Source organism: Eutrigla gurnardus (genome assembly GCF_963514095.1).
Source record: "Eutrigla gurnardus genome assembly, chromosome: 2".
NCBI lineage: Eukaryota > Metazoa > Chordata > Actinopteri > Perciformes > Triglidae > Eutrigla > Eutrigla gurnardus.
The window spans coordinates 8948979-9176421 of NC_139916.1; the positions used below are offsets into that span (position 1 = coordinate 8948979).

The 227443-nt window shown below is 42.1% G+C and overlaps 12 protein-coding genes and 1 pseudogene across 21 annotated transcripts in view; 4 read left to right on the top strand and 9 right to left on the bottom strand.

Annotated features, from left to right (window-relative positions):
- Positions 1-18757, bottom strand: part of nckap1l (NCK associated protein 1 like) — a 19542-nt gene extending 785 nt beyond the window's left edge. Inside the window, exons 1-30 of the mRNA XM_084039180.1 lie at positions 18577-18757; positions 17217-17327; positions 17009-17101; positions 16395-16451; positions 15171-15313; positions 14471-14561; positions 13768-13905; positions 13115-13163; positions 12747-12903; positions 11962-12018; positions 11736-11832; positions 11374-11483; positions 10637-10769; positions 10431-10512; positions 10293-10351; positions 10070-10215; positions 9856-9988; positions 8971-9090; positions 8545-8684; positions 7711-7842; positions 6608-6826; positions 6260-6390; positions 5100-5197; positions 3950-4043; positions 3604-3686; positions 2991-3071; positions 2042-2135; positions 1815-1931; positions 1087-1196; positions 417-506 (exon numbers count right to left, since the gene is read on the bottom strand). Coding sequence (XP_083895306.1) covers positions 417-506; positions 1087-1196; positions 1815-1931; positions 2042-2135; positions 2991-3071; positions 3604-3686; positions 3950-4043; positions 5100-5197; positions 6260-6390; positions 6608-6826; positions 7711-7842; positions 8545-8684; positions 8971-9090; positions 9856-9988; positions 10070-10215; positions 10293-10351; positions 10431-10512; positions 10637-10769; positions 11374-11483; positions 11736-11832; positions 11962-12018; positions 12747-12903; positions 13115-13163; positions 13768-13905; positions 14471-14561; positions 15171-15313; positions 16395-16451; positions 17009-17101; positions 17217-17327; positions 18577-18666 — 3255 coding nt within the window. The 5' untranslated portion in view covers positions 18667-18757. The remainder of the gene's footprint in view (positions 1-416; positions 507-1086; positions 1197-1814; positions 1932-2041; positions 2136-2990; positions 3072-3603; positions 3687-3949; positions 4044-5099; positions 5198-6259; positions 6391-6607; positions 6827-7710; positions 7843-8544; positions 8685-8970; positions 9091-9855; positions 9989-10069; positions 10216-10292; positions 10352-10430; positions 10513-10636; positions 10770-11373; positions 11484-11735; positions 11833-11961; positions 12019-12746; positions 12904-13114; positions 13164-13767; positions 13906-14470; positions 14562-15170; positions 15314-16394; positions 16452-17008; positions 17102-17216; positions 17328-18576) is intronic.
- A 34062-nt stretch (positions 18758-52819) lies between these two features.
- col2a1b (collagen, type II, alpha 1b) lies at positions 52820-93555 on the top strand. Of its 2 annotated transcripts, XM_084039164.1 has the most exons (54): positions 52820-53154; positions 56393-56602; positions 57939-57955; positions 58430-58462; positions 59540-59572; positions 59741-59794; positions 61112-61213; positions 61966-62043; positions 64076-64120; positions 65270-65323; positions 66786-66839; positions 67701-67754; positions 68908-68961; positions 69052-69105; positions 69295-69339; positions 69466-69519; positions 69716-69760; positions 69947-70000; positions 72901-72999; positions 73249-73293; positions 74446-74544; positions 74679-74732; positions 75087-75194; positions 75463-75516; positions 76634-76732; positions 77628-77681; positions 78475-78573; positions 78760-78813; positions 79251-79304; positions 79718-79771; positions 79869-79922; positions 80042-80086; positions 80177-80275; positions 82140-82247; positions 82440-82493; positions 82650-82703; positions 82873-82926; positions 83048-83101; positions 84629-84736; positions 85038-85091; positions 85209-85262; positions 85783-85944; positions 87187-87294; positions 88565-88672; positions 88906-88959; positions 89420-89527; positions 89804-89857; positions 90048-90155; positions 90246-90299; positions 90422-90529; positions 90633-90921; positions 91137-91324; positions 91583-91825; positions 92012-93555. In XM_084039164.1, the coding sequence occupies exons 1-54, from the start codon at positions 53064-53066 to the stop codon at positions 92156-92158; spliced, it is 4473 nt and encodes a 1490-aa protein (XP_083895290.1). In that variant the 5' UTR covers positions 52820-53063; the 3' UTR covers positions 92159-93555. The 2 variants fall into 2 exon arrangements, with proteins under 2 accessions (XP_083895290.1, XP_083895291.1); XM_084039165.1 differs by lacking the exon at positions 56393-56602.
- Positions 93556-94276: 721 nt separating this feature from the next.
- Positions 94277-99101, bottom strand: LOC311032431 (leucine-rich repeat-containing protein 3 pseudogene; annotated as a pseudogene). The gene is made up of 2 exons (XR_014599412.1): positions 98928-99101; positions 94277-97320 (listed from the first exon to the last, which is right to left on the bottom strand). The product of XR_014599412.1 is annotated as a leucine-rich repeat-containing protein 3 pseudogene (transcript).
- A 4078-nt stretch (positions 99102-103179) lies between these two features.
- Positions 103180-120718, bottom strand: myg1 (myg1 exonuclease). The gene is made up of 7 exons (XM_084029456.1): positions 120398-120718; positions 119163-119275; positions 114428-114587; positions 112706-112855; positions 111351-111473; positions 110168-110349; positions 103180-103722 (listed from the first exon to the last, which is right to left on the bottom strand). The coding sequence occupies exons 1-7, from the start codon at positions 120671-120673 to the stop codon at positions 103533-103535; spliced, it is 1194 nt and encodes a 397-aa protein (XP_083885582.1). The 5' UTR covers positions 120674-120718; the 3' UTR covers positions 103180-103532.
- Positions 120719-128339: 7621 nt separating this feature from the next.
- Positions 128340-144850, top strand: LOC311026019 (mitogen-activated protein kinase kinase kinase 12-like). Its single transcript, XM_084029301.1, has 14 exons — positions 128340-128876; positions 130862-131394; positions 133851-134034; positions 134128-134319; positions 134786-134944; positions 136579-136737; positions 136948-137056; positions 138730-138839; positions 138997-139113; positions 139759-139896; positions 140071-140782; positions 142602-142669; positions 142877-143177; positions 143346-144850. The coding sequence occupies exons 2-14, from the start codon at positions 130902-130904 to the stop codon at positions 143430-143432; spliced, it is 2829 nt and encodes a 942-aa protein (XP_083885427.1). The 5' UTR covers positions 128340-128876; positions 130862-130901; the 3' UTR covers positions 143433-144850.
- A 2039-nt stretch (positions 144851-146889) lies between these two features.
- Positions 146890-156846, bottom strand: LOC311028274 (poly(rC)-binding protein 2). 3 transcript variants are annotated; one of them, XM_084032718.1, is made up of 13 exons: positions 156691-156846; positions 155143-155265; positions 154216-154239; positions 154082-154114; positions 153832-153948; positions 153593-153724; positions 153314-153442; positions 152457-152531; positions 151708-151749; positions 149839-149911; positions 149605-149657; positions 149337-149506; positions 146890-146978 (listed from the first exon to the last, which is right to left on the bottom strand). In XM_084032718.1, the coding sequence occupies exons 2-13, from the start codon at positions 155209-155211 to the stop codon at positions 146942-146944; spliced, it is 954 nt and encodes a 317-aa protein (XP_083888844.1). In that variant the 5' UTR covers positions 155212-155265; positions 156691-156846; the 3' UTR covers positions 146890-146941. The 3 variants fall into 3 exon arrangements, with proteins under 3 accessions (XP_083888844.1, XP_083888843.1, XP_083888845.1); XM_084032717.1 differs by having other exon boundaries at positions 149839-149938; XM_084032719.1 differs by lacking the exon at positions 146890-146978 and adding an exon at positions 146999-148732.
- A 407-nt stretch (positions 156847-157253) lies between these two features.
- On the bottom strand, positions 157254-160065 carry prr13 (proline rich 13). 2 transcript variants are annotated; one of them, XM_084032747.1, is made up of 5 exons: positions 159969-160065; positions 159044-159112; positions 158785-158944; positions 158379-158754; positions 157254-157747 (listed from the first exon to the last, which is right to left on the bottom strand). In XM_084032747.1, the coding sequence occupies exons 2-5, from the start codon at positions 159057-159059 to the stop codon at positions 157697-157699; spliced, it is 603 nt and encodes a 200-aa protein (XP_083888873.1). In that variant the 5' UTR covers positions 159060-159112; positions 159969-160065; the 3' UTR covers positions 157254-157696. The 2 variants fall into 2 exon arrangements, with proteins under 2 accessions (XP_083888873.1, XP_083888872.1); XM_084032746.1 differs by having other exon boundaries at positions 158379-158944; positions 159969-160064.
- Positions 160066-160930: 865 nt separating this feature from the next.
- Positions 160931-165123, bottom strand: LOC311027424 (anti-Muellerian hormone type-2 receptor-like). The gene is made up of 11 exons (XM_084031451.1): positions 165047-165123; positions 164171-164362; positions 163869-164030; positions 163597-163707; positions 162831-162934; positions 162493-162714; positions 162189-162303; positions 161905-162062; positions 161667-161823; positions 161265-161401; positions 160931-161140 (listed from the first exon to the last, which is right to left on the bottom strand). The coding sequence occupies exons 1-11, from the start codon at positions 165081-165083 to the stop codon at positions 161024-161026; spliced, it is 1512 nt and encodes a 503-aa protein (XP_083887577.1). The 5' UTR covers positions 165084-165123; the 3' UTR covers positions 160931-161023.
- A 1270-nt stretch (positions 165124-166393) lies between these two features.
- LOC311026412 (cell division cycle-associated protein 7-like) lies at positions 166394-169966 on the top strand. Its single transcript, XM_084029968.1, has 8 exons — positions 166394-166679; positions 166893-167255; positions 167643-167738; positions 167910-168059; positions 168350-168496; positions 168772-168921; positions 169552-169688; positions 169880-169966. Exons 1-8 carry the CDS (start codon positions 166566-166568, stop codon positions 169911-169913), a joined length of 1191 nt encoding a protein of 396 aa, XP_083886094.1. The 5' UTR covers positions 166394-166565; the 3' UTR covers positions 169914-169966.
- Positions 169967-170318: 352 nt separating this feature from the next.
- Positions 170319-177529, bottom strand: sp1 (sp1 transcription factor). 3 transcript variants are annotated; one of them, XM_084035006.1, is made up of 6 exons: positions 177440-177529; positions 176687-176760; positions 174479-175868; positions 172908-173049; positions 172545-172735; positions 170319-171976 (listed from the first exon to the last, which is right to left on the bottom strand). In XM_084035006.1, exons 1-6 carry the CDS (start codon positions 177444-177446, stop codon positions 171681-171683), a joined length of 2100 nt encoding a protein of 699 aa, XP_083891132.1. In that variant the 5' UTR covers positions 177447-177529; the 3' UTR covers positions 170319-171680. The 3 variants fall into 3 exon arrangements, with proteins under 3 accessions (XP_083891132.1, XP_083891133.1, XP_083891134.1); XM_084035007.1 differs by lacking the exon at positions 177440-177529 and adding an exon at positions 177385-177433; XM_084035008.1 differs by lacking the exon at positions 177440-177529 and adding an exon at positions 177339-177382.
- Positions 177530-180997: 3468 nt separating this feature from the next.
- On the top strand, positions 180998-188350 carry tespa1 (thymocyte expressed, positive selection associated 1). 2 transcript variants are annotated; one of them, XM_084034942.1, is made up of 12 exons: positions 180998-181135; positions 181803-181968; positions 182337-182379; positions 183251-183291; positions 183621-183674; positions 184359-184392; positions 184790-184828; positions 184982-185077; positions 185351-185559; positions 185664-186787; positions 187455-187542; positions 188148-188350. In XM_084034942.1, the coding sequence occupies exons 2-12, from the start codon at positions 181824-181826 to the stop codon at positions 188255-188257; spliced, it is 1983 nt and encodes a 660-aa protein (XP_083891068.1). In that variant the 5' UTR covers positions 180998-181135; positions 181803-181823; the 3' UTR covers positions 188258-188350. The 2 variants fall into 2 exon arrangements, with proteins under 2 accessions (XP_083891068.1, XP_083891069.1); XM_084034943.1 differs by having other exon boundaries at positions 181022-181137; positions 181823-181968.
- Positions 188351-188431: 81 nt separating this feature from the next.
- On the bottom strand, positions 188432-194429 carry tarbp2 (TAR (HIV) RNA binding protein 2). Of its 2 annotated transcripts, none has more exons than XM_084034963.1 (7): positions 194279-194429; positions 192124-192438; positions 191921-191990; positions 191671-191788; positions 191179-191306; positions 190766-190961; positions 188432-190172 (listed from the first exon to the last, which is right to left on the bottom strand). In XM_084034963.1, the coding sequence occupies exons 2-7, from the start codon at positions 192426-192428 to the stop codon at positions 190015-190017; spliced, it is 975 nt and encodes a 324-aa protein (XP_083891089.1). In that variant the 5' UTR covers positions 192429-192438; positions 194279-194429; the 3' UTR covers positions 188432-190014. The 2 variants fall into 2 exon arrangements, with proteins under 2 accessions (XP_083891089.1, XP_083891088.1); XM_084034962.1 differs by lacking the exon at positions 194279-194429 and adding an exon at positions 193484-193683.
- A 5620-nt stretch (positions 194430-200049) lies between these two features.
- Positions 200050-204366, bottom strand: sp7 (Sp7 transcription factor). Its single transcript, XM_084021585.1, has 2 exons — positions 204270-204366; positions 200050-202840 (listed from the first exon to the last, which is right to left on the bottom strand). The coding sequence occupies exons 1-2, from the start codon at positions 204303-204305 to the stop codon at positions 201494-201496; spliced, it is 1383 nt and encodes a 460-aa protein (XP_083877711.1). The 5' UTR covers positions 204306-204366; the 3' UTR covers positions 200050-201493.
- Positions 204367-227443: the final 23077 nt, after the last annotated feature.

A 227443-nucleotide genomic window follows, 5' to 3' on the forward strand; every position in this document is an offset into this window, starting at 1 on the left:
GGTGGCTCATTATTTTAACACCAGTTTTCTATTATAAATACATTTGCAATGATGTATGCTGGAGATTTGATAAAGCTGTTGATTAATCTACTCTGCACTCAAGTGTACTTCAGAAATGTCTGTATTCTTAATATGAAAAACCCTCTCTATTCATTTGATATTTAACTTCCACTTTAAAAAACGCATACTGACTATATAGGGTTTATACAATGTGCGTCATGGCTTTAGTGTTAATCATTCATTTGTTAATACTTGAAAGATAAGGAATAATTCCATTATAGAAGACACTTGGTGATGGATTATTTTGAAAAGAAAAATCTCAGCTAATAAAGGATCATAGGCTTCACCATTGTTCAATTTATGAACCCATTTAAGTCTCATTGTAAATGTGAAAATACATGAGAAGCATTGCCTACCATGTGTAGGAGCAGGTAGATGGACTCCCGGTTTTTGCTCTCCATTTTTTCCACACTTTGTCCCAACTGAAGCAAAGTTGATGAGGCCAGCTGTGGAAAGGCACCAAGTAAAAAAAAAAAAAAAGAGGCAGATCAAACAACTGGAACATTTGTACACGGTTGGACTCAACCTCAACTGGGGCAAAGGTTGGCAGTGTCTTGAGAAAACTCTTAAACGGAGCTTTTGCCAAAGACGTGTGCAAAAGAAACCATTAATCCGTCACCCTGTCACATTTATGGCACCTGCGTTTTCTGCAAAACTATTTTTTTGTCTTCGACCTTAAAAGTTGAGTAGGGGGATTCGATTCAGACACACTTTCTGTTATATTTCTTGAAATCCTCGTGCCGATAGCAGTGAATACATTAAATGGACTGACCCTGACGTATAAAAAACAACAACAAAAAAAACATGCAAAAATCATCAAAAATTTGAGAAAAGTCTAAACATAAAACACAATTTTGTGCAGGAACATTTTTATTTTCTTACCAAGGTTCACCATGGAGGGGCTACCTGTGACCACTAGGGAACATTGTATCAACTTGTTGGGTTTTGAAGCCCTTTGATAAAAAAAAAGAAAAAAAAAAGAAATAATGTAATAGTAATAAATGTATTGAAATGTTTGCCACTCACCAGGAGAAAGTCTTTGAGGTGCTGCTCTATGTTCTTGTTCTGAACGGTGAGCATGGCGGCAGCCAGCTGGTTGATGGCCGTAGCTAAACAGTGGATATTGTTGTTGTGGCCTGAGAAGATACACACACAAAATTCAACGGTGACAAACGGAGAGAACAGAGTAGCATGTGCGGTAAGCTTGGCCACAGGGGGAATGTTTTCATGGCCCGACAATTAGAGAAGTTTGCCCGATGATCCGTAACACTTAGGAGGAAGTATACTGAGCGTACTTCCTCCGGCTCACAGGCTAAATCTATTTCAAACATGCCAATGGAAAATAGAGACAAAAGAAAATAATCTGAGACAAATGCTACTCCGCTCTTTGATAGAAATCTCAGCTATTTGCTGCTCTTAATGTTGCAGTCCAGGCTGGGAGCCAAGTGCTTAGGGGTCAGCAGGGCCAAGAGTAACTGTATCGATGCACGTCAGCTGGACTTATCTGTAAGCAAAAGTCCCCCTGAACAGAAACGTGTTTCTCATTAACCAGCACACTTTGCCTCGGACCACGTCAGACCGACTGGAAAGTATGATGCACAGAGATGCTATTAAGCCCTAATGTCTGAGGGTGGAGCACCTTTCTTATATCAGCAGCCGGGAAGTAGGCCTAATGGATCTGAGAAATTGCGATATTTTGGTTAAGGTCTGGCATGCGGTTTGTAGAAGCTGAAAACGAATGAATTGATACACACCTCCATGCACTTTGCTGTAGAACGAGTTGGGGTCCAGGGCCAGGCTCTGCAGGGACACGGCGATGTAGACCAGCAGCAAACACGTCCGCTTGTACTCCTCGTCAACCGACGTGTTATCTGAAGGTTTTTCATAGAAAACCCGATTGAAAGAACACTTTATTCTCCTGATGACTTACCAATTAGATCAAGCTGCCTACAGAAGTGGCACTACATAGTTTTATGCTTACCTGTCTGCATGTTCCTGATAGCTGCGACGAGGGCGGGATCGATATCGCATTTGAACCCTGCCGCCGAAGTCAGCTCATAAAAGCTAAGAGTCACCTGCAAGCGCATAAAGCATTGAAAAGTGAAAAGAAGTTTATGGAGCAAATTCAATTTAATGCACCATTTACATTTGAATCGTTTTGTTGCATGTTATTGCTGATAAACGCCACAAAAGCACAGCCAGTGTGCTAATGGTGTGCATCGCATTTTGTATGTAGCAGCCACAAAAGTGACACACTGTGTATGCAGTGACACAAAATCAGCGGCGGGTGCCTTTGTGATGACACGCAGGTTTTGATCTGGCCCTATTTCTGGTTGCATGCATGGTTTGGCCTGTCTGGGCAGAATGTTTCCACTGATGTGGTTTAGACTGCAGAGCTGCAGCGGCGATCAGAGTCTGTCTCACGGAGGCATGAGGGGGCTGCTGACGTCTTTGGGGTTATCCTGGCCCCGGCTGTGGCAGGGCTGTCATGCCTCAATCAGAGGCCAGACGTAAGTAAAGTGGGAGGCGGGAGTTCATGAGTCACAGTCACACAGATAGTTCCAGAGGGAGATTAGGAATTTTATTTGGTTGGTACTAGAGAAGAGAAGAAACACTCCTCTGCAACTCTGAGATCCACTGCTGTCAACGGTGCTACAGCATATATATATATTCTGCATTGTTAACCTCTGATGGAAATCAGTCAATTCCCCAAAGCCTCAAATGTAAATATGTTTGGCTGAATGTAAATACAATGATATGCCATCTATGTATATTTTCCCACAATACATTGGCCCTGTTAACATAGTGTTGATAAACTGTGACGGGATGATTCATGCACAGTGAAACCCTGAATACTGCTCTTCAAATCCTCCGTGGGATCTCGTAAATATGGATGCTGTTATTAAGTGGTATACAAGCTTGCGTTTTACCTTGATGTCAGTTTCAGGAGTGATGACGTCTCTCAGGCACTCCAGGGGTCTGATCAGGTACGGACAATGCTTATCCAGGACCTGCATTACAGGGTTTATATGACACAATGTTACAGAGATCATATATGATGAAGGAGAAACCTATATAGCAAGCAGTTGATAGCAGTTATATTCCAGCTTAATGTAATTTTTTTCTTATTTATATTGATAAACCATTTATTTTTAAATATTGATAAGATAAAAAAGGGCCACTACAGAACATTAATATGTCCCATTAGCAATAAAGTAGATTGGGCAATAACCTGTTATTTCCTTTAACACATTTTTTCCCCGGAGATTCAAACATCACCAAGTTTGCTCATTTCTCGGTACACGACCTAGGTATGAAACTTGTTTATATATATCATATAACTTGAATAACTGAGAAAACACCGACTAGTGATGAAGACTGTGAGATCCAGCAGAAAGCTGTGAACCTTGAGACTTTAAAACAAAGACATTGTCAAACCACTATTCCCAAGGTCAAGAATGATTTTCTAAGAGACTTCCATCTAAGAATTGATTATATTGACTATTATATTGAATGTATTCATAAACTTGTAAAGGACATTACATCTTTCAGACCCTCCTGTGTCATCTGTCTGAAGGTCAGGATCACCCCAATGATAGTCATCCTCTTCAGCACGTTCTCTCCACCTAGAAGTGCAGATGAAACGAATCTTTTGATCACATGATTACCTTTGCACCGAGATGTTTCAGGCTCTGCCTTCATCCGCATTCTCACACACTATAATTATTGCTTGTTGGTGCAAAGGAGCCAACGGTATGTATATGTATGTCAGTTAATATAAAAATGATGGGCTTCTGCTTCGTGTGACACTATTTTTTCCTCCCTTTCCTTTTCAACTCCCCCACCTCCTCTTCTTATCTCCCCTCACCTTCCTCTCTCCACTTCTCACCTGTCAGCCTCTTCTTAAGATTGGCCATCTCCTCGGGGTTATCGAAGTTGTTCCTCATCTGCACCAGGATGTCCATGTTCTCAATCACCAGTTTCTAACAGGCGAGAAGGAGGTGAGATAGCCGATAAACGTTGCGTTGGAAAGAGGTCATAGCCGTCAGTTCAAAGCTCCTCACTTCAATCATGTGGGTCAAAGCGTCAAGACTGACACAGCGAAGTAGCAGGCGTTGACAAGATAAAGATAGCTTTGGAGGAGATAGAAAAACTCCCAGATGCACAGTTTTACTGCAAAATGGGGAATTGTGTATGTTGTTATTTATTAGGTTATAATTCACTGGAATGTAAGGTTTATGTTTATCTACTGTGCTTTGACTGATCATAACTGAGTTCATCTGACAGATTATTTACTATTATTATATGAATACATGAACAAAATAATAGTTTTTAAATATGCATGTGTAACATGACAGATTAAGAAAAAAAAATATTTATAAGCGATTTTCTCTCGCTGTTGTTTATGAAACCCATTCCGATGATTTTACATTTTTATAATTCCGTTTTTTTATTCCACATTACTAAATAAGTAGCTAAATCGAACTGTGAGAAACAGTTAAACTGTAAACCTAACTAGGTTAATGGCTCTAGTGGATCTTCTCTTTTGAATCTACGGTAATTCATCTGATTTGGTGTTGTTAACATACTTTTAAATGACATATTCAAAGTTACTGAATTGCAAATGAATGTATTATTTCATTGTAAATATCAAGCAGATGGACAGACAGAAACATAGTAAGACAAAAAAATCCACTGAATCCCTAATAAGTATGGATACATTAAATGTATTTAGTTAAATGGACATAAAAGCTGAAAGGAACAGGTTTTTGTTAGACGTCATTTTCTCTTGTAGAAGTTCAATATTATACAAAAGCAGAATGCAGTAGGCTTTTTTCGCATATTTGAGGTATTATGCAGGGTCAATGGCATTTCTTCTGGAGGGTAAACTAATCATAAATCGTCTTCTTTTCACTGCTCTCTGCCTTTGTATTGTGACAGCAGCCTCCCCTCTACAGACAAGCAATACTCGTCAAAGTCACGCGGGTAATTCAGTCGGCCACTCAACCTTGAGACAAGCCCGTTGCATCGTACTTTACCTTCAGCTCAGTGACTTGAGAGGTGATGTGCCACATCAGGTTCTCACTCAGAAACTTCAGGCCGTAAGGACCAATTAGCTCCGCCAGGGCCTGTAGCTCTGTTCAAAGGGGGGACATTAATAATTCATCATCGGAGGGAGACGAGGCATCAACAGACTTCCAAAACTGTTGCGTTTACAAGACAGATACAGACTCAGGTGGAGACCTATTGTTTGCTTCCAGTGTGGTGAGTCTAATACCGGTGACGAAAATAAAAAAAGATTAAATTCGATTTGTGAGCGTAGTAGAATCAGTGAGGGGGAGAGAGACAACTGCAGCTGTTAGACCTTTCCCCCAGCTCAACATCTCTGCCTGAATATGGATGGAAAAGGATGAGTGTGGTTAAAATTGGAGGTGGTTAATGGATCGGCGAGTGAGTCAGTGAGAGGCACGCAGATACCTCGCTACGGAGTAAATATAGACAATGATGATGACATTGTGTGTGGGGGGTGTCTATTGAAGTGCGGTGGTCTCCAAGGTACCCTATGAGTGCAATAGTGCATGCCTTATGTACGCATCTCTATTATGTTTGCATGAGCCAAAGGTTGTGGCGGAGTGAATGTAGCCTTCGTACAACCGGAAGTCCACCGCTACGATGACATGATACATGCAATACTGAACATTAGACATGCAGCATGAAGAATAACACAGCACGTCACCACATTAACAAGTTCCACATCCTCTGGAGCAATGAGGCTCCCTCTGCACGCGGTGTCAGTAGTAAACAACAGCTCCATATTTTTTTTTTTTTAAATAGTGAGTCATGTCTTGGATCTGTCGGAATACAGGGGGACTTTTTGATTCTGTCAAGTGTAAAAGCATGTGTCTTTATAAAGTGAAAAGGAATGTGAAAAAAATCTGTCTTTTTGCTTTTTCGTTCTTGTCGTGCAAAAACATTTTCATTGAAGAAAATATGTTTTTAAAAAAACAGCAAGGTGTTCTTGTTGGAAACTTTTGTCATTGTCAACTTCATAAGCCACATGAATGTATTGTACAACATGGATATATATATATATATATATATATATATATATATATATATATATATATATATATATACACACCATAAGGCTCATCTTATTGATTCATGCTACAGATGAAATGAAGCTCTGGGGCCCGACCTGATATATCTGAAAACTCCTCTGCACTGAAACTTGGTTCGTTGTCAGTAACCTGGTTGATGAAGCAGTGCATTGTGGGACAGTGAACGATGAGGGAGTTGCTGGCCTGACGCAAGAGACTCTCCAGGAACCTGAGGTGCAGAAAAAACAAACAAAAAAATTCCTCACTAACTCAACAGATGTGTGAGTTAAAGAAAGTGAGCGGCAGAGAGACAAAGAAAAGGGATGAGAGGGCAGAGAGAGAGAATACAAGAGGATGTCCTTGTACTGTATGTGCTACTTATGCATTTTAAATAGACACCTGCATGCAGCATAGAGGAGATATGTATATGAATGTATTTCACACACCAGTTTGTGTAGAGGGTTGTGATGGTCTGTGCTCCGCGGGAGTCCAGCGGCTGCGTTTGCTGCAGCAGGACGTTCTTCACCAGACGGGTGACGTCCACGTTGATGTAGCTGGAGACGCTGTGCAGGCTGGCCGTGTAGGCTCTTAACCCCGCCAGGAGGTCCGAGGGACGGGCGATCTCCTCGGTGGTCTGGTTGTAATTGACCATTCTCACGATGATCCTGGAGAAACATGTTGAACCAACGTCACTGAAGAGCAGGCCGGGGGGGGACCGAGGGCGGACAGATGGGATCTTAAAATGGGTTAAACGAGCCATGCTGGCATGGTACTATACTCTCATTAGGCCAGCACAGTCACCGCTGCAGGGCTTTCCTGCAATTGTATTTATTTTTTAGACAGGGCCATTCATTCTCTCCCTGACTAGACTGTATTTACTATTTTGGCCATCGGAGGACCAATCGTGGTGAGGGTGCTGCTACTCAAGGGGCGCTAATTTTAGGGTGACAGGGGAGATAATCATCGGCTAAGACAGGGAGACTAAGCAGAGCATATACACAGAAACACCAGGTTGCCCTGGTACCAATCCCTAATCTAAATAACATTTAGTGATGAAATGACACAGAGCTAGCGAGTGACAAGGTGGATCTTTTCTCCGATTTTTCAATGGTCCAAATGATTCTCGAATTGTCAGAAGGACAAAAAAATGTAATCTTTGAGTAACAATTTGGAGAAAATACAGCTTTTGATTTTTTCTAGTGTTCGATCACATCAGAACTTTACATTTGTACAGCCCGTGTTCAGCATGGAGTTCAGTCTACTGGACTATATAATACTAGCAATGAGTTTGGGTAGAGTCAGCAGGATAAACAGTGACGTGAGGGCATGATGCCAGTACACTGAGGTGCACATTAACGCACCGGCAGTGGAAACAATTACAACCTGTTTCTGTCACAATGAAAGCAGGCGCTCATGTCAGCTCTTAACATATTTTTGACAGTAATTATTTATGGAGCTGCTGAAAAATGCAAATGCTTCTGCTGCACGTGAGATAGGGGAAGAATTTTCAGACAGAGATAATAATGCCCTCCTCCCCGACCCAGCATACTCAGAGAGACGTGTCTCCAGGTGGGAAAGGAGGAACTCTGTGGGGACGACGATGTGGTTGAAGACAATAAAGTCAGTGCAGAAGCTGTAGCAGGAGCAGAGCTCTGTCAGCATCAGATGCATCTTGTCCATACTGGGAGAAGTGGGACAGAGAGAGAGAGAGAAGGGAGGATGGAGGTCTTTAGGACAAATATTTTGACAATGACCGTTGTATGGATGTGCTTTTCTCAGACAAATAAGGTCATAAACACATTAGAGAATTGTAAAACATTTCCAAACTAAGGCAGCAGGGGAGGAAAACTGATAAGAGGGAGAGAGACAGAATTACATCACTTCAGACTTAATTAGTGAGCTTTCAAACTGTGGCTGCACACAGAATGGGATCAAAACAAGTAAAACGCCAACATAAAATGTGCTGCCAGTAGAAGCGTTTTTTTTTTTTTTTAATAGCTTGATTCGGTACCCGTCAACCCTGACTGATCCAACTTTAAGGGTAATAAAGTTTCCTTGTATGCGAGAGCATTTTAATCCCGTCTTCCTGATAACTTGGGGAACGAAATGCGTCACGCGGTGAAGGAAATCATTTGGAAATGTCTGCAGATATTAAAATATTTCAGGCTAACGTGAACTGCATTAACCTACTTCCAAGCTTGGCAGAGTCGTACACCGTCAAATGTTTATTTAACTGCACTTTATCCGGAACAAGTGCTGCTCATAATCCTCCAGAAATCACGTATTGATTACACTCACTTTTCTTAAATGTCTGCCAATTTATTATACTGTGGGATCAGATTGATGAGAGAGTGAAGTGGGGGAAACGTAAAGAAAAGCTGACTTGGTAACAATGCTCCGGTCTTTCCTCAGGCTCTCAGCGCCTGGTTTCTCTTTCTGGACCTCTCCCTTCTTTGGCAGCGGCTTCTTTTGCTTTCTGTGGCGAGCTGCGCTGATGGCCTCGGCACAGTGCTTGGGCTGCAGCTGAGGGGTTATCGAGTGGAAAGAGATGGATGCAGAGGAGGAGAGAAAAAGGAGGAGGAGGGGAGGGAGAGAGAGACAGTGGGAGGAAGAATTCAGCCGAGCAAATATTGGGTAACACACTCAATAGACAAACAAGGGAGGTTTGCGTTCATGTTGGAAGCAAAGTAACACTTTCAACACATTTTCCTTCAGGGATCACAGAAACAATGTCCCATTAATCAACTCCAGATATTTTAACCCGTCTTATCATTACATTTTTTTATTTAAACCTGAAAATGGACTTCACCTGCTCATTGAGGTTGCACTGCTCGGCACATATGTCTAACACAACATTGCTGGTCTGCTTGGCTATCTGCTCCAGGAAGGTCACACACAGGCGCAGGCTCCTCTTCTCCATCACCTCCGTCTAGACACACAAACAAAGCTGTTGTCTTGAGATATAAATTTACTCTTTGCATCACCGGAGCGAAACTGAAATAAAGAAGACCGAACAAAGAACTGTCTTTGAGTTTTTATACGACTGTATACAGAGAAGATCGATGGTCTCACAGAGTGCACGCAGTCTGACGGAGGAAGAACCATTGGGGAAACAAGTGACTTCTTCATACCAAAGCAGGACAAAACGGGGTAACTTGCTGTTCACCATCCACCTGGGGCGACTGTTGTGACTAAGGGCCGTGAGGTTCCCAGCAAAGTTCCCAGCGCCACATTATCTGTGCTTTCTGATAGTGCTCCTGGGAGCCAGGAACCACACGGAAAAAGGCTGGCGGGAAACAGAGCCAGAGTGCAAAGTCTAAATATTGGTTGGTTATAGCAGTTAGAGGAATACTAAGTATGGTGTTATAGGGATACAATTAATGCAGTTATAGAGATACAATTAATACAATTGGTTATATAACGTTTTTCATTGCAGTGTGCACACTGTATGTAAGGGACAGGAAATCCTGAACACACACAAGTAGAGGGTCTATTTTACTACATTTGATTCCACTAGTTCCTAAGAGGAACTATTCTAGGTCTGACTCCCTATTATATCGCTATAAAGGAAATTGCCTCCATGATGCAGCTGATGAAAGTGTTGGAAATAAACTTTGAGTGTAACCAGTGTCTTCAATGCGTCTCAGCTGATGATTACGTAATAGCTTGGTTAAGACAGTGACTGAACACTGACCTCTTCTGGACAGAGAGGGTCCCCACACTGGGCGAAGTGAGAGCAGACGCCCGGGAAGGCCATGAGGTAACGCTTCATGGTCATCTCCTCGCCGCTCTGGCAGAACATCTTCTCGAAGACACGAGGGTAGTAGCTGGGAAACAAACAAAGAGAACAAACATGTAGAACGTCGACGTGTTTGGCCTTGTAGAGAAACAGCAGAGACGAGACTGACCCGAGTATGGACACCTCGGACGTCTCCTGCAGAAGCTCTTCCAAGCTGTCCACCATCCTGGTGTGAAACTGAATCAGGTTCATCACCTTCGCCAAGTCGGGGTATTCCTTTATTGGAAGAGGGGCCTTGTTCACACTTGTGTAGGCCTGAAAAAAAGAAGACAAATACAAGTTTTATAATGATATGTGAATGTTGGGCGATATTTGAGGACAAACCTACCGACCTGCAATCTCAACCAGTCCAGCCTAAGGGCCCTGAAATCAAACTCCTCTTTGTTTTCCACTGCAAGGAAATTGAATCCATCATTAATCAAATGAAATGTCTTATGGAGGGTTTGGAATTGTCTTCTGTGATTGATTACCTTGTTTGATTGATAAAGCCGAGAGGGTTGAGACGAACGACGTCATCAGGACTGACTCCTCTTCTGGACACACAAACATGTTCTGCAGAGGAGAAAATGTTGATGAGTCATGCTTTAGAAGGAGAAAAGGGGACGCATCCATTGATAAAAGCAGAGGTTTTTATGTTGCACCTCACACTGTGTACAGCATCTGTATCTGCAGGTACCTGTATGGTGTCATTGAGAACCAAGGCATCAAACTGGGACAGGTACTGGACGTGGTAGCGCTGAACTACACGGGTGTGCTTTGTCATCAGTCCTCTTAACTTCTCCATGTGGAAAAGCAGCTCTGCCATCTGACTGGAAAAACACAGAGAGCAAATCAGCCTTCTGAGACCCACGGTATCTCTGGAGTGATGTTATTAGAGGAAACTAGAAAACATAAGGAATCCATTTATACCAATCATAGATAACAGTCCAAAGATAGGATCAATTTCGAGTGAAAACTGGTATGGTGAAAATCCCTATTCCAGTTTTCAAGGGGGTCCCTCAAGCAATGTGAATCAAAAAGGGTTCTTTGGGTACCAATTATTTTAGTTACTGTATAAAACGACCTGTTGTGGCAACTTAAGACTACATAAGTGAACATGGGGATAGCCATCATATATTTCCATCATAATGTCCTAAGACATTAACATTTTTAATTATTATTTATATTTATAGACACACTGCAGAGCCGATTTCAACTTAATCTTCAGGTTCCCAGCTTTCAGATGATGTAGACACTTCTATCTACTATTGCAAACAAGCCATTTCACGTGCACTTCTAAAAGTCTCCATAGCTGCTGCACTGTGGTGAGACATCTTAAGGTGCAGCAGGGCAGACTTTCCTAGCTGCCATATCTGTACTAACATGACAGTGTGACCTCCACAGGGGCTCACTTCCTCCGCACCTAAGACCTACTTGTCAATGTAGTCCTCGGGCGTCTTTGTCTTTGGCGTGTTCTCAGAGTGCCTGACGAGCCACAGGACCTCGTCACGGGAGAACGACAGAGCCATGAAGACAAACAGGGCCTTGAGGATTTGGTTGGCACACAGAAAAGAGAAGAAAAAGAAATGTTAGGAAAGAGTCTCAGCTAAGATCAGTAAAAGTCGTCCCACAGGGTCATCCAAAAGAATCCCATCCTTTCCAAATATTCTCCAGAGAAGCTAAGTGCTGTTTTTTTATATGTCATGTGACCAGAATTCCCTTTTGGATATATAACTAGTAGTAGCAAAACTAGGAGTAGCATAAGCAAGCAAAGCTGTGATGCTCATTGCTTCTACCTTTGGTCCCAGAAGTCCAGGTTCATCCTCCAGAACGTTAAATAATTCCTTCATCACTCCTCTCAGATAGTGCCTCCTCTCTCTGTGCATAGCTCCACTGGTAATTACACAGGAAATAGACTTGGACATTTGGTTCCCAAAGCTCATTTTGAATCAAATGCACATCAATTAACATTAATGACAGAAAAATTGGTGAAACTTAGCTACATTTTCCTACCAGTCTCACCTGTTGAGTATAACATGCTCACGGCATTCCTTGATGTCTGAAACTCGCTTGTTATATCTGATAAAAGAGAAAAATGTGATACAATTTTAACAAGAAACACCAATTTAGAGCAGTTCTATATTAATTCCAGTGATACGGGAATATTTATTATCTTTGTCTTGGCACGTGTTAACTTGTGTTTCTTCTGCATACAAATAAGGCTTACAATGTAATCAGTAAGTATTGTACTATGAAGTAATGTTTAGTTTATAGTACAATATATCAACTCAACCTCCTAGCTGTCTAACATTTTGTCTATAATCCGTTCTCTTTTTCTTTAAATATGGGACACTCACCTCACCCTTATTAAGAATCATTGAAGGAAATGTTTATTTTAAGTTGGTCTAGTATCAGCTGCTTATTAAGCTTATCTTGTTAGAATTTTGCATGGAGTAATTCATTAATTTAACCTTTATTTATACCTCATTTACAATATCGAGTCATTTTACATTATCTACTTCACTTGCTTAGCAATATACTGAAGCTAAATTGTTATTTATCTGGAAAGTATTTGGAAAATAAGCCTGCTGATGAAGGCCCGGTCCACCTCTTTATATCCAGAATGAATAAGCAGTCAGGACTTTTTCATACACAGAGTGATATGAGAATTGTATTTATGAAGCATTTTAAATTCTGTTCTCCTATGTTGACTGTCTCAAATATGAGGGTGTCTCGTCTTCCACCCACTGCCTTTGTATTCATCGACTTGACCCACATCTCATACTGTAGCAGTGCAGCGCGTTTACCCTTTGATGCTGTCGAAAAGGTCCTCGGAGACCTTGTGTATGTTGAGCACTTCGTCTCTGGTGAGGACGAGGTAGAGGCCGCTCCGCAGAGCCATCTTCCACAGCTCCTGGGAGGCCTGGTTCATGTTCAGGCTGCTGTGGCACAACAGGAAGCCGACTGCAAGCAGCACAGTCAGCAACATTTGTGTGTGCTGCACAGCTAATTATGCTATCATAACTATTATTACCGCTGAAGGTAATACTAGCCCATAAATACTGTTCTTTTGAATATACACGAGATGTAAGTGTGTCTGGAATGTGCTCAAGCCACAACAGGGCAAACATCTTAATGATATGGGAAGTTATTATTCGGGATGAGTAATACTTACTAATGATCCAGCGCTCCATCACCTCCATAGACAGGTATTCACATGCCATCTGTGATAAACAGCAGGTTTATTAACCACCAATACAGACATATTCACTACAGCCTTACATATAGTAAGGCTGCATGATGAAGTAAAATAACTATTCTGGTTCTACCCTGAAAAGAAAAAAATATACAAATGTTCTTCCTTGAAATATTGACCACTCTCCCTAAATATGGTTACAATTTAGATCATAGCTATCAGTATTCTCTATTGCCTTTAAATGAAGGCCGTTTGTGCTTTCCAATGTATGATATCTTGTTGCCCCGGAGCTCCCTTTCTTGGCCGGACTAGTGGTTCTTATATGGCCACAGGCAACAGGGATCATAAGATTACATCAGGAGTCATAGAGGCCATTTGCCAAGACAGCAGTGAAGATGACAGAGGACTGACCTCCATATATATGTAGAAATAAAAGTTCAGGGAGGAGCAGAGAGGTCAAATGACAATAAAATAAATGACAGCTTGGAGGACACAGAGCTTCTAATGTTAGCTTAACCGTATCTGACCTTCCAGACAACACATGATGTAACTGCATCATTTCTGTGCCTGATCACTCCATCCCTCCATCAGAGATAAACACAGGAGAAGTGGTGCAGGGAGGGCAGACTCACAGTATCACAGCAGGCCGGGTCCAGCATGGCACCTGGAGAACTAAGCAGGCTGAGGAGCTGGGCGCCCCGCCACTGCTCCGCTGGCAGGTTCCTGCGTGGGTAGACCGTCCTCAGAGACAGCAACGCTGCCGTCACAGACTGGGAGAGGGACGGGGAAGGGAAAGGAATCAGTGAGTGAGGAAGCTGGACAGAGACCGAGATAGAGGACAAACAAAACAGCTGGAGGCTCACACATCAGTGTTACGGCCAGGAGTCAATAAAAGTGATAACACATCCCTTATATTGTGCGTCAGTCATTGTTAAAGCACAACTGTAGTCTTTAGGCAGTTGTATATCCACATACTACCAATAATACAACTACTAGGATTGTGACTCAACCTCATGAAAATATCTTTGGGATGAACTGGAGCTCTGAAAGGCAGTCGGACCTTATCACCCAATATCAGTCCCCCGACCTCCATTATGCTCTTGTGACTGAACGGGAACAAATCACTGCAGAAGCTAATAACGCCACAAATCAATAGTAATGGTTTTGGAATGGGCTCTTCAACAATCATATTCAGGGTGCAATGTTTGGGTGGGTGCATTAAATCCAATGTTTACTTTACTTTACTGCGCCACTATCGTTGTTTCAATTAAAGCAAATCATAAACCTATGTATGTAGCTTTGCACTGTTTTGTATGCGAACCATGACGCACTTACCTTTGTGTGAGGGCCAAACTCCTCAGTGAGCTTCTTCCAAGGATGCTCATACTCCAGAAACATCTGGCCAAGCCGCGGGTAGGATGGGTCTCTGCAGGATTCATTCCAGTATGCAATCAATCAAGACGGAGGAGAAGATTATATAACATTATTAGGATGCGGCATTGCCTGTACTGTTTCAGTCCAGCATTCCCCACAGAGATTTTACTGATAATAAAAGTGCTGAATTTCATCAATGAAATTGTTTTCCACAGCTTAGGCTGAGATGATGAAGAGCTGAGGCTGTTCCCTCTCTGGCTCTGTGTGTTATGAAAGTCAAATGTGACATTCAAATCTGCAGGATGTGTGACGGTTCCCTGCTCACGCCTCAAAATCCAGATAAGCCTTTTGTAATGTATACATAAATATGCAAAGTGGGTTGACTGAAAATGTCAGGAAAAAAACACTTGGCACTCAGGAAAAGGTTAGTCGTGGGCTGTTGATGTCTGCGGCAATTAAGAATCTAATGACTCACGGGATCAGAGAGTCATATGGATGGATGTGGAAACTTGGAATGGCTTTAATTGAAGCTTAAATTAAGTGTTTGTCGTTGACAGGAATCTGCAGTTGACAAATGCAACATTACAGAAGACTTTCATCCATCCATCAAATGACTTTGTGCTCCACGTCGCTTCCACTGAGCAGCATCATGTGTTCTTACCCGCTGCCATTGGTCATCTCATGGGCACAGTTGAACATGCCCACCAGTGCCTTCTTGTCATCGATGCGACAGAGAGCGATGATCACAGATGTGTAGGTGATGATCAGATCCAGGTAGCTCTTGGTGAAGTCGAAGTTAATTGCCTGAAATTAAAATGGAGTGTAGACAGTGACTGAAACTAGTCCCACTGGAACGTATTAGATGCAGTAGAGCTACATGAGTATTATCTCAAGCACTGTCAACATATACAGTTGTACAATTCAGTTGCATATAAAACACACACATGTTGCACAAGGCTGAAAAAAGGATGTTTTTTTCTTTACGGACAGAGAACAATGGTTGAAGACACTATATTTACCTATAAGTTAGCATTAATTTGAGAGTTTGGAACAAACCAGGCATACAGACAGAAGAGGTTTAAGTCCAGAGAGTAGTCTGAACCATTTAGATCTTTTACTACTTACTCTGCACTGTATTTTCTATTCCTTGATATTCTTGTTTTTATTTTTATTTTATTTTATTTTTTAATATATTTTTTAAAAATTCAAAATGTTAAACTTTATTTTATTATTGACTTGTTTTAATGTTTAATCCCAACCTAAAAAGCTCTCCATTATAATCCATTGTAAGAGACTGAATTCAAATGAATGACCACGGCTGCTACTCTCATTAACGGACCACAGTGACCCTTCAAGCAGAGAGGGTTGGATCGATTATGATAGAGTTGTTTATATTATTATTTGTCAGTTTGAAAGGTAATTACATCACATATCCTTTTGAGTCAAAGGTGAATGCAAAACGTGTTTCGACTGCAAGAATCTGATGCAACAGAGACTTCTATTTAATGTAACACATGGTTAAAAAAACATAAAAAATAAGGTCCTGCGATCCCCAAATAAATCAAAGCATTGTGAGGTGCTTAAAACGCACATTGTGTAGATCAGATCACAGGAGACACAGATCGCTGAAATACACGGTGGGATATACATAATGCACAAGGCAAGAGGTGTCACTTTAATTAGGATTTTATAAAGGAACTGCTAAACTGAACAGGAGGAGGCTGTGGGAGGGAAGGAAAGAGGTGTAACCTGCATTATGGAGCAAGACGGAGTAAACAGCATTGTAGCAGAATGAATGGAAAGAGGATAATGAGTGACAGGCTTGATGGGAATCAGCAGATTTTGTGCTTCTGTGTCTTAGAAATTAATATAAATATATACTTACAATATCAAAGAAGCACTGACAGGCATCTATGGTGTTCAGCAACTCATAAACGTGGTCCTGAATGAAGAATGGAGGATGATTATATTAGAGAACAGACAGCAAAAAGTGATTCCCTAAATACATATATCATTTCATACCCATATATCATTTTTCACAGATTCCTGTCGCCTAATAATAATTACACATTTGCATATTTCTATAACATCATGATTGAGATATTCTCAATCTTACGAATGCAGATGATGCCTTGGCCCGGCTGCGACCTCAAATATGTAAATATGACAGGAGGTGTAGCTAACTGCATCAAATAACAGTGAGCCAGCTGTCCTTGATATTTGGGGGGGGGGGGGGGGGGGTAAATGTTTTCCCATATAACAATAAACCACTCTATATGTAAATGTATTCTGGAAACCAAAAAGCAGAAGAAAACAGAGAGAAAACACAGCAAACCATCATTGTCCTCTATTATTAGATTTGTGTTTTCATAAGAAAGAAAGACTAATATATATGTTTAATTTTCATTATTTTTCTTTAATTGTTAATATAGACAGTTGTTTCTTCTTGTCTTTGTCATGTTATGTAAAAAAAAAAGAAAAAGAAAGCGAGATTCTCACCCTGAACTCTATGACATCCAGGAAAGAGTTGTAGTAACTTGTTGTAGCTGCCAACACTTCTGATTTCTGACGCTGTATGCCGGTCAGATTTTGCTGCAAAAAAAAAGAAAAAGCTTTTGTGTCAAAAATGTCATCATCATAACAAAACAAAACATGGAAAATGAGTACAAGCATGTCCTTGTGTAGAAAGTGTTGCAGTCATATTTACAATGCTTCCTCTGAAGTCAATGTTGGGGAACTTCTTGTTGATGTATTTGACGGCGGGCTCCATGGCTTTATCTGTCAGGAGGGCCGGCCGCAGCTTCGGGTCCGTACAGGTCTGTCACGGAGGAAACGATGGAGATGTGAGGATGTCATCAGTTTCTACATTATACTGCAATGCTCGGCGAGATATTTGTCATATTTCAGTCTGGAGGTTTTGGCAGTTAAAATCCAATTTCCATGCCCTGCCACCATCCTCTGTGGGTTCTCTTGATAGGAGGAAATCAATTTTATTATTTATTTATTTTTTCATTTTGATTGGCATCCAGCCACCGGTTGGAAAAGCAAGATTGTCGTGAAAAAAAAAAGAATCCACAGAGCATCTTGTGAAGATTGTGGGCAGAGTGAGTAATAATGTTCTCCCCACCTCCCTCGACAGCCACCCTGAAGGTGACCTTGAGCAGAACAGTGAACACTGAACCGCTCCCGTGGGGCCGTTTAACAGGCTGACAGCAGAAGAGTGTGCAGCAGCTTCCCGAGTGTGAACTCTGCAAAACTGCATGGAAATGAAGAATGCAACGATCAGCACATCTTCACTGGGCTCGAAATAAGACCGTTCTGCCACTTCTCCTCCTGATGAATGCAATCTTAAAGCACATGATTAAATAAGGGTAACGAAAGGAACACGTGTGCAAACAAAACCTATTTGTGTCACTTCCCGCATGTCACGTCCAGAAAGGATTGTCATAATAATGAACCAATCATTCTCGGGAGTCACCTTTAAATCAGTGAATTACATTCTCTGACTTGTTGATTGTATTTCACGGCTACGCTTTGCGTCTAACGTTCTGCGTTAGTTTCACAGTATTCAGTGCAACATGAGCTGAAGGTCTGGGTGACTGACAGCTCAGACTGACTTCCTGTTTGCACTTCCTCTTTGGAGAAAGAAGTTCAGCTGGCATTTGGCCTGTACAACAAAGCACACAGTTGTGTACAACTGTTTCATGTTATTTAATTACTGCAGTTTTGAGTTCACAGCTCCGGGAAAGTTTCTTGATTTTGAGAAAGGTTTCTTACTTGTGGTTCGCATCCTTACAAGACTGTCATACTTGTGTGCATTACAGATAACGGTCTTTATCCATACAGTCATTATTATTAATATGATTCATTTTCAGTTCATACCAGAGCAGTGAATAGCTGTGTACTGATGTTTACTCTTAGCTACATCTTTGTATTGTGTAATAATCGCAGGTAAAACATAATGGAAAGAAACACCAAGGCGTACAGTAAGCGTATGAGAGGAACGTCGGGTTCCTTATTTCTGTTTCACACAGCTTGCCTTTATACGTCTTCCTGTTCTCCCTCACCTTTTTGATGTAGTTCATGCGTATTAACACCCCAGTCCCCCTCTCAATGAGGATGGTGAGCTTTTCAGCCAGTTTCTGTTGGTAGTCCATCGCCCCCAGCAACACTGCACCTCGCCCTCCGTTCAAGCCTCGGCCTCCTGGTCCCGTGTAGCAGTCGAACCCTCGGAAACAAGTGCACCCGGAGCCTCACCCTGACACTAGGTCACATGGGGTTTTGGGGAGGAGCCATGAGTGTTAAAATCGCCCACATGCTGTGAGGGAACAGTTTGAGTTACTTCCTCTTGCTCTGTTAAAGAGCACAGAAGTGATGGCAGAAAGCTAAAAATCATGTGTGGAACTCAAGCAGAGTGGGATGAATGTTACTTTGAGTAAAAATAATTAGCCAATTAACAACAACAACAACAACAACAACAACAACAACAACAACAACAACAACAACAACAACAACAACAAACAGGAATATGGAGGATTTTCAGACCTGTTAAAAAAAGGTCTCTCTTTCACCACAAGATGTCACTGTTTACTAACTAAAGCTGTGTTTCTCAAATAAATGGGGGAACAATTATGCAACAAAGTGCTGCATGTGACAGACAGACAGACAGACAGACAGACAGACAGACAGACAGACAGACAGACAGACAGACAGACAGACAGACAGACAGACAGTTATATTACACATACATTATGCATGTATGTGGTCTGTCTTATAAGAGTATAAAGGTACCATAGTGGTCACATGTTCATCTATCCAGGGGAATTTGGCTCATAAATGTGCAATAACTCATCCTTAGGACTCCAATTCCAATGCAGACCTTGTTGTTTACAGGAATGAGATGCAGTGAACCATAGACTATAATGTGACCACACATCACAGTAGATACAAGGTTCACATTCACAAAGGATTGACCAGCCTTTGTTTTAACTTCAGGCAATCATAGGACTTCAAATCTTTTCAGGATCTTGACGCGTAGCCTGTGTTGTAGTCTTGCTTGCTTTCTCGGCACACACATGGGTTTAAAAGGCTTGTAAATCTCGCTGACTTCAGACTTGATCTCTGTAGTTTGGCTCCTATGAAATGACATAATCAGAACGTGTCTCTTATCAGTGTTTTTTGTGCATAAGCGGTTACTGAAGTCTCATTCAGCATAATGACTGAGACTAAAGACTTTGTCGTGTAAACTAGAAAGGCCCCAAGTTATTCAGCAGCCAAGTGTTGTTTTCTGTTTTCCCTGCAAGACCCCAATAACTGCTCTTGGAATTTAGTAACAGGTTCAGTAAAGTGTAAACTGAAGAGTGCCACCTGGAGTACTGCAGATCTTAGAGAGAGTAATTTTCTTAATGAGAGTCACTAAATTCAACCACGATCATTGCTGTTGAAGAATTAATCTGTTTATTATTTCCCTGCTGGCAGAAGCTCAGAGAGCGGTCGACATGTTAACAAGGCTGTCTGGGAAAGCAGACAGGAGGATGAGGATGTGGGAGGAGACAGGGGTGCAGGGCATGGGGCCTGGTGGATGGGGGGTAAAAAAGATTATGAAACTCTTAGACTCTGGGAACCAAGGGGAAAATGTGGATTCTTACCTGGTGCATCATGAAAGAGAGAGGTGCAAAATCGTTGTATGAAACGGGTTTATGATCACAAATACAGATTTGAGCATAAGAATGGAGCTGAGATTCAGTGTACACATCCTAAATACAACATTTTTTAAAAAGGATCTATGGAAGAGTCATGACCAAAGTGACCGATGATGTTTATAATGGGTGAGTCTGGCTGGTTGTTCCACTCAGAGATTTAAGAGAAAATGAAAAGGGAAAGGGCTCAACGAGAGCAGATTTGTTGCAGTCTCTGAGTCGTGCTGCAGGAGGAGGTAATGCTAGAGGAAGGCTTCGAGGAAGTGCTCGCAGCTCCGGCTGCAGCCCAGATGTGGGAAGAGAGTTGGCAAAGCATATAGATCTCTCTAATATAATATAGACACGTATAACAAAGGCTGCTGTCATATGAGTGTCACCCTTCTGTAAACATATCCGTAGAACTATTTTAATATATGTTTAGATTAGCTTAACACTTTAGACTGAATTCATTTACATGCTTGATCAATATTTTTATATTTGTACCCCGCAGTTCCCTTCAGCTTGACTGTTAAATATCATTCAACTCATTTTTTATGATTTTGGTTCAGTTGTTTTCAGCTAAAAAAGCTGAAAAAGGCCATCATCAAACGACCGGAAGCCGGAGCTCTGATGAATATAGAAGAGAGTTTAGCAGAAATATGATTCCAATATAATTTTCTCAAGCAGCAGCATGAAAGCAGTACTTCCAGGGGCAAAGCAATCGGCACACCTCCGCACAGGCATCTGATTGATCCCTGCACTAGTAGTTATGAAAGAGAACATGTTACTTACAAGACAATCAATACTTTGTGAGTATACAAATTCATCAATTTCATAATTTAGCATGGCAAAAGTGAGCTACTAGCCTACTACTAGCAAAACATTTCCCCAGCCTTTAGCCTTTTAACTCATCAAAGGATGTGGCATTTACCCTTTAAAGAATATCATTGTGAATTTGACCCCCAGCTTTGAAATCCTGCACAGCAAATAATTACACATCTAAAATTGTTAAACATATACTCGAGTTAAAAGAGACGGCATTCTTCCCCGACACGTCGGGACACGGTGCAGAGACAGAGAGGAAAACAAGGCCGTGGGGATGATATACGACCCTGATGAAAAGACTTAAGCATCATTGGCAAGCAGCTGCAACGTAGATGTTAAATCTTAATGTTTTTACTGCTTACAGGCAGCAGGGAATGTATGTGATGAGCGGAGACACATGCAGTCCAAATAAACATGACTGATGATGATCTCTTCAGAATCAGACTCACTTTATTTGCTCGGCTCTATAAATTACAAGGAAAACAGACGTTTTCAAAGTCACATTTTTCTGTGTTCTGGCTGCATTTCTGTTGCACTCATGGTCACCAAGGGGACTACAGCTGGAAGGAGTTAAACGGTTTAAAAGTATTTATTTTGTATGAGAGTAGCTTTCTAATAAAAATTGCAATGGCAAACTTTGTAATGCGTCATTTAATATGCATCAATATCGTTTGCGAAATTTATTAAAGATAATACTCTTTATCTTGAGAAATGCATCATATTTTATAAACTGGCCATTTATGTCAAATGTCAAATCTGAATCTGCAGAGTAACTAGTGACTATAGGTGTCAGGTAAATTAAATTATTACCTAAAAAAGTATAATAAATATTAAAATAAAGTCAAATTCAACTACCTCAAAAATGTACTTACTGTATGTATAGCGCTTCAATAAATGTACTTGTTTCCACAATGATCAGCAATTAAAAGTGACCTTGTGACAGTAGTTCATGTCATAATTAATACCAACACGGGTATTTATGATTGGAGCATCGTGGTCCTGTTAGCTGGTATCAATGCTACAGGATGTATAATCTGCACAGAATTTAAATTCTCTTAAAATGCAAAAGAAATGAATTATTTGTTACTATTGTTTACTTGAGATGTATGCTGCTGTTGTCACTGTCTGCCAGGAGTTAGTTCATGTTGAGTCAGTAGTTTTGTCTCCTCAGGTTTTCATGTCAAACTGACAGTGGAATGCAGTAGCTTACCAACGCCAGAGGAGGTGGGACTCAAACTGAGAAACATACATGGAGAGACGGTCAGAGCCACCCACCCTACAGCTGGAAGAGGGAGAGAGACAGTGAGAGAGAGAGAGAGAGAGAGAGAGAGAGAGAGAGAGAGAAATGACCTAAATGACCTGAGGCTGGTTTCCTCAAACTAAGGAGGAGTGAACCTGCAGGACACCTGCATCGACCTCCTACTTTGTCCCATTACAAGTACAATTACAAAGTGAACTGAGGTCGGGTGGATACAGTCGGTGAATTATGACGAGAAACGTGGCATGTGTGCATGCATGCACTCACTCTCTCTCTCTCTCTCTCTCTCTCTCTCTCACACACACACACACATACACGCACACGCACACACACACACACACACACACACACACACACACACACACACACACACACACACACACACACACACACACGCTACAGGGTATGCCAGTGGGTAGCTCCAGTAAATGGATGCAAGAGTGACATTAACAGACTTGTAAATTCAATAAACTGGCAAGACTTCACACACAGACAGCTGAGAGACAGACGGACTCAGGCACACAGACAGAGAGACATTAGAGGTCAGAATACAGGTCAGGGGACTGAAATGAAGGCAGGAGGAGGGAGGGGGGTGAGGGAGGTGGCAGTGCCTTCTGAAGGATGGAGTTAGACAGTAATCTCCTCACCTGGTCGGGGGTTCAGCTACCGACTGTTTGTCTCAGAGTCTGTCTGGGGAAGTGACCTGTAAAGTCTGGTCAAAACGCCCACAGAGAGGAAGTTATTAGAGATGATGGTGGAAAAGATGTTCATTTATACAGCACAGGACTGATAAATCAACAAAAGGAGCGTTTTCATATAGCAGAAGCTGTGAAATGTGTGGAATTGCTCAGTGGTCCCCGCTGTGCAGATGGTCATTCTATCAACTCTCCAAAATACAGCAGGAGTGTCATGTGATCGCTGTGTTGGCTGGTCATGTGGGCCCTAAGCACATCTAATGAAGACCACATTTTATGCCCTTTTCTCTTGATAAAAATATTTAATTTATAGACCCAAACAATATTTCCATGAATAATTCACTTGTAAAAGAAAAGCAAAGACAGCACACACACACATGTGTTGAAATCTTGATATGGCCCTGCACTACTCTGGGTGAAATCTCTCTCTCTCTCTCAAGGTTTGTTTTCCATTTCATTAAAGTCATCCCCCCCCCCCTCTGTACCCTGCTTTGCTCTGGCGTCTCTAAGAGCCTGTCAGGGCTCATTTAGTCTGGGTGTGTCCCTTTCACTGCACATTGCACTTTTCAAAGACAAATTAGAGTTATATTAATGGACCACTTTCTCCCACTCAGAATAGTCCCCGCCTCTTCTTATTTTCTACCTATTTTGTCTCAGTTTAGTGACCATAAAGATAATGTTGTGACTGCCCAAATGCATAAGTATACAATAAACCCTAATAAATGCAGTAGCTCAAATTCTGGGAAAAAGCAACAGTGCTTGGAAAGCACTAAAAAAGTCCACTTTTATAACCCGTAGTCAAAGTGCAAAGCCTTTGGCTGCACTGTTATCGTCCAGTGTCTTTGAGGCTGATGTATTTTATTTTATTCTATTAACAAGGTGGTCAAACCCTCAGTGAAAAGAATGCAAATTGCTCACAGATGGTCTGGCATTGCGTCGGAAACAGGTCAGCTGTCTGCCAGCCGCTCAGCTGGTAGCGCAAATTAAATAACAGGTGGTTTCATTTGCACATATTTAGTTTTTTCTCTCTCTTTTTACTTTTCCCACTGAATTGACCGACACTCTGAGTCAGTGGCGGTTCAAGCAGAAAGGCTTTGTGGCAGATATTTGGAGCAGAAAGTGCATGGGTCTTAATTCCTGAAAGACTCCGACAGAGTTGCATAACGTTTGTGGCTTTTCAGGAGTATTATCAGTAAATATTTTGTATCCACCGACCACAAACTTAGGACTTATAACAGTTGCTAAAGTACCTTCGATATAGGTTTATGATTTACGCCATGCAACTCAACATCAGCTGATATCTGGTATGACACAAAAGGCTCACAGGAGGAGTGAACGAGATAGAAATAAAGAGTGAAAGATGATTGGGCCACAGGAAGGCGAGAAAGGAGAAAAGTGGAACGAGAAGAGAGAGAGGGTGGGAAGAGGGAAAACTAGGTGACCTGGAGGAGGGAAAAGTGAAAACGAGGAGGTAATGAGAAATTCCTCTACTGATGTGAAGTTTCCTTCTTGACAAAAATCCTCTGAACATGGAATATAGAAAGGGAGCATTCTCAGTGCATATGTGTGTGCTTTCCTATAGGTTTTTGACACCTGGCATTTAGGGATTTTGAGAGACGCCAAACGTTCCATTCTGCCCCCGCCTCTCTTCTCATCTTCCCCTCCTGCCTGCCAGAATGTCTCGTCATGAGAGGAGAGGGAAGGTGTGCCAAAGGGAAATAGCTGGAGCAGTCATGCATCCAAATGCACTGTGAGCTGCAGCAGCGAGGCTCACTTCTACCAAAAAATACTAAAAGCTGAAGGGTACGGTGTTCTGAAAAACGGCAGCAAGATGGTCTTTAAACAGAAGGAAGTGTTTCTGGGTCAGTTTTCATTGAGGTTTTTATAGAAACCTAATGACTTTTTTCTTTACCTACACATTTTGTCACCTTTCCAATCAGTCATGATTTCTGGGTTCCAACATGTCTGACTTGTGACCCCTGAATGGATAAGTCTGCTGCACATAGATTGTATAAGAAGTGGACATCACCACCAGTTGGTCTGTGACTACAGTTCTGAATCCTTGAGTTTGGTATTTTGGCCATCGCCATCTTGAAAAGCCAGAAAGAAATACGTTTTCAGAAATATAGAGAATAAAATGTTCTGTAGAAAAAATATAATGATGACACCAGCCTTATATTTTTAAACAAGGTGTCTACTTGTCTCCTCGTGTACTGTAAGAGCAACTTTCCTTCTTTTTTTGGGGAATAGTTTTAAGAAGTAAGACTATTCATGAGTTGACAAAACAAATATTAGCAGCCTTAAGTAAGGAACCACTGTATTCACACCACCAGCTGCTCAAAGGCACTGCTCAGTGTACCCCCAAAAACTCCTCACTATCACTCTCTGTCACCACCAATAGGTGGCGCACTCTTCCTGGCAGTAGCTGTGGCTCCGCAGCGAGGCTCATGGAGACCTGTGGCCCTGGCCCACTGTCTGCTGTCTATGAGGCCATTGTATCAATGGGGTAAAGATAGCATCTCTCAGTGGACATCACCTCCACAGACACAGAGCACCCAGTGTTCACATCCAACCGCCCATGAATGGCTGCAAACTCTGCTCTGCTCCCCCAGAAAAGTCTCTCCTCGATTTTTTCCCCTGCTCCCTCTGGTTGCCGCCCCCCCTCTCTCTCTCCCTCTCCTAATTGAGAGCTGCTTCATCATCTCTCAGCTCCCCCTGTAATTTACTGCCACTTACTTGCCTGTAATGTGCCACTGTAAATACGGTGAAATAATCTCACAAAGAGGCGATCCAAGTCATTACTTCAACCCACACGATCGAGGTGATCACAGCTGAGTGGGGGGAACTGCCCATCCCCTTCTCTGTCCAGGTGGAAATACCTCCTCTAATCTCATACAATAATTAAATCAAGTATTTGGTCTTCTGTTCGGTGGATTATGAAATACTGACAAGGGTATCCATCCGTTTCCATGGCGACTCACTCCCCCGACAGTCGGAAGGTCAGCCACCGAGCTGGATTTCAGGCCAGGTGTGTATTGAGCTGTCATCACACAAGGATGGCAGCTGAAGAGGCTGCTGCAAGGTAATTGTTTTCTGTCAGACTGGGAGATCTCCGCCTTCCATGGTCTCCACGGTAACGCCCATGAGGCACATTAAAGTTACTATAAGGAGCTTTTACCTGGATATGAAACAGCAATTTAAAACTGATACTGAATTGGCCCTCTTGTTCCACAACGTGTATAATGTCTGCAGCATTGTATTTATGAAATGGCCTACTGGCACTGAAGTGAACATATAAGTAATGATGTTTATTAGATAAAGCTATATGTAGTATGTTAGTGTAATTTTAGGGAAAGACAGTGGACATTTTCACTCATGACATTTGGCTAACCTGTACTATAAACATCAGGTGGTGTTTTCCCTAAAACACTTAATGACTGCTCCGACATTAGTTCGTACAATAACCTCTATCATCGCAGTGGCGTACAACTCCGTTCTGTCATTCCTCAGGTAATGCCTGAAACCCAGCCCAGCTGCACTTCCCCCCCTCCATCCCCACCACTATTAACTCCAATTACCACATTCCTTTCTCGCTAACCTGCTCTTTAGAGTCTAAAAGTGAATGGAGGCGGATGCCTGAGGAGACATCTTTCAGGGAAGGACCCAGAAAATACCTGCGCAGAGGAGAGAGAGAGCTCTGAGTGTTTGAAAGGAGATGCAACAGACTACAAAGCATTGATGCCAGACAATGCTGTAGACAAATACTGTATTATCTCAACCCCAGCGCTTCATTATGAGATTAGAAGAGTCAATGCTGCAGGTGTGATGACGTATAGAGAAACACAGGATGGCCAAACAAGCACAGACATTTCAACCAGCAGACCGGTGTTTGTTTCTCTCATGAAACAACATGTTGGTTGTGTTCATGAGTTCCATACCTGTTTGAAGTTTAATGTTCACGTTAGAAGCACGTTAGAACACCGAGGGACGCGATTAAGCAGCAGTATTTGAAGTGTCACCGACTTAATTATGCAGAAATGTTCTGTCTGATCTATTTTCCGTTTACACGTGATAGCAAACAGGTTTATTTACACAGGTACACAAAATAACATTGAATTGGATTCACATTTGTGCGATTAGAAGTCAAATATTCGCTCTCCTTGTAGCTCTGTTTTGGTCTCCACCAACTCCTGATTCATTAGCAGCTAAATGCTCCACTATGTCCACCAGCTAGTGGACAACATTGTCTGTTATTATGTGGCCAGCTAGCATGGGTTTAACAGAGCTGCCTGCTGGAAACGTATTCATGAAAGAAAAGTAACACAAACTATGCTATGGAAACGTTAATATGTGGTGCTAACGCAATGGTACACACACAAGTTTGATAATTTGGTAAAATTGTTGGGTTCTGATCTTATAAGTGAAGTAATAAAGTCTGTATAATATTTTGAAGAAATTAAATTCATCAAAGTGGAGGTTGGATTTTGAAAGAAAAATTTAAATCAACAGTTGTGTTGGCCTTCAAGCACCCCAGGACAGACAGGGAGAGAGAGAGAAAGATCTTCCCCTCAGGAAACAGGATGTCCCCACTCACACTAGCGCCCTCCGCAGACTCAGACCCTAAAACAAAATAAAGCATTTCCAAAAAACAATATGGAGCAATCGGAAGCTTGGGGGGGCCACCCAAAGCTGTTTCAACCTTTTGATCATCCCTTCATCTAAGTCTTCTTATCTTCTGAGAAGCACAGCCGGATCCAAGTTAAACAGACTTTCAGCAAACTCATTCATAAGAGGGATTGTGTTTTGATTGAAAAAAAAAAAAGAACTCTGTTAATTTGAAACATCCTGCAATCATTCCTGCGATCAGACTTGGTGTCATTGAAGTGATTTATCAGCAATTGTTTATGGTGATATTTTATATATGAATTTTTGTAGACATTAGTCAGTAACTTCTTGGTAGCCTTTCATTAATTAACAAGCGTTCATTGGTTGCTACCCTTATTTTTCATTGTTACCGCAAATAAAGGATTTGACATCATCCATTCACTAAACATAAAGGATATATATTGACTTATACCCATCAGCATCACAAGGAGCAGTCTATAGCAGACCTAGGATCCAGACCAGGTCCCCCTGGCCTCCAAGGCCATATGATCCTTCTGCCCACGGAGGAATACGTTCGTTTCATTTCCTCTCTGCTCTGCACTCTGTGGTGCAGATGCCTGGTTCAGTTTCGCTGGTGTGGAGATCTGAACGTGGCTCACAGCGAGCAGATCCTAATCCACGGTGGCGGGGACCTCTCCCTGTCTGTTGTCTTTGCAGATTTGACCCTTGCTCTGTTTTCAGCGTCAGGGTGGAAACGTTTACCATTCCTAGAAGAACATGAATGGTAGCCTTGTTCATTTGGTTGGTCTTCATGTTGGTTCGGTCAGGTCTTTGAAGGCCCCCCCTCCTCCCCATGACCACCACCACTGCATACCCCAAGATTCACTAGCACTTTCGGCTTTATTTGCTCTCCTGATACAATAGATGTGTATATATATATTTACTCTTTCTTAGCATCCATCTCACTCTGTCGATCTCTGTTTTTGAGATCGCACACAGGAAGTAAGAAGTACTGGGCCGGACTGGTGGAGCTTTGATCCAGATGGGGCTGTCTGAGAGCATGAGTAAGACCGAAGAGCCGGGGCTCAACAAAGGATTCTCAGTGCTGCAGGCCTGACCAACTTTACTGGAGGAAGAAAAGGGAAGAGTCTATGTATTCATCTCACATATGTAAACATCAGCACTTTTTTTTTTTTTTTTTTTTTTACAAATAAACTCCCCTTACACTTAAATGCTTAGTATAGACAAAATGTAAAAACTGAAATATCTCAACAACTATTTGATGGATTAACATGAATTTTTGTACACATATGCGTGTTCCCCAGATGATGAATCCTAATGATCCACTGGCTTTAACTATATCACCACCATGAGGTTGACATGTGGGTTTGAGTGGACTGACTGTTGGATGGATTGTCATGAAATCTGTGACACGCATCCAATCAGGATGATTGTAAGAACTTCAGCCACCCTCTATCGCCATCATCAGGCGGAATTACAATCTGTCCACCAATTTGGTTTATGGTCAAATTAATAAAATATAAAAACTAATGGCAGTCCTCGAATTAGCTTATTAGTACTAATTAGAGCAAATTAATGGATGTAAGCACGATGGAACCTCATACTGAGCCAGGCTAGCGCTTTCCCACCTGTTGCCAGTTATTATGTGAAGCTAAGCTAAGCTAACCTAACTCATCTAACTACTGGCAAGAAAGATAATTAACTTATATCCCAAAATATCAAAGTATTTCTTCAATACAAACCATAATATAAAAAGTATATATATATTTTTTTTAAAGAAAGAAAAGATCACTTTTATTGATGCAATGGGACAAAAAAAGAAGCAGATGATCACAAATCGTTCAACACCAGCTACACCTAGTGGCTTTGTAACAATATCATTGGTCAGAGAGGTCACTTTGGCTGACCCCTGTTTGTGCCAAGGCCTGCGGTATCCAGGGATTTTGCTGGGAGGAGCATGACGGATGCAGAGAGAGGTTAGTGGGAGACAAACAGAGCCGAGGGTCAGTTTGTTTGGGATTCTTGAGGGGAGATAGCAGTTCACAAAGCCTTTCTAATGGGAACCAGCTGACCACTAATAAAGCTATAGCCAGACTTGGGCTATTTGCTTTTGTTGTGGACCTGTAGAGGAGGGGGCTTCTGTTTATTGTGCTTTATTCCCCCAAGCTCCTCAAAAGGAGGGAAGAGACATTTAGACAGGGCCGAGTTTACTTTGAGTCCACCGGACTTTATCGAGCCTCTCTTTGAGTTTTCCCAGAGTGAGAACATTTTGATGATACACCATAAAATGAAAGCAGACAAATCCTCTTGATTAGCTGACCTTGTTCTACACTTTGAGTTTTGATTTTCTTCGGACAATGTCTTCCAAGAAGTGGGCTAATTCTACAGCATGTTGAATGTTTTAGGGCAGCACGTTTTGCATATTTGTAAAGTTGATTATGAAGCCTCGAAAAGGTGAAAAGGTGAATAGCTTGGTGCCTTCAAACATCTGCTCCATACGGTTGATAACACTGCTGGACATGCAGGTGAGTCAGAAAATTGTTTGCAGCCTGTGTGTGAAGCATGACAGCTAAGCTAACATTAGCACTTAGCAGCCAGTACCCCAATCAGAGTCGAGGGGGGCATACTGGGCAAGCACGGAGAAGCTGAGACGGATCAGCCGTGCTGCTACCATGGCTAATAATAATTCATTCTGTCAAATTACAATCCATAAATTCTGCTTTTTGCATCACAAAAAAAGAAATATAAAGTGGGCATTTGTGGACTGACTGATATTTTAATATTGGGGGGGGGAGGAGAGAATATGAATACACTCACTCCCCCCTCTGGGAATTATGGGATATGTCTGGTTTCCTGGGTAAGAACTTTCTGCTGCTCATCCAAAATCAACACAGAGATTTCGCTCCGCTTATGCAGAGAGGCAACAGATAAAAGGATAATTTGTGTCCCCTCTCAAGTCCCACATTTTAGTTTTTGAGAGAGAGAGAGAGAGAGAGAGAGAAAGAGAGAGAGAGAGAGACAGAGAGAGAAAGGGTGTTTTGTTTTGTCTGAGCTTCTGCTGTGCTGCAGAGCATCCCCACGTTCCTTTCAGAAAACGGCTGATTAGTTTTCTGGAAACGAGCCAAGATGCTGTAGGTGTTGAACTGGAACGAGTGAAAGTTTCCCCCCCAAATAAAACATAACGTAAGACTTTGCAAAAAGCTTCTAATCACTGCTCCGGCTGCATCACAACAACTCAAACAGACACAGAAGTTTGTCTCAACATTGGTGACAAATGGGTGTTTCGTGATCCCGAAACACCAATATTGAGATTAAAGCCTTGATGCACACCTTGCTGTTAATAAATCTCTTGCATGTGAGAAGGGAAGCTGCTTTTTCCTCCCCGTTCAAGTGTTTGCACACAAGCACATTTCCCTCTGCAGATTAGCACTGCCGTCATTCATTTAAAGGTTTAATGACTCGCTCGCCCAAAAGAAAATGGCTCTATACCATCAGCTTTTTACTTTGCACAAGGCTTTTTTCATCATTCACAATTTTCTGTGGTACACTGTGAAGTTCAGCATAACTTTTCTATTATGTAGAGTAAGAACATACTGTGTGAAAGACCCAGAGAGCATAGTGCAAATTATTGTACTTCTTCTTATCTATAGCAATCTATATGTCCATTATTTTCAGTATCAAATTCCTACCTGCAACATATTGATTTTCACTTTGGAGATAAAGTTAGGCACTTACTACTAAAAGACTTGCAGACAGGGACTAGTGAACGAAACTGAATCTCTTTGTTCAAAGAGATGAAGCACACAAAGATGAAGGAGCAATAAAAACGAGGCACCGATTACCATGAAAAGTCAGACCTTGTTGTATTTAGAACTATACTTGTTGTACAAAGGGCCACTGTGGGCTACTGTGCTGGATGTGGACTTTGCACACAGGATGAGGACTTGCTCGTATACCACTCTCAAACAATCTAAACATTTGGCCTCTAATCAGACAACAGTTTGGAGGGAAACACTGAAGGATACACTGAATGATTCCTGACACTCTAATAAATCTTTCTGCGATTCAAAGTACAGCTAATCTTGGGTCATTCTTTGGCAGGCTGATAATTAAAACTGACGAGCCAAGAACTGGAATTAAAAAAAAAAAAAAAAAAACCTGGAAACAAAAGTTTGGAATTAGACAAGCAACCTCATTTTAATCGCTTCAGCAAATGTGTGGAGAGATTTGTGGATGAATGTTGTATTGTTATACACAAAGAGTCACTCACTCAACTAAAAAAAAACACAGTCATTGCTTCACACATTTTGGGCCGATTTATTTTGCAGTTATTATAAAGGGAGCCCCGTGAGAAAAACAGACGCTTACTATTTATTAAACCTGAGCTCTGAGCAACACTCCCTTCTCTGTCATTCCTGTTCACATATATAACACCCAGGACATTTCTGTGCAGCGGCTGGCTTCTCTTTCGTTTCACTGTAAGTCATTCTTGGAAGAGTAGGCATTTCAGATATATGCCTGGAAACTGGTAATTCAGCTAATTCTACTGCGTCAGACGCTTGGATAAATCAGGACCTTGTCTTGCCCAGTATTGACACAGGCCTGTTCTCTGCTGCTTTCAAGGCTTTCACTGTCTGTACGAGGTGAAACTTCACAATCCAGACTTTTACCCACCTGAGCACTGCAGAGTTCCACCTTGATGACCAAAGGATCCCACATGCAGGACGTATAGAAGGCTCTCTGTCGAGAAAAATGTGCACAAGGTCGAAAAGGTGTTTTCTGGAATCTTTGGACACAAGACATAGGAAGGTCTATATCTGAGAGCAAGGATTACACTTTAAAAAATCAGAATTTCTCTGTGAAATTAACCTCCCAATTAAAAAATAACAATGGGTGCGATACCTGATTCCCTAACCTTTTTTAGGCTGTGCACCCTTTAATTATGCCATTATGAAACCAGACAATCTGGCCAATAATTGTCCAGAAGTGGAGACTTCAGTGAGACACAGAGAGCCTAATTGGTAGAACAACCTTCTGCCAGACTGAGACTTAATGAGAGAAAAAAAAAATGCTGTTTTCATTCTGACCACAAAACTAATTGATGTATTTTTTTTTACTGCGGGCCGTCACATAACTGGTACAGTTCGGAGGCGCTGCTACTAGAGCGGCCCATCATACACTTTGTGTGTTTAGGTGGAAGTGCTGCACAGAGGTTAGGCAAAAACTGTATCTGTAATCTGTGTAAATTTCCTGTGCAGACTGTTTCACCACACCTCAAATAAGTAAAGTGGTCAAATAAATATTGAGAGAGAGAGAGAGAGAGAATCAGAGTCGCTCTCTGTGAAGTCGGGGATAAGAACATAACTAAACGTGTGAGAGGGTGCGGGGGGGCCCGCCAAATGTTCCAGAGGGCATTTACAAAGCATCACAATAGACTAACAGAGCTTGTTTCTATTAAAAAGTGCCAGTGGAGGATCTCCAAGACCTCCTGACAGTCTAATGTCAGTTCTGTACTAATTAACTGGCCCCTGGCCTCCTGATCATTCTACAAAAGTGGCCCCAGGTATAGCACGTTAATCTGGTCTATGAGATAGAAATAGGGCAGAAACTGTGACAAAACAAGAGTATTAATTAAGAGTCGTATCTAACACAGGCTAGGAACATTAGCATGTTTACACGTATACGATATTAGTAACATAACCAAGTGTTACATTCATGTCATCACACTGGTTCCCCGAAGAGAAACACAATGGGATTTTTCCACTGGATAATGCAGAAAGCTGGTGTCCATTTGTAAATTAATTCTTTAACATTTATCAAAAGACCCGTTGATTTCAAGGGAGCCAGAAGTGCTAACATGCGGACTCATTTCTGGGTTTTAGGATTCATTCCTGCATCACTCCATTATCATTGTAAACTATGTGATGTGTGAGAAAGGAAAGCTTGGCAGGCATAAAAACAGTAATTAAGAGGGCGGGGCTTGGCAGACCATCACTTGATTCATTTCCATACAAAAGATTCTTGGTATAATTTATTTTTTGCAAAATACAAAAATAAACGGGGTATAATCATAGTCTTGCTCATGGAAAATAATCACATATAAATGTACATTCATTCAAGAGATGGCAGCATCACGACTGCAGCCAAGGAGGGTTTATTTTCCTAGCTGGAACCGAGACACTCATCAAACATTTGCACTCATCTGTTTGGTGGAGCAAACAGAGCGTCGAAAGCCTCGGAGTTTGTGCAGTGTCAGGAAATACCTCTGCCCCAGAGCTGAGTTTACCTGAGGAAACATCATAAACAGAGAGACTTTTTAAATCCAAGAATGCCGGTCCACTCAGGGAAAATAGAGGTGCCATAGAGGGGAATTTAGACTTCCTACTCTCACAATAAACCTGCAATTGGATTAAGTTTCCAGGGTGGGGGGTAGAATCATCACAACTGGCACCCTAAAACAGTTTTCTTTACTTTCCCTCCCTGTTTGGAACCAAAACACTGGGAGGATGTGGATGGGACGTCATCCCTCCACTCAAACACTGACTGACATGCCCTCTGCTGAGATGTGACTTTAGAAAAGCATCTGAAAAATGTCTGGAAAAAGCTCAAATGTCAACATCTTAACTTCACATAACTTAATTTGTCCATCAACACCAGATATCAAGATGAATCACTCGGACAAAAATGTTCATGAGGGTGCTAATCAGCCACTCGCAGTAAAAAGTGGGTAAAGTGTTATTTGTTCCACGCGACTTCAGGGAAAGTAAGCACATAGACCAACACATCCGGTGAGCAGTGGCCAGTGGTGAGGGATTTATGTATCCATATTCCTACATTATATCTTAGAAGACCAGAATTGTGGAAATACAGCTGCATGTTTTTTACATTTTTTATTCAAATTCAACAATTGTTCCATCCCATCCAAACCACAAGCGAACAAAAGGCAAATGAGTAGTTTTGCCAATAGTCAGCCAACACATTGTCGGTCATTTTTGTGTGTTTAATCTAATTCATATTGAATGGTGGCAAATCCTTTTAACCACGGCTGCTGGAAAAAAGCAACAACGGGCATTCAGCATTGCTACATTTTCTTTCATGTTTCATATTTTCAAGCAACACGGGTTTGTGTGAATAAAACAACACTGGTTGGGTAGCATCACTGCCTTCTCGATGGATGAAATCATTTATTTCTGGCTTTCGATTCTTAATGCCGGCTTCAAAAAAAAAAATGCCGGTTCCTCTAATCACTAGATGCTCTTCTCTCTTGAGACCCGTGTTTTCATGCGAGTTACTGGAAAAGGCTTCATCTGACTCACCACAGGTGAACAGAGCGGCTATTCAACTCATCTCTGAAGATATTTACTGGACCTCTGCCACTGGCCGATTAGGGCATGCTGGTCCACCTACCTAATCCACCGAGTGGGGGTCCACGCTGGAGCTTTGAACCGGACTGTACCTGCACGCTAAGGTGCTATGCAGAAGTGATTGGATTGCTACATTTTAAGGTGCAATGATGGGGAATGGCATAGACTTAATAGGGTTTTGCTGTATAAAAGACACAAAACTTTAAATAAAGTGAACAAGTGGTGCAGCGGGAGTGCTGGCCCAAATAATCCATTACACTAGTATTTCCTTTTCTTGATGCCTACTGATATTAAAACCACAGCTGTACTTTCAACACTGAAAAACAGGGAACTAAAAACAGCAAATCTCTCCATCAAGACTGAAACCCTCCTTTGTGTGACTAACCCCATTACTCTGGAATAAACCCATTAAACATAACAGATGACAATGCCAGCCCTACCATTCTAGCTGCCTCGGAGTTGTTTGGCAAGGACGTTTTAATTCCCGATTCATTTTGTTTAATGGTGCACTGTAATCAGCTTAGAGGATTGCTGCTCTTTTGCTGAAGCGGTCGACGTACATTCCTTCCACAAGGGGGCCCTGTTTAATCTGAGGCTTTGCAATGTTACACCATTCCGTACAGTACACTGAATATCGGTCCTGTTTAGGAGTGTTCCGTGGTTGAACACACACACACACACACACACACACACGCACACGCACACACACACACACACACACACACACACACACACAGTGTTCACCACGATGCACAGTCTCTCTTTAGGTCGCTATGAATTGCTCTCTCACATACAGTTTACCAAAATATAACTCCGTGTTTCACTATTTTCAGACCCTCACACACACACACACCTCTCTGTGTAAAAGGTTCATATTCACACACACACACACACACACACAACTCAAACCACAGGACAAATATGCCATGGTTGGTTTGGTTTTCTTTTTATCTATTCAGAGTTATCGCCACCATATGTCCAGCATATTAAGTCCAGCCCTGTCCAGAACACTGCTCTTTTGTCCGTCCGTGCAGGTAGCCCTCTGCGTTGGCCCAGTGACCCGCTTCCTGCCTCCCAGGCAGCCCCGATCACAGCCCAAAGTGCTTCTCCCCTCAGCTGTAGGTGGACTGGATTACAGATACCCGCAGAGCTTCATTAAGGTGGCTCTCAACCCTTTCTGGTAGCAGGACTTTGTTAGCCGTGGACTAAATCAGTATAGAAAGACACTGAGACACACGCGTTACGTGATGTATCAACCCCTCGGCATCAGATACCTTTCCACAACCTCCAATGTGAACCCACCTGCGTCATTATTAGACAATCAGAGCATCCGTTGTAGTCAAGATAGTCCACACAGGGCAGGTGGGACTGTTTTTTTTGTTGTTGTTGTTTTTTGGCAATCTTTCCACATTTTATTTAAGTAATGTAGCCTGTAGCCTCCTGTATCATACAAATAGGAATTAGTTTGAAAGATTTCAAGGAACAATTCTCATTATATTCAATAGAGATGCATCATGATGCATCGAGAATCATTGAATAATGTAGATTATAGAAGTAACAGATGCACAGAGCCACAGTATTGCTTGATGGAGCTGGAAGCGAATTTTTTTTTTTTATCTATTCATCTGGTATAAGCTCAAGTTAATTAAAGATAGATTCATACAGTAGATACAGAGCTTTTTGCTTTAAAAATGCATGCAATAATGCCATGAGAATAACTGGTTTGAATCAATTTATTGAAATGTTTTCCGAGGAGGAACAGAAATGAGGTGCAGAAATGAAGCAGCCAACATTTACTCATGTCACATCAACTGATGGATCTATTAAATGAATGCAAGACTTTTTAACGTATGATCAGAAACATATTATGTATTCTACCTGGGATGGACACCACAACCTGAAATCAAATCCACCGATATTTTGGTTTCAGCGCTGAGTGTGCTCTCCCCGAATTACTTCACATCTGATCAATAAATGCAACCATCAGTCCTATTACAGATGTGTCAGAAAAGAAGTGCAGTCTGGTGAACATGTGGTATAACTGAAGGCTCTAATCTCAACTGTTGTCAAATGACATCTGGACTAGAAATCCAACCCCGAAGTTAAGACAAGGCAGTGAATTTATGAAAATGATAATGAGTTATTGTGTTATATTGTGTTATTACCAATCAGGTTACTTGTATGCTTTATTCTATTTAGACACAGGATTCATTTACAGTCAAGGACTCCATCGTCTTTTATTACTTCTGCAAAATCTGGGGAAAAAAATATATCCTTCACCTCATGCAGTCCACTTCACTTCATTGTAAACTTATTTTATACAAAATAATGTATGACACGTACTGATAACAGTGATGAGATTTTCCCAAAATGTACTCATGTGAACTGTGAAAATGATCAATGAAATATCTGAATTCTACTTAAAGTATGTATTTTTTTCCTGACATGCCGTGGTTTGAGATTTTGGAGATAGGTCAAATACATGGCTGTTGGTTATTTTGATAAATTCACCCCAAAGTCAAGAGCTCTATTAAAATGCTCCCCTATCTGAGCCATCGAGAAAACACCTCTAAACTTCCCCTCAGCATGTCAGCCAACTGCAGAGTCCCAGTCTCCTTTTAGACCCCTGGAGCCTGCTCGGTGTGGGGGAGTCTGTAAACAAATCTGCCATCACCTCTTTCTCTCTCCCACGTCACTTACCTGACTCTCTCTCTCTCTCCCTCCTCCTTCCCCCTCATCCTTCCTACACCCATTACTTACCCTGATTCCATATTTCTCCAATCCAGCTCCTCCTTCCTTAAGGAGACCCCCGACATCACATGCTACAGTTAAATCTTACTTCTCTCGCTGTCCCCAATCCGCCTTCGGTCCTTGTACCTTCAACCCTTATCCTCCGTCTTCTTCCTTATCCCTCTTATTCGTCACACCATCCTGCCTACATACTCCTTCTTACATGGCTTGCAGTTGGAGCCCTCCCTTCCTACCTTGCAGTCTATTTTGACAGTAAGTAAAAGTATCACCAAGTAAGAATACTCCATTACAAGTCAAATCCCTGTATTCAAAATGTTACCTGCCTGGCCAGACTGGCCATGTCAGTGTTATGATATGTTATTGTTACTGTATCATTATTACTGAGTAAGCAGCTTTTGGATAGCTGAAATGGATCTGATACTAACCCCTCTATATACCGTTGGGTAGTTTAATCCATTGCAATGCATTTTTATTTTATATGCTGAGTATACGGTTCATAAAATGTACATGTGAAGTAGTAAATAGCTCCCAAATAAATGCACTTGAGAAAAAAAGAGTTATAACGTAGCAGAGAATAATAATACTGATGTACAAATACCTAAAAAGTGACTAATGTACAGCAAGTAAATGTAGTTAGCTAAGATCCTTGTTCTCTCTTCCTCCCCATACCTCCCATCTCTAACCCTTTCACTCGCCACCTCCTGCTCGACTACCTCCATACCTCATTCTACCTCTCTTCACTTCTCTTCTCAACCCCCCTCCTCTTCTAATCCCCGAAGATCTCATACCAGCCTCTCTCTATCCCATTTCTCTTTACTTTAGACCTCCGGCTTCTTGTATGTCTGAATGTGCTTCCTGCCTTAACCTAAACCAACCTCCATCATATGTATTGAAATGTATGACACAGCCACACAACTCTATTTTTAAGCAGTTCAGACAATCAAATTACAATTACTCTTTCATAAAAGGTTACCAAAAATACACTTCAGTTAAAATGTTAATTTCACATTTGTGTTACTTGTCCAAGTGGTGCTCCAAATCATCAGGGGCTCATTGCTACCTCCTGAGGATGGAGAGTGGAAACAACTCACTGGGTACTTCACTTTAAGAACCACTTTTTCACCATCATCTGAAAGTCAATTCATAATACTTTATCCTAAGTGGGAATTTGAGATATGTCAGTTTGCACACACAAAAAAATCCATTCACACACATAAAAACTGCCTAAAAATAAAAGAAATATGATTGTGTAGTAGATTAAAAGAAAGATTAAAAGTATGAACAACCAACACCACAAAGGCACGTTATGTTCATTGTCATGTCTCTATATTCCCTATCCATTACCCCTACCCAACCCCTTCCTCCTCCCTCCCTCCCCAAAGCCCCCTCTACCCTTCCCTACTCAAAAGCCCTGCCATTTCTCAGCATTCCTCAAGTCCGCCACACAGAGTCCCATTGTGCCAGTGGGTTGGGGAGGGAACACACAGTCCAACCTCTCACCATGTGCTGCCGCTGGACTCACCTTAGGAGACCACAAACTACTGTACAGCCTTCTCAAACACACACACACACACCTCTCGACTCTTTCCGTCTCTATTTCCTGCCTCGTTCCATCACTCCCCTCCATCTCCAGTTCCACCATTCGTTCCCTTCCCTTCCGCTCACACTTCCACACCGCTTCTGGAAATCAGCCACTATCAACGGACTTCACCCTCCTGGTTTTCAAACCAGTGTTTATAACCAAACAGCATTGCTCAAAAGGCTATTGATGAGACTCTGAAGTTTCAAAGCAAGAGAGTGAGGAGGGGTGGAAAGAAAGAGGGAGGGAAGGAAGGAGGGAAGGAAGGAGCATTGAAGGGGAGGTGCATTTGTTCTCCTGTATAAAATACCTGAGGTGCCAGAGTTTGTCATGGCACTCAAACTGGGTCCAAAATAGCCAAGTGAAGGGGGTTGATCCAGTTCAAGGCTGTATTGTAGAGACTCACGTTTACCTGGCTTGCGGCTAATCAACAAGGTTTCCATTCACTAACTTTGATGCGTCTTTGATAACTCGTCCAATCCCTACTTCTGACATAGTTTAACTTTGACTAAAATACATTTGTGGGCAGTTACTGCAGCAGAAAGAAGCTGTGAACACAACCCTGAGACATCATCACCATATAAAGTTGATAAGATGAACCTATTTGCCTATTTACACATCTATCAGACAGTGAATGGTAACGTGCTGAGCAATATCTTCTTCCCCAAGCAGTAAATGTAAAGGTCTTCGAACTGACCTCCGAACAGTAGCCTCCAGATGAGAGGCATCTCTGTATTTCATGGCGTCCAATATAATGTACTACAGTCATCATTTTGAGAAATACTCCCAATCCCGTAGCAGCTGTAATATTGTAAAAAAGAATTGTGGTGGTGAGAAGGTGATGTCATTTATAAAGTTGGCATGACTAGAACTTGACTGAGGATAGAAATGAGGCCAAAACAAAGGCTCAAATGCACAAGAACAATAGAATCAAAAAGTTCAATTGCAATTAAATGTGCGATATAAAGCAGAATTTTGCATTCTCTAATTTCTATTTTTTGCATTTTATGTAAAGAGTGGAAGATTCATATCCCTGTAGGGCGACAAGAAGGGAAAGTCTTTGCACCCTTTTTGTGGTGCAATAATTGACCCATTTCACCAGCCTGAAGGTTAATGAGTTCAACTGGACCCATTTGAGAGATTAGCACGTGTGACTCAGAAACATAATTCTGTAAGACTCTGAGGGTCCAGAAGGGCCAGTAGTCTGAACAACAATGTTGTTGTCTTGCTAATAAAAAGCTGTTTACTGTGTGTAGCCATTTGTTTCTGAAAGAAAGAACAGAATCAGAAAGCTAAATCACTGCTTTTTCAGGCTCCAATTCAATTTGAAAAAGGCTCTAATCTACAATATACTGTTTGTAATGGTAATGAATGGCTCATGGACATCATATACACACACACACACACACACACACACACACACACACACACACACAAGCAAATGCCACTGGCACACACACACAAAAGCTGAGGCACCCAATGTCTAACTCCGCACACTTTGCACACTCAGTCCGAGTCTGAGAGTTCAGCATTCCTCAGAGGCTTAGATGCCGGCTGAAAAGAATGAGCAGCCACACAGAGGGATCTCCTCACGAGATAGAGAGCCATGTGGCCTGCTTTCAGCCAGATTATCGAGTCGGCCAGAGCACTCGCCGTGACCTGAGGACTAGCAGGGCAGAGCAGACAGAGGGAGAAATACACGGGTATCACTTTTCAAAACAGGCAGATTAGTGTGTGCTGTTACGGTATGTTGTTGTGATTATTTACCTCTGCTGTGTCACACTAACTGTTACACAGCATAGCCAAATATCCAACCGAAACTAATACAATGGTAGTATAATAAATATTTGAAATCTAACACCTGTGTTTTCATAAGGCACTAGCTTGGTAGCTTTATTGTTTTAATTTGCTAAAAACAACAACAAATATTAACACTTCTCGTAACAGATAGGGAGCTTCAGTCTGAGTTTCTCTCCGTTTGTGCCTGAAGTTCAAACCTGCTCACTTTTGGAAAAACTGTCATTTTTCATGTATCATTGATTTCTACGGAAATAGAAACAGTTGAACTTGGCCACAAGTTAAAAAAAAAAGGGCCACAAAACAAGATAAAAAATACAAAAACAATGACACAGAATAGGTTTCTAGATGGACGATATTAAGCTTGGATTTTGATTTAGGGCTCAGGAACATCTTTGCCAGCATAGTTTGAATCAGAAATACTTATTTTGGATAAAAGAGGAAGAAAACCTGGGTGGAACTGGGGTCAGATATACCAGAGGTGACCATGACAACTGACTCTATTGGCCGACAAACCCTTTAATCAAGGAATCACGCTGCAAAATATGTATATGCAGAAGTAAAACGAGCTGCTGAGATCCTATAAAGAGAAGTTGTCCAATAACGTCATCAGCCTTTTCTTAGAGCGGATTCTCAGATTACTGTAATGTGCTTCTGCAGTGGCTTCACCACTCAGCCACAGTGCATCCTGGGAAGCTGAATGTGCATTACGTAATACATACACAGTCGAATCGGAGGATATGAAACTAGTAGTGAAAATATAAATGCTGTTCTCATTACAATAATTGTATCGAATGCTTTCAATTTGAAATGTTGAATTTACCTGTACAACACACGACTGATCAAAATGTGATCGGTAGTATCTGTTATTTAGATGAGGAAAAAATGCATAAAGTATCTTTATGGCACTTTTATGTGGAAAGCAGGAAGAAAGATATACCATTTCCATAAATTAGTCATTATTCCATTGTAAATTATTGAACTACAGAAAGAAAACGTAACAAAAACTGTTGATGAACCAGGAGATTAAGGTCTTTCAGTCAAGTAACTTTGCTGTTACTGATGCTGTATGAATGCTTTAGCATAACTGTACGTTTTTCCATGCTTGAATTTTTGCATTCATACTTTTTGTCTCATAGATCCATTTAAGACATAACATCGGAGGAATAATTCAAAATCAATGTTAGAAATCCACTTTGTGGTCCCGTCTACAACTCGGAAGGTGCTGGAGCCAAAGAATCCATTGACAACATGATGTCAGCCCTTTTCTGCAGAAACATAAAGCCTATAAGAGAACCGCACAGCTGGACTCGCGTAACGAGACTGCTCGTCCGACAGGGCACCGAGCCGAGGAAAGAGCCGAGCATCTCATTCCAGTGTGAGGAATGTACGTATTTGGGAACGGTCTGGTGTCTAGTACGTGTGAGTGTGTGTGTGTTTGTCTGTGTGCACTGCTGTCCTGTATGACTCAGCTTGTTTTCGTGTGCGTGAACGCGCATGTGGATGCAGCATTGTGACCGAGGTTGTCTTTTATTGATTCAGCTGGGACAAGAGAGCACGAACTCCATCTGTGCCCATCGGTATGAAGACCAATGCCATTTCAGTTTCCTAGAGATTCCCTGCTATTGAGTATCCGTATGGTATGGCAAGCTGCTTCATTGGAGCTGCTTATGGATATTGGTAATAACTACATAGTGAATCTACACAGGTATGCTGCTGTACTGTACATACAGATATGTAGGGAACAGGTAAGAGGGGTTGACAGGAAGATATTAGATAACAATATTTTTATTCTGCTATGACCTTTGAACTTAGAGAGCAGTTTTCTTGGGGGATTGTTCGAGGTCAAGCCTGAACTGCTTTAGCTTCTCGCCATTGATCTCTATTTGTTTCTTTGTCATTTCCCATCAGACCTGCAGGGCTACAGCAGCTGTCCCGACCACAGCCGACTGTTCAGCACTCGGGTGTATTAAGAAAGCGATTCCAGATGGGAACCAGGATGAGGTGGGGAGATCCTTCACAGCTTTTCAAGGGGCATGACAACTCAGACCTGGAGAAGTTTTGAAGCTACTGCTGCCCCTGTCAGTTCTGGTGAACATGTGGAAAGTGTGAAGTGAAGAAGGGGAGAAACAAATGGAAAAATTAGCCTAAAGAAGGACCGAAAAGAGTGTCTGGTGGGAATAAACTGCAGTTTGTTTACTGATCCCAAAACCCTTTCATCCATCCCAGTGAAGTGGTGCTGAGGATGTCCCAAAAAAAGGACAGAGAGAACCCACAACTCTTCTGTTTTTCATTAACACTCAAGGTTACCTTTCTCTAACACAATCCAGCTTGAGGCACTGGGAATCAGTTCATCTTTCCAGCACACAGGCTCAGCCCTCAATGTGTCTTTGTTTTCCAGGGGAGAAACGTCCTCCCTTTTTCTTGAAATGGGGATCCGTTTCTTTTGGACAAACTCCTGCTAATTCTAAGCAGTCGCAGACGTAATTGTGCCAAAGAGTTCATCATCAATACATCCATACATGCATCCATTTTCCACAACACCTCCACAACAGGGAGATTAAAAATATCTACTATTCATCCACCTTCTTCCCTTTCCTTCTCTCCTGGATGTTGATCCCGATTGTACTCCACAACACAGCTGGGGTTTCAAATAATCAATATAGATGTTTCATATTCTGTATTTAAAGGCATAGTTTGTAGTAATTTGGAAATACATTGTTGGATGGGGAGATAGCTTTTAGTATCACTGGGGAAGGAAGTGGAACCAGTGAAACCACTAATTTGGTTTCATGGCTGGTGTAATCGCATCACAAGATGCTCTCTAGTTCACACATTTGGGTTTCTATGAGGTTGCCAGGCAACCAATGGAGACCCCTTATCACAAAACTCCTTTAAAACCTACAAGGAGTAAACAAGCCAGATAGGTTTAATGTGAAAGTTCTATAGACGCTGGTAAGCAGATCGTTCTTCTTACCTTTAGGCAGAGAACTGTTTCAAGTATTTGTGTTATGTTAAGCAAACCAGCTGCTGGCGGTGGCTTTATATTAATCATGTGAACATGCCAGTCCTCTCAGTCCTCTGCGAGAAAGCAAATACGGGTTAAATTATTCCATTAATGCTCACATTCTACCGTCTCTATTTGAGCTTTACTTCAGTCATATGATTTTAAAATTCCCTTTTTTTTCCCTCAAGTAGAGTTGGCATGTACATGATTGCACCACAAGCCAAGTTGTCTCCACAACCGTCCCATTTAACAGGGCGCTGAATGACTAGCATAGACCGAATGCACACCCCCGGAATTGTGACTTCAAGGATCGAAAACAGGCACTCTTTGACTTAATGGTATGTTTTTGGTCAAATGTCTGTCGTCTGAAGCGCTGGCGTGCCTTAAACCCACTATTACCCCACTTGAAAGGAAACTGTGTGATTGGTGGATTACCCGACCTACTGTAGGCTCTGTTGCATTACCCTATTATCAAAATATACAAGAATACTTGCCTCATGCAAAGGCTGGTGTACCAGTGGCTGTGGAGCTTTTTATAGGTCCCCCCTGTTCAAATAGTTGTTCAAGAGTTGGGTGAACTCTGCAAAGAAAGTGGCCATTTATACACTATATGTGTGTGTGTGTGTGTGTGTGTGTGTGTGTGTGTGTGTGTGTGTGTGTGTGTGTGTGTGTGTGTGTGTGTGTGTGTGTGTGTGTGTGTGAGATTGCAACTGGTTGAGTGTGTGAGACAGATGAAGAGAGAGAGAGGGTGGGACTACCGTCTGAATCTGTGTATGCTAGTATACTGTATGATCCCTGCAACTCGACACCAATTAATGTGATGACGGCCTTGTAATTATTACCAAATGTAGGTGTGGTAAGTTAAAGCTGGGGTCTCTGGGACTTCCTAGCAGTTGATGGGTCATTATCTGGATAAAGTGGTGGTGGTCTCACTTTGATATTTTTTGTCTTTTTCATTACCATAATTGGCAGCTTTAGAAAGACATCCAGCACCAATCTGATCCACACAAAAGAGAAAGGAGGTATGGAGACTCCGCGGTGTTGCCTACGTGTTTCCCTGATCCTGACCTTCTTTGAGTGACCCTGTCAAAAGGTTATCACTGCAACCTGACAAAAGGTGTGGAGGTGCATCATCGGTCAGGGGAGCCCAGCGTGCACATGTCTGATAATGCAGCTGTTGCCCAAAACAAATGAGGGTCTGGTTTCTCCAGGGGCTTCCTGGGGGCAAGAATGCTGTCTGCAGGTGAAAGGTAGCGTCAACAAACTGCTAAGTTCAGCTGCCACTGTTTCTACCTGGACACTGAACTTCAGACAATAGGACTACAGGCCCCATCATGCTTAGGATGAGGTACTTAAAAGTGTCTGAAACCTTTTTTTAATGACAGAATTGGGAGGTGCTGTCTGCAACAACGTTTGTATTTCTGCAGGTGCACAGAGCTGTGAGAGTAGGCCAGGTTTTAACTTCTCTCTTCATTTTCAGTCTTCACACAACTACTTGCATCTCTTGGAGCAACACCACAAATGAGAGACTATAAAAATGTTCAGATCCTACAAAAAGAGGTTTTAAATTAGTTATATTTCACTAAATATTTTGACATAATTGAGTGTTTCTTGGGCTGAACAACGAACAAATAGCTCCTACTCATGTCAAACCTCTCTTCTCACCAACTTGAAGATCTCACCAGCTGGTTTCATCCACAGGACCACTCAGCTTAAACAAATAGGGCTATTCATGTGCCCAACGTACACTGATCTACTGCAGGAAATGAGCTCCATACGTACGGGGCACAGAGACCCCCGCAATACAGGAGGGTCACACATATGGCCTCCAGTGTCATAACCATCGATTATGAGATGCATATCAACCAGGACATGCTGTTGATGTGTTGGACTGCCACGTTGAAATGTCATCTGGAGGAAAGTGGTAGTCGGACAACACTTGAAGAGCTAAATGGTAAGAAGCTATTTGTTCCCCCAAGAAAAGAAAACATACACAAGGACAATATATATTTGCTGCCAGAATCTTTTTGAATCAGAGCGAGTGAATCACTCCCACATGGATCTAGAAGGTTTGTAGTTTGCCGCGCCCTTCTCCACGCTGTCTATGCACTGATTGTTTGTTTGGCCTTTTATAAAGGGAATAATGCATCTTGGCACAGCTGTCCTTGATTAGCCTGAAATCCTATATGCTCAATGGCACAATCAGTGAGCATTCCCTGAAAGAGGTGATGTGTCCAGGAACATTGGACAAGGATTTGTTTAGTTGTGCTTTTGAGGTTTAATTTGAAAAGAACAGGGAGGGTGAATTAAATAAATACTTGCTGATACTAATAGATAGATATGCGATTGATACACCGACTTTTCTACCTCAGGCAAGAATGTCTGGTGTCTCCACAGGTGTTTGAGAAAATGTGCATAAAAACAGGTGGATGGAAAATCACTTTTTGACTTTAATAGTGTCAAACACGTGATCATCTGTATTTATATGAATAGAACATTTGGCAGCCAGGATGAAGGACAAGCAGAACGAGAAAGGAAGCAGGTTTACAGTTCAGCTGAAGCTCCTCGGATGGATGCTGTTGGAAAGAGGCCGTGGAGAGAAGAGGTGAGGGGTTGACGCACGGGTGACTTGTCTTAATGGGCACTAAACTGTCTCGTCTTGCACCATGTCTTCAAATACCATCCACCATATTGGTCCCTAAACACATCATCCACAAAAGCTGTTTTTAAATGTGATAACCAGTAAGTATTTACTGTAGACTTTCCAATGAAATGCCTTAAAAGAAATTTGAAAAAAGCATTCATTAAATGCCTTGAGCATGTCGGTTATCTTTGGCCGATGGTATCAACAATGTGTGTGAAGTATCACAAACAGCTAGCCGGAAACCTGAACGTCCTGCAGAGAAAGAAAAACCTTTTCCATATCCCGAAGCTGGGCCCGATCGAGAGGTGGGAACACTGGTCACACTGATAGACAAACCAGACACGTTCAGAGAAACCAAGAAAGGGAGCGAGGAGAAAGAAAAACAAGTGGCGCTGAAGAAGAAAAAAGAAGAGAAAAACATGAATCAAAGTTTCTCTTTCAGTTGAAACTATATTTTTCTCTCATACCTGAGGTGTTTCTAACGTCTGTCAGCGTTCGCTTGCTTCCAGACACACAGAAGCCCCACGGTGACTACTTCTCTTTATGAGAATGCGCATTATTTCATCATCAGTTCTTGGAGGTATTATTCGGCACTTTACTTCAAAAATACTTCATACTACTTTTGAAAATATGTGAAGCAGTTCAGTAATGTGTACGTCAGCATTCACAGACACTCATGAAGTTTCCACTGCCCCCTCCCCATCCGCACCGTTCTCCCTCATCATCATCGCTCCTCTCTCTCTCACAAAACACATGCCCGGACCACTGAAGCCAAGCTCTTCCAGAGATTTGGACTATTTCAGAGCGCTCCCCACCCCCGACTTCTTGAAGAGTTTTCCACATTAGCTGCCACATTCTGCTGCTGTCCTCGATTTTCCTCCCATATTCTGACTTTGTCTTTGGAACTCATCTGCACCGATCATGTGGTCAACCTGTCCGCTTTCTTTTGAAATATATTTCTTCCCTCCAGTAAATCAGGTAGAAGGAGTTTTTACTGTAACGTCACACTTTGGTGTCAAGTGCTGTTAATTCAAATAGTGGGCTTTGTGCGAGACCGTCACTGACTTATGCAAACAGGATTCAGGCTCTGTTGTTGACTGATGTGCTCTGGGCCAGACAGATGGGTGTCTCTCACTCTGAGTGATCAGGTACACTCAAACACACATGCATAGATGTCTGTATTCACATGATTTGGGGGAGATACATGGTAATATCTGTATCACAGAGAAAGAAGGATTTCAACATCCTGTGCAAAACAGGAAAACACAAAGAACACACAGCGAAACCATCGCTGCTTACAAATATAATTAACCCGTTGGGCTTTAAGTCACTGCTTGATGCTTGGCATCAATAGACCAGTTTATTTTCTGGATTCAGTTTATTTAGCCAAGCTGGAAAACTACAAGACTGCTGGTTCCCAGTCTCTTTTTCATGCTCCATCAATAAACAACTAAGCTCATATGAACAGATTTTATTGCCGCTAATTCAGGGGGTGCTGGCTCATTTAGACATGATGTAATTTGCGTCGTAAAAAAAAATAAACGTCCAACAGAAGGGGATGATTTAAAGTGTTGAGGATATGTGTTATGCGGTGATATTCCAATCATACTCCACAGGGTTTTCTGGAAGCCTGCTTTTATTCATTTGTGCCATTACATGAGTCACACTGTTGGGTGACATTTTCTTTCATTATGATGAACACTGTAGTTTCATTTGAGTCAATCCCAAAAAACCACCATCCTACTGCTGTAAATACACTGAATCCACAGCTGAAAATAGTCCCAACAACTGCGCTGTTTCAGTAATGTTTGCTAAAGCTTACAGAGCCCAGCTGTTTAAAAAAGAAGCTACTGCTACACCTGAAAGTACAATTAATATTCCTTGTTTAATCCTATAAAGGCACAGAAAATAGTGGAAAATAACTCTCCCAGGTGTCCAAGAGTCCAAGGTGACATCTTCAAATTGTTCTCCAAAAAAACTGAAGATATGCAGGTATGTATAAAAGCAGATTATGAGAGGCTCCAAGGTGTAAATGGTTTGGCATTTTTGCTTTAAATAGTTTCAGAAAAAATTCTGAGTGAATCCTTTCAGCTCTGAATGAAACCATATATTTGTGTGACCTGCTTTTAAAGTTTTATTCAGGACTGAGTAAGACAGGTTTGGAGCTTTTCATGTGATTTTTCTACGATGCAGAATATTCCCTGCCTTGATGTTTAACAGGAGTAATATTCGGGGAATGCTGGACGACAGAATGTGGGAAATAAATTCTGGCGATTCCCATTTGGCCCCGCAGTAGAAACCAGGCAATTGGAAGTAATGCTATTATGGCTATAGGTGGTTCTGACAGGGCCTTCTTTCACAGCCAGCCCAGCTGGTGACGTCATAGCTTTTGTTATTTCAGTAGCACTCTCACATGGCCTCAGTTAAAGCTCTCCTGCTGCGTGCACCTCTCTCTCCCTCCCTCCCTCCCTCTCTCTCCTCCCTCCCTCCCTCTCTCTCCATCTTCAATCTCCGTCCCACTCTGGGCGTCCCACCCTCTCCTCCCCTTTCAGCTGTCCCCTCCCTCACTCATGCATTCCATCATTCCCACCCACCTTACCTCGCACTCTCTCCCTTTATTTTCTATTTTTTTGCAACACCTCTCTCTCTCTCTCTCTCTCCTCTCTCTCTCTCTGATTATCTTTCCAGCCGGCCTAATTCCTAAACAACTTCAGACGTATATTCACTGACTCTTCCCATCACTTCCTGCCTCTTTTAACGGTCCACAGCGTGAATTGTAAGAGACACAGCAGACCGAACTTCCTGCAGCTGTAACTTGTCACCAATAACATAAATTCACAGACAAAATATTTCACTTACTAGCCTCTCGCTAGTTATGATGATGAGTGTTCATTAAAGAAATATATGTATGCAATGTGTCCTTGTAAAATATCCTAAATTATATGCTGAAGTTGTTATAAAGTCCTCATGTTGGCAGAAGTAATTATGAATCTCCGGAGCTCGGGTGCTTGCATGACAAACATAACTTGATACCTCAAGTGCCAGGGTATATTTTCTCATACTTTCTGATGCATCTGGGACCCCTAACCCCTCACCCTGTTGGAGGGGGACATGTCTGTCAATTCAGCACAGGGGAGCTTTGAAGAAGTAATCAAAATCTGGCCACAGGATGCTGCAGTCCGTCTCCTTTCCAGACATAATTGAGGTTTGCAGGTCTGAAACAAAGCACGGTCTTGTCTTGAGTCATTGACAGAGATTCTTAATACTTAAACCATACGTGCACTCTCACAGACACGGAGCTGAGCAGCACAAAGTATCTTCTCGTGGACGCGGGGCGTCATTTCTGAAAGTCTTCAAAGGGTTTGTCTTCACAAGGCTTACTGAAAGAGATCATACACACATACAGCACAAAACCTCACATCATCTCCCACATTCATGCACTGAGAGCATTTTCAGTCCACAAAGCAGCAGCTGATTTAGCCACACTGCCTGTTTCTACCAGCAATAAGGAAGCTGATTTTAGGTCTTCTGCCTATAAATAGATAATTGGTAGTTCAGTGATCCAAGGTCTTTGATCCGAGGGTTGCACAGGGTTTATGGGCACGTCACAAGATCACACAAGGAAAACAATTATAACTTGCATGGAACTTCATTAAACATAGTCAGACATGTTGGAAATGTCTGAAACTATGCAAAATGACAAGGTGAACACGTCTCATGTAGTAGGGCTTACATGGGAAACAAAACTCTGAGGGACAATGATGTAAGACATGGTTTTTATAATCGGATGAAACGTGACTCAGTTTCACTTTGGACCACATTTGAACGCATACAAGTCAAATTGTTTTTTCTATTCCGCCACTTTTGCTCTTATGCAGAAACTTGCGACGCCTACCTGCAAGTGTCAGTGATTAGCGATTAGTGTGCAGGCGTTTATAACAGGTCATTCCACTGAATAGCAATTAGCCGTTACTCATCTTGAACCTGGACTCAATAAATGGCTCTCACAAAACAAACTAACATGCATTTGGGATTCTCTGACCCGCCACACAACCACAGTTCTCCTTAGACAGCCGAGCGGTAGAGAATAGCGCTAATGCTGCACACTCAGGATGCACCAGCTGCTCCCGTTTCCAATAAAGCGTGAGGGGGGGGGGGTCGAAGGTCAAAGCTCACAGGTCACAACCTGCCGAAAAGGACCCTGCATCGGTGATGCAACCAAACTGTCCCTGAACATGTATATATAGAGTTGTAGCTGCAGGGTGGACAGAAGTGGTCCTGGAGATTATCATACAGAGAATATAGAATAGTGTGTTGCTGCTCTATGGCATTTAGAGGAAGTGTTCAACCAGGAGAATGATGATCAATGGTGGAGACTAACTACTCAGTGTACTTAAAGCTGCAATAGAGCCTGACAAGTTGTGTTATGATAGCACAGCCGGGATTATGGTCGCAGTATTAATACCAGACAGTCCATAAAGTACCTTTAACAAGCTGCATGGGCATATTCTTTGATGCTACTACACCTGAGCATGAGTAGCGAGGCTGCCTTTCTAAAAACACTTGTTTTAGAGGTACCGGCTATCAAAATAAAAGTCCCTCTCCTAAATAATCCCCCAAATCACTGTTGCTCACTGTTTTTTAATCCCAAAAATGTATCAAACTGGATTATTAAACACACCCATCAGTGATAACCTGCTGTTAAACAAACAATATCCATCTTCCTCGAGTTTTTTCCACAATCTATTGTTTCATTTCCATTAAAACAAGATGAGCACGGGTCAAACATAGCACGTTAGAAGTTAAAGTTTCTCACACTGACGCCACACACTGATTTTTCGATCACAGAGGCAAATCCAATCTGACACCTGAGCCATAACACAACCTAGTTGCCACGGTGACGGGTGAAAAACAGACAATAAGAGACACAGTCAGCCTCTTGAAGATGACACTGAGAGAAAATGTGACAAAGCCGAGTCTCGGAAGGTCACAGAGAAGAAGAAGAAGTTCTCACATGTAGAGCTTTGACTGACGATTCCATGATCCCCTCAACATTATCAGCTTTCATCAGCGTCCATCTCACCACGTTAGGAAAAGGTGATAATATGGTCTGCGTCGTGTGACAGTCTGCATGCTGCAGTCCATTGACCTCCACCAGAATCATCCCTTCTTTTCCCCACAGTCCTCTCAGCAGTGCCACTGTACCCGGCATTAGATCACATTTCAACTTTCCATCGAAATGGTGAACTCAAGGCTTCATAACTATGAACCAATCGTCCGTAAAGTGACGTCATGACAACTACGTCCACTTCTTATATACCATCTATGGATGGAAGCAGCTAAAATGTGTTAGCTTTTCTGAACAAATGACCAAAACACTTATCAACTGTCAAAAAAGTTGCAGATTAATTTGCATTTGATTAATAAAATGACTCCAAACTCCATCGTGCAGAATGTCATAAACTCTTGTGGCTTACGGCTCAATATTACACCACATATAATAACAGTAACCGCCATAACTTCATGGACCATTAGGTGTGTAGTCATATTAAAAGAATGCCCTCAACATTTATTAATATCGACTTGGACCTTCCTTGGATCTCCCCCTTATAATCATTTCAACATTTTATAGACTGTTTGCTCATCATAATGTCTCTTTTATGGTAATCAGTGTCATGTTTGCATTGTATTGAATCTCCACATCCTAAGAACAGTCAGATGGAGTTGCCTTGGAGTTGCCTGGCCAACCCACAGCTAACTTAAATATAATTCAACAGGCAACATTTTCTTCTTCTTTTTTTTTTTTTTTATGAAATGAAATGAAGAAGCGCCTTCAATTAGCTTAACGAAGTGATTCTGACATGCTGTGAATGAACCAGGCGGGGGAGAGAAGGGGGATGGCACCGGAGTCAGGGGGGAGTTTCAGGGGTTTTTGGGATCAGTAGCAGCACGTGGAGAAAGGAGTGGTCTGGGACTGGGATAATGGAACCTGGGAGACAGAATGGGAGGGAAACGGGGCTCAGATTTCAGACCGACGGGGGGTAAGGGGCCGGACTGATATTTGGGAATATACGAAGATTCATTGAAGGCAACGGGGACATAAAACTACAGCGTCTGGCCCGAAGCGGTCGGTGCTGATTTTCTGCTGCAGGTCCGGGTCCTGCCGCTGGATTCCCCCCACTATTTGTTTTTTTTTTGGGAACTTGTGAATGTCGAACGGTTCAGCTTTTGTAACAGGGGACACACACTAAATACTGAGAGACGACCTGCGATATCTTCGCACCTTTTTCCTTTTCCCCCTCACGGGCCCTGCATGTCTAATATTTAGACATGTTCAGCTTTATGGATTCCAGGACTGTACTGCTACTCGTAGCAACGCAAGCCTGTCTATTAGCCGTTGTAAGATGTCAAGAGGATGACCGTAAGTGATCGTTTTATTTCAATGACAGATGTATGACGAAGAAAAAAAGCTAAGGCTGTCACAAGGTGCATATTCTTCTGCAACAGGTTTATTTCTAAGCAAAGCACCTGAGCTTGTGTTAGAGCTTGGAGACATTTCTTCTCGCATCTTTTTACGCACAGAAAGTTCACGATTGTCTGGATATACTCTGTTGCATGCAACGTTATGTGATTGATGGTAGTTGTGGACCGTCTGTGAACCAAGAGCGCTGATCTCACTGTACCTGCCAGGTGTGATAAAGCGCAACTTCACAGAGTTGTAGACGTGCGTAAAAGTAATATGGATGGAGAGATGTGCCGAGTTGCGCAAAAATAACGCAGGAGATGTTTGTTTTTTGCTCTTATGGGGTTATTTATCTGTTGTTACAGTAGTGGTTTATTCTCACTGGAATGTACATTATGGAGAGGGGGAGATCATAAAGATTCTGATGTTGATCCCCTACAGCAGAGTGAGTTACCCCAACTACCCCTTCTTTCTTAAGTTTAGCAGCCAGACACCTGCGGGTGCTTCCGCGGCCTTGACAGGCTCTCCATTTAGCTGCAGATTCACTTAATGTGGTGGGGGGGAGGGGGAGGGGATGGGCAAAAAGTGAAAGGTGGTCAGGCTCAAGGGCCTTTGGTAAAGTGTTCACATTCCATTGCTGTCAGAGGGCATCCAGGCGAATCCTGGCTTGTTGGGGCCGAAAGGTGGACTAATGAACCGAAAGTTCAATATAAAGTGTTTATTTGAATATTATCTCCATTAAGAATCTAATAGTCATTAAATCATTCTTCTTACCTGCAGACGTTCTACTGTCTCAGTTTTTTTTAAGAAAACTGGAGCGGGGTTATTCCTCATCATTATTGATTTTAGTATCCACAAGGGACACTTGAAAGTGAAGGTTTGCCAGCAGATTGGAGCCAGAAATAATGTTCCATATGATTTCAGGATTTCCATCTGCAAAATAGATTACCCATAAGCTGTGACAGTCAGCCCAGAGAGAAACGGAGCCAAGGGCCAGGAGATAGGTGATCGGAAAAGAAATATGAGGAACGTTATTCCCAGAATGAAAAAAATGTCACATTTTTAAAGCAAAGAAAATGTGTATTTTTTCCAAGAAGAGAGCAGGAGAAAAAAAGGGAAAATACCCAAAGCCATTGCAGGTCTCAGGTTACCCTTTCAGAGTCCCTCTGGATATAATGCCCTTCTTTCCTCAGCGTTAACTGGAGGCAGAAATGTATCTGGGAGACGCTGAAGTGGTAAAGAGGTCCGATTGTGACCTCAGCACAGCAGGGGCTCAATGGCCCAAAGTCACTGAGATGGGACAAGGGTCAGACTCTTAGGTCTCAATTTTGTGGCCACTGACCGAGCGTTCATGCGGAGGACCCCATAAAGTTAATCAGATGGGGCAGTAGAAGGGATTTCAGGAAGTTACAGTGAAAAATATGGTGAAAACCCGAGTTGACTTTGCCGTCCTCGAAGTACACCTGGGTTCACTTTAAAATTTTTCATCGTTCGTTTTACCCTGGAAAACAGCATGGCTGCCAACATATGGGAGAGGAGACTTAGAAATGATCCTCAGTGACGAAAAGCCAGCTTTTCTCTCTCAACTGTGCAGTATACAGAGGAGCCCTTGTCCCAGGATATCAGGATAATCTTTCATATTTGGGCCAATGAGAGGACAGGTGCAGTCTTTTGACAGCGTACCCAGGCCCGTAAAAACGTGCAAGGTATGTGCATGAAAACAGACCTTTTTTTTTTTTTTCTCTGGCGTGTTTGAATTGGCATCTGACACAGCTATGGCTTCCAGATGGGGTTTAAAATGTGCCCCATGTTTATACAAGGCAATCGTTTGTGAATTGCCCACTCTGTCCGGTTCCAGAAAGACCTCATTCATTGGTGGCTGAGGTCCGTCAGGTTACCTAGATTTAAGCAGTGCTCAAAGGTAAATATAGCTACTGTACTTGCTCCTTCTCCTCTCACACTCTCAGCAGGTCGAACCCTGAAGCTTTTATTTTGGTGGGTTGACCACATTCACCCCTCAGGGAAGGTTCAGTGGCTCTAATCAGAGCATTTCTTTGAGCAACCGTTTGGCCTTCTGTTGACTTTTTAGGAAGCCTTCAGACTGGAAAATGAACAGGGATATGGCTAATTACTGAGTCCATTGTCAGACTACCTGAGTGGTGTCATTTAGATCAAGTACAGTACCTGTATTGTAACATGCCCCACCTCCACCACGTTCAGCTATGTTGTCTCAAGCTGTGGTCTGAAAAAAAAAAGCAAACATGTTTCATTTACTGAATGCAAAGTCTGTTGAGGGTGTCTCCTGCAATGTAAACTAGCCCTATATTTAACTTGGGGAGGAATTTAGGCACATGGTCTCCAGCTCCTGTGAAGTTCTTGGAGGTTTCCTGCAGGTCTTACTGCTGTGATTCTGTGATGTTACACTGCCACCCAGTGGCCGTTTCAGAGGTTGTTGGTGTGATTATTCAATAACTCGACTCAGAGTTGGTTATTGATAAATGGCACAGATGGCACAAGATATTTTTAGCCTTTATTCAATAGTGTGTAGTTGATTGGGAGACAGAAACTGTACAGAAAATAGGGGTGGCTTGCAAACAAGGGCTACAACATTTAGTTGATTAGTCAATTATGGAAACATTAATCAGCAACTATTTTGATAATCAATTCATTCTTACAGTTATTGTTAAGCAAAAGCGTCAAACGTTTGCTGGTTCTAGCTTCTCAAATGTGATATTTTCCCTGTAAACTGAATATACCTGGGATTTTACAACACCTTGTGCTGCAAGATATAATAAGGGGTATTTGGCACTATATTTGCTGACACTTCAAAAACAGAACTATTAATCAAGAAGATATATGGCAGATATAATGAATGTAATTGTTATTTTAAGCCCTAATGTAGACTGTGACACCCCAAAGGATGTTTTTATAGTAAAATATTTGTCCATGATGAAGGTGATGATCAGACTTCAAGTCTCTTTGTTGCCACTGAAGGAAACATTTATCATAACCAGCTCAATTGAATGTCAACGTTTTACACATTTCTTTGTTTTATATCTGAAAGACATGCTATAACTTACAGTAAATACAAGCAATGTTGTTTATAATAAGACTGCTTTTCATATCTGATGCATAATCTCCTTTTTCCCTCCCACTATCTACCTGTGTTTGTCCTCCACCATGACCTCACACACAGAGGAGGATGTTTCTAGCTGTATACAAGACGGACAGCGCTATAGCGACAAGGACGTCTGGAAACCAGAGCCTTGTCGCATCTGTGTGTGTGACACCGGAAGCGTCCTGTGCGATGAAATTGTCTGCGAGGAGCTAAAAGACTGCCCCAAACCCGAAATCCCATTCGGAGAGTGTTGCCCCATCTGTGCCGCTGAGCAGTCTCCACCCATTGGTCGTAATTTATTTATCTCACACCTCTCATAAATAAATTACTCTACGAGATCATGTTGTTTATTCTGGGGAGAAAACTAACCGACAGTTGGTATTAATCAAAGGTTGGCCGTTAACGGAATAATGGAATCAATTAGGCCTACGCTATACCTTTGATTTGAATACAGTTTTCTATCCCCAAAGCAAACAAATGATAAGAAATGAAGGGCAACAGTGACACATCTGAGCAGATTTCAGTGAAATGCTACCTCAACGTCATTTTTCCATAGCTGGCTCACCTTGGCCCCCATCTTGTTTGAATACTCTCCCCTTCTCGAGTATGATGTGAACATGTGGGAGTCATTAAGGAAATACCTCAGTCAAGCAGACACGGCTTCACATTTCTACTCTGTATCCTCTCGGAGGATTTCTGCAGATCTGATGGCAAGAAAAACGGTGACACTCTACTGAAAGAGCTATTCACCACGTTTCAAGCTGCCATCTTCTCCTGATAAACAGGGTCAGCTATGGAAACGCAAACAGTTGAGGAGCATACAGGAAATCAGAAGTGTCGCTGTTTGCAATGCATGCTTGTGGATTCAAATGCTTTATGAAATGCTTATCTTCCATTAAAGGCAACAATTTAGTGCTTATTAAGAAGTATGTAACACGTACAACATAATTTTTTCACATAGCATTGAACATCTGCTAAATTCATGATCTTGTTAACTTATTTTGTGACTTTATAGTTATTGAAATCTACATTTTTTTTTATTTTTGCCCATTTTATGGAGGCAAAAGGCTTGGACAGCTTCTTGAATTCTTCTTGAATATTTAACTTCAGAAATTTGGCTTCTTTTGTTACGTTAAAATAGTGTTTTGTATACATTTTTTCCCCTAAAAGTAAGGTATCAATAGTTTAAAGTAGGTAATAATAATCTAAAATTATTCTCAGTGATACCCAGCCCCACCTAAAGAAAAAATGCAAACTCATAATTTATCATTATTGCTACTTAACAATGCTCATTAGAATGGCCTACATCAGATTTAATGTTCTGAAAATGGCCTATTATTTTTGCTTCCTACCATTCCCTTTAACCCGCAGCTGCTTTGCTTCTGCTTCAAGTGCTTAAGATGGCGATTCAACCAACACTGTTTCAATCCTGATGGGCTCTTTGGGGGCCACAAATATGATTTGGTTGTGGTCGTTTAGAGTCGTTTAATCTAGGAAAGTACAATCGGCTAAGAGCAGGCAGACTTTCTGGGGTTGGTGTTGCCCTCATGTGTTGTTTCTGTGTGTGATCTGTTCACTAACTGTGATCTGTTTGTCCCCTCTAATCCACTTGACCACATAACAGGAGCCCCTGGAGCTAAGGTGAGACCCTGTCGGATATTAAGATGCTCTCTGTGTGTGTGGATATGTCTGTGTGAACAAGATGCTGTGTGTGTGTTTGTGTGTGTGTTTGTGTTTGAGAGAGAGAGAGAGATAGAAAGGAAGTTCTCCAGCACTTGCAATTAAATCTGAAACTATCCCAGACTCATACCGCTGCAGGACTTCCCTGACATTTATTGATTTAGAGGAGACTTTGATGTGAAAGAGCTTTGCCAATAGTAATAGATATCCTCCTCGACACTGTGTGCCATATTTATGTGTGTAATGATACTGTAGGGGAAACTCATTTTCAACTATATGCTGTTGATAAGTTCCGGATGCACTTTCCATATAATCTCTTAGGGGCAGGGTAACAACATGTGTGAGGAATGTCAGGTAGCTGAAAAAGATTTGAAAATATAATTGTAGTTTCTGATCCAAATTGCTGTTTTTATGCTTTATTTTTTCCAACATCAGGGCCAGAAAGGTGAACCAGGAGACATTACCGATGTAAGTTGACGCCACACGGTATAAGAGCACAGCTCGACATTCTTTTCATTTGAAAACGTTCTTTGTCAATTGTTTTGAAGTTTTCAATCTGTTGTAGAAGTTTTTCAACCTCACATGAACTCAACAACATACAACTCCTTAATGGCAGCCAGTGGTGGAGAAAGTATTCAGATAATTTATTGAAGTAAAAAGCAGCAATATACTAATACACCACAACAGGAAAAAAGTCCCTCATCGAAAAGTCACATGAGTAAAAGTATGTATGTATAAGCTAAATATACTTTGAGTATCATAGATAAAAGTATTTCAGGTAATTTGACCAAATATTAACTTATTATTCCTAATGTAAGTGTTAATTTGAAGTATTTAAAATACTGTTGGGCAGTATAATCTATACCAGTGCGTCAAATTATGCATTAATCATATTTATTTGTGTGTGAAAATTTTAATCTGCAAAGTCAGTCGTTGTGTAAAATGTATTGATAGTACAAAGTACGATATTCCCTTCTGAAGTGTAGTGGCGTAGAAGTATTAAGCAGCATGAAGTTAAGTACCTCAGATGTGCTTGGTTACATTCCACCACTGCTGGTAGCGTATTATCTCTGGCTGTGAATAGTTGTCAGTATTTAGAGAAATATTCATCTAATTTTGCGTTTATACCTCCAGCCTAAGAAAGAAAGAACGTTGAGTCAGAGAAAGAGGAGGAAGGTCCGTTAGCCCACTCGTCAGGAAGACAGCCAATCACAATAAGACCTCCATACAATCCTCCATAAAGAGTCCCCTAGGCCAGCATAGAGTAAGAGTAAACTCCCTGCTGTAGCGCTGCACCTGGAAATGCTTTGCCCCTTCCAGGGAATTGGAGTTCATGGCAGGAAATAAGAAGGCATTGTTTATTGTATGTTTCTTATAACGCTTTGCCCGAAGAGATTAGCCGTTAACAGGCTCTGCTCTGATGGAAGAAAGATAATGTTTCCCTTCCGTGTGCAAAGAGTTCGAAACCTCACGTGTCCAAATACATCTGGTGAATGTCAGCTTCAGTAGTGAAGTTTAAAGATTCTCTTTCCTTTCCTTCTCCAGGTTGTAGGACCAAGAGGACCAGGTGGCCCAATGGTATGCACCGATTTCTGCCTTTCTACATTTCCTTTGAAAGCTTTTGCAAATATGCTTTATGTGTAGAGAATTAGGTGCTAGTACAGTAGCAGAGTTCACAGCTGCTTCTTCAGCTCACTGAGGTAACACCTGAAGTCACCGACTGCTTCACTGTCTCCCGTTCACCAGGGCCCACCAGGAGAGCAAGGACACCGTGGATCAAGAGGAGATAAGGGAGAAAAGGTCAGTCGAAAAAAGAAATCACTTCCTCTCTTGTCATTTTCAGACCAAAAGGCCGGCACTCGGCTCCTTTAAGAAGTACAGTATGTCCTATTGAATGGGATCGCTGCAGGTCTTCCGGGGGGTGAGGTGGGTGGATGGAGTATCTGCTACAGCTTGCAGCTTTGCAGAATGGTGGCCTTTCATTGAGCAGCTCAGTCTAACTAGTCATGTGTCGTTTCCATTAGGCGGTGTGGTCCGCCGACGTCTGGGTTGTTTAACAGATGTGGGACTGTAGGAGACTCATAATGTAAACCTCTGCTGCTCTCCGAGGCCCCGAGTCAGTCAGTGTGGGAACTCGCCGCGTCGCCGGCACTCGCCGGGGCTTTGATCAACGCATTTATGTAACAAAACTGTGATCACGGCTGCAGGCGAGGAGTTTACATCTCGTAGTTATCTTGTTTATGCAGATTTGAGCACAAAGCGAGTTGTGTTTTGGCTAGCACAGGCTGAGCAGCCTTTTAGGTGTTCAGCACATTCTTTTCTCAGGATCCCCTTGCAGGGTAATTTGTCACTACATGCTGAGGTATGCCAGCTAGTCTGATTCACTCTGATAAATCAACACAGTCTACCTACAATCCTTGTATCTTGGCGCTGTGAGTATTAAAGCTCTTTTTTTTTTTGGTTTTTTTATCCTTTAAATGTCTGGTTTGGATCAGTTTGAGTAGACAAACTTCAGTCATGAAGGATCATCAGTGCTGTTTGGAGAAGGTTCAACTGAGCATTAAGATTCTGTCGGTTTCTGACAAACGTAGTCCGGTGGTGTGTCGTCTGCCAGCAACCGTGTAATGATTTATCTAAAATACTACTCAGTTCAATTATTGGCACAAGAGCCTCAAAAGCACCAATCAATCAATGATGACTTGAAATGACTATTTAACATTTCCCTGTACTATCATATACTAAAAAGTCAGTGGTATTTGACTTTGTGTGTTTCAAGTAAATAAAGTAATACGATTATAACAATACAGGATGATTATTTCTCAATGATACATGTTCATTTCATATAAAGTTGATGGTTTGAAAATCAAATAAAAAACTAAATATAAGCTGCATATTTGAGTGAAGTGATGATTATTAAAAGATTTATCGATGAGTTGATCAACAGAAAAACTATGAAAACTATTAAAGCGTTTAAAAAAGCTTAAAAACTTAGGTTAATATATTGTTATTTATTGTTTTTTTTTTTGTTTTTTTACTTCCTCGCATTTTATATATGGATTTTACTTTTTAACAGCTTGCAGAGTCATAGCTTTATTTTCTTATTATTATCTATTTCAGGGAAACACTGGTCCCCGCGGCAGAGATGGTGAGCCTGGAACCCCCGGAAACCCTGGCCCCCCTGGACCTCCAGGACCTAACGGACCCCCTGGCCTTGGCGGAGTAAGTATCCCATGACAAGTCGGGGGCCGGTTAGCATTCAGTGCAGACGTAGGAGCTGACAGGTTGGACACTGATGCGGGGCCAACAATGGGCTCACTCTGACCGGGTGGAATAAGCATCGAGAATGGAGAAATGGGGCGAGGAGAGAATCCAAGAACACAAAAGATGTGGGACATTGCCGGCGTTGGGAGGAGGCAGAAAGACAACAGCAAGTAGATGCAGAGAGAGAGAGAATAGATCGAATGCCTCTCATTCTTTGTAAGAGAAAAAGGAGGGAGGAGGTGGATTGAGGGTTGTGGGGGTGGAAGGATGGTAGACTTGAGGAGGGGAAGAGGGTAGGGGGGCAAGGAGACTCTTTGTGAAGGAGAGATGAAAACTGTTCACATGCCCCATGTCTCTCCTCTGTCTGGATCTGGATTCACATAATAAGCTCTGCTGCTCCCGGTCTATTAAAAGCTGATCCTCTCGTCTGCCTGACACAGCATCCTCCACGCATTTGGCTCCCGACGTGAATGTTTGAATTTTGCATCATAGCGACTAAAACCAATATTTTAAAGTTGATGCAGTCTGAAGTATTCCTCCTTGTTCAGATTTTATTTATTTGGCCTTTCATATATTCCAACCAGATGCTTTACCCTGCAGTCACATCTGGACTGAGATGTCATAAATGTATAAAGAAGGCACACAAAAAACCTTCATATAGCTTGACAAAAAAATATGAATGCATCTCTTTTTTCTTTTGCCTTTTCCAGAACTTTGCTGCTCAGATGGCTGGCGGTTTCGACGAGAAGGCCGGCGGCGCGCAGATGGGCGTGATGCAAGGACCAATGGTGAGCGAGCGCTGATGTGACCTGCTGCCGCTCCTATGTTGTTGTTCTTTTCACAGTCGACTGCGATGTATCTGCCTGGATGCTGCGGTCTCGGAGGGGTCGGGAGAGAGGAAAAATTATTAGGCAGAATGTCTCTCCGCCTGAAGGCCTCGGGTTAAAGATCGACGCTGGCAAGCATCTGCCCTTCTGAATGGTCTTTGACACAATCCTCCTGCACTTTTACCTTTCTGGAGGAGCAGAAACAACTTCCTTACACGATCCTGAGAAGCGTCACGCGGTTGTCAAATATGAAAACGACAAGATGGACATCATTCACACCACCTGGAGAGGAGATACCCATGTAGGATTGAAAACCATCAAGGACGAGAGGAATACGATTCAAGAAACATCTCAGCGATTGGTAGCTTCCCCTCCTTTATGGTTTTGGGAGAAAAAGAGATTTTAAAAAGACAAGAAACTACAAAGTTCTGGGTCCTGATGGAAAACAAACACCTTGCACGGAGTACAGTGGGGTCACTTTATAAATCGAGGAGATGGCCATTGATCATCTTTATATATCAAGCCCATGAAAAACCTCTGCTGCCGGGGTTTGGCATGGCACCTTTCCTGATATGGCGCAAGGAGCACACTGGGAGCTATTTTGGCTTAGATAGCCGCAGAGCAGCTTGGCAGTCTCAGCCCAGAGGAGGAAGCCAGGAAGTGGGGGGGGATCAGATGCCCACAGCTAGCAGCAGTCTGTGTGGCTTCACTCCTACTGACTGTCCTTCCACATGTCTGTCTGAGAGCTCACCACAATACTGGGCCCTTTTGAGGCCAGCCCAGGTTTACTTTGGCGTTTGCCAGCCTGCTGGGGGACAGAGGGGGGGGAGCAGTGAATGAATAGACTGTGATGTTAAATCACAGTTAGGCTTATAACCCCTTATAGACCTACTTATATCCGTACACCTACATACCAAACCCTCAAACAACGCTCCCACTGAGATGTATGCACGCATAAGCACGCCTGTCCCTCAAATACACATTCAGAAAGTCCAGAAGATATAGAGCCCCATTGATTAGTTTCTACCGGCTGAGGTTAAAGACGTCCCACACCCAGTGAAAGGTGACTTTCATTCGTTTTCTGAGGACCACTGTGCCGCGCTGTGGCATTTCCGTTGGCTGCTGTCCCTTATTTTATAAAGTACAACCACAACGCTAAAATGCGGGTCTGTAAAAGCAATCCTACTGAAAGGAATATGTTTTTATCCGACAGGAAAAGCTGCCACAAGTGATCAGGATCAAGCCTTTTTTTTTCCACCAAATAACTTTTTTGTGAAGCCTCATTGACACCAACGTTTACAGTCCATTTGTTCCTCGAACAGCTGATTTCCTTTGCGTATGTTCGTATGAGATCTGGCTCATCACCTCCACAGAATGTGATTTTTTCCCTTGTTTGAGCAGCGATGCGTGACGCTGAAGTAGAAATCACTTTGGCGTGTGACCCCAGCCAGAAGCCCCCACGGAGCAGATTAAGGATTCAGTCAGAGAGAAGTTAGTCGAGGAGACCTCGCCTCCTGTTTTGATGCCTGAAATCTCAACAGCTCAGTTTTGTGTTATTTTTCATTCAGTGTCAAAGTGGAAAAGAAGTCACGTAGAGTTCAAAGCAGCACTGTACAGAGCTACCACCGGTAATCTTTCAACTGTAGAGACACGCAACAGGTGGGAAAGAGAGCCGAGGGTGAGAAGGAGGGGGCACTGACAGTAAAAAAAAGAACGTCGGAGAGCGAAAGAAAGTCCAAATGCAGCCGAGGAATTTCAAACGATTTATGGATTTGACAAGTGGAGCCGTTGAGCTTTGTGTAGCTTCAGGGCAAAGCAGGTGATATTGTTTTTTTAAGCTTCTGACAGAATTCAAATAGACAAAAATGAGTCCTTTCCCCACAACACACACACACACTTTTATGTGTTTGTGTAGTTAAACAGTGTGTATTGCTGCAGGATGTGATTATATGTCGTTAGCCTGATGTTGTGCTGTCTCTCTTCTCTCCCTCAGGGCCCTATGGGTCCCAGAGGACCACCTGGCCCCACCGGATCACCTGTAAGTACATCCTGTATGCCCCCCCACATACACACACACAAGCCACATGCACCTGTAGACTAGATCCTGCGTTCAGCCACCGACAGACTAAATCTCATAATAGTAATGTGCTCCATGCTGTGTACATGCCTCACTGTCTACTTCCCCTGACTGTGAGTAATAACAGTAATGACCCCAAAACGACCAGTGACTTTGCAAAAACACCACAGGCTGTCAGAGATCAATGTTTACACACGGAGAATACTCTCACATAGTCTCAGAGCTGCAGGCGGCGGGGCTTTTTCCTACACAGGCAAACTGTAGAACATCTGACGAGTCACCTTTCACAGAGTCTACTGGGTTTACACCCCGCCTCACTCTGCTCTCGCCCGCAAACCCAGATCTACCTGTAGCCCTTTGAGCCCTCCCAGCCTCCCGACTTAAAGCTATTAAGTTGTAGGCGATGCCAGATGACGTGCCTCAACTTGAAGGTTTAATCACCCTGAACCCACATTTGGAGAGGCAGATTTTCTCCTTGGACGCCTTTGACTGCTTTTATATAGGATTCAAACAAGACTTACACACAAGAGATGACTCGACATTTTGTAGGGAAGAAGTGTAACATTGAGAAGCTCCAGTACGACAACGTAGACATACAGAGATACACTGCTACAGATACTATAAAGAAAGCAGTTTTTAATCATTATTGGTGTAGTTTTACTAGTTACATCTGCAGGTATGTAAACTATTTTGCTAAGATAATGAAATTAATTTACTGTATAACTAATCTGTAAAATAGCCATCATATAACTAATGATGATTTCTGTTATGTTAAAGGTTTTTAGAACAAGTTGTTGTTGTCAGGGCTTTTTTTAATTAATTGATCATTAGTTTATTGTTTGGTATATAAGATCTTTGGTTATGGTTTGATTATGCCCAACCAACAGTAAAAAAAAAAAAAAAAAGATTCTGTTTACTATTAGAGATGAGGAATAAAACCAGCAGAAAATATCATTTGAGAAGGTAGAACAGTGAATTCTTTGGTATTCAAAATGAATCAAGATATAAATAGATTAATAGATCTACTACATTCACAGTAATTCTCAGGTAATGCATATAAAAAAAGTTTCCCTCTCAACAAACAGCCTCTCTCTTCTTTCTATATCCCAGGGCCCACAAGGTTTCCAAGGTAACCCAGGAGAGGCTGGAGAGCCCGGACAGTCTGTAAGTATCCCACACAGTACCAGTCCATCTAGTCCTCCCTTCATGGTTTATTATAAATACTTGCTCTCAGCCTATAAATCTCTCCTTTTTTAATCTTCGCCTTTCCCTTTCTTCTCCATGTGAAAATTGCCGTTACCGTACCGTACGCCAAATGACATTTCCATAAAGTCTCCAGACACTTTCTAATCTTTCATTGCTCACCACTAACTTCTATATGCTTCTCTATTCGACCAGCCGGCTCCTTCAATTTCAACATTTACAACCCGCTCATGTCAAATGCATACAATCCTCACGTCTCTAAAACCAAATCTGCTTGAAGCATAAGCCGGCCTTCTGCGGTTGTGCTCCCTACTTTGTGGGGAGCAGAGCTGCAGTTGTCTTAGGACTTTCTTTTGCTTTCTTCACCCATCTTTTCACTGACAGCATCCGGTGTTTGTTGTACCTCTCCTGCTCTGTCGGATCATTCACGACCCCTGAAATACGTTTTTTTCTTACTTTTAATTTCCTCCCTCCTTGCTGTCCCAGCTCTTCCCCCTGTCTGAGCTCCCAGAAGTCATTCTGCTCACCTTCCCCCTGTCCTTCCCGTTCCCTCAGCAAGCACACAATGCAGGCCGGGTCTCCCCACTGCTGCGTTAATCTGCTCCTGTGGAGTTCAGATATGCAGCCGCTGCATTATGACCATTATATGTGATTAAAATCAAGCTCCCTTCCAGAAAATAACTTGGCAGCTGTAGACGGGTCACAGGAGTGTTTGTGAAGCAGAAAATCACCACCAAGGTGTTTTTAATTGCCTGAGTTGGATTTGTATTATTACATCTCTCGATGTTTATTCTTCACCGTTTTTCTTTGCTTCTTGCTAAGTCAAAGAATCATGCAAAGAAAAACAGAGAAAAAAGTGTTTAGATGGATAGTAATCACTGGACCAACAAGAAAAAGATGTAAACATTTGTATTAATACATTTCTTATTTTTTCTTATCTAATTTCACCTAGAAATCCTGCTGATTTCTGATCTGTGAAACATACTGTCATTAAGAACCATAATATTGTGCTTTTATACAGACGCAAACAATTAAAAACAGAAAACAAGGTGTCAGATCAGCAAGATATTATAACATGTATTAATGGGAATCTCAACTGCCATGGCTGTTTTTGCTTAATAATAGTGAAAAGTGAGGCTAAAGGAGAAGTGCCTTAAACTTGCATTCTCTCTACTGGCCATCAGGGGGCGACTCCTCTGGATACAAATAAGTCAGATTGCATGAAAGTCTATGACCCTATTTCTCACTTGATTTATTATCCCGACCCGAACTCGAGGATTCAAACCTGTATCCACAAACCAATGGGTGGAGACTTTTCCACTTCTTATATACACTCTACAGTCTAAACTATGTGATGTTTTCCTCTGTTGGTTATGAATGGGAACTTGTGTCTCACCTTTTCCTGTTTTCTCTTTACTTATAGGGCCCCATGGGTCCCCGTGGCCCCTCTGGACCTTCTGGAAAACCTGGAGATGATGTAAGTGTGTCTGTCACAACTTCATAAAAATGTAAAAATATAATCTACAAACCAGGCTGACACATCGGGAAGCTTAGTTAGTCACTGTCCTCATATCATCTGTACTGGGTCAATGACTCTGCTTAATGTCCGAAATTTGACCTAAAAGATAGAAAGAAAGAAATGCTCTTGTGGCCTTTTCTGACTCCATCTACAGAAATACTGTGTCATTCATGATTACCATACTGTAGTGAATTATGCAAAGTACAAAAAACAGTGTCCTCATTATGAAATTATGATATTAGCCGTCATGTAGTATTTGTACAAACCCGTCTATTATTCTATTTAACTGCTCTACCATTTTGTATCTGAATAACTGCGATACTATCAAAGAAAATACTTTTCCATAGTATTATACTGAAAAATGAACAGCCCATGGATTTGGCAATTCTGGGTTAAACACAAGTACTGTAAGACATAACATGTATACCATTAATCCATACATATAGGCCTTTACCATATTAATTGAATTATACAGTGAAGCTATATTGATTAGCAGACTTTATCAGTCAGACATAGAAACTATGGCCGGATGCTTCAATATCTTTTATCGGAACTTATATTAATTGCTTCTTTTAATCTGGGAAGGGATCCTCAGTCAACCAGCGTTATGCTTCACCTGAAAAGTAAAACGTAGTTCCTACTTTTAGCCACATGATGGCAGCAAGCATGACATGTCACAACGTGTCCACTAGGAGTGCTCACTCTCACCAACACATTGACTTAATTAAATATACAGCAGCAGATTTCTATTTTTACCATTTGCATGAATTAAATTCAATATTTTTTTTCAATAAGGTTTCCTCTGTGATTCTGTTTTAGGGTGAGGCTGGAAAACCTGGAAAATCAGGAGATCGTGGACCTGCTGGACCTCAGGTGAGATTTATTCTGACTGTTGAGCATTTTGGTAGAGAGGATTATCTAGGTATACACACATAGTGTAAGGTTTTATTGTGTTTGTCTCTCTGGTGGTCTGTTACCAGACTGTTAATGGGCCCGATTTGTGGGCATTTATACTCTAATGGACATCACATACAGTTAGAGTGATGCTGTCATGTATTAATCACATCAGAATAACATATTAAACTCAAACTGACTGCACTTTTACTTAACATTTATTAAAATAGAGCAGCTCTCCTCTTACCATTACTGACATTAATGATGACTCAATGCATATTATGAGCTAGATTATGATCAGAGTTCATATCTGTAAATTACTATATGAGTTACAGATGGGGTACTTCATCATCAAGCCAAGAATGAGAGCATTTTTTTTGTTTTTGGTCTGAAGGTCCCATGTGGCCAATACTAGTTGGAGCCAAAACTGGACTTTAAAAGTTCATTTTAATAGATAAACTAATGGAAATAATTGCTTTGAAATGTGTGGTGGGAAACCTACCCTGGTGTAATCTGTCCCTGTGGGGCCGACCTAGTCGAGGAAATCAACATTATTTTGTACGCTTAGCTTCATCTTTTTATTTTACTGCAGGTTGGTAGGCAACCTCAGGCACGCTTGCCACCAATATCACACTAGCAATAAGTGTGCAAGATGTGTTTTTTGGAACTGTTGAAGTGCCCTCTCATCCACATGCCAAATAACCCCTTTCACAGCCAGTTTCACAGCCTGTTATTTATGGTAGTTGGATTGATTTCCCCAGCAGCATTATGTGAAACTCAACCCACTCTGCCTCCGATTGGATAAATTTGTTAAGTTTATTGATGCTGAACAAGATTGGTTGAAGGTTGATAGCGTATACTCTCATGTATGATTATAATATACCCATTATTAACAAAAAGATTATCTTTGTTTTAATGTTGCTATGCACATTGCCTATGTAGATGGAATACAATTACATATCTGTCAGCGATTTACATTTTGATGTGTTTTTATAATTAAACTTAATGTTAACCTTGAACTTTAACTGATTCGCAAGACGGAAAAAAATTATATTTCTCAACTGAAAAAGGCGTCCGACCCTTGCTCTACTGTATATTAATCTCCTGCATCCTCTCTCGTCTTGCATCATAGGGAGCTCGTGGATTCCCAGGAACTCCTGGCCTGCCTGGCATCAAGGGACACAGAGTGAGTGTGTTGGTCATCTATTAATGGTTTCCAGGAAATTTAGGTGGTTGTTTATCATTTTTGCTTATTGTCTCTCTGTTCTTTTTTAAGGGTTATTCAGGAATGGATGGTACAAAGGGAGAGACTGGATCTGTTGGTTCTAAGGTGAGATTTTTATTTTTTGTTGATGGTGGCGACCAGAGAAAAACATATACAGCATATAACATCAGTGTATGAGATGAGATATATATTTTATCAATATCACGATTACAGGAAGAGTAGTTGTTGCTTAATAGACTGTTTATTCAAGGTTGCCTTGCTGAACTAACAGCACATATTCCTGTTTCTCTCTAGGGAGAGTCTGGTGCTTCCGGAGAGAATGGCGCTCCCGGACCAATGGTGTGTAATTCTGGACATCACAAAAGCAACATGTGAAGAAAAAAATAATAATTGTGCAAATCCAGTCTCAGTCATAATGGTGAACAGCTTGTAAGGGTTATCTTCTCCTCTCCCTCACCTACACAGGGACCTCGCGGTTTGCCTGGTGAGAGAGGCCGTCCTGGACCCAGCGGAGTTGCTGTGAGTGTCTTTTTTTTTAATAAACCTAATCATCTGATTCACAACAGATGGGTTAGGTGCTTCACTTTGCTGCATTACTGTCTACTACAGAGTTAAGGCACCGCTGCACCAGTTGCCCAATTTGAGTAGTTTGTGTAACAAAATTAATAAAACATTATTTTGAAGACATGAACTGATAACATATTGTCTATTTCAGGGAGCACGTGGAAATGATGGCTTGTCCGGTCCTGCTGGTCCCCCTGTAAGTATCATTTTTTATTCTCATTTCATTCATTTTCATCATTCCGTTTGAGATTTAGTAAGAAATACCGCATGTGAAATCCATCCCCACTGCTCCACAGATAACTCCACTAAGATATTAGCCCATAAAGCTGGATGTGTCAGTTATTAAAAGCTGAACTGACAGACTGTCTTTCCCTCTCTGTAGGGCCCTGTCGGTCCCTCTGGAGCTCCAGGCTTCCCTGGCTCTCCTGGTTCAAAGGTAAGCCTCACGTTACCTAAGTAGTTCCCCCTCCTCCTGTTTCGGCTTCACCTTTGTGTTGTTTATTCTGTCAATGAGTGTCTGTAACTAAGTCCCTTCCTTTCTATGAAAATAACTAACCAACATTACTTCTAACCTCTTACTTTGGATGTTTTTTTTTCAATACAAACAAAGTTGTGTGTAAAGCAGATGCAAAAAGATTAGGTTTGTGAACCCTCTGTTAGGACATGAGACTTTTCCTCAACAAAATAATATAAAAGTTAATATCTCCAAAAATGGCTGCACACAGCTCAGGGAGGATTTTGTGAGGGCAAGTTGAAATGCTTAAGTGAAATGTGAGAAGGCTGCTCTGCGTTTAAACGTGCTTTAAGCCTCCATCTGTGTGGAAAATAAGGGAGGAGGGGGGGGTTAAAAGTGTTATTCTCCCTCTCTCACCCCCTCTTCCACCTTTTCTTCTTTTTGCTCTCTGCTTTGCAACTGATTTATTCCTCTTGCATAGCAGACAGGCTCAGCTCTGTGCTCCAGGCCCCGGTGCCGGTGGTTTGCTTTCTTCAAGCCCCTTGATAGTTTTGGAAATCTTTTAGGAATTACAAACGGAGTATCTCTTTACAAAATACTGGAGTTTCCCTCAAAGTAATCAAGGCAAGCTAGGCTCAAGATGTCAAAATGTGTGTGTGTGTGTGTGTGTGTGTGTGTGTGTGTCTGTCTTTGTGTGTGTTTGTTTGTTTACATATCGTATCAATACACATCCATAAACACTGTTTGTCTACGGGCGAGTCTGTGAATCTGTGTGTGAATGTGTGTCTTTGTGTGACTTTTTAATATTCTAGGAAGTGTCCCATGGTGAGGAATGCTCAAAAAAATCTCATATTACGATACCTTCAGGAGCCTGAGAGCTCATGAAACGCAGCCTCATTTTAGTCTTTTCCTCTGTGAGTATTATGAGCCAGGGATGGCAGTTAAAATGGTCCCAAGACTTTCACAATTAAAAGCTAGCTAGACAAACAAAACAAAAAAAATACAAACAAACTCATGACCCTCAACTGAACAAACTCCTGAACTGAAAGACAACTTTTTAACCAGCTGGGGTTTATTTTCACCATTGTTTTATTCATAAGAGCCAAACTATTGCCTCTAAAATGCTGAGACCTTTTCCATAACTTTTCATAAATCTGGCAGATGTACAGTAGAGCTTCCTTCCTTCGCCCCCGTTTTCACCTTAGTTTCAGGGCCAGTAAAATATTAGCCTTGACGTTGGGCTTTGGGAAAAGAAAAATGCAATACGCTACATCACCATTTTTCGCAAACACTCTCTTATGTCATACTAATGAGTCGTAAGTCTACAAAGCTGCAGCAATAGCATAGGAATTCATTCTGCATTCTGTAAAAGCTGCAAACCACCTGTGTGGTAAAACCTCTGGCTCGTGCACATGGGTTATGTCAGTCTTATTTTTATATTGAACCAGAAGGTCTGCAAGACATTATGCACCTGGCTTTGGATAGTACACTTTTAATAGCATTGAAAAGACAGACAAAAGATTATTTTGTTCATTTAAATGTTACTAATGCATAACCAGTAAACTCTCGGAACAATGTTTTGTTTCCATTTTTTCTCAAATTAACATAGTATGCAATTTATTAATTTATTTATACAGCCCTTTCATAGAATTATTATGTGAATAGGGCATGAATAGAGTTTCTATATTTGGTGTCTATGCTCTGACTTCATCAATACAATACTTAGTGACCTTAATCCATTATTATCTATTATCTACTATATAGATGGTTATGTGATGTTAAAGTCCCCAAAACAACAGCAACAAGGAGGGAACATGCCCAAAACAAATGCAGCCTTCAACATTCAAACAACACAACAGCAGCAAAAAGAAAAATGAGCTCATCAACCATGTGGAATACATCCACTATTAATACTTCATATAGTTAGATGACAGGCAAATAAGATCAGAATTTAGCAGCCAGTAGCAGAAGCAGTCCCATAAAAGTATAATCGGCAGCCAGAAACGCAAAGCCAACAAACATCCACTCATCATGTCATGAACATTTACGAGAAACAGAAAATAACATTACTTAGCCTGCTGAAGTGAAGCAGAGATCTCCATGGAGAGTAAAGCATCTGGTCAAAGTTGAAGCTTCTCCAAACTGTCAACAAAGAGAAAGAAACTCAGTTTCCGGTGTGGTGTGGATTTGTGTAACGTGTTTGTGTTTGGTACCCCGTCGATATGCGTGCCCCCTTTCATTTAGAGTTCATAGCAAATGTGAGAACGGAGTCGTGGCCACAGCAGGAAACATTATTATTTTCCCCTCAAATTATGGCTGGACTGGGCTGGCTTGCTTGTGAAATGCTATATGAACAGTTGCAGCAGGAGTTAGCATAAATGCTTATGTTTATATCCGAGTTAGGACCGGCATTATTGAATGCAAAGCCATGAATCAGAAGAATAACACAATATTTTCTGATTGTTTAACAGCGTTACATTCTAAAGCACAAATGAACACATTAACACATCCTAACAAACCTGCAGAAAGGTGCTGGATTTTGAATTAATGCAGCCCAAGGCATGCTTTATCTTGCTATGGCCTGTCTGCTCTCTCTGTGCCTGTCAGGACCAAGGGGCGGGACAAAGCAGCAATGTTTTGTAACTTCAATTTTAAACACTTTAAAAGTTTGAGCAACATTCATCACTTGAAATACACATTTGCTATACCTTTAGATATTCAAATAATGTAAATTCAACTCAAATTCTAAGGTTTCCAGCTTGTTTTCTGCAGATGTGTTTGTTTCGATCCGACTGCAATGATTATTATACTTAAACTTCCCACGATCTCTGCTTACATATTAATTCAATGTCATCTATTCTTTCCTCTCTTTTGCCAACCAGGGAGAAGCTGGTCCTACTGGTGCTCGTGGACCTGAGGGTGCTCAGGGACCCCGTGGAGAGTCTGGGACTCCCGGATCATCCGGACCTTCTGGCGCTTCTGTAAGTGATGCTATAAACGCATTGGTATATTAACTTCAGCAAAGCATTACTTAAATGCCTGTTGTCATCTAGATTTCATGCTCTACAGTATATGTTGAGGCTTTAGAATACTATAAAAAATGTAATGTGCAGGTGATGGATCATTTTAATGCACTGACACAACATATTCAAACATCGATCAGAATAATCACTCCCAGAATAATGACTGAATCTGAGCCTGTTATGATTATTGTCTCTTTTTATCCACAGGGAAACCCTGGTACAGATGGTATCCCTGGATCCAAGGGATCAGCTGTAAGTTTAAACATCCTTAACTTGTCTGCAAGCATTTTTGAAACTGACAACCACTGTCTTTACCTATTTAACTATTGTTCAGTAGAAGCATCCTTTTGCACCTAAAGGGTAAAGTTTTTCACTGAAAACACCTGAGGCTTTGCCAACACCTGGAACAACAACACCACGCCATAAGGGTCTAATAACATGGAAACGTTGTTCCAGCAAATAGATCGGACTGATACATTTCTAGTCCAATCATGAGCCAGAAAGCTAATGTGATGCTAGCAAGACTCAAAGTCAACAACAAAGCGTGCGGTTGACAAACATTACATATTATTCGACAGTATAAATTAACAACAAGACCTGTGGGTAAACGCTAGCCAGCAATGCCATTGTTCACGAATTTATATCGCATTTTTTACGAAACGTAACGCTAGCATTAAGCTAACGTCACGCTAGCAAGATTCTGCGTCGGCTACGGTTGAAAACGGTAACGTTAAATATGACTTTGCGGCGGTTCATAGTAAGAGTGGCTAGATATTCCGCCATGTTATTATGTCAAAATCGATATCTAGAGTTTCACGAAGAAATAAGAGGTATTTGTCGCCGACTGTCGGCCGAAGTTGGCGAGTTGGATGTGAGACTTGTGTGAGTTCAGAGGGGAAGTGGAACTTACTTTTTACTGCAGGTTTTGTGTTACAGTCGCCACACTGTGGTGCTCAGCGGATGAGGAACTGAAAGACCAACCTTTTAGGGTTGTGATTAAAACATTCACATTCTGCCAGCGCATTGATTTAGAGCTGTAAATAGACCGTTTCACTGGAACTACTTAAAAGTGCCCATTAACAGGAATGAATGGACACCCTACGCTGCAGGGTCTTCAGCCAATCAGATTCGAGTATTCACAAGTATAAATTGCAATATTTTCAGAGCAGAATCCAAATACTAATGGAGGTTCAATATCTTGCCCAAGGACACAATTAGACCTCTGAGCCACAGTCTTAATGGTGCAGATATATATATATATATATATATATATATTGCATCGATCAAAGGATAATTCAAGATGACAGTTACATATAGCCGACATGTATCAGTGAAATCAGTATGTTTTGCATATTAACCATTCAGATAGATGGTTGAGTAGACTCAATGTCTCTTCCTCTGCAGGGTGCTCCTGGTATTGCTGGCGCTCCTGGTTTCCCCGGACCCCGTGGGCCTCCCGGGCCTCAGGGAGCAACTGGACCTCTCGGGCCCAAAGGAACATCTGTATGTACTCAGTGAATCATCATCACAAACCTGCAAACGTTCATCTCATACACCGAATAATAACATGGCACAACAACCTGCTGCTTTCTCAGTCTCTGTCTGTTTGTGTTGTCTTTCTGTCCATTATGGTGTAGGGAGACCCAGGTATCCCAGGGTTCAAGGGAGAGGCTGGACCTAAAGGAGAATTCGTGAGTTTTCTCTTCTTTTACTTGCCCCTGTATTATATTTGATTTTTCACATATTCAACAAACTCCAGACATTGATATCTGCTGTAGACACAGGATCTAGCCAAATAATAAGTGTGGATAATAAACTTCTCGATCATCAAGTACATTTGAAATTTGCAGATTATAGGTCCTTCAAATGAAATAATCTCAATGAACCTAGTATTGTATTCTGAGGGTTTTTAAGTTTGAACACAAAATATAAAAAAAAAACATAATAAACCCAAAGTAATGTGCTTATCCTTTAGTTTTGTTCAAATACTTATCCTCTTGTTTTCTTCCTGAAATAACGTGGTCTGTTGTGGATGTGTTTTCCAGGGACCAGTTGGTATGCAGGGACTTCATGGCCCACAAGGAGAAGAAGGCAAGAGAGGACCCAGGGGTGAGGCAGGTGGTGCTGGACCACTTGGACCACCTGGAGAGAGAGTGAGTACCATCTAGCTGGTTGAAAACTTGTGTTATCTAACTAAATGCATGCTACTTGTAAACACTCAATCAATAAGTTAAGTTAAGTTAGATATATTGTTGTCTTGAATCACTGATAAATTGCTTCGCTGTGTTTCTGCATTTTTAATGAGGACCATTTCAATCAAATGAAAATTTTAATAAAATAAAACCTTATTTCGTTGCTCACCGCCTGGGAAGCTGTTTTTATAACCATTACCCTGACTTGGGTGTCATGTCTCCTGTGTAGGGATCCCCCGGTAACCGTGGTTTCCCTGGTCAAGACGGTCTGGCTGGCCCCAAGGTTAGTATCACCACAGCTGCACTTGTTCCTGAGATGTCTCATTATTATTGCTGTTGGAACAGAGAATCTGCTCTGAAAGAGAAGGTGTACACAAGCATGTTTAGAGGAAACACACCTGGTAGAGGAAGGAAGAAATAAGGACATTTACGCAGCTTACCAATAGTCACAGGTGTAACTCTGTGAAACTGATCATTAATATATTCAAACTGCTGCATATTGCATTTCAAATTTGCACTTGACAATGCCTCGTTCCAATATTCTCATTGGTTTTCTATTTGGTTTCAACCATTGCGGTGAGAAAATAACATCCCTGAACATACAGTAGGACCTACACTGCTTAAAAATCACATCATCATGGAGTGTAATTCAATTTCCCCCAGTAAGCTTCAAATCGAGCCGAGGTGAGGATTCACTATTGTAGCCCTGTAGAGTGAAGCATCATAATGTACATTTTAAATCCTCAGAATATGAGAATTCACATGATTCATGTGCAGCAGGTTTAAGACAGCAGAGAGTCGTCACTCTTTTGGGGTTCAACCTGGCCTGTAAACAGGTTCTCCCTCTTTTAAAAAAATAAACACATTCAAATTAATACAATTCCACACAATTTTAAGGCTTAATGGGTGGTAAACCTCTCCAGAACAGGTTGAGTTGATGCCGTGCAACTGACCAAACCACCAATTTAAGACAAACTCTGCAAAATGTCTCCAAAACTGAATATTATATTATAATAAATCACCAATTTAACTCGAAATCACACAAAGGTTTGATATGATGTGTGTGATGAGGCGCATAAGTGAAGCGATCAGCGATGAGTGAAATATATCAGCTCTCCTGTTTCTTCAAGCTCATTTACAGGCTGCAGCGACACTTGTAACTCCACCACTTGGCCACAAGATGGCAGCAGAGTTCAGGACCCCGTCATGCATAGTCCCATATTACCAAAGACAGCCTCACGTTTGACATTATCTTCCCCAGACAAATCTGTCAGATTTTAATCTTCCCATTTCCAACAGGTCAATGAAAGTCCTTCACACTGTTACTATGGAAACCTGGTTTGAGAAGTGAAGTGATCCACTGAGTGACAACCCGTTTTCTTCTCTCTCTCCTCACACAGGGAGCCCCTGGCGAGCGTGGGCCCTCTGGTGCCAGTGGTGCCAAGGGTGCCAACGGTGACCCTGGCCGTCCTGGAGAGTCTGGTCTTCCCGGTGCTAGAGTAAGCTCTCCTTACTTGTAGTACCACACAGATATGGATGCTGATGACCTGCAGAAATAATGCTTTAGAACATACGGAAACCAGGAAATAATCAATGATTTCAGTGTCGTAATAATTGACTTATTCATTATTATCTGGCTGACGATCTGGGCTAGTCCTAACTTGTTGCTGTATCTTAATTTTCAGCAGACAGTTTTCATGAGTTCAAGGCTGCAGCGGGAAAAGTTGCCCCATTTTCTGCTTTCTTCGATATTTAATCCATAGGCTTTTAAAACGGTGTCGTTAATTTATCTTAAGGAGCATATCAGAAATGAACATTTAAAGGTGCTATCTACATTATTGGGACTACGACTTTATTAATGCTCTGAATCCTGTATGTTGCACCTTTTTTAAAGAGGCCTACCGGTGATTTAGTATTGCACTTCCTTAGAGTTGGTAAGGTCAGAAGAGATTATGAGAAAGTGTCAGAATTGAATCAGCAGAGGCCCAGGCGTCCTGCGTTTTTTAGTCCCTTGAAATCTCTAAACGGAAGCTGAGATAACCCTGAGAAAACAGTCATGAAAGGTTTCCACTGGACAGCGTTTGCACTACTCCCTGGAGTCATTCCATTTCCCAACAGCAGCACAAGGTTGTTAATATTCGTGTGCAATCACCACAGAGTGAGCTTGAAAAGAAACAGCACCTCTGGGGAACCCAGCCCATTAACCTCAGCTACCTTAAATATGCTCTCATTCATATTTTACATTTCCATCAGTAGGTGTTGAACTGTTGCCGGTTGCATACGGGGGCCAATCAGAGGTGTAAATACAGTTTCCCACGGTGCCATATGTTCCCACCTCCAGCCTGCGTAGAGGGGTCTGATGACTCACGTTCTTCTATTCTCTTTCTCCCACAGGGACTGACTGGGCGCCCTGGTGATGCTGGCCCTCAAGGCAAAGTTGGACCGTCTGTAAGTGCACCTTTTTTTTTTTTTGTCTTTTCAAATCAATAAAAAAATAATCCCACTCAGCCGTCACTCAGCATTATGGGTTGTATGTTTTTTTTTTTTTAAATATCACATTCTGAACAATCAGGGGGAAGACATGTAATTAGACGAAATGTGCTCTGCTAACGTAATGACTCATAAGTGGTTTCATCCAATTGAATTGCAGGAGATTTATCCGCCCGTTATCCACCAGCTTCATCCCCGCTGTAGTTTGTGTTACAATAAACTCAGCTGTAGATTGATTGTAGATTTCTCCATGAACTGAATTATTTTAAATCAACTGGCTCCTCGTGTAGACAGTCAGCCATGTTACCCATCATGCAGTGCAACCTCACATATTTTAGTACATGTTGCACCTTTACTGTGATTAGCTTCCATTCAGACATTATGACTGACTGAGGGGCTGGTATATGATCAGACTGATTATGATTGAGGGATCAAATTTATCCGTTATTACTTTCCCATTTTACGCTTGCAGGGTTAATTTTTTAATATCTATTTATTAAGGAGTAATGAACATTTCCACAGATTGAGTATCTGTTTCCTGTCCCCGGGCTCCGTTCCACATCACAAGCATGAATCCAATTGTGATTGGATTTTCCATGACTGGCTCACTATCAGACTCATCTTTTATAGCTGCTTATTACTTTTCATAAATGCTCACGTGATTGCTGATACTTAATTCTATTTAGATGATGTTATTGGATTTTTGGTCATCACTTGTTGTTCTGTAAATACATTCACTTACCTTTACCAGGGAGCTCCTGGTGAGGACGGTCGCCCAGGACCCCCCGGCCCACAGGGAGCCCGTGGACAGCCTGGTGTCATGGGATTCCCCGGACCCAAGGGAGCAACCGTGAGTCTTGGTCTTAATACTTGTTGTTTTATTTTATCTGCCCTCTCTTAAAGTCCCCTAAATCAAGAATAGAAACTCCACACCTGGAGCTTAATGTCATTTCATGTTCACGATCACACACTCCTCCATAAATACATGCAGCACCGAGCAGATCTCTGTGACTGACCGCTGCTTTCTGTTTCTTAGGGTGAGCCTGGCAAGTCTGGAGAGAAAGGACTGGGTGGAGCTCCTGGTCTGAGGGTAAGTTGGTCAACTTTTCTGCTTCTTCTTACATCAGTGTTTAGGATTATTGTGACGTCCAAATGATTAAACAGATACATTTATATTTGTGTTTCGGGAGGTCGTTTTGAATTCTCTGGCTAATTAACTCACTGTCATTCAGCGTGTGGAGAATATTTCACTTTAGCAGCGGTCTTATGGGCTAAAATGCTTTGTGAATGTATATTTATTTTTTTAACTGTCAGGGGAAAGTCTTAGCAAACGTCATAACTCTAAGGTTTCTTAGGATTTCATCACTATAGGAGCCAATCTTTGTGGGAGGAAGCTTTATGAATATGATCCCTGATGTCTATCTAGTTAAAAGCATCCCTTTTGGCTTAACTTGATATTTATCTATGTCTCTGCCCCCTTCCTGCGCCTCCTCCCTCCCTCCTCCCTCCCTCCCTCCCTTTCCTCAGGGTCTGCCCGGCAAAGATGGAGAAACTGGCCCTGCTGGACCCCCCGGCCCATCCGTATGTATCTCTATCTCCACCATCCCACTCCATATAGCTTCAACACTGATATTATCTTTCCCCCTTTTCTCCGTCTGCACTGAGAAGCAACCTTCGGTATCTCCATTTCCCAGACTGCCTTGAAGACGATAGCTCTGTCTGGAAGTTAAAAAAAAATAAAGTCCTCGACACAAATGCAGGGACATTGTAAGATGGCATCAATGAGACACAGGCTTTCAGCTTGTTTGTGTTTCAGTGTGCTCAATAAAACAAAGCCTGTTTAACATAATCTGTAAATAGATCAATCAATGTTCTGCACGGACATCAGAGATACATAAACGGCAAATTTAGCAAAATGTCCCCAGAGTCTTGAACACTGAAGTCAAATGAAGTTTATGATAGAAGTTGATTGTGATTATGAATGATATGTTTAGGGCCCTGCTGGAGAGAGAGGAGAACAAGGACAGCCTGGTCCTTCAGGTTTCCAGGTGAGTCTCTCTGACAAGTCATGGACATGAATGTGTTAATATTTCTGACTCAGTGTTCGTTTTTGGCTCACATCTTTAATCTTTCTCCCGTGCTCAGGGTCTACCTGGACCTCCTGGCCCCCCTGGTGAGGGAGGCAAGCCTGGAGACCAGGTGAGTGCACCTTTTTTTCCCAGTCCAGACTCAGTAGTTCTTGCTTTCAAGCGTATGTGTCCTGATTTGTCAAACACCGATCCTGTCCGTTCTCTGAACCCGTCCTTCCCTCCTTTCAGGGTGTTCCTGGAGAGGGTGGGGCTGCTGGTGCTACCGGACCCAGAGTAAGTTGACAGTGTGTATTTGACGTTGCTGCCGTTTGATCTTACTGATTGTCAGACGTTCCTCTGATTATCGCCGTTGTCATCATTCAGGGAGAACGTGGTTTCCCCGGAGAGAGAGGAGCTGCCGGCCCTCAGGGTCTGCAGGGACCTCGAGGTCTGCCTGGAACTCCCGGAACCGACGGGCCCAAGGTGAGTCCAGCGTTACCAACTGAGGTGCACAAACACCGTACTGTGGTTCTACCGCCGTTACATTCTGATTACCTAATGCAGCAACAACATGAGTTCATAATAATAAGGTATTCTTTTCAGTCTTACTTACTTACCCTACTTTACTCGACTAGATACACTATTATGTTGAACTGGTCATAACTAATAGACAACGTGTGAAAGGTGCTCTGTTTGAGGTCACCGATCGTGAACTTAAACGTCCCCGTTTTGATTCTGGGGACCTTGCTGCATTTCTTTCTCCGACAAATGATGCCAAAGTCATATTTCTTTCCCCACATTTCCTATCTCTGTCACTATCCAATAAAGGCATAAAATGCCCAAAAATAAACCTTGAAAAATGACGTTGAGAGTGTAATTAAAACATAATAAATGCGGACACAAAAACTTGCCATGGAAAACACCAGACGTGCTGCCAAACCAGACCAAGGGTGTAAAGTGCATCAATGGACAAAACCTCTGTGGTACTTCCTGCTGCAGCAGGTGTCTCCAGGACCACATCAGGCCACGATGACTCACACACACACTCACCTGGTGAAAGCAAAAACAACATCATTGTCACAGCTGGTAATAATTAACGAGAAAACAACAGGAGACGGATAAAAACAGTTACATCCGAGAGCGGAGAAATTTGTAATCATGATTTCAAATGAACCTGTAGGTATAAATGTGTTATGATGAGTATAATAATACATTTTAGAGAAACTGAATGTAGGGTTTGAAGAGTGCAGGTAAAGTTAAATCACCACAATCCAAGACAGACAAGAGGACGGCCTCAATGATCTGCTTCCTACTGAGCATGGGAAAATTATTTTTAGGATCTGCATAATTAAAGGGGCTCCTTGCATTCAAATACTACAACAATAAGCAACCGGAAGCTCAGCATATTTCCAAGCAAGCGAGACAGTCACCAGCTTATTAGCCACCAACAAATTCCAGTCACTGCAGAAAGTCGTCACAACTGCACTTTGAGGAGAGGAAGAGCTCACAGCGGCTGCAATTTCGCTTCATGGTCCGTTATCTGGTCAGATTTTAATCCCAGTTCATAGGTTTCCTCCCCTAAAAGTCAGACAGGAGAGGATGGGGATTATCGAGCTGACGTCATGGTGATGGCGAGGGGGGGGCAGACAGTTTGCGAAGCTCAATTCTGAGCAAGAGCCGAGAAGGAAAAACAAATTGTACATTTGCCCCCCTTCAGTTAAAATCCAGTTTAATAAGGATTTATAAATAATTCATTGTCTAATAATACAGCTTCGATGTTGACTGTGAATACATGATCGCAGCCACCGTGGAGGCCGTCTGAGCCCTGTGGTTGCAGCTTAATGACTGTAGAAAAGCAGCTGAGAGGGAGTTTCAGAGTCTGAGGCGACTGCTCATAATCTGACTACAAGTCTGAGCATGCCTGGGCCTGGTGGAGCCACTTAAAAATAAATCAAAGCCTGCATTTCACTCCATTATCTTGGCTTTGATACGTGGAATACAGATTTGGTTTTGATAAAAGTCTCATTGTGCTAAACACACAGAACCCCATGTCAGATCAAAAGTTGTAGCTGAGATTGGATGTATTTTATTTTATGTCCAACGTTAAATGTTTTTTATCATTTCAACCCTCCTTGAAAGGAGTGTGTCTGAACGACGGTGGTGTATCTTTTGTTGAATAAGTAGAAGCCTTCTCACTCTTGTATAAATAGCAACATTTGAAAACAGTATGGAACCATCGCACATCTGCAGCAGCTGCTTACACAGTTATTCCGAAGACAAAAGACCTTTTTTTTCTGTCTGCTGTCGCTGCATGACATCCTCCTCCTTTCTTTTTGCTCCATAATAGGGAGCCATCGGACCTGGTGGTGCTGCTGGAGCTCAGGGACCCCCCGGCCTGCAGGGTATGCCTGGAGAGAGAGGAGGTGCTGGCGTTCCCGGACCCAAAGGAGACAGAGTACGCCATGACTTTTATATTGATTTTAAATGCATTAAAAATACATTTATATTAATATTTTAACGAATATTATTTTAATTAATAATAATATTTAATATTTATACATTTAATATTTAGAATTTGAAGTTTGCCTACGCCCCTGTCACATGACTGACTTATTAGAATTAATCATATCTTTACTTATTCCCATAGGGTGACCTTGGAGAGAAAGGACCCGAAGGTGCTCCCGGCAAAGATGGTGGTCGAGTGAGTGATTGTCATTGTTGATCAACGATCATTTGTCTCCGTGGCAACACTGCATCATAAATATTCTGTCATTTTAAATCTTAAAAATAATGTAAATGCTTTGTTCTTCCAAATGGAAGTGTCATTTTTACAAGTCTTGGCTGTTTCCCATCACAGGGTCTGACTGGTCCCATCGGTCCTCCTGGTCCTGGTGGCCCCAATGGCGAGAAGGTGAGAATTATATATCGTTTTAATAACTCTATAATTATTCATCATCACATGGTGATTCATTTAAATGTCTGGCTGTACATCATTTTAAATTATTGAGGCTGCACGTCTATTTGAGCCCACTGATCACAGGTCAGGGTGTGTTGCTGATGTTCCTGTGTTTCCTTACTAGGGTGAATCTGGTCCTGCTGGTCCTTCTGGGGCTCCTGGTACCCGCGGTGCTCCTGTAAGTGTCACAGTAAACCAGTATCCTTTCATTTAAAAATCTGAATAAAGTAGCTGTCTATGTCAGCATTGCAGACTGAACTGACCTCTGAGTGTGTTGCCTTTCTTCCTTCCTCTTTCAGGGTGACAGGGGTGAGACTGGACCTCCTGGGCCTGCTGGATTTGCCGGACCTCCTGTAAGTAACAATAAAAACACAGACCAGTATGTTCAGTAGCTCTGCAGAGGTCTAAAGAGCATGACTCCAGGGCCATAACGTTGGGACATGTAGTCTACGGCCTTGTAGTCTTATGCTAGGTCTGGACATGCTAGCAACGTTAGCATGCATGCTAGATATGCTAAAGTTGAGAAAGTAGGGCACAAATTGTCAACCACCTCATCTTTTGTTATCTTTAAGTGAAACTATGTGAAGGACAAATAATTATAATAATAATATACTGTTAAATAGCATGTAGTATATGTAGTGTAAATTCAGTTACATCACATTTACATAAACAGAATCTAAAAGTACAAAAAGTAGAACACAAGCTAGAAACACAAAGTTAGTCCGTATGATATTAATCACGGCCATTATTAACTTCTCCAGTATTGAAAATACAAAATAAAGGATTTGATTAATGCACAGTAGATGACAGACAACAGATAACCACCTTGAAAATAATCAAATCAAGTTGCAATTTGGGTTAATATTTCATATTATAAAAACAAAAGACCCTCAGCACAGCTTTTCTGATTTGAATCCTCTTGTCTTTTACTTTTATCTGGAAACACTTGAATCACAGGTTATTGTCTTCACCTCCGTTTTAGGCTCCTTGAGACGTATCACTCGTATACCTCAGTGTATCATTCTGTGGAGACAAATTAGTCCGTACAGACAGTTGGAAGTATTTGTGTCACTCATCCATTTTGTTCCTCACAAATACTCCAGGCAGATATCAAATAAATGTTTTTAATAAGCCGCATCCTCCCAGATGGATTTTCATTAATGTACCTTTGCAACAACACAATGTATCATACCTTTTTTTTTTTCTGGGTTGCGCTATGATTAATTATTGAATTTATGTCAGGATGAATAACACAACGAAGGTGTCTAGATCTTTTTTTTTGGTTCACAGCTCACAGACATCACAGCTTATCACCATACGGACTGGAAATAGAAACATGCTACATAAAACATCAGCAGCTCACATGACGTGTTTTGTCACACTTCTAGACGTTGATGCTGTAAACTATTTTTTTTGACAAAGGCAGAACATAAACGATCCACTCCTTGCATTGTTCAATTTCAAAATAAAAGCCCTACACATATACAGTATACAGTACACATAACTGTTTACCAGAGGGAGCTCAAATCCACTCAAAGGTTACTCAATAAAATGGCTTCAGGCTAAACAACAATTTAAAGATAACATTAAAACAATTAAATAAGCAGCAGAGAAAAGGATAAACTGTCTTTTAGTTTTTCTTAGTAAAGGTCAAGCTCCAAAAACACTGGATCCTACATTTCCTACAATGCAACTCCATAACATCTTTCCAGTGAACACAGAAGATGTTATATTGTTTTTCACAGGTTGAGGACTAACTATGATTATTAGACTGGGCCTATTTGTAAAATTGGTGGTTCCCCCTTTAACCAAATGTTTTTTAGGGAGTCAAAAATGTTGACATATTTTATTAATTCAACTGTTTCTATCTTTTATCTCAGGGTTCTGATGGTCAGCCTGGAATCAAGGGAGAGCAGGGAGAATCTGGACAGAAGGGTGATGCTGGTGCCCCTGGACCCCAAGGACCCTCTGGTGCCCCTGGACCTGCAGTGGGTGTTTTTATCTGGACTTTGCCTAAGCACTAAATAATTATATGTTACATCATGAAGCGTTTTTATGAGAAATGTGTTATCTGTATGTATCTATGCTCATTTTTTCCCCGTTGTTGAACGTTTGACGTGGCGTTAACATCAAGTCAGAATGTCTTACAGTGATTACGCCACACCAGGCAGAATAAAACGTAGCAGGCAGACGTTTGACATTTCAAAGCATTCCAAAAAGTGTTTTGGATTAGTTATTTGTAAAACATAAACTACATGACATTAAGATCCAGTATGTTTGCTTTTCCAGGGTCCAACCGGTGTTTTTGGACCTAAAGGTGCTCGTGGTGCTCAGGGACCTCCTGTAAGTGATGTTTTAAAAATGATTTTATCTTTATTTTATCAGTGTTTTCACTATTGTCACATGCACATTACGTTAGAATATTTTTGGCTTTTGTCTCACCTTATCTTTCTCTTTCAGGGTGCTACTGGTTTCCCTGGAGCTGCTGGCCGAGTCGGACCCCCTGGTCCCAATGTAAGGTCACAACTACACCCAACCACCTCTAGTCCATAACCAATACAAATATAGAGGACACTGATATTGTTACATATTTTCAAATTTTGCAGTCTACCATATTTCAGAATAGAATAAATACATTATATTCAACATTATAGTCAAGAAGAAGACAAATGGGCTTCATTCATGTTTTCCATGCAAGGTGCAGCAGTACAGATTTTTAATTTGCATCTTTTTAAAGCTTTTATTCTTGCCGTTTCAGCACCTTCACAATGCCAAAACAGTCTGTCTGACACAGTGGGAGTTGTTGTTGTTAGTTTAGAATATTGTTTTTTAAAACCTGCCAAAAGGAGGTGCAACACATTGGGAAGAACAAGCATGAGTGTGTGTGTGTGTGTGTGTGTGTGTGTGTGTGTGTGTGTGTGTGTATGTGTCCATATTTATGGATGTGTAGATTATCATTGATGTATTAAAATGCAGTATCATGCGTGCCGTTTCCTTTTTGTGTGTGTTAAGTCATGTTCCTCACCTGTTTTAGGGTAACCCTGGACCTGCCGGTCCTGCTGGCGCCTCCGGTAAAGACGGACCCAAGGGTGTGAGGGGAGACGGCGGACCCCCAGGCAGACAAGGCGATGCCGGGCTCCGTGGTCCTGCTGGGGCTTCTGGAGAGAAAGGAGATGCTGGAGAGGATGGTCCTTCTGTGAGTATTTGTCATACTTTAATCATATTCCGTCCATGAGACACCTTTGGGCGTAGATTTTAACTTCTTGACCTCGTAGCGCTTGAAACACCACTCCGGTCCCTCCAGCACACATTTAGCCTCTCTCTCCTTTTCCTCTGCATCACCTTGAACACCATCAAGGTGAACAACACAGGTGTCCATTATATAAGAAACATTTTTTTTAAATGTGTTTGTTTTTTCCGGCAACTTCCACGCAGCTCGGCCCGAAGAGCCAATTTCATCAGTAATGGACAGCAGCAGAGCACACTCTCCAATAATAGAGAGAGCTGTCAGTGTCCATCACCCACTGTAATAGCAGACCAAGACATATGACAGCACAGGGCAGCACAAGCTCGGTGACGGACTAATGACAGGACCCCGGGCTTTTACCCTACCTATACTCAGCGTCTCTCACACACACACACACACACACACACACACACACACACACACACACGGCGAGCCCTGTCAAGATAATGACACATCACTGCTGACTGCATAGCTGCCTAGTTGACACTCTTCCTCATCTATAAATGACATATAAGACATTGGGAACCATACATCAACACGTCAGAATCCGTGTCGGCTGAACGACCGGGTCTCAGGTGTCGCTTAGAGTTTATTGTCTGGCTGGTTAGGGGAGCTTCTTCAGCGTGGCGCTGCAGGACATGTGGAGGGTGGACTGTGGAGGTGCGGATGAAGGGATCGATGTCGATACCGTGCTGCTGCACCTGGGAGTTATGGAATCCCAGTCAGAGCCTCGAGTAAAGAAGCAGAAGGGAAAGGAGCAGAATTGCGTGAAGGAAAAACTGCTGAAGCAACGAGGAAGATGGCAGTGCTGTGTTGTGCACGTCAACGATAATACTTGGTGATACTTTAACGAGCAACAAATTCCAGGAAGTCACTGCTCCCGTCCTAGAAATATTCTGGCACTTTAAACCTCAGAACCACAAGTTATTATTAGTGCATTTTAGCTTTTGTGCGGTGGATTTTGTTACGTCTGAATTGTTGTTTCAGTCTTTATGCTAAGCTAAGCTACAATAAAAGTAGTAAATCATTTACTAATGGCATCAGAATGGAATTGTTCAGTCTTTTATCAGCTATGATATATTTTATAAACTAATTATTAGATATTATGGCTATTATTTTATAAATGGAACAATACCAAATTATTTTCCCGTTGATACACATTGATTCTCTTTTCTCCTCCTTGTCCTTCAGGGTCCCCTCGGTCCTTCAGGGCCTCAGGGTTTGGGTGGTCAGCGTGGTATCGTCGGTCTGCCCGGACAGCGTGGTGAGAGAGGTTTCCCCGGTCTGCCCGGACCTTCTGTAAGTATCATAGTTTAGTAGAATCATATAACATATTCAATTCACTCCCAATAATAGAGCTGAAAATGAATTAATACCATATTGATGCAAGCAACTGAAGGGACAGAATATTGATTATATTTGATGATGGATTGATTGACGTCTTTATAGAGTTTCAGCTACTTAATTGTGTAAATATGCCGCGTTTCTCTATGTCATGTGATTGTTCCTTGAAATTCTGCAACTGAAGAGAACAAAGGTGTCCACTTACTTGTTTTTCAATGGCAGATTAACTGATGCTGGAAAAAAATAAATCATGAGTTGCAGCCCAAAACAATAATATAAAAAAGTAAAAATGGAGGAAATATGGCATGAAGACTAACTGATCCAGCACAGGAGATAAGTACTATGACTCTTACTGCAATGTCTCCTGATTGAAGGGAGGATTATTAAACATCGGATTGCCGCTGCAGAGTTGCATACGACAATTCCTCACCTTAAATAACAAAAGAGGCTGTTAGCTTAAATACAAACTGGTGAATCCGCCCTAAGAGCACAAAACCTGCTGCCCTGTCACTCAGCCAAGAGAGAGAAGACACTCTGGTTGGTCTGCTGTGGCCTAATTGGATCACAGTCGCGTCACGTCAGCCGGGACTTTTCCTCCCGGAGAACTGATCCTATTTGATGTACAGTATGACGTTTGACAAGGAGGCTCCTCTGCTTACATCTCACACCATTTGATATGTGACATGAGCCGCGTTCCCCGACTTGCAGCATCCCAGTGGGCATGTCCTCGCCGTTCATTATTCATCAGTGCACATGAGAGGGATGCTGGGACCCAGGATGCTTCTGGCAGAGAATGATGCTTTTAATTGAACTGCAGATCCACTTAATGTGACGTTCGGCAGTTTGAGCTTACACCAGCTTACACCAGTATTTCTTGAGTGAGGCCATATTTTTTTTATCCTCGAATTTTCTCATTTTCTCAAGAGGGAAGAAACTGAGATGGATTTAGAACATCAGATTTTCAAGCTGTCATATTTCAATTTTATTATAGATCTTTACGGTGGGGAGTCCCTGCTGATTCCAACAAATGAAAAGTTTTAAATAAAAATGTGTCCACGTCTCCATCTGAGGACTCAGGATATCTGATTTAGTCTTCAAGGCTATTATCAGTCTCAGTCAGTGGGTTATCAGTGATCTAGCCTCTGCTGTCCGTTGATAAAGTATTTTAACTAATTTAGTTCATCTATGTGCAGTAATGAGTCCTGTTTTTTTTCTCTCCTCTCAGGGTGAGCCCGGAAAGCAGGGAGCTCCTGGTGGCAGCGGAGACCGCGGACCCCCTGGACCTGTTGGACCACCTGGACTCACCGGACCTTCCGGAGAGCCTGGCAGAGAGGTCAGAGAGTGCATGTGTGTGTGTGTGTGTGTGTGTGTTTCAGATCTTCAGATCCTATGACTTCAGGCCCAGTTGATTAAAATTCACCGCTATTTGCATCATGTTTACATTTGCATTGTATCATCGATGGGTTTTGTTGGAGAAGGGTTCATTATGCAGCTGATCAGTATTCAAGAGGACATCTGGCTTGGTGGAGGTGGAAGCTATCAAAACTTAATATTGTCGTCCGACAGGGTAACGCTGGATCTGATGGACCTCCAGGTAGAGATGGTGCTACTGGAATCAAGGTGAGAAAAACACATGATCTACAACCTCTGTGTTGTGGGACCTGTACAGTATTCAAACATGATTTTTCAATATATAATAAGGATAGGGATTAAGCTTTAATTCTAAATGTGTTGAGTTAGTAACAGGATTATATTTGAACCCCACTTGGCTGACATCATCATTTAATTCAAATCGAGGAAACCTGCTGTACGGAGGGTCCCCTTCAGTGTATTGCTCCTAATTTCCCCACATGGGTTGAATATTCGTGTTTATTTTGTGCACAAAGCCAATCAGGATCTTTCTGAAACTGCCTGTAGAATCTCTGACTTGGTATTGCAGAAACCTTTTTATTCAAACACCCACTAGAAATTGTAGTTTCATATTCATTAGACATCTGAACTCACATACTGAGTATGTGCATGATGGAGAAGAACTTTCCTCCTGTGACTGACCTTTCTGCTGTTGTGCTCTCTGCTGCAGGGTGATCGTGGTAACACTGGTCCTGCTGGTGCTCCTGGTGCTCCGGGCGCTCCTGGTGTTAACGGCCCAGTTGGTCCCACCGGCAAACAGGGAGACAGAGGAGAGTCTGTGAGTGGTGACATCTTTATTGTAGAAGTACTTGGTCCTTAAATGCACCTTATTATAAAAGTAGCTCAATTGTATCACAAAAGACACATTTGACCTCAAGGGTTACCTGAATGCTTTTGGAAAGTTGCCCTCTTCTTCTTCCTTTATAAGATACAGTTGTACTTATGAAGTGATAGAGGTAGATGATGGCACTATTTATACAGTTAAAAAAAGTAGAAATGATGGTAACAATTCACATCTGTTCATAGCAGTGCTTCTTTTGTGTTTCTTTCACAGGGTGCACAAGGACCTGCTGGATCTTCAGGACCTGCTGGAGCCAGAGGAATGCCTGTAAGTATCTTTCCAAACATGGACACACAGATTTGAGTTACTTACATCACAACAATCAAACAAAACTACTCTTTCCACTGAAAACACAAAATTAGGACTCAAAATTATTTTCTCAGACAAAATTGTTTGATGAATGTCTGTATATATTTTCAGATTTTTCCTAAGTAGGTTGTTGTCCACTTGTTCTCAGGGACCCCAAGGACCCCGCGGTGACAAGGGTGAGGCTGGAGAGTCTGGTGAACGAGGACAGAAGGGACACAGAGGCTTCACCGGTCTGCAGGGTCTGCCCGGACCTCCGGTGAGCATTCAGACTGAGTGTAAATGTATCACATGCACCCAGACCTTCGAGTTCAGGACAGAAATGATGATTCTCTGTTTATCTGTTTAGGGTCAATCTGGAGACCAGGGTGCTACTGGACCTGCTGGACCTTCTGGACAAAGAGTGAGTACTAATCCTGCCAAAATACTAGGTTTTGATTAAAACTAATCTTGTGGAATATCATTCAGACTAATGAAGTAGGCGTCTTTAGTGCTTAACCTCAACATCTCCATATGTGTATATAGGGACCACCTGGACCTGTTGGCCCTGGTGGAAAGGATGGTGGAAACGGTCTGCCAGGACCCATTGGACCCCCTGGACCTCGTGGTCGCAGTGGAGAGACCGGTCCTTCTGTGAGTAACCATGAAAACCGCTGTATTGATCTTCCTCTGAAAATTAAACAAGCTAAAAAAAAAAAGCCAGCAAATGTAACCCTCTATCTTCTTTTCCTCTCAGGGTCCCCCCGGAAACTCTGGACCCCCTGGTCTTCCTGGCCCTCCTGGCCCTGGCATTGACATGTCCGCCTTCGCTGGTCTGGGTCAAACCGAAAAGTCCCCTGATCCTCTCAGGTACATGAGGGCCGACCAGGCTTCCGGAAACCTCCGTCAGCACGACGCCGAGGTCGACGCCACTCTCAAATCTCTCAACAACCAGATTGAGAACATCCGCAGCCCGGAGGGTTCCAGGAAGAACCCAGCTCGCACCTGCAGAGACCTGAAGCTCTGCCATCCTGACTGGAAGAGCGGTGAGTGACACCGAGAGGAATTGGGTCAAATTGGGGTCGATGATGAAGGAAGGTGACATGTGTGTAGTCTGGGATTATTTGGATGTGGCTGATTAAGGATTTCACAATATTCCATAATATAATACAAAAACATTTCAACGATTATGAGCCGCAGCCAAATACTGTGTACAAATAATGTGGAACTGATGTATTTTTTGTTTTTTTTTATCCTGCAGGAGATTACTGGATTGATCCCAATCAGGGATGCACCATCGACGCAATCAAGGTCTTCTGCAACATGGAGACCGGAGAGTCCTGCGTGAAATCTAAGCCCGCCAGCATCCCTCGCAAGAACTGGTGGTCCAGCAAGAGCAAGGATCGCAAACACGTCTGGTTCGGAGAGACCATGAACGGAGGATTCCACGTGAGTGGCACCAACTACTATGAGTGATGTAATGCAATCACAGACGTAAAAGTTATAATATTAGGATTTTATTGGAAATATGGTTAAAAAACCAATCAGGGAATGTTTGATGTCAGTTTTGATTATTGGCTCTCACCGGTGTGTGTTGGGATAAGTAGGTGTCGATAAATGTTTCTCTTAAAACAATGTAAAAACTTGCAAAAGTCATAATAACAGAAATGAATTATTTAACACTTCCTTACATGCGACCCAATGCAGTTCAGCTACGGCGATGACACCCTGGCGGCCAACACTGCTGCCATTCAGATGACCTTCCTGAGGCTGCTGTCCACCGAGGCTTCTCAGAACCTCACCTACCACTGCAAGAACAGCGTGGCCTACATGGACGCCTCAACGGGCAACCTGAAGAAGGCCGTGCTGCTGCAGGGCTCCAACGACGTGGAGATCAGAGCCGAGGGCAACAGCCGCTTCACCTACAGCGTGATGGAGGACGGCTGCACGGTAAGACAGATTAATGGACTGTATACACGTCCTGAATCAGAATACAATGGAGCTCTAAAAGAGGGATATTAAAATCGCTTTCCCATCATGACATTCTCTTAACCTCCATTCACTGAGCCAATCTCATTCTCTGCCATTTTGGAGAAAGTCACAGGTGGTTTAATAGCCTTTTTTCTCTCCGCACAGAAACACACGGGCCAGTGGGGCAAGACGGTGATGGAATACAGATCGCAGAAGACCTCTCGTCTGCCCATTGTAGACATTGCCCCTATGGATATTGGAGGAGCGGACCAGGAGTTTGGAGTCGAGGTCGGGGCAGTCTGCTTCTTGTAAAAGGAGGAGCGATCGAACAAGAAGAGAGAAAGGAAAAGAAAAAAAGTGGAAATCTGAAAGAAATTACGTGAAAGAGGAGCACACTTCAGATTAAAAAAAAGGAGGAGAGAAAAAGAAAAATCAAGACACTTTTTTTAAAATGGGACTTTTTTTCTAAGTAAAAAGTGCTTTTTTCAAGTCGAACTTCGTAGGATATCTGCACTGAATGGCACCAGCAACTGTCATCTGTGATTCATCCAGCATTTCCTCCCCCCCTTCTTCTCCCCTATGGACACCCAGCCCCCCCCCCCTCCCCCTCCCAAAAAGCCCCACATCACCGTGGGTGAACAGCAGCCCCACCGCCACACCACCTATCCCCCACATTGTGAACAGGATGGAGGAAGTACGAGGAGTACGGGAACATACCAGGGAACTAGAGAGAGAAAAACGTGAAGGTGTTATTTATTTATTGTTTAGGTTTGGGTCCCGGGTGTGGTCGGACTGAGTTTGTTGTTAAGTAATAAAGAAAACCCACTTACGCATAAAACAACCACATCCACCAACTTCCTGTCCTACTTCCTCCTCTTTTCTAATCCCCCCCCCCCCCTCCCCCTCCATCACTCCTGGATCATATCCACTAAAGCACACAAATCTCTTTGAAACCAAATAAAAAAATCTTGCTATATAGAAAAGGGTGCTCCTATTTCGACCACCGCAGTGTGTATCAAAATGCTACTTTGTATTATAATAAAAGTCAATGGTGCTATTGTTGTAAAACAGTCTGTATTTTTTTGTTTACAACAACCAGATACGCATATGTAGTGACTTGTATATATGTATATATACAGTATGTATGTGTGTATACATATATACAGTTTCTCAGAGAGAGCACCCCCCCCCCCCCCCCCCCCCCCCTCCCGACCCACCCTCTTGCTTTAACCCCCCATATGTAAACAAACACACCCATCATAAAACAAGGCACGTTTTAGGCAAGCTACCTCACCCACAAAAAAAATCTCTCAAATCAGATTTTTATATTAACTTGACCGATAGACGTTTGGTCATGAAACCCCGCTCTTCTGCCCCCCCCCCCCCTCCCCCTTTGCCCACCATCCCGCTCTACTTCTTCCCATCAGTGCCCTCACACAGACGTTCCTTCTGCCTCGGCGTACACATTTACACACACACACACACACACACACGTAGTCCGAGGGATTCAGGGTGTGTTTGACTTTGTGACTCCAGGTCTACGGCCAGCGCAGAGGGCTCGCTTGTGTGAGGTTGTGTATATTTTTTTATTATTAATAATAGTATTATTATTAATAATAATAGCATTATTATATTATTATTATGATCATGACTTGTTTTTGTTACGTTTTAATTAATGTAAATTGGAAATAAAAGACAAAACCAAGTGAGAGGCTGAACTTGCTTTTTTTTTTAATTCATATCCTGGTTTGTTTTTCTCCCCCGTCAGGAAGTCACTAACAACAGTTACATCTAAACATTTCACTCTGCCCGGCTGCCTGTTTTATTTATATATATATATATATAAAATAATATCAGAAACTCAGATTTCAAGAAAAGGCAGAGGAGCGATGAATGAATGTGGGGTCATTTTGACAAAGAAAAGCTTGAAAGGTGGAGTTGGCAAATGTTCATATCATGTCCTATTATATATGTAAAATATTTTTTCCAGTAATTTCCTTCACTTTTAAAGCTTGGTAGAGTAGAAATGTAACACCACGGACCTCCTGTTCTTCTTCCTACTTCTTACCTTTTTAAACTACAGTCGCAATAAAAGCAGAAGCATTTCTATTAACAAAGTAGAGCAGTGTTTGTTTTATTTTTTATGATTTTATTGCTGGGTTTTTTCCCCCTAAAATCACTTGATATATCAGTTATTGATCATTCATGTACTGGTTTCCGATCTATGATTGTTCCAATCATTATTGGCATACAAACTAACAGAACATCACTAGGGCAGCGATACATCACCAATAAATAAATAAAAAAAGGACCTACAGGGAAAAACACGAGGGCATGCGTGAGTTTTAGCATTCAGCATCATTGCACCGTATCGACCCAAAGTCGGTTGTAAATCGTTTTCCTGAACAGAGATGCATTTTGGGAAACATGAAATGCATGATTTGTGACAGATGGGTAACATTCAGGAAATATTCTAAAGATACACAACGGTGCTTCACAAGGTTACCAAACGGGCAGGACCAATACCAATCTTCTTATTCCAATCCTTCAGCCCGTGGTCTACCAACCGAGACCCGGGGGTTTAACATGGACCGGTTACCGTAACAACATCGACATTGTTCTACCCAAAAGTTTGACTGTTTCTAACTCTAATTCACAGAATGTCTTCATCCTTGAACGACGACACAAACTTCAAACCAGTCAGCACATCACATTTAGCACGTCACGGCACGCGAAGAGATGTTTTATTCGAGGGTCTCGCCTCGGCTCTTCGCCCATTTTTCCAATCCAGTTGTCAGATTAAATGGGGCACGGCAACGTTGCATTACATCCATGAACACTTAGGAGGTTGTGACTGTACACTTTAATCCGTCACAGATTAAAGACATAATAACTTAGGCACGGTGGTGCTTTCAGCTAAATGCTAACGCCAGCTTTGCTCACAGTGACAGGAGGCTAATGTTCAGCAGGTTTCTGCCATTAACCTTAGTTCAACGTGTTAGCATGCTAACATCTAAACACCCAGTTTGAGGCGGATGGGAATGTTATAAGCGTTGCATGAACCAAAGCTTTGGACAAATACACATTTTGACCTGATGATGGTGCTAAAGGAAAAACATAAGGGGTCACCAAAGTCTGTACCACATTTCATCATAATCCATCCAATAGACATGGCCTAAAACGTGCTGTTACACTAGTGATTCCCAACCTTACTGTTACCTAATATAAAGTATAGAAAGTTACCAATCATTTGCAAGAACAGAGCCAAGAAAGGCTGAAAGTGTGAACCTATCGTCTGCTTTAATATCCTGTCAAACTCAGGAACCCTTAGATGAAATTTGCAACCTCATGTTGGGAACCACTGTGTTGCTGACTGTCACGTTGAAAGGCCTTTAAGTTTCCATATGTAACCGGGTAGAATGACAAATATACATTAAAGATGACTCATACATTCACCACACAATGCTCCACATATTGCCATATTGTAAACTTGAGTGAAATTGAAAAAAATGAAATGGAATGCCATTAATCTTAATATTCCAGCTATGAAATGTGCAGAAACGAATATTTCATTTTGTTTTTGCTTATTTTTTTACAGCGGCTTGATATAGAAAATCAATTACGATGAAGCCAATGCGGTAAATGGGAGACAGGAGGATTTGTATGTGGCAATCAGTGCAGAGAGGACTGAAAAAGCAGGACTCAAGAGATTAATTAAAGCTAAACTAACAGCTTCTCTCAGGACAAATGGCTACCCTAATCTAATTTATGACATTGATCCATTTCTATCTGGCTGGAATTTCTTTGTGCCAATCAGTGACACTCGGTGCTCTGTGTACACTCGGCCGTCCAGATATCTCAGAGCTGATTGCTGCTGCTCGGAGACAAAACAGTTCACCCTCCTGCTCTAATGGCTCCGTGGCAGTAAATTTAGATCAGAGGATCTCCAGCGGCGCAGAAACCGCCGGCTTTGTGTGCCGCGGATTTGGAAAAGGCTTCAATAAGAAAAAAAATGAAAAAAGACAATTTAAAACACACAAAAACTCCACATGAGCATACACGCGAATGAAACACGCAATTAGATGAGGACACACATTGGAGATTGCGCTCTCCTTTTTAACATGACACACACACAAACACACACACACACACTCCAGCTGATTAGTGGCTTTCATGTCTTCATTAAGGGTCAGCTGGTCAAAGACTCATTAGAGCTTAATGAAAGATAAAAGACCACAGCGTGGAGAGAAGGAAGGAGGAGGAAAGAGGGACTACAGACGGAGATGGAAGGTTATAAAGTTAAAATCGTTTCAGTGTTTCCGCTCCTTTCTCTCAGTGCACATGGTCCAATGTACACAAATATGTGTTTCATTAAATTGAGAAAAATACGGGACTCAGTTGTACAAATATAAAGAAATATTACAATCACAAAAAAAACAGCTGCAAAAGGTTTCATTTCCTCTGGATCGACATCTTCCAGTAACTCCACGGAGCGTTTTTTTGAAGTTCGTCGGTTGTCCTCCATAAAAATATGCCATTTGCTGGTTATTCCGTTTGAATTGCAAGCCGAGGAAGGAGTTCAGAAACCAGTGCTCAGAGTGTCTGTCTCCGTGGGGGTCTTGCGTGGGCTCGGCAAACTCTTCAGGTACTCGAGATGCCTGCGGGCCTCGGCTTGGTTCTGCCTCACGTAGTACACCACGTACACGATGACCATGAAGAACCACACGAACATCGTCACCAGCATCGCCACGTCGGTGGTTTTCCTCTGCATGCTGCAGAAGTTCACCCCGGAGTCCAGCAGTTTGACGAGCGGCTGACCCGCGTGCTCGCCCTGCGACCCCGGGTCCTCCCACCTGCTCCCCTCGCCCATCCCCCGCACCGAGCTCTCACACACGATCCCGTTCACCGTTTCGGGCTCCAGGTTCAGAGTCTCCATCAGCTCCTGCAGGGCGCAGTCGCAGTGCCACGGGTTGTGGTAGAGGCGCGTCTTGGCCCGGGTGGAGCCGAACTCCTCCCTGCTGGCCTGCCTCAGCTGGTTGTGCGAGAGGTCCAGCAGGCGCAGCTCGGGCCCCAGGTGCCGCAGGGCCCCCGAGGCGAGCGAGTCGATGCGGTTGTGGGACAGGTACAGGTCCCGCAGGTGGACCAGGTCGCTGAAGGCCCTCTCGGGGATGTTCCGGATGTAGTTGCGCTCCAGGTGGAGGGAGACCGTTTCCGGCGGGATGCCCTCCGGGATCTCTCGGAGCCCGGCATCGGAGCACAGCACCGTGGCCGTGTCCCAGGCGCAGTGGCAGCCGTCGGGGCACTGGGGGGCCACTTGGCCCCACACGGCCGAGAACAAGAGCGAGATGTGAAGCCACGGTTGAAGATCCAGCCCTTTACCTCTCCGTCTGCCTCCACTGGCGCACATCGCCTCACCATAGCCTCCCGACACACACCAGGTCCCAATCTCACACACACTCTCCCACCAGCAGGATCTGACAGATTGAGAGAAAAGGGGTCAAAGATGAGTCCTTCTCTCTGTCGCTCTCTTTACAAACATGGAACCAGAATGAACAGGAGAGATTATCATGTTGAGGAGGGGGAGAAAAGGGTAAAAAGAGATCAGACAATGAAATAGGATTAAACTGTTTATCGGAAAATACGCTGCTGCATGGGGAGACGCTGTCATACAAAAAGTACCAAAACACGTGAGATGACGACCATTTCTGTGTCAGAAAAGCATCCCATGTTATTCAAAGCGGTGACGAGAGTTTAATTCATCTAATATGACAGAAACGCATCGTATTTCTGCAGTAAAATGACATAAATAATTGTATTATCATCGTGATCCTTTCTCCTCCCTTCATACATCTCCAATTCAAAACCAGAAGGAAAGCATCACATTAGACTCATCGATACGTGTTCATCTCATCCATCACGTCTATTTATTTTCCCATGATGCCACAGCCCCTTAATCATATTCCAACGGGTGGAGATGGAGCGCACTGTAGGGGTGGAGGACAAAAAAGGGGGTGGGGATCGATAGCCCGAGTATACGTGCTACACTATTAACGGGAACAGCATCAATCCTGCCCGTGTCCCAGGGTGACAATAAGTGACAGAAATGAGCCAGCAGTGGTTCGGGGTGTTAGCATCAGGTCGGTCGTCCTGCAGGGCGGAGGCTAGACTCCACATCCACCACAACAACAAAAAACACAGGAGAATACAGTACATGTGTGATGCATCATCTGCATGGCTTTTATTTATCCATGTCATTCTCTAAATGGTGTCAATCCCAATCCAATCAGGTGTTTTTAGGACATTTTTGTTGCTGAGACGAGTATGATTGTTCTCCATCCAAGACCGAACTCATAAATCCACTCGCTTGGATTTGATTAAAAGATCATCCTCTTAAATGTCAAGCACTTTCTGCTCCCTGAGCGTCTCCATCTCCAGGACAGGCAGCAGATACTAAGAGTGGCCTAGATTTGGTTGATTAAAGTGATTGGCTGTCAGCCATGTCATCTACTAGCCCAGAGTGTGTGTGTGTGTGTGTGTGGATTTAGTCCTCCACCCATTTACCGCTCCATTATTAACATAACGAATGCAGATGCATGCAAATCTCCAATTAGGAAAAAAATAATAATAATCATCGGCTCCATAATTGTGAATGAGAATGAGGAAAGGTTGAAAGACAGGGGACGGAGTGGACTCCCAAGGCAAACACAGATGGCGGCGAGGTTACAGCTAATTGTCCCCCGTGTTGAATTCTTTTAATATCCCTCTTTTATTTGTTGAAGTACGGGCCGTCGTTTAAATGAGCAGATAATAGGCCTACAGAGAGTCGCTCGGTTCTTCTGCAGTATATTATAAGATCAACCTCATGACATTTTTTTTACGAGGACATTTCATAACAAACATCCATCTTTTTGACAACTTTTGAATCATTAAAGTTAAAGTAAAAAATAAATGTCTTTATGTTCTATTAAAAAGTTGATGCAAATTTTAAAAAAAATTAACAAATACACCGACAGGAGCAAAACACTTATTATTCTAACATTATTTATATTTTGGGCATAAGGAGGTGTGTATGAAAACTTACCTGTGAAATTGTTTCTTGTGAAGTTGGAGATCCAGAAAGCGGACAGTTGATTTTTCTTTAGACTCCGTAGACACTTCGTCCTCGGATGCGTCTCCACGGCGGACTGGACTTCATCGTCTCCTCTAACTACGTGACGCGCGTCGGTGCTGGAGGATCCGTGGGTTGTCGCCGGCAGACGGCTTCATCTGTCTGTCGTAACGGAGGCTAGTTATAGCAACAAAGATGTGAGGCAAACTCCCCCCTCTCTCTCCATCCCTCTCTCTCTCTCTCTCTCTCTCTCTCTCTCTCTCTCTCTCTCTCTCTCTCTCTCTCTCTCTCTCTCTCTCTCTCTCTCTCTCTCTCTCTCTCTGAGTGCGCGTGCGTGCGTGTGACACACGTGAGGTGTGGCTCCATATGAGTCCTTCAAGACATGTTTCAGCTGCAGATATGAACTCAACGAGGCTTCCTAACCGAATTTAAGGGAAGATGCTCAACATTTAGGTGATTCCTCTAAACCAGAGATCTTCAACAGGGGCGTCCGGGACCCCTAGGGGGTCCGCAGAGTTACTGCAGGGGGGGCCCGAAATGATTTCATCCCAAACTTTTTTTTCTTCCAAAAATGTAAATGTACCGAAAATTACGGAAGAGGATTAGGGCCACATGTGAATTTTGTTTTTGAGTTCTGACTTTAAAGTCAGAATTCTGAGATTAAAGTCAGATTTCTGAGAATAAAGTCAGAATTCTGAGATTGAAGTCAGAATTCTGAGAATAAAGGCAGAATTCTGACTTTTAATTTAGATTTTTAAAGTCACAATTCTGAGATTAAAGTCAGAATTCTGAGAATAAAGTCAGAATTCTGAGATTAAAGTCAGAATTCTGAGAATAAAGGCAGAATTCTGACTTTTAATTCTGATTTTTAAAGTCAGAATTCTGAGGTTAACGTCAGAATTCTGAGGTTAAAGTCAGAATTCTGAGATTAAAGTCAGAATTCTGAGAATAAAGGCAGAATTCTGACTTTTAATTCTGATTTTTAAAGTCAGAATTCTGAGATTAAAGTCAGAATTCTGAATTTATTCTCAGAATTCTGAGAATAAAGTCAGAACTAAGGAAACATTCACATGTGGCCCTAACCCTTTTCCGTAGAAAATACACCTTAACACGGATACAACCTATTTTAAGCAAATATAAATCTTCCTGTTTTTATTATGCTGTGAAATGTAGAAATGCCAAAATAGAATTGATGTATGAATCTGTCAACAATTGTAATGCTTTAGCATTATATACATACATCATTACAAAGTACTGTTATACATGGCACTATAAGCTGCACTACATATTATTACTGGCCCGGTTTAATAAGGAACATGTTATACGATATGTAATAGGGGGTCTCTCCATCGGGCCACTATCAGTCTTGGAGGTCCTTGGCTTGAAATGTTGAAGACCACCTCTGGTATAAGGTTGGATTTGTGGTTTGTGGTAACCTTGTGACTCACTCACACTTACACCAAGGTCACACATTTCCATATAAATAACACAGTGACACACATTGTAGCCTGTATTTAAAAAAATATGATTCCTTCTGCCAATCGAGAGAAGAGCCCTCGGGGGGGAGAAAGGACATGTCTGACAGCCACGATGGCACCTTGTATCCCTCCTCTTCCTCCACAGCTTGTCCTGTTTAATGGCTCAACACTATGACATTTCCACTGCTGACAAAGACGACACAGAATCATTTGTCAGCTGCAAATTCTAGGTTGTTTTTGTTTCCGGAAAATGTGACTCTCTTTGCAAACACACCCAAGCGGAATGAACACTGACAGGGGAGATTATGATGCTGAGGAGGAGGAGGAAGAGGAGGAGGAGGAGGAAGAAGAGGAGGAGGAGGACTTGGAGAAGAAGAAAGGTCAGCAGGGGAAAAGAGGAAGAACGCTGATAATTTACAGCTGCATTTCTGTGAATGTGTTGCCCTTGATGGGTTGATTGTCTCCCTGTTGATTTTTGTGCTTTCCTCAGATATAAAACAAAAAAGAAAAATGACAAAAGGGAGCGAATAATGAGAAAGAACATGATGAGATAGAAATTCTCCCTCGCCTCAAAAATTAGCATTACACACAGTTTCAAGGTCCCTGAGCTGAGAGTGAATGGCATGAGTGAGAAGTTCAATTTACGGAAAGAACAGAAATGGGAATAAAATGAGTTGAGGGAGTTTATGTATCGTGTTTTTGGGGAGGAAGCAGACCGAAAAAGACGTGCACCGTTGATGGCGATGTTAAATCTAGTGGGGGGGAAGAGACCCGACTTGGGAGAATTGAAGCAGTTTGTCTTAATCATCTGTGTGGTTCGACTGCCGTCCTCCAAGACTGAACCTTACACAAATCTGTACACAGATAAGAGGAGGTGGAAACGAGCTGGCAACCTGTGGCGGAAGTCTGCTCCTCCAAGAGCCACAGTGCAGACACGGTTATGATTTTGTCCGTCATCTGCGTCTGTGTGAAGAAGGAAAGACAAACACTGCCGTCCTGGCTGCATGTCAAGTGCGCCTGATGGAGTGGGAGAGAGAGAAAGCGGCGGAGCGTTTCTTGTAACCAGCCTGTCGTCCTCTCGGGATTGAATCCACTAACAACAGGTCAGGCTGGGGGCAGGTTTTTCTGCTGAGGCTCTCGGTAGCCATTTTTCCACAGCAAGGCCAACCGGGACTCGCAGTCGTCTAAAACTGCTTACGACCGAGGACGGATACAAAAGGTCTGTCGCCTTGTTAGAAAGCACAACGCAGACGGAAAAAAAAAATCCTCCTTGCTGACAACATGGGAGTATTAAAAAAATATTATGCTTTGTAGGTCTTTTGGGTGACAGGAAAGGACATAGTGTTGGCAAGTTTTGCAAAACGAAACGAAAATGCATGAAAAGTCTAAATAAAACAGGAAAATACAGTCAGAGTACCTTTCGATTTCCAGTCAACAATCAGCCACGACATCACGAATACACTTGGAATGATGCTCGCAAGGGTGAAGCAGTGGCTGGAAACTCAAATCAATACATATTATGATAGGAGTCGGCTTTTGTCCTCCTTTCTCCGCGTTTCTCTCAAAGTGGATGCAATTACGCGGCTGTGGTGAATTTACCTTCACTGTCTTTTATAGTGGAGGTGTAATCTGTGGGGAAAAAGGCTTCTCTTCTGTCCCAAAACGACGCAGAGATGGCAGAGATTACAATACAGACCACGCAACTGAAAAAAGGCTGTCACAAATGTGTATGGATTGGATTGAGACCTTGGCTCAGGTCCAGCACAATAGAGAGCAGAGTAATAACACTAAAGTGTGTGTGTGTGTGTGTGTGTGTGTGTGTGTGTGTGTGTGTGTGTGTCAAAGATAGTGTGGAAAATCAGATCAAGAGCAGCAGTGCATTTCCAAAGCTATTAAAATAGTCAACGCACCATGTGTTATCTGTGTAAATGTCGAATGTTTGTATTTCTGAGCAGCATCCTCCCCGATATTCCGTTTCAATTATCAGCGGCAAAGAAAGACAATAAAACGGGTGTCGTCAGTGGAAGATTAACCGTCTGCACCACTGAACACAATGAATATATCAAAAATAAATAACAAAAAAAAGAAAAAAGAAGCAGAGCAACATGCAGCTGTACACAACAACAGCAACAACAGGTGAATTCATTTTGTTTGCCAACTGCATTTTGCAGCGAAGACACTGATGGAAATACAATGCACGGCAATGAAATTACAGAACAATATGTTGCGCAGGGCAAGAGCAGCAGAAGGGCAGCCTTCTGGAGAATGCAATAAGGGATGAGTAACAGGTAGAGATAAGGGGGAGGGGGGGGGGGGGGGGGAGGGGGGGGAGAAAACCTGGAGTTTTAATGAGAAAATTCAAGGTGTATCCCAGGACTTTATTACGAGGGAATCGACTGTACGACTCGTCCTGCTGCCGGTAACCTTGTCACGACGCCGGCTGCCATAAGGAGCACCTATTTGTGGCGTTTGCTAATTTAATTTCTCAGAATTAATCAGGCCTCATTATTAACGCTTTGATCTGGCAGCCAGCGGAAGTGGCCCCTGTGTCTCTTTGTAGTGCTCCAGTTAATGTCACCATGCTGGAAATGAAAGGGTGAAACCTTTCTATAGCGTCTATAGAAATCGACCCTTGAAAAAGGTAAAGCCGTGGCATCAACAGGCTTTGAAGACATCGCTGGTCGGCCAGACTGCCTGATTCTTATTTCCTTGATGGTTAAATTAAAAAAAAAAAACGAAGATGAAAGTAGAATTGGAAAAACAATCACTTTAAATGTTAAATTTAATTAAATACTGAAATGCTTACAAAACAACCAGGATGTAATCCAAACAGTCTTTTATTGCAAATGAACAACAAAACATTCCCACAACATAAGTCAGTATTATGAGCCTGTGTTGGAATACAGGCATTCAGGGAAGTGAGCCAAGATTATTTGGCTACCATTCCCACAATCCCCGTGGCAAGAGAGAAAAAAAACCCCGTTAGCCCTGGATAGCTGGGACGAACAAGGTGCAGAATAGCAAACTAACATTTTAATCCCTGCCATCGTCTTTGGGGACCGACCTCGACAACAGAATGTTGGCCATCTCCTCCGAACCTTCAGCTGCTTCCGTTTGCCGGGGCCTTGGCGGCGGCCTGCAGGGTCCTCCGGGCCATCTCCAGGGCTCCTTCCTGGTTCTTGTTGCCGCCAATAAAGCCTCCGGCGTGGACGAAGACGCAGCCCTCGATCCCGCTGAGCTTCGACAGGGCGTCGTCGCGAACGCCGCGCCACTCTTCTAGCAGGGACAGCCTGGGACAGGAAGACAGAAGGGCAAGTTGGCTTACAGACGGACTCTTCTGTGGTCAGATGCCCGCTTCGTGTCGGCAACACACTGTGCTGCACAGCCAGAGAAACGATGATTAAAAGACTGATGAACAACTACAGAATATCAGTAGGAGAATGGAATTAAACCAAATAAAACTAGCAAGACTTAGACAACCAACATTTACTGCTTCTGAAATATGAGGATTTGTTTCTTTTCTTTGCTTTATATGAAAGAAAACTGAACATATTTGGTTTTAGTTGACAAGACAAGAAATTAACGTCACTTTTTCCTGACATTCCATTAAATCACCTACTTGGGCAAAATTGTCTTTATGCCTTTCAGTGTGGCTTTGCACAAAGACTCCAATTACTCAGACAGTAATTTCAGACTTTCCGGACCTGAGGTGAACCGCCACCGTCAAATAGCACCATTTCAAGCAGCCTCCAGCAGACAAAGAAATCAGCTTCATGCTTCTCCAGTAATGTTTAAAATCACAGATGGGCACATATGAGCCATACGACGGCAGCGGAGTCATGAGGCAATCTCACGCAGAAAAAAAAAAGATTGGCTCTGTGAGGGTTTACGGGCTGACCTCCACAAAGCGTCTCTGGATGTGACATCCGGAGGATGGGAATTCATAAAAATGTAGAGCAGCTCATTTACCACCCACTGCATGTGGCATACACCTCTGTCTGCAGCCTGGCACGTCATTTAAAACACATTATCAGCTGTGTGTGTGTGTGTGTGTGATTCTTGCTCTGATGGGGTTATTATCTCCATTACCACTGTTCTTCTCAAAGTATTGACATATTCAGCAATGATTGTGGTTTGATTCCGGCTCATCGCGTCTTGTCCCTCCAATCTAAAACCTGCTTAAAACTACCAATAGCATTATTACTTCTTTTTTTTTTCAACCTCAGGTCCCTCTTCCACTCTTGTCACACGCTTGATGAATTATGGAACTGTGCAGTCCGACTTGGTTGTCTAACATGCTGCATTTGAAAAAGCCTTTTGTTCTCGATTTCAAAGCGCCATTTCCCAGAACCCTCCTCTTCCCGTTGAATATTTATTGCCATTCTATAGAACATCCTCTAAAAACTGTAATAATCGAGAGAGCGAGGAGCTCCATTCGAGCACCGTAAGGTCAAACCATTTGCATATGCATGTGCACTTAAACGCCACGTCTACATGATATGATGCCTATTAAGGTCGTCGTGCTGCGACCCGGGGAGAAAAGGCAAGGCAGTCTCCTAATCCCTGTAAAATGAAGCAACCAATCGATAGCGCCACAGTACGGCTGGAAAACAAGCTGAAGAGGAAAAGGTCAACAGGGCTGGTAATGAGAGAAGGAGTAGGAGGGGGATGGCTTGTTGTTATGACAGGCCAGGAAGCTCTGATTCTCAAGATGACCGGTCTAAAATTAAAGACCACAATTAGCAAATTAACCTCTCAAGCCCTTGTCAAGACCTTTACTAAACCACAACAAGTCACTGGGAAATAGTGCTTTAAAAGGACATAAAACACCTTACTTGTTCACACCACCATCCTACTGTTCCTTTAAACATGGGCCATACAGGCCAAAGTGGGCGGATAAACACCCATTATTTTGAAGGAAAATCTTATCACTTCCTCACTACAATTCTCAACTTCTTCAAGCCAGAAACACAACGACCATCTTTAATTTACGACGTCATACAGATTCGTTTTAAGACATTTAATAGATTAGTTTTAAGACATTTAATAGATTAGTTTTAAGACATTTAATAGATTAGTTTTAAGACATTTAATAGATTAGTTTTAAGACATTTAATAGATTAGTTGACTGACAAAAAAAAAAATAATGTGCTATTATTTTGAAAATCAATCATTTTCAAGCATTTTCTCGTTCCAGCTCGTCATTCGTGAAGATTTCCAGCTTTTCTTTCACTGCGATAGTTAATTGATTATCTCTAGCTCTGAGACTATTCGTCAGACATTTGTCGATGTCGCCCCGGGGCTGTCGAACAATAGTGACGGTTAATGATGATTTTATTGCCAACGATTGAGATGAAAAGACAATAAAATAATCCAGAAAAAAAACATTAGTTGCAGCCTTATTCACAGGTGCACAGCAGATACGTGTGACAGCAGCCGGTGGGGTTTTTCCCACAGAAATATGTTCTGGTTCAGCCTGTATCGCTGTCACCCTACAGTATTATCCCATACGGTAACATCTCAGAGGAAGGACTGCTTCCACTCCGTGCTCACATTTCCTTAGCAATGTGATGCTGATAAAAATAGACGTTTTTCCCCCCCAGGTGCAGAAGCAGGGACACAGGTGATAACGACACCCCTTTTCGCAGAGTCGGCACATGCCCGCTGGGAGGAAGCAGGCCACCCAGAGAAAGAGCCATCTGGAGCTATGTTGTTTTATCCGTATCGCGAGCCATTGTTCTCATGTAGCGCCACACCAACCACCCATGTTTGTTTCTAAATCCAATCTTTGAAGTGCTTCGCCACCATTACCATAGGCCTGTCTTTTCAGTTGAAAGAGCTGCCGCCTGATGAGATTCTGCAGTAGAGTGGAAAAGGAAAAGGTATAACAGTAGTAAGGAAGGGATGTGGAGGAGGGGGGGTGTGAAAGGTGAGACAGAGAGATAGGGCTGGAGAAATAGGATTAATGGGAAGAGAGCAGGTAAGGGAAAATGGTAGAGTGTGATTATATGACGGGGACAGAAATAGTGTACATGAGAGACAGAAAAGAAACACTAATGGGAGAGCCAAGAGCACGGGGTTCTCATCGAAAGAGATGAAAAAGAAGCATGTAAGAGACATCGGGGTTGAATATCAACACTATCCCTCCCTCTTCCTTTGTCTTTGGGCAACCCACGGTGTAGCAATAATGAGACGAGCCCAACCAGGATAAAAGCATCCGGGAACATTCGCCGTCAGAGGTTAGGAGACATTAAAAGAAAGTGATGGAATAGTGGCTTAGAGATCATCCGCTGTGATAGCGAGGTCTCAAGCGTGGACTAATCTGAGATATCACATCTGTAAAGTCCGTTTGATTTATATAGAGCAAAAAAAATCACACTTTTATCTCAGAGAGCTTGGCAATCTCGACAACATACGACCAAATAGGGAGAATTCACAACGTTTAAACAAAATAAAAACCTCAGGAAGAGCAAGATTATAGATTATAGATGCCACAAAGCAGTTAAAATGACTGTGTGGAGAAACAGGATGACTGTATTAGAGTTATGACCCTTACATTTTACATGCGAACAAAACACGTTTTTACTATTAGCCATGCAATATATTTAACTATCCATATATCAGTTTTCATTGTTAGTGGTCCACGAGGGATTTACAGGAAAAAATACATTAATTTAATTCTGCGTCACCGTTTTTAATTAAATTCGATGACATCAGCCAAATACCCGTTTCTTTCTTATTTCTTCTCCTTGGCACTTAATCACATCACATCTTCTATGTAATTTTCCCTCTGGGTGAATTTGAATTTCATGTGAAGGAAAGGTGCTCCATAAAATCACCCAGATGTGGGACAGATACATAATATCGAAGTAGCAATAACGATTACAAAATAATGTGTGCGATTTGCGCTCCGTGGGAAAATAAGTAATAAAAACGATGATGTCACACAATCAGGTAGGATTTTTTTTTTTTTTTTTTTTTTATGTAGTGTAAAGGTCAATTCAAAATTAAATTGCTACAGAACTGAATGACCCTGAAAGATTGAAGACATATTGAACACAAAAAATGCTAAGATTATTTAATAATCCTTTACGTGGGTAAGTGGATAGAGAGGTCAGTGTGAGGCCAGTGTGGCACAACACATACATAACTAAAATAACCAAAAACAGCAACAGAAAAGAAATTTAATCGACCAAAGAACGGTCAGTGCCAGGATGAATACATTTAGTTCTCAAATGATCCTTCATCCGTTTTTTTTTAAATCCTTTATGCTATATAAATAATAAAGTTTAAGATGTCTCTGTAGCTCAGCCTAATTCATGGTCACAACCTGTTATTTACTATTTGAAAACATGATGAAATGCTGATTCAATTTATAAGAGAGAAGTGAAGCTGTGGACGAAACTAAGAAGCATGCATAGGTTTTGCATTAATCTTTGATAGTAAAAAATAGTGCTGATAAAAGTTTTGATAAGAGGGTATTTTTCTGTGCAGGAAACCAGATCCGAAATAAAAGCAGCCATCAGAACGCCTCCGTAGGCAACGTTGTTCATCTCTGCTCACTACAATACTCTTCCACCTCGGCCACATGGCGACAACTCACTGCTGTCAAACGCAGGGACAATAAAACAGCTCAATGGCTTCTGTTTTTTCCCCCATGAGGGTTTAGTTCTCGACCAAAACCAGCATGAACATAACATCAAGCAACACAGCTGCTGACGTGATTTCCTGCAGCTAAATGTAAAAGGATGCGTTCTATAACAGCTCAGCAGTAAGTGAAAATGTGTTACTGTGGGTTACAAAGGTGTTGAATGCTGTAAAGACATGCGAGTCCACAAAAGATGCAGGACTGTTTCCGTGGCCACATCCATAATGTGTACTGCTAGGATGCAATCACACACAGACGACAGGACTCCCCTGGGGATCGCGATGACGTCATCAGAGCAGCGTTGTGGGTTGGAGGTTCCTCAGGTAACACTTCCCCACAACTAACAAACAGACCTCATAGGTGCGAACCATCCGACAAACTCACACAGTCGTCTGGTTATCACTGTCATTATGTACAGAGTGGCAAGGCAAGAATACTAATACGATTTAATGAGCATAGAGGTGTCACCTTTCCCTTAAGTGTCGGGGCTTGAGGGTTTTGAGGGACCTCATTATTGCTAAAAGATGCAGAAACGCTCCATAACAACAGAAGCAGTGACTGGAGCACGAGGCACAGAAAGGCAACACTTCAAAGTTATTTACAGGGTAAAAGGCAGGAAATGCATTAAAAAGGTTAAAAGCAAAAAGGATACCATGAAAGGAAGGGAAATATAGTGATAGACAAGAGAATAAAAGGAGTGCAGTTTTAGAAATAAATGATAAAAGAAATGGTAAACACATTCATTTAAAAGCCTTTGGAGTTGAACTCCGATATTCAGGATGTTTATATATATATATATTTATATAATACTGCTGCACCATAAAGCCTGTTTCATAAAGCAGAACAGTCTCAGATGAGAAATAATAATCCATTTAGTCCAAATCAATTGAAGACTTTATAAACAAAGTAAAAGTATCTTAAAGTCAATACTTGGACACACAGGTGAGAACTTTAGTAAGAACCTGACCAGCAGTGTTCTGAGTGGTTGAACAAGCCACAGCGGTAATAGTCCAGAGCACCAAATATAGACAGATGTGGACAATCTTTTGTCATAAAATTCCATGTAACCGTAACGTTTCATCAGATGTCATTATCAGGTCTGTCAGATCCTTTCGTTTAGGACCAAATACCCTGCAAAGAGTAATGACATCGTCATCGGCCTCAGCTGTACTGTGTATTTAGTGCAAACGAATGTTAGCATGCTAGGATGCTACACTACATCATGCTGTGATGTAGCTTTTAGGCCAAAGTTCCCACAGAGCCACGATGCTGCATTTTTTGATTAACCACCCGCTATTTGGTAAGTGCTGTTATGTAAAGATTCAATGGGAAGTTTAACACCCTATGATAACCTTTTGTAACCTCTGAGTGGCCTTTTTCATGTTCATATCATGCGAGGGTCTATAAAGACTGTTGTTTATGGAGTATGCACATATTAAGTAATTAGCTGTATATATATAAAAGCGCCTGTTAAATCCAGCCTGTGTCTGCCAGCTTGCTGTATCTGAGGGTGTGCTACACACGAGGGAAATAAAAACACCTGCGTGGAGAGAAAGGGCTCAGGTGTTGAGGCGCTGAATGTGTTTACATCCTTTCAACTCCCGAGAGAGAGATGTGAGAACAAAACCACCGCCTTAACCGGGAGTCAATGTCATCCTACAAACAAGTGATGGCGTCCAGGCAGGAGTTAGTCTCCTACTGGATGGCATGTCGATCCTCGGCGAGCAGTTGTCAAATTGTCCGAAAAAAAGCATGAAAGTTAAATCACACATCACGATTTGTCTCCGTCACCAGAGCTCCACTTATTTCAACACGTCTGGAGAAACTCTGGAGCCGTTCCTGTCACTGTGGGCTTTTTTTTCCACCATTGTTTTTAAAAGTCTGGGAGAACTTCTCGGGTGTGAATGAGTGTCACAACATCCCTGCGAGTTCTGAATGTCTAGTAACTCAAGAAGTTCCTTCCACATAAGAGATTAAAATCTGCACCTCGTGAAGCAGAAATGGCATTTAAATAATCTTTAATAAAATCTAACCAAGGATAGCGCACTGAAGTCGTACTTGTTTTGTTTTGTTTTTTAGAAAATCACCTGTTCTGGAAGGTGTTGAGCCCAGCAGGGACACACTGGACCCTCCATTGCCCATTCTGGTCGGAGTAAAGGACAAACTTGATGGTCGTCTCCACCTTCAGCTCCTTCTCCAGGGAAAACAGATGCTCCTTCCAAGGACACCCGCCTTGGGAGAACAACACCACCTCCCCGCTGGGATCTACCTGGAAACGAGAACCAGAAAATTGTGTTACTAATGTGCAGGATAAAAGGTCGGCAGAGAGACAACAGCACATCAAACAATGCCTGCTTTTTGCAGCTTTATAATTAGAGCCCGACCGATATATCGGCGGGCCGATATTATCGGCCGATATTAGGCATTTTCCAAACTATCGGTATCGGCATTTATAATGGCCGATAAAGTAATATTTTTAAAATAAAATAAAAACGGACGAAACACCCTTATAGAACTTAACAGTTTGTCTCCAGTCTCGTTCGAAGTTATATTTATGAAGTTTACCAAGTCTTTTAATACTGGTAACTTTGTGTTTGGTTGTTGTTGTGTTTTTGTTGAAAGGACTTTAAGTTTTATATCTTAAGTTTGTATTTTTATACATTTTATTTATCAGAACTACCGTGAACTACCGTTGACGATAAAATAAACAAGTTTATTTTTAAACTGCATTATAATACTATTTTAAATTACTACAAATAACTAATGTTAGGGAAATCTGTTAATGTTTTGTTACGCGTTTCTGAAATAAAAAAATATCGGCCGATATATCGGATTTTTAAATCAAACATTTGTATCGGTATCGGCCTTCAAAATCCTTTATCGGTCGGGCTCTATTTATAATCAAGTTTCTCAACCTCATTACATATAATAGAAGCAATTATGGAGCCAGAACAGCATCAGTTTTTGGGGATAGAAAATACAATCTGCCATTGAACTGAAAACTTGAACTGAAGGAGGAAACATTGGCATTAAATAAAACTTGAAATGTGACAGAAAAAAGTTTGTGTAAAGGAATTTAAAAAAAAAAAAACAACACAGGGATCAAATATGGGAATCACACAGCCGGTGTCCCTCCACGACATCCCAGAACAGTGTTGATGCGTTTGGCTTCAGAAATGTCTTCTCTCAGGACCCAAGTGCCACGTTGCAACGTTCAAAGGACAAGAGAAGATAAAAACCACAAATGCACACATTAGATCAGACTTGTACCTGATGCCTCCCTTTAACGGCTTCCTCCACCACCACGCGAGCCGGCAGCCAGGAGGACTGGAAGAACTCCAGACGGTCCAGGAACTCCTCCCCAACCATCTTCATAGCCGTTCTGAAACCCTCCTGGTAAAAACATGTGCACACACACACACACACACACACACACATCAAATACACTGCAAGAATGTGAGAGTAATACATGAGAAAAATAAAAGAACTGTTCATGGATCAAAATCCTTCCGTCTCTACTAGACGTACAACCCGCGTCTGAATTCCAATATAGTTCGATGTCAAATACTTTAAGCGAGACTGTGGGCCGGATAAGCCCACCATCTCCACTCTAATCCTCGCCGCCCTGCTTCATCAGCTTCCAATCATGTACCGCACAAAACCCCGTCTGAGATCACTCCCCTCGTAGGCTCCCGAGCAGAAGCTCAAGAGCCAAATGAGAAGGAAAGACGAGGCACAAAGAAACACTTGTACATCGTTTGTCAGGCAGAAGTCTTATCTGCATGTGGGAGCTGTGGTGTCTCCTGGAATTTTTAACGGACGTGGATGGAGAAGATACAACACTTCCATTAGATTTTGAATAATCAGCATCATGTTGAGAGTCACCAAGTCGTCTCACAATCATTTTTCAACCCAAATATTTCCCACTTTCTGGACCTCTTGTTTCGGCGCGGCTCTAAAAACGACCTCTGAACACAGACTGCACTTCATTGAACTTCATCTGTTTACCACAACAATCTTATGGTTTCACTGCAGGTTTTCCATTGTGTGTGATTGAAGAATATACAACGCCCATCCTGTTTATGCCCTGGGAGTAATGTGGTACCATGAAAGAATATTATCATAACAGTGTTTGTCTGTACGGCTCTGTGATGCCATATTTATTGTGTGTAATTTACACATGATAATGCCTGAAGTGTCTAGAAACCCAGGAAAAACACCATCCACAGAGCACAGGCATAAATACAAACATGTTGCTGTTGAGTAGTTGCTTGACATTTGACATTAACCTTTCTGTTCTGTGTGTAGGTACAATAATGTCCTCACATTAACCCTCACGACAAAACCCATCCTTAACCCCGTAATCCAAAAAGAAATAGGAGATATTTGCAATTTTAGGCAATTTTTCCTATTATTACATTCCTTGTTAAGTCAAGGAAATTAAAGGCCTTTAAATAAAAACTATGAGATTTTACATCTTCCTATATAATCGTATATCACATATAAAGACCCAGACACATTCAATGTAATCTGTGACCTTTGTTTAGAAGGAGATGTAGAATAAAAGTGCTGCATCAGCGCGGCCTGTGTGCTAAGCATACATTTGCACTCGTGCCGCCCCTCACCTCGGTGTCCTGACTCTTGCTGTTCCAGCGGGGATTCAGGTGGCCGACACGTGCACTCAGCGTGGTGGAGATGGAGTAGCGGGCCTCCCCATCACACTGTGAAATGCCGTTGTCAACAGCATCCACCTCCTCCACAAAGTTCTCGTACAACTGCAGGGAATTGAAGGAGAAACATGACAGGAGAGAGTCGGACCCCGTAATGACAACGGGAATTGGCCGTTTTGTGCTTATGCTAATTTTGAAGAATTTGGCATCACGTCCCTTCTTCAAGCCAGGGGAGTTAAGAAAAAGCAGGACTTTCAGCAGAAAGCAATGCACTGGGAGTACGTTATTCTGATGGAAATGAATTTGGTCACAGTGTGTGGGCAGTTATTGAGGGCTAAAGTGCACGGCTGGATCGTTAAAGCAAAAGGGAAGAGACACACTGCTGCTTTTTTACAGCTCAATGGACTAAAATGCAGGAAGAAGTGGAAGAGGAGCGGAGAAGGAGAGACGTATTAAAGGGCTGGAGAGTCAACTCCTCCTCATTACATCGGAAGGTCAATTGCCAGTCAATGACAACAGTTGACATTTTACAAGTGGAACTAAGTTTTAGGGCAAAAATAGAGATGTGGTTTGTCTGATCTGGCCGAGGATGAGACACATAGCATCCTAAAATAAATAAAGCCCCAGCCGCTAGTAAAAGGGATTATTTGGGGCTTGAAACAAACTGACACATCAAAAGGCCAATGATGATATGGGTTAAGTGCTAATATTCATGGTTGACCTAAGAGTTGGCCGGCTTAAAGTCACTGGCCATCAAAATGTGTGCTGAGGCCTCCTGCTGGCTCCCTAAAATACACTCAGTATAACTTTAGTGTGTTTGGCAAAGGAACGCTTGTGTGTTTTTATCTATAATTACCTCAACTGACAACTCTCTGATGCCATAAACTAAGTACGGGATTATGTACAGCAGAGCCCGACCGATAAAGGATTTTGAAGGCCGATACCGATACAAATGTTTGTTGATTTAAAAATCCGATATTCCGATATATCAGCCGATATATATATATATTTTTTTTTTCCAGAAATGCGTAACAAAACAACAGATTTCCCTAACATTATTTATTTGTAGTTATTCATGAGTCTTCACTAAAATAATGTGATAATGCAGTTTAAAAATAAACTTGTTTATTTTATTGTCGCAACGAAACAGAGGAAAATTAAAGTTCTGATAAATAAAATACAAACTTAAGATATAAAACTTAAAGTCCTTTGAACAAAAACACGATAACAAAAACAACCAAACACAAAGTTACTAGTATTAAAAGACTCGGTAAGCTTCATAAATATAACTTCGAACAAGACTGGAGACAAATTCTGTTAAGTTCTATAAGGGTGTTTCGTCCGTTTTTATTTTATTTATAAAATATTCATTTATCGGCCATTATAAATACCGATACGATAGTTTGGAAAAAGCCTAATATCGGCCGATAATATCGGCCCGCCGATATATTGGTCGGGCTCTAATGTACAGTGATGTACTTTACAAAGTAATGACCTGTACATTATCCCACTTATTGCACCAAAATCCTAATTCGGGGTTGAATTTTTTTCGTTTTTGATACGATGGAGGCGGGAGGAAAAACATGTGTTTCCAACAGAGAGTGTTTGTACGGTGAACGAAACACAATGGTCGCTAATCCACTGGCCGCCATAAATCTGTCGTCGTCCTCCTCTCACCTTGTCGTAGAGCACCTCCAGCTGCCGGTCGCCCTCCTTCAGCTCCGTCAGCTGGGCCAGCAGCTGACGACCAAAGTGGAGGTAGACCAGACCCGCTGAGCTGAGCTTGGTCACCCATGGCTTCTCGGGACACAGGCTGTGGAAGGTCTCCGTGAAGGTCCTGGAGAGAGAGGGCAGACATTACGTTGGCTGACTGCAACGGAAATAGAAGTGGCCATTTAACGCTGACAATATATAAAATAAAAAATAAAAACAGTAGCTTGTTGTTCCATATGGACAATGTTTTGGCAAAGATGCTAGCTCTATGTATCAGCCTACGCTGTATGTGATTGGTCAATACAGACGTGGTTTATCAGATTAATAACGTGATTATTCTTTAACTGATGAATTAATCACCTGATTTAAAAAAAAAAACATGTAAACTGAATATTCTTGGATTATTGAGTGTCAAGTTTAATTAAACGATTAATCAATGCTAATAATCAGAAACCTATTTCCTCCTTAACAAATTGAGTAGAGTAGATCCATTTCTGATCGTTGCTTTGCTTTTGAATATTGAATGAAATCAAATTATTGAACTCGTTTGAGGACATGCATCACAGCAGTATTCTTGTATTGCATCTCTTCAACAATACTAAAACCAAGGCTCAGGAGATGAAACATCATATTCACATTATTTTCCAATAACTGGCCTCTTCAGTACAACGTCTGCTGAATCCGGATGCTGTACGCTATTGAAAGGCATATTCTGCTCCGCTTCAGAGAGCGAGTTTGCATTTTTAAAGAGAAGGCGTGTTTGTAAGCGTGAGCACACATGAATAGAAGCCACCGGAGGTCCATCCTCAGCCACGTGCTGAGGATGGGTGGGCTCCAGCACCCAGCCACCGCTGGTCATTTAATTCAGGCTTAATTAGGATGCTTGGGCTGCGGCACAGCGGAAAACAGACCGTCAAATGAATGAGTGACATGCTAAGGAAGCAGGGGGTAATCACAGCCATTAGACGGACTAATTGGCCAAGCTGAGGCATTTCTATCCCGATTACTAGGAGATGAGTGTAAATGAGCGAGAGGAAAATGAGAGGGTGAAATAGAAAATGTCTGGAAAGAAAACCCAGCTTACCCAAGAGAAGTCATCATCTTTTATTTACTTTACTGTGTGCAAAATTATGATTCATGACTATCTGAAAAAGCATCACAACAGAAACTCAAGCACTTTACGAGATAAATATTAGTTGCCAGTAATTTCCGATTATGCAGAAGTCCATTAAATGATGGGAAATTTGGCTTGCAGAGAGACGGATGCTGTATTAGCTTAAAAATCTGACATTTCAATATCACAAAAAGGCTCTTCAACTTCAATTCATCGCTCCGGTCACAGTGACCTTGGATGTTATTGATGTCATTCAGTGAGAACATCTTATTTTTCCCCATCATCTCTGGTTCTGACTGCTGAGGTTTTTCTCTCGTTGTAAACAAGCAACGCAAACCACCTTTACTGGATCCTGCCAGTTACTGACTCGTCTTCAACTATCGTTCAGACTGAAAAACACACAACGTCGCAACAAAAAAGGGAGACATTTCAAATCTGATTACTCGCATCATTCATTGAGAGGTAAATGTCGGGGATTCATTCATTTAGAGCTCAGCGTGACCTTCAGCACTGTAGAATAAATCACTTTATAAGAGCACTCCAGAACATTTAATGATCTCCAGCTCATTGCTGGTTTAATCCGCTGCTTTCTGGGACAATGATTTTTTTGCGAGATTAGAAATTAAACATTTTGCATCCAATTTCCCAGAGAAGAATTCATCTCTGCCTGTATTAGTTGTCAGTGTGCGCACGCGTTGAGGTCGAGGATGCGTAGAGTATGTGTTGATCACCAACAGAACACTTTAACTGAATTGCGTCCATGTTTATGCATTATATATTTTTGGTGAATACAGGGGACGCTTGCATGTCTACGTGAATCTTTATTTAAATGGAAGCAACAGAAGCCACTGAAACTAAACATACATCACAACACAAAGCAGCACAAAAGCAGTTTATCTATTAGGTGCTGCGCAATTAGTTAAAGATAAAGGCAAAAATATCTCTGCTTTTATTTCTTTGTCAAGTGGAAGCAGTGAAGCATGTCTAGTGTGAGCAGCCACTGACGTAATCCCTGCCAGATCTTATCTGGTGTGCTTTATTAACCTTCAGTCAGCATTTGGAGAGCATTTCTCATGCCTCCAACTCTTGCAGACGTTTTTTCCCTGCTTAAGACACATCAAAGACAAAGATTTTCTACATATATATATATATATATTAACAGATGATCTGTTTGTCTTTAGGCTTCCATTGAAGTTCAAAGTATTTATAATCCTAGTCTATATTGTCTGTTCCAACGTTCGGATGAAAGACGAGCAAAGATCCCCTATAAACCAAGACCCTGCATTTAAAGGAATAGTTCTCCATTTATTTTGGGAAACACCCTCGCTTTCTTGCTGAAAGTTAGATGAGAAGATTAATATGACGCTCTGATTTGTCGGTTTAATATCAAACTGGAGCCAGCAGCCAGTTTATCTTAGTCTATGAAGACTGAAAAAGGGCTAACCTGGTTCACAATTTCCTGTTTTACATCACTTAATATATACAGGACCTTTTCCCGGCAAGACGTAGTTACTTCCTGGAGTCTCAGCTGGTTGCTTGACAACCACCTCAGTGTGACCACAAGAATCTGGGACAGGGGTGTCACACATATGCCCCCCCTCTAAAAAAAAAGGGTAGAATCGGGCAAACTGGATGTCTTTGAGAAGTGTGAAAATACGTGAGAAGTCATTCATTCCCATTTTCCAGGCTACGTGACACGCTACTGTCAAGCTGCACTAGAGATGCACCGTTAACGATTTCAGTCTGATGCAGGATCACGTATCGGGCACAACAGGCTGACCTGGTGCTGGATTTGTTTACATTATGGATTCATTTAAAAACATCTTTAGGAGATGTCATTCCGTTTGCCACTATTAGACTCATGCAAGGACAACTGAAAACAGAGAAAATAAATTAAGTGTTGATTGTTCATCAATTTTGAATGTTTTTGAGTTTAATTAATTATGTCTTTACGCTCAAATAAAGGGGGATATTTTGAGGTATTTATAGGCTATTATGAAATAGTTTTACTAGCTTTACTAGTCCCGTTTCCTCCTGTTTCCATTGCTGATGCTAAGCTAAGGTAACAAGTATGAGAGTGGCATCAATCTCCTCATTTAACTCAACAAGAAAGCAAATAAGCGTATTCCCCGAAACGTTCAATCTCAGACTCTTACAAGCATCGCCGTGATGTATCGATATTGCTGTGAACTAATTACTGTCACTGTTTTCAAATTGAAATGGAGCCTCTAATTGTCCTCGACTTCCTCCAGCACCCGAGCTCACGTGCATCCATCCCACCCATCACAACCATCATCGCCCCCCCATCGGCGCACGTGAGCGACAGCCACATTCTCCCGCGGCCCCTGACGGCGTCGTGGCAGCCCTCGGTGCCTCGTGATCCGACAGCGGGGGGGCGTTCAATTGAAAGAGCGCTAATTATCACTAACCACCTGCCAGGAAGAGAGCCCTAGCATATCTTTATCACCGTGGTCATAAAAGCCATCTCTGATTATCATCAGGACATTAAGCCGACAAGACAACTGGAATGGGCTGATTACTCAACGTGATGAGACGTCGAGGGAATGCAATCATTCGGGGGGAGATTTGCCAGGTAATTTAGCGGAGAACATCAAGTGTGCTCCTTCAAGGAAGTCAGGACAGAAGACACAGAGTAATACACCTCTTGGAACCCAGATAATGAGGATGTGATTCTTCACACTTCTGTTTTCTGGACAACAAAAAGAAATGAGCTAAAAGGGTTCAGAAATCCAGTCTGATTTCTGATCTGGAGTTCAGAGCTCCATGACGGGGGTAATTAGAGGATTAGAACATATGGCTCGCTCTATAGGAGTTGATGTGTGCATCAATACCTTTTGAACACACATTTACATTTGCAGCTTAATTGATTTTGCCAACTCGCCTGTGAAAACAAAACTAAATACAGTTTGATACTGGATTATAAGCTTAATTAACCGTCTACATACAAACTGATTATGTGGCTGCAACAAAAGATCATATGCATTAATGATGAATCTGCAATTAATAATATAAATTGATAGATCGAAACATAAATGAGTGGACTGTTTTTGTTTTTATTACAGAATAATCTGTTGATTATTTTCTTGATTTTGTCTATAAATAGTGAATAAAGTCCCATGATTATGAAAAGGGCATATTTTAAAGTGTTTGGGTAGTTTTTGCATCACTATAGTGTGCATTTCTTTTACCTTAGATGTTGGCTGATTTAAAAATATGATATGCACATCTTACACAAAATTACAACAGAATCGGTTTCTAAAAGAATGCGTTCTTCCTCATAACATCCACCACATTGGACTACATGGTGATTTAAAGTCAAGCTTGAACCGTCACTTTCAGCAGGAATTAAAATAATTACTCTGTGAGAAACTTAGATAATTACATTTTTAAATGTAGGCTACAACACTATATCATGATTCATCATATTAACATAAACCCACAATGTGATTAACAGAACAAAGTGATGAACTGAAAATATTCACATGTTCCCCCTTTTGTAGTCCAAACACCTACTGAAAGAATAGATGTTATTCTCTTTGCAGCAGCTCACTGCCAAAGCTGTACCTCTGATGATGGTCATAGCGATGCCTCTTTGGGTCAAACTCTCCTCCCACATCTACAACGATGTCACACTCTGCCAGCTGAGCCGGGTCCCTGGTCCGGATGATCTCAGCATCCTGTGCAATGAACAGAACATTTTTTTTATTTTTTTTTTAGGTCTGTGACCTTCTATCATCAAGTATCTGGTAGAGTTTCAGGAAATAAAATGTCATCATGTACAGGCCTCATTAAGGTATTCTTAACTTTATCAATCCATGAGCCAAATGCATGTAAATTCATTCTACCAACCCAGTTAATTACAATATGAGTGTAACCCCACATGCCTGTAACAGGTTTTGAGCTCTAATGGGTTCAGCACAATCCATAGTTTTCCCATACTGTAAACTTCAGTACAGTACAGTCAGTTGGCTGAAAGAACTACTACTACTATTTAAAATGGTCTTTCATACTTTTAGGTTGTAGAATGGGCTCTAAAGGGCAGTATGTTACTTTGTAAATCAAGGCTTTGCAAAATGTATGTTTTATACATGAAGAAAAAGGATCGTCTTAACAGACAGACAAATGAAAAAAGGCAGAAAGAGACAAAGATACCTCTGTATCAGTAGTAAAAGAAACTGGAAACTTAGCAACGTGCTGTATATATGAATATAAGTACATGAAATTACACATCCTGTGACAGAGGATTTTATCACCAACTCAGGGTCACACAGTACTTAAGCTTGGTTTGCATTTGGGAGCCATCAATAAAAAATGGAAACACCTGATTCATGCTAAAAGGTTTGATTGCGGTTCATTTATTAACTGATGCTGTATTTCTCTCATTTTTACACCATTAATGCACGTTAAGATAATAAATAAAGTTAGTGTAAATAAGTCAAAATATCTCTAAAGGCGACATGTTTATTTGACTGACCTTTTGCTGTGGCATTTTCTCCTAAAATGTAAACAATGATCACACTAGAATTATTATTATTTTTAGAGATCTATGTCATAGCTGTGAGCTCCATTTATCTGTACATCAGCGCCCCTGTGTGGAGTGTTAGAGAACTACACCGGTTGTGTGACAGAAGCATAAAGTAAAAACGTGTCCCAGAATAAGCCAGAATGCAAACTGAAGAGACGCGTTTAAAGGCCAGTTTCATGAACATGGTTTAAACGGAAGTAATATAAGTGTTTTTAACAGCAGCAGTTAAAGGAACAATACAGGCTCCCGCCATGTCGCGGCAGGCTGAGCCTACCTTGTACGCGGGAAGCTGCCGGAGGATGAAACAGGCGAGAACTTCGTCACAGTGGAAGCTGCCGTTGTGAGTTCCGATCTTCACGGTCATGTTTTCAGCGCGGAGTCTCTTCGTCGCGGTTGACATGTATCGGTGAGAAACGCGAGAAACGTCCACGGAGACAAAACGGCGGCGGTTAGCTTCGGGAGTCCGCTGTCGTAAAACACTCGCCTGTTTGCCTAAGTGTACTTGGGACGTGTTTGTTAAATGACGTACTCCCGCGCACACACGCCACATTCAAAACACGACTCTACACGAGACTTTACCGGGTGGTGAGTGACGGACAGATTTGACTGGCGGACCGGATATGGACGGTGCGCCTCGTTTGGGAACCGGGAAGAAACCCGGGGGTTCGTTTGTTTGCTTTTGTGGATGTTGTATTCCTACCTGGGGCGGTAATATCACAATTGAACTGTCATCTAAGACAAAGATAATATAATAATAATAATAATAATAGAATGATAATAATATATTCGTTTATTAGAATGTCCTATCCCTATGCTAACAGTAGAGGGCGCTGAAGGCAGTGAAACAAGCCTCTCAAAACTTCATACATGTTTGCTGTTATTGTTACATGTTATATTTGAACATTTTTAGCACAATATTTTAATAAAAGGCCCTATCCATTACTAAAACCAAAATTACTAATCGAGAGGCCATGTGTAAAATTCTATTAAAATTTGTATTATTATTATTTTTGGAATTGGATCGGGATTATTAAGTAGGGTGAGGAGCGTTTTCACCCCCAACTCTCGTTCTCGCGGTATTACCTTCAAGGTTTATTGACAAGGCAATTTAGAATTAACCAGATGGGACCCCTATAGAAGTCCGGCTGAAGAGTGGCACCGTGGTTTTCTCGCTTGGACAACCAAACGGTCCAGTGCGTCGCTTCATTCAACTACAACGAGCCCGCTCAAGGTAGGGGGGTTAATTAACTAATCTGATTCAATAGTGCAAAGAGGATATGGGAAAAGAGGATATGATATGACTTTCTTTCGGGACAGTACGGGGTCTTCCAGGCCGCTCGATCTGAATCAGTAAATCTAGTTGTAAACATTTGATGCGATGTAGGTTACATTTACAACAACCAGGTGGCGCTGTGAGTCAATCATTCTGCTGAACGTCATGGCCTTGTTCGTCGACAACTCTTTATTCCAACTTAATTAAATCGATAAACATTGATCTGAGTGGGCTTCAATGTTCCTTAGACTGTGACAGTGTTTCTCTTGGAAAAATCAGCTATATGGTGAATATTTTAAAAGATTGAATTGGTGTACTGCAGGAGATGAACAATCTTTAGTCTTGTATTGAGGCTTAAAAGCCCAAATTTGCCGCCAATAGATAGAGAAAAGGTGTTTCAGGTTTTCATGCTGGAAAACCTGTTTAGAGTCGATGTTTAAATCATGAAATATCACTTTACTATCACGTCTTCTAAAATGGGTAATTTAGGTCAAAAACAAAATACAGAATAATTAGATTGTAAAACTAACTAAAACTGAAACAATTCCAGCTTCCCACCATCTTCACCCCCCCTGGTTTAATAAGTGAATACATCAGTTTTAGCCTTATAGCCCTGATCAGCACCATGGACAGCGCACTGCTGGAAACAACAGGCTAAACCTGCCACCATGGTCTCTATGATGCCAGCTTCTTGTTTTTGAGGGAACAATAGTTTTTATTTTCACTTGCCATTTATATCATATTCTAAATGCTCTATCACTTCCATCACAGTTTTGTAACAGATGATAATTGCCCTCTTTACTACAGATGAATTAATGACTCTTGATACGGGTAATATGTGATCCAGTCAAGTGGGTAATTAGCATAACTGTATAATTGGTGAGTGGTATACCTCCAGAATACAAATGTAGGAAACAAATGGAGTATCTCTTGTTATTCTGAATAAATTAGGCAAATAAGAAAAAGGTCATCTCATTTTTAGCAACATAAATTAATCAAACGGTAGATCATTCTTCAATAAGCCACTTCATTTACAATCTTCATCCCTCATCAATAACTTGTTACTTATATAAATGATTAAGTTAATTTAAACATACTTGGACTGTTTTCATTTTTGTTGGGTTTTATTGTGAATAATGTGTATCTCTGTTATGCCTTCGGGCATGTAATAATCCTTCAAATCAAATAATACGAGAAGGAAAAATCACTTTTTGGCTGAACTGCTCGTAAGAATCAGGATATATCCAGTTTCTTTTTGTTTTGCCTTGGGTGGTACCGCCCCCTTCCCCCCCCCCAAAAAAATTGAATGAGTCATGATCGCAGGCAAAGTGAAATAAACTAGTCTGAAGATAATGTTCATCGCTGACCAGCCCGCACTGTATCAGACAGCCACGCAGCCCGACCCCCCTCATTGGTTCGCCCCAAACCATCAGATACAGTGTGGGTGGTGACCGAGAAAACGTCACACCGCCTGTGATTTTCCCTGCTGCTGCCGGTTTTACAGGCAGCATTGATGGGAAATGAACCTGCCCTGGCTTTCCTTAAAAGGAAAGGCAGAGCGCCGTTCAATCAAAAAGTCAATTATTTGCTATAGGGCATGTGTACGTCACATTCCCCTGAGTTCTAACATCGCGGCGGCTGCTTTGAACTGCAGAAGGTATATGTTGAGGGTCAAATAGTAAACAGAATATGAAGATTATGTTTTTGTGAGAAAGCACATAAATAAAAAGCAAATTATTAATTCAAATAGTGTTCAAAGCTTTTCATTACTTGTGCTCAAGCTGTACATTAATTTCTCATCACTGGATATTGATTACGTTAATGATTACACAAATTAGAGAAATCTTTATTGTTAGAAAATCTCGAACCCCAGTAATTAAAATAGTAAAAAAAATCTCTATATATAAAATGATGTAAATCTATATCCTTCCAAATTATGTTTACAGCACAAAATTAATAATTCATGACCATAAAATGAACAAAATGATGCCAGCCTCTGTTACTTCATCCCTTTAGATTCACTTTCATTGCCTATACATGTTATATATTAGATCATTACAAGATGTTGGTGTCACATGAGTACATTTCACACATTTTGGTCAACTCATCCTCACCACCAAGTGTGTCGGCCGTTATAATGAATCGCCTCTGTCAACCCTGGAGCATCACTTTTCTTTCTATTTTTTTTTTTTTTTTTTTAATGGATTCACATTTGTGTGTCGGAGAAAATGCTTTGTTGTCCCGTCCTGAAAGAAAGACTTCATTAACACGGACTACTGTGAGATTAAAACAAAATATATACATCACCCTGCAGTCAAAAGGAAAGACCCTCCAAACAATACCCTAAAAAAAAAAAAATCTGCATAATTATGAACACTACCCCAGAAACAGCTGGTGATCCTCCACACTCAAGGGCATTTAGGAAGTGTAGTTAATCCAATGATAATCTTGAGCATGGTTTACACATATTATCGCTTTAATTGCTACGTGTGCCGTGCAATTATGCCGTCACCAATTACATGGCTATAGTTTACCAGCCTGCCTGAGCATTTGGTTCCCTCTAATAGATGCCCTTTATCAACGCATGCAAGTGAAGTCATCAGGACAAACACTAATGGATCTTCCACTGGCGTAATGAATTAATTATATGTTGTGAAGCAGAGTGGTGCAGGATAATGCCGGGCCGTGCTGCACAGTAGTAGATATGTAGTGGAGAGAAACGGGAGACTAACATAAGGAAGGGACGGTGGGTGATGTGGCCGATGAAGGTGTGTGTGTGTGTGTGTGTGTGTGTGTGTGTGTGTGTGTGCACATGTGGGTCCATCCATTAGAATGCAGAGTGCGTCCTCCAGTGTGAGTCACCACCTTCCCTTTCCCCTTCCCCACTCATCCACCCACCTCACACCACCAGCAGCATCTAACTGCAGTCACCGCCTAATATTACGCCTCTGACTTCACATCAGCCAACTGAGGATTCTGTTTCTACGGCAACACGCTCCTGACTCCTCCTCCGGCTCCCCCTCCCTCTCCCCCCCTCGACTCCTTCACCCCCTCCCCGCTTCCCGGCACGAACCATGTGACTTTCAGGAAGGCTTCTCCAACCTCCCCTTTATTGGTATTAACCCTCTCCTGACCGGAGCGCTGCCCCGGAGCGCTGCTCTCCACAGCAGGCGGCCTGGCCGGCTGCTCGCCTCTCAGAGGTTTCAAAGGGAAATCAGACGCATGGCTAATCTCCCTGGAAGATCAAAGCAGCGCTTGATCTAAATGTTGGATTTGCATATTTTAGAGCACGGTGGAACGAATCAATACGCTTCTTCAGTTGTCTTAGACACGTCGTGTGGCTGTCAAAAAGAGATTGAGAAGTGGCGACAGTCAATATTTTCATATTGACGGATCACGTGTATGAAACGTTTTTTTCTGGTAGTGACAAGTGACACCCACAAGTCGGAGGTTCCCCTCAGCTCTAGTTGTATATTGGCTTTCAGCTTTTGGTTTTAATGCTCCACAAATTCACCAGTCTGGTCGCGTTCTGCCAACGCAGCTATTTCCAGAAGAAAAGCTCTAAATAAAACACTATTCTACAGCATCAAACAGCAGGACAGAGACAGTTAGTGACTAACTGGTGAACATGGCGTAACATTTAGCAGCTAAAGAGCCGGATATTTCCCCCAGGAGCTGCTAGAGACAGCTAAAGCGGGAGTGAATATTTAACTAAGACTAATAGCATAGCCGGCATTGCCACTCCAAATGAATCCTCATTTTGTTCCGTGTTTACCTGATGTTCACCACATCATCTTAAAAGCTCATGTTTACAGCTTCATTTCATTGTTAATGTGCACATACCGGTATATATGCACTCATTTGTTTACCTCTATCATGACGTCTTCGTTCCACGAATACGGTAGGTCAAACGATTAAAGGCACCAAATGTACTTTATAGAGTTTTGAAACGGGAAGAGGAACCTTGGTATTCGGCAATGATCTCACCTGATTGGCTCATCTGTCTCCTCAGCATCCCGTTGGGAGATATGTTGATGTGTGTGTGTGTGTGTGTGTGTGTGTGTGTGTGTGTGTGTGTGTGTGTGTGTGTGTGTGTGTGTGTGTGTGTGTGTGTGTGAGTGAATGGATGAACTTTATGAATGAAAACTGTTCTTCCTGAGCTGCAGACAGGAGGTGAGATCATCTTGTTGAAATGGAGAATCCCCCTCCCCGCCACCCCCCCCATCAACCTCCTTTACCAGCCCGCCAATACTGGTCGGCGCCAATCTTAATGAATCCCATCAGTGGGCAAAAAGCAAAGTAGTAGCAACCTGATTGATGACAATACTGTCCAATATCAGCTTCCCCCAGACAGACAGGAAGGGGTCGCCCCGGCGTCTACATTCACACAGACACACATAAGTGCACACAGATATAGACGCACGAATACAGAATGGCTGCCGTTTGGTTTTCAGTCAATATTATGTTGGGAGCAGAGAGCCAATTACCTCCGCTCCTTTTGTTCACGCACGTCGTAGAAACAGAGTTGAGTGGATTTGATGATTGGCCACCTATTCAGCGGGGTGTGTGAGTGAAAGTGACAATGAGTAACACGAAGGGCTCTCGATGAGGATCCATAAATAGGCTCTCCACAGAGCCAGAAAGTAGTCCCCCCCCCCCCTCGCTCCGCATCCAACCACACACACATACCTCTACCTTCCCCCCTGAGCCGGACGGGGACAATCTGTGACCATTTGGCACCGGGCCTCTCGCAGCATAGTGTACAGTCATAGGCAAAGACATGTGTGTGTGCACACACACACACACGGCATTCCTCTTGACATCCTTCACTGCAGGCTTCTGTTAATTCCCTCCTACAGATTATGATGCATGTTGCCAAACAATGCAGCATTTTACATCAGCCATTCACTCGGATACCACAGAGTGCGGTGTTTAAAATCAATTGGAGTCCCACAATTTATATATACATATATATGTCACTCTTTGGGTGAGGTGTGATACACTGCAGCGTTCAGTCTGTGCTTATTTATGCTGGAGGAACCACAACAGCAGCAGGAGCTGTGTTAGCGGACATCAGAGGCAGCAGCACCCTCAGAGGACTGAACATCCATGACCAATAAATAAATCATGAACAAAGTTTTCAGAAACAGATAGAAATAGAACAGAGGATGTGCTGCTCCATTCAGACCGCCTTAAGACAGAATTCTAGATGTGGAATAAAAAAGAAATAGCAGGAATGATTAAAGCTGCTGATCTTTTTTTATTTTTTTTTGCCCACTATTTCTTTTCCATGCGATATTAAAACCAACGTTAAACATTCACCACATTTTTGGCAAAGGGGTTCCTTGACTATTAAGATAATGTTCTATTAGATTACGGAATTAAATTACAAGCGTCAAGTCCGCTGTCAAAATTAATTTTAGAAATGCTACAATTATCTGACAGCTTCCCGCTAAGAGGGTTGTTAGAATAAGCTGTAAAAGAATGTCGAACATTTCATTACTTGAATAAAAACAGAGCCTCTATTGTGTTGCTGGTGCAACCTGTTTCCCCTTGTTGGGTCTGAAATTATTATTTAAAAAAACAAAAAAAAACTCATGTTATTGTGATTCTGTGTCACAACAGAGAAACACAATACAAAGTACTCAGAAATGTAATTTTCATTTGGCAAGGCTTCATGTGAAGGCAGAACGCGACTAGAGATGAACAAATGAAGACAGAAGCAATCAATTTCTCCTGACGGTAATTTCAGTGGATGTTTCAAACTCAATCAGGTTTTCATAAAGCTCTGCAGAGAACATGGGGCTTTGAATATTTGTTTATTGCATGGGTTTGTCAGTCTCACATGGTTGGCCGGGTCCGTGCACTAGTCAGGGTTTCCCCCCCCTCTGTCTGAGAGTGGCGCGATGAGGTCATCGTTAGGGTTTAAGCCCAACACGAGCTTAATCTGGGCGATAAGGCCGGATTTGGATTTAGCACACAAAAAGGGTCATGTTGCTACAATCATTTGGGCCGTCCCAGTAAGTACACAGCTCAGACATGGGATCCCCAGCTGTTCCCCAAACTCACATCTTCCTCTGTGTCAGCCAAATAGTTTGACTCTTGGAAGATTCTCCCGTGTTTACAGTGATTTCATGATCTCCCATCTGGCCCGTATACAGCCAACCTGGCATCCGTTCATCCAGGATTCCTCTGGGTTAATGTGTGAGCTGTGGGGTTTGGGACAGGCGAGGTCCTTTTTCTTTTGTATTTAACAAATGCTTATTCAATGTTTTGTCTTTAAAGCTGGGAAAACAAATTATTTAATTACCTGAAGTTCTAAAAATCTGATTGGTTGATTCTGGTATTTTGGGATGTTTCATAGCAGCATTCCAGATCTGGTTTATATGGCGTTGGTGTGTCTTGTAAACCCATGCGTGCATTGTTATTTGCGTGGCACAAGAATAAAGACTTATAATGACTATATCTACATAGGCAGTTGTATGCAATGAGGACCAGGTGGCACTTTCAAACACAAAATCTGATTTGCGCTGAAAAATGACAGTTGTTGAAATGAGTGTAATATTTTATTTCATTCAGGTTAATTAAAGTCGCTGAGGGAAACAAATCACGCCTGGGGAAAGTCCCATTTAGGTCTTGTGATGTCCCACTCAACCTATCTCAGAGAAAAATGGGTCAGATTGGAGAAGATGATAAAAAAAAAAATGTAAAAAAAAAAACGACCTGCCGTCCTTCCTTCGTGTCCCCTCTGTGGCAGACTAGTGCTCACAGATTATGCACCAATTACACCCCATACAGACGGCGTTAATAGGGTTTGAAGGGATTATTACATCGCTGTCCAGTCAAATACAGCGTGCTTTGGGGATGACATCATTTCGGTCACCTCACACACCGGGCTGACCCCCCCTACCTCCCCTACCTCCCTGCCTAAGAGTAGCCTCACTCGCTCATAAACCTCGTTTACCTGCGGTTGCTGTCCCGTGTCCCACCGGACCGAGCTCGTCATAGCGCACCGGTCCTCTGATAGGAGGACGCGGACGCTGCATGCCTCCCACCCTCCTCTCCTCCTCCTCCTCCTCCTCCTCCGCCGTCGTCGTGTTTACTAGCAGAGGTGAGACGGGCCGTATAAATTCCTGCGTGTGCGCAGAACGCATCCTCAGAGGAGAATGGAGGAGGTGTAAGGAGGAGCGAGGAAAAAGGGGAAAAACAAGCGAGAGCAGTCGTGTTATTGAAGCCGTGTTACTGCTCACTGGGAGAAGACGCAGACTTCCAGTCATCCAGGGCGGAGAGGAAGCTCGGTGGATGCGGAGAGGAAGAGGAGGAGGAGGAAGAGGAGGAGGAGTGAGCGTGGATGCTGATTATTCCGACAAACCCAGCAAGGGAGACTTATAAGGTGGTTGTATAGGATCGACTATCAAGCTACAAAGTGGAATAAGCTTCTTTTTTTCACCAGCGATGGAGTTCAGCTGTCGGCACTGAGGTAGGAAACGTTGTTTTTACGCTGGATGAGCAGGTGGGAGAAGGGAGGTGATCTGCATATGATTTTTTTTTTTTTTTTACTCCCCGATAAGGCAGCCTGTCGTGTATTATTCAAATATAAGGTGGGATGTTTGCGTGTATAAGTGCGGTGCTGTCAGTGATGCTCCGCTGGTGCGCCGGGGATCGTAGCCGCAGCGCGGGGAGGTGCGGGGCGAAGCGGCGATGCGCACAAGAAACCCCTCCGACACATCCACAATGCGCTGGCCTGTAACAGACCCGCGAGCCTGCTTATACCGCAGCTCCCAGCAGCTGATACCTCGAAATAAATCAAGCGAGAGCCGAGCAGCACTATTAGCAGGCAGGGTCAGTCGGATGTGAATGATTATTCCACATTTCAGACACCAGATGTGTCTCGGTGGTTTGGTTTCCCCCCTTATGTGCAGGAGATTATAATGACTTTGAGCTTTATGGTTCTGTTTTTTTTTCACGCGTCCTCCAGGCTCTTGTTTTTCCAACCATCTACATGATTTCTATTTCCATATTTGATGAATTATGGATGGTGAAATACAGCTATAGGTCTTGGAAACAAACAAGCACAATTCTGGTGAATAATTGTTACAGCAGGGTTGTGTAAGCATGTTAATGGGCTTCATTTAGGCTTTGTAATTGGACTCAAATTGGATAGCCTTGAAGTTCCCCTCAATGACTAACCTGGAAACTGAGCTCCATGTTTGGGATTTTCTGTTTTTTGGGGTCATATGCCATACAACAGCATAATGAAGCCACGTACCGGTTTGTATCATTATTTTTTACAACGCAGGTGTAGCCTGTCACCTCACAGCCTCGCTTGTCAGAGCAGGCGGAGGAGGAGTGGTTCACTGGAGAAGGCCACGACAGGAAATCATGCATTTCCATTCTCCGTCGAGCATGAATGCGCTGTTCTCCTTGGAGAAATGACAAGCTTTGAAGAGGCTTGCAGAATTCCTCTCGTTATTATACATTAGACAAGCATTTGATCTCTTGCTTTTTAAACACACCGGTGGTGGTGATGCTCCAGTAGGATGTAAATAACTAGCTGTGGCAACGTTGGATTCCTTATTCATGAACATGCTAAAGCAAAAGCGATGGAATGCTATGTTTGGAATATTCTGTAAGATGGAAGGACATTTGTTAATGGAGGTTCTGCGACGCTGTGGCACCTATGGGAGGTTGCCAAGTTGGACTTGGAGAAGTGGTCTGATAGTATTTGATGTGCACTTCATCAAGGGTATGCTGAACTGAGGCCTTCTCTGATTTATGGGCTAGACAGGCTGCCTTTTTGTCCTTCATCCAAACGTCCTGTTTCACATTCTCTTATTGAGTTCATATCTTCAGATATCAGACATCGTGAGTCATATTGATTACATTTCTTTGATCACTAGGTGTATGCAGTGACAACCCCTGTACTCTCATCTTCACCTCTTCAAATTGCAAGCAATACATTGTTATTTCTGAGGTTTGGGAAATGCCTGACGTTCTGAATTTAGTGTGATGTTTGTTTCTATGCTGACGATGGACAATTCTTACTGAAACTGCATGTTTTTCCACTGTTGTTGTGTAGTCTCACCACAGTCAACAAAGCCCCTTTTTTATAAAGCTGCATACTTTCTGGGTCATACAAAACAAGACATTTACTCAAACCAGAGGAGCATAAACTATGAGTGTGCGTTTTCTTGATATTGGTGACAGCTTTAGGGAGCTGTGCTGACTTGTCATCCTCCATTTGCAGATAGAGATGGAAAAGTCATTCCACTGAGTTCCTCGGCCACTTCGGATAACTTATAGCTCAAGGTCTTCCTCTTAGTAGGCCTAAATAATCACCTTCCAGAGGTGACACTCTCCTACAAATATGCAGCTCAATCAGCCGTCATGGCCCCCAGAGGGTAATGATTTTAACTTTGATTTGATTTCTAATCATTTCCCTCCTCTGTGTTTGGTCTCATCAAGGTTCCCACTTCTCGAGTTGTTCTGATGACCAAAGGCCCTCATGGCGCTCCTCCATGAATCTCGTGCCCCGTCACCTTCTCTCTCTGGTTTCAACTCCCCCCTCTCTGATCCTCCATCCTTTCGCCGCCTCGATGCCGAAACGCCGTGCACCCCAGAAATGGACCTTACCCCGACCCAGTGCGTCCTTCGTAACGTCCTCTCCATAGACACGGGAGGTGCCGTGGAGCACGGGGGTGGAGGAGGAGAGGGGCAGACTGCTGGCCACAACCAGACCCCTGGTGAGGAACAGCAAGAGCACTTTGCCAACAGTGTCCTGAAGCTCCACGAGCACGATGGGAGTCCAGGAAGGACGGAGGGAGAAGGGCAGGAGATGGACAGCAGTGCGGTCAGGAGCCAGGCAGGTGACGCCCGGCTACAGTGCCAGTCAAACGGAGGGGGAGGAGGGTTTCTGGAGGGCTTGTTTGGGTGCCTGCGGCCTGTCTGGACTATGATTGGCAAAGCTTACTCCACGGAGCACAAACACGGACTGGACGGTAAGTCTAGCATTAAAATCCATTTCACTGCTCGCAAACACATCTACACACACTCGGTTGCCTGTAGCTTTCCAATAAGACAAGCACCAGTTCCCAATTCATTCCAGTCTGAAGCTTTGATATGCTAATTCATTATCTTATCCCCCCTTTTTAATTACATTAAGCAGTTGGTAGGAAAATGTTGTAAACAAACACATTCTTTGACTTGAAAGAGCTGCAGCCAGGAGAGAGAGAGAGAGAGAGAGAGAGAGAGAGAGAGAGAGAGAGAGAGACTCTATCAAAGCTGCAAAGAGCTTATTTTCCCCCGATCCCTTCGCCTGCTCGTGCCCACCCCACCTTCTCCCCAGTTCCACCCCCCCAATGAAACTAGCTCCCTGTGACGCTGTGTTGTTTATGTCTGCAGCCACTACAATAGCGCAGAACTCCCCTGGGACTCCTCTGCTCAATCTGCTCCATGAATTATGCATGACCACGCTCCGACCCTGCGCCTCTGCTCTCATCTCTATTAACGCAAAACTGACACATGGTGTCATGTGCGCGCGCACACACACACACACACGCACACACACACGCGAATGAGAGCCCAAGGATGAGTGCACGCGCACATAAACACAACCACAAATAAAAACACTTAATATCACATACCAAACTTGATAGGATGACTAAATCAGGCTTGAAGGTGGCAGATTTATATGCCTCCATGTCTTTAGAGCCTTCTGATATTTTATCCCCCGTTTGACTTCCACATCTTGCCTCCACTCCCCTCCTCCTTCCCTCGCTCATTGTCTCCTTCCCTCTTCTTTTCATCCTGTGCTGTTATCACTCCCAGCCCATCTGCACCTCGCTGCTCCCCTCCTCCGTGCAGCATCACAGGGAGTCACACACACACACACACACGCACGTTCACAAGAGCAAAACGGATATTACAAAAGTGACATAAATAGGGGTTCTGCAACTCAATGCCTGTCTTCCATATCACAATGCTCTATTCTTACACTTTGATTGGATGGCACAATGAAGCACAATAGAAAGCATTAGAAATGATCTGCCCTTTATTGATTGTGAAGGACTGTGGGGTGCTCCAAATGCTCCTCGATTTGCCAGCTCAAACAAAGCAGACCTGGCAATGTTCCTGTGTATCAGATGTGGCCTTATGTCTTTACTGTGGCACATTTGAGGCGCTCATTAGAGACCAAATCTTTAATCTATCAGGACGGCATTAATCATTCATATCATCCTTATTAATATGATAAATGTGTCTAAATCTTCTTTTCTCTAGTTAAGAAGAGCAGCAGAGCAGGCTGTATATTTTCTCTGTATTAATAATCTGTCACGGCCACACGGACCCCTTCCGACCCGTGGGGAATCCCCCCACCACTACCCTCAATACCCGTCCACCTCCCTCTCCACCGTACATCCGCATTAGGTTCTCAACCCCCCCTCCCATCGGACCCCATCGGGCCCCCCTTTTGCGTCAGCCCCACAATGGCACTAAAGAGGATTTAGGAGGCTGAGGGAGAATTACCCACATGCGATTAGAGCTCCCTGTCTGTCTGCCTGCACACCCTGTATCTTAGGTTAAGGTGAGGTTCAACAACCACAAAGACATCTACTTGGGCTCTGCATTAACTTGAAGAGTCAGGGCTTACAACAGGTTTTACCGTTACAGGTCCAACCTATATTTGTAAAACAGCACAGCCTGTCTGTTGTGCCGAATGCTCCCTGCTACTCACTTTCGTTTCACATGCAGGCTTCTTGAAGTGTTGTTTTCTGTCTTGATTTAATAGTTTTGATACAGATTTTGAATGTATGCAACAACTAAACATGAATTTATTTATTTTTTATGTGCATAACATTTAAACATGTTGACATTCATGGAATAGTATGATGTTTACAGGAATAAGCATATTTGCTTTCTTGCAGTACGGGAAATAATAAGAAGCTACCACTACCACCATTTCTTCAAGTTGCCAGGCAACCAGTGGATAATTCAGAAAGTTACGGCACCCATAATGCGTCAGTTTTACACTTTTTATGGATAAACCCATCAAATTAGAATATGTTATTAAACGAGGTTTAGAGGTTCTGCTAGGCAGATTTTGTTACCTTTGCTAGCACAAAGCTAGTGGTTTCCTCCTGTTTATAATCGTTATGCTAAGCTAAGAAAGCAAACAAGCCTATTTCAGTAAAAGTCGAGCTGTAATAAAGCATTATGAGTTATCACAACATCAAATAAATAATATAAATTACATTTATTTACTCATCAAAGGTGCAGTGCTTAATAACCGTCTGCTGTTTGGTTGTTATGAAACATCAGTATTACCTAAGAATATGAGTTTGCAGGTGAAAATAACCTGTAATCAGTACAGGTTACTATGACGATCATCACTCTGCTCTTGCTACAATGATCAACTCACCAACTACTTTGCCTCCATCTTTTCCCCCGCCAACCTCAGAGGCGTGGGAGATCCCATTCGAGGAGATATCCGACCTGCAGTGGGTGGGCAGCGGAGCCCAGGGCGCCGTCTTCCTGGGAAAACTGCACGGACAGGAAGTGGCCGTTAAAAAAGTGCGGAACATCAAAGAGACAGACATCAAGCACCTGCGCAAGCTCAAGCACCCCAACATCATCACTTTCAAGTTAGTTGCAACATTTGCATTTCACAATATTAAAAGTTTTCCATTCATTCCAGGCATTGCATAATATGTACATATACTTCTCCACACTTTCAGAGGTATTTGTACCCAGGCTCCATGTTACTGCATCATCATGGAGTACTGTGCCCAGGGACAGCTGTATGAGGTGCTGAGAGCAGGCAGGAAGATCCATCCATCCCTGCTCATGGACTGGGCCATGGGCATCGCCGGTGGCATGAACTATCTTCACCTCCACAAGATCATCCACAGAGACCTCAAGTCACCAAAGTGAGTTTCTGTTGAATGGTGAAAATGAATTATGGGGTTAACGCCCTGTAATTCATGCATAAATGATCATGTTAAGCAAACAAGTCCCTAAAGCGGTTAGAGTTAAAGAAAAAGCAAAGATTATCGTAAAAAATCAAATTTTGTGCAGCTGTGAACTCTGTTGCTTCCTAGCAAATCCTGATACATTTCTTGTGACCTGCAGTGGGGGGCCCCGACTTCAACATTGCACTGATTAGCCAAATTTAGATGCTATGATTAATGGGCACATTTCTAACTGTGCAATTCCTTAACGGCCCCACCACCAAATGAAATGTAATGCATGTAACGTTTGGCACTGAATCAGTAATTGGTTTGAATTTTTATACATTTAGTAAAAAAAAATGAATAACAGCTGATTTAGCTTAGCCGTTTTTCTTACATTTTTGTAAACAGATGAACTCACATATATACTCACATTTCATTCCAGCATGCTGATCACTTACGACGACGCAGTGAAGATTTCTGATTTCGGCACGTCCAAGGAGCTCAGCGACAAGAGCACCAAGATGTCCTTTGCCGGGACGGTGGCCTGGATGGCTCCTGAGGTCATACGCAACGAACCCGTCTCAGAAAAAGTGGATATTTGGTGGGTGTCGTAACCCTTTTTATGTTGTCCTTTTACACTGGTGAATCTCCGTAGTTCCCCCTTATGGTCTGTCTTATCTGTCACTGAATCGACATAAAATCTCATTAGTTACAGCCTACTACAGTATGGAGCGCAGGATCCTATTTCCAAAAAAATCTATTGGGTATTATGTACAATATCTCATTACATGAAATTCTATAGGGCCTCGGCCATGTCTGATGGGTTGGCCTGTGTTAAGCCCTGATCTCCCCCCAATACGTCCTCCCCCTTTTACTCTCCCATCCTGCATCCCTCCATCACTCTTCCTCTTCGTCCTGAAAGGAACGCGGGCTAATTTAATAATTGATTTGCCAGATGCTGCAGTGCTCAGGAGAGGCTGGAATAACCTTCCAAGCCTGTGGATGGTTTGGCCCAGGGCCAGCAGTGCATTAGCAGAGAAGTGAAAATAGGATTAGAAAGCTTTTCATGCAGCAAGGCATGGGTGTATGCTGTAGTAATGGTTTAAAATGTATGTAAAGTATGTAGTAGTTAATACCACCAAAAGAGCGAAAGGTATGGAGAAGTTCTGTGTTGCATGAATTCAGTTTTCCCTTTTGTGCGGACATACTTTAAAAGCTGGAACAACATGTTCCTTTACATAAGGACTATATAAAGATAGCTAGAGGTAGACTTTGACATAATCACATTTTAAGGTGATACAAATGAACATACAAAATATAGCTTTTCTCAACGGAGATTCAACCCAACAATATTTGCTTCAAGGTCGATTGCATGCAGCAGCTCGTCTCAAGGTCAACAAATTAACACACAATAAACAGGAGAGAGAATAAATGCTGTTAATCACAAAGCTAACAACAGGCTAGAAGACTAGAAGCTAAAACATATATGAGGAACTGGGAAATAAATATAGATTTCTACAAACTATATATTGACTGGCTTCATGCTGTATTGTATTGTGTAAAATAATTTTAAAGCACGATGGTGATTTTCCATTTCTCTCATTTTAAATACAAATTGCTGTAACAGGCAGTTTTATTTTCAGTCCAATTCATTCCCTTTCAATTTTAACGGCATATTGTTCCATGTTTCTATTGCTACTTAAGATAAGCCACACTGATTGGCCATTCACTAAATTACTGAATGATATTACACTCTTTAGAAATAAACAACACATCTGATTCACAGCTTATAGTTAACCTGGTGGTTAAAAGATACATGCATAGGCTTGAAAGCAAGTACATCTTCTTCAACGAGGAGATGAAGAGACTCTAAAAATACACATGTAAACACATCACATACCTCCTCCACGCTGTGTGTGATGCTATTGGCACCTTGGATACGTTACATGGTCACCGTGGCAACAGAGGGAGTCACCAACCAACAACAGACTTTCCTTAGTTACCCTTCCCCACGGGCGCGCTCTCTTGCTCTCTCTTACCAAAACAGAGGGAGAGATGGAGCTCATCAATGGACTGTAGTGAAATAATAAAATTGACACCATGAAGATTAGTAATACATATACATAGAAAGGAATCCTAACTTTACTGTGCTATATTTTCAGTATAGTCTACCTGGTAAGCATCCGTTAACATGATTCCAATGATACATGATAAATATTCCACGTCTCTCTGCAGGTCATTCGGTGTCGTGCTGTGGGAGATGCTAACGGGAGAGGTGCCCTATAAGGACGTGGACTCCTCCGCTATCATCTGGGGAGTGGGAAACAACAGTCTACATCTGCCCGTACCTGACAGCTGCCCAGACAGCTTCAAACTGCTCCTGAGGCAATGCTGGTGAGTGGATGAGAGGGGGACGATGTAGGCAGAGATGGAAAGGAAGAACAAGAGGAATAGGCATTCAGCACTAAGAAGAATAATATGAAGTTGGAAGCTTTTAGAAGGCTGAGAGACGCAAACACATTTTACACAGATTGGTCTAAATAATAAGAGTATGACCCATGTTTCTTGCATTTCTGACAAAACATTTGTTCAAATTGTGCACAGGAACTGCAAGCCAAGAAACAGGCCTTCCTTCCGACAGATTCTCCTGCATCTGGACATCGCCTCGGCCGATATCCTGTCGACTCCACAAGAAACCTACTTTCAGTCTCAGGTAAGCTTCCTTTATCTCTAAGGGAAAATAGAATTGAGAAGCATCATCTCTTAAATCACACTCTCCCTTGTCAGATAAATATAAATAAATAGACATTAGAGGAGCTCTGTATGTCTCTTAATGGAAAACCTCCTGTCAACAACAGCCAATATCTCTAATAGTAATTTTGCTGTCAACTCATGTAATTTGTTTCCAGTCTGCTGCAGAACAAATGCTTGTAACCACAAGCAGTGCAGCTTCACTGGAGGCCCCTCTTGAGCATTAGCTATTAAGACCGGTCCTTTCAATCACAACATATTATTGTTGGTCGCTTGCTCTTTTGTTCCTTGTCACACGTTTCATCCACCCATCATATCAAAGTGTGATGGTGAAGGAGGTCTGTGATAGGGTGGGGGATGGGTGGCCATGCAGTGACACGTGTTAGACCCAAACAGAGGACAGGAGACAGAATAGTATAATTGTGTGGAAGATATTTCTTTACTCAGCCATGCAGAACCACAGATCCATTTATAAGTCGAGCATGCATTATTGTAAGACGCACTCATGCGCACAAACGCACACAATGAAAACGATTGAATTTCCTCTTCGCAGCAACCATCTGCCTCCTCCTTTCACATCTCACGATGCAAAAATACAAACCTCCTTCAATCTCTCCGCGTAGCCTTGATCCTTTATTTCTCCCCGTTGCCCTTCCCCCTGCTGCTACCCTCCGCGGTTTCTACTCCTCTCTGCCCCATAATGGATTTTTCTTGTGACGTTAGAAAGAAGTATTTGCTGCTGGAGTGTATTGATCGCTTTAATGGTAGGGCGCAGAGAGCAGAGTGAGAGGAGAAAGAGGGGACTGGAGATATAGAAGAGTGCGCACAAGAGTCCATTAGCTTAATAAGAAGAGCATCACTCATGCCAACCAGAAATACACACACACACGTGGTGCACGTGCACATGCACATGCATATACGTGCACACAATCATATATCAGACTGCCTTTGTCCGTTGATATGACAGGTATCAGATAACAGCTGTCGCGCTCCACTGTGTGCAAAAAAAAATACACACTGCGCATCTCTTTTTTGTGCTCATGTCATGTTCAGTTCATGTTCAGTTTTGATCCCCGTCTATTGATTATCATCCGACAGCTTAATGGGTTTTGTTTGATGATACACGTGAACCCTCAGCCGCTCTGCAAAATTAAGAGCTTTTCTTTCTAGATAAAGGTGCACTGAAGTGTATTCTTCATATTGATATATGTTGTCAATATTATTATCTAAATAGAGTCGTATTTAATTATCCCAATGGAAAAAAACAGGAAAAGTGTAAAAAATTATAATAAAAAATAAAAAATTCAAAACAAGTGCTTAGAAAATGTTGCAGCTTGAAGGAATAAGCTGCCAAAATATAAATTGCTGGATATATGATGAAGCAGTTACCTGCTGGGTCTCTGCTGTATCTCCACTGGCAGCTACAGAAAGAGTAATCACACTATTGGGAGTAGAAGCATTGATCATAGTATTAGTGGTGGTAGTAACAATAGAAAAAGATGTACGCCAGTTGTAATTTAAACTTATATGAACCCTTTTAACCACAGAAACGTGTTTTAATAATGATTTTTGTACCTGTATAACTCATTAATACCTGCCCTGATGGATGGTGTTGTTTTTTTTGCGTTTCACCAGGCGGAGTGGAGGGATGAGGTGAGGCACCACTTTGAAAAGATCAAGTCTGAGGGGACGTGTCTTCACAGGCTGGATGAGGAGCTGATCAAACGGCGCAGAGAAGAACTCAGGTTAGCAAAGCAACTGTAATGTGTGTGTGTCTATATATATATATATAGACACACACACACACCAATAACAAAGACATAAGGATAAGCAAACTACTGAGAAACCCAATTATGTTAGTAGCAGATAATAGTATTAAAGTCCCCATTTATCTTTCTACAGACATGCACTGGACATCCGGGAGCACTACGAGAGGAAACTGGAGAGAGCCAACAATCTGTACATGGAGCTCAACGCCATCATGCTGCAGCTGGAGATCAAAGAGAAAGAACTGCACAAGTATGAAAAATGCCATTGATTTACATTTTCATTTTAAAAAAAAAAGAGTATTCACCCTTTTTTAAGTAATAATGTTTTATTGTTGCACAATATTGAATCAACGGGATTCTAATGTGGCTTTTGGTGCTGATTAGTGAAAAAGACCCTTCAAAGTCAAAGTAAAAGCAGGTCTCTGCAAAGTGTTCTAAATTAATTAAAGACATAAAATACTTGTTTCCATAAGTCAATGTTTAGTAGACGCACCCTTGGCAGGGAAACCAGCCTTGCGCCAGCGTGGATAGCTTGATCAGCTCTGCACATTTTATGTCCGGAGTTCTGTCACATTGCAGTGGGATTGTGATTGAAAAGCCTTTTCTAAAATTAAGCCAAAGACCGTGGGCAGTATATCATTTTCAAAACTAGGATAGTTATTCATATACTTATATTATATTATACTTGTATTATAGCTTCATCCATCGACAGTGGTTAAGCAGTGTTTTTGTGATGAAACAGCATGGAAAAGGTCATCTGTATCGTAAAGTGAAGGGCCATTACGTCGAGTCACACAGGGACATTGCGTGTAACAAAGTGCTCTCTTATGCCTTGCTGAGTATCCATTGACATGCATTAAACGAGTATCGGCTTTGTGTTTAAAAAAATAATCAGGAGGGAGCATTCACTGGACAAGAAGTACCCAGGCTGCTTCAAACACCACAGCTCCAGACAGTCGGCCTCCTCCAACTCCATGGAGAAACTGATGAAGAAACGCAACGTACCTCAGAAGCTGCCTTCATACAGTAAAAGGTGAGATGTTCATTTATTGAAAATAACAAAAATATAGACTATCACCAGCCTTATCCTTCAACTAATACAGTGAATAATGTACAAGATAAACACATTTCTTTCTCGCAATTAATGCATTTAAAAAAAAATTCTTATCCCGGTTTTTAAAATATATTCCATCCCTGTCCTTTTCAGGCCAGACTTGCTAAAGTCAGAGGTCATCCTCCCCAAACTGGACTCTTCCATGACCCAGGTCACTATCCCCAACAAGGGCTCTACCTCCCCCGGCCGCTCACGCCGAGGAAAACCCCGCTACAGGAAGGCTGGTAAAGGCAGCAGTGGGGACCTGGCTCAGCTGAAAGCCACCCTCTCCTCTTCATTAGCCATGGTCAACGCCACCTCATCTGTTCCCAGCAGCAAGCAGCATTTAGACCCAAGTGCAGCCCTCAGGGGTCTGCAGCACGATCTGCTGCTCAAGAAGATGTACTCCTCAAGTCCGGATCTCATTTCAACCACCTTGGAGGCTGAAAACCGGAGGAAGGGGCAGGTCGGGCCGGGGCTGGACAGAGCGGGCAGCCAGAGCGCCTCAGCCGGGCTGGGGGAGAGCAGGAGTAGTGGCGCTCCTGAGGAGGGGCCGGATGTGGGTGTAGGGACCGATGACCTGGGAGGAACACCTCCACGCAGTGACACGCCCAGCGAGGATGCAGCTTCCATTCCGTTCTCCAGTAGCCCCGACTCACCTTGCGGCAGGGGGGCAGCTGCACGGAGGCCGTCTGTGCTCGGGAACCCCCGTGTTTCACACGAGGGTGAAGAGAAGGAGGACGGGGCAGTGATCACACGCTCACCCAGAAGTCAACGCCTCACTCCTGCAGCACTGCTCTATAGGGCGGCAGTCACACGCAGTCAGGTGAGACTTTAACGGCATTGTCTAAGAACCCTATTGGACAAAGCATTGAGTAATTGTTTGACAAAATCCTTTTGACTTCTGCCTTTATAAAAGGGAGCCAAGATTTGCTCTGGGCAAATGTAATGCATTTTTCATTTTATTTGTTGCCAGCAAAGCAACAGATTACTGCCTTTATTCACTGCTTCTTTGTCGACTCAACCACAGGTGCATTTACTTACACGAACAACGGTCTTCACATATCAGCATCTTTTGAGATGTCAAACAAAAAGATCATAATTGACATTGAAACATCCTGATAATGAAAACCTTTTTGCCAAATATAATTGCCATCACTTGACAGTACAATCCTCATTCACTTTTTTTTTTAATAGATGCCATGCTACAAATAATGATGACTGAGGAATCACATAGTGTGGTGGAAAGACTATATTCTAGTGGTTAATTACTGCCACGTGCATTTGTCAGAAATAGTTGAGACTTGTAGGAAGTGTAGGAAGTGTAGGAATGAGTACTGGAATTTCCCCCTCCAGTAGAAGAAGTACCGTCAGTTACTTAATTTAAATTGTCCTTAGGTAAGACAAGAAAAACTTCAGTAAAAATGACCCAAGTACAAGTAAAAAGTAGCTAAATTGAAGAATACTCAAAGTTATTACTAAATCTTGCCACTGTTCTTACATACAGCATACATCTCATGTTATGAACAGAACAAGTAAGAGAGCTATAGAGGATAGTAAATACACAGATATTTTAATTAGAAGCATTTAGTAGCAGATTTTAATTACCGGTACTTATCTTCTGACACATATAAATACTGACATTTTCCCTCGCAGTAGAAGACGTGTAAAACTGGTGTGTTCAAACTGTTAAATAATAGCTGAAATAACGTGTAACGAAGCAGCAGTTGACCAACAGCTAAAATGACTGTTTTTCTAATGGAGTCTGGTGGCCTTGAAGGAAAGCACTTTAACTGTTTCCGGTAAAACTAATAAAAAAGCACAACTCATCCCTTCGTAATTTGTTTACCAACAAAAAAAGCCTCAGATAACACATAACGTAACTAATAAACTTTTTTTTTTTAAACATTACGTGCCCACATCGTAGTGTTTCCCGTTGCACAGGCCTAGTCATTTTTAGCTAACGTTAGCGGCTAACGATGCTAAAAGGCGGCTTACCTTTACGTGTTTCTGCAAGTTTGACGCAGAATTCAGAGACGGGGCGACGTCCATGAGTCGCATTATTACGACACTGTTGCCTTTCTGTGTTTATATGGAACTAGATGTGAAAGATGTGGCTTTTGCGACCTCATTATAAGTCAGACTCTCTCTCTCTCAGGTGGTATTTCAGCTTTTAATGGGATGCGTTTAATCGTTGTCTGGCAAAGTTTTTTTGGAGCTCACAATATTCGTTGATCATTTTAAACAAAAATACATAATTTACTCAGTAATGGATGGGTGTACGTATGTAACTGATTACGTTACTTCTGTTAAAACTTACTTAAGTATGGGTTTGAACAAAAAAAAGCTACTCAATTACAGTAACGTGAGGAGCGTAATTGTAGGCCTGATTTGTTACTTTCACCTCTGGGTTATTTGTGTGTTTCACAGGTTAGATGTGTGTAATGAATATGCATTATCAACAAAAACACATTGGATGATTCAATCATCCAAAACATCAATCACTTTGGCTCTCTGAAAGGGTGTCGTCGAGGTCATGTGTTACCAGACGTCTCCGGGAGTCCAGACAGGAATCAGTGGTGATTAATGTCCATTGAGACATGGAATCACTGTGGTTTCATACATCCTGTTAATTTCCTCTGCAGAGACGCGGAGTGTCGTCAGAGGAGGAGGAAGGAGAAGTGGACAGTGAAGTGGAGTTGCCAAGGAGACGGTAAGAGTTGTCATATTAGCAAGAAAAAAACAATTATGCACATGTGATCCTTATATTTAGCCACAACGTGACACAAAACTAGGCTTTCACATTCTCACATGAATGTTGTCACATTATTTTTAAACATTTCAACCCCTTCTTTTTGTACCCATGATTTCTCTCTACTGTAAAGTTACTTATTGCATATCTATTCTTTCCTATCGTAAGGCGCCACGTGAGCATGAGCAAGTGCCAGTCCTTGTCCACCTTCAGCTCAGAGAACTTGTCGGTCTCGGACGGCGAGGAGGGAAACACCACCGACCACTCCCACAGCGGCACACCGGACGTGGTCAGCACCAACACCGACGAGCGTCTGGACGACAAGAGCGACGACCTGCTGTCTCAGGGATCGGAAATTCCCGCCGACCCGTCCGACTCGACCCAGCTGGGCTCCGACGGGTTGTCCGAGAAGGAAGCTATACTTCGACAAGTCAAGACCCAGCTTGCCAGTAATGATCATAATTATGAGGTAGGCAGCAGACCGTGAATAAAACGAGGATGCATGATACTGTATATCGAGGTTATGGCTAACGGATACTAAGATGCATATAATGGGTCATAATCTGATTTTGTGGTCAACGTTAAAGAGTCTGTTGCTGCTCTAACTCGGATAAATCATGTTTTTCCGTCTCACCAGGGCCTGTATGATGACTCGGACTGTGACAGCGCAGAGCTGGACCATTCAGGCAGCGCAGAGCCCAGCCAACCCCCAGCCAACTGGTGAAAATCTGACACCTCAACCCACTCACAATCCTGTAGATCTGTCCCGTGAAGGCTTCTTTTACTCGACCAGACCTTCACACACACACAGTCACGATCAAGGACATTGCAGAGAGGCAGGATGTCCGACAAGCAGAACACAAAACAAAACTGCGTGTTCTCAGAACCTCATGTCCTGGGGGGCGGGCGGGGGCAAAATAAAAAAAACAGAAAATCCCATTTCATTGGAGATAAATGCGTCACAGTGATGAAATTGAATTGGGGCAGTAGCCGAGCTGACGGCGCAGTGGCCGCCATAGCAACCGGCCTAAGATCAGCTCCTGCAAAAACACCTCAGCAACAGAGGCCTCAAAGAAGCCATCCACACGACTGTCTGTTGACGTCTATTCATTTGTATTTTTAGCTCCGTCAGAAAAACGTGTCATGTTATTTCACATGTTGTCATGAGACAACATGATAAGATCCTATCAGGGTGTTATTATTTTTTAATGTTTCTACTGTCAACTTCACTGGGACAGCCACTGATGTTGCTGCTTGCACTTGATTTACGAAATGTACCGATTTCCTCACGATCATCGTGTCATATTGCATTCCCCCGTTATGCACTGACTAATTTATTACTTTACAGTGAATTCATTGACGTTCTGGAAAAAAAAACACGTTTACATTTTTAATTTTTGTTGTTTACATTTTTTTTTTAATTTATATTCGTGTCACGGATTACGTTTCCATGTTTTCTACTCCTGTGTTTTAATATCTATGTAAATATGTGATCTTGTAAAATGAACAAATTTTTAAAAATGTAAGATTGTATGATTTAAAGGTGCTGATGTTTCTAATTACGTGGCGCTACTCTATTTGAACCTCAAAAATGCTTATGGTAGTAGAATGTACTGTAGCCGCTGTTTCATGTCCAAGCATCAGAACACATATAAAAGAGGAACATGTGAACAAAGAAAAAGCAATATATCTGCTCTGGTACTAGTATGTCCTGTTATGTCACAGGTCAGAAGAACCACAGCTGAGTTCATTCAGGGCAGATGGGCTTTCTTCATTAGTATTGCAGTGTTTACCGTATTAAAAATGCAATACCAGTTTGAAAACCCCATTCAGAGCATCTAGGGGTGTATATAGCATCAGAAACGCATGCTTGTGATAAAGTATGGATGGCCCGTTGGGTCACTGGTCAATGAAATATTAGATCCATCCATAGAGAAATCAATTTAAACTGCAGATTTAATGACTGGAGGCATATGGATGACAGGGACACAAACACCAAAGTAGATCTCAGAAGACCTGCAGAATATGATGTTACCTTCATGTTTTCAGTTTGTTTTCACTCAGTTTGTTTTCGTTGCCACACTGTTTGCAGTGTACCAGCATCAAAGAGAGATGATGATTAGAGTTTTTCATCGGTTTGTGGCTCATTTAGTCAAACATACTTTTGATTCTAGTATTGTTTTTCACAGGCCGATCTGTGGCAAAATATGACAGGATTTACCATTAACTTACTCAGTAATTTGGAACCCAATTTAGTAGTTTTCCTGTCTGCTCATAAAATCCATATGCACCTAAAAATGAAACCATTTCATGATTTAGCCACTATAACTCCCCCAAAACATAGCAGATTATTTTAGATTTTAGCTTTGAAAGCCCATAGTATGGTTCACCGGTCTTCAGAAAGGTCACTCTGACATTGTCAGACTCCTCACCAGCTGACGTTTTGGCTAATAGATGGTAATTTTTCACTTATGTGCAAGGGCTCCTTCATAACAGACAGCATTATATATAGAAATCTGATTTTGATGCACTTGTGTCCCCTGACAAAGCCTTCTTGCGTGAATGTGGTTCAATCTGACTGTACAACAGCACATTGCATCCTGTTCCACTCATTTATGAATGATCAGGTCCTCCTCAATAAGCTAGTAATGGCAGCTTCCGTTGTTTTTTTAAAAATCTGGTGTAAAGTTTTAAATTCCAATTTGTAGAGCATTTTAAACAGAATGTGCCCCCAAGATTTAAAGCTAGAAATCCTCCTGCAGGATGAGATGTTGCCAAAAAGCAAAACTACTGCCCTCTAGTGTCTCGATTGTAGAGGTACGCATTTCCCTTGATGCAGATTGAAGAAAAAAAAAACAACCCTGTATGAAACGTTTGCTTTTTATACTATTGTAACTGTACAATAAATATATTTAAGAAACAATTTAAAATAAAACCTGTTAAATCTCAACGTGTGTGTGTTCACTATATTTCAGCTGGTGACAAAACCCTCAAGACAAGTTGTGGTTTGAGCATTTCACATCTTTATTTCATTTTTTTTAAACAATGTTGTGGCACCCAGGTCTACAGTCTCAAAACGTGCACAAAAGTTTTTTCTTTCCTGCAAATAAAAAATAAAATAATTTTCTGACTTGAGCAAAGCAAAGAGCAGGAAACTAGTGTTAACTCACAACCCTTTCTTTGTCAGAGCTTCAATCATCTCAGCTCTCAGCCTCATCACATCTAATAGACAGTTCACTCAAGTGTCCAGGAGTTAATCCCCCTTTGGTAGTTTAAAAAAAAATATTTCCTCCATTTAAAACAAATATTCCAACATTTTTTTTTTTTTAGTATATATCAGTCTTTACAAAAAAAGCGAGGAGAACCCTCTGCTTCCGATCCCTAGAGCCAAGCCCACATTCCCCAAAAACCTCCCATCCCGGCGAAATATCAACACATGGTCTCCGGACTAGGAGAGGGGGAAAAACAGGAATGACATGTTGGGGGTGGGGGGGTGACATGCGTAGTTATACACATTTTAAATTATCTGGATAAATTCAATCACAACTGTTAGAACATTTGTCTTCATAACCAAATATAAATCGGTGACAGTGCATTGTACAGCTACGTATTCCCCTCAGTGACACGTGTAATCCATGTTACAAGCACTTCAAGTTGAAAGGTGACAAAGGGGGAGAATGATGTGTATATTTAAAGCGAGTATGGACATAAAATAGACAGACCGACTTGGTGGAAATGGGTGACAAAGGGGGGAGGGGGGGTGTATATATAAACAGAATAAAAGTCACTCTATTCTTATTTTTGATACTTTTTTTATTTTTCTGTTTTTGTCTTTTCCTTTTTAAAGAAAAAAAAAAAACGACTGACCATAACTAAATCTATATGCCTATGTAGTTTCCCAACTATACTCCGCTGTGATGGCAAGGAAAGAAAAAGGGGAAGATAGGGGGGGATCCATCAAAAAAAAAAAAAAAAAAAGAAAGTCGTAACAAATCATTAAAACCTCCAACTCGACTCTAAAGGGGAATTAAAAACCTAATCGTTTGCTTCTTTTGACTAAAACCAAAACAAATTAAATAAATAATGAACTCAGCAGATCAAATCAGTGGCAGTTGACGTATCAAATGAGGAAGAGGCGGCATAATATATAAACTCTTAAGTTGGATAGTTGCATTGACTGCTTTATGGAGGCCGATGATATGAAAGTGAGATTTAGTGCAGATGCAGTGTCTATCAGTTGGCTGCCAGTCCTGTGGCCTCAGAGGAAAGCCTGGAGAGACAGACAGACAGACACCCGGAGACCAGGGAGGGAGAGAGAGTAAGGCATGCAATCAGACAGACAGGATAAATGTCATTTACAAAACATTACATTAGAATAAAATGCTAGATATGGTTTATTAATAAACTGATTGAAGGAAATGTACGCTCTGATATAAACGGTTTGGTGGTTACCGTTGTCAACGATTACATCTGTTAAGTCAGATCTCAAACTGTTATTAAGTGGTTTTGTGGTTTTAATAGAGCTGTGTTCAAGAGAAACAACGCTTACTTGAATTGTTGGCGAGAATTAAGATAGCAGCCAATTAGCTTAGCATAAAGAAATGGAAACGGTAGCCGGATTCTGTCCAAACAACTAACATCACTTCTAATGCTCACCACTCAAAACGCCGCATCCGGTTTGTTTAAAAAAAACCCTGAACAAATCAGTTACTTCCTGAAGTCCCGTCTTAACTGTAGGGTTGCCAGGCAACCAGCAGAGACTCCAGGAAGTCACTGCTCCTGCCCACAAAATTGGCAACACATAACCCTGCAAAACCACAATGTGTTGATCTTTTGATGGGATTTAACAAAAGGAGATAGAATATATTGATTACTGTTACCCTCAGACAGAGCCAGGCTATCTCTTTACCCCATTCCCAGTATTTGTTACCATGAATGATATTCATTTCCTCATCTAACTATCAACTTAAAAGCAGATATGCACGTCCCAAAGTGCTAAACTATTCCTTTAAAACTAAGCTTGGGTTTTTGTTCTTTGTATTTTTCACATTCAAAAAAAGACCAAATTAAAAGGGTGGTTTGATGCCTTTGATACCTGAGGGCAGATGGATTGAAATTGAAATTACATTTGCTTCTTATACAAGCACAAACAAAATAATCATGTTACACAAACTCTCCATTATAATCAGCCTACAGTAGTCACTTAAAATTCACTACAAGAATACTATTCCCATTAATACAATGTGACATCTTAAAGAGAGCCGCTACCTGAGCAGAGCGTACACAAAGAGAGAAATGCTTCAGTAAAACCAGTGAAGTAACTCACTGTCCATGCTATGTTCAAAGTCATTTAAAAATATAATGCACTCAACATGTCATATCCTTAAGAGACAGGCCAAATCAAGCTACATATATCCTTTTTATAAATATGGCAGCAGCCAACTGTCTGGGCTGTTTAACACGTGTGTGTGTGTGTGTGTGTGTGTGGTAAGCGTGGTGTGGCACAGCCAGATACAAAAGCAAGTGCAGGTACAGACAACAGAGCGCACTGTCAGTACTTTAGTAGTAGATGACTTGTGTTTCCTTCATTAGTAAGGGGAAAGCCTACGCCTTTTAGACTTGGAGCTCAGCTCTGGGGCGATTTTGGGCTCAGCGGGTATTGGGTTTGTGGGGTTACTGGCCCCGCTGACAACATGGAGGGCCAGGAGAGGGAGGGGCTTGAGACTGAGGAGACTTGACACACAGGCAGGAGAGCTGGGGAGCAGGGAATCGGTAGAGGAAGAGGAGGAGGAGGAGGAGGAGGGAAGAGGCGGCCCTGGAGCCAACAAGGACAGAGGGATGGAGGCTGAGGGGGGCACCACACAGGAGGAAGAGGAGGAGGAGGAGGAAGAGATAGCAGCAGAGGAGGTGGTGGTAGTAGTAGTAGTAGTGGTGGTGGTAGTAGTAGAGGTGGAGGGAGAGCACAGGCTCGTCTGTTCAGGGTTCAAGGAGGAGGAGGAGGGAGGAGGTTTAGAGGACTCTACACTGTAGAAAGAGAGACAAGGAGAGAGGGACAACACAGTCGGGATGGGTCACAGGGCAGGCTGGTGAGCAATGGGTGGGGGGGGGGGGAGGGTAACGGTAGGAGGAAGGGTGAGGGAGGTGTGTAGGGAGGGGGATCGCTCAGGGATGTGATCAAAACGAGACAAAAAGCTTCATTAGATATGAATGTCAATCCAAAAAGGAAAAAAGAGAATTAAAAAAAAAAAAAGAATCACATCTCTAGTGATGGATCAATGTGAAGCCAAGTTAAGGGTAGAATAAGGGAAAAGGCACAAGTGAGCTGACAGAGAGCAACACCAAGGCGATGATTAGCAGTAGCCAAAACATACCATTGACCAAGTTATTTGGTTTGAACACAAATCCACACTCGGAAAGTTGATGCACCAGGTAGACCAGTTATGTATTTACATATGGTACATAAACTATTTTATTCTTCCATGGATTACTGTAGTATTGTGACAGGAGAAATTGGATCAGGTAGGCCAAGGAAATGTAATTTTCTATAATTAAAACACATTTAATGTTTTGTTTGTTTTGTTTTTTGTTGTCTGTGACTGAATGACGTATATAAAATCAATTATCTCACCTGGCATTGATGAGGTACTCCGCCAGACTAATGCTGGCAGGCGAGCCTGTGATGGTGACCTGGCGATCAGTTGATCCATCCACTGGATTCGCAATCTTGATCTGGGCGCCTGACATTTGCCTGATCTCGTTGATCTTGGCTCCTTGGCGGCCGATGATGCACCCAATAAGCTGTCGTGAGAAGAGCAGGAGAGGTCGAGGCATAAGATTGCTTAATGGAACCTGAACAACACAATGAGCACAAGCCTCTGGTCAAGTTGTGCACTTACATCATTTGGAATGGTCATCTCATGGGAACTGGTTTGAGCAGAAGCATCAATCCCTGAGAAAAAAGACAAGAATTACCAACAAAACAGTGTGCGTAGAACTTGAATCATTTATTGCTACATTTTTGATCAGGGCATCTGTAACGGTGCTCCCGAATCAGAGTTTTCTTCAAATGTGTTTGAGCTTAAATGGTTGACATGTTGCATTGAAAGCCTATTGGGCGGCGTTGTGCGTACCAGTGAATCCCTGGTTGCTTTGGGCAATGGGGAAGGGGCTCTGCTGCATCGCCAGCTGGTGAAGCTTGGTGAGCTGTGGAGAGATAGCAGCAGAGGAAGACTGTGAGAGTGAGAGAGGAGACAGGGAGAGAAAATGGAGGAAATGGGAAAACACAGGAAGAGGGAAAAACAGAACAAAACAAATCACAGTCAGTACAGACAGCTACACAAAGAAGCTCCACATAAAAATACTGTGGCGTGAGAATCTCTTATCCTTTCACAAAACTCTACACGGGTGCGTCACTGTGTTTCGTGACTCGTCTATATGGGTTAGCCCGTTGGTATTCCGGCCAATGTGCAGGCTCCATCTCTTGCATCTAATGCTTTCTTGCAGTCTTCGGGACCAAAGGCAAAGTCACGATACACAAGGGAGGGGAGCTCTCAATATGCAGGTGATCTGCTTATCATCACCAATACAAGTCCCAAACATTAACTGAGATAACTCAGCATCACACTTTACAGTTTGGCTAAATTCTGATGAATGAAAACTGGCATGGCGATTTTCAAACGAGATCTGTTGACCTCTCACACCAAGATATGGGAATGAAACTGGGTTCTTCAGCATAAACTGGGCATGGCGATAAAATGACACTCTTAGGGATCCAAAGAACCATTTTCATGCAGTTTTAGCATGCAGAATAAATGTATGTTCTCCTATTCCTAAATTGTATATTTGAATATTCCTAGGTCCCTAAACAGAGATGGAATTGGTGGGCATTAATGGAAAGCTGAGACTCTCGTGAATCCTATGAGCCCCATTTCATTAATGTGTGGTGATGGCGTTAGTCTCCAAAGTAGTATAAACTTACATACAAATCACATTACAAACGAGAGACTTAGGACATTCAGAGGAGGTAGGACTTTCCCAGGTAGATTGGCAACAAAGGGGTTTGTGAACAGTTCCCAAAACAGAAGCCGAAGTCTTTCAGAAATGTCAAATTTTTAGCATAAAATCTGTGCAATAAATGGTATAAACCCCAACATTGCTGCAAAGACTTATGAGACATAAGTGAGCAGGGGTGTAGCCATCATATACTCCAATCTTAATGTTCTGAGCCCTTTTTGCACCTTCATAATTTAGATTATTCATTAATTATTCTCATTTATAAATAGAACAACGTGACGCACACTGCCAATCTGCATTTCAAATTAATCTTCCCGTTACCAGCATTCAGCTGAGGAACATCACATCTACGCGACATCGACTGTTGACCATTGACCGAGCAACTAATTATATATTACATATAAATGTCATCATGTTTTAAATCCGACTGGTATTGCTTTGTGCTGTTGCCAAAATTCAGTGGCAAGTAAGACTAATAATATACAGTCTATCACATCCAGCGCCCCTGATGAAACACTAGAGCTCATTAGAAACGAGAGAAAGACTAATTAAGTTGAGACAAGTGTGCAGTAATAATGAAGGGTTAATAAAGTGTGGGGGAGAGAGACATTTATCTGGGACACACTAATGAATGAGGCACGTTAAAAAAGACGGAACAAAAAGAGAAAAAACAGAAGAAAGTGAGCAGCAGGCACAGATTATTATTCATGGAACAGTGGAGAGTCTGGACAAACAACAAATGTCAGTTTAATTAACAACTGACTTCCAGTCAAATGATGAACTATACACATACGAAGTACTCACAATGTTCTAAATGGTAACAAAATCTGATAATAGTAGGTAAAAAAGAAAGTAGGGGCAAGTTGTGCTACAGTTACAGGCTGTAAAATGAGGCATGTGTGGGTAGCACATTTTGGAAAAAGACAGTAGTAATTATGGTTGGAGTGATGGGGGGGGAGGGGTATAAAAATGTCTACTGCACTTACATCTGGCTGAGGAATCGCGTGCTGTCCTTGTACGGCATATGCCTGCAACAAATGAAAAAACAATGCTTTCATATCACTCACATCTGATTTTGATTTTGCTCAGGCTACCTCTCCAGCTCTCCTCTATTTCTTGAAAAGCAACACATCAAAGCATATTCTTAACCAATATCATTTATAAATATCACATATGTCTTGCCCAAAGTCTCCACATTTCTGGGGAATCTTTATAGAGACATTGTAATGGGATTTTAAAAAAATGGAAAGGAAGATTTTCTTATTTTCAAACAATAAAAAGGGTTATATAGCAAGATTAAAACCTGGTAATGCAAGGACAACAATCACCAGAAAGTGTATTGGTTCTAACCAACAATAGTGGGAAATAGGCCGCCATACTTCTGAAACAATATGAAACATTTGGAGGAAACCTACAGAGAGGCCCTACAACAAACTGCCTCTAGGGGAAATGTTTATGGACTACTAAAGCCATTCTCACACTCTTCAAACAGTTAGCAAAAGCAGCTTTGGTTTCTCCACTTAAACAACCTCTGCAGTTGCTCTTAACTGTTGCTCTAAACATAACTATTATAACATAAATAAAGTGAATATATTCTTGCATCGAGCATCAAGATTTCCAAGCATAAAATAGTCTGCATAAATAAGCAACATTTGCTGATACAAGACAAAATGACAGAAAACTGAACCTAAAACATTTTGTATAAAAAGCTAGTATCTCGTGGTGTGTTGTTTACCTGTCCGCCTGCGAAGATAACGGGGGATCCTGAAGGTTTGGGTCGGTAGGGAATAGTGACCCCCTTAGGGGGAGACTGTAGAGGAGACAAAGAAGGGGGGGTTGAATAATCACATTACAAACCATTTGATCATAAATTGTTGTTCAAACATCTAGTGGTACAATTAAGTTTGAAATTACAAATGTACTACACCACTGCTTTTACTTACAATCATTTCTACTTAAAGCAACATGAAAGCGCATTTAAAAAAACACAGCTCTATACTAGGGATGCCTTGATTTAGTTTGTTTCGTTTCCTCAATCCCAACCACTTTGAGTGTCTGCCAACATGGAGTCTCGATCTGATGATTATATTTTACTATGGGATTCAGTGGCATTTTGCTGTTTTTACATCCTGCAGGTTTTCAACATGGATGTTGTTGTTTACAATGTAGAATTATCAGGGGAAAGGGTTCAGTGTGTACTAGTACTGATCTGGCAGCAAGTAAAGATCAGCTAACGAGTGGCAGGTGTTCTTGTGTAGCATAAATATACAAATGATGAATCACATGATGTGAAGATCAGATGAGAGCACAGACTCACATGCTCACTCGTACCAGCATTTAAAGATATATCAGAGGCATTTCTGATACTGGTGTCGGTACAACAAAATAGTGCAGCTTTTTAGATATGTGTAAAGTTTGCTATAATCAACAGTTTGGGATTCTAAGCCAATATAGTCAACCCCAACGATTACTAGACATCCCTGGTCCTAACCCAATGCAGCAGCCAAAATAGATATCAGGGTTTCACATCATTCATTTGCAGGTCAACAGCTGCCACTTGATTTGCTTCGTGGCTTTCAGTATTCTACTTACCTCAAGCATGACCACACAGATCTGCTTCACACATTCAATTATCGACTGGGGAGTACCAGCAATGGTGATCGCTCGCTCTGTGGAGTTGGGGAGCATGTCTCCTGCCACTTGTACCTGAGCACCAGTTGACTGGAACACACACAGAGGAAAATGAGATGAGAATTCAAGACCTGTTCGAGTGTTTGATGCACTACATCCACAGGTAGAACGGTGACAGTCAGCTTGTGCTGAAGGGATTGGGGCTTGCATGGTTCCGTATAATATCTTCTCTATGCATACTTCTCGAATTTCCTTGATCTTGCAGCCACCTTTCCCGATGAGGGAGCCACACTGGCTGGCAGGCACCACAATGCGTAGAGTCACCGGGGGCTTGCTGGTAGCTGTGCTGTTTGTCATTGAACTGCTAATGTCCTGGTAAAAAAAAATATATATATGAAGATGAAGGTTAATCAAGCTTGCGTTTTGGGCTGGTTTCTGCTGACCGTTGAATCCTTTAGTCAGCATAAACTGTGACCTACCTCTTCCAGTTTTTCAATGATCATGGAGAATGCTTTAAAGATGGCCGTGGTTGGACCTGCCAAAGTAATGATCCTCTCAGGACAATTGCCCTCAGAGATGTTGATGCGTGCCCCACTCTACAAGCAGAGAAAAAAGCAGGGAATTAAAAGAAGAAATATGGGAGGCTTTCCACGATTAGACAAATACGTGGCCTCTTAGTAATTACAATAAATTAATAACAACAACTAGAATAAAGACATAAGAACTCACCTCTTCTCTCATCTTCTTCACAGATTCACCTTTCTATTAGCAGAGAATCAAAGTCAGGCCAATTACCACTTAAAACACACAGATCTTCAAATACATGACAACCAAAATATCAGTTGTATTAAAGAGCAGCTTACCTTTCCGATTATACTTCCGACTTCCTAAAATACGAAGAGAGATATGGTTCCATTAGGCTGATTTATCATCTTTTTGAACCCATCATTACTTACTTCTTGAATCGGACTCATCTAAGCTCTCCAACTACAGCTCCTCAGGCATTGAAACACCTTCAATAAATACAGCTATAATGGTTTCCCAATAAGAACAGTTGTCACTGTAAGCAATGTAAACATCAAACAGCCTCTTCCATCGTGTATCCCCAGCTCTCAATCACAGGCAGTTTTTGTTTCTGTCTAACCCCACACAGACTCAAGATGGTGTTGTTGACCACAGTGAGATCCAACATGCAGTCAAGCACAGAGTATAGAGTAGTAGTATAGAGCTAGCACAGCTTTTTGAGGGTTTTTTGGATGCATTAAAGATTGGTATGTCCACAGCACACAACGACGTGTCAGATTTTGAGCAGCCGCTTCATGCCACGTGGCATCCCAGCTTTCGAAACCACAACAACAACAACAGGCCACTGTGAGACTCAAAGATGCAACAAGTGTGTTGCTATGCTGCTGTCAAGCTAGATGGTTTAGTGAAAACAGCCAAAGCCTGTCATGCCTCCTGGTTGTACATTTTTGCCATGTGCCCAATGTTCATGATGTAATTTAATCGTTCAAGCTGAGGCTGATTCGACAGGGTGACGATTTAAACTCTGTAAAATAGGCATTTTTTCCCGAAATAACTAACTTAACTATTTTAGACAATGAGGCAATGACAAGGTAAACAAAATAACATGCCAAAACCACCACATCCCCTTCACTTTTCTGCCACCAAGTCCCCTTGTTCACCACAAAGTCCCTGCCCTTTATCCATTCCAGGGGAGCTTCATTTCTATGAATATAACGTCATAGACTATTAGAGTGCCGACACCGGCAGCTCATGGGTGACCTCACCTTGCCATGCATGAGCAGCCTAATGGTAAGGGTGACATTGAGCCCTCCTTCAATCACACCGGAGTCCATAACTGCAACCTGGGCGTCCGTACGAAACTGGGTTCTTCAGTCAGCGAGATGGATCTAAAAGAGGGACATAGCAGACAAGACAAGCAGACGGGCTATTACATTGCAAGGGTGGTGATGTCATGTGACTGAACTGCAACTCAGTAAAAGAAAAATAAACAAACATAATATGGATGCAGAGTAGGGTTAACAATAGCAAGACATTTGGTGTGACTCTAATTCTACGCAAGTTGCCTGTAAACACTGACTTGCATGTAGTCAACACAAGTAGTAAATAACAAATATCTCAGAGTTAACAGTACAGTTCATGGTATTTACATTATAGCACTGGCCAATATACAATTTCCTGACCTATTCAGATTTCTTAAGAATTCCTGTCCTCAGCACACATTATGTTACTCTATGGTCATATTTAAATGTCAGCTTACATGAAGGATTTAAAGGCCCATCTACCCAAATCACCATAATCATTTTTGCCCAAACTAAAACATTCAGTTAACCAGACCATGTGACACACTTTTGGCTAAATGTGTTGTGTCTAACGCCAATCTACAAATATACGATGGCTATACCTGGTTTCCCATTAGAAACGGTCTCCTTAATGAACGCAAAAAGAGAATATAGATATAGAACCGTGGCACGGCTCATGCTAACGTTATCGCTTATGGAAAACCGATGCGTATTACGACGGATCATAGGAAATAGCCCGAGACCCACTTCCACCGCGCCGACTACACGCTGCTAGTTTGGTGCAAATGTATGATTCAAACATCCGATTCCTGCTGCGACCAAGTTATCGGACTCCGAACAAGTACATTAACATTAGAGCCAGCTGATGCTAACTGAAAAAAACATATGGCTCGCACGTTAGCGATGAACCAAGTTTATCAACAAATGTGCGGACGATTCCTCCCACGTTAACGTCGCTACGGTTAGACCCGTATTTCGTAAATACACTCACAAGAAAAGTTCAGAATCACAATCGGACAACGGGATTGCTTACGACAAGTACGTTGTTTAGTTTGAAGTAAGTCCATTAACTACTGACGCTTCTTGTGAGTCTGTTAGCCGTTTAGCACGTTGGTTGCTCCGCCGTGCTGGCGAAATGAATGGAGCATGTGTGCGCTACTTGGCAAAGCTAGCTGCTTAGCATCATCAGTCAACGTTATTAATAGCTGACCAAATATCGGCAGCCTTTGTGGCGCGTTGGCTGGGTCGTCTTCTGCTCAGGCACCGGGGTTTAACAGCGGAGAGCGGTCTTTTAAAGCAACATTTAAACCAAACTTCTACGTGGCTAGCTAAGCTAGCCCAGTAATTCCGTACGGTGAGATTGCGTGCTCATCACGGCGCGGCCTGTTAGCATGCTGGACAAGCGCCTGCTAGCTAGCTGCTGGGCGCGATTTCTTTCCGCTACTTCTCGTTCTAAGAGAATATATATATATACACATACAAAACCCTCTCAAATATGAGAATAAAACTCACCTGATACGTGTGCTGGTACCTGGTCGGGGGGAGGGTTGGGGTTGTAAGGGTAGAAGGGGAGAGGTTTGGGAGGGTAGAAACCCGGGGGAGAGTTTAGAAAGGACTCGGGGAAGAGGGAAGAGTGATGTGAGATCGAGCTCCACTCCTTTACACAAAGACAACACAATTATAACCCCTGAACTTTCCCCTTTCACCCAAACCAAACCCCCATCCCGTGGTTGACCCGGAGATGCCCCAAAATCACGTCAATTAAGAAAAAAAAAGTTAATGTAGCAGATTTTTAGGGAGATATGAGGATACAATTTGGGAGTTAAATGTTTTAAAAAAAATAACTTATGCACAATACAAACATTGTTGCATTGATTTAAAATGTTACAACAGTAAACATGTTTTTAGAGATTAAGCAATAGTCCACGTGTTTTACATGTATTCACATGTAATTACCAAAAAGGGCATTGGCAATGTTTCTAACACGTTATTTACAAACTTCAATAAAATATTATTTATAGACACTAGTGGCCGTAAAGTGTATTGCATCTCAGTGTATAACCAGTCCAGTGTGAGACATTTTAATGCCTTTATTAAGCAGGATTACTTGAAGACCCTTTACAACCAGTGTTTTTAATTCGAGCAGATACAATGCAATGCAGAATAACACTGTATGCAGCCATGTGTTGTAGTGATTACAAAATTAGTGAAAAAAGTATTACAATGTTAGAAAATAAAAATTAAAAAAACATTTCTGCAGTCCCTCTTCAAAGCATTTAAATATGATTATACACCAACAAACATGTATATGTAGTGGGACATTTGAGATAAACATCACTTAACTTCCAAAAAATGGAGATACAAGACATGATGGAATGCAAATACAGCCAACCTTTAACAATGCCTTTCCAGTTGAAATAGCCCATGTAAGATATTAACTGTGTATTTAGTGTTAATATTTAGTTTGCCCATTTGTAAGGCAACATTTCTTTAAAAGCCTCGTCTTGAATTGGTGGCCTCAGTCACTGCTGCTACTGCTGCTGCTACTACTGCTGCTACTGCTGGAGGACTGTGGAGAAGAAGAACAAAAGATGACTCATATAAATCGATTCATATTACAATTAATTGGTAGTTTTAAATAAAAATATTTAGTTTCATTAAAGCAGCATTTTCCAAATGCAAAATACGAGTCACCTTGGGCCCCAGGAACCTGTGATGGAAAATCTTCACTATTTTCTAACATTTTATACACCAATTATTTAATTAATTCAGTAAAGCATTGCCCAGATTACTCAAGAATAAAAAATAATCTGTCAATAATCTGTCGTTGTGTTTTATTTACCAGCAAATGGTGGAGTGAAAAAAGTGTATCAGTGTTTTGTCTGTGCATATACAAGCCAACCTCACATTTAAAAATAAAATGAAGTTAGTGTTCATAATTTATTTGGGTGTGGCATGCCAAGCTTCATGTATAATGTAAACCATGTTGACTCCCAACAGTATTGTTTCTCTTTAGGTGTGCCGCACTTTGAACTCGAGTCATGACTGCATTTACATTGCTCGATGTCGCAAGTCTCGGGCTGAAGCATGTAGACCAGTTCAAGTTTCATCTTGTAAATTAGCATTGGCATTAATACTACACCTACAGGAGGAGCCATTTAAACGACTCCTCCGTGGCCCATCTTTAAACGTCATCTCACCTTGCCGTGTTTGTGCGCCTTATGTCCTTTCATCTTCTTCATCTTCTTCATCTTTTTGTGGGTTTTATGTCCGACCATTGCCATTCCCATTCCAGCCAATCCTCCAGCGCATGCTCCACCCATGGGATATAACCCTCCATGGTGATGACCTTTGTGGTCACCCTTGTGGTCACCCTTGTGGTGGCCTTTGTGGTCACCCTTGTGGTGACTTTTGTGGCCCTTTTGGTGACACCCTTTTGGAGAGTGTGGGTATGGACCTGGGTGAGCACCTGCAGGAGGGACGCCTGGATATCCACCTGGAGCCATAGGATAAGGATGAATTCCTTGAGCTCCATAAGGCATTGCCCCTGGGGGTACCATGGCTGGGTTCATGCCCGCTGGGTATTGCCCTGCTGGGTATTGCCCTGCTGGGTATTGCCCTGCTGGGTATGGCCCTGCTGGGTTTTGCCCAGGGTACCCTGTATGTGGAGGTTGGGGGAAGAGTCCTGATTGAGGTGCAACAGGATGTGCAGGGTTATAGGTAGGAGGGTAGGCTGGGTTTGGTGGGCCCAATGGAGGGGGAGGACCTGATATATATAAAAACACACATTATTCTGATTCTATTCAGAACACCCATCAACAGACAATATAATAACATGGTGGTATTGCATAATATGATATCTCACCTTGATTTGGCCACATCGTTGGGATGTTTGACCTGACAAGTCAAACACTTAAGGTCCCAAATACAAATCCTGTAGAAACAATGACAAAGTAAATTAAATTACTATTTCATTACATTACAAGTAAAAATTAATAGTTATTATAAGAGTGTAACACAACACAGTGTACGTGGGTGTTGATTCAATCCAAATCAAACAAAATCACCACACATTGATTTTTTTTTCCTTCTCCAAACAATGTAGTTCTGTAGTTTCTGATTTGAGGACAACCTCTGTTCGTCACCACATCTAATTGTTATATCTGCTATGTATCATGTGAAAAAATACTCAACCAAAACTCTGACGTACTCTGATGTAATGTAATGGATGTACATACTCTGTAGCCTACTCTACTTATCTTACAGCATCAAAGGTCAAGATGGCTTCGAATTGCTTGTTTTTTCCAAAAGAGTTCAAAACCAAAAAGCTGTTCAACTTACAATAATATAATCTTAATAAACAACTGATCAATTATCAACATGATTACGATTTGCCCTAAATTGATATAACTCACTTTAAAACAACCGCAGTGAACACTTAAACGGGCATGCCATGCATGTTACCTTCACGGAAGTTGAGCTTTATTTTGAAACTTTATAACAACTATTAATTAAATACCTGAGCAAAAAAAAATACTACTACCTCGTCTCTCATTATTAAGTTACTTTCAGACTCATAAATGCACTCATCACAGATCATGGGTGTGACTCAGACAAATCGTGGTCTCATGCTTCAACTACAACACTTGTATTTACATTTAACGCTAGATTACAGGTATGACATGACAGAAATCACAAACGATAGGTCTAAATCATCAGACTGCTACGGTTTGTTGTTTTTCTTGCGTACACGCCACTTATACTCAGAACTATCAAGGTCACAGGTTTACCTTAGAAACTTTCCTCAGGTGCCGTTTAATCAGGAAATTCTGCGCTCCCCGTTTGTCTTCCGCATTGAGCGCCGCGGAGGCAGCAACAACACGCAGCAGGAAGCCACGCCCTTAAAAGGCCACGCACGTCATTACGTCATGGCAAAAGTCCAGCAAGCTTTTGGATGGGAAGTTGATGAACGCGTTTCTGTCGTACAAACAATAATGCTGAGTCATGGTGCCCTGCCAACCACTGTGAATGGCAGACTAGAAACGGAGGACCCAGGTAGGGGTTTGGGTGTGACGCGCGCGCGCACACACACACGCGGACACACCTGACTTGAAATGTCTGACTCATGCTTCACAGTCGCATGACATCATGGATCAACAGTTGTATAAACAGTAATGCATACAACACAGGGCTTTCTATAGCTTTAATATATGCAATTTTGACAAAAATGATTATATAATCTTTTATTACAAATACAAACAGTGTTTTATTTATTTTACAGCAGACATTTTGACATTTCATGTCAGAATGTTTTCAGTAAAGAATAAATAAATTAAAAGAGGCCTGCTGGCCATGCTCACTCACTAGGGTACTTAAATGTAACAGATCCATCAATAATGGTATTAGCTCCACCTGAGTTATTTCTCCCACAACAGGTCAAAATCTTCTCGGTGAAAAAAAGTCTATTCCTTAAAGTGTAACTAGTATCTTTATTGTTTTGATAATTATTATGTAAACACAAAAAGGAAAACAACACAAACAAACCTATTGCTGAGACTGAAGGACTAACATTTCTATTTGTTCTTTCTCAAAAACAATATTTTCCATTATGCCATCATGGACACACTATTTAATTTTACAGAATGTACCTGAATTACAACTCATTAATCCACAGTAAGTATGTAATAGAAAGAAATAGAGTAATGGGAACACAAGTCCATCAGGAATAATAAGAAGACGAAGACTACTTTAAAAAAGGAGCTACTGATGACACAAAAAGAACAGTGCAAATGCTTGATATGTAAATCACAACAAGTCAACCACCTGGCCCCCAAAATACAAAATATCACGGAGAGTAACAAGCCTGGAGAGAAACTAGTCTGTTCACAACACACTGAGAGGTCAAACGGGCATCCGGGTCACAGTCCCAACAGTCTGTCAGGAGCTCCTGCAGCACAGATCCCTGAAAGTTGGGAAACTTCCGTTAACACATCGAAAGCTTAATTCATTGCTACATAGCAAATACAAATAAAATAAAAATAAAAAAAACCTATATGTTTAAGTAACATGCACCTGTGTAGGAATACCTGTGGAAGCAGCTCCCAATGTTTCGGTATGGAGGGCCTCTTTTCCATGTGGAAGACATACTGGACGAGCCTGTCCCGCGTCACATCGGCTCCCAACTCAGATTCATAAGGCAACAGATGCTGCGGAGCAAGGCCGCCTGCAGATGGAGACATATGCATGCATTTTAGATGATGCTGATTACACAAATCAACCTCAAAGGAAAGTGAAGTTAATTAGCTTTTGATTTATTATTATGATGTGTGGCAATCTTTAACGGAAAAATTACATCTCATTACACATCGATCTTCACAAACGAACAGCATTCAGAATGGCTAAGGCTAAATGAAGTACACAGTTTCTGTGGATTACAGCAGTAATTTTAAGGGTGGGGAGAATTGGACACCCAGCTCAATGAAGTTTACCTTCAAATAAGTCAGAGCAGCGCATCCAGATCTCCCACAGCAGCAGTCCCAAAGCATAGACGTCCCCCTGCACGAGACACCAGCTACTGCTTAGGTTGACAGAGCCTTCCAGCATCTCAGGAGGCATGTAGCGCAGTGTGCCCACCTGAACATGACCCTGCAGATGGATGGGAATGTCAATACTAGATGTTATCCCTCTGCATGTTTTCTTTTATTCTAGGAGACACCTGGGTCTCACCTCCATGTTTGTCACGTGGCTCCGCCAGTGACGAAGTCCTGAACAAGAACGCAGGATGGCTGAGCATCCAAAATCACACAAGACACAGGTGCCATCAACTCTCACGAGCACATTGGAGCTGCTTAAGTCACTGTGGGCCACAGGAGGTTTATGCATATCTGCAAGAAAAGGTACATGAGTAATCATTAAGTGGAAAATGTATTAAACTGCAGTGGACTTAATGAATTAAGGAAGAATCACACTTCATTCACCAAGCCTGTTCACATTCATTTTCTGAACAATACCATGTCTGTGAAGGTCAGAGTGGAGATAGGAAAGTCCCTGCGATAAAGTCTGGCACAACTTCAGTGACAACATCCAGTTGGTGGTGTGTTTACACAGATAGGAGTGGAGAGAACCCTGAAATCAAAGGGACACCAGTTAATTATTTCCAAGAATGTGAATATTTACACACAATGGCTTCATTTGTACAATAAAGACAGTATGTGAAAATGTGACAGTGTTTTAGTTGTGTAATTATATATATCCACCTCTTCCTTGAATAACCTTTGATCTCCAGGTAATGGGACAACAGAAATTCAAACTCACACATTCAGCAAACTGCAGGACAATGAACCAACTGCCTCCAAACGGTTTCCTCCCAGAGCCAAGGAAGTGGACAATCCTGGTGTGGTTCATCAGTGGCAGCTCATACACCTCTTTTTCTGCAGTAAATTTCTGTTTACAGCCTGCAGCGAAAACTTTCACCGCCACCACGGATGCTTGGTATTTCCCCTGCCAAACAGTTGCAAAATGCCCACGGCCCACAATCTGAAAAATGTCCAGGTAAGAATAATGCTACAAGGTAAGATGCATGACCGGACTGGATGGTTTATCAATATCACTGCTGTCCAGACAAGATAAATCCATGTGATAGCTGGGCTTACTTGCTGTAGTTCAATGTCAGCGATATCAATCTCAGAGGTTTTTGTTGCTTGGCAGGAACACGTTTGTGAGACACTGTAATCATCAAGGGAGGGTGGATTATCCTCTAAAATAATGAAAATTGACAGGTTTTGTAGTTAACACACACTCATTGAAAGGACAATAAAGTTACTATTGACTGTAAACTAGTCCAACCGAATAGCTGCAGAAATCTGTTTGAAGCGTAACAAAGAACAGAGGTATAAGGGAGTGTTATAGCAGCGAAACAACAAGGTCAGTCTAGCAGAGAGAATGAAACAGTTACAAGGTCAAACAAAGACATCACGAGAACTGAGTGTGAGTTTAGAAAATGCAGAAACATAACTGAAGAATGTTTCCCCTAATCCTTTGAGAAGCAGTGAAGGTATTCGACAGAAACAACACGTTTTTTACCTTTTTGTGTGCACAATTCTAAGACAATGAATGTGATAATTCAGGAGCTGGAATCTTAACTCCACTTTCCCATGACGAGCAGGAACTTGTGAGTGTTTTTAAATAAAGTTTGGTATTTAATTCCGAGGGATCAAGACAATAAAGTCATCTCTTGAATGTGTACTGAGTCACGACTGGAAACATTGACATTTAACTCAATGTAAAGGCATCTTATTCATTCTAGTTTAACTCCCACGTTCTGCTACTGGGTTTAGTAGAGCCAATCAACACATTATTAGGAACAACACATTTTTTTTTACATTTAAATCTGGATGTTGAAAACAAAAAGGATCTTACTTTTCTTTTTAAATAGGCTTCTCCATTTGGCTGCGATGATCAGCAGGAAACACAGGACTAGCAAAGTCAGAATTGTCACAGTGGCTTTCATGATTTTATCGAAGAAGATAACTGGAGGAGAAAAGAATAACACCCCTTTTGAGTCAATCAAGTGTGTTCATAACTTTACATATTATATTATAATGTGAGTAGAAAGGACAAGGGATCTCCCAAGTGTCAAATTCAAGGGGAAGTAGAAGGTGATTTATCTGGAGGCATCACAAAGTTCATACCTTCAATATTAGAGGTGGGTCGAGGGTCTTCCAGCTCTGGGGTCCAAGTGATGTTGCTATTGCAGAGGTCTGTGTTGCACGCGCACAAAATGAGGCGACCGTTGAAGCGCGTTTGTGCCTTGCAGGTCGTATCTGGGCAAGTCTTTTCAGCCATATCACAAGCTGCAACAGAAAAAATCACGAGAACCATACTAAGCCTGCAGACTAACACACTTCACAGCAAAAAAACTAGCTATGATCAGTCCGAGGTTTCGTGATGCTGTAGGGGTTTGAGGCTTTAATTTGATGAGATAGTTTCTTACCAAGAACATCGACCTGTGGCTGCCCATCTATGATCAGAAAATAGCCCACGCAGCACTGGGTGTTCTCACAGAACTGCACCGATCCACTCACATTGCCAGCAGTTGTGTATATGTCGTTCTGAGGAGTTACTTGGAAAGCACACTGTCTCTTCTGAGGAAACGACTGGCCGGAGATGCAGACAAAGATGCATTCTTGAGGATGAAAGAAAGACAAACGACAGCTGTAGATGTGGTTTAATAAGGTCGTTTCTCTCTGGATATCAACAGTAGGAATCTGGATTCTATGGTGATTCTTGTACACTATAATGCAAGTAAATTAAGAATCTAAGCTTATTGTCAACTGTTGCACATAATGTTTGTCTTTCTGGCTAACAACATTGTCTAAATGCCTGTTTAATGTAAACATTTAACTGCTGGTTACAGCTAGTAGTACAGCAACTACATCATTAAGCTTAGAGAAACCAGGAGTTCTTTCTTCCTGATGCAGGTGATATGATTCACTAAGAAACACTCTTTCTAGGAACATCTTATCCGTTTTGTACCGTAGTTACAGGGTATACACTGGTAGTATTTATTGACCTATGCAGCATGAACTACAAGCAAATAACAAGGCTCAAAGGAGGTAGACAAATCTGTAACTACAGTTTCCCTGCCTGATTGAAAATTGGCAGTGCATCTAATGAAGGGGTTACGATAATATTAAATACTTAATTAATTAATCTAATAAGAGTTTATAGGATGTTTATATTTTTTTACTACGGTTAGGACAGCAGACACATAAAAAGATCACATGGAAAACAAACAGACAGAGAAAGAGACAGACACATAGAGTTTAAGAGATGGAAGAGTTTGTTTTTTGATAGTAAGTTCACTCACCCACAGCCAAGACCAGCCACCGATTTTGCAGGACCATGGTCGCTCTGAGCCAGGACCGGCAAAGCAGGGAGTGCGTATTTATCAGTCCTGGGAATGTGAGAGGAGTTTCCCACGTTTCCCAGCATGACTCCCACTGCCAAACACCTGCATGCCATACAAAGGGTTGTGGGAATACAGGAGATTTAACAGCACAATATCAAGGAAAGTCACCTGCTCTGAAGTGGTGTGTTGTCTTTCAGCTAACACAGTTCTGTAACTCAAATATGCAAAGAGGTTTGATACAAATCTACAAGGGCCATAGAATGATGCCCTTTAGCTTAGTAACAACATTCAGTGATTGTTTTGTTGCCCCAGTTTATTATAGGCCCCCAAGTTATGTGTTATAATTACGAAAGAAAAATCGTACTACTGAAAAAACTGAATCAACATCATGACCTTTTCCAATAAAATTCACTTTTTGAGTCAACATTGCAAGATAGTAAGTCCAAATGATTGTAAAAATGATCATCAGGTTGTCATTAGGTCAATATTGTGTATGCACAATACTGTGGTTTATGATCAATACCTGCAAAACTGAGGACAATGGTTGGAGCCCCCATTGAACCAAATGTGCAGGAACAATATGTAGAGATTAATTTTTCCTCTATTTTACATATACTTTGTGCTTTATATTAACTAACATATATTATATTGACATACATTATTATTAACATATATCTATGGGCAACAGACTGTATCTAGATGGGCATGGACAAAGGTTTTGTTGTTTAGCTAATGCCAAGCAATGTTCCTGTCTGTGTGAAGTTCTTTTGAGTTAACAAAACATTATTGAAAATGTCTACATTGTGACATAGAAACATAGTTTTAAATCACTGCGAGAATTTTAACTTTTCATCCCCTTGTCCACACAAACAAACACCTCACAACTCACCTCTGAGACTCGAGTCATGCTTCTTTTCAGACGTTATGTGGCATTATTTGACTGTGTATTTAATTTAGACTATGACCGATAATAACGTACAATGTTAGGGTCGTTTTAAAAGTAACTGGCTCTATTTTTATGTCTGGAAGGGTTGCGTGTTTTAGTATACCGTTCACTCCTGGAGGGCGGAGTTTATAAACGACATGGTTCGGAGCTAACAGGCTAGTTCGAGATGAACTGCGCCTCGCCTGTAAAGTGGACGAGAGCAGGCCGAGCAGCAGGAGGCGGAGCCTAAAAGCTGCGCTCCAGTCGGACATTTCTACGCACTTGTGCTGCTCTGAGCTACGAACCAAGCAGCCACGTGACCTGAACCCTCAATCAGATAAATTGAATAGGTCACGTTACGTGCGCGCGGGCGGGCCTAGTTAAAGTTCAGAAGCTAATGGCGCTGCCTATCACGAATAAAACGCTAAAGTAACTTAATAGGTCCTAACTGTGGGACTTATCACGTACTACACATCTTTCTCAAACTATTTTTTATCTTTTTTTTTTAGCCAAGCTCGTTTTTGTGTCTCTTTTGAGGCAGGCGTTTTAGAAATGACCGCCGTCCCAAACAAGCTAACGTTAGCCGATGTTTTTGCAGACGAGTCTGAAAATGAGCGAACGTTTTACGGCTTTTCTGACAGTGAGAACAGCGACAGCTGTGATAAGGTGAGTAATCTGGTTTGAATTAAAGACCTTCACATTACCAGCTGTCAAACCAGGAATGTTGCCCTGTTTGGATTTGTCATCCAGCTGACATACTGTGCTTTTTATGTTCTGCTGTAACAACAACAACAACAACAACAACCTTTCACTGTGAAGCTAAGGTGCAAGATATAAATCACTAGCCACGTGATAAATCATCATATTTATGTTCACCAGGAATCAAATGTGGATGATGAAGATGAGGAGCAGAAAGCCAAGTCCAAACCGGTTTCTGGTGTCCGAACCTTCACGCTGAGGGTGGCCTTCCGCTCCACCTCCTCTACCAAGCAGCACACTGATGATGATGAGGAGGAGGAGGAGGAGATAGACGAGGAAGAAAAGACGACCAAAAAGAGAGGGATGAAGTGGGCAGGAAAGACCAGTCGGGCAAAGAGGAAGAGACATGTTAAATTTGAAGAAGAAGAGAAAGCTGTGACTCAGTCATCGCCTTCTAAAGAGTGTGGATCCGATTCAGCAGAAGACGAATCTGCTTCGTTCCTGTCCAAGAGAGACGAGAACATCAAGGCCAACAAAATAATGGTGAACCCGAAACACAGAACCATATGCAGTATCGTACTATGTGGACAGCAGACAGACTGGTGTAACAATGTATTTAAAAAGCTGTGGCTCCCAATCTAGTCCAACAAGTTCACTCACATATTCATCACGTTACCCCAAAGAGAGTTCTTCTTCTTATTGATCCACTTTATTAATACTCGTTTAAATACAGTAGAAATGGACAATGCGATGCAGAGATAATGACACAGGCCACATGACTTTGATTTCAAAAAAGTGAGAGGAAAAAGTTAAGCAAATTGTGATATTAGTGTCGTGTTTCAAGTCCTTTTAAAAATGTGCCCCGCTAGATTGGAGGTTTGTCACTTTGCCGTGCCTCTAATCCTCTTGATCATCCCTGTTTTCTTATAGTTGGCTCGGCTGATGGCAGACCTGCAGAAGATGCCAGGAGGTGCAGCGATTCTGGAAAAACAAGCAGGCAAACGGAAGACAAAAGACAAAATTTCTGTGAGTTTAAAAAAAAAAAGTGGCTGGTGGACTGAGATGAACTTCCCCCATATTTTGCTAACAAATCTATAGACTTATACAGCTAACACGGTGGCTACCATCCTCCTCTTTACTAATAGTATATCTAAATAGACCTATGTACTGAGGTGATTTATCCACCATGGCCTGCAGCGTCCACCTCGCTCTGGAGCCGCTGGAGGAGAGTCCAGGAAGAACCCGGAGCGGGCGTCTCGCAGGCTGACCCGCTCTATGGGGTCAAGTGAGGAGCCTTCAGCTGCGAAGGAGGAAGAACTGGAGCTCAGCTTGGAGGAGCTGCTGGAGGTCAGCTCTGTCATTTATCAAGGACCAGTTGAAAATGTTTTTGAAAAGCATTGTTCACAGCACTGTATAAAATCTGCATTAGGATTGTGGGTTTCTGTGTGTAGCTGTTGTATCGTTCCTTAGCAACCATATACAAGCATTTACAAAGGAGTGTGAAATCTGGTTTTATGGGAACGTATGTTTGTAGGGGACAGGGTTGTTGTTGTTATATGTACTGTAATCATTAACGGTCACAATGTGTTTGTCTGAATCTGGTCCATTTCTGTCTAGTTATTATCTTTGCATTCCAGGTACGTCGATCCCCACGACGGCGTGGCACCCCGAGGCCTAATAATAGGTCCAAACCTCATTGTATCCGTCCTGTGGAGGACATCACAGAAGACGAGATTCAGCTGGTTGCAGACAACATGACTGAGAAAGTCTACAACAGCATCACGGTGAGTTCTCAGATGGAATCTACCTGCAAGTCGTTTTTTTTTTGTCTGATGTATATGGGAATGATACAATATTTACATTTTTGTTCCAATATTCAAGGACCAAAGGATAATTTATCATCTCTTAATGCAAAACAGTGCTGCACAACAAAATGCAGTTGTAATCGATTCAAAGCAAAAAGTAATGTTCCACCTCGGTATGACCGAATGTAATGAAATTATAAAATGTCAGTGTACCTGTCCAGCATGTCTTGGTGAGTTTTCTTTTGTACTTTCAGGGCTCCACATGCCATCAGTGCCGTCAGAAAACCGTTGACACTAAGACTTACTGTCGTAGTGAGGACTGTCGCGGGATTCAGGGTCAGTTCTGTGGGCCGTGTTTGAGGAACAGATACGGAGAGGATGTCAAGAAGGCGCTGCTTGATCCGGTCAGACTGCTGACACTTCAGCACATGCTCTACACCTGTGTACATTGACAAAAGATTACTTTCTCAGGCCTGAAAAAGCATTCCACACTTTCCATCCAACTCTTCATCTTATTTGTTGCATGAGCAACATGGCTAAACTACTTTTGTTAAGCTGTTTTAATGGTACACTTTCCCCCTGGGATGAATCCATGCTTGATCTAAGCTGAGCCCACACTTTAGTTCCTGGTGCATGATGTCAGCCCAACAACTTCTTTTAACTTTGAATTTGGATTTCTGGTTTTTAAACAATGTTTCTTTTTTGGATTATTCTTTTTTTTTTGTTTTGTTTGCATAGGTTGCCACTAACCTACACCCTACAGCCCTTTGGTAGCTCAGCACTCATACAAGCAACTCTTCATTAATTTGCAAGACAAAGAGTGAACTTAATTAACAATACTTTTCTAAGGACAGAGTTGTACACAGCCTTTGTCTCTTTGTGCTTGCATCTTTTAAGTAAGCAACCCAGCAGGCATACATCTCTTTAGTAGCACCTGCATTGTAGAGATAAATACTTTACTTTCTTGAGTACTTGTGAACTTTTTTCTTTCTGATTTCAGTCATTTGTGTTTAACTGTTCTCTTATCTCTTCAGGATTGGAAGTGCCCTCCCTGTCGTGGAATTTGCAACTGCAGCTTCTGCCGGCAACGTGATGGTCGCTGCCCAACTGGCATCCTGTTCCCCCTCGCTCAGTACCACGGCTTCTCCGACGTTCACTCCTACCTCAGCAGGTGGGAAACTACACTGCCTGTATACTGTAATGACTGCTTTACAAAAAAGGAAAATACCTGTGTGTGTCATGTCATTCAGTCTAGGGGTTAGACCTGATCATTAAATATCTGATTAATATGTTTGATCAACATTAATGAGTGACTGATGGAATTGACAAAACCTCTACAGTGTCTCGTTTCTCTCCTTACAGCCTCCGTCACAAACTGAAGAGTGAGGAAGAGTGATGCTGAGGTGTGATAACACTAGGTGGAGCAATTGTTCTTATTTTTGTTGTCAGGTGGTTTTTAAATATACACAGCCTGTGATTTTAAACTAATAAAGCATTTTCTTTGATCAAGCCGATTGTTGTGTTTGAGAGACTGAGACAAGTTTGAAAAGAAAAGAGACGAGTATGTTTATAGTTTTAATCCAGCTGTTGGCAATTGCAGTAATTGTATACACGCACACAATATAAAATACCTTATTTAAAGAGGGGGATAAGAGCACTTGCTGTCTGAACTTGGTCTAGAGTTTCAAAGGAGAGCTTTTAAACATACAAGTTACAGTAAGTCATCTTTGCCAAACAAAGCAGGATTCTGTAGTTCTACATGGGTAAGAAGCATATTTTCAGAAAAGACAGACTCTTAATACAGTTTGCAACTTATTTATTTGGACAACAATGGGATGTGCGTCCTGTGCTTGCCTCAAGCTAGATCTTTTCCAGTTAGAACTTTAACATATGCATTACACAAGTAAAAATTAATAGAAAGTTCATGGACCAAACAGATTTGCTAGTTTTGCTTATAAAATGAATATGAACCTTTGGTTTTGAGCTTACATTTATGCTGTCTGGACATTATTACAAAATACTCTGACCCAATATAACTAAAAGGTTTTCCACCAAAAGAGAAAACAAACTGTCATTAACTGCAAGGCAAAGATAATGAGTATACCGCAGGAGGAGAAAAAAAGTATTGGGAAGATCTGGACTGTATAGAATACATTATTCTATGACAGAAAGGCTCTTAAATTTAAACATTTCATCTACATACATATATATAAAAGTAATAACATAAGATTAAGATTGATTGTGCATGAGAGGTTCATACAACTGAAAGGCAATCTCTTGCAATCATGTAAGATGATCCTGCCTATGCTAAGAATTTCTGTAGCCTTTACATTACCAAAAAATATATATATATATACATTAAAAAAAAATCAAAAATGTTTTGCTATGATAAACGTATCAACGCATGATGGCTTGAATGTGTGTACCTATATAAGGAGGTTAAATAGTTATTCTCAGGATTTCAGTGCCCTGACACACCTACGTCCTCACACTGATTAGTGCGTTTGGCTCTGGTGACCTTGTGTATTTCAGTCCTCCTAAACGGTTCACCCCGACACTTATCGTATTGTTCCTATGATAATGGGATTGTTCGCTCGTGAACACAGCCCATTCTCCTAACCATCACACCACACAGATGTGAAAACTGCAACACGATTGCTGCTCTTGTTAGAATTCAATTTTAGGGGGTGCATTTAGTATTATAGGCCAGTTAAGGTGGGAGGGGGCTGGAAATACCCGAGGTGAAGAGTAGAAGCTAGTAGGGAGGATATGACTAGCTACCAATGTAACGTCAACAGTGCCGGTCTAGGTTTGTGTGTTATTGCAATCCCACTACGAAGTAAGACCGAGTCTTTCTGTGGGACAGATGTTAGTGTCGTGCCATTTCCATTCAGGGGAAATACGATTTTATAATAATTCTTCTAGTCTTGACATTTTCATCCAACTCTGACCCTTCCATGCCACAGGTGTCTAATACAAGATGGACATCCATATTCCTGCTTCGGTCCTCAAATTCAATAGTGTGTTGTGTTGCATCTGTGAGCGTCTCTCCTGCCTGAAGCCTTTGGGAGGTTTCATGTCTGCAGTCAAACGTGCCCTTTTTAACCCCAAATGTCCGAAAGCAACATCCACCAAAGCCTGTCTTCGTTCTCCTCCACTGTCCTTAGTAGCTGTTGCCATTCATTTGGTGAAGGTCCACTTGCATCATGTTGATCCCGCTGCTGGCTAATCGAGCTATGCTCTCTGCAGATAAGGTTTCCATGGTGACAATGGTGTGCTGGTCACTGGCTGCTACTGTGCCAACTTTTGTTCCTGCCGTCGGGGACGCAGCCTCAGTTGAGACTGCAGTGCTGCTGGTGGCCACTGCTTTCTTGTTTGTGTGGGTTTTGATGTGTTTGGAGAGGTGGTCGCTGCGCATGAAGCGTTTGGGACACTCTGGACAAACAAACCTTTTCTCACCTGAAAAGGAGAGAGAAATCATTAAAAAATAATCCATATAAAAATAACTGCAGCTGGCATTACATTGAGTTTGTGACGGATCAATACACTGTACAGCAGTGTAGAATACATTTTAATATTTGGGTTGAAAATAAAAATGCAATATGTGATGATATGCAAGATTCAAGTGGATAAGAAATCCTAGAGCAGCAACTTACTTACTTTCATTATTCTACTCATTATCATCACCATTTATCATTCTCTTGATTAAATGGATATTTCCTGAAGCCCTAAACTGACATATTCAAATCCAAAGATTTAATCCAAACAATAAAACGATTTGTCAAGATAGTTGCCAAGTAATTTGAATTCTGTCAATTAAAAATGTAATCCTGTTGCACAAAAAATGATCAAAAGCTATGTTGTCAAGAAAAACAGATGTTGACACACACACACACACACACAAAGGCTTATGCTTGACGATTTCTATATCAAAGAAGCAAGTATTTGGACTTTGTCTACTTTGACATTATAATAAAGGCAGTAAATCTCACACAACTGCAAAATGTCAAAGTAAATTAACCCTCACCTGTGTGCGTCCTCTTATGGCGCTGAAGCTCATCTGAACGGGTGAATCGTTTGCCACAGAAAGACCAGCCGCAGACGAAGGGTCGTTCTCCTGTGTGCCAACGCAGGTGGGCCCTTAGGTGGGATGTCTTTCCGTAGATCTTCCCACAGCCAGAGATGTGACAAATGTGCTGCTTCTTTTTAGTCGGGTCCCTGTTTGATGTAGAGAACATAAGAGTTAGAGGCTTATTAATGTTCACTGAATTCAGAGTCATAATTGGCTGAACATTGTAGGCAACCTATGAGGAGACTTTCCAGCAGGGTTCTTGTCTTGGATTGCAATGGCCTACATAGGTGTACCTAACAAAGTGGTGCAATGACATACCGTCCTTCTCCATCCTTGCAGAATGGGCAGGTACAGGCTTCCCTGCGGTTACGCCGTCCTTGAGGTGGTGGGCTTATATCCTCATCATCCAGAGCTGTGCTATCATCTAAACTTTCTCCGCCTGTCTGTAAAGTATGTTCTCCTGTCGAGAACAGAAAATATACATTTACATATAAACAACAATGTTGTTCAGCTTGTTTGTGTTTATACATATGTCATCAATCAGTTTCAGAACAAACAATTACAATTACTTCATCATACATGAAGTTTTTCTGCAATCTATCCTGTAAGAACATCCATTAGATTCCACAGACAGATTACAACTGCTTGCATTAAAGAGTCTATAAAAATGACTAACACAGGGTCTCAATTACTGCTTTAAAAAAAATGGCACTAAATGTTTACTGCTGGCTGCAACTCAGACCTATCACATCTCTGGTAAGATCTACTACAAGTCATTTCCAATGACAAAGTCAAGAATTTCAGATATTTACTAATTTCAGAGCATTTACAATAGTAATCAATCAATACTAAACCCAGTGTGTTCATGCAGGTTTGTCACAGTGAGACATACCACTTGAAAACGACTAATATTATAAGTGCCTTGAGAATAAACAGTCTGAGCCCTCCAGCCTATAACCACTAAACTAAAGTAAATGTTTGCCATCTCAACAGAGACACTGATGTGTAGTAAAATCCCCCATTCCGTACATAGCTGATGGGAAGCACATGATTATAATAAAAGAGCAAATTACGTGAACTACAGACCCAGTGCTTCCTCATGAACGTCACAAATAGACTAAAACTTAAGACAATGTGATGGGCTACTAGTAACAGAACTAAGAAAAGGTTTAGACATGATAACGGCTGCTGCAAAATGGGAGGGGTCAAGTTACACCCCTACTATGGCACAGAAGTTTTGGCCAAGTTGCCAACCCTTAACTACGGTGCTGTAATGTGGCCATTGTTTGAGGCGATGAAGTGTCACTAAGTAAGAATTTCAAAGGGAACACAAACACATGCAGTGCAGTAAAGAGCTCAGGGATACACTGGGCCAGCGGAACCGGTTAAACCAGTATTTCTGCACTTAACACTGGAGATCAAATCCAGAGATACAAGATATATTGCATTAACTTCTGTCAGAAAAATGTTAATACAGCAAGTAGACTTAATTTTCTAAGACTTCTTTAAATTTACTCAGCCCAATCACCAGTAAGTGTACCGCCAAACAATCTGTATGTTACTAGATGTTTGGTCTTGCCTTAAATTCAAAAGGTCCATTTCCACCTCAGTTATTTTGATTACAGACAAAAAATGTAAAGAGAAATTGCAAAGTCAAAATAACAAACCAATGCAATATAGAAATATAGATACATTCCTGCATGAAAGTTGCATAATTTAGTTTTTTAATTTAATTTGTTTAAGTCCTTCTTCAAAGTGTTTGAGACAACTATTCATTTAATATACTTTTTGGACATGTAGGTCACTTTTTAAAATATAAATGCAAAGCGTTTGCCAAATACTTTCACACTGAACATCAATCATTCCTAGGGTTAGGGCTACTGACTGACCTGCTGTGCTAGCAATGGTGATGGGAACAGTCTGCAGCTGGTGCATCTGCAGCCCGGAGCCTCCAAGTGTGTTGAGATTTATGGTCTGGATGCCTGGGATCTGCACTGTGTTGACAGATACTCCTCCTGCAGCACCCTGAGCTTGGCCAAGTTGGGGGAGAGACTGCATTGGGGCCAGTGTGATCTGTGGGCCCGTCGGACTCTGGATCTGAATGGTCTGCCAGCTCACCTGGCCATTGGGGCCTACAGTGCGCAGGAGGATGGGGCCTGCGTTTGGCATAATTTGAAGATTTTGAAGCCCTTCCTGGCTGAGTGTCGGAGTCGCAAATACCTGACCCCCAGCAGTCGCAACGGTACCAGCCTGGATGGTCTGGAGTTGCGTTCCACCTTGGATAACCTGCTGAGGCTGGATAAGGATCTGTTGTGGCTGCTGCTGCTGCACTTCTCTGTTGTCGGGCTGGATTGGGACACCCAGAGAAGATGCTGCGTTTTGCTGGAATGTGCCCGTCAATACTCCATTGCTGTTGTGTGTTTGTGTCATTCCATAAGAGGAGGCGGTCTGTGTGGTGATGGTAGGCGCACTTGTCATGTACCCTGCCGCGCTGGACACTGGAAGTTGCTGTATTAGTTGGTTTACCCCTGTATCCCCTCCACCATTCGCATCTCCGCTTGTTCCAGTGCTGACTGGCAACAAAGTGATGTTTCCATTTAGTGACACGGGCATATTTGCCAGGAACTGAGGCTGGTTTTGTAACATGCCATTGCCTAAGCTTATATTTTGTATGGGGATAGCTCCCTGAAGGAGACTGGGCATTGTTATGATGTTGCCGGCTGCACCCCCTCTATTGGTTGCAGCTAAGATCTGCTGGCCATTAGAAGATGACACTATCTGAAACTGCTGGCCTTGTGCTGCAGTGGCAGATACAGCAGAATCCTGCTGAGTATGTGCCAGCTGCAGTGGCTGGCCATCTACTGTTTGAAACTGGGGAATAACCTGGTACTGAATGTTGGGCATCATACCCGATATGGTGGTAAGCACCTGCTGACCCTGCATTGATGGAGCCTGAGCTACTATGTATTGCTGTGGCTGATGCTGCTGTCCCTGAGTGCTCACAATAGCTGATGGGGAAAGCACCTGTCTGCTCTTGCCCATGTCTCCTATGGTCATCACCCCAGAGGAGTCAGTGGTGATAGTGTTAGTGCCTGAGGTTGTTTGAACGCTAAGAGGTATGACCTGCCAGCCATTGGCACTGGAGGTGAAAACACCCTGGTTAAGGTCCAGCTGTTGCTGCTGGTTTTGTTGTTGGTCAGGTGAATCGCTCTCCCCAGGGGTGTCAATTCGACTACATGTGGCTGCCAACAAGGCAAGAGGGGATGGCTGCTGTGAGTCCTGCAAGGAGAAAACATGATAGAAAAAGAAGGAAGTTACATAGTAAAGATACATATTAAAATCTCACAAGAACAACAAGCAATGCTATCAAACAAAAAAGCAGATTAAAATATGATTTGAATGAATAAAGCAGAATAATCAAACATTTATCAAAAACAAGTGATTTAAAAAGAGTAAGATCCAAGTTGTTGGGCCTGAGCTTAAAAAGCCATATGAGGATTTAAAACTAAAAAGATGTCCAATTCATGCGAGTTTAGATTTAGATAAAAAATGTGGCTGGCTTTGTAAATGCCAATCTAACCATGCTATATTGCCACACTTCCAAAACTCCATTCATATCATTAAACATGTGTTTGTCATGGAAGTCTCTGCACAGCACTTCACACAGAGTGAGGATGTAGTAAAAAGTCGGAGGGGAAGCAGTGGTGGGAGAGTATGGGAGGGATCACATTTTTTTTCCAGAGAAGCGGCGGGCTCGGCTTCCCCTCCCCCCAAACCCACCCATCTCCCTCCCACAATTTATTTTGCCCTATAAACTGACACACTCCTCTAGCCACCCCCTCCAAGGCCAGCCAAATGGGCCGAGCGAAATGCACACGAAGTGCCGGGGTTTGACGGGAACACCCCGTGTGGGCGAAATTTACCTGCCCATTCCCCACCCCGGTGACATGTGCTCTGGAGAGAAAATCAACAACCGTCCCGACAGAGACGAAGGACAAAAACAAACCCAACTAGTATGAAATAAACAACAGGGACAGTCCGGAGTATAGTTTATGATTCTCGGTTTATAATCTTGGGCAACAGTCAGGATAACCTACTTGTGAATTTGTGTTTCGCTTTTGACTGTAGCCTCCACCGCTCTCCACAGCGGCCATTTCACCCTGCTGCTGATCTGCGGAAGAAGAGTTTGTAAGATCACTTCTACTAAAAAAAAAGTAGCTGCATTGGAAACAGTGGGACCATCAAACTGTTAACGCTGCGTCCACTGAGGGGACACAGTAACGTCATACGCACCGGTCGACCTCACAAAAAAAACAGCTAAACTTTCGGAAAGCGTCTGACGTGAAACAATTATAGCAAGAAATGCATAGAAATCCATGCCACAAGTGCTCGAAAGGAGCCAGCTAGCCTATTAGCTAAGCTAACACGGACTCATCACAAGTAATGTTGAGCAAAAAAAAAGCCTAGTTTTAACGTTAGCTAAAGAGCGCGACATGGTTTCAACTGCACTACAACACACAGCGTAGCTAGTTCACATCCATTTGACAAAGTTAAACCATTGTGTAACCACGTAAGTTCGCGTTAATTAAGAACAGAAGTTAGGTTACTGTTAACATAGTTAGCTAGCTCTACTTGGTTGGCTAAATGTTGTTTGCTAACGCTAAGTACCGACAATTAGCAGTTAAGTACTTGGTCACTTTTAAACAGCTTGAGACGCTAGCTTGAAAACAATACAATATAATACCCCACACCGGTGAATCCATTTAAAACATGTACGTTAATTTCTACTTCTTACTGTTAACGTAACGCTCCGTTCACAAGTGGTCAGTGAGTTGAAAAAGTTCACTTACTGCTCATAATTTGAAGACGGGAGGAGTTTCTCTGCTCTTTTTTCGGGTTGACAACTTTTCACAACTTCACACAAACTTGACGGGCTCCCTCTATGAAGGAGAAAGGCGGGTGCGTTCGATTTAAGAACCCGTTCAGCCAGTCACATTATTCGAACGTGTAACAGCAAACCGCTTGTACACGTTTAAACTTTAAACGTTGACGTTACAGTTTGTCAAAATAGCATTGGCTCTCAGGGCCCACTTACTAGACGTTCCGAGCTTTCAATCGCATATCACAATCCTCACCCACGGATGTAGTTTATCGTAAGGCATACAACTACAGTAACGCCATTTAAGGTGATTTGTTTTCTGTCGTTTGACTTCAATTTAGCACTGATTTCCAGTTGGAGTTACAACAACAGTAGCGAAAACCGACTTCCAGAATAGCAAACTGCATTCAACCGTTCACCTCGATTGTACGTTTTTTTTTACTGTACTATGGCACTGTCCCAATGATGAAAAGAAGCGCACCCCTGTGGGAGCACCGTGCGACGGATTGCTGCTTTCCTCCAATGACAACGGTCGTTTCCGCCAACTAGAATCAACCAGCCAATGTAAATGGCGAAAGAAGAGAATTGGGCGGGACGAACCCATGTTTGGTTGTACCACTGAGTATGATTGACGTTGGGTTATCTGTTTTCCGCTCAAATGGCGGCATGAGTAAACATGTTTTCGTAAATGTTGATATTTCTCCTCACTCGTTCTGTGATACTGTATTATTATTCGACAGTGAAAGGGTGCCCTGGCTCATCATCTTTCTTTAAACACGGGGGGGTTCGGAAGGAGGAAGGCGGACTGGGTATTTAAGTCTTGCCTCCGTGGCCGGTGGCCACTCCCTGGTGGCGCCCTGTGGGCTGGGAAACAGCATGGAGGCGGGAGGAGTCCGTCAGGGTGGAGGAGACGAGACCCCATCACAGTCAAACACTGGCTGTAACCGCGCGGGGAGGAGAAAATGGCTCGCTTGTAGGAGGGCTTTTATTATTGAGATGTGCGAGGGGGCTGTCAGTGAAGCAGCACATCGTTAGCCTAATAGCATAATTGCCTAAGTCATATTTGAACGTTTTCGGAAAAAGAGAAAAAACACAATTTCTAGCAAGCAGATTGGTATTTTTTATTGATAATGTAACAGCAAGTTCAACCAGACCTGTGAACAAGTTTGAAAAAAAAAAAAGACACAACATCAACTCCATAACAAATAAAAGTGACTTAGGCAGAATATGTCATGACTTAGGCATTTTTTTCTCTTACAGTATATGTATATAATGATAACATAACCAAGTCTAACCTTATCTAAGGTGTTTTAAAGTATAATCTTAACAAAGTTGTTTTAAAGTTTAACCTTGCCTAAGTTGTTTTAACCTTACCTAAGTTGTTTTCACCTTAACTAAGTTGTTTTAACCTTAACTAAGTTGTTTTAACCTCAACTAGGTTTTTTTTACAAGGCATTTTGAATTATGTGCACTATTTTGCAGATCATGAGAATGAAAATGCAAATATGATGATTGATGATTAAATCAAATAATGCAGCCACATTCTTAAAGTGAAAAAGACTTAGACTTGAAAAAGACCATATTACCAAGAATACTTCTTGTATTTCTTGTCAAAACACTTAAAATCAACACTTCAAATTAAGCTTTGCTAGCATAAGCTAGCTCTTACACTACATCATATCTTGTTGCAGAATTGTGATTAAAAGTTTAAACACACAGTTCCTAATCTCCTTGATTGACTGAGAGTACATTTACTGTCTAGAAAGTTGAAGGAATAAACCAGCTTACCAAATGAATTGAAGAGAAGATCTAATGCTTCACTTCTGTTAAACTTTCTTATGCGATCAGCCATGTTTGTTTATACCGGCAAACATGCCTAAGTCAAAAAGATGACTTGGGCAGATAGTGATTTTGGACTCTAAAAAGTGTTCTGATAGGTTGAGGACATAGCCAATAAGGCAAGGTGATGCAGCAGTGGTAGGAGAGGAAGGTTAGGCAGATATCTCAATTTGGCCAAAAAATGACTTAGGCAATTATGCTATTAGGCTAACGACATGTGCCCATGTAAACAGGACAGAGGGTGGAGTCCATCCTCAGGCCAAGCCTGCATCCACCCAGCTGTCAAACACAGACATTACTACAGTTATACAGATACGATTGTGTCACAAACACACACACACACACACACAATTAGGTCAAACAACGTATTGTATCAGTCGGCCTATAGGCCTAATGCATCTGGCCACTAGTGCACCATTCATTAACTCCCTTCAGCAGTGAAGTATTTTTGATCCTTTCCTTATCCTTTAGGGAAAGTAAGAATAGGCCTATCATAATGCAAATACTTCAAGTCCTCCATTTCGAGCGTTACTAATGTAAAAGTATGATATGATCACCATACCTACCATGTATAAGGTATCAGGAGGGTGAGCAGCGTAGGCCTCATGGCGCAGAAATGCAGGTGTTGCAGCAGAAATAAGAAGGGATCCTGAAGGAATTTTTCAAAATTATGAGAGGTATATACAACTACAATATTAATTAAAGTAGGAACTGTACATTTTCATATATGTTTACATTGTTGGGTAGTTAAGTATATAATAAAGTATCATATTTTGAAGCACAGATGTCAGAAATAACATTAACAATGGCTCTGCCCTGCAACTGAAGCCCTAAATGAATTCAGCCACAATTAATGGAACTATATACAACTGTGCTTTTCTTACTGTAACATGTCAAAATGTCTTAAGCCCTACCTTTAAATAAATGGTAAAATAAATCATTTATTAGATGTATAAAGTATATTTATGTTTAATTTAATTGCTTTCATTAAAAAAATACAATTGGTTCTGTTCCACAAGAAAATATGTCACTTTCTTTCCTTCAGAGGCAAAAGAACACATAAACCAACAGCTGCGAGCGTGCGAGTGCGACATCTAGTGGCTGGATGTTATCAATGTTGTCAAAAGCACCTTTAATAAATAATTAGGCTAATAGATGGTTAAAAGTTTCTCACTAATAAGCCCAGAAGGATGTGATATAAAAGAGCATTTAAACCTGACAACGAAAAGTCGTCTAGCTTCTATAAATCATTAATTAATCCTTATTTAACCAGTAATAACACTATATGGTATACTTTTAAATTAAAAAAAATAAGATAAAAAATAGCTTAAATACCTTGAATGGACTATGAATTCATAATTAAATAAATAATAACAATACATGTCATGTGGAATGAGTTGCTCAGTGTGTTGTCGGTCCTAATTTGCATAACTGCGTTAACATAATGATCATAATCGCTCCTGTTGAAACAGTTAAGTTCAGCTTTACTGACGTTTCCAGAAACCTACTCCGAGTGCGTCTGCTTCAGTTTCTGCAGGATGTGTCACCGCCGCGCGCCGCGCTGATAAAACCGATGACATGCAAAGTCACTTCCTACAGTCAAACCTCCTCCCTGCACCGATCCGCTGCACGCACGAGCGCGCACGAGCACGCACGCACGCGGGCCAATACGACGAGACGACTAGTTCAACTCGTCACCGTCGCCGTTGAAAAGCAGAGCGCGCTGAACGCGCTTTTGAGAGTTTGCAGATCAGTTTCAGATACTGAGCAACAGGAAGCGAGAGGAAGAGCGTCGCTGAAACAAGTGAATCCTGCCGTCCACCGAGAGGTAAAAGCGGCTTTTCTTCCCCCAACTTTGTTCGCTGTTCTTGTTTTAAAATATGAGTTTAAAAAACAACCAGCAGGACTTAATTTGACTAATAACGAGGTACACTTTCCCCTCGCTGACTCTGGAGAGAAAGTCTTATTTCGTGGCTTACAATAGGCATACAAACGCTTATAAAACAATGAAATACACATGTTCTCTTTAGATTCATAATCCGTGTAAATAATTTAGATCCTATTATATAATACATGCTATCTATTCATCAACTTTATTACTGGACCTTCACATCGGCCTTCATTAACATGATGTAATATGTATTTATATCAATTTTAATTTGAATAGATTTGGGTGGACCTGCTGTGTCACCTTACATGTTCATTGTTATTTTCTATAGCTTTAAGTATTTATAGTATACTATCTTTTATGTGCATTTTTCATTTTTTTCATGCACTACTAGAAAGAAGAAATGCCAGCATTATTTAATTAAATTTGACCTGTATTTTTAAGTTAAACTTGATTAATTGCTTGGTGATGTGTTTCCGTGGAAACTATTCATTTCAAAGCAGTAATGGAGTAATTCCTACATGTACAAAACAGTGAGTATTATGAACTTCAACTTCAATGAAACGTATTGTCCCGTCGTTGTGTCTCCGTTGCTTTGACCCAACAGTGCTGTCAGTGAGCAGCGGGGATGGAGAGGCCGTCGTCCACGGTGAGGCGGCGAGCCTGGATCAACAGCAGCCGGCAGCGGCCCACGCTGGAGGAGCAGGACCCAGAGGGGTCGCTGTGCAACCTGCCCTCTGCCTCTATAGCTGACGACGACGTCTTCTCTGATGGTGGGTCCAAACTTGGGAGCGCGTCCAGTGTCTATACTGATGAATTCTGCTTGAGGACGCCTCCTTTAGTGGAAGGAGTCGGAGAGTTTGTGTCCAGCTTATCGTCACTGTTATTTCTGTCATTGCAAATACATAAAAGAAAATGTCCCAACTGAAAAGTGAATAAAAATGGACTTTTAGAAACAGCAAAAGATGCATTCATTCAGCACAATTAGAGGTTCCACTTCTTTATAACAACAATATGCATGTTTGTTTAAAAAACATAAAAAAAAGAAGGCAAACGTGAAATAGAGTAAAAACATAAGAGTTGTTTGTTGAAAGAAAATGACTCATGAAGCGTCAGCGTTGATCATATGTGATTTCCACAGGATGCTTCACAGGAAAGATTGAGAACTGGCTCCTGGGTTGTGGGTGAGTACGCTCGCTTTACTACTTTTTTTTTTTTGTGTTAGATGATGTTTTTTTGGAGCCCTTGAAGGACAAAGTGTCAGTCATTGGAAACTGGTTGAACCAACAGTACAGTAAGTGGAAAGTCTGTGAGGTGAGGCGTTCCAGGAAGACGGCGTGGTAAGGTAGCCGCAGTATTGTTTTGGCCACAATGGCCTTGAGGTATTTTTTTACAGCTCAGTTTGGAAAAAGAAATCCGCTTATTTTAGTTCATTACAACCTCAACGTTTAGTGTGCTGAGATCCGCCACATCAGACGTCTTATAGGGCCATGATGTGATGCAGACATCATTTTACTGTGATAAAAACTGTCAGGATATAGATGCAAACATTTCAACATATCCTCCAAAGGTCCCTGCAGTTTATAGAAAGATTATTATATAACTACAATGACATTTCCTTCTTCCTGTTATGAAAATGACTGTTTAATGTTACATTATGGCAAGATATCAGACGTACAACCATGCAGCGCGCCGGCATCCATTTTAGTGAGGGTTTACTCGTCCCGAGGACTCGACGTGAAAATGGCCAGATGGGTTTGGAGGTGTTGACCTTCGTGCCGCTCAGCGTGAAAACGTTTCTACAGGAGGAAGTTGAGAAGAGGTCGCTGCCGGCTGAGAGCTAATTGGTGCGGCCGTGTCACAAGTGTGCACCGCCGTCATACTCCAGACGCAGCAATCTATGCAAACGCTGTGTTATTATTACTAATTTCACAAGAAGCATGCAAATGACACCGCGCGTGTGTGTGTGTGTGTGTGTGTGTGTGTGTGTGTGTGTGTGTGTGTGTGTGTGTGTGTGTGTGTGTGTGTTCATGCTTTCAATATTTGATCTTACAGTCCGGAGGCCTGCTCAGAGAAGACGGGTCAGCAGAGTTTTGGTGAGAATGAACTTAAACAAAGTCATAAATGTACCAGTTTATCAAATCTGCGATGATCCCCATATTGACTGTTGCATGTGGTAAATGCAAATTGGGCGTCATAGTCAATATTTCAATTTGGATGTAAAATCCTAATCTGTATTGGAAGCTGTCATATAACTACAGTGGAATAAAACGCATTTACATCTGAATTGTTGTGGAGAATAAAGTACTTACTCATCAGTGACACATGTGAGGAAGATCTCAATACGTGAATTTATCTATTTTTCAGAAAATGTCCATCTATATGTGAAATAACTTAAATTACTGACTGTGCGTCTTTTCTTCAGAGTCGGTTCTCAAACCCAGCTATGTTGATGATGAGCTGAGTCTCGGTGCTGATGGTAAGTACACACACACACACGCACACACGCACACACGCACACACACACACACACACACACACACACACACTCACGCACACGCACACACACACACACACACACGCGCACACACACACACACACACACACACACACACACACACACACACGCACACACACGCACGCGCACACACACACACACACACACACACACACACAGGAAAGTGACAATGCAGGAAAGGCCCTTATTGGAAAATGTGTGCATCATGATATGTTTTTTTTGTTCTCTGCTGAAGCTCATGTTTGTTCCGTTTGTAATCGCGTTGAGAGTCTCGCCCTAACAAATGCCCAGTCTTATGCAATCTTAATTGAGAAGGGTGAATTGTTCACTCTCAAAAGTGAACAATTCACAAAATATTTGTGTTTTTTTTATATGAAATGTAACCTCACATAGCAGATCCACACATACTAATGTAGATACTCTACATTAGAAAATAATGAGAATAGTTGTTTTAAGGTTCTGCTATTTTAATGCAACATTTAGAAGTCGGATTAAATCTTACATGATGCATCAATAATGCCTTTAAGTTTAAGACGTGTCTTGTGGTACAAAAACATAACAATATGCAACAAATTGCAAATTAACGGTGAACAGCTGCGCATCGACGTATTACTTTTTTATTCTGACACTCCTTTCCTGTTTCAGCTTCTTTGTTAAACGATGGAGAGATTTCAGATGGGTGAGTAGAAACATAACTCTTATCGCTGCGCTCACAATGAAACAGCAAGAAACCAGGGATCGTGTGCTTTTTTATTCATGAATATTAATTAATGTGAACATATGTTTAACCTCACAAAAACATAATTCATTTAGGAGAGAGATGAGAGAGAGCCCTCTTTGATGTTTCTCACATTTAGACAGATTTAGAGGCATGTGACACACTTCCTGTCCAAAATGCAGGATGACTTGAACTCCCCATATCCTTTACTGACATATTAAGGCGCCGGTTACACCTGTGCTTACCGAGGGTGTCTCTATTGGAGTGATTCAGAGGTTTAGATGAGATCATTTATTACTTGATTAATACTTTTGAATGTACTAAAGAATGGACTGTCATGGTTTTTCTTCTCATGAAGCGTCACACGGCATCCTTCCGTCAAACAAAGACTCACCAGGTCAGTGGACAACTCACAAAATGAACAGAAGAGAGCAAACAGTTGTATTTTCATAGGACTTTTTCTACTTTTTCTATTTTTCTACTGAGGTATTGTGTTATAATTAAGATTATTTGTTGATGGTTTCGTTCTTTCTCACCGTCGTGTTCACAGTACCCCTCGTCAGCAACTACGTCTGCCGTCACTGAGGTTGGGCCAGAGCATGGCCTCCAGCTTCCTCTCCTCCTCCACCTGCACAACCAAATCAAGGTGAAGCTCAACACGTGTTATTCTTTAGGAACTGAAAACTTTGCCCGCTTGACAAGTTGCAGGTTTCCAAATGTTCCTCCTTAACATTACCCTTTTTTCGACCTGTTTACACCTGAATAATATATATTTGTATTCTATTTGATCATTTTATTTCATCCTTTTTTGTTTTTGTATTAATAGTATTACTTTGTGACTATTAATACGTATTACACTTGCTTGAATTGTATCTATAACTGTATTGCTCTTTCCTTTTCTCTCTGACGTGCACACCAGTATATCAGACGTCCTGAGGATGTGTTCGGAGGATGCGGAGGAGACGCTGTACGAGTTGGGATTCGGCTGCGATGAGCCGCAGGTCACCTGTCGTATCCCTCCGCGCTTCTTCACCTTCCCCTCTCTGTCTCAGGGCATCAACTTCCGCCTCTTCCTGGACGCACAGCTCCGGCGGATACGGGAGGAGGACCCCAGCCTCTCTCTTGCTAGTAAGACCGCAGAGTAATTATCTCAATTCATGTTTGATAGTGATATATAAATCTGTAGCAGATGATGTATCTACATTTAATCTAGCTCTTATATTTTCTGCCAGGTCGTTTCAGACAGGTGCAGGTGCTCACAGCGATGGCCAACGCTTTCTACTCCCTCTACTCACACGTGTCCCGCACCCCGCTGCAGAAACTGGCCGCGCCAGAGTTCACCTTCTCCTCGTCTCCCGTTGAGAGGATCGAACGCTTCCGGAGCAGCGTCCGCAGCGAGCCGCGCTCTCCCGTGGAGAGGCTGAAGGACACCGTGTCCAAGATGTGTCTCTACACGGGCTCTCCTCGCGGGTCCGACTCCACCTCTCCGCAGCCCTCGCCCAGAAAGAGGTGCAGCCTCCCCGGCGGAGTGGACATAGTCCTGGAGAAAGTCCAAACTGGGGCGAACAAGAAACTGGATTTGGGGGAATGTGACGGGAGTAATCCAGCTGGGGATGTTAGGCTGGTCACGGGCGGCGATGCATCCTGCGACGATGGGAAAGAGGAGCAACAGGCCGCGGCGGAGGACACGGGCATCCTTGGGATTAGGAATAAGGTCGCTTGTAAGGAGACGCAGGGATGCAGACAGACAGGCAGCGCTGATGAAACCAGCATCAAACCAGCAGACCTTCACAGCTGGACTCACAGTGTAGGAACATCTCTCACGTCGTCGTCGGGAGAAACGGTGGTTGAAACAGATCATCCTCAAAGTGACACGAGGACTGCTGATCTGAAATCAGTCGCCAAGGTTACGTACGATCTAATCTGCCCGCAGATAACGGAGAGCGTACACCAGGCGCCTTTCTGCGCTCAGCGCGTAGACATTTCAAAAACAACCGCTACGCCTACTATCTCCTCCGAGACAGGAAGCACGCGTGCATCATGTCCGGGATCACAAACCGCCATCTCTGAGCCTCACGCCACAGCGCCGGGCGCATCCAGATCACCTCCGCTCCCGGCCCCCGACGGTAGCTACACCCAGTGCTGCATCGCTGTGACTGTCTTGGAGGGGGACAACGTCTCTCCACGCTCCCCCGACACACCAGATTCCAGTCATACTTGTGCTGTCTCACCTGTCCAGGCATGCGAGGAGACATTTAAAGAGGGGAAAATGCACTACCTGAACCCACAGTCGAACCGAAGCCTGGGGCACAACTCCGACAACCTGCAGCAGGTTAACTCCTTCGAGCTGGAGGAGGTAAAGTAGTTCCGTTTGTTTCTTTTTACAGTATTTATATGGAAATAATAATTCAACGATTAGGTTGATTTAGCAGAAAATAGTACAAACATATTCTGGTTGACTCAATTTAATTAAAAGCTCACCCATCAAACCAGGTTAACGTCTGTGATTATAATGATAGGAATTACAAACGTACTTCAAGGGTTCAAGCAGCATGATGAAAGAATACGCCAAGATTCGGGACGTTTGATATTAATATTGTGCAGCTCAAACATCATCATCCTTGTTATTCTAGCAGAATACACTCATTCCTCAGCGGATGGTGTTTGGTTCTGCCTCATTATACATGACTCTTTGTTGTGGTGTTATGGGTAATGATCCAATAAGTTAATTGAGTTGCCTCATGTTGTGTCATCGGTGGGAAAGCACTCTCACCGCGGTGCCTGTTAAAACTCCACGTTTTAATTAAAAGTAGAGATTTATTTTACACAGTTTCTTCCTTCTTGTTGATGCGTTTTATAAAATTAGATGCAAAAATTGCTTGTTTTCATGCTAAACTGTCCACTATTAGAAGGATTTTGGTTCGTCAGGGTAAGCATGTGTGCAAAAACCGGTAAACACAATGTAATTACATCAGGCTAAAGGAAGTTTTAGCAGTATATAATATATTAATATGTCTTTATAGGTGCATAGTGCAGGAGAGGAAGATTTTGGACAATCAGAAACTACCAGAACAGCAGCTTCCTCAGTGTCCAAAAACCATCAATGTAAAGGTATAATGTTGTATATTTTGTTTTATTATATGTGTGAATGACATTTTTTTTTGTGTGAACACAGGTCATACATAGTAGTTACTACTATTACTACTAGAAACTGTGGTACTTCATATTTTATAGAAGTGGTTTCTGACCTAACTAGGGGTGTCACAAAGTTCCACTATTAATGATGACTGATTTTATTTTAAATTAAATTATTAAAATCATACCGTACACACATATCATCACATAAATGATCCAGTGCCTCTTAAATCATGCTTTTGTACAGTTGAGTGTAATTAATTTGCCAAAAAAGAGCCAAAGCTCACAGTAATCAAAGATAAATTTGACTGATAGCATTATTTAATTAACATTTTCTATAAATATTGCGCTGTCCTTATTGTGAGTTCTTTCTTTTGAATTCAGTCATGACACGTGGAACTGAATAGTTCAGACAGATTAATTTAGAAAATGATGTGTGAGCACGTGTGTATTCAGGGCAGACTGCAGCTGGCTGTGTGTGTGTGTGTGTGTGTGTGTGTGTGTGTGTGTGTGTGTGTGTGTGTGTGTGTGTGTGTGTGTGTGTGTAGGTGTTGCCTGACCCAGTTTGTGTCCTCGTGCAGGTGAGGTGGTTCGGGGCGACAGCATGCAGTCAGACAGCAGCGGCTACGCGGACGAAGAAGTCAGCCTCTCGTCAAACACAAAGCAGATGATTGGAAACAAACCACGTTAAAAGGAGTGTTCATTCCCTGTGGTCAGACCGGACACAGAATATTGTTAATATATAATTGTAAAGTAATAGTACAGTAAAGCTGTTTGAGTCTAATACTGCGTGGACCATATTATATTTCAATGCTAATCCAATGGGTTATTTGAGCCACGTTCAAGTTACAACAACAGTTGGCAGTAAAATGTACAAAAACGTTTTATTGGAAACAAAGTCATTTTCAAATGGAGCTCACATCTTAGTTCATCATAATTCTAAAACTGGGCAACATTTTCTACTTCCAAAACAAAATCAGTCTGTCTTCAATGTACGGATGTCAGCGTGGATTCAATGGTGTCAGCAGCTAAAAACCAGTGGGAGGAGCCTCAGCCTGCACTGTGCAAAGGACACGATCTCTTCAAGTAGTTCAAACTGTTTTCAGTACTTATTCCAGTTACTTAAACCAAGACACTACAGGTTGTTGGAGGAAATGATAAACAAAAATAATAATAATAATAATAAAGAAAAGTCACCATTAAACATTTTCAAAAATCATTAAAGGGATCAAAAAAAATCACAGGGGTTTAAATTAGAAGTGAAACAATACCAGACAACCAATGAAACTGGTCGGTCTGTAGGTCTATGATATTGAAACTCAAAAATAATGAGAACAATGTTTTATCAGAAGTAGTAAGTACTACTACTACAGTACTACTCTTTTACTGAAATTGATTTACTCATCATGCAAAGACTTGGCTTGTTTTAAAAGTTGTGATACTTAATTCTTGTTCGCATTTTCACAAGTATATGAGACCAATAAGTAGATTTTAAATGTAATTGTCATATTGTAGAGTGTATTCAAATGATCCTCACGATTAAAAAGACACAGTGTAAGTACTGCCTCTATTACTACTCGGCCAACGACACAAACAAATCACAAGGACAATTCATCAATCAATAACTTATCTGAGTCTATCGATCCTTCCCAGCATTTCAATGGAAGAAAAGCCAAAGAGTAACATAAGAAAGGCTGGATTTCCAAAATCTTAAACCTTGTGACTTCATTATTTTAAACAATGATAATATGGCAAGTTTTCAAAATTCTAATTGTATGGCCAAACATTAACAGCACCACAGAGGCCAACAGTTTCTTAGGGTTCAGACTATTATACAACAAACGAGCCACATTTTTTCATACGAGCTCATCTGAAAACAGGGCAGTCTTTAAAATGATTTTCCTCTGTTATCTTTTTAGCAGAGTCCTTTTCTCTCCATGTTTCGGCACATGGTTGGATTTTCTTTTTTCTTCCGTTCATCCATCGACGATCAGGGATTAAACGAAGCACCAATAATAGGTGATTCCATAGCTCAATATCTATCTATCTACTCTTTTGTCACATCATAATTTATCTGCAGTTATTTGGGAGTTCACTGCAAAAAGCACCATTTATAATAAAGACTTTTGACATTTAGGAAAGTACTGCTGCATATGGATGCTGGGCAAACAAAAAAATGATTTGTGACAAATGCAAAAAATAAGGATAGGGGAACATGAGTTTTTGGGCAACTTAATCTTCAGTGGCGATGATAAGAAATCCATGCGACCATGGGGGGGAAAAATGCTCCGCGGATTAATTTGGGGGACAGAAAAAGTCTCCATTTCCACATTTGAGGTAATTCAGGTCATAAGAACTCATCAGAAAAGTGCCTCCGTCATCCGAAGAAGAATATTGATCCCGGCATCGTGTGGTGGCGAGTTCGAGTCTGTGAGGAGGAAGCTGACATCACTTCCCGCCAGCCATGATTTTGAGGTACTGCAGTGCATTGTGGGCCGCGTTGGCTCGAGCGGCATCGATGCTCGGGGCGAAGCCATGGCACACTGTGATTGGCTGCGTGGACAGCTCCACTAGACACTGGCACAGGCCGCTCAGACTGCGCTCTTCTGAAACAAGAACAATGTTGAGGCTTTTGTTCAGAACGGTTTTTCTAAACAATTTTCAGAAATTAAGTATTTGGCTGCAACTACTGATTATTTTCAAATTTTTATTTACCCATCACATGTTTTCATGCTATAAAACTAAGGAAAAAAACAGGAAATGCTTTGCTACACATAACGTATTAGATAGCACAAGTGTGTTGACCTAAGATTCTGCACAAATAACAAATGAATGCTGATAACATGAGCTTAAAATTCTGCTCCTTCTGTGAAGTCCTCAAATAAGACGGTTCATCAAGCAACTGCAGGCTACTTCCTCTATATCCGGGGATATAAATAGTAACTACGCAGCATTTTTTTTGTGGTCTGCAGCTGTCAATATGTCCCCACAATGTTGTGAAAAACTGATGTGCAGATGATGTAAGGACAAAAAAATGATCTATCACATTCAGAGAGTGAGCTCCACTAATTAATTATATTTACATGCTCGAGAATGTAACTTTTTGTGCATGTAGATGCTCAGTGTTCAACTTGTCTGTGCAGAAGGGAACGCAAGCGTCATTTTTTTCTAAAGCTACCGTGTTTGAATGCAAACTCACCTAGATCCAGGTAGCTAACGTCGAAGCGCTGCTCCGCAGACAGGTCGCCCAGCAGGGAGCAGAAGTTGGAGTCGGTGGGCATGCCCAGGGGGTGACTGCGAAGCTGGAGGATCTTCTCTCCGGCAGAGTTACGCAAAGAGTCCCACGTGCAACTAAAGCCTTTACTTTTACCCGTCTCCGCTCTGTTCCCCATGTGCTGTGAGTGCAGGGAGGTGAAGTTCACAGTTAATGAACATTAGAAACACTTGTGTAAAAAAAGCTGGTAAAAAAGGGGAGATGTAATGTTACTTATTCCATTCTGCATAACAGTTAAAGGACTTTACAATATTAAGCACTATGCATGATTTAAAATGCAGGATCAACTTTGTCAACTGTTGCACAGAGAACGTTTATTCTATTTGTTTGTTTCTCACCATGTTGAACGTGTCTTCTTCCACGTCGGCTTCATTGCTGGTCCTCAGGTCGACTGGGACGTCGTGTATATGTGATAACATCTTAGCTGCTGCGTTTCTCTTGGCGAGCTTCTTGGAGGTTCCGCTTCCTGAAAAGAGCAGAAGATTGAGTGATGCTGCACAAATCATGATCACTGATTGCCGATGATATTAATTCGAGTAAGACTTTGCAAATAAGCATAAGCAGCTGGAGAGTTCACTTGATACCTGCTTTCATTTAGCTAGTTTAATCTATATGTTGCTGTGAATATTGGCATCAATGCTCTTGTAATTCATACTGTATGTTGCGGGTAAAAGGTCAATGAAATCAGAAATTGCTCGGCACAACAGTAATATGAACACAAATCATTTTCTTCACTTTCAGCTGATTTTATCAGCATCACATCATTAGCGCCTGAATGTTTCATCACTGATGACCAACTTCATGATATGTGAACATAAATGAAACTTTACCGATTTCCACAAATCTCTCGACCCTGCAGGTCATGGTGAACTCCTTGCGGTGTGCTGGACCAGACTCCTGGGTGACTGTGTACTCTGGCAAACGCCATCCTTTCTGCACCACCAACTCCTGGCAGAGAAGTACACAGACAAATACTATTAAAAATCTATAAACTATACAGTTAATAACATCAATGACTGTCAATGACAGCATGTCCAAGTAGACAGCCAAACAGCAAAATACGACATGTTGTGTATTCACCTGTAGAGCTCCTACAGGGTTACATTCAGACTGCTGAGAACTGCTGGAGGTCTTCATCTCTGACTGGGAGCTTTACAGAAGGTGACATAGAAGAGGGAGTAATGAAACCACACTCATGTTAGGACATGGATCTCCTAATGTGGCTGTCTATGTATCAAGGTGTACCAATGTAATGAAATTAAAAGGTCTAAATAAAAGCTGACCTGTCTCCATCAGTCGACACGTCCACCCCGATAAACCCGTCTCCCACAACACCGACTCCGACGGGAACTCCGAGCCCTCCCTTGAGCATCTTCAGAGCAGCCTCGGCTGCTTTGTGCTTGGCTGCCTTCTTGCTGGGCCCTTGGCCGGTGCAGCTGATCTCTCCGACGGAGACGCGGAACGTGAAGTTGGGCTGGTGGGCCTGTCCCTCGGCCTTCAGCAGGTCATACACTGGGGTCTTGCCTATCCGCGTTCCATACTCCTGCAGCAGACTGATGGGCGTCTTTCCGGGATTCACAGCCAGCATTTGCTCAATACTGAACAAAAGAAAGGGCCCGACATTATAAAGAACTGTTGGAACCACTTTTCAGCAGTTTACAAAGGGCTTCGTACCTTTCAAGAAACAATTCACAGTTGTTTGTTTGATTCTCGTCCTCGTTTCTATTGAATGCTGTCATTGCTGCACCGAGCTGAAGCTAATCTAACTAGAGATTCCTTCACACAAATTACAAAAGGTTTGGAGATATCCAAGCCACCGCCCCGGCATATAAAAACAAACAACAAACTGCATTAACGGTGCAGTCTATCCAGCTTACCCAAATCTATAAGAATCGCTGTGGAAGAAACAATAAACTACTTCATATTGTGGGAAATCTCAGCAGTTCAGCTCCCAAAACGTACGCCAATAAATGAGAGCTCATTTTAGGTGAAGACACACTAATTATAATATTATAAGCATGGTTATATCATTCATACAGAAATCTTAAGTAGAAATTATGGGGAAATGGTATATATATTGAAGTTTTAGAGAGGTGTTGATGGTATAATATGGTGTTTTCATTTCTTCTGTCAATGAGGGTAGGCAGAAATAACAGAAGCTGCTTTAGTTATAGTTAAGTATATCTAATAAACTGTCATCAGAACAGCCTGCTGCTTAAAAGGTTGTTTATTCCTTATAGGGGGATGTGAAAGACAGCTTGTGTTATAAAAGTGCCATACCAATAAATGTATTAATTGGTATTGTTTATTCTTGTTGGGCTATTAACAGATGATCTGTGGCTCCGGCCACTAAACCAATAGCACAGTGTTTTAATTACCAAAAACCAAACTGGGTAACAGACTGTAGATGAACCGATGACAGCAAACTAAGGTTGGCAACTGGACCTCTTTGAATCCCTCATATGACACCTTAGATCGAAGCTAGCTGAGTAGAGTTCATATTAACAACATGTCGGAGTGTTAGCCTAAATGTCAAGCAGTAGTTTTGTTTGTGGCATTGATTAAAATGAGCTTTTTTTTATCAGCCTGTCAACCTCGCTTTAGCTTTAGCTATGCTAGCTTAGCATCTGTGCATCTTCGCACCTGGAGCACCCGGAGTTTCTCTTCCAGCTTTCCGATGCTGTCTCGTCGTTCATTCCCTATTTCACGCAGACAGAGCCGATCGGTATCGGATGGTTTATCCCCCCACAGAAAAAAACAAGACACTCGTTTTCATTAGACGCTATTTCCCCCCCAGACAGCTGACGAGACAACGACGTGAGAAGAGTAGACGAACCCCCTCCGCTCCCGACACGCAAAACGCAGCGAGCGGGGTCCGGTTTGGAGCACAGATATGACGTAGGACGGAGTCCCGCGAAACTCGAGTTCTCATTGGTCCGCGGAGGCCTCGGGTTGGTTCGTTTTGAACACCGGGAAACGCCGACATGGCTGCTCACCATGCGTGGCTTTAGTGCGGAGTTTTTCTCGTGGAGAGGCTAAAGGTACAAATATCCAGTGTTTCATCACATCAGAAACAGGTGAACAGTCACGATAAACGTTTACAAGCAGGAGGATTCAGTTCGCATTGGTGGGGAAATAAAAAGACATGTTGCATCAAAAATATATTTACAAAAAACATGCAGAGCGTAGAACTACGTAAACGTATACTTCACGTGCCTGGCTAGTAACGTTATAGTGAACGCATGCACGTAAAGGCAGCACCATGAGGGTGGTTTAATGACGCAAGTGCAGGATTTGCTGAATTAAAAGCCAAATAAGTGAGAGTTTTTTTGGTTTGTTTTCTAAGCCGCCGAGCGAGCTGGAATCTTCAAAGCTGCAACTGTCAAGAAAACTACTGCAAAAGTACCAGGAAGTATTGAAGTAAGTAACCAACTGTACCTGAGTAAACGCCGGTTGTTTCTGCCTCGTCCCGTTGCGCGCGCGAGCACGACGTCATCCTGCAGGTTACAAACGGACAAACACTCTCAATTATAGGCTACGGCGACGAAGCGACCATTTCTTGGGCAAGACAACTTTTTCATTGCATCCCGACTCGCGGTGCAATCATTTTGCTGTGACTAAAAGGAACCAGAAGGGGGCGACAGTCAGTCACTGATCTGCCCCATGTGGGAAGCCTCTCTGGCTGGGGGGGCTTTGTGAGTGCACATGGGGCCTCTTGGGTTGCCTGGCACCTGTCAGAGAAACAAAGGAAATCCCACTATAGTTTGGTAGTAGACTGACCACCCTAAGCTTAAATAAAAAAAACACTTAATAGATACAGTACCTTTCAAAACAAAGGTACAAGGTGTTTCACATACTGCAAGACAAAGTGGTTCAACACTGTAAAACAAAATACAACCCAATTAAATAGGAACAAGTAAGAATCTATGCATGGCTTAACCAAGCTTTTTTTCCCTTTGGAGTGTGTGTGTTTATTTATAGTATATATAGAAAAGATTAAGGGCAGTGAACTCTAATTTTAGTGCAGATTCTTTCCTTGGTTTGGACCTCCTTGCTGAATTCCCAGAGGAGTCGTGCGGACCCTAATCCTTTTGTACCCACAAGTTCAGAACCTTCTGCCCAACTAATAAAGCAGCACTTCCATAAAAATATTTCACTGCATTTTCCACCTTTCCATCGCTTCCTTTTATTTCTGCGGCTCGACAATTAATCCCGCGACGGTATGATCGTAAAAAAAAAAAACCAAACCCCCTTGCTGGCCACCGTTGAAATAGAGCTGATGGCTTCATTCGCTGGCATCGGCACGTCAGCGTGTCGTGCCAAGTGCAACACGAACGTGAACCGGCCATGACAATGAGTAAAGCTGTCTCCCGTTTGAACTCCCAAACCTGCAATCAAAGACCCATGATTTATCTGTGACCAGAACATCCCCCATCTGCTCATTTTTCATACTTTCGTCTTGTTCGCCCGGTCGTCATTTGTCGGATGGAAATCCAAATTTATTGACCTATAACGTGATAATGTAAGTGTTTTTTTATTGAGCTTGTGGCTGAATCCCTGACTGAACGCGATCAGAAATGAATACCAATCTCAGTCACAGTACACCCTCCCCAAAACGTATGAACGCGTCCACACACACACATCCACAAGCACACTTTTCCTTTCCCCTGTCTTGGCCTGGCGCATTAGTATGTGTGGTTCTTTGGTTGCCAAAATCATCAGTGGATATCTTCAAGCACGGAGCTGTATGAATGCTCTCTCTCCCTCCTCCTTCCACAATATGATGTGTTTCCTTTTTTGTGTGTGTTTTGATCCTTCTCTTGCAGCCAAGCTGCGCTGTGGTGAGGCGCGGGTTCGAGTGGCGCTCCTGTGTTATTTTTGGCAGCAGCGGTGGTTGGTGGCTGTTGAGGAGAGAGGAGACAGGAGGGGATAGCATAAAGCCCCAAAAACCCGAGGCTGTTTAAGGGATTTTTGTCTGAAGGAATTGCTTTGTAATGATCAGAAGTTGTGGGACCGCGTGTGTGTGTGTGTGTGTGTGTGTGTGTGTGTGCACCAATGCATGGATGCGGCATGCACGTTTGTTCATTTGGCACTTCACAAACACCTCATATACATGTTCTCATTCTCAGACCACACACTCAGGGGCTCAATTGCTTAACATGTGAAATGCTTAGTTTTTTTTTACTAGATTGAACGCCATCCATGTGCGATGGGGGTCGACCAGCGCCATTATTCAAATGTTTGACCTTATTTATTGTCTTCCTGTCACATGGGAACTATTCCTTGTTTGTCAACCACTTTGATACTTCTCTCTCTCTCTCTCCTCTGTGGGAGTCAGGCAACATGCAGTGTCAGACATTCACGCTCCTCCCTCTACGCTTCTGAAAACACCATTTGAAAAAGATTTTCTTCGACTCGATTCTTGGCCGCAGATCAAGAGAACGTTATTACTCGACTTTATTTATTTATATATTGTGGCGGCGATGTGTGTGAACGTATGCGTGCGTGCATGTGTGTGTCTTCGTGTGTGTGTGTGTGTGTGTGCGGGTGAGTGATATGTAATTGTGTATGTATGTGTGTTAACCCACAAAGATATTTCAATTTCTTCAGAATATTAAATAAACATGCAGCAGCAGCAGCAGCAGCAGCAGCAGCAGCAGCTTCAGTGAAGCGCTGCCTGCCAGTGGGTTTTGGGTTGGATGGGTGGCGGTGCTGGTGGTGAAGGGGGAGAGGGGGTTTGTGGCCGTGGCTCTGGGGGGGTGAGGCAGCTCATGGTCAGGGCCCCCGCCGGACACACTGGCGCCTCGCGCTGGAGGACTTCTGAACCACCACACTCCTCCACCAAAACCCTGCCAACCCAGGCTCCCTGTTCCCGCTTCCAACCCAAATCACTCGGTTCTCTTTCTACAATTTAACTCTCTCTCTCTCTCTGTCTGTCTTACTGTCTCTCTCTCTCTCTCTCTCCTCCCTCCTGACTCTTTTTCCTTCCTCAGTTTCCTAATTCAGTTGATCCAAATCCAGATTCATTTTCTATTTGGCCGTGTTCTCTCTCTCCTCACTCACCATTGTACTCTTAGTGGCAGGTCCGTCTAATTGTGTTTTCTCTACCTTTTTTCTCCTGAGTGTTGTGTGTGTGTGTGTGTGTGTTTTTTTTTTTTTTTTACAAATCCACAACTCCTCCTTTCTGCACCGTCTCTCATAAATCCCTTCACTTAAAATGTTCCAAGGAAATATTTAGTGGCTTGAAAAACACAAACAAGACCGGTTTGGTGCTGGATGGCAGGCAGGATACAAATCAAGACCGTAAGCAATTTTCTAAAGGGTCCTTTAGAGATATTTATTTGGGTATTAAGTCATAATTGGCTATCAACCATCTCAAATAGATGTGAGGCTATTCTTCTCAAAAAAAGCCTTCACTCTAGATCCCCTAAGCAACCTTTAAATCTGAAAATGATACATAAAATAAATGATTCCTTACGATTAGTATACTCACATTAATATAACATAATAATAAATGGTTGTGATCACCGATAAAGAGCCAAAGCATGCCCTCTATTCATGCCTTGTGGTTATTAAAAGAAACCTAACTGTACCTACTGCTGCGTATAATTGAATTATGGATGTCAAGCATCCTGAGTGGAGTGGATATGTCTTTACGTGTCACACATGCAATTTTCTTAACTTAATTTTCCCCTGGAAGCAATTTGTCATCCGGAGGCCATTAAATGGGAAGCATATTATCTTTTTAAAGGGGCACAGAGTCACCCACAACCCTCCCACAGTTCCTATAAACAAAATGGCCTCATTTGGTGCCGCATTTGGAGCATCGGGGGCAGCGAGGGGAGGACTCCCTTTAAACTTTAAAGGCACTTCTGGGCTTTGACACTAAAAGGGGCCGTGACATTGTGTGATTAGAGTGGGGGGGGGATATGAAAAAAAAAGCACTCCCGAGTGTGATGATGCAAGCCGCACAGTGAGTAGGGTGGTCTAACCTCCATCACCGACGTAATAACGACCTCGGCGAGCAGAGATGGGAAGCCGCGCTGCAAGATGCAAGATTGTTGCATCAGCTGGACCCGAGACGCGCGTCGCCACAGCATCTTCCTGCGTGTAGAAGAGCACTAAGTGACTGTAACACGGTGCTGTTTCTTCTCCCAACAAATGGAAATGATGACTCACCTGTGATAGGCTGAACTTTTTACCTCTTGCTCTTATCTGTCATGCTTTCCTCTCCAAGCCGTTGTGTTTAGCCTGACCTCTCCTCCTCTCCAGGTCATGTTATGGTTCACTCAGGTCAGCATACCGTTCCCCTTTTCCAAAACCCTTATCTTGTCCTTACTTCTGGTCTGACTGCCGAGCCTCTGGGCATGCTGACATTTATTTTCCCTTTCCCCCTCCCTTCCCCTCCGCTCTGCCCACAGAGTCCCAGTCACACCTGCAGACACCTGTGCTTTTGTCATGCCTCCCAACAACCCTCCCCCCTCCCGCCCGCCCTGCACTCCCATGTGCCTGTGGCTATGTCCCATTGTTGTGTCCCGCTATTCAGTCAGGGCCAGATAATAACAGGAAAAAGAGGATTCATTAGCATTTTCTTCAACACCTCGCAGTGAGCTGTTCTCTCATTGGAAACAGCTGTGACCTCAGTGAGTTAAAGCTCGCTGGTGTAATTCATTAAGCAGCCAGTTTATGTAACTCATCAAGACTTACGGCTAAACTAAACACCGCTCTGAGCGAATGTTTTTAAAATTGCCCCCTTCGTGTTAGCTGGGTCGGAAATGGCCAGTGTGATGGCTTTAACTTGTGTGTCTGGGATCCTCTGGAAGAACCTTTTTTAGATCTATAACAAGTGCCGTGATGTGTCTCTGTGAAGGGAGTACAGGGGCACGAGCCGACAAAAAAAAACATATGGAAGAGATTGTGCAGCGTCTTCTTTTTGCCCCCAATGTGTCACTGCATGTATATTTTTCTTTTTATGACCTTATTTGAAGCAACACTTAATGTTTCCTGGCTTTCTAAATAAAAGAAGTAAAAATAAAGTTAAGGCAACAGTACGCCACCGCCGCTGCTAAGGGAGTGTATTTTTAAAAAAAGGGCAGAAAATACCAGTAGCAGAGGTTTTAAAAGCCACTGACCATCTTCTTAACCCCCCCCTCCTCCTCGCTGGCCCGACACACCCCACCCATATACCCCGTTCTCCCTGTTCGCCTTTTATGTTGTGGACTCGACCGTGCGCCCACTTCAGACCACCGTAAACATGTCGGCCCATGATGACAGAGTCGGCCCCGGGACGTTTTATATAAATTGACCTCAACTACAGCTCATTAGAAGCCCTAAATTGGAACCATGCAGCCTGGGAAGTGTAAATGTTACAACAGGAGAGTCAGAAGCTTCAGGGGGTTCCAGCTGTCCAGGTCTACACTTCTCTGATGATGAAACTCTTTACTTTTTTATATATATATAAAAAAATTATATTGTTCTTTTTTAAACAGTTTTTTAGAACTGGTAAAATCATGTAGTTTAGAAGGATGCTTGGGTTGTGGGATAGGATTTTAATACACCTTAATAAACCATCTCTTTCAACCATCACCTGTTAAGAACTTTTGTTACTATCTGTTGCAGGCTTCATCTTTCCTGAGGCTATCCTTTAATGCAGAGTGGGAAGTCCACCCAGCTCAAGTATTTTAACTAGTCTGCAGTATAACATGAATGACCCGACTGAGCAGAAAGACACACGACTTCCACTTGTTGTGACTTTTGACTTTGTCATCTAGAAAAACTGAGATTTTTAGACTGTAATAAACCTCACTATCAGCTCAGCTTCTCCTCCGCAGTCGTATCTCCACATCACGTCTGTCGTCCTGCATCCTGCCTTAATTGGGGGTCCTTTGTTTCACCGCCTCCCTCAATAAACAATACAACCACAACTCCCATGTCCTAATCCCCTCTTCTCCTCTCTCCCGACTTTGCCGGAGCATCGCTCTAAGTAATTACCCCTCTGGAGCTACAGAGTGGAGTAATTGTCCTGAGTGTAACTACAGTGGCTCTCTGAAAGGGGGTCATTGTGTGGACTTAAGACTTCGCTTGAGTGGACGGCTTTGTTTGCGCTGCGAAAGATAAAGAAAGTATTTGGTGAAGTGGAAATACAGTAAGATGTGAAAAGTACGACAGTGACGGAGGAGAGGAGGGGCAGAGATGTGGGGGAGCTTCATTCTTAAATTCAATGCATTTTAAATCACCTTTAGATATGAATAACACCAGCAGAGATGAGGCTTTTTTGAAATTTCTTTACTTTTGAAAGCACCCAAAAAAATTGTCATGGTTTCACACCACAAATTTTACATGTTTTTTTTTTTTTACCTTTATGAGGTTTAATGCTTCATCACTATATACAGTATCATATACACTCATTTCACAACAAGTCAGCAAACAGTGGTAGTTCAATGAGCAAAATTAAGCTCTTATGTTTCTTTGTACCGATGAGATAGATAGAGATCTTTTTTCATCTTGGAAAGTTACACAAAATATAGAAAATACATAAAAAAAAGTAGAAAAATAACACACCTAACAATATCTATATATTGTTGCAAATATATAGTATGTACACACAAGGAAAAGCCCTTATTAATCATTACTTTGCCAGGTGTGGAAGATTTCACAATTAAAAGATTATATAGAAATAGTTTACACGCACATCTAACTTCAAGATCTATAAATTAATCTTTAAAAACATAGCCCCAAACGCCACGTTATTACGAATAAATAAGAAAAAAAAGTCTTAATTTAATGCATTTTATTTTCTTATTGGCCAACTTTAACCATCTTGCGTTTATTTCAGGCACTATATTTCCTGCAGGGTGCAAGATAATCTCCCATGTGTATAATTTAAGACATAAATTAGATTATTTATGTAAATATGAAATTAAATTAGACATCGTATGAAGCAAACAGCAAACAAAAAAGTGAAATGCAAAAAATCTTTAACACAAAAATGTCTCTGGCAACAAGAAGCAGTAAGTAAGACCGTCCTTTGATTGTTTCAAGAATAATGAATAAGTATCAAAGTACAGCTGTAAATCAGATTTTTCTCCAGGCATGCAATGCTCCATCAACTCTATCATCCTAACCATAAGTCTCCTTCTAAAACGACTTTCCTTTTGCGGCTTCAGAGCTCTTTTCCTTCTGCTTTCGCAGATTAAATTTCCCCAGTGGTTTGTCTCATTTTAAAGGCAGAAAATGTGTGCATGACTGTGTTTACATGCGTGTGTGTGTGTGTGTGTTATATATATATATGCTTGCAATTTTGCTCGTATTATTCCTGCGCTTGTGTATGTTCACATGTGTGTCATATTTGTTTCCATGTACATCATGACTTGGTTTCATAGTTATGTGTGTGGTTTTTTTCTGTCTGCCTGCATACATTTGTGCATTGGTGTTTGTTTGCAGGCTCATATTGGTGTGTGTGGCCCAGAGAAAACGAAGTGATTGCTGCCTGCAAACTCGCTCAAATATCATATCAAGTCTTTGCAAACAACAAAACGTTTTGTATCCTTGTGTGTCTGAAACAAAATACTGTCTTTTCTTTTTATTTAAAAGGTGAATTTTTCCTCACAAACAAACCCACCATGTCTGAAATCGTACTAAGACTTAGTGAAGTCAGATCTCCAACAGTCCGCTGCTGTTCTCCACTCCGTTGGGCGTGCCGGTCTTCTCGTCTCCGTTGGTGATTTGGTCGGCGACGGGATTGGTGGGGACGATGCCGGCGTTGAGATCTGTGGTCTCCTCGCTCCGGGGATCCGTCTCGCCCTCCACGGCTACGGCTTTGCCCTGCATGGCGGAGTCCGCGTGGGTCTTCTGGTGCTTAGAGAGGTGGTCGCTGCGCGTGAAACGCTTGTTGCACAGTAGACAGGTGAACTTCTTCTCGCGCGTGTGGGTGCGCACGTGCCTCTCCAGTTCGTCCGAGCGGGTGAAACGCTTCCCGCAGAACAGCCAGTTGCAGACAAAGGGTCGCTCGCCGGTGTGCCAGCGCAGGTGGGCCTTGAGGTGGGAGGCCTTGCCGTAGACTTTCCCACAGCCCGGGATGTGGCAGCTGTGGACCGGCTTCTTCCTCAGGGATGCGGCCGAGGCCCCCAGCCTCTCCAGCTCCTGGCAGTTGGGGCAGTCACATGACGACCTGGTGGGTGCGCCCCCTCCGCTGTAGCCCGATCCTCTCGCAGGCTTTAGGCCCATGGGACTCTCCATCAGCCCTGCGCTTTGCACAGGCTTGGGCTTGTACATGTCCTGGGGCAGCATGTGCTGAGAGGGCTGGAGGAGGTGTGAGGAGGAGCCCAGTCCCACAGACGGGTACGGGGCCGGGTTGAGTGGCGTAAAGTCGGTGCTGTAACTGGGTAACTGTGGGCTGAGGGAGGCCTGTTGCGCCACAGGCTGCAGGGAGGCCTGGAGACCTCCGTCAGCCTGGGGCTGGCCTGAGGACAGCCAGTTGGAGTTGGGGTGGACATCCCACCAGGAGGACGTGGCGTTAGCCGGAGCAGCAGTGATGCCGGGGTGGATACCGGCTTTATACCAGGAGCCGTAGGGGTGAGTCATATCCAGCGAGGTGTAGACACTGGTGAGGCAGTCGGCCGTGGCGTGGGCCTTGGACACTAAAAGAGACGGGTCCTGGGAGATGGAGGTTTGGAAGGAGTGGGAGAAAGGGTTATATTCTGTAGCGTAGCCTCCAGCGGAAGGAGGGGGGCTTCCAGTGGGGGTGAGCAGCCCGCCACCTCCACCTCCTCCAGCTGTGGCGAAGGAGCCAGTGTAGGAGTCCGCCAGGCCACTTCCGTCTGCGGTCCGCCCGTTCTTCACCGTCTGAAGGTCGGAGGTCATGGTGTAGGGCTTCTTGACTGGAGTAGCGCTGCCGATCTTACCGGGTGTAGCTGAATCCCTGACGGGGCTTGTGCTGCCGAACTTGTTACAGGTAGCGGTTAACATAGCCAGAGGACTGGAGCCATAGCGTGCATCTTCCTGGGGGGGGAGGAGACAAGGGAGAAAATGAGACGGGCCTGTCTGCAGGAAATGGCTGCTTGCTTCTGTCAGTGTCAACTCTAATAAAAAACTCATGTCAGACGACCACCGCTGGCTTTTTCCTGCTCTCTCTCCGCTTTCAAAGCGGTCGGGGCAACTTTTTCGAGCGGCGAATGTTTGCGCTCGCGGAGGTTCTGCTCCGCTCAGCAACGTGAGGAATTCCCTCAGTCTTTTGTTTCACTTAAACCACAAGCTATTCTTAATTCTGCATGCGTGTTTGCTTTAAACCTTTTCCACCTGTCTTCGCGGTCTCCAACATACATAAACAGTCACTGTAAGTCAACTGTAACTGTGTGTCATTCATAGCAAACATCTCCTCTCGCTGGTCATCGCCATGGCGTGGAGGAGTTTAGACGAGGCCACGGTACGTCTGATTTTCGTACAGATTTTGTACCATTGGGTCCGTTTTCTTCATATATTTCGTGTAAACATTCAGAATCTTCATTCGCCCCTTTTAGGAAACATTTTCCACTTTTCACTACTAAAGGAATTTCACTCAAAACAACTTTTTTAAATGTTTCCCTTTTCCACGGGCAGGTAACTAAACACCGTAGCACAACATGTCAGAGGTGGTGTGTCTCTCTGTGCTACCTCACTGTACACGTGGATATAACTGATGAAAAATCACTATTTTAGTCCTATCACATGGTTTTGTACTTTAAATAGCATGTTCCCTGCTTTGGTGTAAATATAAGACTGCTGTGATACTTCTATAGGGAATAAATATGTTCTGAAGTTGTCCTTTTTTAGTCCGGGTGCACTGCATCACCTTTTAATCCTATTTGTGTAGAGAGTGTAGAATATTATCACACCTTTAAGTCGAGGTGATTAGTGGTCATCTCCTAACTGCCCCGGGGTCAGCCCAGCCTTTCAGGTTAAACGCGTTTCATTACATACTTTCAGGTCTTTTACTGCTCCTGCGATCCCTGCTGTGCTCCAGCCACTGACATCTGACCCGCTCGTGGCCACGTGAGAAAACTCCTTATTAAATTATCTTTATTGTATATAGGATGAATGGTTTATGCCCGAATGTAAATCCAAGGCTAATTCTAAGAAGAACGGAGGTTAAAAGTTGTAAAAGTTTTGTGGTTCTGAGCCAAATTGTCAGCAGCTCACCCTTAAATTGCTTTCAACCACCTACGATTAAGACTTTTTATAAACACACATTAAAGTTGTCATCATCCTGTTGTGTCATAGATTCATCACCAGTCGTATATAATTCTTCAGCCTACGAACCAAACTGTGCTGTAGGTTTCCCCACTTCCACTTACAACGTAATGACTTGATTATAAACTTTCAACAGCGTTCACATCCTAAAAGTTGAGCTTGTGTTAAAGGCAAAAAAAGAAGAAGAAAAAAGTCTACTTACAATTACATTCCCTACCTCCAGAATAGATGCGGCCATCCCTGAGAAACAAAATCCTAAGGAAGCTGAGGGGGAGCGGGAGAAGCGCAGCTCGGAGTCCCGGGACAGTTTGGAAGAAGTTGGGCACTCACGCGGGGAAGTGTTTTGAGGCACGGAGAGCCCGCCCCCTAATTACAGGCTCCGGGCTCTTTGAAGACTCGCTGAGAGGCAACACAAACCCCGGAGATGGAGGAAGCTGCAAGTAGATTGGTGGATAGAAAGAGGACATCCCACCTCCCCAAACGGAGAGTGTCGAATCATTTTCAAGATAAATGCATGAATGGGTTACTCATCAATCACCATGTGGACATTATTTCAGTTTTGCTGGCATTATTTTTTCCACTGGGATAAGTCCAGTGGAGTCTGAGGGGGAAAAAAGCAGAGTTTAACATCATCTCATAGAGAAGCATCTTGCCGGATGACAGATTTAGACGTGCTGTAAAGTGTATTCAGACTGTTAGAAACATTACTATAGGAGAACCGTAAATAAGACGTGAAAACCCGACTGAAGCTCCCACTGGTTTTCCTCCTGAGAGAGGAAGAATAACAAAAGAACAAGTAGCCTTGGCCTGCCTGCCCCACATAAATAAAAAAATTAAGCTGACCAAGTCTGTGGTTTCCATCCGAGATTTTATTATTCTGGTTTCAACCCTCCCTCTGTTTCCAATATTCTTAAACGCAGTTAACTGCCGTTTGAGACGTTAACTGTGATGGTTAAAGAGACTGAACTACAGAGACAAGCGAAGCAGGAAAGGATCATGTCATTAAATAAAATAAAGAAGAGATTATCACATCAAATAAAATGAATTCAAACGGCAAATTCACAAGTGGGGGGGAAAAGACCGGCAAGGGTTGTTTCCTCGAGTGAGACAATGAGTAAGACGTTTGATGAAAACAAAGCTGACAACTTTTGAAAATGTCAAAAAGTTAATTGTGCAAATAACTTTCTGTCATTGATTTTCTAGTATAGTAAAGAAATCCTTCACAGGAAATGGCCTTATTTTGGTAACTTGCTTAAAATACATTTTGTCTGAAAACTAAACGTATGCTAAGAGCAGTGGTTGGCTTTTCCTGATACACTAAATGTTAACCATTTTTAAAATGATGACAAGAATAACAATTCCATACTGATTCATTATGCATTTTTAGGTTTGTCTAAAAGGATTATCTTTTTTCTTTTTTGTTTTAGACACAAAAAATTACACAAACCCACCAAACTCTTTTTTTAATGGTCTGACTCGTATTTTTATTGCATAAATTTACATATATCAAATATTCACAGGCAGTGGAAACAAGCAAGCATATCTGAGAAAATCTAGTCATAAATTGCATTAATTTGAAACACCTTTATTGATATACAGTGTTACATCGGTGTCACAAAGAGTACATGAAGGAGAAAAAAAGCATAATTTATTTAAAAAATGAAACAAATCTGTATTTCTTGAGAAAAAAACACACTTTTAAGGATTCATTTGATTTAATATGCTATTATAAAACTGATATTTACAAACTGAAGGTACATTTTCCATAGAACATACTTTTGTCCGTCGAGTATATTATTTTAAAATCGTGTTCATTTTAGAATATATAAAAAAGAAAATCCAAAACTTAGCGTTCGGTCGCGGGTGAGACAGATTCTCAGCGTCTTTTTGTGGGCGTCTCGTTTTTTTTCTGAAGGAGCGCACAGAAGATTAAAATTGTTGTCAAAAATAAACATATAATTTCTGTCCTTATTTTCTCCTCAATTACAGGGCATGGTCAGAGCTGGGCTTGTCGTTCGGGAGAGTCTGGCCCTCACATGAACAGCGGCTATATTTGGCAGTCTGCTCTCCAACTGACCTTCATCCCTTTATTTTCTTATTCTAGAAGGGGTGTGAGCAGAAGAACAAAGGCCGCTACACACACACACACACACACACACTCCTACAGGACTGAGTGGAGCAGTCGTATAAACCTATAACCCTCACCTCACACTGAGGGCAAAGTGTCACAGAAGGCTATCTATCTATCTAGCTAGCTAGCTATCTAGCTATCTGTCTGTCTGTCTCCATCCAGATACATGTGCTATACGTGGCAACCTCCTTTCACACTTTGTCGGCTCTTCCCTCCCCTCTCATTTGACACATGGTGCGTTGCTGGTGTAAATCTTTAAGTGAAGTGTTCCTTTTCTTCTTAGCGTTCATTAATGCTTTATGTTTTACATTTAAATGAAATGAGAGGGGAAGGTAGAAGGGCCCTATACTGTCGCACGAGTGGTCCGCAAACGCACCGCTTTTTCCTCATTTTTATAAGACTTGTAGTAATCTAAATCTTTGGTGTGTTCCCATTTACAGTTCTCTTCAGAAGGGAGCGAGTGGGATCTATAATTAGAGAATGCGTTAAGCTCTTAACAGCCTCTTCAAAAAGCTTTCTCCACTCCATTTGCTATTTTCTCCTCTGTGCGGTTGAGATTTTGGGGTATGTACAGTAGGAACTGCAGGCTTGATGAAGCTCGGGGCGTTGGGTGGGCACGATTATGTTCCCCACGGCTGATTATATGTTTCGGATTGTCCATATGACAGCTATCAGTTGTATTAGTAGTTCCAGGGTGTTTGTAGCGTTGCTAGCTCATTAGCCCCAGTCCCTTTGAATGCAACAAGTGGCATGTGATTGAAAAGAGGTTTTTCCAAGTTTTCTATAAGCTTTTGAGTTATTTCCGGTTCAGCTAACCTACATATAACCCATGTTGCACCGTTTTCACAGCATGTTGCTGGTTGCCCTCCGATAGCGGCGTCACGATGGTCAGCTCCAAGGGAACACTAGTTATATTAACCATATATCATTTTTATACCAACAATATTTTGGATTTTAGAGTCTAATTAGTTACTCTGGCTATTGGGTTGAGAAGTCAAAGAGAAAGCTACCTAATATTGTATCACCCTGTCACATGATTAAACCATGCATATCTGCGTACACGAGATAATAAGAGATTATTCATTGGACATTTTTATATCATAGTTTATTTTGAATATGCATTTTGTTGAGTTATAGATTGCTACTATAAAAAAAAAAAACATGATGAAAATTACTTAGTCTTTATTGTGTGTGTAGGCTTTCTTCCATTTGCTGATTTTTTTGCTATAATATGGATTGAATATAAATTAAAACGCATTCCAAAGCCTTGGCATCAACTTCTTGTGCGTTTTTGGCGCTGGCAGAATTTTTAGCCTTTTTTTTTTTTTGTTTTCAGCAAGTGTTTGACTTTGGTAGAGAGCAGGAAGCAATAAGACTGTCTCCTACGTAGACTGTCTCCGTCGTGTTCACCAGTGGTCAACTTTTCCGTGCAAACCTTCTTGGTTGAGCTGTTTCACGCTGGCAGAGGTTTCTTCTTTTGGTTGCTCAACTCTATAGAAAATGTAACCACTCCCAATAACAAGTTTGATTGAAGTGAAGGCAGTGAGAGAGCGCAGTTTGTTTTTCTACAGAGGAGATGGACTTCTATTGCTTCTGCCGACTACCCGTTGCTGTTGCCACCAAGTGAAAGAAAACGTGGTGTTGAGAGTTGAAGCGGAGCAAGTTGTTTGACTTTGTGTGCCGAGGACGCTCCAGTGTAGAAGTGAAGAAGAAGACAGAGGTCTTACCAGGACTGGGTACCTTATCCATAAAACCTGGTATTGAACCCTGTCTGGTGGTGATGAGTGCTTGGTCTTGTTTGGTTGTTCTTTGAGCAGGCATTTCACAATAAAAGCATATTTTTGCTAATTTCAGACTGTATTGAAGCAATGTGTCAATGGTTCATACGATATCTTTCCTTGGTTAGGAAAAGATTGTGCTTTGGGTTAAAACAAGTTCGGAAGTGGCGTCACTTAAGTACGCATCAACAGGTGCCCTGGGTGAAAGTCCTGTGTTTGTTTGAGCCACCTCCTCCCTACATGGACTTCGTTGCTACACTGTGTCACCTTTGGCTCACAGTTACGTGAATTGTATATAAATTATAGTACGATTCTTTCTTAGCTATTAGTACGAAACGTGCTTGTAGGGTCTTACATTGTTATGCAGCTATGTTTATAATGAGTATTAAGTCAAATTAATCTTCTTAATATAAGTTAGTCTAAAGTGGTACCAAAACTCTGATATAACGAAACGTTCAAATAATATCCAGTCCTGCCTCTTAACTGGAAATTTCTTTCCAGTAAATGTTGAGTATTTTTACTGAAGTCTACTGCGTAACATTCAAAATGACATCAATTGCACAGTACTATGCTGTTTGAGTACGAAATTACAGTCGACTTTCAAGCACTGCAGGCATGCCGGACTCCCAGCAGCTCCGTTTTGTCCACTTTGGTACAGGCAAGTTCATCCAGCAGGCACCTTTCTTAAAATAGTAGTTGAAGGTTTGCCAGATATTTCATCTCGGTGGTCACAGGAAAGCACAGCAGCAGCACAAACAAGCAGCGCAGCTTCAGATGTTAAGCCGTGTCCATGCGTCCGACATCACATGCTCGGCCCTTTTAAATGCATCCTTCTTTTGGGTGACTGGCCTTCTGTTTTCTACATCGCTCTTAAATTGGCCTCTCGGTATCATTAGGCCATTACAGCAACCAAGTAAGTGTGTATAATAGTGGATCAATGGAATATCTCGCCATAATGCATTTCCCTTGACATTCCCTCTGGGCTGCAACCCTCAGAAAATTAACAATGTTAATAATACTGCGACGGAGGGGGAAAATTGAAATGATTAGATGTGTTTTACTTCGCTGCTGATGGAAATGTGGTGAGAGGGAATCAGGGTCAGGGATAGACTTGCCTTGCAGCATGACTCTGTGCTATTTTTCCAGGCTGTGTGGTCAAAGATTCAGAGAGCTTGTCAACGGAAAATGAGAGAGCGAGAGAAGTGGGGGAGAGGAGAGAAAGAGGGAGACGTATAGACGGAGAGACTGGGGGTGAGAGAGAGAGAGAGCGAGAGAGACAGGATGGCGGATTATTCAACGTTGTGAATATCATGTTCATTTGCACCGCTGTTGATGCTGCTGATTGTGGCGTCGCATGTTAGTCACTTATGCCGAGTCAGACATGAAAAAGCGACGACATGCTTTTAATAAAATGACCTGGCCGGTGTTCGAGTGGTCTGTCTCTACTTCGGTGCATGTCGGTGGTTTTCGATCCAACCGCCAACAGGCTGCATTTCATCCCAGTGGACAGAACATTTTGAGTCACCAGACATGGCGCTAATCACATGTAGCAAACGAGGAGAAAGGCATCCTTCTTTTCTCTGCATTAATGCAAAAAATCGAAAAAGAAGCTAAATGTTTCCTGCTGCTTAGAACTTTGAATATTGTTTCGAAAGAGCAACATCATTTCAGTCCGACATCCCCCCCCCCCCAGCGAAACCACACATGTCAGAAATAATCCCACATCGCACTGAGGAGACATTAATTGTTTTCCTCTATAAAGATTTTTTTTTACTGTTCCCAGAATGACAGCGTTATTATCCCACTTCAGAATCACAAATGTTGCTGTACGGAGTATTACATGCAAGTATCAGGTTTAGAAACACAGGAGTCTCATCTACTCCCCAAACAAATCCCAGTCCGCCGCCTTCTTGTTGTATACAAGCCGACATCTGGCCTGTAATCTCACCGTCTGTCGAGGAGACCTGCGGCCACCTAATGGCCCGACGGGCGTCATGCGTGCAATTGCTCAGGATGGTGCAATGACAGTGTCTTTCAATATCTCTTTATACATACTTTGTTAAAATGAGAGGGACTTTGAGGATTACTGTGCTTTAAACTGGACACTGCAGGTTGTCCGGTGAGAAACGCACCGTTTTCATTGATCCTTAATGTCTACACTGCATATCAGGAATACCTTTATATATGTGACACACTATTGTTTTGGTATTTTTTCAACCCTGACCCTATTTCCCCATGTTTTTATGTCATTTTATTTCTACCTGGCAACTAAAAGTTTTTCTGAGGACTGATTGGACATGCTCCAGTTTCTTTCGCCACTCCAGTCCAGTTGGTGGCCTACCTCGAGCTGGTTTGACAAGAAGATTTTTTTTAATAGAGATTGTGCGAAGCGATCTGCCGTTGCCAACATTTATATAATTAGCTGTTAATGTATACAAACAATACAAAATAGCATTTAACTCCAGCAAAACGTTATGGTGCAGCACCGCTACCAACTGGAACTGTAGATCGGAAAATATGAATGGAACCGCATGCTCCTCCTTGCAACCGCTAGGCTACTTGTTCACAGCTATCTAGTGTGGAAAATATGTCCGAGGCTTTAGAAGTAAAAGACATTAAAAGCTCATGTTTTGACCTAAAATCCCAGATAAAAAAAAAGAAAAGAAAAAGAAGTACAACACAAATGTTTGATTGTCGCTGTGCTTTAGTGTTGTGTAAAAGTTATTATAAAGGGAAATGCTGTAATGTTGTGTCATTTTTATGGTCAGTATTCAGACCATAAAGGCAATTTCCACAATGCGGCTTAACTCAGACTTTTCCCTCAAGGACTTAAAGGTCCCGTGTTTAGGATTCAGTGGCATCTAGCTGTGAGGTTACTGATTACAACCAACTGAAACTTCTCCTGTGTGCCCAGCATGGAGGACTAGAAGACTGGCCATGCAAAAACACAAATGGCTCTATCTAGAACCAGGTGTTGGTCTGTCTGTTCTAGGCGACTCTAGCAATGTGGTGGTGCAACATGGTGGACTCCGTGGAAGAGAACCTGCTCTCATAAACATCTCATTCGAAACCATCGAAAAACACAATGATTCTTATTTTCAGGTGATTAAATCAAGTTATTTATATTATATTCCATTTCTGCACATAGATCCCCCTAGAACCTACACACTCACCATGCTGGCCAAAAAAGAACATTTATTTTCTACAAATACCTTTGCCGGTTCAAAAGTTCAGTGCTATAAACCTGTAAACTGGTCTCGACCAGACTCGTGTGGTGCCGACACCAGATCTCGTACATACTTTCTGCCCTCCGATCGTTCTGTACATACCACAAACTGCAGCCTGTACACCGAAGAATACCAAAGGGACCACTTGGGGGGCTTCGGGACCAGAATCACAGTCGACACGATGCTCGCTAGCCTGTTACCATGTGGATTTTAATTCCTGCCTGTAGACTTGCTGCTGCAGTTTTGTTGGTAACTTTTTGTGCCTGTTAGTGTTATGCATTATTATTTTTGAACTCTTCCATCACCTCCAGGTCATTTCTTGTCATGATACAGTAACATCCAAACGAATTGGTAGAGTTTGAATTACTGTATAATAAAACACAGATAGCATCAATACAGTTATCACAGTAAGCTCAGAAAAACACACACCTCATAATTGATCAGTTTTATGTACAGCTTATTATTTTAGGGTAATGAAGCGTATTGCTGAACTTTCCCTTGATATCTATCATTAGGGTATCAAGATATCAGATATCAATGCCAAATACTCCAAATATACATTGAACGTAGCAGTCTTTACTTGGGTATCCAGAAGCAACAAAACTCTGGTCACTTTCTAAAAGGAACAATTCGACGAGGAAGCCTACTTCATGCAGCGATTGGCTGGATATGAAGAGTTGGCATGATTCATAATTTTCTCTCAAAACAGTTTTTTTTCTCTTTTCATTCTTTGTGCAACTTCTTTTTGTGTGCAAGTTAGTGCAATGAATATCTTTTGATGAAAGACCTTCTAAGCATGTGTAATATTCCCATTTGTTTGATTATATTGGTTTGTTTTGTACCATCTTCAAGTATGGCCGTTTGTAAAAGCTATAAAGAATTAGCTTTCTGACAGTTATGTTACCACCAGAAATCTTAATGACTTCCCTTACCTCAGATTTGTTAGTAACCAATGTAGAACAATAAGATTTAAAAAAAATCATCACAACTCCCATAAAGATTATTCAGCATGCTGGGCTACAAGTTAGGAAACATCACCACATAAATATTAATTTGAGTGGATTAAGTTGTGCGTATTTAAGTCGAGGGAGGGGAAGTAAGGAGTTAGAAGTCCATGTGGATATACCTTCGCTATCACCTGTGAACTCTTATTGATTTCTTTGATCACGGTCAGAAGGTACAGATCTGCGGCCCACGGGGCAGCCCACCGCCTTCCCCATGCCCCCCCCCCCCCGATGGTTTATACATATTTAGTCAGAGCCCCCAGACCCTGACAGCAGCTGGTGCTGAGGTTTGGGTGGGAGCTCATTACTCCTTGGTGGAGCCCCGCCAAAAAGGAGGGGAGGGTTTTTTTAAAGGGAGTAAATTGAGGTTTTTCTTTTTTTGGGTTCCTTTATTTCGTACGGGCAAAAATCCGACCCCATCCATGAGTCGTGTGATCTGTTCCATGTGTCGTGTGTGTGTGCCACCAGCAGTCATCTCTGGTCTCCTCGTCCTGGAAATAACTTCCGTCCAACTTCCTCCATTTAACCAACTCCCGTCTCGACTGTGCTTATTGAAATGATTTGTGTGTGTTCACTGAAAGTATTGTGTAAAGCCCCCGCACTTCTGGAGAGTCATTGTTCCATTGACTTTTTAAATGACTTACATACTCAAGTAGAATAGAAATCTATACTCAATAATATTTCCTCGTACACTGCATTTTCTGGAATTTTACTTGAGTATCACCATATTAATGCTACTTTTTGTAATTTTTCAAATTTTGTACTTTTAACTCCACAAACTTGTATCTAACAGCTGCAGCTTTCAGGTTTAAAAAAACTAAACCTTGTTTTTTGGCCCCCTTGTTGCATTTCAGATGTCTCATTTTCAGTCTCAGGGGACACTTTGAGTACTTTTACTGATACTTTTACTTAAGTAAAGGATCTTACTTCTTCCTTATACTTTAAAAGGCTTTACGTAATGAATCGTAAAATACAAACAATGTCTGTCCTGCGCCTCTCAAGACAAAGCCTCCATCTCTCTTCTCACAGAGGATCGTTCAAAGCTTTACATTTGATGTCTTAGCGCCATAACGATGTGGTCTGGAGGACTGTTTATTTATGAGAGACATATTGTGCTGCAGGAGAGGGACGATATCTTCAAGTGGGTCAAAAGAGTGCGTCCGTCTCTATGTTTCCTAGATGGGTGACCAAGAGTATCGGATGTCCCCGTCTATTGAGTGATTGTGTGGAACAGAAGTGAAGTGTTCTTGATTTGTGTTTCCTCTGCCGGAGAGGCGGCTGATGTGGGGACTTCCTGGTGATACTGATCAAGGGGGATCAAAACGGGGTTCGAAACAGAGGGGTTGTGGATTAAAGCCGGGTTCAAAACTGGTGGTTGTAGACGCAAAAATGTTCAGACTTTGGATGTACAGCAGGCTGGAGCTGGAAAAAGACTGTAAGAACTCACGGAAACGGTGAGAGGAGTGGGCAGGGCAGTACGGTACCGAAATAGAAGAACATTATAGGTAGGTAAAATAAGCAGGCCGTACCTAAAGGGGACTTTATTACTTATAACCTAAAAACCCTAAAATCAAAACAAAAAAGGCCAAGCCGCACCATATGTGTGCAAGAGGAAGCTCATGTCTTCTCTCCTTTGGACCACCCAGAGCTTCACCCACACACACTCCTGAAAAACACTGAGACTGTGCAGGACTGTATCTACCAGAACGTCACATATTTCACAAGATCTTGGAACTAAGTTTAATACTTTCAGTTCATCTATTCTTTCGTGGTCGGGAGACCAAACCACGTTAGTAAAAACAGACGGATTAAAGGTGCTGGGTTTACGTCTCTCGAATGAAAAGTGTCCTGTTGCTGAACAAAAGTTGGGAATTTACTCTTTTTTTTTTATCAGGAAGCAAGATGGGAAATCCATTCTAAGCAATGAACAATTTCTCCACCCTGACTGAGTCTACTGGGGTGAAAATGTAGAAATTCTCCCAAAGCCCACGGCGCTTTGACTGAAAATAAAGAAGAAACCTTCCTTCCCCCCACTTGCCTGAAGCCACAGCATGTGGTCTACTCTGTTGCTGCTCTAAAAATGGCAGGCGGGCGGCCTCGGGAGAAGCCCAGAACAGCTTCCACCGTAATGGCCGTGTGGGTGTGGCCCCTCGTAGATGGCTTTTGAGGGGGCCCCTCCCGGACGCCCGCACCCCTTGCCAGCGCCCAAGGGCTCCAGGCTGCCTGACCAGAGACACCGCGATGCGGCCCACGCTGAACCCAGGCCGAGCCGGGCTAGGGTGGGCTGGGCTAGGCCGGGGCCAGGACGGGCTCCACAGCTGCTCCATGGCAGGTTCCTGCACTCCTGCCCTCTGCTGGGGTCACACAGAAATCAAGGAAAAGGAAACAAGGAAAAGGTGGAAAAAGGGAGAATAGTCCATCAAGACCTTTATTTCTGAATGAAGCTTTATGAAAACCTGACAGTTCCAGGTGTTTTGCCTTCTTATTATTTATCTTATTGCATTTTATTGATTGATTTCGTCATCTTCATGGAAAAACACAGCGATGTTTTAAAAAAAAGCTCTATTTCAAAGGTATTTCTCAGTGTTGTTAAACCTTGTTGGTGCCTTATTCATGTATATTTTGACTTTTATTTTACTTGAATACTACCATTTAAGGAGAAATACTTTGCTTTTTACATTTATCCTGACAGTTATAGTCATCGGTTACTTTTGAAGATTAAAACTTTACATACAAAACCTTTGATGTGTCAATAAAATATAATGCTTTTCTACAAGTTAAACTACCTGACTGTTATTAGCTCAAACGCTGCCAACATTAAAACACCGTTCACACATGATTGCATCAGTAATAAGAAATCAATCATTAATAATATAACACTTTATTATTAAAACTGCATTTTACTGTTAACTTTTACTTTGAAAGCAGAACTTTTACTGAATATTGTCCACACTGTCGATATCTGGGGCCATATCTGAATACCACTCCCACCAGCGTAACATTTAAAGCAAAAACAAACACAGACAGTATGTGAAGTCAGCAGTAGGTCTCCGGCAAACACTGACGCCAAAAAATGAGAGAATGAAACGAGCTGGTGTGCTATATGCTACCATTTCCACTGTTTTAATGTGGTGAAGAAAAAAGGCTTTAATCCTTAAAAGGATCTCTGGCAGGTCAAACAAACAGTGAAATTCCATGTATGCACCGTGTCGAGGAGCAGCCTGTCATTGAAAGAAACATGGAGCTCGAACCCTGAAGAACACTGTCCATCTTCAAGCACTGTAATACCAAGGAAAGTCTTGAAATCTCATTATGTTTCAACACATCTCACTAAAGCCTCTACGTTTCCGGCCGTGTTGATTTTTAACGCTTGTACAGTCGAGACGCATCAACCGTGTGCGCTTTGCATGTAAAACTGCACATCTGACGGTAATGTCGCCTGAGCGGTGATAGTGAGTGATAGGGTGAAGCCAGCCAGTCACCTTCTGGTTTGAATCAGTGGGAAGGGGATCGGAGGGGGGTTGCTCTCGGTAGGTTGGCTTTTATTGCTTCTCCCCTTTGGTTTTAAACAGATCTGCCTGTTTGTGGAAGTGTGGCTGGTGGTTGGCTCCTCAGCTGGCAAGGCAGCGGCGTTTAATTGCTCTTTGTTGTGGCGGGTTGGGGGAGAAGGAGGCCCTGTGGTCGCTGCTGCACAATGGTGCTTTGCCCTGCCAGCACACACACACACACACACACGCACACACACGCACACACACACACACACACACACACACACACACACACACACACACACACACACACACACACACACACGGATGTATCTATGCTCTCGCTAGCATGCTATGCATACTTGAACAAATCCATCGATAGCACGCAAGACCAGACGCACACACACACATCCATGTATACAAACAAAGTATGTATTTGTTGAAAATCACATTTACAAACAGCTTCATATCCGTTATTATTTTGTCTGTTTTGCTTTTCTTTTTTTTTTTTTTTTGTTGGAAAAAAAAGGTTACCGCTCACAAGCCACCATAATAGTGCACATAGGAAATGGCTTAATGGTGTAACAATGTTGGTTTATAATGGATTAACTCAGTGTTAGAGGACATAAAAGAGGAATTACAGGGAGAATAAACAGAAGCAGCATGGTTTGTATATTTGTGCTATACTGTGAATGGGCAAGCATATAATTATCACATTTACGGGGAAGAGCTGCTGAATAATGGGTCGTAGTGGGTAGTGGGAGGGCAGTGCATCCTCCCTGATCGGCCCCTCCCTGAGTCTGTGTGTGTGTGTGTGTGTGTGTGTGTGAGAGAGAGACCTGAATCCATTTTTTTATAATACAACAGTCAGGTCTACTATATCATATCACACAATGAACTACGGAGCAATTTCACGTTCCTCTTAACATCTCACCTTCTGACTCTGTGACCTAGTAGATCCCACGATAACGCTGAATGCCGTGTTTTTACCTCCTTCTCAACCCCCCTCCCCACCTCGTCTCCAACGATGCGTTCGTCCCCCAGCCAAAAAATGTCTTTGCCTTGTTTACTCTTCCTGCAGCCCCTGCACGTGTGTTTATCCAAATCTAAAGTATGCTCTTTTTTTTCTGCTCCTCCGTCATGGTGGCTTTTTGTGCTCAGCTGTGGTGAGTTTTGTGTATTTTTGTATAATTTACTCCTACAATTGGACGAATGATGTGCTCTTGTGCTCTTGTGCTCTGCCCCCCCCCCCCCCCCCCCCCCCCCACCCCCTCCTCCCATAGAGGTTCTTTTCCATTGATGCACTTACTGTAAAGTGTTCCCTCTGCCTCCGTTGCTGACCACATCAACTTGGCCAATCACTGATGACTCATTATACACACATAAACAGAACAAAGCACAACCAGTCATCACAGAGTCGCTGAATACGTTTACACATGCAGCAGGGCCGTGTGTCTCTCAGCCCCCCCCCTTATCTCGGGTTGTTCTTTTTAACCCCCCCACCCCCTTTATTTCTCTCTCTCTCTCTCTCTCTCCGACCACACACACACACACACACACACACACACACACACACACACACAGCACGGATGCACGCCGAATCAACAGAACGCTACGCCGCTGTAATTTTTGGAAATGAAAATGGAAACTGGCACCAATTAGGGAAACCAATAAAGTAACCTCAGTTCTATACGTCTGCCAAGTGGTCGAGGGGATTCGACTGCAGAGGATAGAGTTACATGGAGCCTTTAGGTTATCATCCAGATAACATCACACAGTTTTACGGGCCATGGATGCGGTATACGTCCCCTCCTCGCTTACCTTTCCGTGAGGTGTTTACATCCAGCTAGCTGACGGTCGGATAAGTGAGAGGAGCGTGTTTTGATTCAGTTAAACACTTACTAATTGTGAGCCTCATGGCTGCAGCGATAAATTGGTTCCTGCAGAACGCTGCATTCGGAGAAGGAAGGAGGCAGATGGGGCGGTAGGTTTAATCCTGCCTCTGGTAGAGACACAGTAATTGGGTAATGATTCTGCGGCCCTCTGGTGCTGATGTGGTGTTGAGAGAGCAAAGGAGAAAGGAAAAGAGAGAGAGACCTGAGCTTCAGGAGAACCACTAAATGCTGCCACATTCATCCGCGACAGTGACGCCATGCCACACGCCAGTCACACGATCGGCCACATGCGTGCACACACACACAAACACTATTCATACATTTTTTCTCTCTCCCACTCTGCTTATTAAATGCGCACGCAGCAAAATCGTGAAAACATCTTCACTTTCTTGACAACATACTGTGTCCCGATTCAAGACTCCTTCAAATGCAACCGTCTTCTCCCGGATTCGGAGGCTCCAACTGATGGATCCTTCACAGCCCAACCTTTTTTAAAATCCAATCTTCACCGGCAATGAATCCCAAAATGCATACGCTCCGGTGATGATTGCATTTGAATCGACATGTTGTCTGCTCACGACAGTGAAGCATATCGTCCATCATAATAGAAACGGCTCCATTTTTATCATATAATGCTAGTTACCTCTACTATGCTCCTTTTTTTTCAACAGCAGCTGGTTGCTAGGCTACGGTAGCTCAAAGGTGATGCAAACAGGAAATCTTCAAGGAACCCGGCTGAATGTTAACAAATTTGACAACATTTGGCGTAGAGAAGATCCATGCTCAAAATACAGAAAACATGCAAGCATAAAAACAGTTTTGTTTGACAAAAGAATCCCAACTAAAGGCCCATTTACTAGCTTTTTAACCGTAATCTCATGGTCTTCTGTGAAATGGAGGAGACTGATGCTATCGCGCTAATTTATGGTGCGAGCAAAGAAAGTGCTGTTATTATACAGTGACACAGGGTCGGTGGATGGGTCAACAAAACATCACACTAACAAGAGTGCTGTTCACTTCCTGTTTACAACCAATCATACTCATTTCAAAGTTCCCATATTGTAGAGAGTGAGATTAGCTTATATAGCTAGGTGCTACATAAATACTATGACTGGAGGCTCAATTTATTATTAGCTGACGCACATCGTGAATCCCCAGAAGACAGCGTGAATACGACGATACCCAAATGTTGAAGACTTCGGGAGGGGATGCTAAAAAGACAAAAACGGAGCATAATATGACGGCGTATTAGAGCCACTGTAGGGAAAAAAAAAATGGAGCCGAAAGAGGTGGGCAATATTCTGAGAAAAAAAGTGGCAAATTTGCGAAGTTGCAGATTTGCTACTTTTAATTACATAATAAAGAATCTTGCCCCCCTCTCTCGCCTCCATTTTCTTTTGTCATATATTCACGTGTACATATAGCAGATATAAACAAGTTATTAACAAGTTATTAATTAGAAAAATATATACTACATTCATTTTAGTTAGCATAATTGCCGGTTGTTAGTATCGTAATAAAGTCGCAAATTTGCAACTTTTTTTCTAAGTATATATTGCCCACCTCTCTTGGCTCCGTTTTTTTTCCTACAGTGGCCCTAATACACCGTTGTAGCATAGAGACAGTATGAGTATATTTTGTTTTAACATTTAAGCATGTAAACCTGTTCTAGCAGAAACCCAATTATGAACCTGAAATGAGCACAAGATGTCTCCTTTAACCAAAACCAGGATCGTTTTCATCGTTTTCGTGCCTAACCGAAGCGTTACCATTGACATGATAATACAGACTAGTTAAGGCACTGAAACATGATGTTGTCCATCGATCGGGGCTTCGGTAAACACTTCTAAGTGTCGTTCTGCAGAGACAACCGCTGAACTTGGCTTTCCTTCATCAGCTTTTTGGCCCCAGTACTTGTTTTTGTACACGACTGCAGTCTTTCTGTATTTTCGTCGATGTGCGGCCACGAACAGTATGTTGTCAAATTGGTTTTATTTACTTGCAGTATTTTTTTTCTGCGACGTGTGCTGAAAATATTTTCTTCATTTTTCTTGTGTTTTGCCTCTCAGTGTTTCCTTAAGTTGCGAGTTATTCAGCTGTCTCAGCTACCACTCACACACTTCTCTACACACATTACACACAACATGAGACGGTATGAGAGCAGACTCAGGTTTTTATATACACAGATTCACATCAAGAGTTTAACTTGTATTTCATTTATCTCACAGAGAGATCCGCAAAAAAAATAAGGCCGTTCTGGTTGACGCAAATATGTGCATAGCCATAAACGTCTCTCTTTTCATGTATCCTCCGTCACGATGACTCATGTATCCACAAAAATATTTTTGTATTATGAAAACAATTTATTTCCGGACAGTATTTTGTTTTTTCAAAAGTCCCTAAACCAGTTCTCTGTGGCTCTTTGTGAGCACCCATTTAGCCATATCCTGGCGTTCGCTTCCTTCATGGCTCTTTTCTTCCCCCTGGGCTGTCACTCCCCCTCACCTCCTCCTGTTCCATACCGTCTACCGTTTCCTGTCTCTTTAGTCCTTTCCTGTCTTCCATCCCTCCTTCAATCTCTCTATCTCTCCCACCCCCCCCCCCCCTCTCCCAGTCGTTCTGGCCTCTCTGTCTCCCTCTCCCTCTCAGTTGGACTCATGTGGGACTGATTGAGCTTGAGGATCCAGCCCTCATCAAAGGCCGAGTGTGGTTGAATGCGAGCAAGCCACCGAGGCTCCAATCTCGCACTGGTTAATGAGCCCCCTCTCTCCCCCCTACCTCCTCTTCTTCCTCACCCCCCCTCCCTCCCTCCAGCAGCGAGCTCATACAGTACAACACATACCCCCCATTCCTTCTCTTTTCCCTCCTTCTCCTCCTTCCTTCCTCCTTCCCCCAGCCTCTCCACCCTTCACTAACCCTCCTCTTCCTCTCCCCACACTTTCTGCTCATTCATTAACACAGCTCCTTCCTCTATCATTCATAGTTCAGCATTTCAGCATTTTCTACGCTTCTCCCTCTTCTCCCTCTCTCCCTCGTTCCCCCAGTCCCTCTGCTCGCCATCAGCCACAGTCCCTCCTCAGGCTCAGCTCCAAACCGAGGCTGGCGTCTGTCTCTCTGTGTCCGACCCCCCTCCTCCTCCTCCTCCTCCTCCTCCTCCTCCTCCTCTAACCACCACCGCCGACACCGCACTGATGATACATACACTCTCTCACTCTCTAGCTGCAGACCCCGACTTTAATCACTGCACGCACTCCAGCCGCACACTTGTGCAAGTGCAGACACTGCATGCACACGCATAAGCAAAAAAAAAAAAACGCTTTACACAGGTGGGAAACTTGCAAACCGCCACATTTATGCACACATGCTTGTAAACACGCGTCTGCATCTTTTTTTTTTTTTTTTGCTTAACATGAATAATTTATTATTTCCGCCTTCGGTTCTGTTTTACTGTGTGGAAGCAAGAAAAACGCCATAATAATTTAGATGAATGCAGTCAGTCAGTGGTACAAAGGGAGCACTTTAGATTCTATTCCAGATGGTAACTGGTTTTTGGACATTAATATTCAAAAATGACTTTACTAAACTTCACAGGAAAGCATCGGAAAGATACAAAAGAATTAGATATTTTAAAAATACATTCTAATGCTGGAGGAGAAAATCTATATTTGGGATTTTGGAGTGCAAAATATTATATTTCAGTAGATGAATGTAGCTCAGCAAAGCTTGCTACATGACATAATATATCACTCTCAGGGAGTAGTTACATGAAGCCTGTTTGTGTGTCTCAGATTATTATGCCTTTGACACATAATCCATCTAGTATTGAAGAGCTGCCACTTTAATATTAAACTAAACTTTAGGGTAATTGCTTAAAATGTTCTCTTGGAATTGCTCTCACAATGAATGATGAAACATTGTCTATTTGCAGCAGTAAAAACTTCACAGTATATTTTCAACATTTACAGAGAAATCAATAGTTTTTTGTCCTGCAGGCCTCTCATCCACACACCTGTCTGGCTCCCCGCCCGCCTCCTCACCTGCATCCCATTCACTCGTCTGCCACGCTCCATACCAGTTCACCTCCCGTTGCTCCTTGTCAGATTGTAACAGTTAAAATGCTGTTTCCTGCCTGCTGTTACCTTCTGCTTCTATGGCACGGAAGTTAAAAAAACAAACCACTGAAATTCTGCCTCAGTTGTCTGCAATTGTGTCCAATAATCGTTCAAGAAAAAGTAGTTACTTCAGACATTTTTGTTAAGATGTCAGATGTATAGTAATATACATTTACTATCACTTAAAGGTGAAACAGGACGTGTATCGGCAGAATCTTTTTATTAAAATACACATTGACACATACCACCGATGAAAAACCCTCTATATCATAGCTTATAAGAAACAGAAATTCGTCTTTTTTAATAATGAATGAATTGTGAATAATTTAGAAGTGACTCATTTGGATTTTAAATCCATTTCTGACATTCCCCCCAAAGTGCAAAATCCCATTATCGTCCACAGTTTAGTGCATTAAATAAAGATAATGTGAAAGAGACTTGAATTCTGAGCTATGATAAGCTTGAAATATTGATCTGACATTGTTAAAAGTTTAACTGAGAGACTCTAATCACTGTCAGAAACATTTGACTGCTACCCAACTCCATAGTTCGTGCCCGAGGCACTTTTACCACAATGTGTGCATGGAATGATGATGATGATCCAGCTGATTTGATATGTGATGTCTAATTTTCATGCTTAAATGTGGTCAGATTTCTGTTGGGTTTTGGGGACAACGAAGAGACAGTCCAGTCTTTTCTTTTTGGGAACCGTCTTTGGCAGAAAGACACAGACATGGAACCGACATCAGCATGCAGAGCACATTTGACAGAAAACAGCCAACGGCTTGATTTAGCAATTTGGACGACTCACCAAATTAATTCGTTACAGCTGATGAATCCCATGGCATTCTAGGAATATGTGATAGATGTCTAAAATAGTGGAGATCCACATTATACCATAGATTTAGTTGCAGAGTGTGCTCTGTACGATTGCCACCAACTATTGTTTTCATGCAATAGTCGTTTGGTTTTGTTTGGGTTTTATTCTGTCATCAAACAATACATCTATGCCACACTGGGAAGGATCCACGATGAAAAACCCCAGTTATTCCTTCAATACTTTTGGGTCCATTCTGTCATCTGCATTTGTTTAGCGTTTACCAGTTGCCATCTTTCTTCAATAAAACGCTGCCATTCTGCTTCAAAACACTGCCCATGTATCATCACCTTTGCACTCAGCCTAACACCATTTCTGGCCCATCTCCCGTCTTTGTTGTGTGTGGTTGTCTGGATGAGGCAGAGGGGGGAAGACCAGCAGTCAGACCACTGCATATGTTTCCAATTCCCCCCCCCCTCGCAGACCTCCCTCTTCTCTCTTGGCCTCCTCATGCCCTCCCGTCTCTCCTCTCCACGCTGTGTGTCTTTCTCCCTCCGTGTCCACCAAATCACCCATTAGGCTTTTCTATCTGCTGGCCTGCCTGTCTGTGGCGTGGCAGCCAGCTAAAACTCTCCTCCAGTCCAGTACCACGGGAGACCACTTCTAACATCATATACTGCTAGAAGCCGACTTCCTACATGTCCTCTGAGAAAAAAACATAATCATTGTGATCATACAACATGCGTCGTTGCAACAAAATTCACTCCCAAAGATCACCTGCCTGTTATATAGATGCTTTGCTTTATGTTTTTGGAATTCATGTAAATAGCTGATTTGGACAGAAGACATATTTACCTTCTTTTGGGCAATAAATCTCCTCTTCTGTCCAGATTCATCATGTGTTTGAACATTAAAACTGTAAAAACAAGGATAGACATGACATCTGATGGAGGCATTTGCCCTGATGGAGTCTTATATGTTCTAAGTGTGTTTTCATTCCTTTTTTTTTTTTAACAAACTCTTTTTAAGAGTTTGAAAAGTCATGTGTTCCAAGAAAAACTGACTGATCAACCTCACTCATTTCCACACGGTCCCAGACGGTGACCAAAAAGAAGTAAAACCATGCGGTCGGATGCTTAGCTAAACATTGTTGTTGCATTGTGTAATAAAGAGACGCGAAACCTACAAAACCAAATGCCCCTCTGAAGGAAAGTTATTAATATACTGCCAGCGGTACATTAGCTGTACACGTCCCTGCTCCTTCTCTTTGTTTTGTCTAGCAGTCGTCCCTCCATCACCACCACCGGCTGAATGAGTGTGTGTGTGTGTGTGTGTGTGTCCAGCAGCACGGTGATAAAAGTGCAGACAGCACTGCAGAACAAACGGAGCTCACATATAGAACATGTGTACACGTGTTTGACTTGTGAGGGAGACAAACCAAGGAAGCGTTTACACCAATGTCACACTCAAGAAACCCTGCGGCCGATGTGAAGATACAGGAGCTGCGTCGGTCCGTGCCAATGAAAATAATTTCAGGGCAAAGATGGATGAGCAAAGAAGGTGGCGATGTACGCGTGAACCACACACAGTGAAGGGATCTTCCTGACAGTCACGGCGAGGTCCCTTCAATGACAGGGGGGTGTTTGCCTGACTGTAGCACCGAGTAATTAGAGACAGTCTCCACCGGGTCACAGTTTAGTCTGCCGCGGCCTTGAAAGAGAGGGAGCGGCCGGACAAAGAAGGTGAGAAGGAGAACGAGGAGAAGGAGTTCATGCTCTTGATGTGATGGTGGGGGAAGTATTCAGATCCTTTACCCTAAAGCTGCACTAATTGATATCTTTGTATATAAATGATCAAATGACTACATCTAATGTGAAAGGTGTCCCTTGTAAAGTTTCAAGAGGTGTATGAGTTCAATATACTGTAAAAATGCATCATATTTTATATACTTATAGTAGGTTTTTACAATTGCAACTGTAATTAGTAACTTTAAGTAACTATAATAATATAATAAATGTAGTTGAGTAAAAAATACAATATTAAAGTGCAATATTGAAATATGGTGGAGTGGAAATGTAAAGTAGCAGAAAATGAAAATACTCATAATTCAAAAAGTATAGTATTTCACTTTTTTTAATGTATTTAGTTGCTTTCTCACAGGAGGTATAAAAGTACTTGACACTCGATAAACATAAGAAGTAAATGTTGGAATTAAACGACTAGAGAATACAAACATTCAAAGACTTTGGTTTTTTTTTTAAGATCGCCTGTCATACGTGATACCCAGGCATGTGCACAGCAAACAGAGCGGAGCTTTGAGAGGTTTATTTCCCTGGAAGTGGATCAGACTACATCATGCTCTAACTGTCCAATTCGGTTAAGAAACTGTGATACGTTGGAAGCCGTAAGACGGAGGAAGTTTACTCTGCGCGAGTGCCATCCCTCAGTGCTGGTGTAGGCTCCTGCTGAAGTCTGCATATCCTGCTCGCCGCCTTGTTAACCCAGAATACCCTAATGACTTCCCCTCTCTTGCTGCCGAGCCACACTGTGAAGTCATCCATGTTTCCATGTAGCCTAGAGTGAGGAGAGGAGTGAGGAGGAGCGGAGAGGAAACTAGACAGGATGGAGGACAACTGATACCACTAATGAAGTGTGCTCTGATGGCATAAATCCTCCTTAGAGTGAGCAGCATCTGAGTGGCTCAATCCATCACTGAACATACATCATATTCTATATAACCATGTATGGGGAGCATATCATGCCTCACTCAACTGTAGTGTTTCTACTCTTTTTTTTCTACTCTAAGCTTCGATTTTTTTCCTGACTCTGCTTCAAGTGTGGAAAAATAGTTAAATAACTGATTAGACTCATTTATTGCCTTTCCTTTGAGGGCAATACAAAAAAAAAAAAAGGAGACAGAGAAGGCGGGAATGTAGCAGCGCTGCCTTCGCAGGCCACAGAAATGTTAGTTGGGTTTTATCGCTGTTTTACATCACTGTCAGCTCGTGAACATTGTTGTTGCAGAAACCTCACATACTCTTTGGATGATTCAGGATTTAGGAACCGAAGACTATAAATAGTGGACATTAGAAATCAATAATTAATGATAGTATACCGTACAGAAAAGTTGTAGTCATTAATTATCAGCGACTTTATATGTTATCATTCTGATGGTAAAACTGAAAGATAACAAATCTGTATCTATTTAAAAAAAAAAGTTCTTATCTTTTATTATTTTTGATGTTTCATATACAGTCCATGCCCTGATGTAAATGGTTGGAGCGCTCAGTATGGCAATTGGCTGTCGCCACCTTGTGGTTGAAAAAAATTAATTTGCTTGCACACAAGTATGAGCAAGCATGAAATCAAACACACACACATGATCAATGCATGAAGACAAATACTCACAAATGTAAGAAAAATGCACACTTCCAGGACTGCATACATAAACACACAAACAATACAAACAAATACAAACACAATACACTTCTGCAGAGAATACACTGTGAGCAATATACTGTAGGTCTTATTGTGACTGAAGCACCGGCGTATCTAACAACGTTAATGATGGCTCTGCTCTCTTCAAGTGTCCCAGTAAGCCTTGACAGTGTGACAGTGAGCCAGCATGCAACAATACCAATAGGAATTCAGCCATCATTAACTTCATTATCACACCTGCGCTTTGTACGGTGACATGGCAGACGTTCTTCAGTGAAACAGGCCCATAAATGCACACACACACACTCACACACACACACACACACACACACACATGCAAACACGCAGGCAGTAAAGGCCGAGCGTGTGTTAAAATGGTTGAACAGTTCTTTCCCATGGGGATTAAAGAAATCACATGCTGTACTGTGTCACATGCATGTCTCACATGTTGACAGTTTATGGATCAGAGGGGTGATAATAAGCAGAAGTACAACATAGAGAATATCCTTTACTGTGGGGAGTATGGGGAATTTAGTAGCGTGTGATGTTTCTGTGCATCAGCTCTTATTAGGCTAACACAGCCTGCAACAAGGCTACTGTGCCTTAACTTTCAACCACCCAATTCTACACCCAAATCCCCCCTTTAAAGATAAACAATCTTGATTATGAATCCAGACAGTGGAACAGTGTCCTTTGACTTCAGCCAAATTAACGTTATGTATATTCTGCCTACTGATTTTGATGGATATGTGACAGAGCATGTCTTGAAATGCCATTTTCATTTTTTTTTAATTTGCAATAAATTAAAGTCATGCTAAAATAACTGGGAACTAACAGGGAAGAGTCTTTTCTAAATCCTCCATATCTGTCATTTTGTTCAAGAACATTATGCAATTGTCTACTTTACACTTTTGCCATGTTCTCACGTGTGTGTGTGTGTGTGTGTGTGTGTGTGTGTGTGTATAATAAAGAGTATCCCTCAATCATATATCAAGTCACTCTTTAGATGAATAGTACTTTTCACAACTTTCGCCACCAGGTGGTGCCTTTGAGTAAACCTAGTTAGCGAGCTAGTGTTCGCTTGTCTGCTTATAGAAGCCTTCCTGGGTTATTAGAGGGAGTCCAGAATGGAAATATGTAGTAAAATCAATCATACGTTCTGGGATTTTGTTTAAATAATCTAACGAAGTTTTAAGCAAAACATTGCCATTGTACCATCACCATTTTATGTACCATTCCTCGAGACCTTACAAGAGTTCACTAGGTTTGTGCTCTATTTAACACGTTCTTCTATTCATTCTAGGCCCCTTGCACTGCAGCCATTTTAACATCAGGGTAAACACAGGCGCAACTGATCAAATTAATTATGGTCCCATTCCGTTTGTTACAGTAATTCCAATGAGTCAGCGTGCACAATACCAGGGCCCACGTAAATGGAACAGGGCCACCATTCATTATTATTAATTACACCTGTGTTTACCCTTTA

Excerpts from the sequence above, each read along its gene's own strand:
- col2a1b (XM_084039164.1), top strand. The coding sequence starts at position 53,064 with ATGTTCAGCTTTATGGATTCCAGGACTGTACTGCTACTCGTAGCAACG. Across the intron at positions 64,121-65,269 it reads CTGGCCCCACCGGATCACCT|GGCCCACAAGGTTTCCAAGG; the intron begins GTAAGTACATCC and ends TCTATATCCCAG. Across the intron at positions 69,340-69,465 it reads ATGGCGCTCCCGGACCAATG|GGACCTCGCGGTTTGCCTGG; the intron begins GTGTGTAATTCT and ends TCACCTACACAG.
- myg1 (XM_084029456.1), bottom strand. The coding sequence starts at position 120,673 with ATGTGGCGTGTGTGCGCGGGAGTACGTCATTTAACAAACACGTCCCAA. Across the intron at positions 119,276-120,397 it reads GGCAGCTTCCCGCGTACAAG|GATGCTGAGATCATCCGGAC; the intron begins GTAGGCTCAGCC and ends TTCATTGCACAG. Across the intron at positions 111,474-112,705 it reads GCAAGAGTCAGGACACCGAG|GAGGGTTTCAGAACGGCTAT; the intron begins GTGAGGGGCGGC and ends TGTTTTTACCAG.
- LOC311026019 (XM_084029301.1), top strand. The coding sequence starts at position 130,902 with ATGGCGCTCCTCCATGAATCTCGTGCCCCGTCACCTTCTCTCTCTGGT. Across the intron at positions 134,320-134,785 it reads AGAGACCTCAAGTCACCAAA|CATGCTGATCACTTACGACG; the intron begins GTGAGTTTCTGT and ends ATTTCATTCCAG. Across the intron at positions 136,738-136,947 it reads CTGCTCCTGAGGCAATGCTG|GAACTGCAAGCCAAGAAACA; the intron begins GTGAGTGGATGA and ends AATTGTGCACAG.
- LOC311028274 (XM_084032719.1), bottom strand. The coding sequence starts at position 155,211 with ATGGACTCCGGTGTGATTGAAGGAGGGCTCAATGTCACCCTTACCATT. Across the intron at positions 153,443-153,592 it reads AGATCAAGGAAATTCGAGAA|TCAACTGGTGCTCAGGTACA; the intron begins GTATGCATAGAG and ends TGTGTGTTCCAG. Across the intron at positions 151,750-152,456 it reads TTATCTTCGCAGGCGGACAG|GCATATGCCGTACAAGGACA; the intron begins GTAAACAACACA and ends CATTTGTTGCAG.
- prr13 (XM_084032746.1), bottom strand. Across the intron at positions 157,748-158,378 it reads AGGCGCACAAACACGGCAAG|TCCTCCAGCAGTAGCAGCAG; the intron begins GTGAGATGACGT and ends TCTTCTCCACAG.
- LOC311027424 (XM_084031451.1), bottom strand. The coding sequence starts at position 165,083 with ATGGTCCTGCAAAATCGGTGGCTGGTCTTGGCTGTGG. Across the intron at positions 162,063-162,188 it reads CTCTGACCTTCACAGACATG|ATATGCATAAACCTCCTGTG; the intron begins GTATTGTTCAGA and ends CTTTTCTTGCAG. Across the intron at positions 161,141-161,264 it reads ATTGGGAGCTGCTTCCACAG|GGATCTGTGCTGCAGGAGCT; the intron begins GTATTCCTACAC and ends CCCAACTTTCAG.
- LOC311026412 (XM_084029968.1), top strand. The coding sequence starts at position 166,566 with ATGACCGCCGTCCCAAACAAGCTAACGTTAGCCGATGTTTTTGCAGAC. Across the intron at positions 167,256-167,642 it reads TCAAGGCCAACAAAATAATG|TTGGCTCGGCTGATGGCAGA; the intron begins GTGAACCCGAAA and ends GTTTTCTTATAG. Across the intron at positions 167,739-167,909 it reads AGACAAAAGACAAAATTTCT|CGTCCACCTCGCTCTGGAGC; the intron begins GTGAGTTTAAAA and ends CATGGCCTGCAG.
- sp1 (XM_084035006.1), bottom strand. Across the intron at positions 173,050-174,478 it reads CACCATTGCTAGCACAGCAG|GAGAACATACTTTACAGACA; the intron begins GTCAGTCAGTAG and ends TGTTCTCGACAG. Across the intron at positions 171,977-172,544 it reads CCATAAGAGGACGCACACAG|GTGAGAAAAGGTTTGTTTGT; the intron begins GTGAGGGTTAAT and ends TCTCCTTTTCAG.
- tespa1 (XM_084034942.1), top strand. The coding sequence starts at position 181,824 with ATGGAGAGGCCGTCGTCCACGGTGAGGCGGCGAGCCTGGATCAACAGC. Across the intron at positions 185,078-185,350 it reads ACCTGCACAACCAAATCAAG|TATATCAGACGTCCTGAGGA; the intron begins GTGAAGCTCAAC and ends CGTGCACACCAG. Across the intron at positions 185,560-185,663 it reads CCCCAGCCTCTCTCTTGCTA|GTCGTTTCAGACAGGTGCAG; the intron begins GTAAGACCGCAG and ends ATTTTCTGCCAG.
- tarbp2 (XM_084034962.1), bottom strand. The coding sequence starts at position 193,536 with ATGAACGACGAGACAGCATCGGAAAGCTGGAAGAGAAACTCCGGGTGC. Across the intron at positions 191,991-192,123 it reads GTGTCGACTGATGGAGACAG|CTCCCAGTCAGAGATGAAGA; the intron begins GTCAGCTTTTAT and ends CCTTCTGTAAAG. Across the intron at positions 191,789-191,920 it reads ACCCTGTAGGAGCTCTACAG|GAGTTGGTGGTGCAGAAAGG; the intron begins GTGAATACACAA and ends CTTCTCTGCCAG.
- sp7 (XM_084021585.1), bottom strand. The coding sequence starts at position 204,305 with ATGGCCGCATCTATTCTGGAGGTAGGGAATGTAATT. Across the intron at positions 202,841-204,269 it reads TGGAGGTAGGGAATGTAATT|GAAGATGCACGCTATGGCTC; the intron begins GTAAGTAGACTT and ends CTCCCCCCCCAG.